This window comes from Betta splendens, chromosome 1, assembly GCF_900634795.4.
Source record: "Betta splendens chromosome 1, fBetSpl5.4, whole genome shotgun sequence".
Classification (NCBI taxonomy): domain Eukaryota; kingdom Metazoa; phylum Chordata; class Actinopteri; order Anabantiformes; family Osphronemidae; genus Betta; species Betta splendens.
This window is the reverse complement of record NC_040881.3, coordinates 3175088-3405087: the sequence shown is the minus strand read 5'-3', so window position 1 is coordinate 3405087 and position 230000 is coordinate 3175088. Positions and strand designations below refer to the sequence as shown.

Sequence of the window (230000 nt, the reverse complement as noted above, 5' to 3'; positions counted from 1 at the left end):
AACACGCCAACAGCTACACTATAACACAATAAGACACCAACACACCAACACAACAACACGCCAACACAACAATACGCCAACACCAACACACTAACACACTATCACAACAGACCAACACGCTAACACAACAACACGCCAACAGCTAAACTATAACACAACAAGACACCAACATAACAACACGCCAACACCAACACACCAACATACCAACACACCAACACACCAACACGCTAACACCAACACCAACATGCCAACACCAACAGCACGCTAACAACAATACACAAACACGTCAACACGCTAACACAACAACAGACCAACACCAACACACTAACACACCAACACGCCAACACAGCAACACGCCAACAGCTACACTATAACACAACAAGACACCAACACAACAACACGCCAACACCAACACAACAACACGCCAACATAACAACACACCAACACCAACATGTCAACACAACAACACGTCAACACAGCGCTGCCTGCGTGTAAGAGGGGAAGGTGGGCTACGCTCATACGGATGCGATGCTCTGTCCCGGTGTCTCTCCTCCCGGTGTCGTCTCCTGCCTTTACCCTCAGCAAACTGGTCCATAGATCCTCCCCTTTGACATTTACGGCGCAAGCTTTTGTAGTTCTTATGCACACAATCAAGCACGGTTAGCAGCAAGCTACGTGTCCGGTGTTTATGACACCCACTGGTTATTATTAATATCAGCACGTTATCGTTCACCATCCTCTAAATATCTGCAGCAGTAGACTAGACACTTATCGCTCAGAGGAATCAGATGAGATTCAATTTAACAAACGCTTGTTCTAACAAGAAAATTCATTAAGATACAGGGGTTTATAATGACTTTTACTATCAGTGAGATTGAATCGCAGTCACCTGGAAAATAAAGGAAATGATGATTATTAGATTCCCCATGGGTTTTGCTGGGTTTCTGTCAAATACAATACTCCTTCCTCACACGCTATTTCGGTTGCCTTGCCCACAGACTAGCCCGAGTAGCGGCTGCCCACCCTCAGAGCAGCCATCGTAGCCGTTTGTGAACTGGAGCGTGTGCTGCACCACATGTGAGGCTGAATAGCGGGGGGCTGAGTCTAATAAAACCTTGCATTTCTGTAAATTGTCATGCAGAGGGAGAGATGTGAGAGCTACTTCATGTGCAGATATGCAAATGCGGCGCTTTTGAGTGTCAACGTGTCAAAGGAAGTCCCAGTCAGTACAGAGAAATTAAATAGGAATGAAATTGTTGGAGATCTTTCAAGCCCGGGCGTCAGTTACCACGCAGCTGCTCAGGCTCTGCTTTTAGATGGAGACACAGGCGCTAAAAGGGGAAAAATCTAAGGGAGTCGCACAGAAAAATGACATTATCATATGTTAGAGGATGAGCACAGGCAGCGCGTTTTATGATCATCTGATGTGCTGCTAATGACGTATCATTATGGCAGCATGCAAATTGGATGTGCATTATCACACAACGTGACAGGAAACAGATTTAAAAGGTCACTTTATCCAACCTGCAAAAAAACCCGAAAACAAACCTCATTAACCCACACGAGTCGGTGCGACAGCTCAGCTGTTCACCCGTTTGTGCCGAGCAAGCAGTGCCAGCGTTGCAGCGCGTCCTCTGTGTGGCCAGACAACATGTGAGGCTGTGGAGGTCACGGTGATGGATGGGTGCTAAGCACGCTGGGAGGCAGGATGCCACAATTAGCTCCAGTCTGCAGCCCCACAGCCTTCTACCACCGCAACGCAGACACGGGTTCATTAAAGCATGATTAGTTTAATACCTTTAAATGTGTTGCACTCTGCTACCTTTTAAAACCATTGTTTTACACGTCCAGCTGATACTGAGAAAGCCTCTGTTCAGAATCCACCTGTCAATAGGTCCAGTGCTCATTCATTGACGGGGGCTCTGCTAACTCCTGCGGGAACGGTTTGTCTCTTCAGCTGTTAAATGCTGCACCGTGCTCTCCAGCTGGTCCCTGACGTCACCTTCCAGTGCCCGGAAACTGCACCGAGTGAGAGCCGATGGCACGTAGCTGGTTTTACTTCCACCTTTTACTTCTGCCGTGAAAAAAGCTGAAATTATCACTGGGTCCTTTTTGTGAATTGTGAGCACTTGGGATTCATTCACCATGGGAACGAAGGCAAAGATCACCGATGCCTCTGAAAGATTCTTGGATATTACAATCAGAGGACATCTGCTGCTACTAATGCACTCCCTGAGGACTTACAAGGGCTGAATATTAAGGAATGAGTGGCCATAGTGTGGATTATGAAAGCAGCCAGCATATATTTAATCACGTCTGAGCTAATATTTTAAAGTGTTAGAGTTTATTCATAATTGTGTGTCGTCCAAACACACACATTCATTAATAAAAACCAACATCACTATTAACATCAGTAATAAACGCTAACATTTGCCTTGAATCAGCCGCATTCAGCGTCGCATTTCAGACGACAGAGACGCGATGACAAAATATTTGCAGCTGTGCAACAGTGGCGGCGTAAATTCCTGCATACACACGTCTGCTCGCTGTTCAAACCACAACAGCCTGAAGCCGAGTATTTCATAACTGCTGCCAGTTCATCGCAGCCACAGCTCAATACGTCTTAATCAGCGTTAGCAGGTGTGTTTGTGCACCGAGGATTACTGCAATTAGCCAAGTAAATGTGGTTACTCTGCGGCCTCCGAGCTAAACGCGGCGCAGGTAGCGCTTTTGTCCTGTCACAACAAAGAGCGTGTGCAGCGTTTGCACAGTAGCGGTGGACGCGAGCACTGACTAATACGAACCAATGCCCGGACGCTAATCAATGGCAGCGCTGAACTCTAATTTGCTAACAATGCATCATCTAAGCAACGTTTCAGTGCGTGCGCACACATGCACAGTGTCACAGATATTGATTATGTTTTATGGCACTGCTCATCAAAATGCTCAGATGAAACACGTGCACGTGCTCGTACACGATGACACCGGATCCTGATCCGTGAGTCGCTTCAGTGACGGCACCACGCAATGTAATTAAGCAACAAACAGGGGCCTAGAATAGAAAGTGATGACTCTGCACTTTTCCTGCAAACACAAAGCCAACGTGTGCGGTTTGATGAATAAATCTAATAAACACACAGAGCACTGATAAACACGAACGGCGTTTTGCGTGAGCTGAATGTGCGGAACTGTTTTTGTGATTATCGCAGTAAAGAAAAGAGTATAATCTCAGAGGAGCGTTTGTGGTTTAGCTGCAGGCTATAAAGTGTATGCTCTGTGTTTATAGGGTAAGCGCACAACAACAGGGAGGTGGTTTTAAGGCTTCATCAAAAGACGCCACTGAATTTCATTTTGCTGTGATTTTTATTGTCTGCAGTTCTCATAATCATTCTGCAGCATCGTAATGCGTTTTCTTCATGTCCATTAGCAACAGCCTCTCCTCCGTGAGGGGACGTTTGGAAGCGGAAGTTGTGAATGAACCTGTGGCCTCGGGGGTGGGGGGTCCTGCCATGTTAGGCTCTAATCGGGGGGTCATCTCACATCGCTGCTGTGGGCACCTCCTGACAGGGCACCGTAGCGTCAGGGGAAAACATTTAATTATAAGGCATAGAGCAAAGTCTAGGGAAGCTTAATGGTGGTTTACAGAGTAGCCTGCATATAAGAAAGAACAATAAAATAAAATACAAATGTATGTAAATTTGAAATGTAGCTTTATACTGTGAGGTCTGCTAATGATATTACATTAACATGTTGATTTTAAGCTAAATGACTCTTGATAAAACAGCTGGTTTATTAGCTGCCATTATGTCCCGGTGTTGATGTTTGGTGCAGTCTTCGTATTCTAAAAACTATGTTGTATCATAGTTACAGCATTTAAATATAAAATAGATATAAAAATAGGATAATATTAATAAAAGGTTTAATATTCATAAGTGCTCCTTTGAGCATCCAGATCAGACTTGCTATGAAGTAGCTGATCAGTTAAGAATAAATCAGCATGACATTCAAGATAAACTCATTTGCATACTTACATCTTGGAGAATGCTTTTGCTTGATTAGAGAGCGTGCAAACTGTTTAACTGTTTTGATTGACAGGCTGCAGACAGGAAATGGGAGCGAAGGGCCTCGCCTTGAAGCGTCAGGTCCTCAGAATCCTCCGAGTGGAGCTCTGTGCACCTCGGTGCACTTAAGCGTGTGAAGGGAGACCTCTGCGCCGTGTGGATGAACTGGACATGTCTAATTGCTTGATTTGCATGAGCGACATAAAGTAGGAAGCCAAAGCTTTCTGGGGGAAGTAAATATTGACGGTGCGTCTGGTGAAAGATAAGAGAAAAGCCGTAAGCCGTCATTAAGGCGCGTTCACGCTGGGCTGTGATGGTTCAAACGCTTTATAATGCTCCTCATAGTACTTTTGACTATTTTTATGTTGTTTAATTTCCAGTTTTCATGTCCTCAGAGAACGGTGGGTATGGAGCTAATTTGGCTTCGTGAGCGCTGGTGTTTCTGAGTGCTGGCGTCTGAGCGTAGCCACAGGTGAAGCTCAAGGGCATAGTCAAACCTGCAAAGCTCCAGTAAGCTGGAAAAAAGTTGCATAAACCCCGTGAAAAGACTTTAGCAGAGGTTGGACTGTGAAAAGTGGCCGGTACAAATAATGTGAAACCAACGCAGACAGGAATGAAGTCTGATTTGAGCTGATGATTCATTCTCCTCGTCCGTCCGGCCCTCATCTCTTGAGCCAAACCAGTTTTCTGGACACTTTTCAGGCCTAGTTTCTCTCCTCTGTGCTATGAAGTTAGATCTGGTTTGTAAATACTACTACTACTGTACTACTTGCGTAAAGTGCCTTTGGGGTTCGTTTTTGGCTCCTGTCAATCTAAATTGGGTCGACTAAAATTATGAAATGAATCATCACACAGACACTTTTCTCCAAAGTCACTCATGCACAGGACACACCAGGGATTCACTGTCTTGCTCCAGGTAATTTAGACATTTGGCGTCTCAAAGCACTTTACAGTGTTCAAGACTTTACAAAACACAACAACATAACTATAAAAAATGAGACAAACTCCAAATATAAGAAACCTCCAGCAGAACCAGGCTCACGGCCATCTTGTATGCCTTCACTGTTTGGGGAGAGTGGGAGGTAGAGACTCAAATGAACAGCAACAAGAAGCAGGTAAAACGCCGAGCAGGTTGGCTGAGGAAGCCTCCAGCTGTGTGTGTGTGTGTGTGTGTGTGTGTGTGTGTGTGTGAGTGTGTGTATGTGTGTGTGTGTGTGTGTGTGTGTGTGTGTGTGTGTGTGTGTGTGTGTGTGTGTGTGTGTGTGTGTGTGTGTGTATGTGTGTGTGTGTGTGTGTGTGAGTGTGTGTATGTGTGTGTGTGTGTGTGTGTGTGTGTGTGAGTGTGTGTGTGTATGTGTGTGTGTGTGAGTGAGAGAGAGAGAGAAAGAGAGAGAGAGAGAGAGAGAGAGTATAACATCACGGTGGACGGATGAAGGACGGGAGGAAAGTAGAGGAGCTACTTGAAGCAGTGAGGACCGAGTAGAGTCTCAATCTGCAGCTTCCAGATTGGATGGTGCAGTCCGACATGCAACATCCTCTTCATAGAAGACTGAACACAGGTAGAGAGTTTGTGAAGGACGGGTCTGTTCAACCCACTGGAATTGGGATAAGGACGCAAGGGCAAAAACAACAGTGGAGCTGTCGCATAAAGAGGTTATGTTTTTTACTTTTATTACCAGAAGTATAAACGCAATGCATCAGCTTTTTTATGTCATCTCAGACCCCAAGTGTCGAAACACAGGCTCCCCCACTAAGACCACCAGCACTGAAATTAGCAGCACTTTTAAGCAGCGGAGGATCAGAGTATTTGAGCCCACTGGGAAGGATTTATTAAGGGCAGCGGACGGTGACACTGACTCGCTGTCCCCTGTAGACAGGAGCGTTTGGACGGATGCACGGCCGATCGCCTGAGGCCCTGCTACGGAACAGAAGGAACAGCTGCCCTTGACACATACGTGCACACACGTGCATGGACTGGAGCGAGTGCACGCACGCGCACACACACACACACGCGCACACGCGCGTGCGCGCTTGCACGCACGCACGCACGCACGCACGCACACACACACACACACACACACACACACACACACACACACACACACACACACACACACACATGCTGCCTGTGTTTGCCTCAGGCCACAGTTCTGCAGGTAGGACAGTAAAACCACACAGGCACAAGAGAAATGCAGCATATGTGTCGATTCACAGCATAACATGTAGGAAACGCTCAGATTCCACTGTTCTTGGTGCATTTGTCACTTTAATACTTTTAACAATTCCTTGTCTGATGTCTTGAATTGAATCAATTAATTTTTTTCACCCAGCTACAGTTGCAGATTCCTGAAGGCCTTGTTGAGCTGAGCCTCTAAACAGGTTCATCCAACACAAACTCCTTAAATCATCTGTTGTTACACAAACGCGCACATCTGCACACACTTAAAAGATATGAGCTTGTAAAGCAGCGTTACGGTGCCGGTGACTTACGGCAGCTGTTGGCTTTTATGGGCAACGCTTCCTGTTGGCGTCCGCTGCTTCCACTGAAACAACTAGTTGTTTTTAATCAGTGTCTGTGTCTTTTAAAATGCCCCCAAACTGACTGCTTTGGCAAACAAGTTGCCTGAAGCCATATCAGCGACACAGATATGAAGTAAATGTTGAAATAAGACGCACAATGAGGCAGGAGTTCATCATCCTGGATGATGGACTGTGCTATAAAACAGATAATCATCTGCATTACAGATGCTCCACGCCTCACGTTGAGTCAAACGGCTTAGACAGATTCAATTATATAGAAAGTGTTTACGCAAAGGCCTTAGAATGAGTGAAGCAGCTGGATTCAAAGGGTTAAACTACACACGCCTGCTGTCGAACAGGTGACTGCAACGTCTGTGCTAACGTCAGCGGCGGCGGCGCTCCGTCAGGTCTCAGGTTCTTTCACTGAGAAGGTTCCTTCACTGGGTTCCTCGGACGTTCTTCCTCCAAATGTGTAGACGAATATCTGTAAAAAACCTCCAAATGAGCCAAAGTTACTTTCACACACAGGAAAACACGACGTCTTGATTTATCTGATCATCTGATGTTCCACATTCATGTTTTCTGCAGATATCCGGACACGTTCTCCTTGTGGCTGAAGATCTGTGGTGAGGAATTGGAAAGGTGTTCTTCACAGTGCTGGAAAAACACACACACGCGTTCAGGAGTCGGTGAGAACAGAACAGCGGAATGGCCCTTTACGCCTGTGAGGGGAGGAGGAAGTCACCTGCTAACCACCAAACGAAGGATGAGCGAGGAGGAAGTGACACCGTCTCCAGCGAGCGCGTATTTAGGCTCTAACGCAGCTTCTAAAGCTCAGACAGAGGAACATGCAGGATTTACTGCTCGGCAGAGTTGTGGTTCCCACAGCGGCCATGATTGATTTTTGTTTTTAATCTTCACCTTTTCCGGCTCGGCTTTAACCCACAACCTTTTTGTGCTTTATTGGTTATTTCCATTTGCCCAAAGGCAAGTCCTTTACTTTATTGGCTTCTCATAGACATCTGCCACTATTTGGCCTTTAATTCACTAAGCTGTGTTCTTGTGCTAGAACTTTTTTAAATTGAGTTGATTTTCTTTTCAAACTTATATTCAGTTGTGTGGGAGCTGTGAGCTGCTTTATTCTTAAAGAAATGTATTGTAAAGTTTTTTTTCTAGAGGCCAACCTTTGGTCTGAAAACTAAAAAACGATCCTTTGTATTGTGTTTATTTGTCGTGAGCTGCATCTTTCGTGGCCGTGACCCATAATTCAAAGCTGTTTGAATGAATGGCTGCCGTTTGTGAGTGATTCTCTTATAGTTCTACATGCAAAGGTGCAAAGTGGCCAGAAAACCCATGTAATGAAGCGGGTTCCTCAGCCGCTGCTGCTTAATGTGGCTGTGATCAGCGTAAAGGGAAAGATCCACACAGAGAATAGGCTTCTTTCGCCTCGTGCCAAGAGTCAGATGAGGACATCAGATGTCCGTGTGGTAATTACGCACAGTAGCAGGTGTTGGCAGTCGCTTCATTTGGTTAAAGCCAAGTGAAGCAGCTTTTTTTTTTTTTTTAAATCTGTCCAACTAAAAGCAAAGAAATTCATTTTGTCTCCATCACTGAGCTGGTGTCTCGTCTGCTGCACGTAGCAAGTGCTCGCGCCGTAACGATGTCCTCATCGTTGCTCATGGGAAGAAAGAGGAAGTAAAAACAGTCAACAGTTAATTTAACTTAGGAAGTTGCGTGATGAGCCGCCTACACTTAGAGATAAGTGATTATTGAAGAGGCAGACGAGAGGGGTTCATTCAAACACAGGCACACGTCCCCTGGTGAATATGCATGAGACGCTTCCTAGAGGATGACAGACTGTTTTCATCCGCCTTTGATCTGGATGCACACACACACACACACACACACACACACACACACACACACACACACACACACACTGTCCCTTTGAACCCCGGCCAAGACAGTGGGTCAGCGGCGCCAGTGGCCACAAACTCCTGTTTACATGTTGGAGAAAGTGGAACAGACGAGAGGACAGCGGGGGAAGAACAGCTGAGGAGAATGTGATATCTGTCAAGTGTTTCTAGTACTGTCACAGAGGCTCTTTGTTGCGGGTTGACAGTAAACGCAGCTAAGTATATTTCGCACGTATGCGCAGCTTATGTGTGTGTTTGCGCGGCTCTGCGCCGCTGCGAGTGTTTGCGTCCTTTGCGCTCGTGCGTCTGTCTGTTGAATAGGCTTCTTGTCATTGACCTAAAAACAGCGTGAGAGCCTGCCAGTGTCGCTTAAATCCTCTTTTCTTCTCCATTCCCTCAGTCTCTGTCTTCCAGTGGCTCGCGCGCGGGCGTGCGCGCTCTCTCTCCCCCCTCTCCGCGCGCGCGCGCGCGCGACTCCTCGAGCGCGCGCGCGCCGATCGCTGTCTCTATTTAAACATCATAGAGACTCACAAATGGCGCTCCTGCCAACGGAGATGAGAGCGAACTGCTCACAAAGACTCTTTCTCCCGCTCTTTCCAACTCCCGCTCTCCTCCGTCAGTCCTTGCTTTACACGGAGGCTCCCGTGGGATATCATTAGTGTTATTACAGTATTGAGATAAATGAGCGCATGTTCACGTTACGCGTGCGCACCGTGGGGAGGAGGTGACCGAACCCCAAACCAAGCGGTCGCGGCTAATTACGGAGGAAACGACGTTCCAGACGCTCCGTGGGTCTGAGGTGATCGTGCTCCCGGTCACGTGGCCGCGCGGATCGCCGCGTGCCCGTGCTCCTCCTTCCCTCCTGGCCTTATGAAAGGTAGCGCGAGGTGCCGGCGTCGCATCCGCCTCGCGAAGCCAGGGTGATGTTGCATCACCAGATCTCTCCTTACGGGGCGAGGGTTAAGCATAATTACGGCTGCAGCTTTCATGTTTCCTCCCGCAGCGGCTGCTCCGCTGGCCTTTCGTTCTGTATCAAAGGCGACTTTCGTCCTCTGGGTCTGCAGACAAAGACGCACGCACGCACGCACGCACGCACGCACGTCATCGTCATTTTATTCAGTGATTTACATCCGAGTTGTAATTTGCACGTGTTATTTAAATTTTGCACATGCACATAAAGATCCGATTTGCATGTTGAGTCACTACTATCCAGCGTCGACTCAACCTGTAGCGAGGACGAGAACGGGCCCGTGTTTATTCATGCGCGCTGTTCTGTTCGTGGCGGCGCCAACCGCCGGACTGAGCGACTGGAGCTGAGCAGCAGTTCTGCTGAAACCAGTGAACGCGGAGACGAGCGCGCCGGCGCCGCGCGGTTCGCTGAGTCCAGGCTCGTTTGCAGTCGTCAGTGAGTGGAAATGAAGCTGTTTGCTGTGGTTTTTGATGTAACACACACACAGGGACCTCAGGCTTTGTCTGAGGGACAGATATTTCTGGAGGGTTGGATTCAGCCCAGAGGCCCCTGTTTGTGAGCCTCTACCCACACAGGCTCACACTGCACGAATTAGCCGTGTGTAGGATTTTGTTGACATGTTTTGTAATTAATAATGTGCTTTTGACCACATGATGCTTGGTTGATGCTGGACTGTCCCCTGCAAACGCACAGTCGTCATGAAGCAGGGTGATGTTTCCAGCAGCAGCTGTAGTTGTGGGTCAGAAGGAACCCTCCCCCTTCACCTCCACCTGTCTGTCTGTCTGTCTGTCTGCCTGCCTGCCTGCCTGCCTGCCTGCCTGCCTGCCTGCCTGCCTGCCTGTCTGCCTGTCTGTCTGTTTGTCTGTCTGCCTGCCTGCCTGCCTGCCTGCCTGCCTGCCTGCCTGCCTGCCTGTCTGCCTGTCTGTCTGTTTGTCTGTCTGCCTGCCTGCCTGCCTGCCTGCCTGCCTGCCTGCCTGCCTGCCTGCCTGCCTGCCTGTCTGTCTGTCTGTCTGTCTGTCTGTCTGTCTGTCTGTCTGTCTGTCTGTCTGTCTGCGGGTCACGACTGTCATCGACTGCAGGGCTGTGATGGAGCGTCTGTGTGAAGAGGAGAAACGGCACCGTGACCTAATGGGAACAGAAGTCTATCAAATTAAGACCTATGGAAATAATCAACAACAAAACGTGTGTCATCTGTGAAGATGAGCAGCAAACACAGGGTGTTTACCTGAATAAACAAAAGCGTGACGGTCCTAAAGAATAATGGAAAAAAAACTATGACCTGTTGTTTTTAAAATCATGTAGAGTCGCTAGAACAGGACGTGGGAACGTGTTACACTGTGAAGCAGATGGACCTTTTTTTGTGACCTGTTCACCACAGTGTTGTGTAGTTTTGACCTTCTGGGGTTGTCAAAGATCGCTGGGTGTTAACAATGATTTTAGTCAGTAGGAGTTTTATTTATACCATGAAGATGTATTTGCATAAAGTATTTCTTCCAATCTGCTACTGTATCAAATGATCAAATGACACCCATCACCTATTATTAATCGAACCAGTTTGATGACATCATGGTAAAACCCCTGCTGTCGCGTGAAGGTCAGTGAGGTCAAGTTTAATTAACGACACACAGACGATGTTCAAAGAGCGGTGGCAGCACCTCTGTAAACGCCAGCTCTAACAGGAGCGACGCTACACAAAGATCCTCGCTACCACACGTTTCCGAGCCCACTGAAAACATGGCCAAAGGTGGTGAAACATGCTGATGTGATGTGACATCATGCGTTCGCCGCGTCGCCACACAGGACTCTGAAAACGGGACATATTTTACGAATGTGAGGCGTCGAGCGTGAGCGCGGAGCCGCGGCGTCACTCCATCGGCATCAAAGCGTAAAAGCTTATTTACAGATTCAACATTTGGGAAAGGCGCCCGTCCGCCTCACAGGAAGGGATGCAGCGCGAAGCCGCAGTGGGCAGGAAGCAGGCGTGCTGAGTAATGGAGCTCTTACTTTGAAATATCTGTTATGGCTCATGCAGCCGTTAATGCACAGCTGAAGGTTATTTTCCAGGCCCTGGTAAAAGTCCCACCGTGAAATATAGAGAAATAAAAAGTGTTAGTGACAGAAGATGATGAAGCTGCTACAACAACTGTTAAATTACTCCACATGTGGAAATCATTTCATTTGGCGATTATTTTCCTACAGTCCTTCAGTTTCTTATAATGAAGCAAGAATGTGTTCAAGATCAGTGTAGCATCAAAGACATAAGACTCACTGTGACATTAATCCTTTTCTCCACCAGGTTAATAGCGTTCAAAGTCAAGTATAGACCTCTTTCAGGTGGATGCTGTTGGATCAGTTGCCACGGCGATTACGGTTTTCAGCAGATGATCAGAGAACTTGCATCATGGTCAAAGGACACCAATATGATGACGTACTGGTGAAAGTGGGAGCAGCGCTGATGGCACAGGTTTCAGTTTGACAGTAATTATCACATGAACTCATCATGGCTCCTGTTAGTGGTGGAATACGTTAAACAGCACATGGGCACTTTCTCCTCAGTGTTGATGTGGTCGAAGCAGGAAAAATAGGCCAGTGAAAGGATTGGACTTCATTTTACAAGGGCAAATTGTGTTTGGATTTAACTGGGTCAGAACAATCTTGTTCCCAATCTGCAGTGGCCAGTGTGTGTCAGAGGTGGAAGAAGTGGAAGAACCGTGGATGCTGTATGCGGACGGCGAATGAATATTTTGATAAACAAACAAAACGTATTAGCTGTTGATGAATTTCCCTGAATCTGGGAGCTCTCGGCCTTTTGCTTACTTTTCCAGATTAGCTCGACTCAGTGCAGATTGTTGTCTGTAAATGTGCTGTTTGGTTCCCTCTCGCGACTCGAGTCGTGCTGTTTGATGTCGGCGCAGGCAGCCGTTTTCGCGGAAATGCCTCTAAAACCCACTATGCGCCAGCAGTTCAGCGACAAACAGCGGATAGGTGGAATTACAGAGCAGTTGGAAACGGTGGAGCATTTAGCAGCTAAAGAGCCGCATATTTCCCCCAGGAGCCCCTCGCTGCAAAAGCAGGCCGAATATTGGATTTACGGTGGACGCGGGAACATGACTCCAAACGATGGCTGCAGTAATGGCGCTCCCTAACCGCTGCATGTGTAAATATGTGTCAGCTGTTTGCCAACAAGTTCATCATATCAGCTTAAGAGGCGTTGACCTGTTAGCGCTGTTTTCACACATTCTGTTTCCACGTGGTGAAACATTGCTTTTTTGAACGTGTGCTGGTGTGTAACAATGTGAGGACGTAGAGATAACCACTTTAACGAATCAGTACAAATATTTGTTTTCGGATGCTCCTCATTTAATTTGTAATGATGTTTATGTAATGTATAATATTGTAGACTTAAAATGTGTCTGTTTGATGTAAATGATGTACCATAGCTAAAAGTATAATTCATTCTCCAACCGTGTCCTTTTTGAAGCCAGTTCTGAATGAAACAACACACGTATAAAATGGCCGACACCTTCTTGTTCGTGCTTCTCCTTCTACAGCTACTGAAATGGAGCCATCGGTAAAAATCACAACGTCAATACGATGATGATTGCTTATATATTCATTAGACAGCTCAAACTAACGGCAGACCATCTATTCTAAGGAGAGGCCGTGTCTGACTCCCTCTCTGGTCGCTCCTCCCTCTAATTGTAACGACCCGGCTGGGCTTCATGGGGGGTCACCTGGGTGCAGTTCACTCCCGCGTCACTCATCATCCGCAGCCTAACAGCAGATTAGAGGGTTCACATATAGTCCATGCATCCACTCGAGTGGAACATGATGTGAGCTGGGGAACAAGTGGTTTATGCTTTATAGGGAAGCAAAGGGTAATTAACATGTTAGATGTGCAAATCAAGCACTCGACGCACTGTCGTATCTTGCAGGCGCCTCCTCTGCTTGTGTCCCTTCAGTCCCACACGAGCCGTGTGCCTGGACTAAAGAGGCCGTTACTCTGACCGCGTCTGCTGGCGGGGCATCAGGTTGCCCCATAGTGCACTTAGGCAAAGAGCCAACATCAAATAACTGGTCTGCAGCCTGGTAGAACTACTGTGGCTTCGCCTCCAGCAACAGAGACCTGATGCGCTCAGCAGCGGCTTTCAGCTTCATTCCCTCATAGCCGGAATTTCATACAATTTTGTGGAGAACTTCCCCGGTTTGGGTTTGATAGTGCGGCACTTATCAGGTTATCTCGTTCTCCAAACGGGAACGCGTCAAAATGACGCTTGAAGCGCGATGCAAGCCTCTTTGCTCCACCGGAACAGCTGGCCGGCGGTCGCCTCGGCTCAGAGGCGATGGATGGAGGCTGATTCAGGCACACTGCCTATAGAACGAGATAACACTGTGTGGACGAGAGAGCGAGTCAAAGAGAGTCAAAGAGAGACAGAGGCAGAGCGAGCGAGCGAGGGGGGGAGGGGGAGGAGAGGAGGGGGGAGTGGAGCCTGACGCAGTGTGAGAGGCAGAAACTGAGAGGAGAGAGACGGAAAGCGAGGGAGACAGAGGCGAGCAGGCAGCGCATCGCAGCGCATCGCATCAGGCAACGCTTTGCGTCCCCACCAAGAACCGTGACGCGGGTGGATCGCCGCGCTGGCCGCCGCTGCTGGTGCCGTGACCGCCGAGCGCCTTCCCGGTCACTGCTCCGCACCACAGTCCGCAGAGGAGACGGCGGCGGGTTGGGATCAAATCAGTGACAGACACTGATCGCCACGCACACACCAACGCAGCCCGCGCTGCCCGAGGCACGGAGCGGAGCGCCTCCGCCGAGGACCCGCGCCAGGCGTCTCCCGCGGCGGCATCTGGAGCAGGTAAAGCGGACCGCGCACAGAGCTCCGCTCCCCTCGCGGCGCCTCGCCTGTGGTGGCTGGGGACTCGCATTGCGCAGGCAACTTTGGGGTCCGCCAGCAGCATTCCTGCGGTTCATTTACTTAGCGCAGATGTGCTCCGTGTTCGAGCGCGTCCGCTGAGCCGTGGTGACGGAGCGGGTTGTTCCCACGCAGCCTCGCTGCTCTTATCTCCATTCATGTGCCTATTGATAATGCGGACGCAGGCACTTAGTGCACGTTCACGTTTCCATTAGCAGCCGGGGCGAGTGTGCGGTGCCAGATCGTGACCGAAGCCTAGCTGTGAGTCTGTGTGGTACTCGCCGATGTGTGGTCATTGTTCACTTTGATTGTGGTCACTTGCTCTCGTCCCGGGACGGGCTGCGGTGCTGTGGTGAAGCCGTCGTTCCCGCACCGCAGTCCAGCGGGCTGCGCGTTCAGCACCATGGACAGCGGCTCCGCAGGCAGCGGGGAGCTCAGCTCGTTTGTTCAGACTAATGGGGACTGGACCCAGACCAGTCAGCTTTGAACAGGACGTCTGTTTCCTCTGAGGTGTTGTTGAGATGCTGCCTTCAACTGTGTGGGTCCATTTTTTACACCAGAAAAGTTTATGTCAGAGCAGATTTGAACACATCAGGTCTGAGGAGAAGAGTGGAGGATGCCCCCCCCACACACACATAATTGGCCATTTTACTCTATACTCTTAAATACTCCAATGTGATTTAAAAAAGTGGAAACTCACCTTATAGATAACTCAGATGCTTTCGTACAGAAAAGAAGGAGGCAAAGGAAATTTTAATGAGCAGAGGAAACTCTGAGTCATGTGCTGTGGCTTTCACAGTCAACAATCTAATCTTATTAAACCCATATGGGAGAGTTTGAACTTGTTATAAGTTTATCATATTTCCAAAGCAGCACAGAACTCTGTTTGCATGCGTGTGAAAAAGTCCAGGCCTGTTAAAACGGTGTGTGTGTGCAGGTAAAACACGGAGTGCACGTGTCTGACACCAAGTTGCTCATCCGGCTGTATCTGCTGCTGTGCCCTGCGCCTCCTGCCCACTGCCCCGGTATCTGTTCTAACGGATGTTGTTGCCACTCCGTCCCACAGGGCATGGACTACTAACAGAGTTTTTCCACTGACTGACTCCAATTGTTGGCTGAGCGCCACAGAGGGAGAGGGAGGAAGAAAAGGAAGATGGGAAGAGTGATAGAAGGAGGAGGAACCAGGGTCCCACGCTTAGCGCTGAATAAAAGAGGATAGGATCAGTGACAGACTTAGGCCGCCATGTGTTTGGGTATGAGATGTGGTCGCCCGGCTCTTTTCAGTAACTGGGAAATCTTTTCTTGTCCTGGGAATTCATTGATAAGTATCTCAGAGGTCGCTCATCTTGCTTTCATCCTGCATCAGTGCTGCAGTGCCTGCTGCAGCGCCCTTCTCCGGGCTCATGACTTGTAAGAGCAAAACACTTGTGATCGGGCTGAAACCAAAGACTGTGAATCTGCTGCTACAAAAGAGCTCTGTTAGATTCTGAAGAGCTAAACGTGCCACGGGCCGAACCCAAACTCGGCCTCTCCACTGGCAGCTACCCGGTCAAACCAGTGGTCAAACCAGTGGTCAAAGCAGTGGCTCGTCATGCTCATGCTACAATGTAAAAGCAAGTAGAAATGAGTGGGAGCGGCTGGTTTCATGTCTGTGCTTGTTGTCATTGTGCCACGTTGCTGCTCTGAACCCTCATCCAACGCTGTAAAGGCTTTTTCTGCTCCCTCTGTATCGCTTACAGTGTGAGCTACCCATCCATGGTTCAATCTTACTACCCAGAGGCGTCACTGTGGGCCAAGTTCTCCAGGAATACTAAAGAAACACTACTGTGTAATGGGAGATCCCCGCTCACTCTCCCATCCATTTACTGCATTTTTCGCCCCTTTAGCTGCCCCTGCGAGTGAGCGACGCGGCGCTGGAGTCTGCTGAAGTCCCAGGCTAGATTTCAGAATCAACTCTCATCAGTTGTTATTCATCAAAGTCATCCATATTTCAGCAGATACCAGCTCCCTGCATTAAGCACGTTGGTGCACAAAGGCCTGGCAGGAACTCCCGTCATAATGTTGATCTTAGTTGAGAGGGAACGGCCCACGGTGCGCGGCGTTAACGCGTCCAGGCGCCGAGACGCTTTGCCTCCTGCTACAGTCGGTCTCAGGCTCGCTGGCGTAATACAACACAAACACAAACCTGCGCTAATTAGGCCGGGCACCAACACACAATAATCCAGCGTGACATTTATGTACACAAACACTTCCCTTATCTCATGGCATGAATTGTGTTTTATTATCCAGTAACACGCAGCAGCGCACCTTTATGAACAAAACGTCTGTACAAAAGGCTAAGAGGGACGCACAGAGGCAGGCAAACACACACACACGCACACGCACACGCACACACACACACACACACACACACACACACACACGCACACGCACACGCACACGCACGCACACGCACACACACACACACACACACACACACACACACACACACACACACACACACACACACACACACACACACCACAGGATGCTCACACGCTCAGGCGGGCACATGGATTAATAATGTACCATATTCCCTGTAGGAGGCTAGTTAGCATTTCAGGAAGATTGCACTAGCACTGGGGATCTGTAATTAGGAAGTTATTGTTACAAGTTGCAATGTGCACACACACACTGACACGCACCAACACGGGGGCAACACACTATGCTAATAGTGGAGGCAAGGAGGGGTGGGAGTATCCATCACTGCTCCCCAGTCCTTATGTCACAGTTTTAATCTTTTTAATGGTGTGTTTTACTCATTTTCTATTTCTATTAAACTATTATTTAATTGATAATGAAAAAATAATTACAAATGTTGTCAAGCATGTGCTGAGCACCAAGCAGGAGAACGCAGCTCAACAACATAACGCAGGCGAACAAGGCTGTAAGCGTATGTACAGTACAGCGAGTATCCAAATATTCGAACTGACAGCAGGAAAAAGTCAGAACGCACCTTCACCGACTCCAGAGCGCTCTGGAATAACATGTTACAGTTCTACAGCTCTTGCAGTGAATGTGATGCAGTTTGTTGCGAGAACGCTTGAAATGTCATTAAGACACTACTCACTGGCACGTTGCTGGAAAATGTTTCATTCATACTGAAGAGACAGAAAAAAATGAAATCAGAAGGTGAAAATGCGTACATTTTCAACTCCTTTACATTTATATGTATTGTTATTTTTCTCTATATTTGGACGAGCTAAGACGACGCGCTCGTATGTGCCACCGTTCCATATTTTACCTCATTCCTGTGCTGAAATTGTGCCTTTCTCTGCTCCAGGCTCATGAAACTTTGATTAGTGTCTTTCCGTCCGGGAATCCTAAAAACGAGAATCGCTTTGGTTCTCAAGCTGTGCTTCAAGAATTCCCGCGCGCCTGCGTCTCAGCCACGCTCGGGGCCGTGAGCTCGTACCTTGTGTTTAAGGCGTGAATGACGAACGAGCTGCCCAACGCAGGCTGACGCACGTCTCGCTGATGCCGGAACTGCAGCTAATCCCAACCCAAACTCTGCAACGCAGGTCTCAACCCTTCTCGTTTTCTGTCCGTTTCCTCTCCACAAAGTCGCCTTCTCTCTCCTGCCTCTCATCCGGCGCCGCCGCTGCCTCTGTCTCCACGCTGCCGCGATGCACACACCCTTTTCACGCAGCCTGAGTCAGCTAGTTTGTATGCCGGCTGCTGGATGCCGGCCTCTCTTTGGAAATCAGGGAGGGATCGTGGGGTGGATGCTGAGAGAAGGAGAAGACGAAGAAGGAGCTTGGGGGAAGAGGGACAGCGAGAGGTGATAGAGACAGACAGCGCGATTGTAAGAAGGATAGGGCTGCCACGGGGTGAAATGAAAAGGCGGAAGGGAGAAATAACAAAAGGGTGGGAAAGATGGAGAAGCGCTGGGTAGATGAGTTTTCCTCCCAGCCTGCTCGTCTCTATTGGCTTTCATTACCTCCGCCTCTGAAGCTGAGGTGCTTTTAGCCGCTGCGGCCTGGCAGAGACTTAAAGAACCCTCTGATGTCCTGTTCCGAGTTGCTCTTTGGGGCTAAGAGGGGAAATCGCTCAGACTGTCCCATTAACTCCTGGAAACTGGACTATTGAAACGGTATCACCCCCTCGACCAGCAGCGACACAGCTCCCTCCGTTTCCCAATAAAGATCTGTCACACGAAGCCCCAGATGCTGCAGATGCAGAGCAACAGGGACCCTGTCTTTTATTTGTCTCCCCTCGTATCGTTCAGGCATCTCTCGCCGCTCCCTCTCCTCCGCTGTGACGAATTCCTCCGGGCTGTGGGTGTCATTTCTATCCCCTTCCTGTTGCTTGAAATATCCCAAGGGCAGCTCTGACGGAGACGTTGATGGAGACGGAGGCCAAAGGTCGATTCTTTCTGTTAGTTATCTGATAGCTTTCGTTCTTGGATCCTGACGCCGTCGCGTACGTCGGTGCAGTAGAGACTCGTCATCCGCTCTGTGATCTGTCGTGGACATGAGACGGCAGCCATGACAGTCTAGAAAGACGAACACTCCGGCCTCGCGACAGAAGAAATCTAAATTTATCTTTTTGTACTACACTGTTTTAGCTCCAGAGACCTGTTGGCCAATTCAAAGACAGCGCTAGCCTGTTCTTTAGACCCTCCCCCCAACAATCATGACTTATTCATGGCTTAGGAGCCATCATTGGGCACTGCAGGCCAAATAAATAATTTCTCTGCATGTTGAAGCATCCTGGTCCTTTAGTAAAAGCTATGCTATGCATTTCGCCTGGAGGCTCAGGTTGTTCACAAACAAAGTGAAAGTGTAAGAAAGCGTTGAAACTGAAAAATTTACTACATCACATAGGGATCGGTTTAGGGTGAAGCTCAGCTGCTGCCACCGCCGACCGCATGTGTAAAGTCAGTGTGGGTAAAAAGTCGGATGGATGTTCTTCAGTGCATCTTCACGTTGAGAGGTGGTTCTGTGTCCTTGAACCAGACTCGGTTTTTAGTGATCTGTCGTCTTCATATATGCAAACATTAGCATATGACCTTGCTGACTGAAACACCCAGTATTTAATTTACATCTGCCTTTTTTCTCCGCTGAGCAGCAGCTTGTTGTGGGTGATATAATGTTAGCGTCTCTGTCCAGTCTAATTACATCTAAACCCAGTTAACTCTCTTGCTTAACTCACTTGCTTGTGCAAGTATTTAAGCTTCACAGCCCAACAGTGTTGTGTTAGGACAACACACCCTGAAGGAAGAGGAGGACGCAGCACCGGACCTGGACAGATTTCCAAAATGTCTGCACACACTCGAGTCTGTGACATCAGATCAGAAGCATAATCTGAGATTATCTCAATTATAACCGGCCCAGTTAGTTGCAGTAGAAAACCCCAAACAACTAGTAGAACAGATGTTGGTGCCGTGTTGTCAGAGAAGTGTGAGGTGACAGAAACGAGGAGGGAATGGTTCCGACTATGTAGCTACAACCTGACTAACAGCAGTCGATGAGGCAGCACAGTTCTCCAGCCTGTCTCCTATTCTATACAACAGGTTTGGAGCTTTCATTAATTTCAAATATATCTTGAGAAAATTGGTGAATGGTGCAATTCTCCTAAATTACACATACGGGTCCATGAGAACAGAAGTGCTTGTCCCAGGCTTTTCTGCACGAGGCTCACTGAGGTCATTGGTGCAGATGCTGACTTTTTTTTGCCTGGAAGAAAATCGTCTTCGGCCTTGTAGCAAAATAGTCTGTACTGCACATCTGCAAAGGCCAATGCGGTCTATTTTTTGGGAACAGAGTCGGCTGGAAGCTTTAAAATAGCAGCCGGCTCGCTGATCTGCGGTTAGCTTAATTAGGAAGCAACTGCTGATAGAATCTCCCAGTGACAGTTCTCATTTCAGTTGGATAAACAAGAAATGTGCTTTTGTTGGTTCCTATCTGAAATCAAGGCTCCATTATGTCAAGAATTGATTGTACCTTTGATGGTAAATCTGGCCTCATTATCACTGTAAACTGCTGACATGCCCCGTGAGAGCGGAACGCTTGACAACAACACAAATTACAGCAGGCTAAGGACTAATAAAAGTCAATTTATTGGACACGGGAATTATTAGGACACCATTAAGTTTGAAAACTGTGTAGTTTGGCAAGTGGACGACAAGGACTCACTGAGAAGGAGCTTTAAGTGTATTTGTGGGATGCGTGAACTAGAAATTCCTACTTTTTGAGGTTTCAGTCTGTCAGTTCGCGTCCTGTCAGGTTTATTTGCATGGCCTAATATCCCATTCAGCGTCTCAGCGGGTTTTACAGGCCCGCAACAGCTCTGAACCCTGAAACCTCCAACACTTCAGAACATAAAAAATGGATCAATTATGCTGTCGTGCGTCAGCGTGCCGGAAGCATTGCGCATCAGACGCGCGCATTCAGGGCCGTCTCCAACCTGCGCTCCTGGACCGAGCGAGCGTTTGGAGACGACTACGGGCGCGTGACTCTGACGGTGACATTTAGAATCGTCATGTCAAAACACTGGGGAAGGGTCAACTGTGCTCCATCTGCACCAGCGGTGATGCACCGGCTCCGCTGTCAGTCTAACGCTACGCTGACCTTCACCGAGGAGTGAGGAGCAGCACGTTATCCTGTCATGACACCACGTATGCGTCACAGCGGGTTCTCAGATTGGATCAGGACGACCTCATGTTACAAATACAGGTGACGGAACTTATCTTTATCCAGTCATCAGAGCTGGAATCCACGTCTCATAAAGCTTCGACTATTTTACCTGAAAACAACGGGTGGTCAACGATCCTGTGACACCAGCAGACGAAGGCCAGCTCCTGTGGGAACTGACAGGGTTTTATTCAAGTGTAGAGGTGACACTGACGATTCCCCGCTGCCGCCGCCGAGCCGTTCTCATTTATCGCTCAATTTAGCAGCCTGGTTATTCACAAGCCCTGTGGAATCAGCCAAGTGGCAATGGCAGCACAGCCACAGCCACACGAACCCTTTGTCAATCAATGCCTGGCAACACCAGGGAAAAGCACCAGCGCTCTGCAGCCAAGTGTGTGTGTGTGTGTGTGTGTGTGTGTGTGTGTGTGTGTGCGTGTGTGTGTGTGTGTGTGTGTGTAATTATCTGTTTAGTCTGCAGGAAATCCCAGTTTCAGTGTCTCAGAGGTCAAAGGTCATGCACATACTGTATGTTTTTGCTTACTTTGTGGATGTGCTTGCAGTTGCCAGTGTGTGTGTTGGAAAGTATCTTTGGAATGAGTTTGTGTGTGTGTGTGTGTGTTGAGACAAGCTACATATCTCTCCTCCTATAATCCTTTAATTTCCCAGAGCGCTGTGCATTTTATCCACTTTATTGAAGCCAAGTCACAGACATACTTGTGTGCGTCTTTCTGTGAGTGTGTGTTCAGTGCCATCAGTGTGAATGCGTTCGGCCTTTGACGTGGTGCCCAAATTCTGTGTGAAGGGGTTGTGAGAGGTTGTGTGTTTAGGTGTGGGAGGAACAGTGTGGACAGAGGTGAGACCAGAACCAGGCAAAAGAAAAGCAAATGAGGAAGAATCTGTGTTCAGCTGTCAGTTACTACATGAACATGATTGTGATTTAGCGACTTCAGACAAGGATCAGCTGTTGGATGACGTGGCCATGAGTCACTGACTGGGTTTCAAGCTCCCGGCTCCTGAAATAGAGTGAACTTGTCAAGGCTGCAGGTGAAGGTCTGGGCGCGCATGGAGGAAGCAGACGTGTTAATGATGCGTCGGACTCAAAGGAGCGGCGCCGTCCTGGAGTCTCAGCTGTTTGTCTGTCGACCTCACGCTGTTGACAACAGCCCTGGACGTTCAAACCACAGAAAGTCAATTTCAGACTCCATTTCTGACCTTTACAGTTGCCGCAAGCGCCGCTGTGTTTGGACAGAGCTGAGGAAGCTGCTTTGCCCTATTTGCAGTATGCAAAGCTGGCATATCTGGCTGCGATGGCAGCTTGTCTCAAGCGTACAGAATGGGGAAAAGTGGAGATTTTCAACTTTCAGCAAGAAACATAAAAGAATTGTAATGCTTTTCACAAAAGTGTCCACTTTGTCGGCGACACATCATGTTTGGAAGGTGAGAACACCGTGAAAGGAACTTTAAATGCATCACAATAGCTCAGTGTAAGATTCGCTCCCGTCCTTACTCCTCTGTTCCCCTCAGATCTCCGGCAGACATGCATTACCATGACAACCCAGAGGATCCTGGGTAAAGACAAACGAGCAGCGCCGTCAGTAAACCAGAGCAACAACAGGCATCGCTCTGATCTGTGATGCTGGGAAACTCAACCAGAGCCCAAGTTTACAAAAACTCTAAATGACTCTGATTGATATTTAGTGCAGCTTAATGACACCACAACAGCTGTGACTCCACCAGTGGTCAAATTAATTAATTAAGTCAAAATCATTTAGCTAATGTTTGGTCACGGTCTTAATTCCACACATTGGCCAGAAATGTTAGAAGTTGAGGTTTGGTTCTAAAATAAAGCAACTGCAATTAGTGAAGAATTCGATTCAATGCAGTTCTTTAAGGTCATAATTTTACCTTTTAGACGACTTTCATGTAAATGTCTTCATACAAGAGGCCGGATGATGCAGTTTAATCAGAAGTATGTGATGATTTATTTCAGTGAATCACTGTCTGTCATCACTACCTTTAGTACATAAGTGCGTCAGTAATTCAATCATTTAATCCTGTGATATAATCTGAATCATCACTATTATCTAAAGCCAAGCGAGTCACAATACACTGTATACACCTAAGATGATTAAACGTCTTATTCCATTTTCAGCAACCTCCGTGTGCTGTAACATTCTCAAGTGTAATTAAACGATCATGTTTGAAGTTTGTAGATGAATACAGATGTTTCTAAATACCTGCTAACATGTCACATAAGGTTATACAACTTAACATCTGACTGAAATTTGAGAAATAGAAAGCTGTTGTTTTAGGATAAAGGAAAGTTCAAACTCTAATAATGTTCCTGACATGAGGACGGGACGGTCTGTTCTGACCTTTCATTCGTCTTCGACGCTCGTTTTTGTTACTTCTTCCACAGTAAAGAAAGCAGGTTTGGTTTGCCTAAAAGGTTTTTCACCATCACACAAAACAACAATGCTGCGGAGATGGAGCAACTCCTAAAAGCCCTCAAACGCTTGCATTTAGGAAAGAAAAGGGAACTTTAGGGAGCCAAAATAATGCTGAGATTTTATCTTCACCACGAACACGAAAACGGAGAAATGCAATTTTAGCTGAGCTCCCAGATAACATCAGAGCAGCATTATCATGGAGTATGAAGCACTTATATGCAACACACACACACACACACACACACACACACGCACGCACGCACGCACGCACGCACGCACACACACACACACACACACACACACACACACACACACACACACACACACACCAGCGGGATGATGTCAGGACCAAAGTCACATCATCGAGGAGAGAAAACAGGCTCGAATCTCATCACAGCATCCTGAAATGAGATTACCACCCAGCCCAGCTTTTATATAGAAGTCAGTATATCATTCAAGCCTCTCTGCCTCCTTCCCCAACAAATCATATTAAATTCCAGATATGTCCCTTAGAATCAGACCTAGGTTGGTGGGAGGAGTGGTTGGGTGAGAGACAAAAGGGGAAAGAGAGAGAGAGAGAGAGAGGGGACTTAACAAAGTGGAGAGCGTTTGTGCGTCAGAACAAGCTCAGTCAAGGACACATTGAGACGTGTAAACTCAAAATATCACACGGGAATTTCTATCTGTTGTGAGTGTGTTTGTATGCATGTCACACAGTGCGTCTGGGCAAAGCTCGCTGCTCACGTGCTTCACGGCTTTCAGGAGTTCACAGGTACTGCTACTGCACTCTAAGCCTTGGGCCTGGCTGTATTAGCTTAGCAGCGGCTGAGCAGTACCAGGAAATCAATTCAAATCAGCACATAGAAACTCATTAGACATTATTATGTAATTATAACACGAGGAGAACAGAGACACAGAAACGGGAGAAGGCCACAGAAGCACAACCTGAAACCTGAGTGACAGGTTCCACGAAGCCGTCACCTGCTAACGAGGAGGAAAACCTGCTCCAATTAAGGAACAGCTGAGAGAAAAGAAGAAGGAAGCGAAGGGCGACGGAGCCGCAAACGAAGGAACACATGCACGCGCGCGGCAGCTCGTTGCAGGAGGACGGCGGGCGCGTTCCTCCATATTCCCTCAGTGTGTTTGATTGGATCCCCGTTCGTGTGATGGCATCAGGCTGCAGCTCTTCATTTGGCCGTTTACAGACTTGTGTAACGCAGCAGAGAGCGGAGCTGCGCTTCGCTTTCCGCGGCAAGAAAGCGAGCGGGGTCTGCTGTCCTTCCACTGTAGCTCATCACACAGCAGCGTGACTCACCCTCCTCCCCCCTCCCCCCCTCCCTCCGTCTACAGTTGCCAGCTCAGCTATTTGGCTCACGTCTGCCCTCTCTGACCATGCGTGGCCTCCACCCCTCCTCCTCTGTCTCCTCCTCGCCTCCTTATAGGACACACACACACACACACACACACACACACACACACACACACACACACACACACACACACACGCATGCATTTAAGGCCACTTTACATAGTTGAGATGCAAATGCGCCACACAAGAGTGTCCTGATCAGCAAAAGGTCCTGAAGCCAATCAGAGTAATGAGTTCCTGTGGGACGAGTGCGTGGTTTGATGTGTTCCTCTGGAGTGCGACAGCATTTTGCTCTGTGCGTGTGCATCCTGTGTGAACGGGTCCAGCAGCTGCTCCGTCCGTCTCTCGTTTGGCTCGTCCCCTTCCGTCCCGGAGCTGATCACAGGCTGCGAAACACTGCACTCTGTGAGTTGAGTGACGCGATCGCTGGTGTTCAAAGGACCATAAAATGGAATAGAAAGCGAGGTCTGCTGTGGATTCTGTTTTTTTTGTTTTTGATGATTCGGTGTAAATATTGTATCCATCCTGTTCCGGCCAACTTCTAGCTATTTATAGATACTTGCATGTGTGTGGAGCAGAGCATATGTGCACATTATTGCACCGTGCTTTAATTAGCGTCTGTACACATGAAGGAAGCTGAGCATTAAAGTGTTTATGAAGATGCGGGTATTGAGTTGACTGCAAGCGTAACTCTTCACGGCTTAGTCGAGTCCCTGAGTGAGCGGAGGAGCTGTCAATAATTCACTTTACAGCATGTTTGAAGTTACGTGTCAAACAAGCGCCTCGCACTAACTACAATGCGAGCAGCCGGCGCTGCAGCGTCGTACAGTAAAATAAGACGATTTACTTCCTTTCATCTTAAAGATGGAAATGAATAACGGCACAGTGATCTGCGGCTCTAAGACGATGAGGTCTCTCTCTCTCATGTTTAGTTCTACAGTATTTGCAACACACAGCAAATATGAGCTTGACTCTTATGTTACCAATGGAAGCGGTTTGTCTCATACAAAGCCCTAAAAACGTACAATGAACAATGGAGTTGAAAATAGATTTGGTCGTGGGTCTCATCTGGATGTAAAAGGCAAACAGAGACCAGAGGAGCAGCTTGTTCCACCTAGAGGTCTGTCTTTGCTTTAACACAGCTTCATAAAAGACCTTGAACAGTGTTTCATCAGATTTGTTTGTATCAGATCTCAGGACATCGGCTTTAATTAGTCACATCCTCTCATATGTGTGTTATTCACACATTGTGTTGATGCACAAACAAGCTTCATGCTCATGTTTTCCTGTTTTGAAGTACTGTATTTGCACTGTGAAGTACCCTAGGTACTTCACTACCTTGTGCTGTACTTCTGTAGCTGGGTAAATATTTCTTGACGCTCAGAAACAAATCCGTGACTGTGTTAATGTGCTCATCTCCTCCCTGTGAAAAGGCCGGACGCTTCCTGTAGTTTGACCTCCGTCCTCACGTTAAGCTCACACTTGATCAGTCTTTTAATGTCACCCCCCCCGCGACTGCTTTTTCTCGAGCAGACATCTCCTCGACGGGTCATCCCGGGCCATCTGCTGGTGTCAGCGACTGATTACCGCGCTGTCTGTCAACCGGTTGCCGGGGCAACGGCGTGACTTTGGCGCGCGCGTCCACTCCGCTGCTGCTGAAGTGTCCTTGAGCAAGACCGCGACTCCCGATCGTCTGTAAATGGAGCGAAGCCGCAAAGAGAAACTCCCTGTAGGGATAAACAGAGTATCACATTATTGTTAATTATTATCAGTAGCCCTGTTGTGTCGATGAGAAACACCTGATGTAATTATCATTGAAGAGTCTTTTTCTTATCAGCCTTATCGCAGCACTGACGGGATAGAAGAGAAGGAGAACTGGGAAGTGCACTTTGGTAATGCCGTTTCCCTGCTTATTAACAGTCCGGTCACTTAACCTGAATCGACCATCTTCATGAAGGGGCCTCGTTTACATATTGGACGATGGCCTCAACAAGACAAATGACCAAAATGTGCAGATCACATAAACGAGGAGGGAAACGCGTCCCGTCCTCGTCCATATGTGTCCGTAATTAATAAAGTAGCAACATAATGAAAGAGGGGACCCGGGTCGGGCTTGGAAAGAGTGGCATTGCCATAGGAACCGGCAGCGCCCACGCATTCACGGAGGCAGGCAGAGTCACAGCGAGACAGCAGGAACAAGAGCGAGCGGGCGGGCGAGCGAGAAAGAGAGGGAGAGCGATGCGAGACTGATGTCTTTGATGTGACTAGCAGCCTCAGGTCTCTAATCTATCCCTTCTAAATATTTCTTCTGCTTATGTGATGAGATTTAAAATTCCCCCATTTACATGATTTTTTTCTGGCTTTCCTGACAGACGCCCTTGGGCGGCGGGGGGGACATGAAGATGACAGTTTAGTCAGAGATACAGAGCACCCAGTGTGGTTTGAAACAGAACCGTACGGCAGCCAGTGCAGGTCGATGGGGGGTGAGGCGATGTGGGGGAGGGGGTGAGGCCTGCAGGCCGCTCTGAGCTGGATGAGCTCTTCAGGGAGACAGAGAGGCGCTCTAGCACTTTATATGCGTTGGACATACGGCGGCCCGTGTGTCACGTCTTATCAGCTAGCTTGCGCGCTAGCTCGCGCTGTCACGCGCTGCAGCCGCGCTGTCATTTTGTTTGGACGAGCGCCGCGCTCTCTCATCTCCTTCGCAGCGAGCCCATCAAATATTCCTTTTATCAAGTCCTAACTTCCATCCATTACTAACGAGGCGCCGGTGCAGAACTTTCCCTTCGTTCGCTCCCCACCACGCGGCCGACGCAGTCGTGTTTTAGCTGTAGCGCGGCCTTTTCATTCCGTCAGATGAGCGGCAACACGCAGCAGAAGAGACGCTTGTAGAGAAAGCTGGACGGCGATCTGTGTCGACCTCCAACAAACGTGTCCACTGAAGAGCAATGATTTGAAACATGACTTGGGCTGGTTAGCTTTTAGCTGCTTTTAGCTGCTTTTAGCTGCTTTTAGCTGCTTTTAGCTATGGTTAGCGCAGCCTCCAGCCCGCGTGAGCGGCCGAACGCTAAAGGCTCATTGGCTTCTGCTTCTTTCTGCATTAAAACTTCTCTAATTTTGGGCAACAACTGTGCAGACAGAGCTATTTATTTGGACCGGACTCGTGTCTGGGGTGGATGTGGGCAAAGTTAAACTAGATGGAGCTGCACCGCCCCATTAGCATCCTCTGAGCAATTAGCTGATCTAACGCTAGTCAAACTAACTGCATGTTTTATTTCTCTTTAGCCACAATGATCTCATTTATTGTATCTCAGGCTCTTTCTCATTACATGTTTAAAATTAAATGCTTGTATCAACTAACTCATATCCTGGACCTTTTCTTATTGTCTTCCATTTATCCAACTAAAGTTTATAGACTTATTCTATAGTTTATAGGCCTATTCTCGTTTCGCTTTCTTATAGTTGTTCTGTTCCTTCTTTTCCAACTTTCTCCATCTGCTTTCATCTTTATGACCTATTTATCTTATCTCTTCTCGCTCTTTCATCTCTTTATCTCATTTCTCGTTTCGGCTCATCGTCTCCCCCCTCTCATTGATCACGTTTTATTAAAAACACCTCCGAAACGCTCGGCGCCTGAGCGGAACAGCTGCCGTTCACTTAGTCGGTGAAAAACGAGTCCTTTGCGATGAAGAGCAGGAATTTCCTGTGATGGTCGGTGGCAGAGTGAGGAAGCGGAGCCGATAAGCAGGATAAGAGAGGTCGGGAGAATGATAAAGAGGGAGTCGGGTGTCGTTGTGACGTCCGGGCTGATGGGGCCATCTGTCAAAGGCACCTATTGCCGGGCCTCGCCTGCAGCCACCTCACTCATTGTCATCGGCGCGGCCTGATGGATGGACTGTGTGTGTGTGTGTGTGTGTGTGTGTGTGTGTGTGTGTGTGTGTGTGTGTGTGCGTGCGTGTGTCACCACTGAGTCAACTCCAGAGCGACTGCGTGATCGGTGTCGGGTGAGACAAGGGACAGAGCGCTTCCAGCAGGTTTTGTCATTAGGTAATTGCGCGCATGTTGTTGGCACAACACAACACACACTCGCTGCAGGGCAGCACCGGCTATCGTTCCCCAGCTCCTTTGTTCCTCATGCTGAGATCAAGTCCATCTCTCATTTTTACCTCCCCTCTCTTCTATTACACGTCCTTCACATCCCTGCCTTCCCTCTGGTTTATCTTCCTCCATCGCTCTCTGTCACTTCCTGTCTGACTGCCTTTCTCACTCATTTCACCCAACCGTGTTTGGTGAATTCAATTAGAAATGAACACATTTCGCCCAAAAACAAGCAGTGAGAGGATGATTTGGGTCATTAATTACTAAATATGGGTTGTATGTCATGACCACCTGAGACAGTTATTCAGTCAGTCAGCTTTGCTGCTGTTTATTTAAATCCCAGCAAACCCCATTACAATGACTCGTTCCACCTCATTAATGTTCCTCCCTTTCCTTTTACTCACCCCTGCAAAAATCAAAAATCTAACTTTTATCAAAATACAGTATTTTTGCTGCTTCTCTTTTCCCACAGCTTATGCTCTTTCTCTCCCCCCCCTCTCTCTCTCTCAGTGTGTAAACCTACTCCCCATACCACCAAAGGGGTAATTTGCTTTAGCTCAAATCCTAGATGAAAGACATTTCTCACCCAACAGAGTCAGGACAGCTACATATTCAAGTGCTAAGAGCAATATATTTCACACAATCCTGGAAAAGCAAAGACCAGCAGAGGGAAGGGTTCATAAAAACCCCCAGCTCTGAATCTGCTTCACAGCGTCTGCATCTCATCCTAGCGTCAAACAGAAAAGGGAGGATCGTTTCTGTGTTTCTTTACCATCAGAATGTATTAATTAACCAAGGAATGCTTCTGTAAGCATTTGTGCAGAATAAAACCAAGAGGAGAAGGAGGAAGACTCTCACATGTATTATTTATCAAGGCAAACACTTTATTTATGGCCAGATTTAAAGGGGAGTAAAATACCAGCCTGGCATTTTGATCCCGGAGCCGGGCAGAGATTGACTCTCCACGACTCTGGCGAGGAAGGTAGTGTAAGTCTTGTGTCTACATATTGGCTTTCATTTCACGCTGCACTTTAGTAATGTATGGGCAGTCACAGCATGGGCCAAATCATCCGGCAGCCCAGCGTGTGGCTGCTTTACTGCTCTGGCGAGAGAGTTATTATGGCCCGCGCTCTCCCCGCTCCAGTATTGGCACTCAGGAGTGATGTTGGCCCAAATTACTTTACATTTTTAATGTATTGCCACAGGCTGCAGGGCAACAGGCATCCACTCTCGGCATTGTGGACTGGTTGTTCCACATGCCGCCTCACAGCAGAGCTAAATGATTCCTGGTGCTGCCCCGGGCTTGTTTTAGGGACCGCGCTGTGGTTTCAGGTTGGAATTTGAAAGGAACATTAGCAGATGCGCGCGTTCTCTGGCTGAGTGAAGCCTAAGTGTTTCGCTCCACGCGAGCCGTCGCAGACGAGGCGAGCCGGTCCTGTAATCGCTCCAAAAGGGTTTCACGCCGTACAAACACAATGTGACGCAGTGACATTAGTCGTAATTGTGATGGTATCGTTGGACGGGGGCGTCACCCCCGCGTCGGGCTCATCCGAGGACCCACGTGGACACAATCAATTCCCCTGACTCTCTAACGCAAACCTAATTCATATTATTAACCTTAAAACCAAGGGGATTCATTAAAATTACATTCATTGCAATTTTTCAATTTTATTTTCCTCCCACCTTTTAAGCCTCACGCAGCTAAATGGAAGCACCTTCAAATACAGCCCAAGAAAACTGGCTGCATCGGCTGCCTCACGTTTCTCCTTTATTTGTGCAAAAGCTTTATGTAGTTTTTCAATTAGACTTTCAGGCGCCTGAACAACAATGTCCACATATATTTTGCAAAGGTCTCTAAGACACTAAATAGACACTAAAGAGGCCTGATGTGTCTGCAGTGCAGCCAAACACAACATGCACCGACTCAGTGTTAATTAAAAACACAGGCTAATATCTAGGAGCGAGTTTGAACAGAAATCTGATTCACTGCTAACGATGCGACTGCAGAGAATTGTGACCTAATGTAATGGCTCTCGTGCTGCCGTACGGGAGTTAAGTCTGAATGACAGAAATTGTTTAGATGGTTCTTTGCACAAATGGCATTAATAAAGGATTCGCCCCCGAAGACGCTTGCATCGTTATTCTCAGCCATTAAGCGCTGATGTTCGGTACATTCCAGGAATCACCGTGTGATGAAGTGCTGTAATTTGCTCCCGCCTGCGAACCCTCATGTACTTTTAGTTCAGTTAGCGGCTTCCTCCAGAGACGGCGGCGTGAGTGGGCATCGCTCAGCTGTGGGTTACACAGCGCGTGGATCCCACGGGTGAGGTTCTGTGGTCAAGAAAAGGCGGGAGCCCCATCGCTCCCACATCGCTCCTCGCTTCCTGCAGGAAAAACAGGCTTGATGGATTCTGTCAGTGAAATGTGTGACGTGCTCTCCTTCATCCTTTTTATGCTCTTTTATACCACAATGGGCCTGAATGAAAGACTTTCATCCTTGGAGACAAACGCCCAGTTATTTATGTTTTCTGCGAAAACACGATCATTCAATTTAACTTGTATCGTGTTTTTGGAAAGATTTACCCCAGAATAGTCTTCTCTGTGCTAGTGGCTTTAATAAGCGCCTTTTGTGCGGCCTTGGAGGAGCAACTGAGATTCAGTGAGCGTTACTAGGGGCTGACAGTCATCGACAGCATTCAGATATAAAGATTCTCTGCAAAACAAAATGCATTTATTTGAAATGTTCAGAATGGTTTTCTACTGGTGCAGGTTTTACACAGGCCCAGCTCTGGAGTCAGAATTAAGCTGTAGGATCAAAGAGATGATGTGGACTTGGTGTAACAGTCATTCCATCTGTATCAAAATGCAAATCTGAGCACATTAGAGCTGTAACCTTTACATGAGACCCATTAAGTGAATGTTAGCAAAATTGCAGCAATTCTTCTACAAAAACTGCCTCTTTCAGTCATTTTCCTTCCACCGCAGCTCAGCGAGGGAAAAACCTGTCCAGGGAAACGCAAGGAGTGTGTTTTATTCTGAGAAGCCTTTCACTGTGACAGATATCCACTTGATTTGATTCACTCGACTCTTTTAGCCTTCAGATTTTGGGGCCGCGGCCGGAAGGTTCCCCTGGACGCTCACAGCTCAGGCTGCCTGTGTTTGGACAGTCGTGTTCACTCCTGCGCAGCTTCCTGTGTGATGCACCAGTAATTAGTTTCATTCAATAACACGTTGTGACTGGAGTCTTTCTGGAGCTGATGCCAGCGCCTAAAAAATAAATAACTACTAATGAGGAAAGGATCCCAGCTGAAAGCAGACGTGAGTGAGCTAAATTGAATAACGGCGACGTGGGATCTGTGTTGTGCTCGGTGCCTCAGACTACGTCCAACGGGAGCGGCCGACTTAGTCCCCTGCAGCCTGAAATGAGAATAAAGCGGTCGTCTCGCCTCACAGTCGTGACTCCTTTCTGATATGAGTCTGAGCAAAAAAGGGCTTCCAGAGGATGAAAAAAACAAAAGATTCTCGCTGGAAAAGACACTGAGTTTTATTTAAATGGTATGAAACCGATTACCTGCTTGTCAGAAGCAGTGCGTTCGCTGTTCACACCTTTATTTTGTACCCACCAAAATAAAACATGCTCCACAGAAATGCTACAATATCACGTAACTGCTGTGTAAAAATGAACATCAATGAATAATATATTACCTTTTATCTGTTTTCTTTAAATTGTTGTAATACAGAATGGTTCATATATGCTACATTGATTTTTATTGTCTTAATTAAAAACAAATTAATTGGTAGATAAAAATAAACTGCGATAGCTAGTGAATTTTCTAGCTCGTTTTACTCAGCGGTATGTTGAACATTTGATTGTTTTAGCTCCTCAGACTGAGCAACCAGCTGCTTTTGGCAGTGTTATGTAACTGTGAACTTAATATATTGAATACAATGAGTTCCAGACGGAATGTGAGCAGAAGCCAGTATTAACCAGCCGTTTGCTCCGTGCTGTGGAAATGTGAAACGCTGTCGTCTGCCTTTTGGTCTTAGGAGCCGTCCTTTATTGAGAAGCGCCATTTTCATCATCCTCATCCTCATCTTCGTGTAAATTTTAAATTACACTAGCCTCAGCTACACCGCTGTAGTGCCTGTGTTCATTCCTGTGCCCTCAGGTCGCCATGGAAACCAGGCACGCCACATCAGCGGCTACGTGGGCTTTTGTCGACCTTTCGTTCATTCGTGCGCCTCAGCTGACGCGGGTCTGAGGCTTCTGCGGGTCACGTCTTCAGACACAAACGCTATAAACAAGTCCAGAGTGGGCCTGAAGGAGCGCAGGCCGGGGTTGGGCTGTTTACTGGCCCTGAGCAGCCGGCGCTGCCTCCAGTGGAGCACACGCCACTCGGTGAAGCCCCAGGGTTCAAACACCCTCCAACAGCAGAACCCAGACACTTCCTGTTTCAGACCGACACACACGCATTCACGTGCTTCTTCACAGGGAGACAGCACTTTGACTGGCAGTTACTTGAGGCCTTATTCTAATGTTTCACTACAACGCGATCACTGTAATTTCTACCTCGTATTGATTGGTCTTCACTGCTCAACAGGTGGTTCAGCCCACTGATCTCAGCTCCCTCAGCTTTAGTGGGCGCCTTCTTTCCACTTCAGACCAAACTATTGATTCAATAGTGTTCATGCTTTTACTGTAGATGTTTGGAACTGACTTTACCAAAGTGATTATCTCTCTTTATACCCTGACGTTAGGCCAGTTAGCGATCCTAATATCAAAATTATTGATACCAACACTAGGATTGATATCGATCGGAACCTCGACAAAAATATCGATTATTTGGATGAATTATTACTCTTTTGCACTGCTGTTTTTTCAGAGGCGACCTAACTTTTGTCTGCGTCTCTAAGTGCCTGTGTGTTAGTGATGTGCTGAAGCAGACACACACCTTTTAGGGACCGTTAGCGCTCAGAGTAACCTAGCTACTCTTAGCCTAGCTAAGTGATACTAGCCTAGCATTTTTTGACTGTCTGTGGTGATTTACCAACCCAGTGGTCGTCACAATATATTTATATTTACTGTTGAACTTTGTCTGGGTTTTGTTAAATTAATAATACAATTTAAAACACAAAACACATGAAAATGTGCTTATATTTATAATGCATTAATTTAGAAAAACATTTTATCTGTATCGATATCGGCCATACCGGCCCAGTATTTACCTGCAGCTTGCAGTATCACCCTGAGCTACACTGCTGTGACCGTCGGGATGCGACCGTCGGGATGCGACCGTCGGGATGCGACCGTCGGGATGCGACCGTCGGGATGCGACCGTCGGGATGCGACCGTCGGGATGCGACCGTCGGGATGCAACGCGGTGGAGAAGCCGTGTGTTTGACTGGAACCTGAACGCGTTTCTCCAGCTTTCACGTCTCCTGCTATGTGTAAAACCCAGCCTCAGACTCAGCAAACAGAACCGAACCGGCGCCATGTTCGACGGTGGGGATCGTGCTCTCATCTTGAAAAGCTTCATGTTCTGTGAACGAACAGCTGATGTGACTGCGGCTTAAAAAAACAGCAGGAATTTTGTTTTCATGTGTCTGAAGGACATTTTCCCAGAAGCCCCGTGCTGCTGTCAACAGCATTTTGACTCCAGTCTGGGGTGTTTTTTCCCCATTTCTTTTGCAAAGTTCAGAGCTCCTGGATCTTCTTTACAGTCAAATGTTACTCAGTGCGGCGCCACTGGACATTCCACACCTCCAGCTTTGATCTCAGAGTCATCTGGTGGCAGCTTCCTGGGTTCTGTTTATACCGGGGGAAAAGGCTGTGGTTTAATCCAGGCTCGGCGCCGGCCTCGACGCGCCTGTGGAGCCTCTCTGTCCTCAAACGTCTCGCTTCCTTCCAGCAGCAGCGAGTCCTTCAGGTCGGAGGGTTGTTGTGATTATGTCAGCGTGTGATTGAGGTCGAGGTCACGGACTGATTGTGGACTTTAATTGCAGAGCTGTGATGTGAAGAACAGGGGGACGCGTGCATGCTGATGAGACCCCCCCATAAAACACACTGCAGCGGCTCCACGTAGGACGCTCCCACTCCCTGTTATTGACCTGGGAGTTAAATACACCTGGACCTCCAGGACATCCTGGACCTCCTGATTCCTTCTACTCTGCCAGTTCAACACCTAAAGTCGCCTCCGGCACCTCTTCTTTCTGATCACATCACTGTATGTTACTGTCCATTACTGATATTAGGCTGCCGTCGCCCGACCACTATCTCGCCTCTCGCCCTTCCTCTCTCGCTCCGCTCTGCCTCCGTCTTCGCCCGCAGCCTCTCATCTCCAGTGACTCTCAGCTCCGCTTCAAGTGTGTGGCTCAACAGCGCAGCTTTATCTCCTCTGTGGCTGTTAAGGTGCATAATTAGAGGTTAAACATCCGCATTTCACAAAACCCGCAGCGCCGTTACTTCCTCCCTGCAATTTACGGCTTCTGTCCTTCCAGTGCTGCGACCTGCAAAACGCCGCCTCTCTCCTTCACACACTCGCACACACTCTCTGAGCTTCTGATCACGGGTTGTGATGTACACCTGCATGATCCCAGACGCCGGCGCCGGCTGGAGTGAAGTCTCAACGCCTTTTCTTCCTGAAGCTGATCGCCTTCCTTCCGAGCCGACCCCCTCTTCTAAAGAAGAAGAAGGGGGTGGGAAGAAAGAAGAAGAAGGTTGAGGGAGTGTAAGAAAGAACGGGAAGGGCAAGAAGGGAAGAAGAGAAAGAAGAAGAAGGAGGATACCTCTCCTCAAAAAAAAAGAGGGAGGGCGCCGAGAAGAAGAAGACTCTCTTCCCCTCTCCCCTTCCCTCTCCTCTAGACCCATCTTTTTCTCCTCTCTTTCCACTTCCTCCTCTCCTCTCTCCTTTCTCTTCCTCCCTCCTTCCTCTCCTCTCCTCTTCTCCCCCTCCCTCTTCCCTGTTGTGATTATTGTGCGCTCCCCTCATTCTCGTTCTCGTTCTCGTTCTCCGTCTCTTTTCTCCTTTCTCGCTCATTCCCGGCTTTTGACAAAGAGAACGTCACACGCACAAAAAAAGGGAAAAGTTATTCACAAGTGCCGATGGTCTGATTGAAGCGCGCCCTCATTCTTCCTACCTTGCTCTCTGTAGCGGTGAGGGAGGGTGAAAAGGAGACGCAGCAGCGGAGTGGGGAGGTGACAAAAGGAGCGCTGATTGTGAGAGTCGCAGGGAAGTGGGTTTGTCTGAGTGCAGCATACTGATGATGAGAGCCAGTGATTGGATTGAGGGGACGCTTTTGTCTCGTGTCACCAGGTAGACGTTCCCCGATTGAAAAATAAAGAGCGCGGAACCGTGGCGAGCACAACTTTATATCCTGTCTGTAATCGCTCACTGTCACTCTTTAAGCCGTGACGAGGAAATTAGGGAAATGATACGATCTGTGCTGTCATTTAGCTTGAAAGGACTTGAAACCCTGCAATTTAGTAATGGACCAGAACCGGAGCCACATAAGCGACGGAGGTTGTGGTTGTTGGTCGTCCTGGTCAAACGTGTTGACATTTGCATATTAGTGTATCTCTCACTCAGTTCTCTGCATAAACGGAGCAGAAGCAGCCACTGCTTTAATTTTTAATACTTTTATTGGATGTAATGGTTTAAACTGGATAAAAATACACTCTTGCAGCCGGGGGCGGTTTCTGATGGTGTGCGGTTCTCGTACAGGAGATTGTTCCTGTGGAAACATCAGTCTGTCGGTCGAGCACCGTGGCCGTGTGGACGTGGACGCTTGTGTCATGGATGGATTATTGAATAGGCCTGCGGGGCTCAGGCGTCCTTGGACCTGCAGACGCTGCGCGAAGCGTTTATTGTTTGAAAGTTGTGCAAGTCGGTTCAAAAGACACAAAATGACCGGGAGCAACGCGCATTCAGACGGATGCTGTACCATCACCAAGATTATGTAGGAGGGACGTTAAACAGTGTGGGAAAAATGGAAATCCAGAGAGGAGAGCGGCTCAGGAAAAAAAGAAGCGTGGGAAATTCTCGACTTCAACTTTTGACATCGGCGTCATTACGAGAGCGACGGAATAATCACAATCATTAGACGATCGGTGTCTTTCAACCGCCACAGTGCAAAAGTGTGCGTCTGTGGAGATGAGGCAAAAATAGTCCAGTAATCTGTTTACCAAATGCACAGGCACGTGTGGGCAGGCACACACACACACACACACACACACACACACACACACACGCACACACACACACACACACACACACACACACACACACACACACACACACACACACACATACACACACACACGCACGCACACACACACACGCTGCAGAGCGGACTAATTTATGCTCGAGTGCGGTTCAATTAAGGCAGATGTAAAGAGCTGCTCCCAGTCTCAGCATGTGCTGCCGTGTTAAACACGCTCGCATCCTCCCTCTCCGCGCAGACTTACGTAACGGAGCCGGAGCCACAGGACGAGGACGCCCTGGCAACAGCCAGCGCTGGATGCTGAGCCAGGAAGCTCAACTTCAGATCAGCTGTTTGCAGCGCAGCCTCACCACCGACTTCCTGCACCACGGAGCTGCGATCACTGATGACCCCTGAACAACCCGCAACCACGCAGACGGGTTTTAATGGACGCAGACGTGCTTTCGTCTCCTTCCACTGATGATGAGCTGAGCTCAGTGAAGCGCCACGTTGCTCCAGTTCGTCGTCGCCTGGTTTTCCTGCTTCCTGCAGAGTAAATGCAAGAAGCCCGTCTGTTCACAGGTGTCACTGAATGTGAATAGTGCCGTTATCCAGCTCCTGTGGTCGTGTTCGGTGAAGCTTTTCTGTGAGATGTGACCCCCCCCCCCATCCGTATCCGTGGACCTGAGCTCGACGTGTCCTCGTTCAGATCAGTCGCTCTCCTCCCGTCTCTCTTTTCACTGCTGCCTCCCACATCCTCTTATTGCTGGGAGCAAACAATTCTTTGTCTTGTTTGCGATGCACCGGACGAAAATAAATCTAAACAGATGAAGCAATTTCAGTCGCTGCAGAAACTTAATGTAAGCGAGTAAGAGATGAAGAGGAGCGATCAGACACAGTCAAACAGGAAACAGCAGCACGGCAGAAGAGCCTCACACACATAATGGGACATCCACTTGAATGGAGATCTTTGCCTTAATCTGAGATGTAAGATGCTTTTCCACAGTCAGACCTGAGTTTGAGCTGTTTCTGTGGAAAAACATACAATTCTCTCTGCCTCCGCTCTTTATCTGCCTCTGCATATTCATGTTTGTTTTACTTACACTATTTTGGATGCTGCTAAATAATCCATACTGGGACGCCAGTTACGGTGACCTCAATTTGAGAGTCTTTTTCCCACCGCAACTAGAAAGGATTTAAAGAAGCCTGAGTGATTTCAATTGCAAATAAGTCGTCCGTTATGCATATGCAGTTTTTAAAACATTTATGGCATTTCTTTTCTTACAGTCAAGTGGGAACGATGGGAGGCCACGTTCAATGTGCATTAACCCTTTAATTAAGGATGAAGGCTAAATAAAGAAAACAGCAGTTTAGCTAATTATATTTTAAAACAGTAACCTTTGATCTGTAACACATGAAATGATTTCTTTGATTTAGCATCAGCTTAAATAATATCATCCTGCGCTGTCATAATTAGAGCCATGCTTCCAATGTTCTGACTTTGGAAAGAGCAGTTTGCATCTATTATGAAGAATTTGTGGACATAACTGGACGCGTGAACTACCCATTGGTTGAAATGCCGCCCTCTGCCCAGAAAAAGGTCACAGGAGACGGATGGATTTCCTTTGTCTCTTGCTTTTAAAGTGGATTGCATTCAATTCGGTACAAGATCTCAGCACAGATTTGGGATAATGCTGCGTTTCTTCAGTTCCAGTTGAGGTCTGTGTGTGTGATTTTTGCGCTGATAATAGAATCTTAATTGGTTGATTAGGGAGGATTAAGGTCATTGATTGGGTAGAGCTCAGGGCTCACCTGCTGTTCCCTGCATCTAATTGGCTGGCTAAATAACATTTCAATGAAAGGCTGGGAGCTGCACGAGGCGAGTGTTCACACAGTCACACACACACACACACACACACACACACACACACACACACACACACACACACACACACACACACACACACACACACACAGACTGCTGAGAGGGAAGGACTGAGACAGATAAGCAGAGGAGCAGGGGATGAGGGGCGGAGGAAGAGAGAGGGAGAGAACATCCTTTTACACCGAGTGTCTCAGTTTCTCTGGACCACAGAAAATACAGCCTGTCAATCACAAAGCGGGGTTATTGAGTGTGCGCGCGTGTGCAGGAGAGGGAAAAAGGCCCTCAGAGCGTACGAGGGGCAGGTGTTAGAAAGGGCCAGTAATAACCCGTGTCAGCAGCGACACACACACCGGCACAAAGCGAGCGGCGCTGTGTGTGAAAGACGGCACTGCTAATTGATTGACACCGGTGGCCTCGCACTGCGTCACTGTTTGCATGTGCAGGTATGAACACACTCAGGCGTCGGCTGTGACATGTTTGACAGGAAACGAGCGCGGTCCCGTGCACGTGCTCCTCTGCAGGTGTTCGTATGTGAAGCCGCGTGCGTCAGCCATCAGTCATCGGCGTGTTTCCGCTGAACGGGGCTTCATGCGGTTTGTGAAACCACACAGGTCCAGCAGATCGTTAGAGGGTGGTTGAAGCGCCCGCTTGGCAGCTACAGCCTGTATCATTATTATGGGAGACCTTAATGATGGGGAATTATCATTACTGCAGAAAATGTTCCCCTGCACAGTTGGAACGAGACAAACAACAGGCACACACACACACACACACACACACACACACACACACACACACACACACACACACACACACACACACACACACACTCGCGCCAGGCTGTAAATCCCACTCCAGGTATTTCTAATGTACTGTGAACAAATGTACTTGCAGCAGTAATCTGACTGTCTGTCGGCATAAGTTCAGCGACTTCATGAGTGTGTTCTGTAAATCATCACCACTGAGCCTTTACTGAACACGGCAAAGGGCTTTAATTGCTTGCAAAGCATCATGGGATCATCTCATGGTGGCGGCTACTGATGGGTTGAGGAGCTCGTTGTTCGTGTAAAAATCCGCTATTTTGATGCAATTTATGACAAAATAGCAGGTTTTACAGCACATAAAACATAAACAGGAAAACATTTGCTTTGTGGAGAAACGGGCCGTTTGCTTAATGCAGCTGTTGGCTCAAGTGATCCGTTGATTTGCACAGCCGTGGTTTTGTTGGTCATTAATTGCGTTGACTATGTAACGATGAGCAGCTGTTAGATCAGTTAACACAGATCTGGAAAAGAGACGTTTCCATGGACCTAATTCTGTTTTCTTCTCTCCTGTTCTGATCTTTTTCAGACTTGTTAGATTCTGTGCAGTGGGAATCGGACGGCGTCAGATGTGAGTACATGTTCATACTCTGATGATGATGATGATGATGATGATGATGATGATGATGCACACACAACCACACAGCGCTGACCTTTGGTCGTACTGAGCAGGGACGGATCTGAGTCTGTTTTGATCCGTCCGAACCTGAAGCCCAGATCTGAACCCGAGCCTTGACCCACAGGTGAATGAAAATGGGAGCTGGTGGAATGACTGGTCACGTTCAGGATGTATCTAGAACCAGATTGGTCTCTCTCACTGCCTCTCGATCGCCCATACAGATTGGCATACACACAATCTGAATTTTACAAATTGAATATGCATATTTATAAGCTCAATATCTGAATTATTGAACGGCTTGAAATGAAGCCAATGAGGGTGCAGCTGTGTGTGTGTGTGTGTGTGTGTGTGTGTGTGTGTGTGTGTGTGTGTGTGTGTGTGTGTGTGTGTGTGTGTCCTGCACATGTGTGAACCGTATGTGTGAACACTCACACCAGTGAGTGCCAGCGTTCTCATAAAGTACATTTCCACAGACACACAGAACATTTTCAATAATTCAGCGGCCTCTTGTTTTTTTATCACTTGAATCAAAGTTTACAACAACGGTGCTTCTTTGCACGAGGGAATAAAACATTCGTGACTGATGTCTCCAGGTTGTTGCTCTGGATGATCACAGCGTTTCTGACAGCGGCACAGAGGGGTTAAACAGAGCAGCGCAGTGGTCACATTGGGATTAATTGCGGTTTGATGCCATTTGCCTGGTTGTGCATTTTAAGGGCCACTGGATGCCAATTACATTGTTTATTAGCGTGTTTAAGCAGCACATGCACCGAGGCTTGTGTTGTTGGATGTTGGAGTCGTTGCCTTTAGTACAACGCAGACAGCATGTTTTTGTCACAAAACGTAGATGCTGAGCTGGTTTTAGATCTCTGAACAGAATTCAGACTCACTCCTTTGTGTGTGGGCCGCTCAAAAATCCAAACTCGCAGGTTATTTAGCCCGCGGCTTAATTCAAAGCGCTCTTTGCACTCGATAATCTCCTCTAACTCTGTGTCTCCTTGGCGTTACGCATCATACCCCCCTCCCCCATGTACCTGCATTAGAGCAGGTTCATGCAAGGTGAATCACACAAGAACAAAATGGGATGTTGCGCTGGTTGCCATGACGTCTGCAGCGTTCAGCCACGAGGCTGAGGACCGATCGCTTGGAAGGCAGCAAACCTCTCACGCTGCTCCTCTGAGAGACAACACGGAGATCAGCCTTAAATAAACTCTGACAGTTCATTAGTTAAATCTGTTCATCTCATTATGAGTCTTTTATTGAAATAAACCAAATCCTCCGAGCCACTCTTTTCACGTTTAACCTTTCATCCACATTTATTGTTATTCTGCTCACTTTCTATTAAATTGGAGTCATTTAATGAACTATATAATCCTACAGTTAAACAGTTTGTTAGCCTGTTTCGACTCTATAAAGGACAGAGGAATTATTTGTCTGAGGAACGCGTTCATCATTTCCAGCACCTACACAGTGAGCTGCTGTTAGCTGGAGGTAAACGCTTGTTCTTTGTTTTTCACTCACTCTGAATAAAACATCTGCATGAACTGCACATCTGCCACATCTGCAGCTGATGGACGACTTTAACGGTGCAGGACGTTCGTGCTGTAGATGAGCTTTGGCTCCGACGGCGGAACATGTTTATTTATGCATTTGCTCGAAGACCCGTTCATTTGCATGTTGCACCACACCGACATTTGTGGCCCATAAAACCTACAGAACGAGCGCTGACGCTGCACAAAAGCTGCACCGCTGCAACTTTTTTTTCTTTTTATCGACGCTAACGATTTGGAAGTTAAGTCTGATTTCTGGCAGGGTTCACTCGCGCTTTTGGGAGTGATACTGCGAAACAAAGTGCATTTTGCAAACCTTAAAACCTCTTCAACGCACAAGGACGAGACTTCCAGCTGGTTTGAAGAGCTGCAGTCTGAGAAGCTGAGAAAAGGCCTCTCTGGCGACCAACAATTTGCTGCTTCAAGTAGGAAAAGCACAGGTGTTACTAATAAAGTTGACGCGGTCGTATTCGGGCGCCGGCGTCAGACTTGACAGCGTGACGACAGAGCCAGCGAGCAGATAACTGGAATTCAACCGTCATCAACTGCATTATTTACACTGGGTCACGTACAAGAGGCCTGTACTTCATGTATTGAAGTGTGATACGTGTGACCATTTGTGGACAAGGTGTGAAATTATTACTTCTGGCTCCGTGGCTGCTTTGAATCGGCTTCACCTCAGCCGGGACGAGCGGCGCGGTGAAGTTGGCCTGTGTTTCACTGTCTTATCTGTTCCCACTTCCTGTCTTAAAGGAGCATTATGTAATTCGTGACCATTATCAGCAATTACCAGCTGCCAGCGAGCACAGCCGCCGCCGCAGGTCTGTGTGAAATGAAATAGGTTGTTTGATTTTTTTGCCCAACAATGAAGTGTGATGTAACGCCGGGCGCCTTTTAACGTTCCGCGCCTTTACAGGTTTTCCGGGCGCCAGTGTGTCGTTTTGTGTCCCGTCACAAAACGAGGCAGAAACCTCGGAATTTCCGCGCGCCAGGTAATCGTTAAGTCATTTGTATTGACGGAAACCCCTGCAGATATTTTAGGGTAATTTTATGCGACAGCTAAATCTCCCTCCACCGCTACATGTGCGTACGTTTCAGAATCATAATGCAGCAGGAACAAATGAAAATCCATAGCGCTAATATCAGAGATCCTCTATTGATTCGCCTGTTGTTTTTTTGTTTCTTGGCCGCTTGTGCTTCCAGCGCGCCGCTCACTAAATGAATCCCTACTGTTTTATGCAAGGAAACAAACTCTGAAATATTAGTAAGATAATGGGAGCCGACAGATCTGGGAGAGACGTGAGCAGAGATCAGCAGAACAAGCCTGCGAACACTGGGGGGAATAAAGCCCTGACTGTCTCCTCCAGATAAGTGAGAGCCTTGTTCCCTGTTTATAAGTTCAGACCGAAGTGATCAAAGAGTAACAGGTGGAGTCTGAAATGGAAAGTGGCCTTTTAATAAGTCGCTGAATAACCGAGGGAGGCCTTGAATCGCTTCACCCGCCTCCCAGCTGGGACGTCCTTTGCACTTTTGCTTAATGGCGCGTAAAACGTTCACATCAAAAACACAAGATTTGTTTAATTACTAGGATCCATGTATGAGACAAAGGTTCAGGCAGGCTTCACTACAGCCTCTCGACACTCGACCCTAGTTCTCATCATTGCTGGTTCTGGTCCGGTTTAAATCTACGGTTTTGCTAAATGGTTGGATGTGAACTGGACCTTAGTAACCAGCGATAAATAAAAAGCAGCCACTGGTGAATGGATAGAAAACGCACGTCCAGAACCAGAACCAGAACCACAGCCCGACCACTGGGTCAGCGAGGAACATGCTGCGTGAACATCATCTGAGTCTTTGTTTGGAAGTTCTGCATCTTTGATGAGGTTCAGCTGAGTGTTGGTGTAGTTCACACCGTAGAGCCTCCAACCTTCATCTGAGTTGCTGTTGTTTGAAGGAGGGTCTGGTTTGTGGTCCGATCTTTGTTGTGGTTGTTCTACGCAGAGAGGCCCATGAACCTGTTTGTATTAAATGTGTGGCAGCTTCTCAGGTTTTAGAGCACGTCTGCTATTAAACATACAGCATTAGTGGAAACGTCCACGGCCAAGACTGTGACCTTCAACGGCTCCCAGTGTCCCAATTATGAAGAAGGTTTTCATGCACAGACCTTTTCTTTAATGGCCTCTGTGTCTGAAACTCACTGTGTGAAGCAGATCTTACAGTTTAATTGTTACTGTCAAATGGGAGGATTTCTTTGTTTTCTATCATGGACCTCTAGGCACCGACGCTCACTGCAGCAGCAGAGCCGCTGTAACAGCGTGCGCCGTTATGCAGCCGCAAATAAACTGCAGAGGGACGTGAAGCCGAGAGCAGGTGGCTTTAAAGTGGAGCGTGTCCATAAAACGAGCGTTGGGGGGGCGACATGGAGATGGGACGCGTTCCCACAGAGAAGGAGTCGCACTCGGAGCGGACAGAGTCCCGGCTCGTTCAGGACGACGCCGTGCGAGAGCTCCTCCAGCTGCTGTTAAGGTTCCTTAAACCAGCTGAAGGCTGCTGAGCATGAAGAATGTGCCAACAACAGCTGAGGAATAGCAGCTCACTACAGCCATTAACACACATCAGGAGCCCAGGTATCAGCTGCACGTCAGCTGTCAGACTCCTAATGATGCCAGATGTGCTTACAGATGTGCTCTGAACGGGTTTTTTAAACCAACCTCCAAAATGACTCAGTGTTTAAAGAGTAAAGTCAAACTCCCCTTCCCCCACCCCCCCCCACCCCCCACGGTAGCCCGTGATCCATGCAGCGTGAGCACCTGCGTGTGGAAAAGTTGCAGAGACTGAGAGAAAACTGTCCTGTGGGTTCTCGGCCTCCGTGGGGTTTTCAGCAGCGCAACCTCAGAACGGTCTGTTTCTGTACATCCCATCAAACGCCAGCGAGGATGTGTGTGTGTCTGTGTTGTGCTCTTAAGAGTTTAGCCACAAGTCCTGTCAAAACCTTCAGTAAACACACACGCAGAAGCTCATTTGCAGGAGACGCTCGACAATGAAAAGACAAGACAAACAAGGCGTGAAGCAGAAAAAGGCACGGTACAATACAACGCTTGTAAGTGTGTGTGTGTGTGTGTGTGTGTGTGTGTTGGTGTGTGTGTGTGTGTGTGTGTGTGTGTGTGTGTGTGTGTGTGTGTGTGTGTGTGTGTGTGAGAATCCTCTGTGTTCTGGCCTTATTTAGGCTCATTTACAGTAAACAGATGAGTTAGATATTCTGTTTGTGGCGTCGGGGGTGGAGGAGGGGGAGGGGGGGGGGGGGTAGTTGGAAACGTGGGAACGGAGGAGAAAAGAGGCAGCGCGGCTCCTTGCATACAATGATCTATTTATCAATTCCCCGTCCTCCTCCTCTCCTCTCCACCCATTCTCTCCACTCCTCCTCCTCCTTCTCCTCCTCTCCTGAATGGCCTAGTTGCTTATCCTCTTCAGAGCACTTTGAATTCGACTTAACTCCACTGTTTCTTTGGCTGCTGCTTCCTCCCTCTGCTCTTTTTTCCCCCCTTCCCTTCATTTAATTTCTGTTCGATTGCTCATCTTCCCCGCTACAAATAAGATACAGTAGAGACAATTGGCTGCCTCCAGCTCATTGCTGTTATTACTTCGCCCAAACGTGTGTGTCCAAATGTGTTTGTGCGCCGTTTGCTCCACAAAGCAGCGATGAGGACAATACGGAGGGCTGTAATAAGCACGGGGCTGTTGTTCTCACCCGTACACGGCTGCAGCTTTAATTAATGTCTATATATAGAACATTAACTAAATGCTTACAGGCTGATTTGGAGAAATACACATCAATTTCCTGCAGGCATGTCGCTTAATTAAAAATATTATTTTTGGAATTTGAGATTGCGACGGTTTGTAACGTGGCACCAGAGAGAGTGAAAATGAGAGGGAGGAGGTGAGGACGGAGCCGAGGCCGTCGCGCGTGAAGCTTTTGGAAGTTTATGCGTCTCACGACGCAACGCCGTCTCCAGAGCTCGGACTGGGAGGCCACGGTCACGTATAGGCTGGAATGAGTGAGGGGTCAGGGGTGGGGTTTCCCCGGTGCCGCGGGCCGTCCAGGGGTCGTGTTCTACCCGTGTTCTGCCGCTGTGGCCTCCAGGCTTCATCCGTGGGCTCAGCGGGGGGGCGGGCAAGCTTCTGCTGGCAGCCGGCCCAGTCCCCTCCACCAGCATCACTGAACAGATCTGAGCTCCAAACCGTGTCCCACTAATGTTTTTTTTATTCTTTTTATTAACAACTGGGCTTTTGGCAAAGAAGCAGAGGCTCCGTCCGCCCGTGGCTGCACAGACGGTACCTGTTAGGAAAGGAATCAATGCATCGGCCGCTTTCATGTTTTCAGGCTATTTGTAGACGAGGAACAATAAAAATGAAATGGAACGTAGTCTGGAGCGTAAATGAGAGGCGGAGGATGGGAGCGTGTGTTTGGGGCCTGATGTCATGTCAGCACCGGTGTGAGTCTGTGGGAGAGCGGCACACGAGAACCCAAATGACGGATCCCGCTCTGCTTTTTGTCGGAGCCGTGCATCCTTCCCACCGTGGGTTTTTGTTTTTGTATGAACAAACAGTAATCAGAGCGGGAAAACCCAGCGGGGGGCGGCGGGAGCGCGAGTGGGAGGAATCATTAGCGAGTGAACCGCTGCTCGCGCTCAGAGGCAGCGAGATGCAGAGCGGCTGAAGGGATGAGTCAAAGCTGATTGAGGGCCGTGGCGGCAGCGCAGCGTGCGACTGGCTCGTCTGGATGTTCTGGTGTCATCGGGATCATAGTTCGCCCCTCGCTAACACCCTTCAATCAGCAAAGCTGCTAAAAAGCATGTGTTGGAATGGATATTTAGCACGGCTGCGCCGCTGCGTCTGCGCCGCTGCGTCTGCGGCAGCGACGTCGCCGGCGTAAATATCAGATCCCACTGTGGTTCCTGTCATTTCTGATTATTGCCGAATGAAACGGTGCAACCTGCGACGCCCCATTCAGCAAATAAGCAAACGCACACATTGATTACGAGCAATAATTGGTGCTCTTTGTTTAATGCACGCATCCTGAGCGGGTCCAGTGGAGGGAGGATCCAGCAGAACCGGCGCCGGCGTCTGTTTGTGTGAAGCGCGAGTTCATCCTGTGTAACAGCATCCCCAGGTTCCGCGTCGGGCGCGTCGGCCCTCGTTGCCCGCGGCGACACTACAGCTCTGACGTCAGCCGGGTGCTGCCAGACACGGCGTCCTCGCACCAGTCACTGCACACGTCCGTCCGTCCGTTCGTCCGTCCGTCCGTCCGTCCGTCCGTCTGTCCATCTGCCTTCACTGCGCGACCAACACCTTTCTCAACCCACTTCCTGTTCAATCCAAGCTTCACCCAGTGCAGTCACACGCTCTGGAAGCTGGGAAGGGAAAGGTCATCGGGTTTTACCTTCAGGACAAGGACAGCTTGTTGGAGCGACGGTGAATCGGGTCACGGAATATCTGTCGTGAATCTGAGTCAGAGACTTCAGCAAGAGGTGGACAAATATTAAAAATAAGGGGGGAGTGGAGGGAGGGAGGGGGGGGGGGGGGGGGGGTTCTCTCCCTCCTGGTGTTCAGAAACGACCTGGGAGAGGCAGAAGGTGACACAGCAACAGATCACTGTTTATCTGTTTGGGGACGGTTCTGCTGCAGCCGTAACGTTCTTACGCTTCTGGGGAAGAGAGGGAGCGGGTGAGGGAGGGGGGAGGCGAAGGGGAGGGAGAGCTCGCTGTGTTTTCAGCTGATCCACTTCCTCCCTGATGCTGCCTCTCATTTGTCTTGGCTGGGAGCTGAGCACGAGGCTGGAATACTGATGACGCTTACTTTGCCTCCCCCGCCTCCCCCCCCTCCCCCAAACCTCCCCCTCCCTCTCCCCTTCTACCTCTCTCTCATCGTCACCCCCTCCATTTATCCTCTCCACACATACGCTGCATTCTGTCTGCTCAACTGATTTCCCGCGTCCCTGTTCTCCCCCCTGGTCTCCCTCCCTCCCCCCTGGTCTCCCCCCCTCCTCATGCAGCTGCACTCGGCCGACCCACATTTCCCCCGCACCCTTTTTCCTGCTTCCATCCATCTTTCTATCTGACCTCACTCTACCTCTGCTGCTCAGTCTATCGTTTACCAGCTACATTATACAGCCCCCCCCGCCTCACCCGCCTCCCCCCTCCCCCCGTCCCCACTGCGTCTTCCAGCGTGCTCCGTTCAGCGTCAGCCTCTCGTCACCTTCCTCTCATTCTGTCTGTCGCTCCGTGACCTGTGTGGATCAGGTTCTGCTCTATGTGGGTCACCGGGTTGATGAGACCTGGAATCAGAGGCGCGTACGGCATGTTTGGGTTTCTGTGACCGACAGGAAGCGGGAGCGGAGAGGAAATAGGCTTTAGATTCTGTGCAGGTGGCGTCTAAACAGATTTGTGACACTTTCTGAAATCCTACACTGGTGTCAGTGAAAACATTTCAGGCAAACTGCATAGCAACAGTCTGAAGAAGGATTCATGTCGCACCTATTTGTAACTTTGGTCTAAGAGTGAGTCATGAAAACGAAAAACGGTAGTTCAACAAGTCGAATCCTCGCGAAAAGAACCCGGCAGTGGTTCCATCAACAGGACGGAGGAGCCACCGTGTTTAAAGAGGAGAATCTGGGTCCAAGCAGCATTAACCATCAGACAGAGCTGCTCATGGAACAGCACTGCTCCCCGTGGTGACGCCAGAACAGGCGCCGTGGAACTGTGGATCGTGGAACCGCCAGGACCGTGGAACTGTGAGAACCATGGAACCGTGTGGACCGTGGACTAGGACCATGGAACCGCATGAATTGTGGAACCGAGTGGACCGTGGAACCGCATGGACCGTGGAACCGCATGGACCATTGAACCGCATGGACCGTGGAACCGCATGGACCATTGAACCGCATGGACCGTGGAACCGCATGGACCGTGGAACCGCATGGACCGTGGAACTGCGAGAACCATGGAACCGTGTGGACCGTGGAACCGCATGGACCATTGAACCGCATGGACCGTGGAACCGCATGGACCATTGAACCGCATGGACCGTGGAACCGCATGGACCGTGGAACCGCATGGACCATTGAACCGCATGGACCGTGGAACCGCATGGACCGTGGAACCGCATGGACCGTGGAACTGCGAGAACCATGGAACCGTGTGGACCGTGGACTAGGACCGTGGAACCGCGTGAATTGTGGAACCGCGTGGACCGTGGAACCGCATGGACCGTGGAACCGCATGGACCGTGGAACTGCGAGAACCATGGAACCGTGTGGACCGTGGACTAGGACCGTGGAACCGCGTGAATTGGGGAACCGCGTGAATTGTGGAACCGCGTGAATTGTGGAACCGCGTGGACCGCGGAACCGCATGGACCGTGGAACCGCATGGACCGTGGAACCGCCAGGACCGTGGAACCGCCAGGACCGTGGAACCGCGTGGACCGTGGAACCGCATGGACCGTGGAACCGCCAAGACCGTGGTCTGCATCGCTCCATCTGGACCACAACGCCTTCCTGACGCTTGTTAAGACATGAAGTATGAGTTGAACAGGTTTGAGGACAGATGCCAACGTTCCACTCCATGAATTTAAAACCCATGAGAACATGGAAGGTTCTGCAGGATTGGCTTTGAGCGATGAGATGATGAGAATGTTTAAAGACCACAGTTTTGACGCTGCTGTTACTTAATAAGTCACTCAGGATCAGTGGAGTCAGTGGAACCGCCTCACGTTCTGTATCTGTTGGACGCTTTAACGCTGCTTTAGCGCTGGCCGGAGCTGAAGGAACCCGTGGTTCCGGCTCTCGTCCTGAAGCGCATCGGCTCATCTCACATCCAGGACAATGAGAACGAGCGCGTTTCATCCTCGCTTCCACCACAGCTGCTCCCTCGGTGAGCGGCGTCTTCCTCCCCCTCCTCTTCCCTTCACTCGCTCAATAAAACAGTGGCGTGATTTATGAAAAGTGTCACCAGCGTCGGCCCAGAGGTTCCGAGGAGCACGGCGTCTCACCCCGCGTCCAGCGGCTCCATCTGTCTCCCGTTGAGCAGACGCTTCTTCTGGGACGTGAACGGATCCACGGGCTGTTTGAAGACTGACGTGCTGCCTTCACTGACAGGCTGCATTCGCCTCTAACGCGGCCTCAGCTTCGTGGAGGGTGGATTCGCCGCCGCCGCCGCCGCTCTGACGCGTCTTCCTGCTTCTCTCTGAGCGCTCGCCGCCTCATTTCTGTGCAAAGAGCAGCCTAAGGTTGTCTCTGTCTCTCGGAGCTCACTTTTACGAGCTCTGGATTTAATGAGCATCTGCGGCCGAGCCGCCGATGGCTCGCTGATGAGCGAGAAGCCGTTGGTTTTGATCGCTCGCTATCTGGAGCGCTTCAAAGCTGGTCCTGATGGATTCCCAGCGCGGTGAAGTGGCAACAAGGACACTTGCTTCAAATGTCAAATCAAAGTTGAAGCTATAAAAGTAGTTTAGCATCAGTTGGAGAGAGGAAGGAGAGTGTCATAAAGGTAAAAGGTCAGGGGTCGCGTGTCCGTCTGTGCCTTTTGGCGAGAGGTTCCCGGTTCTGTGAGGTTCTGTTCTACGTCAGTGTGTGGCTTTAATCCAGACGTCTCTGTTGAAACTGCCTGTTATTGTGGAATAAGTGTAACACACTCAGAAACACATAGAACCACTGTATGTGAGCGCTGCGGCCGCATGCGTTGTCCCCACCACCGCTCATAGATAATCTGTATTATACATTCTTGCTCTGTTTGTCGACCTCACGGTCGGGGAAGATGGTGGTGTGAGACTGTAAACTGTTGGGAACTGGAGCTAGAGAACTGAAGTTAGCGGTAGCATCATCTGGGTCCAGACTCACGCAGCAACTTTTCTCTAAGCTTGTTTTTCAGGGCTGAGCTGTTTGTTTCCTCTGCACTTTGCTTGTTTGCTTATAAAAGTAGACAAATAGACGGAATGGGAATAAAAAAATACCTGTTGCACTCTCATTGTTCAGTTCATTCATGCTGCTGTGTTGGGTCTTGTTTATTGCTCTGCGTTACCTTTTCTTTGCCCAATTCACCTTTTTAGCTTCAGTTTGAATCTATTTCAGTTTAGCTTCTTGTGAAACCTTTATTTCCTCGTTTCCTGCTTTTGTTCTCTCCTGTGACATCGTTCTTGTGTTGGAGTTTGTTTATTGGGCTGTTTGGAAGGAAGAAAGGAACAAATAATGTTCTTTGTGTTTGTGTGTTGTTTGTCATTTAACCCGAGTCTCAGTTCTGTGGTTACAGTGGCGCAATCAAAAGACTAAAACAGAGGAGAGGTCACATTTGTTTCTAGCTGATTTGAATCAGGGAAGATAAACATTTCACTGTCAACTGAAAAGTGCACCATTAATTTTAGCTTTAGCATAATGGGCTTCATTTTCTCGAGTCTTTTATTTTAGCTGGGTAAAACAACATTTCATCCTCCACGATGCAATAAAAACAAACTATTCCATCCATCTGTGGGCAGCGACGCTCAAAGTCTGAAGTTCAGCAGCGAGGTTTTTTATTCTGCATAACAACACGGTTAATCATTTCAACCAGCAGACTTTCTTACTCCGCCTCGGAGACAGGGACACCGTGCACATGCTGTTTTGGGTGACCTGCTCCTTTAGCTAACAACGATGAGCAGCACATGACGTAACTGGGGAGCGTCTTCACACAAACCAGGCCTCTGCAGCATCATTCATCACTTGTCCAGTCATTTCCTTCCTTCCTTCGTCCCCTCACTTCCTTTCCTTCCTCCTTTTCCTTACTCCTTTCATCCTCCGTCTCTGTTATTCATGTTATTTTAATTCATCGTTCGTCGTTGCAGTCTTATTCCAACCTAATCTATTATTCACAGCGGGATTTAAAAATGCAACAGCGCGAAGGTCGGCGATCTGACGTGCACAGACACACACGTGCACGACCAGTGTCGTCACTACAACACAAACACACATATCAGGCTTTTAGTTTGTGAGATGCTCATGTCTAAGATGAGTCATGGGAACAAAATAAGAAATAATGGAAATAGGAAAGTCTAAAGCAAAACCAACAGCAAACCACATGAGCCTTTACTTTATATTATAATTATCAGTATTTAGATCAGTTTAAATTTTATTTAATGAAAAGAAGGTCCACTTTGAGGGGCTCACATGCTTTTTTTAACAATGGAAAATGCACAAATGCTATCAGAACCAGATTTGTGTTTACTGTAAGAGCACGGATCAAGAGGAATATGAAGCTAAGACTCAAAGGCAGGAGGAGAGGCAATTTTCAAGCAAAGACAGGACAAAAATGAGAATTAAAAAGAGGGAATGATGGAGAGAGGATTGGGCAGATGCTGCACACTGAGCCAACAGATGGTGAAGTTGGAAAGAAAAGGGAGGAACAGGGGAGAGAAATAAACAAAGAGGCAAAAAATGAGCGTCATCGGCATAGAGTCAAAGATGGAGACGTTTAATAATGAGAGCGAGAAAGAGGGAGCGGAGGGTGAAATGAAAGTTGACGAGAACTGAAAGACGAGTGGGGGAAACACATGAATGCACGTAATCCGTCACAAAGCAGCAGATTAAATAGGATCATCAGAAGGAACAATTAAAGGAAGTGAGCGACAGACGCACAGACGCCGTCACCTCTCTGTCGCTGCCCTGAATGCTCAACGCCTCCCAGCAGCCAATTAAAGGTACGGCCCATTAGCCAATCAGCATTCAGCTTGGAGGCGGTGCCACTTGAGGCGCACACCTGTGGCCGCATACAGAAGGAGCCTCCACCTCCAGCAGCAGCAGCAGCAAGGCCGCGTTTGGAGGCTCAGCCATTAGCAGGAAGTAGAAGCGTTTTGTGACTGTGCAGATACAGCAGACGGAGGGAAATGTGAGCTCTGATTCATGGTGTTTTGTATCTGCAGCCGCTTCTGAATCCATTTTCATTTGTTTGGAGAAGAGATTAGCTCCACGCCTGGCAAAACATCGGTGGGCGACGCAGGGAAGCGGGTTTGACATGCTGCCAGACAGGGAAGGACTCAGCCGAGCATGCTGGGAGTAATGAGTAAGAACAATGGCGCTCTGCCTCGGAACCGAGGGAGTTCAATTATGATCTGCACTGCCTCAACTCTCCGTGTACGTGATGAAGTCCAACTGAAATGAGAACGCGTGTCTCACTGTACAAAACCTGTACACAAATGAAAGAAAGTCATAGTTCATATTTTCTGGCTCATTGTTTCACCTGAGGTCTGTGGACGCAGCAGTTTGAAGTTCATACAGTTAATCAGAAGCCGCACGCTGACGAACGCGAGCCAACACGAAGCGGCCGCTGCAGCTAAAGACGGTTTAAAGCTAACGATTCACCTCCAGGAGCGGAAACGCGTCGCTACGCTACAACTGCAGCACTTCATCAGTGGTGATGGACGAGATTCAAGCATCGACCCACCGCTCCAGAAGATCCGCTGAAATGTACTGTAGTTATTTCCATCCATCCTAGATGAACTGATGTGCCATTAGTCTGCATTAGTTTCTCACTGGAATGTTTACAGATGTTTGACCTCCAGCTGTGCAGCGCTGGCGTGGATGCAGTGGAGGAAGTAACGCCGGTTCCCACCTCCACTGTGAAAACGTTCTCATTTCCTGCTGGACTTTAACACAACGTCGCTTTGTGCTTGTGAAGCGGAGGGGGAAGTGTCACCAGCTCCGAGTTCTGCCCGAGCAGGAAACACTGGAGCAGCAGCTCGTTCCCACCTGCTCCTCTGCTGCCGCGGCCCATTGTTCCCTCCACACCTCCCTCACGGCTTTGGCAGCCGATCGCTCCCCGTCCTCACTCCGTAGGTGTTTGTCTCATTCTCCATTCGTCCCCTTCACTCCCTCTGGACAGCATTAGCTTCTTCCCTGTCCTAAAGCCATGAAAGCTCGCTTATTCCTATTTAAAAGGGGATTTGATGGCTTTTGTCATCTAGAGTTTGTCCTGTGGAAAACAGCTTTTCCTGGACTCTTAAGTGTCCACACAGGCGCTGGAGTAATCCGCGGCGCCGCTGGAGAGCGTCCCACGGAGCCGGGGCGGCTCTGCGCATTCATTACCCGCCCCCGATCACGTGCTCCACTCAGCGGCACCGGCTCCGGTCCACATGCATGTGCAGCCTGACGGGAGAGGCCGGCGTCTTATTTAAGCAGAGGTGGTGCCGACGCCCGCCTGCGGCTCCTTCACCAGCTGATAACGACGCGTCCTCACGCCCGCCGCCTGAGACGGCGCCGCGGTACGAGGTGGAGCCAGAAACGCTCCGCAAGCGAGCGCATAGTGTCACATTGTTCCCACGTTTGTGTAGAAACGAGGTGAAACGTGAGACAAGCTGCGTATCTTCATCCTCCGGTTCATAGTCCAAACAGGCCTCATCCACCAATTCCAATGCATTCATCTCATGAACCCAATCAGTCATTTGCTTGACACAATAATGATAATGAGGTGATTATCGTTATTCTAAGAGAATGCAGACATTCCTTCTGTGAGCATGAAAACGCCGTCACTTATGAACTGATGCGCTCTCACCAGGGTCCATGAGTGGAAGGTGCACGGCGGCGTGCGTGTGGCCTCGCGCTCAGGGGAGCCGCGTTCACAGCAGTCGGGCCTGGATGCTGCGGCCGCCTCACTCCGCCCCGAGCTCGCCCGCAGCCAACGCGCTCTCTCTCCTTTCATTTTCTCACAACAAATCAGATATCCCCCACCGCAGAGCTCCCGCTGATGGAGACCAGCTGAGTCTGACTCACTGGCCGTGCTCTCGGGCTCACCGGTCACTCTGTTTTTAGCCTTTACCGACACTGGGCTGTGAGGAAAACAAACAGCCAGCTCCTCTCGCTCCGTTCGCAGTCAAGGAGCGAACGCACCGCTGATGCATAAGGAATCACTAAAGTGTGCTCTCTGTGTGCGACAGTTCAGTAGTAGCGTCTATGTTTAGCTAATTTGCCAGCAGTAATGCATCAGAGCCTCGCTTTTTAGCTGTTCTTTGTTTTCCTGCAGGCTTCTCATCCATCTCTTCCCTTGTGTTTTCCCGTTTCTGCTTTGTTTTTTGTTTTTTTCCATTCTCGCTACCAGACCTCTTCTGTTTCACTTTCCATCTCATGCAGCTCCATCGGATGATTTTCATTTGTGTTGTTTTTATTTCATTTTAACGGCAAATGAGAATTATTTCAGAACCAAGATGGTGAAGTATTATTGTGTGTGTGTGTGTGTGTGTGTGTGTGTGTGTGTGTGTGTGTGTGTGTGTGTGTGTGTGTGTGTGTGTGTGTGTGTGTGTGTTCGACTCCATCGCCTGCAGTGATTAAAGAGTGTTTGTGATGTTGATGACAAAGCGATCTCTGCTGTGGAGAGCGGAGCTCCAGGGCCGGGACCGGACCTGCCGGTTCGGTCCAGTGGGCCCACGGTCCCGCGTGGACGCACACAAAGACGAGTGCGTATCGCTCAGCTGTCAGCATCATTTAGCAGCTCTTCATCTGTAGCCGTTTGCTTTGGTGCCGTTTCGCTCAGGCCTCCTCTCATTTCCAGCGTCTCTCATTCGGCCTGTGTCCGTCTTTACAACCTCGGGCCCAAACAGCTCTCTTCTTAATATGAGAAGCGCAGTTGCACTGTTTGTCTGTGTTGTTTAGCTGTGAATTTCCATACTTTGTCTCCTTGCTTTCTATCCACTTGATCCTCCGAGCACCAGCACATTTATTAGATTTCAACAGGACCCAAGATACGATTACATTAACAATCGGACTCCTCATCACTTAAAGGCAAACACATTTACATTTTAATTCCTCTCTGAATGGAAAGAACAAGGTCTCCAATGAGTAAAAACACTGTTTAGTTCAGCAGGTTGTGTCGCAAAACTGCTCTAAACGGTCACAAGTCTGTGCGTAAAACCGAGGTTCCAGAATCAAAGACTGATTCTGGAATCAGTGACAGTTCTGTGCCAAGAAAGCGTCTCAAGTCTGAGGAGCGTGTGCATAATCTAAAGGCCAATTTGCATGAAATTATCCTTTAAAATGTGATTAATCAGTTTTGGCTCACGTAATTATTATGAAGTTATAAATCTTGGCTTTTTGAAATGTTCTCCAGAGGAAGCAAACAGCACTTAGTGGGATAGACTTGAAGGGGAAGTCTGGGAACCAGCACCAGACTGCGACGGGTCAGAACGCGGGCTGCGCTGGACTCACCTTCAGCTCAGAACCCACAGACGCCGCGTGACGGACGGGACGCAGGCCGTGAACCTCTGTGAATGTCAGACGCTGGTGTCGTCCGTCACTCGTCCCTCCATCTCTCGCTCTGTTTTCTTATTTCATATGTCGTACACTGTATCTCTCCTCCCACTCTGACACAGTTAAATCTCTGAGGAGTCCTATTAATTGTGTTATATAAATCAGGTTTTTAATAATGTAGCACGCTTTTCTTTTCCACAGTAACCAGCAGAAGCAGCTGGTTTAAAAGCTAATTTGCATCTGGTGTAGGAGCCTGTTCGCCCCAGTTTCAGACTGTCAGTCTCACCCCTCACTCACCCCTCATCATTCTAACACGTATCTAAACACACCTGGACCGAAGGCTCAGCTGGACGCGGAGAAAAGGTAAAAGTTCCTCGTCTCTCCTCGTTCTCCATTCTGCTCCGCCTCCGCCTCTAAACACCGACCTCCTCCACCCGACGAGCCGACGTCAGCAGAATACGAAACAGACACAAACGCACAGAACAAGCTCCACGTCTGCGGCCTCATGTTTACACGGCTGGAAGCGAGCGCGCGGACGCCGAGAGGACATTCATCATGTGATTTACGCCTTATTTCCTTAGAGAAAAGCTCGTACGTCACACACAAACAGCGGCGTTTGTGTGTGACGCGGGGAAAGAAATCCCATTTTCTTTTTATCTTCATAACAAAGTGTGAAGTGTCACAGGGTTGAGGGTTATGGCCACACAAGGACAGCAGCGCTTTGGGCCCCATAGCAATAATATGTGATCCTATAACGTAGGAACAGGATCGTCTCAAATAAGCGCTAGCAGCAGCGCTAGCAGCAGCGCTGACAGCTGCGTGTCCGCATACCTCAAATCCTTCCAAATCACGCTTGAAGGTGCCAGTTCTACATATTCACCTTTCACCTGGACGCCGGCCAAACGCAGGCTGACGGGGGCCGCTGAGCTGTGGGGCGGCTGTTAGGGCAAGATGGAGGGCGGCGCCACGGTGTTAGCGCTTAAAGGCCGGTTCACCCACAGGAAACAAACAGCGATCGCATCTTTGATGGCACTTTGGCTGATTAATAATCTCACAGATCCACCTCAACAATAAAACACCTGTTCTATTAAACAGTTGGCATTGGTAGAGCTGGTTTTAATGTTCAATCAATAGATACGTAAGTGAAGAAATGAAATAGCATCATCAGGATTTTTAGCAAGTCCCTTAAAACTCCATCCAGCACCAACGAGCACAAGCATTTTCATTTCATTGTGTGGAACCCAAATCGGAGCTAAAAGTCAGGTTTATAGTGGCTGCTTTTGCCTGGATGATCATAACGCAGCATGTTTTATACCAAACCGTTTGAGGAAGAGTCCTGAAATCTGCCAGGGTCCATTTGGACCCGAAGGCAAAAAAAACAAGATTAACTGCAGTAGATTTTTCATTTCTTGTCCTGATAATACCTGGAGTTATCGCGCAGACCATCACACGGTCTAAATTACTGAAGGGAGCAAATAGACACAGATGGAGGGGAAATCACCAGTATCATTATCATCACTTTTGCCTCCTATGTTGTTGCCGTGACCTTCACAAGTCATCAGTTCGGTCATAATCATTGTTATTCCCACCTCTGCTGTGCGCGCGGCTGCTGCTCCTCCGTCTCCTCGCTGACGAGAAGCATCTCTGATGGTCCACAGTCACATGTGGCCCCCTGCCCTCGTCTGTCAGCATTTACACGCCAAACGATGTTTGACCAGGATTCAAGGCTTTTCCATTCCCATCCCTAATGCATGCGAACGACCTGTTTGTCTGTGTCTGCCCGCGAACGTGTGTTGTGTAAAGGGGGGGACGTGTTTGTGTAACCGTGTGCGTAATGAGGTGATTTTTATTCGTCCTCCCTGTCCTCTTGCCCTGTCAAGACCACAGATTCAATTTGTGTGTAGAGGCAGAAATAGCGAGATGGTGTGTGTGTGTGTGTGTGTGTGTGTGTGTGTGTGTGTGTGTGTGTGTGTGTGTGTGTGTGTGTGTGTGTGTGTGTGTGTGTGTGTGTGAGAGAGAGAGAGAGAGAGAGATAGCAAGACGAAGAGAGAATTCCTGCCAAAGGATTCTCATCTTTGAGCCCAGAATCAGATATGGATGCAGAGATGAATGCTATTTTGGCTGTGTGTTTACTCCTCTGTGTGTGTGTGTGTGTGTGTGTGTGTGTGTGTGTGTGTGTGTGTGTGTGTGTGTGTGTGTGTGTGTGTGTGTGTGTGTGTGTGTGTGTGTGTGGAGAGCTCAAATCTAACAGCTTGGCGTACGCTTTAGTGTCAGAGAGAGAGGGAGCAAAGGCAGAGAGGGGACGTTCAAGAGGATGAGGGGTGTCTGGGTGTGAACACAGCTGGTGGGAGGACAAGTGATTTTGGGAAATGTGGGATTTCAGATAAGAGAGGAGCAGATAAAGTTGACAGGAGACACGAGTGATGCTCACTTGTAGAGTCTAGTGGGCTGATGAATAAATGATAAATACACGAAATGCGATATTTGTTTAAAGCGGAAAGTCTCCACGTCCGTACAAAAACAGACATGATGTCGTCATCAGTTACAACCTTTGTAATACACAACAGGCAACACAACAGGTGAAGCTGTGTTTTAATAAGAGCTTGAAGCTCCTCCGGGAGCAGTAACCTGGAGCAGCTTCTTCCTGTGGCGGAGCTGCTTTAGTGATGAAACCGCTGCAGCTCGGCCACGCGGCTGCTCGATTCCACAGCAGCGCTTCCTGCTTGATCCCTGGATTCCGCTTGTGCCTCTGAAGCTGCTCTGCAGCGGATTTGCTTTGATGTTCAGGGACATTGTCCCTAATCTTATTCCTGCATCTAATTTAATCATAAAAACTGGTATTATATTTGAACAATGCGGATGGTTTAGTGTCTGCTTCTCGGCCGGTGCGGCGACAGGCAGCAGCTGCAAACAGCTGGAGGACCGACCGGTCCAGCTGTGACAGCGCTCGTCTGCATGGGTTCGTGACTCGGAGGATAGCGTGATTCCTGCGGCAGCAGTTGTGTGCAAACCAGAAGAAACCTGGTGCGAAGCAAACGAGGCTCAAAGTGAAAGTCGCCTCTTAAAGCATTGTAAGTTTGCCTGTTGTGAAACCTGCACGTTTTAAGAGTCCGTTTCTCATTGTGACAGATGGCGTCGAATCCAGGATAGAGACCCGGTACTTTCCGCTAATATAACCCCCACAGCCTGATTAACTGCGCTCACGCCGTCCAACATCTCTGAGCTCGTTGGAGGCTCCAATAAAGCTGTAAATTAGAGGAGCCGGAGCAGCGAGCGGAGCGGATCCATCTTGGTTTATCGATGGAGCGGCCGCTCGGCTCCGGACCGGAGTCATCCACGCGTCCACCGGCCCAACAGGTGCCACGCTGCCAATTGGAAAACATCAATATGTTTTGTCCAACCTCAATCTAAATACAGACAGGATCACAGCCACGCCAGGAAATGTGTGTTTTCAGTCCTTGTGGCGGATTTCCAGTCAAATGAAGACATTTTATTAAATGTTGCAGCGACTTGTTTTTCCGAGGCTCGCTGGCATTTCTCTGCATTAGAAGATAAAGATGTTGTCTTCTAACCTTTCCGTCCTTCCACCTTCTACAATAAATCTTCCTGTGCTGCACAAAGTCGTTAGTCGTCCTAGAAGTCTCTCAAAAATAAGTGTTAGTATAGCTTTAATGTATGAATAGTGACATAATTTGCTGTAAAAATCTCATTATTATGCCTTATGCTCCTCTCTTTTAAAAACAGTGATGTTTTGAAAGGAAGACCTTGCAGTGGATCAACGAACCAGCACAACAAAAACAAGCAGGCAAACAAACTGCAGCAGTGCCCTCAAATTAAAACTCAGGTGTAACACTATTATTCCAAGTTCTCCATGTAATTGCTTTTATGAAGGACGTTATGAGGCACTGACGCCCGAAGAGGGGAACGAGCAAAGGGAGGAATGTTTAATGAAGAACATGAGGTAATGGAAACGGTCAAACGTGTCACACTCTAACGTCAGCGCTGGAGTGGCCACAAACACTGACAAGCAGCTTCCGTGTGTCAATCACAACTCACTGGACCTGTAGAGAAGCAGAAGCGTCTGGTCTCCAGCCGTGTTGGTTGTGACACAGACACAGCTTTTCTCATAATGGCTCCCTGTTATTTAAGCAGGATGCAGCCTTGCATGAATACGTGAAAAGGTCAGACGCACGTATCGTCTCCTCGTTTGATCCCTGATTAAGTCGGTTATTCAATTAGCCGTAATCAGAGCATGAATCCTGGTTGTTTCTAGGTGCAGGACGCTGACGCCCGCTCTTCGCAGCTTCAGCCGCTGAAAAGACGGAGACGTTTGTCACGCGTCAACGGCCTCCGTCTCTCCGGTGCAGCAGCCGATCACGGATTCCCCTCGATCACCCAACGAGCGCGTGTCGCACAGCGGTTACACCGGTAACGTCCGGTATAATAAACAGAGAGCGCGAGCTCAGCTCAGCCACGGCTCCGGCACGTGACGGACACGGGCCCTGTCACCGCGCGTGCGTCGGTTTGTGTCGGCGGTGGCAGGCGATGAAAGACGCGACACCGAGACTGACGCTGTTTGATGCCGAGTCCGCTGACAGTTGAAAGACGATCACAATCAGTCGGGAAACATCTCCCACTTTTAACGCGGGCCCACGCATCCGCCGCGTGCGCGCAGCGACGCCTCGGCGACGCGACATACGATCGGCTCGCGGCGCCGCGCACCAGGAAAACAAACAGGAGACGCGAACGCAAAGAGGCGCGATGAAGTCCAGCTTCAGGTGCTGGAGCCAACGAGTGACGTCACGGAGTCCACGAGAAGCCGAGTGTTTCAGCTCCTCGCTCCCAAACACGCGCACGTTAGCGGTCATTAATTGATCGCGTAGAGTGTGATTCCGGCGCGCGTGCACGCTCTGCGCCAGCGGAGATTAGCAAAGATTAGCGGGCGGAAATCCGCATCTTTTCTTCAGGTGAGAGTGATCGACGCAGACACACGTGTCTGCAGGTAAAGTGCTCGGACCCTGAATCTGCAGCTTCTAAAGCTGCTGCGGTCCATTGTTTTGCCGAGGAGAGACGGTTTCGACTGTGGGCTGGTCCCAGATCAGAACATTGAGCTGTGAAGCTCTTTCCGTCGTGAGCAAGGTTCACATCATATTAACCCAAACGTCTGCTCTTAATCCAGAAGGGCTCAAGCATCTATCAATACGTTCCCATTGTCCAGTGCTGAGCAGAGGACTGTGCTCACATCGTTGAACTGGACCGTGATCAGATCGTTAAACTGGACCGTGATCAGATCATTGAACTGGACCGTGATCAGATCGTTAAACTGGACCGTGATCAGATCATTGAACTGGACCGTGATCAGATCGTTAAACTGGACCGTGATCAGATCGTTAAACTGGACCGTGATCAGATCCGAGGATCTGTCGCTGGTCTCGGTTCTGGTCCGCGGAGCTTTTCAGCTGCAGCATCACTCTTCTGTTTACTGGTGAGACTCAGAGACCTGTGTTCGGTTCCAGAAGCTGCTGTTTGCTTCAGCAGACCTCTAAACTATTCTACAGAGAATGACTCATAAGTTATAGAGATCAAAAACAGTAAATAATCGTGCGTCTGATCTGTTTGACCTCACTGGTTTTCTAACTCCTAAGAACAATCGTGGTGTCTGTGTCTCAGCTGTCAGCTCACATCATTTATTGTTGATCTGGACCGGTGCCATCAGGTTCCTGTTGTTGTTGTTATAGAATGATGTCTCTTGTTTCAGTTATTACTTCACATTTATCCTGTTTCATTGCAACTCTGCTTTCACAAGAATGTCTTAATTAATGAGAGATGCAAATCTAAAGTGATTTAGTGCTAATGACTTAGTTTATGGGCAATGCATCATGTCTGCAGGTAAATGTACTGTAGCTCCACGATGAAGGCAGCGCATTTCCAAATTATATATATCAAGTAAACATATTCAAAAAGCAGCTCATACTGTGGGTTTTACCTTTTGAGCAATTTTATGTGGATATAGTTAGAAATAGTTTGATCAAGACCATAACATGGAGAAATATGTGTTTAATCTGGTTCTGCACACGTTTTAATCTTCAGCCTGTTCCTCCTCAGTGTGATGTGAGGGGCGTAGCGCAGGTTCACGGCCCCCTGCTGAGACGCCAGCGTGGAGACGCAGCTCTGATGCAGCGGCTCCAGCGCCCGCTGAGGAGGCGGTTCTCCAGAGAACCGAAGGCGCCCGGGAGCTCATTCAGAGCCACCGCTGACGTTTAGCAGCGCGGAGGTCACAGGCCGCGGCTGGAAACCGGCTGCAGGGCCTTTCTCACATGCAGACGCAGGTTCGCTAGCGACGCTGGGCGATGCTCACGTGATGGTGGTGATGGTGGTGATGGTGGTGATGGTGACACCTGGCTCACGGTGAACAAAGGTGTGATGCGATGGAGGTCACGGCTGCGTGAGGAAGCGCTCTCTGCTCGTTCGCTAGTGGTGGGTTTGGAGTTCAGCGCTCCTCACGAACCTCCATTCTTGGCCCCAGTCCCAGTGTGACTCATGTAACATGGCGTCGCTGCCAATATGGCGTCCAACCTCACACACCTGCTTCCCCTTCCTGTATTTTTGCCGCGTGATTATTTTTACCTTGCGAACGCCGTTTGCCAGAAGCGCTGTAAATAAAGGCAGGACCAGCGCAAACAGATCGCGCGGCGACGCCATCTGTTGTTCACGTCTCCGGTCCCGTGTCTGTCAGCGCCGCTTTCACACGCTTACCTCATTTAGCTGAAGTAACTGTGACTTCCTCCCCTCGCTCACGTCGTGAGGCTCCTGCAAACAAACACCAACGCTGTTTCCCCAGGATCATGTTTTATGTATGGACACGCGGAGACGCTGTGCATTAAAGGCGTCCTGTGAAGCGCTCGCCGCCGCTTCAGCGACGCCGAGTCAGCGGGTCAACAGATTTACGAGGCTTTAGATACCAGCTTCACCGGGTGTCGTGGGATTTGGTTCCAATCACGTTCCCGCGAAACGACCTTGACGAGGGTTCGACCTCGGACGTCGGCCTCCGCGCGGCCGCGACCCGCTTCGTTCACGTGTCAGAGAGCAGCGCTCCCACACGTTCGCAACGCGGCGGGAGGCGGATTGGCTTTTCTGTCTCGTCTCCACACACTGAGAATAATGAGGTTGCTAGTTCCCATGATGCCTGACTGACCCCCCCCCTCCCATGGCCAATCAAGTGGCAGACACCCTCTCATTACAGCTTAAGCAGCATGGACACACCAACGTACACACAGAGCCAGACTCCACCTAATGCTGATTTAGCAGCACATACGTCTGTCTGGGATGATTAACCTTTCCATCAATCTCTGCTTTCTCCATTACCCAGACGGACACACACTGAGCACCGCGCTCCTCGTCTTATAACTGTATTCTCGTTGCTCTGTATTTTTGCCACATAATAAATTCCCCCATTCATTTGTTTCTTGTTACGAGCCGTGGCGTCAGGTAAAACACGCTGGTTTCCCTTTGCTTTCGCTCACGCTGCTTCCACTCTACAGCATCAGTCTGTGTTTAGAATGAGGGGCAGCGGGTTCAACGACATCCCACAAACCAACGGCTGCGTTACAGCAGCTAATCAATATCTGCTCTGTAAGTAAATCTTTAACTGTTTAAACTCAAAACCCAAATATTGGCTAATATATCTCTTAGTTTCCTGCTTAACACACGCTGTCCAGCATTTTACTGTTATTAGAGCCACGTTTCAGAGCTCACAGATGTAGATGGTGGTGCTATATTCTAATGTTTTCCCCCTTCATGCTTATGAATGCTGGAAACAGGAGACGCCTCTCACATCACTCACTTAATCAGTCAGACACCGCTCACCTCAGAAAAGGTGACGTCATCAGTGGGTAAAAGGGAATTGGGTTCAATGAACCAATTACTCCCACAAATGTATTTACGTGTGAGCACAGCTGCGTAAACAACTATGTTCATTCTCTTGTTCAACAACAATCAACACAGACACACGAGGAGAAACTCTGTTACAAGCGGTGACAGGTTTGAATGTCGTGTAAACATGTGATGCAGCAGCTGATGGGTCTCGATGGTGTTTAAGTGGTTGATACTGTATCACCAGGAAAACACCCCTGATGTCAGATTGAAGCCAGCTGTCACAATGGAGTGCAAACACACTAACTAGTGTGTGTGTGTGTGTGTGTGTGTGTGTGTGTGTGTGTGTGTGTGTGTGTGTGTGTGTGTGTGTGTGCATGCATTTTGATATAACGATGAGCAGCTTTATACAAAGAATAATAAGGGATTCAAACCAGCCATCAGAAATGATGAAGGATGCTGCTTTAGGAAATGTTTGATTGCTCTGTCACAAAAGCCCGGAGCAAGATTTCTTATGTAAATCTACAAAGAACTAAACTTTTATCAGCTGTATAAAGTGGAGCATCTTAAGAGGAGAACTCCAGACACAATAAGACACAGTCAATTTATTCTGCTTTAACAAGTCACTGCCGCTTTGAGTGAGTGGGAAATCCACCAGTGTCTCCTGACCGTGGACCCAGTGCTGCTGCTCCAGCACCAGACCTCGCAAAGTGTTTGTGAGATTTTTATGTAACATTTTAATGATTTACGTTCACCAGTGTGACCTTTTCTTTTTCTTAAGTATCTCATAAAAGTTTCCCATCGAGGGTTCAAGAAAAGCATAGTTTCACTTAGAGAGATGAGTCAGAGCTCCGTCAAGTGAAAAATAGACTCAGCTAATAGTGTTTGACAAGTATTGTCCAGCTGTGTGCAGTTTGCGGACATTATGTTACATGATTGCCTTACATTAAACCTTCCAAACAGCCAGTGAGCAAAATTGCCAAGTGCAATCTTGGAAAAAGCATTAAAAACTACAGATGAGCTTTTATGGCAGTGCAGCCAAGACAGCTGCTGTAATTCTCCTGTGTGGCCGGGTCCCAGCTCCAGGCCAGAACCGTGGGAGGTGCATTATGGCAGAAATGTGGGCCAAAATGTTAAGATGCAACATTAATACCGACCCACAAAACAAAGGCTGTAATCAAATTGTTGTGAAAACAAAGAAGACTTAATTCAGTGCTTCTTCATCTGCTTTTAAAAACAAGATCAATTTGAATAAATGGAGAAAACAGAGTCGCATTTTGTTATTACAAAGGTTCAGTCAAATGCAAACGTCTTGAATACAAATAAGTTAAATTGAAAATACCTGACATCGGTGCTATTCCTTATGAGTATATCATATCATATGATATATAATTATATATAAATAAGACAAATACAGCATATGAAGCTGAATGCTTAATGAATAAGATTCGTTTTTAAATTTTCCTGCTTCAGAAGTGACAGCGTTAGTGGATGATAGAACCGAGGCTAAGAACAGAGCCCTGAGGAACCCCCGTAGAGAAGCACAGAAGGGTGGATATGACCTGTGACGAGGTCCCGTGACGGTGTCAGATTCGTAGGTTCTGAGCCGGTGGAGATGCCGGCGTCTGTGTACTGAGACTCACACAACGGTTGCATCACGGCGTCGCTTACCTCAGTTTCCTTCAGAGGCTGTCGGCTCAGCAGCAACCTGGAAAGCAGGTGAAAGCAGCACCTCATTACATCACGCACGTACGCCCGACCTCCCGCATTCAGTCGCTGGTGCCTGAAACACACAACATAATGTGTCTATTAGCGCGTCTGTAGCTGCGCGCGCTGCCGTCGCCTCCATCACCTGTTACAGTTGACTGCACGTTTGGAGGCAGCAGGGAAATGAACAGCTGGAGGTGTCTGAGCGATGCTTCCTCGTTGGGCGGCGGAGGCAGGAACGCAGGGAGAGGGATGCGTTCCTCCAGGAGTGATGGAACGCAGCCGCAGCCATTTGTCTGCTGAAGTTCCAAAGCCAAAGTTTGCAGAAGTTTTCAGACAGGCCATAACACGGTCCAGCTAGCAGAGCACATAAGCCCTGCTTTCTATTACTGGGAAATTTCACTTCTTCTGCCCTCACTCACTCTTTCAGTGCAGCGGTGCCATATTTTACAGCCTTCTCTTAAACCCAGCTGATAAATACAGCACGGTGCGAGCGTTGGGGGCGGGACGTCCACTCACAAAACTCTGGGCACCACTTTCATCCCATTACACATCTGTTTTGGAGGATCATCTGTGGAACAGATGTGCTGTTGGAGGGATAATTGACATCAAATCAGTCTTCTGAGTACTCAATCCTCAGTGCTGCTGTGCTGGAAAGGTGGAAATGTGAGTAAATGGCTCCTTCATTGAGGCTGGCAGCTTGGATTCACCACATTTAGCATCTGATTAAACCAAACTGTAGCAAAGCGAAATCATTTGTTTGTGAACGTATTTATTCGCTGTGACGGAAAACCCACGAGAATTATAAGGTGCGATATGAAAAGAGAAAAACACAACGTAGCTAATAGTCATGAACACATTTCTGTTAGTTGGCAGCTACAGTCGGAGCGTGCGTCACCAGAGACTCGGCATCAAACGGAAGAAAACGTCTGATTTCAACTCGGCTCCTCATCAAATATCAAATATCAGATGACAGTGATGTGACTGACATTGGTCTCAGCTACTGAAGTTATAATAGGCCTCTCTGGACCTCAACCTTTTTATTGTTTACTTCTTCTGTATATATTTCTTTGCATTGGAAACCCATTAAGTGAAAATAGGGAAAATGGGTTTGACTGTGGACGCAAAGTAAAAAGTTGACAAAGTAAAAGGCATGTTTTTAATCCACGAATGGAGTCGACGCTGCAGCTCAACAGACGGACGGTCTCAGGGTCAGGGTTCCAAAGCCGTGCGTTCCTGGGGAGAGACCTCCCCAACGCGGCGCCAGCCGTGAGCGCTCGCCGCAGGACGAGCGGGCGCTGCAGCCGCGACGCGTCCCCCCTGAGCTCCGTCCTGGCAGGTGTGTGGAGCCGCGTCCTGCAAATGAGTGAGGAGCAGTGTGTGAACGCTGCAGTGCATTAGCTTTGCATGTGTACAATGTGGGAGCCTGACAAATCCTTTTATATCAGAGTGTGCATGTGTGGGAGTGTGTGTGTGTTTGTTTGTCTGGGATCACACATAGCTTTCAGACATGTTTATCTTCAACATTAGTGTGTGTCCGAGAGTGTGTACGCGTGTGTACTTCAGAGTGTGAAATCCCATTAAGCGTGTTAAAACCCTCTTTGGCCTCCTGCCTGTTCAGAGAGACAGAGGCAGACTACATACATGCACACACATCACACCTGTGTGTGTGTGTGTGTGTGTGTGTGTGTGTGTGTGTGTGTGTGTGTCTCTGTGTGACAGGTGATGGTGGTAATTTCGTGATGTACATTCCGAGCCCCAAACGCTGCGTCTCTCACGTCTGCACGGGTTTTTGCAGCGCTTTTGTGACGCGCTGGAGCTTTCACAGCTGCAGTAATCGCCCGTGGCCTCGGACCCGATCGCTGCGGCCCGTGATAAGCTGCCGTGTTTGCTTTGATCTGCTGAATGAACATGCCTTCACTGGACGCTTCACGAGGAGCACCTGAGTCCAAGGCAGCAGTAAATGTGTGGTACATCCAGCACCGGCTGTGACCTCAGTAATAAACAGTTACTCTGACTTTTTAATCTAAAATCTGTGAAATTAAGACCTTAAAAAAACAAGCTAATATGAAGCTATCAATGCATTATTCCACTTATTGTACCTGATACATTTATAATTAGTTATTGGTACGTAACGTGACGGTGAATGGTTCAAAAGTGGCTATTAAAATCATTTATTATTGTGTTATTTACCACAAACATTTCTTTCCTGAATGTGTGAATGGAAGGTCACGCAGCGCAGCTAAAGGTTGAAGGGTTCCATGTTGTAGTATTGTTATCTTTACTAGGAGTCGTACAGTAGTAGTGTTTTTGTTGAGACCTTTGAAGCTCGTTAGGGCGACGTGCTACATTTCAGCTGACACCAAGTTAACTCTGACCTTGCAGACAGTAGTTGACACAACAATCTCTCATCAGGGGGCGTTTAGCCTCATTGCTGTGGCTGCAGGACACTTACTAAATGGAGCCTGAGGTGAAAGTCTTCTGTCAGCTATAATGTGTGTACTATAGGCACTCATTCTGGCTCATGGCTCTGAACCTGAGGCCACATTTGAATGTAAGTCAGCTTCGCTGTCCTGATAATAAAACATCAGATTTAGATCTGAGCCTGTTTGTCAAGGATAATGACTTAAAATCAAGGACTGGTCCGTGCGTCTCCTTCCACCTCTACCTCCCATCGTCTCCCTCCCCTCCCCCTCCCTCCCCTCCCTCCTCTGTGAATACTAAACACGTTATGTAACTATACGTTTACGCCCGAGGATCAGCGACGGCACCTCGTGTGTTGGCCTCTCTCTGCAGGGAGTGACGAGCGATTTACATCAGCCGACAGAGAAAGAGCCACATCAGGCACTAACATTGAATCGTGATGAGAAATATGGAAGAGCTTGTAACAATAGATTTGTTGCGTTTCCCATTTCTGTCCCCGTTACCTTCCCCGGCAGCGAGCTCGCGCTCCGTCAACGCCGCGGCTGCGGCGCAGGCAGACGAATGCCGCTATAATGGAAATGTTCGTCACGCTCCGTGTTTCCATATCTTTTATAGAAACGTCTATCAAGCCGCGTCCGGACGTCAGCTCAGGCCCTCTCGCTCCGTCACAGCCGCCGCCACCCGTCCGGCTCCCCCTCCTCCTCCTCCTCCTCCTCCTCACAGGCAGCTGACGCCAAGTAAAGTAAAGACATTAGCTTCCTCCCCCCAGCAGGGAGATACCGAAGCCCTGGTTGCTTTAAAGTCATACGGAGGGTGAAGGTGAGCGGAAGGTGGGCGAGGGAGGGAGGGAGGTTGGGTGAGAGCGGGGGATGAAACGTGCTCGGGGGCCAGATGGATGCAGATTCCTCCTCTGGTTGTGAGCGGCCTTAGAGCGAGCTCCTGTTTGATCCCAATCTCCTTCGCTCTCGTGCCTCCTTCTTATCTTCTCTTCCTCCTTCCTTCCTTCCTTCCTTCCTTCCTTCCTTCCTTCCTTCCTTCCTTCCTTCCTTCCTTCCTTCCTTCCTTCCTTTCCTCCTCACTTCTTCTCGGCCTGTAATCTAATCTAACGCGGATGACTCACTTTCATCGATTGCACAGTTGTCCCGTGTCACTTGTGCCTTGTAACGTGTGCGTGTGCATATTCACCAGGGGGCGAACAGTTTTGTACTTCCCAGCGCAGACCGTGTAATGCGGTTTGATGCCAGGTCCCGAGACGCCGGGGAAAGATTAATTCTTCACAAGCGCGTCCACAGTTTGACACCTCTGAGTCCTGGGGAATCAATAAGATTCATAGTGAAAATGCAGACGAAGGGAAGTCATTCACTTTTGCGGTTAGATGTTGTTTTTGGGGCTTGAATCCATATTTCACCAAAACCGAAAATTCCAAAAACACCAAAACCTGGCAGCACTCACGGCACATAGAGAGTTGTAACTACAGAGATGAGAGCTGCGTAGAGTTGGACGAATAGACGGAGACAGATGCCCGGCAAAAAAACAGCTTCTTCAGAGCAATGACAACTCCCATGGATTCATCTCACAGCTCCTACAAAGGCTTTGAACTGCGGCAGAGAATTTTCAAGCCTTTAAGCAGATAAATTTACACGATGAACTCAAAGCATCATGAAGACCATCTCGCACGTCTCTGACATGACTCCAGGCAACAAAGGGACGAACTCTGTACTACTTACGTCCGGGTTACATAAATACCTGAATTACTGCGGCGCAGGCCTAAAATAGCCTTTAAACCGAGTCACGGCTGCACAGACGGCGTGGCAGAGCTGCCGGCGCGTCTCCGGCGCGTTGATGGAGACGTGAGCAGCGGGAGGAACAGGAACGTCGCTTATAAAATAAAGGAAAGGCAAGGAGCTGCTGGGAAGCTGCTGCAGCGTCAGTCTCCCACTCACAACGTTCCCACGACATTCTGAGGGAATTGCATTGAATTTGGCCTAATTAGAATCAAGAATATACTGAATGATTCACATTGATGGCCAGGGGTCAGGGGTCATAGGTCAGAGGGAACGCTTCTGTTCTGGAGTTGTGGAATGGAGGAACTGGGGAGTTTTACTACATCTGTCATGTGTAAGTAGCTCTGGCCCTTTGGTGCATGAACGCAACCCCATTCCTCTTTAAACCTCTGTATTTGTGGTTTTCTTGTATGAATCAGGCTCGTTATCGTAACGGCTTCCATCACGTCTTCCTCCTTTGCTGCTGGACAGTAATCATGGAACGTCCATCATTGCCTTCTCCCCAGAGGACCTCCACCTCCTGCACACGTAAACAGACACAACGCGTGTTCTCAGCAGCTGCCGACCCAAACAGGCATCATGGGTAATTTGTCTTCGTGGCCTCATCATTTCTGTGGACGGCGCCGTGCAGCTCCGCTCGGCGCCGCTGGAATAGTAATGGCAGCGCTGGCAGCGCGTGCGACGCCTCGCTGCCCACGAGCCGAGTGTGTCTCTGCCTTGTTGTGCCTGTGAATTGTGCGTGCAGGATCATTGTGTGCGTACGCTGCCTCACCTGTTGTGAGAGGAAAGAATCATAACTATTGTCTTAAAGCTGTAAATCTACAAATGGGTGGTTCCTTTCCATTTCTAGGGTTTGTGTTCTGATCCAACAGCAGCTGCAGGTAAAGCCGGGCTCGGGTCCATCTCAGCCCTCCTCCACGCGCCGCTTTGTACCTTATAAATCTTTGAGTGTGACATGAACGGAAAGCGAGCCAGTCATGATGCTGAGTGCTGGAAGGATCCACATGGCTGTTCTCAGCGGCGCTGAGCCCAGAGGAACGGACGCGGCGGCGGCGGCGGCGGGCGGAGACGAGCAAACGGGCCGTCGGAACCGGAGGGAGACGCAGCTGACGACCCGTGGGCTCCGAGTCTGCGGCCGCTCGGTCTGTGCTGTTGCTGACTGGGTGTGAAGCAGCGTGGACACGCGTGGAGGATGGAGAGCAATGAGCTCCCGCCTGCGTGGGTTCGAACCGGGTGCAGCTGCACCTGAAGCAGGCGAACAAACCAAGCACCTCAGTGTGTGAGGCTGAACGCAGTGACGGCCATGAATGATGCAGAGCGGGAAAGCGTTTCCGCCCGCCTCGTTCTACAGTAGCTGCTACAGATGTATTTACTGCAAAAGGAGGTCAAGAGCGAGTCGCTAACTGCTGCCGCGTCTCTCCCTGCTCTGTTTTCGGGCCCTTTAGCATCGCTTGCCTCCGAACAAAAGGAGGTCACGCAGAGGAGTCAGCGCTCCCTCGCTGCAGCCACATGTTTGTTTACGGAGACTAACCCTTGGTCAGCACAATGGACACTTCCTGTGTATGTGTGTGTGTGTGTGTGTGTGTGTGTGTGTGTGTGTGTGTGTGTGTGTGTGTGTGTGTGTGTGTGTGTGTGTGTGTGTGTGTGTGTACCTCTGTGTGTGTGTGTGTGTGTGTGTGTGTGTGTGTGTGTGTGTGTGTGTGTCCCTGTGCGTTCCTCTGTGTGTGTGTGTGTGTGTGTGTGTGTCCCTGTGCGTTCCTCTGTGTGTGTGTGTGTGTGTGTGTGTGTGTGTGTGTGTGTGTGTGTGTGTGTGTGTGTGTGTCCCTGTGCGTACCTGTGTGTGTGTGTGTGTGTGTGTGTGTGTGTGTGTGTGTCCCTGTGCGTACCTGTGTGTGTGTGTGTGTGTGTGTGTGTGTGTTTGTGTGTGTGTGTGTGTGTGTGTGTGTGTGTGTGTGTGTGTGTGTGTGTGTGTGTGTGTGTGTGTGTGTGTGCATGTGTGTGTGTGTGTGTACAGCCATGTGCGTGTGTGTCCCTGCGTGCGTGTTGCTGGCAGCGGTTCCGACCCCTTCTCCGGTGGCCTAACTGGCTAGTTTGTCTCTATGTGGGAGGAAGTCTCACCATCGCTCACACATTGTGCTGACTGGCTTGAAAAGCTCACGCTGTGCTTACAGAAACACAAACGCTGGCGTAGACCACGATACATTTCTACTTAAAGAGGCGAGGAAGCTGCAGCATCGTGTTGGCTTTTCAATGTTTACAGCTGTCGTTTAGAGCTTAATTTCCTACAAAGGCTGGAGTCATGTTAAATGCCACGTCTATAAGACGATCGACCAGAGGTGTGACATCATAACATTTGGTTTATATGAAGCTGATGAATATGTGGAGCAAAGCATCATATCAAATATCATAACTGTTATAATAAACTGGTGTGGGTCATTCAGGGGGTGGTGGCGGCTGCAGCTGGTCCAGAGATGAATGAAAGGAAGGAGCATCTGCAACGATCAGTGGAGCATCTGAACTTAACAGAGTTGTTCTTCAACGGATAAAAGGCTGAAATTCTGTAGCACATAATTGTGTGAATCTTCATAAAAAGGCCCAAGAAAGAGGTTTCCCTCTTCTTCACTGTAAACACAAAGACGGCAGCTGGTCGAGGACCTTTTCTAGGTCATTCTGTCATTTAGCTCCGCCGCCATCGGCCGGTGCTGAGGAGGACTGGACCCCCTGCCCCCCCCACCCCTTCGCCCTCACCGCTGTGATGTCACATCCTGTTTGTTGCTCTCACAGCTGGGGGAGAAACGCTCTCAAAGAGAAGAGTGAGCCACTATTCCAGCGAATTCCCCAGACAGACAGAGAGCCACTCTATGCGCCGCTCTCCTCACAGCCTCCTCTTTTTCTCACAGAATCACTGCCTCTTTCTCTCCTCACCCCTTCATCCCTCCCTCTCCACTCTGTCTCATCACCCCCCCTCCCCCCAACATCTTTCCTCTCATGCGCCCACTCTTCTTCCTCCTCCTCCGCTTCGCCACTCTGCAGCTCTTCGCAGGAACCTTTGGTCCCCACCTCCCTCTGTCACAGCCGCTCCATAAAGCATCAGCTGTTATTCCCAGCAAGTGTTTTATTTAGAGCAGATTAATTAATTAGGTACAGTATCAGAGCCACAGCCATTCTTAGCCCGGGCCCAAGAAGACCCGCGGCTGATGCTTTGGCACAGAACGTGTCTGTGCATATGGAGCCCTGTGATGTGCAGGTGCTGGTTGTGTGTCTGCACCAGTGTGTGAACTAATTGAGCACAGAAATTGTGTGATTTGTGCGTTGGGGGTTTGTGCACGACGCTTTGTTAAATAACAGATCTACAACTATCTCATCATGCGAGTAACAAGGTTGTGTTTGTTGGTATCTCACCAAGTAAAGCACTGTTTTCATTAGCGATGCTCTTCTAATGGCCTCCTCCCTTCTCTCGCTCTCTCTCTCTCTCTCTCGCTCGCTGTCTCCCTCTCTCTCCCTCTCTCGCTCGCTCGCTGTCTCTCGCTCGCTCGCTCTCTCTCTGCAGGAACAAGTTCTCACACTAAGCACAGAGCAGCGAGCGATGAGTGGAAGCAGGAAAGTAAAGAGGTGCTCGTCCAATCAGAGATGCAGATTTCCACAGAAGACATGAGCGCCAGCCAATCTGGCACCAGCACCACTTCCACTCAGCAGCTAATACAAAACAAATCAGATGAGCACCAGTAACGAAGCCACCGACACCATTTACCTAGACGACGTACTGCCAAAGAAGCGATACATCCCGTTGCTGCACTTGTTCCTGATGAAATAAAACCTGAAGCACTAACACGAGGTCGGCAGAATTTCAGTTTAAGGGAGGAACAGGGACGCGTCACCATGCTGTGACTACAGCAAAGGCCGAGCAGACACAAACCTGATGAAAGAGGCAGCAGCCACCCACCGCTCAACCAACCACCATCAAGCAAATAAGTCCGATCTTCCTTCCAAATGACGCCGTCCTGCATGAATAAATGTTAGATGGCAAGCGTCTCTGGACATCTTTCTCCAGTGGATATTGCAACGACATCCCAAATGGCCCAGAGGACAGGACAGGGACGGCAGAGACATAATGTGACTGGAGGTTCCTCGTCCGTGGTCCTGTCCACCGCCAGCTCCTTCATCCGTTGGCTCGCCCTGCTGTCGGTGATGCGGTTGCCCGTGGTAACAGCTGACTGCTGGCTCATCGAAGGGGAGAAGGGATTCGTGTGGCTGGCTATCTGCAGCATGAACCAGCCTCCGTACGAAGCCATCCCCGCCCACATTAACAGGTGAGAGCCGCACGACCGTCTACACTTTGCTTCCTCCTGTTCGCTGAACCGAATTCACTCGTCTCTCAACAGCACTATCGTGGATCTGAGGCTCAACGAGAACAAGATACGCTCGGTCCATTACTCCTCGCTCAGTCGCTTCGGCAACCTCACATATCTGAACCTGACCAAGAACGACATCAGCTACGTGGAAGACGGGGCGTTCTCCGCCCAGTTCAACCTGCAGGTGAGGGACGGGTCATTGAACGCATCCATACGGTCCCATTCATGCCATTAGCGGAGCATCCAGGATCAGACCCTTCCAATCAAAGGGAAGGTTTCTCAGCATTTGAACACTTTCATCCCTGCACACACAGATGGACACAGGCACAGACAGACAACAACCAGCTCATTATGGCGCCCACAAACATCCAGGCAAAAGTGTCGCACCAAACCGAGCGGCGCGCGGCCATAATGAGCTGGCATGCTCACACATCTAGCCCAGCCGCTGGAGCTGTGCCAGGAGGTAAAATGTGAACAAGAAAGATCTGAGCAAATTCAGCACAGCAAAAAGGCTTAGATCACCATGTGAAACATGAATTGCGCCGACGCGTCGTCTGTTTGTTCTGTATGTTTCCAGCTTGTAGTGACGGATGCCTGGCGCCAACTGGCTCTTCAGAGATTAGAATAATCCCACTTGTCTTTGTCTCCCCAGGTTCTCCAGATGGGCTTTAACAAGTTGAGGAACCTGACAGAGGGGATGCTGCGGGGCCTGGGCAAGCTGCAGTACCTCTACCTGCAAGCCAACCTCATCGAAACCGTGGCCCCCAACACTTTCTGGGAGTGTCCCAACATAGAGAACATAGACCTCTCCATGAACAGGTGTGTGCCAGGGCTCCGGGAGTCCAAGGCAACTCCTAGCGCTTAATCCGGTCAGAGAGAAAGATTAAAGGAGCGGCTGAGAGTTGTTTACTGTGACTGTGACTTTAAACAACATTCAGAAGCTTGTGTGAAGCTTGTGTTCATTCAAATATATGTTTTCTGTTGAAGTGATAAAGTCCAAAATCTTCATATGAAAATGGTTCCGTGGAGATCAGCTACTGAACAAACACGTTTTCATTCATCCCAGTGTTGAAACGGTTTTGTTGCATTGGAACTCGATGAATCAAACTGGCGACGCTCAACATGAGCTTGTTTTTTGTGTGATGATTAAAGCCGAAGCGCTTCTTTTACAGTTGTACTAAAGAGCAACGTTCCTTAAAACCGTCTCAAACATCGATTTTAAATGTCAGACTTGTCAAGATTACCTCAAAATCAAAGGTTAAAGGCTGCTTCTAAATTCATTTGCGGGGATTTTGGGCAAAGAGCTCGTCTCTCTGACGGGATCCTCAGCAGATCGTGATGCAAGCGTGCAAGAAAAGTCGAGTTGGAATCATTCGAAAAGTTTAATTGGGATTGAGAAGAAAAAACCTCCACATGAAACAGTGTGGAAACAAACTGCTTCGAGGCGTGTTGAGAAGTTCTGCGATCACAACCTCGTGGCTCCAGAATGAGGAATGTTGTTTTAGGCTGACGCGCCCCATGTCCTCTCTGTGTCTTCCCCAGGATCCAGGTGCTGGATGGAAACCTGTTCTCCGGACTCTCCAAGCTGACCACCTGCGAGCTTTACACCAACCCGTTCAACTGCTCCTGCGAGCTGCTGGGCTTCCTGCGCTGGCTCTCGGCCTTCCCCAACAGGACCAGCGAACGGATGGCGTGCGACTCCCCGGAGGGCTTCTCGGGCTTCAACCTGCTGAGCCAGAACCCCCGCACGCCCACCCAGCGCACCGCCCTGCACGTGCTCGGCATCGTGTGCACGGACGACGGCAGCAGCACGCCGCCCTTCTTCGGCCCCGGGACGTCCGACTGCACCACCGTGCCCCCGGACCCGGCCTCCCCCTGCGGCCTGGAGGACTGCGCCTCGGGGACCACCCCCGAGGAGGACGTCAGCTGGAGCACCATTTTCTTTGAGACCAAACCGATTATGACGCTGAAGCAGGTGCTGCATTCGAGCGCCGTGGTCACAGTGCAAATCCCGCACCCTTACAAGAAGATGTACATCCTGGTACTTTACAACAACAGCTTCTTCACAGATATCCAGACTCTGAAAAACCTAAGAGAAGACATCGAGCTGAAGAACCTAAAACCCAACACCGACTACACGTACTGTGTGGCTTCTATACGAAACTCCCTGCGCTTCAACCACACCTGCCTGACCATCTCCACCATCCGACGGGACATGCCCGAGAGGATAGCCAATCAGTCGTCCGCCACCCACTACATTATGACCATCCTAGGCTGCCTATTCGGCATGCTGCTGTTCCTCGGCCTCGTCGTCCACTGCTTGAGGAGGAAGAGGATCATGGAGGAGAAGGAGAGGAAAATGAGCAGGATCCAGAGGACTCTGATTGAGCTCAAGTACGGTGGCGAAGGGGATCTAGAGGGAGGCAGCGGGGGATCGGTTTCCCAGAAGCTGGCCGCTGGGGACAGCCTGTCCAGGATGCCCTACCTGCCCCAGGGCGGCGAGATAGATCCATACAAGCTGCAGGAGGTGATAGAGACGCCGGCACACAAGCCGGCGAAACTTAACTACATGGAGGTCAGAGGCTCCGGAATCGAAAGGGAGAGAGAGCGAGAGCGAGAGAGGGAGAGGGAGATGTCACCACAGGCAAATCCCCAGGGCTCCGTGGCGGAGATCTCCACCATCGCCAAGGAAGTTGACAAAGTTAACCAGATCATCAACAACTGCATAGACGCTCTCAAGTCGGAGTCCACCTCCTTCCAACAGGGGATCAAATCCCCGTCCTCTGCGGGCGGAGGGGCTGTTTCGACGGCGGAGCCCCAGTTGGTGCTCCTCTCCGAGCAAGGGGAGAGGGGAGAAAGAGGGGGAGAGTTCCTCTCCCCGGTGTACAAAGGTGGGAGAGGAGGGCGAGAGGAGAGGGGGAAAAGCTACCACCACTCCCTGCAGCGGCACCACAGCATGGAGGCGCCTCCCACCTCCAAGAGGCCCAGCACCTCCTCCTCGCCCGGCTCCGCCCGCAGCCCACACTCTTTCCGCTCGGAGGGAGGCTACCACTCCTCGGAGACCCGCTACATCGAGAGGACCTCACCCGGAGAGCGGGGGGACAGGGGAGGCGGGGGAGGAGAGGCCATCCGCACCGTCACCCCAGCGGCGGCTATTTTGCGAGCAGAAGCCCAGCGGATTCGCCAGTACAACGAGCACCGCCACTCGTACCCGGGCTCCCAGCAGCACCTCCAGGAGCTGCAGCACCACCCCCAGATCCTGCAAGAGCTCCACCACCACCCGGGGGTCCGCAAGCCCTCCGTGCTAGACCCCATCACCCTCAGCCGGCAGGCCAAGCAGCGGGAGCTGGCCTACTCCCAGCTGTCGCCGCACTACCCGCTGTCGCCCCAGTACCACAACCTGAGCTACTGCTCCAGCCCCGAGGAGGACGAGGAGGACGAGGGGCTCCTCTGCACCCCCACGCTGGGGCTGTGGGAGCGGTTCAAGCTGCACCGCAAGCGCCACCGGCAGGCGTCCATGGAGGACGAAGGCTACGTGGCAGCGGGGCACGCGCTGAGGCGGAAGGTCCAGTTCGCCAAGGACGAGGACCTTCACGACATACTGGACTACTGGAAGGGTGTGTCGGCGCAGCAGAAGGCCTGAGGCCCACGGGCAGCGCCGGGCACTGAGATGGAGGAATAACAGCAGAGATACATATACAGACCTGTAAATACACACAAGTCATTAGATTTACACACGTACATGGACACACACACATCGCACTCTACACAAACTGAGCCTTTGTCTGAGAAGAAGGACCAAACTAATATAGCGTACCGAACAACAGGAATCCTAACTTATAGAGACGGACCTTTTTTAACATCATGAAACGATAGCTCAGACTTATGTAGCTATTTCTACTAAGTTTTGAATGAAAAAAGAATCAATATTAAGAAAAGAAAGCATAAATGTTGCCAGGCAACCCATCCTGAAAGCCCAGCGGCGCCTTCTAATCTGCCCGGCGACTGTCGCTCATCAGTCCCGATCGTCCGGTCAGTAGGAGTGGGCTTCGCCCGCGACCCCCGCGCGGGGGGCGCTCTGTACAAAGGCTCGGCGCGATTCGGGAGATTCAAAGTCATCGAAATGACAATTTGGGATGGGTCGCCAGGCAACGGTACGATTCAACTGTGCTGAGAATGAGTAGGTAGCTCTCACCAGAGCGTGAGCTTAATGTGCCAAATCAACCAAGGGGATAGTAGAGCCCTACTGTGTACCAACTCCTCCTCGCCACTGTTTTTATATACAGAGTTTAAAAAACGTAGAATGGTACGTTGTTATTACTATGAATTATTATTATTATTATTATTATTATTATTATTACCATTACTGCTCTTCTTACTCCTATGATCCTCACCATTAGTGGTTTGATTTGAATATGGCATGGCTCTGTGGTGTGACTGTGTTTTGAACCTCTCCGCTGGGACGTGCACACCCACATTTGACGGACAGGACGTTCTCCAGGAGACGTTCTCCCTGCTCCTCGTCTGCGAGGACGCGGCCGAGGAGTTCGATTTGCACCAGAGGTGACTGTTCTGTTTGTACAACATGGGTTTTGAAACCGCCCAGACTTTTCAGAAGCCACAATCCCACGTTCGTTACCCACCTGCTCACTTTACAACGGTACATTTTTGATTTTGAAAATCGAACTAGAATCCTAATCTACAAATGAATGTCTTCGATTCCCACAGGGGAACATATCTGCACTGTTCAAAATCGAAAAACAACTCTTAGGAAAAAGACCGGAAACTCTCAGCTTCCTCCCCGATGCGCCGTAGCTCCACTGTGTTTTATCAGCAGTTCATTTACTCCCCCTCGGCTCCACCTCCCCACTTTTTACCCCCGTTTGGGTTTTTTTGGATTCCTCTGGTTCCACTGTGGTGCCGTTGTGCCAACTTGATAACTCAGAAAGAAGTATTTGAACTGATTTTAAATACGATTCCTCACCGACCTCTTCTTCTTCACATCGACACACGTTAGTTTGACAAAAGGAACGATTTGCACAAAATGATCCACCACCATTGGCTCACTGCTCCCTCCTTTTCCTCCAATCATGTCTAAGACCAAAGTACTGTGGTAGTAAATTGACCCCTGACCAGGCCGTGAGCATTCAGCCGCCGTCATCCTTAGAGTTACTAGCACACACACACACACACACACACACACACACACACACACACACACACACACACACACACACACACACACACACACAAACACACACACACACACACACACATCCAAGTGTTCTCACAGCCACACAGAGATGAATGTATTCTTTGAGAAATTAATACTGTTTAGCAGCTGATGTACAATCTGTACTCAAACAGTGTCTTCATCTGTCCGTCAAAAAACCTCCTTCAGGCGGCCGTGTGTTTTAGAATTGGAGATTTAGAAACGAGGACGAGTTCGAACCTGTTCGAAGTACTTTCTGGCAACTGAGGCCACATTCTCATGGACAACGTTCCTCCCACCGGTTTGTGTCACCAACGGAACCAGACGCCGAGCCACCGCAGGGTGTGAACAGGGCTTTAGGTTGAAAACCTTCCTTCTGGGTGTCATGGCAACGCGTTGGTCACATGTGCAGGATGTGTGAGCGCCCAAGGCCGAACCATGTGACGTGAGAGCGAAATACTTCTGTTTATTCTACACAAATCTGTGCTAACAACTCGTGGAGAAGACGGCAAACCAGGAAGGGAGTCAAGAACATTTGAATTCATTGGAATCTGAGTTTAACAAGCTTTTAGTATTCACGCTGAGAAACAATTTGCAATTATTGATGCTTCTACTGACTGAAAAGCAGCCTCCGGGCGTGTTGAATTGAAACAGAACCGACTCCAACCTTGACTGAAACTACACAACACGAACAGCGTGAGGATGAAGTTTAGCCGCGAACGGAAACACTGTATAAAATGTTTATTTCTCTGCTATAGTGAGTTCAGAATGCTCAAGTCATCACGCCCGGTTAAAGCCATAACCGTGGGCCGGTGAGGTCGCGTCCAACTCTGATCCCCACGGAAACGGATGAGCTGTGGCCGCCTGCGTTACAAGTCCCAGATTGTGGCTTTAACTAAACAACAGCCTTAAAATACTCAACTCAACATCTTTTTAACATTGCTTTGAAAATGGATAAACTCTTGTTTCTTAACTTATACTTTCATGACTGCAATTTTATAATTGCTTGATTCTTAAGCCTCACTTGAGCATTCTTTGAGTAAATACTATCAATGTAGCGATGTATTAAAGTACTGTTTTTGTTTTTGTTCCTCTCTGATCTGTTATGAACAATAATGGCCTGGCTTCGTCGCGTCACACACAGCAGCAGCTCGCTCCAAATCACAGGAACAGATCTGAGCCGCTGCTCTTTGAGACGCCGTCGAGGCAAACTGTGTTTTAATGTAAAGAGTTGAAATAAATGGAGGTGGGTCTGACAGCAGACAGAAACGACAGGGGAACGTGTGCGAGGAACCTTCAGCGGAAGCTGGTGATATACTGTATTCTTCTAGTGACTGACTCAGGAGCGAGAGAGCAAGAGGCCGAGTGAGAGAGAGAGAGAGGGGGGGGGGGGGGGTTGCTCTGCCGTGGGATCTCTCAGAGGCTTTCTTTATTTTCTTGTCAAAAACATTTAAATGAGCACAATAAACTAGCCTTTCTTTCACCGCCTCCGTTTCCTGGAGAATCAACACTCAGGTCTTTGACGTCCATCACCTGGTACAGCACCGGCGCTTTGGTTTACCTCATTCCAACAACACAAACACAACTTGCCGTCATGCCATTCTGTGGCATGTTTTTGACTTTCTAAGACGTTTTGATTGTGATGAAGCTGAAGGTAAAGAAGGAGGCGGCAGCTGGTGGTCACCATCCAGTCCTGGTATTAGTGGGTTTCATGCTTAGGCTTAAGCTCCTACTGGTGACGTCTATTAACACGTGTTGTCGAACAAAGCAGAGACTAAATGTAAAAATGTTTAGGTGTGACGTTAATGTAGCTACAAAGAGTGTGTGAAATCAAAGCAGTTGAGCAGCGGAAGACGTCCATTCATCTCTGCTGAACATCTAGGAAAACTGGAGCTGTCATGAATGACGAGCTCCAACAGCAGCTACACAGGACGTTGGGTGTGAATCTACGGGAGCTGCGTGGATCGAGTTCAGTATCTACTACTGACACTTATACTGTGAAGCCAGTTTGCATCTTTATAATATGACACAATAAAGACAACTCTAATAATCCACCCTGGTGGAGCCGTGAACATTCTTGGCTTAAAGCTACTTTTAATTCTGTGGAATAAATAGCTTCACACACATTTTTATGTCTCAGCACAAATAAATGTAAACAGGAGCCAGATTCGCCTGACGAGCATCATTACTGACAAATCCGAGACACCTTCAGTCAAAACAGTCACTGAGCAACGTGTTGTTGGTTCAGCGTTGTGGATGAAAACTCCCCATCGGGAGCGGCCTGTGGTGAAATGAAGTAGGACGCTTACGTTGCTGAATTTTAATACGACAGCAGCAAGTGAAGCGTCTAATGAAGAGTGTCTGGAGCAGGAGGATCTGCAGGAGTCGAAGCACATTCTGAGGCTCGGAGCTCAACCCCGGCAGGAAAGGGCTCTGCTTAAAAGGACAGATTGAGGGAAATCAGAAAGCGTCTGGAGGAACTTCTTAACCACCGGTGACGCAACCTGCTCCTCCAGAAACTTCCAAAGCAGCGGCCGACGTGGGTCAGCGGCTTCCAGCCTCTCACTCACTGCCGGCGGCTCCACACGCAGCAGTTACAGCATCCGCTTCTGTTCAGAGGCGTTTAATGAGGAGCAGGTAAACACCTCACACACACACAGATACACACACACACACACACACATGGACGGATACAGACACAAACACACACACACACACACACAGACACAGAGATACACATTGATACACACACGCTCACACACACACGCTCACACACACGCACGCTCACACACACACACACACACACACACACACACACACACACACACACACACAGATACACATTAATACACACACACACACACACACACACACACACACACACCTCCACTGCCGTCACCGTCTGACGCCTCGCTTACAATAGAAGGATGAAATTCTTACATGGATTTTACGGCGCACAGGAACGAAGCTTATCGAGCTGCTGCTGTTACACAAACGCCACAGTTATGTCACACCTCGAACAAACGCTCCCATTGTACACAAAGACGACTTTAAAATGAGATTTTCCTGGTTCACGCAGCACAGCGAGCGCGAAACACTAGGCCTCGGTAAAAGAATGAGGGTCTGGAGGTTAAGAGGGAATAAAATGTAAAGTCCCAGTTACGTTGTTGATCTGCTGAAATGAAAAGAAGCGTGTGTTTAAATGAATAGAGACACAGGAACGTTCTGACTGTCGGTCACGTTTCGGTTACGTGTAGTTTATTGACCTTCAGCTCCTTAAAACCAAGGATCTGCAGCTTTTCCTCAACACATTATTTATTAACTTTTAATTATTGCTCTATTTAACTATGAAACATGTTTTATTAACCATCACAGATACGGACCCAAACACATCAAACCTAATAAATTCCTAACACACAGTCACTCGCTCCTCAGAGTTGGGAGCAGATGACACAACCTTTCAGCGCGGCCGCTGGTGGAGCACATTTAGATGTGAGTTGAAGGAGGCTTCGGAGCCGGCTGCTGTCGAGAACATGTCCCAACGGCCCCTTTCATTATCTGGTGGTGTGATTTGAACTCAGGGCAGGTGACTGCGGTGCGTCGCCATGGTTACATCATCCTTCCTGACGTGACATCGTCCGTTTGAAATCATGACCACGGTTCTGGTTAGAACCTCCAGACGCACGCACGCTATTTACAGGAACGCACACAACTGGGCCGCATAGAGAGCACCGTTCACAGCTGAAAAGGGCATCAAGCAGCCGTGGGTATTACTGCTGGAGCACCTGCATTAAGTCCAGGTTTGAAGCAGTGGTTGAAAGCTGCCCTTTGTGGATGTGCTCTCATCAAAGGCGCTGCCTCCATCTCGGCCCCGTGGCTCAGGTCGAGAAGCACTCAGTGCAGCCGCCACGACGGCTCCTCGCTCAGTCACAGCTACGACTGCATCAGCACGGAGGCCCCGGGCGCCGCGAGGCCCCGCCTTCATTCTGCAGGGCGTCTGTAGAGAGGCCTATGGCGGCGACGGAGGAGGAGGAGGAGGAGGAGGAAGGCAATTTGGAAAAAGGGGCCGAGGAAGATGAGAGAAAACAGAGAGACAGGGTTCTCTGCTCGTCTTCACAGCTTGGGTTTTCACGGAGGCCTGGGGGTCGTCTTTGTGAAATAACCTTCTTTTAAAAATAGGAATTATACACGCCGACTCCCTCAGAGATCGCGGCCTAATGTGGGACCGCGCTCGATGGAACACGACGATAAGAGCAAGAATAGGAAACATTCTCACCACTGTATTAAAGCGTTTTAAAATGAAGCAGCGCCGCCTCTCGCTCCAACACACAGACACACACGCACACACGCACACACACACACACACACACACACACACACACACACACACACACACACACACATTAATAATGGAGAGTGTGAGTGAGAGAACACTGTGCAAAGGTCGCGGCTGGCTGTGAGGCCCACAACACGACCAGTGAGTTATTGGGTCAGCGCTGCTTCCTTTGACTGGAACCTGGTTCTGCTCATCAGACAGCAGCATTTGAATGAGCTTGAAAGCAAATCTATTTGGATTGAGTGGACGAGGACACGAAAAAGGGCTGAAAGACGAATACGTCGTGGTTTGTCCTCCATCAAACCATTTGCCTGCTTGAACGAAGCCGCGGAAAACAGGCGAACGCACGCTCCGGGAATGAAGGCTGGAGGTGCTCTAATTACCCAGAATGCCACGCGGCGCTGCAGCCGCCATATTGGAGCAGACCTGCCTCCACGTTCCACCGGCCCGTGAGCAGCAACATGGACAGTTGCTGCTGAGACTGTCATGATCAGTTACAGCTCCTTCCACATTTGAGTCTTTGGTTCGTCACCGGTCAGTTACGTTACATTAGACGTCGCTGCTCGTCATGGCTGATAGAGGACGAGCAGCTCCAAAGATCCAGAGCCTCAGTGTTTAAAAGTCGGCTCTGGCTCGTTTTCACACAACAGATTCAGGATTAAGAAGAACATGTGCCTTTCACTGATTTCATTCCATTTTGCTTCGTTAAGAGGAAACTCTCACACTCACACACACACACACACACACACTCTCACACTCACACACACACACACACACACACACACACACACACACGATGCTGATTCACTGGCAAAACTCAACCCCACTTCCGTCGTACACGTCTCCCACAGACTTTATTATTAGATTGATTACACAGCTCCTGGGGAACCTTGGTGTCAATTCATGCCAGCAAAGCATGAAAATCAACTTGCAGGAAGTTGAAATGTGGTTGAGTTTGGTAATTCATCACAGTGAGCAGCTCGTCGCCGTTGGCTTTTGTGGGAGCGCAGTGTTTTGAAAACTCTCCCCGCTGATGCTTTCAGGCACTCTGACAACTGACATTTAGGCGCCGGCCTCAGAGCAGCAAGTTTGCTAATAAAAAAAGGCATCATTCACACATCACGCACTGTTTGCTTCATGTCGCTTGTCTGTTGTGTTTGATTCTCTGACATCATCCTGTAACGCGTCAGTGTAATGCTTCCCAGCATCTGACTATTAAACCCTGGAAGTCAGGACAGAAAAGGTTTCGTCCCAGCGACGGGAAGCTGCTAATTTGTTTGTATGAAGTAAAGCTGATTCACAACAGACGCCTGGAAGGAATGATCACGAGCCGACTTTAAAATGTCAGTCAAACAGTGATTTGTAATGGATATTAATTATGAATATAAATGTTTTTATTCTTGATCTGACTTTCTCCATCTCCAGTTTATACAGAGGGTTGGTTATTATAACACATTGAGTCCTACTTTTACAGTCTTTCTTACATTTATAGTTCAGTCTAGTATTTTTTCCAGTCCAGTAACAAGTTGGCGACAAGATGACAACATCACTGAGAAAATGACAAGCCACTGTCTGATATTATAGGCTCCTGAAACAACGTGTGCTTTTTCCTGTTGAAGTGACTATTAATTAGAGTGTGACTGATCTGGGGTCAGCGTGCGTCACATTGGCTTTGAGCACAGAGCGCTGCTGAAACACGACCACCACAGATAGACTCAAACGCTCCTTCTCAGACGCTGTTCTGCCAAGCAACATTCCCAGAGGGAGCCGTGGTCCAGACAGGCTGTAAACAAGCCAGCAGTTCAACATTTACACTAATACCACATCACACAGGCCTGAGCACAACTGCAGCGGACACACATTCAGCTCAAATTAAAGCGCTTCCTCCTGCTTTGGTCGTGGCTTTGCTGTAGGTTTGTGATTCCTCCGTCTCCTCGGGAGCAGATGGTTCCCACTGCACTCAGCGCTGTATGTGCTGTACATAAGGATGCTCTCTGAACTCCCTCACTCTCACCTTCCTCAGCATCAGGCTGCTTCCACTCTGAGGGGAACCTGGGGAGAGGAGAGTCAGATCGGAACTAAAGCGTGACAGCTGCTCGCTCGCTCCTTTGGGACTTTGGAGAGGGAGACGGGAGAAAGACTCACTTCAGAGGAAATGATTTTAAGCTTCCTGTGCGAGAATAAACAGGCAGATGGAGAGTTTAGTTTAGAGCCTGAAAGAAGAGAGGGATGCAGATAAAAGGCGAGTGACAGGTCCTCTCTCTCCGCCTCTGTCCTTTGAGTCTCTCTGGCTTCCAGCTAAGGCCCCTCTGTAGTGGAAGGACTCCCCTCGGCAGGCCTCACCTATCAATATCCTTGTGTGGGGAAAAATACAGAAAGATGAAAATGAAATGTCACTGCTATACTTTAATAAATTAAATATGCATGAGAATTGCTTTTAAAGATTTAGTGCTGCCTTGAAATGATTCTAGCTTCACATTTTTCAGACATGCCTTTCAAAATTGATTGTTTACTGCTCGACCAGGATTGGTTTGTGCCTGCGAGTGTGAAATCTGGCGTGTGCTGCAGAGTTAAAGCGCTCAGCTTTGGAAATTCCAATCTCATCCTACCATTTCATTTATAGGTAATGAGATATCAGCAGGTGTACTAATTGTTTTCGACTGAATGATGATGGGCTGATAAAATAAAGATAAAGGGATGAATAAGAGAGTGGAAGGAGGGAGGATGAGGCCAGGAAGAACAGAAAGGACAGAAAACTGGAGCTGGAGGGAAAGTCCAAGAATGTTTGGTCTCTGTGGGCAAATTGCAAATGAGAAGCATCACAGCCACAAACAGGAAGCTGGAAAAGCTTTGGCTTCTGCCGTTTTATGCACAACTGACAGGTATGACGTTCCTATTAATATTGGTCACTTAATTACTAAGCAGCAGGTTCGATTCTGCCCCTTCACTTCCTTTGTGCAGTCCGCCTTCATTAATGGCTCTTCACCTGAACCAAGTGGCAGTTGTGCAGGCGAACACAGAAGCGAAGGACGTGTCCGGCCTCCACCGGTCGCACCTCCCTCCAAAAGCGGTGGCTCCGATAAACAAGGAGGCGACGGCGCTCTGGCTCCACACAAAGCCGTGACGCTGGCCTTTCATACGGCGACTGCTGGACCACTAAACGGCTCATCACAGGACGAGGCCCAGAGCTTTGCCAGAACAGGACACCCAGTGCAACCGTGCTCCGTGGACTCCACAGAAAGAGCCTCTAATTGGGGTTAATGCTTTCTGAAGTCCCACATCTGTCAGGGAGGAGCCCTGTGCCGCTGAATGCTGCTGATTGTCAAATACTGCGCATCATTTGGAGCGATCAGCATGTGTGCGCTGCATATAATGAAGTAAAAGGCGACCGCTGTGCTTTTCATCCGTTGGTGGCCTCATTTGCATAATCTTTGTGGACCGTTGGCCCGGGTGTGAAAATACCAGTCATAATTTCTGCTTTCAGCCCAGAAAGGCTCCTGGACGGGGCATTTAGAGGTTATACCTGTCACAGCCCCGAGCTGCAGAGGCGTGAAAACAATGACAGAACCCGGAATCGCCTCTGACTCTTTAAACGCTGCAGCTTCTCTCCGGCTGGATCGCTTTGCTGTGGTCAGAGCCGCTGTAAGACGAGTGGCTCCAAGTCAAGTCAGTGTTTCAAGAGTCACTCATTCATTGATATGCTTTATTGATTTCCATTTTCATTCCAACTTTAAAACCGGGAGACTGGTACAGTGATTTCTCAGGGTGGGGAACGTGAAGCCAGAGTGTGTCACACGCTGCTGGAGGTGAATATTATTGTGTAGGTGCCGGCTGCCTATAGAAGCCTGTAAAATAGGACTGTATGCGAGAGCTGGGGGACGTGTAGGAGTAACAATAAATGGGAGGCGAAACAAGGAGAGTACAGTATGTGGCATGTCCTGTACAGAGGAATATGTTTTCTCATGAGACATATGGCTGCACCAGCTGGAGTTCTTATATTGCTGCTGTAACGCGTGGCTTTATTCTCACTTCACTTCCTTTTGTTTCTCAGTTTCACTGGATTGCTCCCTCGCTTCCCTCTTCAACCCATGTTTATTTCTGTCGTTCCTCTTTAGAGCTGCCAAGATTTTTTTTTCTTCGCTTTCTCTCACATTTGTATTTGTGCAAATACACACAGGCGCGATCATTTGCTAAATGGAAAGAAATGGAATAATTCATAGCTTCTGAAACTGTAATCTGGTTTAGGAGAGTTAAGATTCACTTAGTTACAACCGTCAGGGATATTTTCTTTAGTACAGGTTTCTCTGTTTTACTTTAAAGTATCAAACAAAGCAGCAGAAGGCAAAAGGGCAACAAAAAACATCAGCTACAGTGAGAAGGCTACAAATCTAATATTGGGTTTCTTCACAGGTTTAAAGAGGAAAGTGAAATTTGAATGTAGTTTGAGGGAGAATCCATTGGCTCTATTTGTTGCTCTAATATTTGCCTCCTGCTACTAACAGAGACAGAGAACTGTAAGAAACACAATAAATGGCATATTTTCATGTATCCCAGGACAGGAGCTGCTAGTGAAGGCAAATAGGCTGCTTTCATTTGCTTCATATGAAGTCTGAGTAGAACCTTTAACGTTATGCACAGAAAAGAAATACAAAGACAAAAGAATAAAAGAGTCAAAATGTCAGCCTGGGTGAGGAGAAGCACACCTACACGTTCCTTCAGATGCAGAGTGCAGTAAACTCCACGAGAAGAAAAACAGTCCACATTCAAACAGCAACTTCCGTCTCATTTCCATGACATCGTTTCATGTTTTTAACACACAGATGTTGCTATTTTGGGCATTTGAATGCGGCGTGGATGTTCTCCCTCCCTCATCTCCCACTATTCTTCAAAAAGAAGAAAAAGGTAAAGAAAGCAAAAAAAGAAAAGGTGATATTTCATTGAAAGTGGTTTGAAAATTCAGAGCCTAGAGTCTGAGGTGGTGACGGATTAGTTCAGATGGTGGTTTGTCTGCTGAAGAGGTCAAGGGTCACCGCAGAGAGGAATGCTGGGATGCTCTTCTGATGATGCAAGTGAAGGGCCACCACCTCTCCCAGCGTTTTGGAGAACTCCGTTTCCATGAGCTGCATACTTCCACCGGACCCCTGCGCACACAAACATACATGCAGACGTTCAAAACCACAGCAAACAAGACGAAAACTTTCAAAGTGAAGCTGGAACACTTCAAGTTATTATTGTCGACTGGGGATTCTCAGATGTGTGACTGTGTTGTGTGTGCGAGCATTCACAGCAGGGTGAAGGTGTCTAAATCTGTGTGGATTAATTAAAAGGAATGAGGAGCAGCTCGGGGCAATGGAGTGAAGGAGAAAGCGATGAGGGAAAGGGGGATAAAGTAATTAAAGCAATGCAGGGAGGAAGGAAGGTGGTGAGAAGCAGAGTCCTGTGACATTAGTGGGACGGCCTGTTCTAACGCGAGCATAAAAAACAAGACAATAAGAAATACATCACAATATTGACAGAGAAGAGTTTACCACTAATTTCCCACATGGACAGAATAGCTTCCAAAATATCTTCAAATGTGTTTTTGAAAACCTGATTCCAGCTCAATTTTTCTTTGAATTGAATAAAGTTGAAATAGGAAAGTACAGCTGTTGGTGCATTACATTTGTCTGACATAATAAATAAAAACAGGCTAAATCCCACTTAATGAACCAATTAGTGTGCTTCCTCAAACACAACACGCTGAGGTGAAGTCTGCTGTGTGTGAACAGCCACACATCTCGAATGCGTGAGGAGAGAGGAGCGGACTAATGACATTTCTTAGCTGACTGCACAGTGCTAAAGTGAGGTTAAACGCCGCTGAAGTGATACAGACGGAATGACTTCGCTGTTTCACTGCCGTTCTCCAGGAGCGCAGACATTCAGAGCGCTCGGCTCTCGTTCTGATCATTTCCTCTGGTAGAATTTCAATTAACCGAGAGCTAAACTGACTTTTAGTGAGAAAACCACGCATACAGTCACTATTAAAGCATCTAATGACAGTAAATAGCTGCGACTTCGGTTCCTGTCTGTAAAAAGCAAGTCTGAGGTTGCTGCTATTTATTTTGTTGTGGCCCTTCATAAAATCATAAATGAGCTCAGTGGCATCTGTCCTTTGTGGAAGGTGTACAGTAAATAACTGCAAACAGGAAATGAAGGGATGATATGCAACAAAGGTCTGAAGCTGGATTTGTTGCAGTTATGTGGTAAGCATCTTAAATTACTAGGCCGCCGTGACACAGCCGTGACAGCTCTGAGGATTAAACATGCATCCCCATCTTTAATTGGGTCATTATCAAAAGTTATCACACAAAGCAAGAAATGATGAAGTAAAAACTTTCCATCACTGTGTTAGACACTGTCTGCTCCTCAAGTAATACAATGTTTGTTGTGCTTTTTACTGAACTTTTTGATTCTGACAATTGTTACATGTGATAAAAATGTAACAGATGGTGGAAAATGAGTAACTGACAGTGGAGTCCAATAACCCAAAGCTAATGTGTTTCCTCAGTTCAGTATCACCAGTGTGACTTCATTTCTTCACATACTGTGACATGTCAATAACAGAGGCCAGCTCCGACTGGGTAAGGACCAGTTTCTGCCCACAGTTAGAGGTGTTAGGAATCACTGAGGGCCATTAGGATTCACTAAACCGCCTCAGTGAATGAATCAAACACTTGCAATGACACGACTCAGGTCACCTCTTCAAGCATCACTCTTTATTTGCCGCCCTTGATTTAATTCTAAATAGGTCTTTACTATGCTAAGACACTGCGGGAAGCTTTTCTAATCCCACCATCTTTCTCGTGACTCCTTCTCATCGCTCTGTGGCGCTTTCTTTTCGCCTGTGTGGCTGTCTGAAATCTATGCCATATCCTCGGGCTGCTACTCTCATCACAGGCTCACAAACGCATGGGTCTGGAAGCTGCTGGGGCTCTGGGTACACGGAACACATACATCAAAGAAAAACACTAGGACCAGTTACCATGGAGATCTCAGTGTCTCAAACACCTTCTGCTGCCGACTGCCCTCAGAACAGACTGTGTGTACGTGTGGGTGTGCGAGAGACAGTGGACAACTTGATAAAAGGCCTTTGGGAGCTAAAGACTGAAAGGACTCCCGCAGTCGCTTGGAAATGAAAACCGAGATAACAGCTTCGTTGTCTGGAAACATTAGCGGCCCAAATTATTTCAAGTACATGCAGAAACACACACGGATACACAGGTGGCTTAGAAAAGGTTATATAGATTTAGTCATAATACAAAAGGTTACAGACACAGGACCTAAGTGCCCTGGGTCCAAGGAGAGTTAGAGCAAGATGATGTGATGAAAGGAACAACACACAAAAAAAGGTTGGCATAGCTGAACTCCTCAACACTGCAATACTTTAAGAAACTCAAAAGTCACAGTAGGATTTGTGGTAAATTAAAACTCTGTGTTTCACAGTGAAGGTAGATCACTAGGTTCCTGCTGGGGAATGTAAATCCATCCGATGCACGCTGTCTGCTCATGTGTATGATGAACCTCTAGCCCTGGAATCCTAACATATACTGGACCAACCTCTATTTACCAGCCTCGGATAAAAACCACCTTAACCTCAGGGTCCAAACAAGCAGCATGACTGAACAGTGCTCGTCAGTAAAATTAGCATCCGAGGACAGAGTGATAAGCTAACTGCTCCACTGCTGCAGAAAGGAGCAGCGTCATGTTTGGTGCATTCAGATTTCTGCAAGTTGTTTTAAATGTCAGAACACCAGTAGTGGGAGAAGTTGCTCAATAAAATACTAGTAAATGTAACACAGACGTGAGACCGATACATTAGAAACCTTCTATGAGCAAAGTTACAACTCATCAGCATCATCATCTACATGTAACGAAAAGCACTTATTACAGAAAATGGGCGATTTAGTCAAGACAGTTCATTACTGAAGTATCATTATTCATGCATGTGCATCACTAAAGCTGCAGCTGGTGAAGCTGTAGCAGATCTAAGCACTTTAAGTACCAACAGCTGGATTATCATATTAATAATATAATAATATAATTTATTAGTGGATTAGATGTTGGATCAAGAATCTCTACCTGCAAAGTAGCTAAGGCTGTTGAATAAATGTAATCGGCCTAAAAGGGCAGTATTTCATTATGAAATGCCCATTAGTATTGTATCTTTGGAAATATAGTCACTATTATTCTACCAAATAACCAGCAACATCCAACTGGACCTGCCCACACTCAGCATCCAAGCATCCTTCACTCAAATTAAGTGTACATGAAAGAAGACACAGTTAGGGAAACCTTCCGGGTTACGAGACTCAGATCCTGAGCGAATCCACAAATATGCTCAATTCAGCCTAATACAATCAGCATGCTTGTTATGGTAATGTTTTACAGAGGAACCAGCTCTGAATGCAGCAGTGCTCATAGTGGCTAATTTGCCTAATGAAATACTTGGCAGTTTCAGTATGTGATGTGCTTCCATTCACATTCTGCATGGTTTGACATATTGCACTAGATTACAGATGGAGTGGCTTAGTCATCTGTGTTTGTTTCCTCCATTAAGGCCAGTCTTTCTAATGCATCAGAGGTTTGTGAAGATTATTTTGTATGTGGGCTGTTCTGAGACGTGCCATCGCAGGACAAATAGACACATTTTAATCATTGTCTGAGGAGAAATGCATCCAGAGGCTTTTCTTTGGCGTGGATGTAAAGGAAGCTAATAAAAGGTCAGGGGAGGTTTTTCAAAATCAGGTTTATTCAAATGCTGACCTTATCAATGTTTATTTGCATATTCACGCTTCACTAAAAAGTGTCTTAAACAATGCCTGACCTTTACGAACACAACAACGGTCTGTTTGTATCAAAAACAAGCGGGTATTCCCTCATTCAACAGTTGGGGTGACGGCCAATAAAATAATAGGCGGACGCTGAAGCTACAAGGAAAATGGTCCTCCCACAGGGTGACAACCTCATCCTGCATGAAAACCAGACGTTTGTTGAACCAAAAGCTCAGGAAACTTGCACCAAAGACCCGAGACAGACAGACTTCAACAAAGGAGCAGAGCTATCCCATTTATCCCCTCTTCTCATTTATCTATCCAATTAAAGGAAATCAATACTTCCCAGCTTTAGATGCAGGGCGGGGCCTTATTGTAACCTCATCCAACCAAGGAGCTGCACGCTGCCTGAATGACAATCATGCTCCTCTCCCAGTGAGACAGGGTCAGAGTAAAGGTGAACACCCACGGCCCCAGACAGTTAGACAGAAACACACCAAAGACGGGAAAGTAGAAGCCAATGATCGATGCCTTTGTTTCGCTGCCACTACAAAGATCAGACACAACAGTGAGTTTACACGTTAAAAGGAGGTTTCCTACCTACATTTAACGCTTCATTTATACAAATGTGACCCTGATCACAGGTACCTGCCCCAGTAGACTGAGTGTGTGTCTAGTCTTTGTCTGCAATACTGCAAATAAACATTTTTTTTTGATTAAGGCATAAGCCATTTCTGGACTGATGCGTTAACTGGGGATCATTATGACTGGCATTTTTTAATAAGTAAGTCATTATGTTGCATAAACATATTTTTTGTATATATTTGTATATATTTGTGCATATACTTGTATTCTTTGCTTATAGAAAAGACAGTCCGATCTAGAGATCTGTGGCTGAAAGCTTCTATCTGCTTGGACAGAGATCCTGCAACGTCCAATGAGTCACTTACTTGAGGCTTCTTCCCATTACCAAACATAATTTGTGTAATACTGTGATCATTAGGGAGCTACAGTACTTTCTGTATAACTCCAGTCTTTATCTTCCAAGGAAATTCTCAGAATTGATTGTGTGTTTTGTTGTCATTCAACCAAAGGCTAATGCTAATCAAGCTCTAACCACAACAGTGCAGAGGCTTCAGGGAACTGCACTGAATGCATCAATGTTCGCCATGGATCTTAAGTCTCATTAAGCAGGAGACTCTCTGGGACATTTGTTTTGTATGGATGTGCCCTGTTGAACCCTTGACTCCCAGTGTAGGTTCTATATCATTGTTCTAGCCAATACAGGAAATGGGTTTGGTGCGCTGCTCGGATGTGGCCTGGTACAGTCAGTGTGTTTGGGGCCATTTCATTGCACTGATTGGGATGTGTTCAAACGTGCATGTGTGTAAAACTGTGTCTGCTTGTTTTTCCTTTTGAGATGAGTATGTCCTGGAAACCTATTTCCATTGATTAGAATATTAAAACACTGGCTTTTCAAGTCTGTGAAAAACTAAATAAATAAAAGAAACCTTGATTTTAACTGTGAGGGAAATGATTTAGAAGACAAAATACTAACACCTGTTATGGAAAATGTGTAAAAAAAAAGTGATCTAGATGCAGCTGCTAAAATTGCGTTTCAAATGGGACCTTTCTGCCGTGTTAGACAAATTGAAGCCCACACCCATACTGTGTACTGGCTATTGGCCTTTTAACGGAGAGGTCGCAGTGTGTTAGGATCTACACTTCATCATACGTCCTTTTTTCCACTTGACTCGTGTAAAATGTACTTGTTAAGTATAAAGTCTGTCATCTCCTCTGTAGCAATGAACAATTCCACTGCTGAACTGGCACCGCAATAGAAGAACTTGAGCCACTGATTGACAAGCCCCAGGTTCATAGTGTAAAAAAGCACTTTAGCGTAATGTACTTTCAGATTAAGTTCTGCTATTTTACAGTGAGCACCACTTTTATGAAAATGTTTTAATCTGGTTTTATTAAACCTGCTCTTACCTTTCACAATCTGCTGCCAGACGTTACTTTCTGTTAGACATTTGCAGGGTATTGTGTATGTGTGCAGCAAAGTTGCTGGTACAACCTTAAATGACCTTCATGCCCTGCATAAAGTCGGGTCCTTGAAGAAAACCCAATCCATCTTAGGCTTGTGGGGTGAATTTAGGTTGTTACCAGCAGAGCGGGGATACATTCTGCCACGATGCAGAATGCATCTGAGCTCACAGGTTTAAAAGGTCATTTACTCCTGCTGCTATCAGTCTGGTTAATAACAGTTGAACCTATTGGTTGTGTTGAGATTTATTTGTCCTCCCGTTTGTCTGCTGTTATTTATTACTGCTGGGTGTGAACCAATGTGACCCAACCTGACCTTGTGAGAGATTATAAAGTCACTTTGAAATAAACAAAGCAAAACATAGCAGAGCCAAAATTTTAAAAACAATGGCTTCAAATGTTCACTAGAGTCAAACCTAGTATTCACACTGCACACATAAACCAGAAGAACAGCACAAATTTAAATTTCAACTTATTTGCAGCCAGTGCACTAACTAACCCCCCCCAACCATTTGTCCCTCGCTTCCTACTTGGACAAGCTCTGTGCGTTCTCATTTACATTTGATGAGCAATCTCAATTATGTGCAACTGTGACTGGCAAAGCTGTTTGAAAGTCATTTGAGTAGCTGAAAGATCATGATTAATCACCATTCCTCTGCAAATTACATTAAACTCCTCACAAGCCTTTGTGAAATGCTTAAGGACAGCTTCACTGTCCGTACGGACATGACATGCTGCTTTGCACTGATCTTTATGCGACTCCTGTTAAAATAAAGACCCAGACAGTGTGTGCACGTGCGGATTTGACAGATGGCTCTATATTGAGGTGGTGACATGTAGTTCACAGATCAGCCGACCCCTGTCACTGCTCTCCAATGCTAATGAGTAGACTTTTCTACCCTGTCTTGCCGTCTCTGTCTTGTTCTCTCCTCCCTCGACTGCATAGATCTATATCTATGGAAGCAGGAGAGGTCTGCTCTCATCTCAGCACTGTGCAAAGACACGTATAGAAAGTCAAATTCAACTTTCATTCAGTTCTCATTAGCACCTTTGCCAACGTCTGCTACGACCACTCTAAGAATCACACACCTTCGACACTGGCCAAACAGCAGCATCATTGACAACATGAATTATTCTACTTGATGAAAAAATCAGCAGTTAAAAAAATGCAAAGTTAATTGAATAATCAGACATGTGCAGATAAACAGCACATAATTTAAATGCAGATTATGGCATTTTATGCAGTTGGGACGAGGATGTGAGATGGAGACAGAGAACATTGAGAAGCTCTACCAAGAATTAAAGCAGCTGTTCTATCCATATTTATATTCTCATCAGCTGTTTACCGTTTTTAAGTGTCTGAGCAATAAATGGCTACAGACTACATCTGACTAAGAAGGACACATTATACTGTCTGTGTGGGAACAAGCACCCTAACTCAACAACTGTGATCAGGCTAATTCTCACTAGCATAAATACATAAAACATAGAATAAGTTGTAGTCGTCAGAATGAGACATTGTGAATGTCATAAGTGTTCAGCTTGAATTTTGTTGTCTTTGCTTTAAGTTTCTTTCCTTCTTTATTTCAGGAAAAATGTATTTCACCTAATAAAAACAGCTGCTATAAAGACAGATTTTCTCTTCTTTCCCGGTTCTAAACAGTTAAATAATTTAATTACCAAGGCAATAATGCTCTGCTCATGCCATCAAACTTCGAAATGTGACTGACATAATTATGTAATGTAATTATGCTAGAGTTTTGTGTGGTGTAAGTCTGAGCAGTGACAGAATAAATGCCTTTTTTGGTTCTGCTCATTACAATTCTAAACAGGAAAAAATACATTTATATTCAGTGTGAATTTTAGCCTGAATGCAACTCAAACATATGCAGCAGGCATTTGTGATAGAACTCACAACACATGGAAGCGGTAAACAAGATATATTAGTTGGAATTTTGAGGCAACTGAGCAACAGGTGGAATTCGGTGGAAAAGCTGCTGATCCATGTTTTAAATAACTAAACTACCCACTGCTCTTGGGCAAACATAGGACAGAGAACACCACCCTGCAAATATACATTATGGCACTAGTACTAGTCGTACGCCTGTAGCTACGCTATGGGCATACAACTATTTATCGTCTTATGTGAGAGACAGGGTCTGAGCCATCCTCCATACGTCGTAAGTGCCATAACGCAGTTAGCAGTCCTGCCGCACCCCGGGCTCATTTAGGGCCTGGTCATGTCAACAACGAAGTGCACGAACTGCTGACCCCATCTACCAAGAAAATGTTAAATCAGGGGAGGCTGTTTGTTGGCCACAATATCCTTCACGTCCACATCCTGGTATAAAAAGGATCAGGCTGTGTTGCTTTAATGTGCACAACAGCCTAAGAACATTCAGAATTAAAGCATCAGTTGATGAAATCTGAGCTTAAGTTATTCAAACCAATAGTGCTCCAATAATATTTTCTTCATACGCTGAGGAATAACGAGCTACGAAGAACTGAAGAACTACGTCTGAACTGAAGCGCCCTTCTCTCGCACAGGAAAACGCATGACCTCAAGTAGACTTTTGAGGTGGTGATGTATCACGTTACCATGGAGACAGAAGACATATGTTCCAAACATCGACCAGAGGAACAAGTGACGCTGACAGGTGCATGCACACACGCGTGCACACACATGTGCACATACACATCCTGAGGGCAAGCAGGATAGGGAACTGTCAGGAGGGATCAGAGTCAACACGCGCTCCTTTCTCTGGGATTTTAGACTCCAAGACTTCTCTCTGAAGGTTTAAGAGCATGAGGCGACACTGAAAAGGCACTTAATTTATTCACTCTTGTATTCCCATCAGTGCGTGTGTTTAGTGTTTATTAGTGCTCCGCTCATGTTTGTCTTTATGGCTATCAGCGATACATCAGTTAGTGTTTTGTTTCTGCCTGTGAACAAAGTGGAGTCAGTCCCAGGAAGCCACATTTATTCCCCAAAACATTTCAAACACCCACTCATCCAGCTTTTTTAGTGTTATATTCACTTTGTTGTTGCTGGGTCTCGATCATACACATAAACAAGAGGCCACTGCATGTGTACACAGAAACTTCAAATCACTGAAACTCAAGAGGAAACAAAAACGATCTTACTTTCCTCACAATGTACATCTTACTGTACACATTGACGAAGAATAGCTCAAACATTTCTTGGGACATATTGTGTTCATCTCTAGTTTGCATCATGACCTTGTCTAATCTAACTGGGCTAAAAATGGAGATACTCTATTACATCGCTGTAGCAAAAGAAGAATCCTCATTGCGCATTTTAGTTATTTTTTGGCTTTATTCATGAATAATGTGGTAATAAGTTCATGGAAACTCCAACTTAATGGACAGAAAAACAAAAGCTAAGTCTATTCCAGAGTGAGAAGGACTGACACCAGCTAACTCAGCTGGTTCCCACTGCCGCATAAGCTCATGGCCGCTCCAGCTGCTCGGCTCTCACTGGCCTGTAGTTACCAGCAGCCACGACAGTTGAGCCGCGCTTCAAAGTCATTTTAAAATTAAGCTATAACAGACGAAGGACTTAAGCCGCTCGAGTGGCGCCGGCTTACAATCGCTCTTACACACGCGCGCTCACAGACAAACACACATTTCTGTGGAGTTAATCATCCCCAAGTGGCTGCTAAAACAAAGACAGGTCATTAAGACTCGACAGTGTTCATAAACTCTACTTTATTAACTGTCCGCTCCGTCTCCTACACACAGACACACATTTGCTTTTGGTTTTTTATTCTTTTAAGATGACTCTACGTCACCGTTTAAAAATGCCTTTAGTTGAAAAAGCATTCTGCTCTTTACATAAATTCATAAATTACCTACGCTCCACCGTTCCCCCATACATTCCTCTCCTCCCGTTCATCTCCCTCTGGTGAGACGGTTGACAGTTAATTGGGACGATGTTTTAATGAGCTGGCACCGAGATTCTATCTTCCACTTTGATTATGAAGGGGAGACAGGAAAGTTAATGTTAAGGAAGTAAAGGAAGCGAGAGAGCAAGTGAACGAGAAAAAAAAAAGGAAAGGGAGTCAATAGTGAACATCTCAAACTTTCAGCAACTGCAGCAAGAGCAGTGCTCTGTGCGTATGTGTTTATTTGTTAATGAGCTAATCAATAGCAGAGAGTGTAAGCCCAGCAGAGGGTCTGTGTCGGGAGATTACTTACTAGACACACAACGTGTACAACTTGTTTGTCTACAGTGAGGTAGAACAAAGGAAGCCTCTAGTGAAGAGAGGAGAGAGAGAGAGGGGAGAGGAAGAAGAAGAGAGAGAGAGAGAGAGCGAAAGAGAGGAGAGAGAGGAGAGAGGAGCGAGCTCGAGAGAAGAGAGAGGAGCGAAGAGAGAGTGGAGAGAGAAGAGATGCTCTCTCTAGAGCGAGAGACTCTCATCTCTCTCTCTCTCTCTCTCTCTCTCTCTCTCTCTCTCTCTCTCTCTCTCTCTCTCTTTCTTCAGTCTTCTTTATCTGACTCAACTAAAGTAGTTCAGATAAAGTTTCTCATGAACAAATCGGAACTACAGAAAAATCCTCAGGTCAACTTTGACAAATTAATTTTTTACGGTGCGTGTAAGTGCTGCTACAGTATTATAGTGTATGTAGCACAGTCATTATCTTGTGTGTTATGACGTCAGAGGAAAGTTTTGATCGTGTTTACCTCCATGTTAAAAGGGTGAATGCTAATGCAGGATGGAAGCAGTACCTCCCCCTCCTTAAAAGTTCTGGAGGAAAAATGTTCAAATAGCTCACTTGCTTGCACAGCTAAGGTGTTTATCTCGCTGATTAGCAGAACCTCATAAATACCTAATCACTGATGCTAATCAGCCCTCTCACCTAGGGGTGAGCTAAAAATATGAAATACACACATTAGGATGAGACAAGAACATTTTCTGCACACTTTCCCTCTCTAAACACTTCTGCCATCAAAGTCACTGTCAATGAATTATGTATTAATTTTATATAATGTCAAACAGCATTTTTAACATTCACTAGTGGTGACTATGACAACGGTGACTGTCTGAATGTTGAGTTTCTATGCAGTAAAACTACAATGTGGAACATAAAGAAGCCAATTTTACTTACAGTAGCTATGTTATTTCACATTAGAAGGGAAGTCAGCTTTGATAGAAATGAACTAACTTGCTGGAACCCATCCACCGAAAAAGACAAACCCATAATACTCACTCAAACATACTTTAAAAAAGTTAAATAAATAAACCACAAATGTAGCTTTTGATTCATCAGAATATTTTAAATAATGCAACCAACGCAAATGCACCACGGTGGTGGTTCTCTTAACCCACCAGTTTGCTGCTGCTAGAATTGGCTTAGCCCACTCTCATGAAGCACACTGCTCCACAGTATCAGGTTTAGAGGGTGCCTCCTCCAGACTGCACAGCTCATCACAGATGTTCTCTCGGATTCTGCATATGTACAGTCATTTCTCTGCTTGCATTCTACAGTTTTATGAACAATTGCTTTGCATATTTTGGTTTGAACCAGCAAACAAGTTGCACTATGCTGTATTTTAATCTATGGCGAGTACTGAAAATCAGCCAGCAACTCATGCTCAGAGTACAATCCAGCAAATAGCTCTTGAAACACAGTATTTCACTCCGGACCAGTAGCGGTCTGATTGACTGACTGACAGCTGACTGTCACCAGCTGCAGAGCTTCGCCACTAGCACGCCTAAAGGCAAGTGTGCTCAGCAAAATGGGGAAAGACTGCATGATTTTAGAGTCTGTGTCAGGAAAATTTAAATAACATCTGGCAGAGTATAGCAGAAAGTATGTGATCAAAAAAGCATTTACAGTACATTGTAATATTATTAGAACCTTAATATTAGAAACACAAACAAATACATAAATAAAAATACATAAATGTTGGGATGATAGCTAGATAGCTAGCAAACAACCCTCCATCAATCAGCGTATTTTAGCTTGCGGTTTGCAGAGGTTATGACATCTGAAGCACTGTTTTCTTTTATTCCATTGTTTCCCGAAAAAACGACAATTATGATTTGACAGAGCTGGTGCTCATGAATGAAAAGTGAAAAATTGTTTAAATTATAACATCTGACGCAGTTAACAACACAGACTGAATAAACAAAACATTTCTTGCAGTTAAAATAACCATCATCCTCACTCTGCTCACCACTGTTGAGACTTCAAGATTTGTCAAATGCACGAAAGAAACAAAAAGCAAAAATTTCAACAAGCAATTTAAATTGAAAGGTTTCAATTATCAAATTATAGTTTTGAAATGAACGTGACTGTAAATTGGAGAATAATTTGAACAAGAGTGGGAAATAATGAGTATGTGAGGAAGGCGAGAGGAAACGTGACGGTTACAGGTTAAACAGCTTACACCATAGGAGGGGGATTTGGGTGCCTCTGCTAGAGGGGGATATTAGCAGGATTATCTGGCAACCCTGTTGGTGAGGGGAATAACATTAAAATCCCATTTGTAGACTTCTGTGCTTCCTGTCCAAAATCCCCCATTTCCTCTCTCTGTTTCCTTTATCTTTTAATATCTATCTAATTAGTCTACTTCATGTCCGAATAACCTAGATTCACTTGGATAAAAGTCTAGCGTGCATATATATAGTATATGAACCTTGTGTATTTGTGTGTGTGTGTGTGTGTGTGTGTGGTCATTTCTGTGCATGTGCATTATTATTAGGTGTCATATACTATTAGTAATACAGGCCTCTCTGCTCCAACGGGCACATGTCATACACACTCAGACGGTGCAGAACACCCTGAATACTAATACTGGAAGTGTTGCTGTCTGTTTGTTGTGTGTGTGTGTGTGTGTGTGTGTGTGTGTGTGTGTGTGTGTGTGTGTGTGTGTGTGTGTGTGTGTGTGTGTGTGTGTCTTTGTACATCTGTATGCCTGGGCATCCAGCACAGAGGGAGGTGGGGGTGAGTGTGTTGAAATGTGGTACTGCGTTCGTTTGAAATGAGCGTGTGCGCATTTAAGTGTGTGCACTATGAAGGCATTAGTGGAGCGTGTGCATTCTGAGGTTAATAAATATTGACAGTGAATTATCTCTTCTGGCAGGGTCGCAGGATAGAGTAGACTGGACACACCAGTAAAGTAAGAAAAAAATCCAGATAGACTCCCTTTCTTAATTTTCATGCTATTCTCTTCTGCACTTTGCTTGCAAGTGAATCCTTGAGCAAGGCAGTGAAGAATTAAGGTGCAATCATCAAGCACTTGACCACAACAATGACCCTGCCAAGATAATAATGCTGCTTTCTCGTTCCAGCATGGATTTCATGGTTTGTGTTCTAGCTTAAGGCCCTTAACATAACACCAAAGCAACATGATGATTAGCTTCTGCTACACACTCAGATTAGAGGGCAACAGAGGGGGGAGCGAGAGGGAGAGAGTGAGAGTGGGGGAGGGGATCAACAAGAAGACAGACAAATAATGAGTGCAGGAGGACAGAATGCAGAGAGAAAAAAGGATGGACAAGTTAAAAAACTGTGAGTAAAGATGTGTCTCTGTAAAGACATTCAAGAAAAGAATTTGCGCTAGAGCATCTAGTGTTTTGATATTCCTCCCGCTCATGGAGTGTGTGTGGAGAGGTGATCGATTAATGCAGCCCAGCCCTGTGACAGTGCCCAGTCATCAGTCTCCACCGCGCACACAATCCCCCTCTACCACACCTTCACACATTAAATACACAGAGTCTGAGTCAGTGTAGTGATTCTCTCAGAACGGCAAAGTCAGGCGCAAAGATACAAGACGGCATAGGGCTGTATAAATGTGGATATGGCCCATCACGTAAACGTAAAGGGAAAAAAGCATTTCAAGGTCAAAGTTGCATTTTGTAAAGCGTCTGTTTCAGAGCAGTGACACAGATTTGAGCGCTCACAGATGATAGAGGCTGTGCGAATGTTCATACGGATGTTCTAATAGATGAGTCCCAGTAGCTCACAGAGGTGTAGAAGTGCAGGTGGTTACATAACTACCACTATGCTGTAAGTAATACTGCGATATTATACTAGCATGTTTTTCTGTATACAAAAGGTTAAACTGAAATGTTACCACACAGAAAATTAGGATTTATAATGACATATAATCAAATGTATTATAATAATCAGCAACTGAAATATTTAAAATCTAATGTTTCAGTGAGACTGAATCAATCCTGACTGTGTTTTTAAAGGATTTCAGGTATGCTTTAACTGTAAAAGCCTCCTCCTTACCATTCTGGAACCATGACTATGCGTTTTAAACTGGGGCGCTGCATGCGTGAAGGGGAACCTCTGTTCTGCACAGACTTCGATCTTTCTTCACGAAGTTGCCCAAGGACTAAGTGTTAAAATGGGAGTGAGTTGATGAGTGTCTGGAGTATAAAGTGAGTGGGCGTGTTGATGACCACATGTAACTGGGCCACAGAAGGACACGTTTACTGCTTTCCACATTTTCATCAATAATGCGACCGTGTTGTGAGCATGTCTCTCAGACGATGCACTGTCTGTCTGTTCCATCTTTTTTCACGCTTTCACAGAATATTTGCAGTGGTGACAGTAGCTGGTTGTGTCCACCTTGCCCTGCCCTACATGTAGTATTCATACCTTTTTAAAAAGCAAGGAGTCGTCCATGTGCTCCGCATACACTGAGGTGAGCCGATATTGGTTCTCAGTGGTGATGTCGATCTGGTAGCCGGTCAGGACGTAGCAGACAGTTCGGAACTCCTGGATTTTCTTCTGAAACACCTCTTTCAGCCTCTGGTTCCTCAGCTCGGAGCTCTCCATCTGCTTACGCAAGTCTGCCACACAAAGTTGGAAGAAGGAATCAGTCAAAAGTTTGAGAATTGACTCCAGCCACAGATGGTGATTAAATTAATAGAACCACACTCTATAAGAGCGAGCTCCAGCTACATGTGCATGCTCTTCTCCCCTAGCAGAAGCGAAACGCACTAAAGTCTCGCAGCATAGATGGACAGCTCCACAGACAATATGGAAGGCTGCAGCCCTCCATCTGCTCACTTAGGGTCTACAAAATACTGGAATACACACAGTGTGACAAAAACCGTCAGCTGCATCTCCTAGAAACTGGGAGAGAGAATCATGGATGGGGCTCGGCTTTAATTTGCAGAATATCAATTTGCAATAATTACTTTAATTTAAAGGCTTGATTTGAGAAGGCAGACAAATTAGTTTGTCTGAGGAAAAACAAGTCATTATGGAGGAAATTATTTACAATGGTATCACTGCTGCAAAAAGCAAAAGTTAAATGCAGCAATGGTGAAAAGACAAGGGAAAACAAACTGGCCAAAAGCTTGCAGATGCAGGAAGAAGACGTGTGACAGCCAAGGTCAACTTAAGTCTAAGCAGTGACACGTAGGTCTCCACTGAGAGCGAAGCAGCGGTTCACGGCAATGTCAGATTTCAAAAGGTACATCAAGACAGAATACTGTTTAAATAATAGTGAGCATAAGTGTAAATGTGAAGGCTTGTCTCACCAAATCATAAACCACGCTCTTGAATCTGGTTCCTCCTTCTGACAGAATGTCAGCTCTGGCTTTGTCAAATTTGTCAAAGTATAATTTTAGAAGTGCTTCTTCTTTTTTTTTTTTTTGAAAGAAGAAATATAGCAAATAAGAACAGGCCAGAGTACAAGAAAGCTCATTTTAACAAAAAGGTAAAAGAGGTATTTGCCAGAGAGTGTTTAAGGTCTCATTCAACACTCCTAAAAGCATAGTTAAGGTTCATTATTTCTTTAAGGTCGGAGGCGTTTTAGTTGCTTAAATGTGCACTTATTTTTACAAGTAGTAGACTTTAATAAGTGTAGCCTCCTACAGCGAACATTAACCAGTCAAAGCCTCTCCAATGTCCTGTGCTATCACAATCGACCATCATGTATACTTACAAGAGTAATTAATAATGACAGGTGCATTTTCATAGCCCCAGACTCTGACCTTGCTGTGGATGATAACTTCCCACCCTTCCGTTTTGTGTTCATACATTTTTTAGCCTGTTGCATTTGTAGCCATCATTATTAAGCGACAGTAAACGTTAAGAGTCTGTGAACGCGTCTGTCTGTGGGCCCGTCTTTGTCTCCTGGGTGACTTGGCTCCCTTTGAGTGTCAGTCACTGCTGATAAATACCGTTTCAAGACTTCAGGACTATGACAAGACTGTCACTATATGACAGCTATCAAACTGCCCTGAAAATGCCTGGATATTCTCAAGCGACAGCACAAAGTAGACAGTGCTTTAAATTTACTATAGCATGGAGACAAACGGGCGTCTGTACCGGGTGAAGCCTTATTATGTGTGGATGAAACCACACGTATGCTAACATATGTGCATGTTTGCTATATCACAGCATACATGTTAGAACACTTTACCAACTGTCAAGCATTCAGAAGTTAGCGACTTCTGACTCTTGCCCCTAATTGGTCTCTACGGGTCTGATTGTACCGTCTCAAAGTGTCTGCGATGTCAAGTGAAATTCACTGCTGAGCAAGCTTCTTATTTATATATTTTGCCTAGTCATTTTTCAGCCTAAACTACTTCTTCTGTGTCTATTCGAGTGAACAGAACAGTTAAATGAAAATCTTCCCACTACCCAGGATACGAAACATAAGTAAAACGCAGTTGTAAAATTGTTTCTCAACTTCTTCCTTCAACTTTCTCATTCTCTGTTTCTTAAAAAGATTAAGGGTAAATAAAGTAACATAAATAAGATACAAAACATGTATGAAAACAGACACCTAAATAAGGCAAGAATCTCAGCATAGAGATGTGTGGAAGTCGGAGGATCAATCTTTAACCAGCACAGTTTATTTTCATAGACAAAAAAAGCTCAAATCAATGGTTGAATAATAAAGATTGCACGATGAAAATTACTTCAAAATCAATCACTTTGACTAGGAAATGTATTTGACATGTCATTTAAAACGTTTCCAGTGCTGACTTACTGTAATACTGAACAAAAGTAGGACGTAAATTTTTGCCCGTCATCTCCTAAACCACAGTTCAGAAGAAATAACATTTTTTTTAGAGGTGTAATTTGACTGAATAAGGTCGGGACCTTGTATTATAGTTCTACTTCTATAAAGAACTCATTAAACCTTCACATCAGTGCGGTTCAAGCATTATTGACAGTGCTGGTACAGTATTTCATTATTTTAAAACTTTTAAATGCATACTGCAAATTAAAAGGTATTTCCCCCTTTATAATAAGGAAAATGAATGATAAGCGTTTCAAGAAGATGAGAAAAAAAAAGAAGAGCAAGGGGAAAAGAAACACACAGACATGGAGACAAAGTGAGCTGTGGCCTTCAGAAGACAAATTAGCCAAGAGACTCCTGGCGCTGAACTGTCCTGAAGTCCAATTAAATATTTAACCCTGTCATAACGACACTTCCCATTCTGTCGATCCAAAGCTCCTTGAATACCAATGAGTCAATATTTATTTATTTTAGTTACTACTAGAAATACAGACAGTTGTGGGAATAGGCTCTTTCTTTAAGTTAATCTTGTGAATTTAGTCAGAAATGTTATATAATTCAAGCTTGAGACATCCAGAGTGGAAGCTATGAAAACCATCATGAGCTGCACAGGAGCATAAACGTTCCAAAATCTGATTTAAGGTCAGAACATATTTTTTTAATTTTCAACCTTTTCCACTTATGTAAATGCACATTTTCCACATCATTTATTTGGTTAGCATGTATTAATCATCACCATTTATTCTGGCCTGGGCTTCCAGCATTGTCTATAGGTTTTTTAACCCCATTAAAACCTAATGGTAAAGGCAATGTGACGAGTGGAAAAAAGACAAAGCAACTAACCAAGCCTGTTTTATTTATCACAATTACAGTAAGTAAATGAGCTAATTTGTACTGGTCTGTGTATGTGAGTGTGCTGTGGACCTTACCCAGCACCTCCCTCGATGGTGGCAAAGTGAGGCCAAGGCTGGAGCTGTGCATGTTGGAGTCATTGTGAGAATGGGACAGAGCGCCTCCTTCTTGCAATGAACGCACCAGCTCCCTGAGACGCGTCACTTCCTCCGCAAGAGCCTCGACTTCCTGCTGGCGCTGCTGCTTGGCGACAGCGGTGGGGTTCATCCTGAAGTGGAGAATTCTGGTTTTGACCGGATCATAGTCTCCCTGAGTCGAAAAGATGAGAAATTTTTATTTAAAACTAATAAAGACCTCCAGTTTCATACAGTCAGAACGTGTAATTCGAGTGTAACAGATGCAAAGACCATCTCTCCATCATTCCCATGGACTTTTCCCACTATCGTTCAGGATCATATGTGCCAGTCTACTTGTACCGATTTGGAATGATTTTTGGCTCCTTTGTATTATATGATGTACGCAACAGCAGCTAATAAACCACTAATGCTGCTTCAGACACAATGCTACTTTCTTAACATTGTGCCAGCGCAGTAAATAATAATAAGTTTTACAATCAATTTCTGCAGAAAAGCAGCAAATTAAAAACAGTGCAATTACCTTTTCTCGCAACTTTAAATACATCTTTATGTCTTTAAACAGAGGAAACAACAACAAGCAAGCAAAAAGTAATTTTTCAAAATGGTTTGTAAACTGCAATTCTGGTGAAAATAAAATTGCCACAGTGAAAACACAGGTAATCGAAGCTTCATAAAATGTGGACACCTTTCCAAAAACTCTATTAAATCCAATTTACAGTAGAAAAGTAAATTGCAGAAATACAGATGGAGGCTGAGCAATGGTCAACTTAAATGAGGACAGTCTATCTGAACTTAATGCCATTATAAAGGAGACGCCTGCAAGAGCAACATATGTACACAACATACACACAACTATCGGAGCTCTGCTGGCAAAATCAGATCACATGCCCCCCGGCACGGATTGGCAAATGCACTACAGGTAGTGAGAGAGAGAGAGAGAGAGAGACAGAAAGAAGATATGACGACGGTAAATGAGATGGAAAAGAACACAGTGATAAGGAATAGTGGCACTGATGCCTATGGAAAAGGGAACATGGATACAGAAATAACTATTATTTAAAAAGAACAGAGGTTTCCAGAGCTCTCCAAAAAAAAGGAACATAAAATGTGGTTATTCATATCAAACCGTTTTTAACCGGACTTCAAGCTCGTCACACCTCAATGAAGTCACGGTTTATTTACGTCCTGCTTATGGAGTCGGATGCTCTACATTTGTATGTGAGGGGTTTATTCAAGGGTACGTCTGCATGTGTGCTGTGATAAATAGCGAGAACAAGATGGAAGGGAGAGCCTGATGCTGTGAGACAGATAAGTGTATTAGAGCTGCAATCCCAGCACAAATAGGCCCTGAACACACACACACACACGCACACGCACAAATAACTTGTTTAAACACAGTTTTTAATAATGTGGGTCAAGGTAAAAGAAATTTAAATAATTTGGCCATGAAATTCATTGTGTTTTCACCGTTTGGAAACAGAGGGAGGTCTTAATGGATTTTTTTTAATAGTACAAAATAAAACAATTTAAACCAAACATATTTAAAGTCAGCCAGGAAAAACATAATATTTTTTAAATTAGTTAAAACCTTCAGAAATCAAAAATAACAACAGCAAAAAAAAGACCTTTGTCTTGTCTTCAGTTTACCTTCGGGCTGACATGTTTAGAAACTTAAAGTACAAAAGACAGATAATCACTCACACTCTTGTTTACAAGCGCATGGGCAGTTTAGAGTCAGCAGTTACCTTGACTGCAGAAAAGCCCCCGTCAGCGAGCCTGGCCTCTATCTGCAAGATGGCATCCACCAACCTGGAAGTGTGTGCCACGAACAAGGGCCGCGGAAATATTTTTAAACCTGCAATTTAAATAATCCCATACGACGGCAACGGATATAATTACCTTTCACAACATATTTTTGTTAGCATTTAGAAAGACAACATGAGAACAGAGGAATATGTGGTTCTGAATTCAAATTGTGTTCAAGAAAATCCAAAATTGACCGACTTTCCCAGTTGATGTCAGCGAACGGCTCCGTGTTTCAGATTTCACTTGGCCTATTTTGCGCATGTGTGTTTACATGCACATATACAGCGTGCTCTTCTGCGCAGCGTTTACGGTGCAGCAAGGTGGAGTGCCATTCCGAGTGCCCGAGGCTACATCTCTTATTCATAGAACAACAATAACAACACATCTAATGCCATGGAGCAGTCTGTTTAAAAAAGGGAAAAGGGAAGAAGGAGGGCGAAGCAGAGAAAGAGAGCAACAGAGCAAGATGTGAGGCAGCACGAGAGGCAGGAGCGATCGAAGTCCAAGGAATGTCTGTTCTTAACACAGCTGATTAAATCGCTCTGAAGCATCCACTCAATACAGCACTGACCACAGGGGACAGATGAGTCACTGATGGAACAGGTGACACACTAATGGTGAGTGAGTGTCTGAGTGCGAGGGCAGAGTAGTATTAAAAAAAGACTGTATAAACTAATAAAGGCAGGTTGAATGAAGGGACAGAGGAGATACTGAAAGGTAAACCTCGCCCACTGAGTCACATAATAGAAACAAACTGGTGCTTGGTCTCCGCTTTTGTTTTTTAAGCCTCTCTTTTGAAAGCTCCAAATGTACACTGAGGGAATCCCGTGCATTTATATTGGTTCATCCCAGTAAAGCAAAGGCTAATTAGATGTGTGGAAGTTTAATGATGAATTAAAAAAACAAATATATGAAACATATTTTTCCAAGCTATACAAAGTCCAAGACTGTCTATGACCTTAGCGGTAATTAGAGACTGGGTGTTTCTGTAATCTAACAAAAACACAGTCTGATTTTACATTAGTTTCAAATTATCCCAAGTTCCCATGAGAACAAATGTGTTTAGAGCCTATAGTAAGAACATCTTTAGAGACAGGACAGTCATGTCTACAGCGTGTGGGGGTTTCACAGCCCCCCAGAGAACAAATACTTTGGAAACAGATCAGACTGTCTATGCCAAGTAGCCATCTTCCACCCAAAATCAAAGATGGCAAGGAGAATTAGCAGCCAAGTACTAATTTTGGGAGCTTCCTTTTACAACTTCCTCTTCCTTGCAAGCCAAGTGGGATACAGGGCCAGCTGATGGAGGTGAACAGTCTCCAGAAGCAACTATATAGAGGAAGCTATACCACAGGAACTTGAGTCTTCTGGAGATTATGGTTTAGCAGCACAAGGGTGAGGAAGTGCTTAGAAAGCATCAATATCCAACCTGTATGAGCTTAGAGCTGCAGTACTGAGTACTGGAACAGCCACTGATCACAGAATGCTCCCATCTTCCTTCCTGTTATGATTATGTGCAAAAGACGCTACAGCTGTCCTCCTTCAAGACTCTTCAGGTCAAGGAATGACTGATTACAGCTTTAAAAAGGTTGGAAACACATTATTTCATTTCCTTGAGAAAAATTCTCCTCGACAATCCTTGAAATAGAAGCAAAACCACTTGTACGTTCGTATCAATCAAATGCGTTTCACCGTCCCAGTCATTACTGACATTTCTCTTTTAAATGGCATCCCACCCTGAGCAGACTGAAGGGAGATGAGGCACTCCTCGGACGTCTTGAATCATTTTATTGCTTTACTGAATATTGCTATAATCGCTTCTGCTCAAAAGTCAGGAGGCCGTTACCAATATTCTTCAGAAAAAATAACGTTTCCTCCTGCCAATAAACAAGTAAGTACATAAGACCTCAGTCAGACGAGAACAACACAATCACAACAAACCCCACAACCATTAAGTTGTTTAAGCTTAGACGACTATAGTGCTGGAACAGGCCTGAAGACTGAGGGTATTTACCTGGGTTCCTTTAAACCACAACAAACCAGGCTGAGGGTTCTTCATCCACGTCATTAGTCCCACGCAGCAAAATTGCTGACAATCACCTGATCTTTTCTTCTGCCCATGTGAAAACCTTGAGAAATTCCCTACTAGCTTTATTCACAACGAACTTTGTTAGACAGCTTCGAGTGACTGCTTTGTAGGGCTCATTAAAGCGCTTGTATAGCATGCCCCACTCACAGCAGCGTTTTCATTTTCTGCCATGTCTCCTACCTAAGATGAGAGCTAAACATAATGTTGCTGTGCTTAAGTATTATACATTTTCCCCTGTATAAGCGCAACAGAGGGAAGTTGATGCAATCTTTTGCAACTGCAACAATTATCCCCGTCTAGACAGTGTCATGACAGTCAGAGCACAAAGACAAAGTAGAGCACTTTTGGCTTATTAGTGTAGGTGCAAAGACAGAGCCTGGTTTGAATTGAGATTGACAGAGAGATCATTCTTACTTATCAGTCAAATTCAAAATACCTTAATAATGAGCTCGTACTCCTCCATGTGCTAATGAACATGATGCCTCTCCAGAAAGAACACAGGGTCCAAGCCCAGTAAATATAGGACAGACAGAGGAAAGGAGCTCTGGACTGATTCTGCCTGCTAACAGCATCACTGTTCTTAATAAGTCGACTTATATTGGAGGCAAATTCGATGCTGTGGGTTCCTGCAGTGACCTTGACAAATAAATTTGGCACAAATATCTTTAAAGCCACCATTTGAAATCCAATTAAACATTCATTCAATACACTGTCTTAAGCATTGAAGAAAAAAAACATTCATCAAGATGATATTCCATCTGCCACCCAATAATAACTGGCTCTACTATTACCTCTCTAAAGAAACAATAAAGTGCATAGTACATAAGTTTGCCACATTATTAATAATAATTGTCAGAGACTCAAATAGTTCTGAAAACAAAACAAAAAAAACATTAAAGTGTTGCACTTGTGCTCTTTCCACATAATCCTAAAGCTGACATTTCAGCTGGATCCTTTTTTTAGTAGAAACCACCGTGCATTCACGACTGCAAAGGAAAACAGCAGAAGCCTTAAACCAGATTACTTTGACTAGCGAGTTAAGTCAGAACTGCTGTTTTTTCTAATGTGGACAGTTCTTCTAAACTTAACACACAAAAAGTGCATCAAAAAAGAAAGTGAATCGCTTGAAGACCCAGGTCCTGTGCTGCAAAAACTCACTTTAGACTTGATGTTAGATCTACCTGGCTTCAGCTGATCCAATATACCAGTATCACAAAACTGCTTATTAACTGGTTCAGCTTCATCAGCCAAACCATGAACATGTTACCATTAAAGAGATGGAGCTGGTTATAACGAGCAGCATCAAAAGTGATATACAACAGAAATAGAAATTACAATAACAGCCTACTAACCTACTATGTTTTCTAGCGCAGTGGTTCTCAACTAGTCAGGCTTTGGGACCCACCATCACATCATGATGACAAGCCGCGTACCAAATTAATGACACTTAAATGAATGCATTTAATCATAAATGGTGTGACATAACAATCACACCATTTCAACATTTCCGTTCAGTTGAGAATCACTGCTCTAGAGCTCATGTTCTGAAAATGTTGCTGTATGGGATTCACCATCACAGTCAAAAAGGCCAAATTTTAGCAAATTATCTGAAATAAGTGATGTTAATATAACTAAGCTGATTTGTTTATATATGTTTGAGCAAAAAATGTCACCATATGTAGCTGAAATGCAGACGTATGTAAATGATCATTTTCCCAGGAGCGCTGTCTGACAGAATACTAGTGGAGATGATTGAGTACAAGTCTATGAAATGCAGTCTCATTATACTGGTAATCTGAGCAGCTGACAGTCACACTAGTAAGTATGATCAAAATATAAAGGCAGGGCGGAAATGATGGGTTACGCTACAGGAATTTGACGTGCAAGTTGATATAATGAAAAATGCCATTGTCAATTTATTGAAGCATATGATTCTGTAAGTCATTCATGCCTCCTCATTGAGCCATTCATTTCTCCTTTCAAATGCTCCTCCATTCAGTCACTCATCTCTTTACAGGTTTGATGTAGAGGTCTCTCTGTGTGCATTAGACCATGGACGAGTCATAAAAATTAACTCCTAAGAACTGACCTGATCCATTGACCATGCAACCTTGAAACCTGTGAACACACACACACACACACACACACACACACACACACACACACACACACACACACACACACACACACACACACACACACACACACACACACACACACACACACACACACACACACACACACACACACACACACACACACACACACACACACACACACACACACACACACACACACACACACACACACACGTCAATTGCCTTAAAAGTGGTGGTCATGCTTGAGAACACATGGATTTCATTCTCCCCAAGGCTAAATGGAACCAACACGCTTGCCCACACATGTTTCATTAAAGTGCCCTTGTAGGCTTAGATTGGCCGAGAATGAGTCAGGAGTTAGAGGGCCCGACTCAAACACACACAAGAAATTTAAAAAGGAGAAGGGATCTGGTGTAACTGAGGGTGTCTGTTAAATAACTCTGCAAGATCAAAGTAGCCGGATTAGATGCACACAGTTATGCAAACATGATTGCGTAAGTGAGAATGTAAAAAAAGAGCCTTCAACCAGAACCTGTATCATTTGGGTTTAAATGCGTTTTGGTGGCATTGTTCTGTCGACTGTTCTGACCATTCTAATCCCTTCAGCCATTAAAAGAAGACTTTGAATCAGCCACAGGCTCTGAAGCTTTCTGACTAGATGCTGCTGGAATCACACCTGGGTCCAATTTTGCTTGAAAAACTGTCAGATATGTGAAGCGTTTGTGTGAATCAATCTGCAGTGTCACGCTGTAGGGCCCAGTCTTCCTTCGGGGTTGTTAAATTGGTACCTTTGTGCCAGATGAGTAAATCCATCAAAAGAAGCAGCTGGTGGGAGGTTTTGGTGCCTACCTGTAGGTTGTGTCTCTCCAGTCTCATCTCCAGAATATTGTTCTGCTCCTCCAGACGCTGCCGCTCGGCCTCTAGATCTTCAATTTTCTGTCTGAAAAATGCACACACTAAGCAATTTTTCCTCTCCCCCCATGAACAATGACTGTAGCTAGTTTGGTCCTAGAGGCACAGCTCTGCTCAGATGACTGAAGCGTGCATTAAACTACGCTACTTATATACAATAATCTCATTAACTCATTTTAAATCTGTTTTGCAGCTGTTTGAATGTGTGGTGTGCGAGCCCACTACCTTAGTATGCTGACCTCCTCTTTAGTCACTGACGACACGCTATCAGAAGCCGAAGCCTGCTGCTTCTTTAAAGTCTCCAGCTCCAGCTCCACCTGAGAGAGAGAGAGGGGATAAAATGGATCTGGTGCACTAACAGACGACCACCTTTTGTGCCTGCCAGAAACCTTTTGCCTGCAGATAAATCCTGATGAATCAATCCGCATGTTGCTATCTTTCTGAGACAGACCTTCAGACAAACAGATATACATGTATCCTCTCTACACCATTACTGCACTGTGTCCTTTTCCATTTCACAACACTCCAATTTTTACAGCCCCCCAGCAATTGTTTTTAACCCGTTTGTGTTTTAGTTTCGCTCTGATCTCAGTCTCGTCTCTGCAATTATCCCTCATTTCCATTTGCACACCCACTTTCCTCTTTTTCTGACAGCATCTGTCTGTCTCTCAGCTCATCCTGACTCCCGGTCTTCCCAAGACGGATAAGTAATTACTGCTATACCAGACAGGTGGATTTCACGCGTCAATACTCATTGCCATGGCTATGTTGATGTCTCCTCAGCAACAAGGAGCCATGAAACGAAGGGAGATCACAGAACGAGTGAAGATACAAAGACAGAGTCACAGAGTGTGTAAGAGTGTTAACGTCACACCTGCCAGAGCTCTACTTTATTCTAGTTTTATGCTGTTTTTCAAAGAATTCTAGTTTCATTTCAACTTTTCTGCAGCTTCCACAACTCAACTAAGAAAACCTAAATGAGCAGTTAATCTGAAATCATTCAAATATTAAGCAGTCATTCACTGGCCACACTACATTGTCAGTGCATTAAATGTAGGAGATGTTTTCAATATTAGCATTGCACGACTCAAGCTGCTTCTCCTCAGCCAGTAATCAACACAAGAAAGCTAGATGTGCCAATAAGATGATGAGATTTGTCGTATACAGCGAGACAGAACATTCTTTACTATCAGAAAACCTGCAGAAACACCAACAGCTGAGACGAGGTGCCTCACACAGCTTTAGTGCTAATGACTAAAGACTAATCGTTAGGAGGCAATAAAGCTACGAGTAGTAAACACTGTCTGTGAGCATATACTTACTGTTTGGAGTTGCAGTTTCAGAGTTCCTGTCTCTTCCTGTGCTTTGGTCAGCTGGCCCTGAATTAGCAAAAGAGGAGATTTGATTCTCTCACATACACACACACATACACACACAAGCACAGGCCTTAAACCTGAAACTGTTCATTACAGCATTACTCTGCCCGACTGTGTACAGTCAATTCAATTTTAGGATTTTATGCATTTTCACGACAAACACCTGCCTTCTAAGTTTGATCTATGTTTCAATAGGTACTCTGTAAATAATGTTAGACATTACTTACACAAGATTGAATAGTGTGAGTGAGTGAGTGAGTGAGTGAGTGAGTGAGTGAGTGAGTGAGTGAGTGCACACACCTCCATCTCCACATTGTGATTCTGCGTCTTCTGCAGTATGTCCTCTGCCTCTCTGAGCCGTTTGCTAAGTTGAGGAGAGTACTCACCAGGTGCCAGCTCACTGTCATAGGACTCAAGTATGGCACGCATCCCATCACGCTCCTGTCCGACAGACACACAGAAACACTGAATCCGTACAAAACAGAATCCTGCTGTATTTTTGACAAATTGTCAGGTCACGAAGAGAGAAAGTCACGACTCTACAGAATTTGGTGCAATCAGATATGCGACGTTCGTTTGCATGGATAAACAGATTATCAACGCTCTTTGATGTTCCGCTGCATTGTACGCGTGACTTCTGTGGGATTGTTGAGTGTGTTTAATGACAGCCAAATGCTTTTGTAAATGAGTAAAAAACTGTGATGCAGCTGTACTTGTTCCATGCAAGCTGTGACAAGGGAAGCTTAGGGTTATATCCTTGCTCATCTGCATTTCTCCCAAGTAATAATCAAATCAAAGACAACCGTCTCTGCAGAGAAAGGATAAAGTATACATCAAAAAATTAAATCAGAGTCATGTCAGAAATGCCTCTGTAAATGAAGCACAGAGTATTACTCTGTCTTATCCCAGATGTGATAAGATAATTCAACCTTCAAATGAATGTTTTCTCCTCTATGCTACGGGAATGAAACACTGTACACTGCTCAGTAAATCAACACAGAGCAGTCGCTGCTGCTGGAGAGGAGGATAAAAATTCCTCAAGTCAACATCTCCGCAAGTGCCACTCAGTCTGACACACTGTCTCCATATATCTCACAAGTCCCCGTCAGTCTGTGTTCCCTTGCCTGACGTCTGTATGTGTTTATTTTAACACACAAAAACCACAGATCCATCTATCTAAAGAGATAAAAACAAACAAATAGGGGCAAATATGTACAATAATGCTACTCTTAATGGCCAACTGCATCTGAACAACCTCATATGACCAACTCATTAAGTAAATTCATAGAAAACAACTCTGCACTACTGTATATCCAACTGACCAAGAGGTGTGCACTGTTATGAACAACTCCATGCAAACCATGTCTTTAAGAGTTCAACGTTCATTACACATTAAAATGTGTGACAACTGATTGCTCCATTTCATTACGGTTTTAATTAGTGCATCTATAATAGTTGCCAGGGAACATGATGGAAGAGAATCTGTTTAAAATCTCACAAACTGCCTGTTTATTAATGCAAATTCGCTGTCAGTCAAGGCCGTTAAATTGAGCCTTCTCCTCCCTCCCTTCACTGCCTTGATGTGCTTTGCATTATAAAGCAACGGTTGGCATTTTAGAGCTATCAGGCATTTAATAACAACTCGCGGACAACCAGGCTGCTTAGGACCCTCCTAGAATATGAAGGGTCATTGTAAGTTAAGAAGCCTATTATTAATGTGGCTAATTTGAGTATGCATATGACATTTGTGTTCAAATCAAGTACTGTAATAAATAACAGCATCACAGTTTAGATAACGCCATGTGTTTTATGGTGATTGCCAAGTAGCAATGTCTTTATTAGAAAGGCTTGAAAGCATCTTGTAATACTTGGATGCGAAATCCTATGAATAATCTGCTGCGTTGGCCTTGTCAGATTAGCTCAGGTTAGTACAGGAAAACAAGCCATGATCGCGCTAATCAGATTTAGCTTGTTATTAGTCAGATCAAAACTAATAAAATATTCACTGAGACGATATATTTAAAACACTAGATGATAAATCATCCTTAATTCCACCTTATTTGCTTTGGCAGTGAAACAGAGTCATTTGTCATGCGACATTACACAACTGGCTAACGCACGCTGCGAGAAGAAAACAAATAGGAACAAAAACAAAACTAAATACCAAAGCGTAAAAATACATTTAGAGGTCAGTGTGTGCGCCTGCCACCAACCCTAAGCAGCAGGCCCTTTGGCTATTTACAGTCTATTAATGTGCGGTGAAATACCCTCACTCATCTAAATCAAAAATCTGCCAAGTCTCCCGTGATAAAAACTCTCATTTTAAACGGACAGGAGCAGGAGGAAACTGTGATAAAACTATCATTACGTTTTCATCGTCCCTTTTCTAAAAAAATTGTTTTTATGTTACCTATTTTATCTAATGCATAAAGATGTGACTTTGCTTTTAATGGGGCAGTGAGTATGTCCTGAAAAAGTACACAACCAAACTAAATAAGCGAGAAGGGCACCAGTAACAAAGAGACGCAGCCCTGTGATACAGAGAGCGTCGCTCAGGAGGCAGAGGTGTGTGTAGTAATAAAAGCAGCTCCACCCACTTTCTTAAACAGCTATAAAGCTGCACACAACCAATTGATCTGTGGGCCGGGTGTGATTACAGTCATTCCTACAAACACGTCTGTATACGCTAGAGCTTAAGCTATTGATTGATTGATTAGTTCATTGGTAAAAAATTAACTGTCGATGACAGTTTAAATATTTTTCTCAACCAACATGTCAATAGGTTCACAGTGTCGTTACTGAAATGTGAGTATTTTCTGCTTCAGTGTTATTTAAGATTGGGACTTGATTTATTTGACCTCAACGATAAAAATCTATCAATACAGTTAAATCCTTGCTTACACTACAATACACACATCCGCCGATCTTGCGAGCTGGTATGACAGGGACATTCTAAAACTGCCACACAATCTACAAAAATGGCAATCATGTAGAAAATTTATTATTCAACCATTAAAATTGTGTAAATTTTAGAGAAAATATTGTTTGTGTTTCTAAAAAAATAGGAGCCTTAACTTCTGGGATTGCCCTCGTGGAACAAGGTGTAAGGTGCCAGAGGTTTTTCTTTACTAACGTAAATAAAGCTGATGAAAAATCATCCATGAATTCATTAAAAACTTAGCAGATAGCATTAAAAACAATAGCAGCCTGGATTTGTCTTGGGCTCATACAAAATGAATGTAAGAATTCTGATATTGGGGCAGCTACAGATATGGTTTGGTATATTCAGCTCAAGTTAATGCAACAACCAGACAGTTGGATGAAGGATTCTCAGCAATCAACCTATAAATAAATTAAAAGGTGATATTTTCAACAACAACTGCAATCGATGATTTTAAATTCACTGTGACTAGACGATAAACAACAATTATTCACACCCTCCGAACGCTTGGCAAAATCCAGACTAAAAATGTGGTCCAGAGAGGTGGTCAGTGCCAGAACGCTTGTGCCAAGTCATATTTCCAGCTTGCCTTTAGCCCTGCTTAGTGGAAGTGGGTGGATGTGTGTGTGTGTGATTTGTGTACTAAGAGACTTGGAATGTTGACCCAGGGAATTACACATACTGAGAAATCAATATCACTGGGAGGTCTAGTCAGGGACTGCAGAGAAAGGGGGAAGCAAGACAAACAGATAGAGCAGTCATATCATATTCAGTATCCAATCAGTAGAAACAGGAGTAGAGACGTTCTGTGTAAAATAGAAGTCTGGCATTGGATGCTGTGGAGCCATTTGAGTGGAGGCACCTTAGTTAATAACAGGACTCTCTTCTGCAGACGACGGACGAGCGCCTCCTGCGCCTCCCTTTTCTTCTGCTCCTCCAGAGTCTTGCTGCACTGCTGGGATAACTCTGCAGAGAGCTCAGCCTGGGCTCGCTCCACACTCCTCACACTGACCGAGCAGGATAAATGAATAGGTGGAGACCAAGAGAGTGTGTGTAGGTTAATAACAGGGGACAGAGGGGGCAGGGGGAGAGACAAGCAGGCTGATTAGTTCGGGATGTTTAGAGAATGTGAGAAAAAGCAATTTAAAGTCAATTTAGAAAAATACTTCGTAACAGAGAACTTACTTGACACTAACTCATTTCCATAAAACTGCCCAGAAATAGCAAACCATGCCAGGTATGATCAATTGAACAATAATCATAGCAAAGGACAATAATTAGCTCCCATCGCCATCCCCTCCCACACCCACCACACTCCCATTCTGTATTTCATAATGAGCCCAATACACTGAGCAGCAGAGAGACGCTTGTTAGCTAATGAAAGCTTTCTTAGCAGGACTCAGCTGCAGTATTAATATACCAGAGGAAGCACGCAGCCCATCCCTACAGACATCACCTCTGCCTAAACAGGACAAGTTTAATTAGCGAGTTCCCTCTTTCACACAACATACACACACATACACACACACCAGTGGTGACTGTCAGGAGTGCTATCAGAATCAGGACCAGTTTAATTAACTTTGTGACAATTAAGGGCTTCTCCGAGATATGCTCTAATAGATACATAAGGGAAAGAAATTCATGCAGACAGACAGAAGGAGGAAAAAAAAGGTATGAAGGCGGGGGTTGCGTGAGTGTGGTGAAGTGTGTTTTACCGGCTGCTGAGTGTGTAGTTCTGCTCTTTCAGAGCGATTTCTCTCTGCTGGATGTGAATCACCTCCCTGGACAGATCCTCTGGTTTCCTACAAACAGATACAGCTCAGAACAGTTAGCATACGCGCGTGTGTACACACACGTACTTGCAGGCATTCACAATGAAAAATCAATGTGACTGAGCGAGCAGAAAGGACAGAGAACAGATGGAAACGACGTTTCCATATTCTTTTGTTAGCTGACCAGTGGGATGCTGGGAAATAAAATGGCCTGAGCAGCAGAGGGAGAGATAAGAGGAGGAGAGTGGGCCAAATACTGGTCACACTTCTACAAAACAAACTCACTCTGTGGGAGAGATTGACAGATCACACACACACACACACACACACACACACACACACACACACACACACACACACACACACACACACACACACACACACACACACACACACACACACACACACACACACACACACACACACACACACACACACACACACACACACACACACACACACACACAATCCTGTGTATAGATCTTTTCTTCTTTTTTTATAACATTATCTCTTTGCAAAATAGGTAACTGTTAATGAAGTATCAACCAAAAGAGGTTTGTGCAACGATATTATTTACTTATATATACACTTATAAAATCTCAAAAATAAAAACGAAGCATTTGCTGTTATTCCACTTCAGGCAATTTAATGAGCTACATGACAAATTAGGCACATGAAAGGGTTAAAGATGAAGGCTGGAAAAGCAGAGTACCATGAGAAAGTTGGGAGGCGTAGATTTATCACCGCTTCAACTTGGAGCCTTAGGTATGGAAATAATCTCATGACTAAAATATGAGTTCATGAATCATTTGATGGAATAACTATGGTACCCAAAGTAGGTAATTCCACATTGCCCAGAGCACAGAGGGATTAGCCTTCCCCTGAGATAGCATGAGAGGCTATTTTTCTGCTGTGTTTTGGGGAGGGGGGTGTTTTGCAGGCCATGAGCCAGCCACCCCTGTTAGTGATGCAATAAGAGGTCAGTTGCATCTTACTGGGGTGAAATGTTGTGAACTACGAGGTGTGACTTTGTCAAGAGCAAGCGCAGTATCAGAGTAGAGCACATGTACAGTCAGTGTACTTGACACCACACACTTCACTAAGTCGAGGGCACTGGTTTCACACTAGAATTTAGTTTAGTCTTGTTGAAACATCATAAGGAGCACACTCACTGACCGAAAGACAAACTCACTCTTAACAGTGTTGTCTGATAAAACAGCATATTTGGTTTTACCTCTGAAACTAAATCTAAAACCAAAGCAATGGTAAAAAATAGAAACATGTATCAATTCATAATGGCACGTAACAGCAAAGAGGCAGTCAATTTTCTCATTTCAAAGGCTGTAACCAGTTACTGTTTAGCTAGTTGGCTTAAATTACTACAACTAATCGTTAATCAGATTTCTTGACTGATAGTTTTCTCAATGCTTTCATACCTAAGTAAAAGAAAGATACTTTAACAAGATATTTTGTTGTATAAAACCACAATTGTTTCAGGAAAAAACGTGATAGACATTATTGAGCGTATGAACAGCATGAGGTATGATGTATGATGTAATGTATGAGCAGATCAACACATCAAACTGTATTTCAGCTAGCATTAACCAATTAGCTGTCTTTGAGTCAAACCATTTACTCAAACAGGGAAAGTTAGGCAACGTTGAGTCTCAACTGCGATTTTTAGTTGTTCAAAACACTGATTAACTAAACTCATTCTAAGAAAACCTCCTTTTCTAAAGATTGCTTTACATAACAGGCCAATTTAGGGGAAATATTTTTATTCCATTGCTGTGAACTATATTTAGGGTTTATACCACATGTATGCACACAGAAGCAAGAACAATGTCATCAGACTGTGGCAAAGAAGGGACGGAAATAAACACCAGCAACCAACCAATTTGGCAAAATCCAGCCGCAGCTATTCAGAGGCTCGTCTGGGCAGCTGGGCACGACTCAACTGTTCAAGAGACGAATGCTCCTCACTAATGACAACCAAAAGAATGTCTAAAAGTTACAAGATTCAAAATAAGGCCTATCAGAGAAATGACTTGGAGCCTAGTAAAAAGTACCAAATCAATAATATATGAAGTGTGACAAAGGCTCCAGTCCTGCTGAGACATTATATCATATTCAATGAAAGAAAAATAAGCAACTAGCTGTTATTCAGACACCGTTGCATTACTGATGTCAATGCAATTTTAATTCACAGCAGTGTCTGTAATTTCTAACGGCAAATGATAAAGGGTTTAAATTCAGCTTTAGTTCAGCACATCAATAATCAATAGAAATAGAAAACATTTCTATTTTTAATACATGAAAAGAACAGAACAATGATGAAGTAATAGCAGCTTAAAACCATATGAAGCAAACACAGAGCCCCGTTAATGCACAAATCCGTGTCTCTGCTAATTTTCACACTGAGCACACTACGGGGCAACAGCCTGCTGAATGAAATGCTCCAGCTTTCAGTTTCACTCTATCTTGCCTGAAAACAACATCTTCACCCACCTGACAATGAAACTGGGACGTAAGTAAACGATAAACAGCTTGAATGAGTTTCCAAATGTTGATTTGCAACCTGCATTAACCTTTACCTTTGATCAGTATGACACACACATACACACGCCTGCCCTTTTGCAGACTCTTTTATATATATATATATTTTTTTTTTTAAATCAACAGCCAATGACATGGAGGTCTGAACACATGAATTTTAAGAAGGCTTGAAATTTCAACTCAATCTACTCAGGATAACAGTCTAGTCAGACTTAAATTCTCAGAGCAATGATGGACCGACTGACTAAATCATTATATATATTAAACTGAGGTTAGAATTACATGCTTATAATCCTCCCTGGTCTTTTAATGACTGTAAGTTTAACAAATGCTGTCAGCTCCCATAACACATTACATAAGATGAAGCCCTACATGAGGTAAGATTTCATTTCATTTTTGTGTTTCTACCTTTTTCGTTTTGCCCTGTAGGGAGGTGTCACATCTACACACGCGCACGCACACACAAACACACACACACTTCATTTCATATTCCGTTTTCACCAACCAGAGTTAATCAGAAAGAAAATAGAGTGTGTCCGTGCGTGTGCGAGAGCACGCATGCATGTTATGGACAAGGCTACAGTGTTTATAATCTGTCAGATCTGCTCGACTGCTCGCAGGGAAACATGCAATCATTCCCTCATTACCAGTTTTGACTGGATGCATTGAGAGACACGCATCACAAGCACACACAGAAACAGGTATAAAACAAACAGATCTATAAAAGCAGTTGAAAACAAGCCACAGTGATAATGCACATTTATTCTGAATAACCACAGCTCCACCTAGTGGCCGCTTTGTGCACTGTGCCCTCCATTGTTCTGTCTTAATTACACATTCAAGTAAGTGTCTGACCTTATGTTGAGTCCAGTCGATTGCCCCAGGTTTTCCCAGGCTTGGAGCTTCTCATTCAGTCGCTAATGATTAAAGAATCAATAGGTTACATGTTTGTTCACATGCGTAATGATATTGTTATTATGAAATCAGTGCTGAAAACATAAAAGATACACAAACTTTAAAGATTTCCAATACTTTATTTAAATAGTTGTCTGGTAGGACAAGGAATTATTTGAATTATAAAAAACAGTTCAGATGAAAAGGGAGAAGCTAAATTAAATACCCTCATACTACAGTAACAATTTCATCAGTTAATACAAAAACATTAACAGTTTTTACCCTTATGGTGGTAATAACCAACATCGTACCTCTTTCTCCAGTTCCATATTAACCAGTTCTTCTTTGGTTTTCTCTGTCCTCTCCAGCTTCTTTCTCAGCCCCTCCACCTCTTCCTTCAACAAGCTGCAATTCTCCCTGCTCTCCCTGGACACATGGGAGTAAACAAATCGAAGGCGAGACAAACAAAAACTTACTTCAAAGTTTAGAATGTGATGTCTGGTATAGTAAGGTCCTACAACTGATCCCTGGCAACATTCACATTCTGACATGTTTTTTTAAACCAGGTTTCAAGAGGACAGTGATTATATCTACGCACACAAATTATCAGGTTAACACAGGCAATTTGATACCACATAAAGAAGTTTTGCACTGATGGCATTACCCAAAACCCCCCTGATTATATGCAGTGGTACTATGAACAGATCAAATGAGCAAGCAAGAAAGCAGAAAAATGAGTGTTACAAGTTACAACCTCTTAGTAATGAAGGAGCAAGACAACAGATGAGGTCAGGAATTAAAACACCAGCAGCACGAAATCCCTTGCTGTGTTCTTGCACTTCTATTCTAACTGTAGATTAGCATTTCTTACAAGCTGCTTCTCTGAGCCCACTCTACATGTTCATCTCTTCAAACTGCTTGTACAGTTAGCAAAGTAAAACCACCTAGTAGTTTGTTGTAATGTACAACATTCAGCATTGGCAGTCTGCTAGCAGTTACACAGTTGCTGCAAGCGCTGGCCGACTCCCAACACCTATTGATTATGGCCAATATAAAATATTTCCCATGTCAACGTCAACCTCACAACATAAACATTACTATTAGAATTGTTAGTCTATACAAGCTGCTCAAACAATTTGGTTGATTCTAAAAATGAAAATTCAAATTTAAATTAATTCAGCAATGATGACAATAAATCTCAAGGTAAATATTTATATAAATATATGTGACCTGAGTAAGGAGTTGGCATCTCTGAGGCGCTTCAGCTCCTTTTCCAGATCAGGAACCTTGGCAGCCTCTGATTTTACAGTCTTCACAATAGCAAAGTCTTGCTCCTGGAGGGCAAGTCGCCTCTCCAACTCCTGCCAAAAAGGAAAGAGAAATGAATATCAAACATGTGTGTATTAAATGAACTGCATAAGCCTTCAGTACTCCTGCATTTATTGGTCTATTTCACTAGTCCAGCATCAAATGGAATCAAATTTTCTCTATAAAGATGTTGAGATAAACTACATTCAGATGTAAAAAATGTTAAAAAGAAACATAAATTGAACATACTATGGTTAATGTAAATGCAAACAAACCAGAAAGCAGTATAGTTAGTTATATTTTAGAGTAATTTAGAAGGAACAACCTGTAACTCTCCCTGGGCTACATAACAGCATGTCTCTCAGTCAGTCTATGTCAGGCGCTTCGTTGTTCTTTGGCCATTCCTACCTCACAGACAGACTGTCTGCTTAGAGACTATAAAACGTTGGTTTGCACCACAACCTTACCCTCTCTTGTATATTAAAGTAATGTCCTTAATCAGAAACATATAACAAGACTGACTTTTAATGACCCTGTTTCTATCATTTTCACGATGGGTTTTACAACTTAATAAAAAGGTGCAGTTAGTTTTCTCTAGTCTTATTGTACCGACAGAAAAAATAAATGTAAAGCAAAAATAATTGTTACTACCTAGCATTTCTATTGCCAGGGGATATTTTAATTAAAAAAACAATATGATTTGGTTTTACTACTAAATATTAATAGTGACTATCTGTCACAGCTATAATACCTTAATCTTAATGATGTGCTCTGAGCAGGAGGACTGGGCAGCTTGAAGACTTTGACAGAGCTCGGATACCTCCTGGTACTTCCTGATTGACCAGTCAGACAGAAATTAATGGTCAGGATTTATTATACGTATTATATATAATATATATATAATAAGTATATTATAAGTATAAGGCAAGTCAGATTGTCTGTATGCATCTATACCTGCGTTGCAAATCTAACTGTTCCTGCACTTCCTGGTTTTCCAGTTTTTGAGCAGAAATCGATGAGTCTTGGATTTGAATCTTCTGCTTCAGCTCTCTGATCTCATCGTTTAAAGAATTGACAGACTGCAAAGAGATTACGGACATGAGCCAAAATAAGGTAAATTACTAAAAATAAATAAATAAATAAATAAATAAAATTACTGAAAAGTGAAATACATGTGTCCATGAGTACCTGATTAGCAGTGTTGAGTCTAGTATCTCGCTCATCCAGTTTCTTGTTCAGGCTCCCCAAACTCTTTCGGAGAGCGTTATTTGCCTCAATCTGCTCTGAAAGGTTCTTTGACAGCTCAGTCTCTCTCTCCTCCAACTTTCTAATACGTCCCAGAAGTTCCTGGTTTCGGTCTACCTCATGCTGTAACATTTTTTCAAAAAATATAATAGTCCATTTAGTCTATAACAAGTAATACAATCAATCATGTTTAATACAAACTTATATTTCTTGCATTAACTTATAAAAATTTGTGATTTGTACCTCCAGGTTTCGCGCATGATCTGAAGCAGCTTTTTCAAGTTCAAATCGAGCCCGTTTGTGACTAAGCTCCATCTGCTTCCTCTCCTGGTCCATCTGAGCATAGCGACTCTTATACTGAACCCTCTCTGCAGCTTCCAGCAACTGGAAAGTCAAAGAAGCCGGTCAGTGCAGTAGCTGCATGTTAATTCTGCCTGCAGTCATCTGACTCATTAAGCTGTGTCTCCTTATACCTCCATGCGGCGTGTGTACTGACTCTGCAGGACTCCGCTCGCTGCTGAGTTATCCGACAGTCGCTGGGGACGCTCTGGGCAGCTGATGAAGGAGTTGAAGGACTTCAAGGTGGTTAACACAGTGGTGTCATCCTCTAAATCCATTTTGACAGTGTTGCAGGGAACAACTGGCGAGTTTGCAGTAAAAGTAAGATCCAGTAGAGTTGCAAGTACTAAAAGGTGAAGAATCAAATTTAAATAGATGAATAGATGCAGATAAATGCAGCTCAGTGAGTAAGATGGATCTTCACAACTTACACCCAACTTAGACGCACTAAACTAAAAGAACAAAACGTCAGTGATATTGTACTAGAAGTAAACAAAGATGTGCAATGCTAACGGTTAGCTTTCTCACGTGAAGATAACCAAGCCAGACTAGTACGTCAAAAACGGTAATAGTAGTCCCTTAATTACCCTGCTGTTTTTGTTTTGCTCCTTTTACCTCGATTTAAATGTGCGTTTCGCTGCTTTGGCACCACAGGCTAACAACACGAAGTTTCATGTAACTAACGCTAAACCGATAGTTGCTACAGCTGAGTAGTAAAAGAAGAAAGGTGCTAACATGCAAATGATGCTAGCACAAACTTCGTTTTTAGGCTATCGTGAGTTCCCCTCACCTCAGAGCTAACTTGTTTGTGACGGAAAGCAGGTTTCACGCTGATAACTTATCTCTGCTCGGTTTGCTAGCCTGCTCGCCAGATCAGAAATCCCTCCAGTTTACGAGTGGGTGCTTGTAACATCGCGAGACCTCTGACTGAGTATCGCGATAGTGTCGAAATATCATTAAGTCTGAGCAAATGTAATTGAGTGTAGTTACGCTATTTTCCTACAGGGGGCAGCACCACCATACTTAATAGTCGTGAGTCAAACTTTTCTTCTTTTCATGATAAATAAATAAATAAATAAATAAATAAATAAATAAATAAATAAATAAATAAATAAATAAATAATGTGTACAAGTGTAAAAAAATACTTTTACAATGATTAGCAGGCTGATAGGACAGAAACAATTTTTTAGCAATTATTATTATCAGGTGTTAAATAGTTTAAATAGGATTAAATTTACCTGAAACAAACCACCAGTGACTCCTCTAGAAAGTCACAGAAAAGTAGAGTAGACCTGGCATCCAACAAGGGTTTTTTACCCCTGTCACTTGTCACTATTAATTGACTTGATGCTTAGAAGATTTTGAAAGTAGTCACGCCACCCCATCACTTCTCAGCGCATCTCAGTCATTGTGACAAGCTGGGAAAGGATAGACACGGGGAGACTTCAGTAGTCTCTTATGTTGGACATCAACTTACATTTTTATCAAGTTATTTGCAGCAACAGTATAATAAGCTAGAAGAGTCAGAACCATTTTCTATCATCTGACACTATTTACATGTGGGAAAAGAAAAAATAAAACCAAGATGAAGCCACAGAGGGCAGTTTTGAAAGGCTAGGTGGGAAACCAGAGGAAGAGGGTGAAGGGGTGTGGATTTGTCTGAAAAGGTCAGACAGAAGACACCATCTCCTCAGTGACATAAGAGCTCCCTCTCTCTCGCTGTCACTTTCTGTCTCATCCTTTAACCTCCAAAAGTATTCTGCCTGTTTCAGTCCCCTACCCTCCCACGTCTCCTTTTCTTGGATACCTCTCTCCCTTGTTTACTGCCTAATAACGCATGTCCCTCGCTGCCACATCCACTTGCCCCGTCCTCCACAGTTCAGTCTGAATGGAGCTGTGTCTGTAACATGACATGAATGCAGGAAAATCATATACGTAGATGCTCTCACACACACACACACACACACACTCACAGACACACACACACACACACACACACACACACACACACACACACACACACACACACACACACACACACACACACGCACACACACACACACGCACACACACACACACACACACACACACACACACACACACACACACACACACACACACACACACACACACACACCATAAAAAGTAAATCAACAGAAGTGCCTGCAGATGTGTCCTTCATTGCCATCTGTTGTGTAAAAAGCCTTCACAAACAACTATCATTAATTTGCTTTTCCACTCACAGGATGTAAACATTGCCACAAATGTCAAGATAAATAATCCAGTTATGTCAAACAGAAAGATTCCAGTCATCATCAGTGCCAGCCTTTATATGTTTACTAATATTCATATAGTTCAAATATGTTCATAAATCATCCAACAATCATCTGAGTTGTGTGAAGTATTAAAATATACAGCAGACATTATTACAAGACTTCAATTTGTTACACTTTTTTTCATCTGCTTCAGTGCATTTGAATGGTCTCTTTATCTCCAGATTTCACAATACTCAAACTGCAGTATTCAATGTCTATTAGTCCCGCTTTTAATTTTTAAATCAAGACAACTCATGGTGCAGAAAATACTTCTCTCGGGATCTGCTGCATGAGTGCCTGAAATAGAAAGGAAGTCAGTCAAATCACGCATAGCTCACAGTAGACTGAGAGGTCAGCATAAGGTCACCCAGACACAGTGGGTAATTTAACTGTAAAGCCACAAGCAACGACAGAGGTGGAAAATAGACAGTTAGGACAATAAAGGCAGGGAAGCCTGAGGGGAAAATGATGCAACACAAAAAAAGGCAATTGGAGAAACAAAGAGAGAGAGACACAAAACAATGTTAGAGATCAAATGAGGCAAAGGTTAAACAGAAGAATCAATAACACACTGTTTTGTCGTTCTTCTAATGAAGGAGGACAGACTCGATACCTGATTCAGGCTTCTGTGTTTGTGTGCCTTTGGGATGTCAGCCATTTTAGTGACACAGACCCACACACATGCGCATGGAATATGCAAGAGCAAAGGCACTCGGTGGTTCCAAAAGAAACAATTAAAAAGATAAGAAGTCACTTAAAATGATCAATAAACCGTGAAAACTGTGGATCAAGAGAATGGGACGGAGACCGATTTTCTCTGTTCTTACCTTTTTTGCCTTGTTCCTTTCCAGATGAGCACAACTGTGACCACAGGTGCTTAAAAGACGAGAGACACTAAAAACTGTACTGAAGAGAGGAACATAACTGAACTGCTTCGTCCCTGCCTTCAAAAAACAATTATCATGCCCGTCCAGACTAGGAAGTCTAGTACCGCTTTTATTCTATTAGACAATGCAAAACCTGCACATCAGACCAAGGAAATGATCATGTCTCCCTCTAAAGCCTAGAGCTGCCACATTTAGTGATGGATTCGATTCAGATAAGGGACTGAGCGAGGCATCAAGTCAGTGTAAGAAGAGGTGTGTTTGAAATCTATGTAGGCTGAAATAAAAGCCCTCATTTCAACTTCATTATACATCATATAGAATAATGATAATGAGATAGTCTGCCTGAGGTCAGCACAGATTACTTCAGTGGTCTCGCTGTAATCAGCATCAGTCTGCAGGTGGCTGGAGACATTTCTGAACATTAAGTAACTGATGACTTGGTCTTAGGGCGGAGCAGCAGGAGAGTGGCGAGTTACTGCCGATGCTTTCCAGGAACTAATAGCAGTTTTCAGGTTTTAACAGTGGGGGCTCTGTCGGAGGAGTTTCGATGCATCTGACGGCTTCTAAAGGCTGTCGCGTGTGCCAGCATCACAGCCAGCGACAGATAGCATCAGCAGAGCCATTTCATTTTGGTTTGGTTTTATCAGCCTCATCTTTAACAGTGCCCTCAAACTAAGGGAGCCGGAAATTAACCTGATAATACACCTTTCCATACAATGTGTGAATAATATAGCTGGGATGCGCTGGCTAAAGACTGGGCCCTACAGGGACACGGACACAACAGAATCGGTTTGTGGATCTAATGAGACGAAGGGGTTGAAATGGGAGGTTGTGGTGATGAACAAATGAGAGACCTCCGGACGTCACCTATCACGTCTTCTTACCTATCACTGACCCGTGCTCGATTTCATGCGTGCTCTTCAACCCCGCGTTTCAGCCGTTGTCATTTTCTGCTGCTCCATTGTTGCCTCGTTAAGTGATGTCATGATCTCTGACCACGTGCACCGACACAGAAAATGTAACGTTAAAGATTATAAAATGCTGTTGCACCATTAAATCACTAAACAGATGTAGGAAGACTAATATTAACAAAGTCTTTGAAAGCTACACAAAATAAAAAAATAAAAACATTGCTGGGACGATTCTTCATAATCAGTGAAGCGTCAAGAAATAATTTCCTCGGTGGCCTGTGATCTGTTTCACATAGGGAGTGATTATTTCATCCGTGACCTTTGCAGATCTGATAGCCTTTACTAGAGCTGGAGCATGTCGGATGGAGGCTGACATCTCTCTCACAGCAGGGGGGCGCGGTGCGCTAACATGGCTTCTAACACAAATGATGCTTTGTATAGCGCGGCTTACGTCCTCCCATAGGGGACAGAGCTCCACTCGTTGTGTATGTGTCACCAGTTGCAGCCGCTATGGTTCACAGAACATCTGGAATTGGATAAACACTAAAACAATAGAGGTTGTTTGAACAATTTTCTAAAATGTTCTCAGTGAATGAAGGCTTTTGTTGGTACAAAGCACACAGCAACGAAAATAGAGACTAGATGATTTAACAGAAAAGAGGAATTAATATTAGTTACTTCTGAAGTGGCAAGAACATTAGAGGAAAGGTTAAAAAACAATAAGTTTGTCTTCTCTAATTTGTCATTAAACGCAGACTAGACTGAAGTCTGGTGGATTCTTAAGGTTGAATAACAAGGGCACAAGTGAAGAGCTGATACTGAAAAACACACGATTCCCTGTGTGCTTTAAAAGGGACTCTAATACTTGAAATTAATTTTTTGCCTCATGCAATATGTCTTGTGTTTGTAGTAGCTCAGACAGGGCCCATTCTATCAGAACTGGCCTCAGGGGGATTGTTCAAATTAAAGACTTGGAGTAAAGGATGAACTGATTAGATGTTTGATTTGATTTTTCAAAAAGATGCTTGTGCCGTTCTCAGCAACACAATATCCCAGAAACACCTGGAGGGAATTTCATCACATCTGGCACGAATCTCCACTTGGACCTGGGTGAGTTGCATGTCAACGAAAAGCAGATGACAAACGGCGCTGTGCGGCGATAGTAACAGCTGGTACTGTACATCGCAGACACAGCCCTGCAGGCTCACACACACACACACACACACACACACACACACACACACACACACACACACACACACACACACACACACACACACACACACACACACACACACACACGCAGACACACACACAAACAAATGGCACAAGATGATCTGAAGCCTCAGCAAATGAAATACACTACACATACTCTCAACACACCAGTGACAGTTTCCTGCTTCCATCATTAACTTCCCAGTATAAGGTCAGAGGGAATGTGATGACGAATGGTCAGGCTGGAAATCACCTTTTTAAAAAAGTGGGCCATACTTCACAGCACCACATAAACACAAGTTCAAATTACACATTATTTTGAAAACCACACGTAGGTCGGTTCAATAAATGTCTAGTGGTTTTGTGTGTGTGCAAGAAAGCGAGTGTGATGAAAAAATCCAAACAGCCTGAACAGAAAATCTGGAGACTTCTGCACAACTCGGTCGCATAGCAACACTTGACCTCAGAGTCTCAGCTCGCTAATTATTAGCATGCTAACATGCTACGAAGGTATTAGCCCAAACATCTTTCCATCCATAAGGAGTCATTGATCGTGATGAGAGTGATGAACTGCAGCCCAAGGTCCCAGCAGAGGATTGTTTGAGAATCAGCGCATTGAGGAGATTAGTTAAAATTACTCCTACAAGCTGCAAGAAGCTAAAAGAGCCTGAAGAGCTGCAGCTGTGGATTTTAGTTTACTCTCAGCAGCAGTGAACAGTGAGCAGCATGCACTAATCACATTATTGTCAGCTGTGGATAGAAGATTGTTGATGCATCTGAAACTACAATCAATCATTCATCTATTTCCTGTTACAGTCAACTTTGACAAATCTTGAGCATTGCATTAAATACAGGTGAAACCAAATATTAGTGCACACGACCGTTCTTTCACCGTTGCAGAACTGACTGATTTGTCTGTTCATTCATGATGTTTTGGGCATTTTTATTACCTTCTCGCTTCACCTCAATCACCAGAGCAACTTCCAAGCTTTAATTATTAAATGTGAGGACACACAGTGAAAGCAGCAGTGATATTTTCTTCCCTTTAATTCTCTGAAGAGCTCAACATTGTCACAATACGATATTACAACAATTAGACAGAAAAAGTTTTTAACAGTATTTAACAGATATGCAGGTCACACTTTAATTAATCTTAGTGATAATCAAAGATGAAAACAGATTCATTTAAGGCTCTTTTATCTATTTCAGTCCATCATCTGAGGAGTTTGCTGCTTGAAATGTTCCAACCTGCCTCTGAGTACGAAGTGACACGGAAACGAGGAAAAATGAACGGGAGACGCATAAAAAGCCTTGTCTGATAAATTGACCTATCTCACATTAAAGACCAAAAACACTGAGAGACGTGTGTGTGTGTGTGTGTGTGTGTGTGTGTGTGTGTGTGTGTGTGTGTGTGTGTGTGTGTGTGTGTGTGTGTGTGTGTGCGTGTGTGTGCATGTGTGTGTGTGTGTGTGACAGTTTCATAAATTCACTTTCTAAAAATGGATCCTTTCTTTGCAGATGTTTCCCATAAAATCTTGTGACATCTGCCTTTTTTGTCATTAGGATTTTTTCTTTCCACCTCAGTTGTTCTCTCCAAAACACACACGGTTTTACACAAAAACCCACATCCCGTGTCAGTTCTCATTAGCCAAAAGGTTCAGTTCATCAGTTTCTCGCAGATTATTCGCTGCAGCCGGCGTTTGAAATGTGTCCTCGCCGTCCTGTCAGCGGTGGCTGTCTGTACTTCAAAGAACCATGATTCAAAGGCATCTGCTCGGACAACAGAGAAAGGTGGAAAAGGTGAAAGACGGTGAAAAATGAGGCAATAACTTTTAATCTAATATGTTTTATGCAGCCGGTGCGTTTGAAGCCTGTCCACACGGGTCAGTCTCAGTTAATTACAACTTATTAGCATTAAAAGCACAGACAAGGAATCGCATTCGCAGATGTGGGATTTGATCTTAATTAGTACAAAACTCAGGCTTCGCTTGAGCATTTTAATTTCATGCCACGTTACACTTTATACTGTATATTATGATTTTACATTGAAAGCATTGTGAGCTCATGATACAGGAGACATTCCTCCAAACACAAAAGGCTGCTTCATCTTCATGCACTGCATCATATACAGTAAATGAAACAGGTACCTAATATGTGAAGCAGCTGAATGATAAACTCACGTCTGCTGTGTTGTATTCACTGCTGAAACCACTGATTAGAGGTATTTCATTGTTTACTGGTCTACTTCTACTGTTATACGCATATATACCTTCACTGGCTATGATCTGACTGTTTTCTTAGTCTGGTTAAGGTAGAGCATCTGTTTTAGGAAGCAGAGTGAGTTCAAGCATACAGATCTAATTACACCCACTTTCCTTCCATCACATTCACCTGTTGTCAAAAACCAACAAAGCCACTGTGGAAAAATGTCCTGACTTCCTGTCCAATTATTCCATGAGCTGCTGTGGCTTGTTGAGTTGTGTCATCAGTACATAGTTTAATTGCAGATTTGTCTTCATCTTTGTCAGCCTGATATCATTACATGCAAAAATAACAGCAGCTCCTTGTCTCAGTTGGGATCAGTTGTTCTCCTCTGGCGTTAAGCTGTTGTACTGTATGTGCTTTGTGCATTTTAACTATGCTCATGGCTCATTTCCATGTGTTCAGTCAGCGCCTGCACAGCAAAGGCACCGGAGAACAAATACACTCTGTCTTCCAATAATCGCAGTGACAAAGAATCCTCACTTTGTTTTGCAGGAGTTTCCATAAAATTCCCTAAAGACAGAAAATAAATCCATCACCAAAACACTGGTGGTTTGGATTGTAGTACACTACTGCATTTATTATTATAATAGGCCTTTCTCCAGAGGTGGCGAAGGTCACCAGCTGATACTAGTAACACGGTGTACTGTAGGAAATGAAGCGTGAGCTGGCACAGTCAGTCAGAGGAGGTCCAGGGCTGAGCCAAGGCTGCAGCGGCGCCGAAATCAGACCAATCCCATCGCTGGAGACGTTCCCCACTTTCAAAGGATCCAGATTGGCCATTACAACGTGTCACCTGTTCTATCAGCCCGTCCGCCTCCTCATCCTGCTGTGTGTCAGTTGAGCTGATGCATTCGGTGCCCTGAGAAAGAGGACGGGTCGCTCAGTCCGGTCCATGGCATCATGAGGCTCTAGACAACGCTGCGTCCTCACAGTTAGTGCTGTGCTAATAGAAACATAACCAGATCTACAAAACCGTTTGTTTGGGAAAACTTTACTGGCATTAAATTATTTCAGGACAGTGTGGACGTCACCTCATCCTAAACCTTGTGCTTCTGTTGTTTTCTCATCGGCAGCGACACAAATTAATCAATAAGTTGTTTGGGACCTGTCATAGAAAGCAGTGTTTTCTGCATCACTCACTGTGTCTTAGTTAGAGCCATTTAAGCTGTCTGTACCCTCTGTTTCCCCCCAGTTTCCATTAAGATCTGTGATAAATACACTGACATGTACGAGTTGAGTCACTCTATGTTCTACTATGTAGAACTAGAAAGCATTGAGTATCTTCTATAGATGAGTGTCAGACAGACAGTGTTTACACCAGCTGGAACCTCCTGCACTACATAACATCACGTCCTCACCAGTGCCTGCAACGATCTGGTTTCCTGGCTGCGGCGCTGGGGAGATGCTGCGTCCTGACGATGACAGCGTTCATGGAGTCGCCCACTGCACGGAGCCTGCGGCGAGCAGCAGTTTTATCCAGCAGGCGGTAAGTGGCCGCTGACGCTCCGGCTGCTGCGACTGGATGCGACCTGCACACAGTCACGATGGGAGAACGGGGGGAATGCACTGCTCTGTGAAATCACACTTCCTGCTCATCCGCACACAGACAGTGGTTCCATTTAACTGGTCAGGATAGGGGAGCGTGTGGCCCGACCAGTGTTCCCAGTTAAGCTGCGGGGAGACCAACCCTGCCCCATGTTTCACACCACTTTCCCTGATGCTCAAGTCTTTATTTCCAAATTAAAAGGCAGCGGATGTGAAGGCCACGGGCGCTGTGCCAGACAAAAAATCATTTAGTGGATTGGTTTGAACGGGAGCCAGCTCAGTCCGTACCATTTAAAGAAGGTGTCAGCTAATTCACAAACGTCTGACTGCAGGGAGGGACTTCTCCCTGCGTTTATGAAATACTTCTCAGTCCAAGCACAGGGATGTGAAAAATGTGTTTTTAAATTTAATACTGCCTCATTATTCTGATGTATTTGTCAAGCAACGCCAGTGGTTAGACCAGAGAGTGTTACACTGCTCTCCCGCTACACATTAAATCTGAACCTCAGACTCCCACAGGCGTCATTTTAGCTAAGACTGACAGCGACTAGAAGAACGTGAACGTGAGTAAATAGGTTGAAATGAGCTTCCTTTGCAGGCGGGACAGGCCTCGGCCTGGTCGCAGGGCTGGAGGTCCGGATCCAATCCCGCTCAACCCCCCCCCCCCAACCTGTGGGAGCACGTCAGTGTTTCTCCATCCGCCCCCGGATGTGTGAACGTCCACCTTCACTCAACCTCCACTCCCATAACTCGACTCAGCTGTTTCCCACCCACTGTATCTCGCGTTCCCCTTTTCCAGGTTCGAGTCAGTTCTTCCGCTCCATTTTGAACCAGTGTCCGTGTTAATTGGCTCTTTTCTGTGTTTTCTTGCTGCCTCAGTCTCGTTTGTCTTACTGTTGTTGCGTTTCTTCAGTTCGTTTCTGTGTGAACCCTTTCATCAAAGTTCCAACTTTCATTAATTCTTTCTTACTGTCACTGTTCTCAAAGAACTGTGACAGAAAAGCACAAGCAGCTCAAGCGTAAAGTTTAACACCACCCACCCAACGAGCAGACTAAAGCAGGACTGCAGCTGCAAACCCAGCGTGAGCCCACTGACCAACGGTGCAGTTTATTGTCTGAGCGCTCAGCTTTTTATTACTGTGACTATGTCATTTATCCTCCAAAAAGCGACATAGTCTTTCTTCAAAGTCTGGTCTCATACATCTCCGTGTTTAGATGCAGGGGTGGGGTATTACTTTTCATTGGAACTAGGTTTGTGATTCATTGCATGTGTCTCCTTCAATATCCTCTGCAATTCATATGGAAAGCCCAGAAAGCAGGCGCTCGCTGCCGCACATAATAACATCATCTCTTTCTTATAACATGCATCACGAGTCACCAACTACTTTTTTTTGAGGATCATAAAAATCAGAGAAACAAAACAAGACAAATTGACAACTACATCTTGTTTATTTAGGTGCTTTGTTTATTATTAAAAGGCCTTTCAATGTGATGAAATGGTCCAACGTCTCTCAGTGGGAGTTTACGGCTTCAAATATGCACATAGGAAAGCGCTTATAATAACATATTAATCAGGCTATTGTGATGAAATATTTATTTCACAATACAAGCAAACTGAACAACACACGGAGGAGAAGACAAGGATGATGTCAAACATGATACTGGAACAGAGTGTGGAGGATCCAGGCTGTGTCAGCGCAGGTGGAGGTGTGTTGCTTTAAATATATAATGAATATGCTTCATCATAAAACGCGCTGGACGCCAGCTACACAAACATCTGCAGGCGTGTGCACACATGGAACTAGGAGGGGAGCAAACATTAGCACAGCCCCAGATGATGATGCAGACGCCACAGCTCGGCGCAGCGGGGCGCCTCCACCGAGCTCAGGCATTAACGTCCCCAGAACGGTCCAGCATCCGGCAGCGCGGGCCCTCAGCCGCTCAGCCACGTCTCTGTCGGGCAAAAAAAACATTCACGTCCTGTTCCCGCTGCGTTTTACGCCCCGGAGTTGCTCAGTGTCGCCACAGAGACGGGAATTCGCTTCGCACATTGTGGGCTGAAAGCAGCCATTGGGGGAAATGCATGAAAAGCTCCCAGAGAGAGAGACAGATGCTGCTCTGGATCCGAGAGTCTGGTCTGAGACCTTACTTTAATCCACCAGGAAACGCCTTTGATGTTTATCGGGATGTTATTGGACATTAATGCCCTGCATCCTGCTGCCGTGCATTATGGCGATGATGAGGAGCATCCGAGCAGCGAAGAGCGATGGAGGCGAGTGTCCGGCCTGTGGTCCACACACGCAGGAGCTGCAGCTCAGGTTGCTTTGCACCCGTTAATCTGAACCGTGTTGAATCAGAGGGGGAGAGCGTTGCTGGTTCTGTCACAGTGAAAACAGCAGAATAAACCAGGCAGCTTGTTAGGACTCATTGATTTGGTCCCCTCATTTTCAGAGGAGGAGGAGCTCAGGGTAAAATATGTTCATTTAAACTGTGATTACAGTCTTCGGATCAAACTGCTGGAGCTTCTTCAGTTGAAACCAGTGAATTCGCTCCTGCTCTTATTTTGTTGCTTGTTTTAGCTGAAGTACAGGAAACTGCTTCTTCTGTGGCTCATTAGTCTCTATTACTGTATTAGTGGGATGGAGTACGACTCCATCACGGAGCCAGTCTCAGCGGGTCGCTGTCTTTTGGCGCCGAGCCAGAATATCTTCTCTTTCCTTGATTTGGATATTGAGCATTGGAAATCGGTGGCGGCGCCGGCACACGGCGACGTGTTGACGGAAGCTCTGCCCTGCGATTCAGGCTGCAGTGCATCCATCAGCAAAGGCAAACCAGAACACTAGGACGTGTCACTCCCAGAATCACATGGATCCTTGATGCCGGACCCTCGTCCGGACCGGTTCTCTTCATTCAAACCTGTTTGGATGTTTATCACAAAACAGGTTCCCTCTGGTCCAGTGCGGAGACGGCTCCCGCGTGCTGTGGATGAGAGCTCCTCGCTTCAGACGTAAAGGTCGGCCACTGGTTCTGTCGGGTGTGAAGAGACCTGAGCTCTAAATGAAGAGAGAAACCGGGCGAGGAAGCACTTAGTGCACCTGTGAGAGCAAGATTACGCAAGCGTGAAGCTTTCCTACAAGTTAAGTACATGATAATCGCAGCACAGACTCATTCTGAAAAAGCCTTTTAGTCACAACAATTAGACACAACTTCATCCCGGCCTTTGAGGGCAATTTTGAAGGATTTAGATGTTTACATTGTTCAAAATCCAGTTTTTATCTGTTCTCACAGTTTTTGTGAGCGTACAATAAAATATGGGGAAATAAATGAGACCTGTCATAGAGAGAAAGTGTTGTGACAGCAGTGTCGGTCACGTCTGTCCCTGAGGCTCAAACCCACGGAGACGTGGCAATCGCACACTTTGAACACAACCCGGAGCGCGGACGTTTGACTACAGTCCTCTCCTCCCCTGCTTCTGTTTGTCTCCTGGGTTCAGCAGAGCGATGCTGCACTAAATCAATGGGGTCGGCACTAATCGAGAAGAATGAACAGCACTGGAATCGGCGGCTCCTCCATTTTCATCAATGAAAATGAATCTGCACCAAGCGATGGAGCTGAACAAAAGGGACCACGAGCAACTTGGTGCAGACTTCACAGGTCAAATCAGCAGTGTGAGCAGGTGGTTGGAAACAGCTCCACTGAGCAAACACACGAGTGAAGGGCGAAAGTCAGGACCAGGGCCACAACCCTGACGCTAACGTGATGCTAACAGCAGAATGATGCTAACAGAAGACCAGCTGGCCACCCTCCTAATTAGCACGACCACTAAAGCTGATTCACTACAACGCATTGGCGGCGCTTGCACCACATGTTGCAACGCGCCGCCTCCAGTGACCTCCTGATCTCTGGCTGCGACCGCCGGCTCTGCTGCAGCTCAGGAGCTGAGCTCAGGAGCGTTTCTGTTCGACTGCATGCCAGCTGTTCATCCGCACAGCGTTTCAGATGATGGTGCTCATTTCCAGGCGCGGTGGGACGCTACCAGCGAGCGTTCCCTCACTTCAGCTGGCAGACGAACCGGCCAATTAATGGAACAGTTTAACAACAGTGATGACATCTGGGGTTGTGGAGGAGTCCATCGCGGGAGCGGATGGAAAGTGACAGGTGTTGATCAACAGAACCACGGAGTTTACTGGGGTTTTATTTTGACCAATCTCATTTTTAATGATAAAATCATTACCATCGTATGCAAATCGCCAAAGTGTCTTTTCACAGGCTGCATCAGAGCGGAACAATGTCAGAGCTGACATCCAGCCAACGCTGACGGAACGATTCCCCCGTTTTACGGTGTGTAATTACAGCCGTAATGGTTATGTGTGATTATAGCTGCTTTCTCTACAAAAACAAAGAAATGCCAACATGGTCAAACACATTTTACTCTCTCAGGTCAAACACATCTCACGTGCCGGCGATTCACAACTGGCTGAGATTCAAAAAATGTGATTATTACAGAAAAAACAGGTTTATACTTTTCAGACTATTTTAGTGAGTGTGGTGTGAATTCAGTTTGGGAGATCAATGACCTCTTGTTTTTGTGGCCAAACCTACATTTATGATGAAATAGCTGAGATGTTTTCCCTTTGAAGAATCTATTAGACAGAGTTTATAAATGTTTTCATTTCTCCGCCCGCTGAGAACTTCTCTAATGCCTTTGACGTCCAGCTGGGTTTATGTTCGTCTGAAGGTCTCATCAGACACCTCGGGAGCGTTTCACTTGGGCTTTTTGCAGAGGAATGAGTCGATATCACAGCAGCGCTTGTCTCGTTGGTCGGCGCACGCGGCTGATATGTCACAGCACCGATACGAGCCATGAGACGTGTGATGGAGAGCCCACGCGTGCACGTCCGACTGCTGCTGAATCAGCTGCACGGCCGCAGTCCAGGTCAGTGGGAGAAGCAGCCTGCATGTAAATGCACTGTAACAGGGCTTCTGCGTGTCTGCTCACAGGTTCCTCTCCTCTGGCCTCAGCCTGTAACGCTGCTCCGCTGTGATGCTGGCAGCGGTAATGGCTGCTCCAGCCGGCTTTGACCTGTGCTCAGACTCAGCCTCATTGTATGCAGCTACAAAAGGTGTGTGTGTGTGTGTGTGTGTGTGTGTGTGTGTGTGTGTGTGTGTGTGTGTGTGTGTGTGTGTGTGTGTGTGTGTGTGTGTGTGTGTGTGTGTGTGTGTGTGTAAATTACAGGCGTCGTGTGTACGTTTCCCTGCTTTCAGCATCTTCTAGCTGGTCACACTGAGTCACCTGTAAATGACAGAGCCGCCGCTAATGCAGTCGCAGCGCTGTGGTTTTCACATGACACGGTGACAAACACCGTTTTCCCGCACGGACCTCGACGCGACCAGAGTCTCGTCCGGATCAGCGCTGGTGTCAGATTGACATTCAGATTGCAGACGGTGGGTGAGGGGGGTTCGTGCGTCAGTGCTTGCGGTGCAAAAGTGAGAGGGAGCACAGAGACGCGGCGTTTTCACCCCATTCCTCATGGCTCATTAATATTCATGACGCTCGCAGCCGCCTGCAGCAGTGGAGCCTCGGCCTGCAGCTACAGAGACCTTTAATGGACCCTGTTAAAGGCGCCGGGTTCACTCCTTCTTCTTCTTTGGTCATTTGCACTTTAAATATTATTTTTTGTTTGCTATGTTTCAAAAATGCAAACAGCACAATCCTGCAACCAGAGGCTGCTGCTGATGTGTCATTTCCAGCGCGGCTGCTTTTGTTCTCTTTTTTTTAAAGTAAATCAGCGTGACATTTGTGGTCAAACTGCAGGGAGAGCGTTCAACTACCCAGGAAGTCTGTGTAAACGAAGCAGTCACAATGAAGCCGGAGCTCACTGAGGTTAGGTTGACATTGTGTTAACTGCAGCACACGCTGTAGTTACCTCATAACAGCCTGTCTCTGTTCTGTAATCAACGCAGTCAATAAAACACTGGAGCGTTTGTCTTCGTGATGAACAGGTTGTTTTCCGTGGGCTCTGCAGCGTGAAATGGGCCTCGTCTTATTGGGAATATGAAGACGAAGATGAGGCAACTCGGGCTGCCCTTAGCCTGCGTCTCTAACACAAAGAAAGGAGATAGACGGGAGATGAACAAGAAAGTTGAGGTGAGAAGACTAGAAAAAGCCCAGAGCGGTGAGAGGGTGTGGACAAAAGATCCGAGGTGACCAAAACGGCTGAATGCCTGAAGAAACCAAGGCAATCATGAGCTGAAGTGCCTCTTCACGAGTCCTTGGGATATCTGAAATGAGCATGTGTGTGTGTGTGTGTGTGTGTGTGTGTGTGTGTGTGTGTGTGCGTGCGTGCGTGCAGTTCTTAATGTGTCACATGCCGTTAAATAAAACATTACTCCAGATTTAAAGGGGAACTTTGGAATTTTAATCAATCAAATATTTACTTTTTTCATCAAGCAGCTACACATGAAAAGGCAAAAGCCACATATAAAAACAAGCAGCAATATTTTGGACCCAGGAAATTTCATCATTTTTCTCCTCAGCTCCTAAAAATCTGAACTCTACTGCAACACCAAGTCCAATAAAGACATTCCTGCATCTGTTGGCTGTTTTAATACCTCTTCTCATATTTTGAATAGTAATCAACAACTACAAAAGCAGGATTCCATTGTTTGAAATCAACGTTCCTGAGGTCTCAAGGATACAAACGTTCAGACTGAATCTTAAGAAGCAAAATAGCTCACAAAAAACCCACAGACCCAAATCTTTTGCAAAGTAGTTTCACTTTGTGAAATTTGTTAAATTACTTGTTCTATAATTTCTAATCAAATTCACGTCTTTGTGGAGTGAGAAGTGTGATGAGCGCGTGGTTGAGTTGCTCCTGGCTTCAGGAAGAGAAGCCACTTACAGCTACATTCACATGCCATTAAGATTTAATCAAGCCAGAGGGAACAAAAGCAGATTGGACGAAGGATCCAAGACCGGCGTAAAAACCTGTAATCTGCAGGCCTTCGACCACTTCCTCGGTCTCTCTTATCTACAGTAAAGACACTTTGTAAGTTCCTTAAGGTTAATCTAAAAATAGACAGTGGTAACAGTGTCTGGAGACGTCAGGAAGCATCGGCAGCTTCAGGAAGCAGAGCAGCTGCAGACGGAGGTAGACGCAAGTGAAGACTGAGCCAGAGACACCACAGCACTGCACCACAGCCTGGGAAGCGGGTGGTTTCTCCATGTTCATGCTCATTTGGCCTTGAGAGGGTTTTAACCGGTTTTACAAGTTAAAACTAAAACGTGATTCAAAGACTAAGGTGAGAGAACGGACGTCAGGCTGATGTTTGCAGCTCTTGGAGCTTCTGCAGTGAGATCACAGAGTTGATTGGTCGGCGTGTTGAAGATGCAGCAGGTGAACGCGGCTGCTGACGCCGACTCTCACATGCAGCTGTTCACATTCTGCGTGACTGTTACTAACAGCCCATTTGAAATGTGGCTTTGCACAAATTACAATGTAAAAAATCAATTCTCAAAGGTTAATAGGACGCAGGCGGCCTGGGTTTAATCCTGCTGTTTTGATCTACGTCTGTTCCTGTCAGATTCCTAATGAAAAAAGACATAATAGAAAGTATTTTAGAAAAATGATGCTGAATTTAAGGTTAAATGAAATGTCAGTTTTCTCAATAAGATTATTAAAACTTAAAATTGAACCTTGATCAGAATGAAAGAGAGAGAGACAGCAGTGAATGTAACTCAAACTAAATAAATTTCTATGGAGCTCTGTCTGTTAAAAATTACATCTCTATACAATAAAACATTGTCTGGAAGAAGCAGCAGAATTAAATTTTCTCTTGTCACAAATGCTAAAAAATTATTTATTCCATTGCACTCAGGAAGTAAAACAACTTTTGGTGACACTTTTAAAAAGAATTGATTTGGCATGCACAGCACTGAATGAGTTTGTTCTTTGTTTGTTATTTATCATCTACATCTTTTCTGAACCTCTCCTCCATGCAACCTCTCCTCCATGCATCCACAGCTGTACTGTGTACCTGCCTTCGCTCCAGCTGTGAAGGGCTGTGTCTTTCAGACCATGTTGCAAACACACTTGCAAACAATATGGAAGTGATGTGTTTTTGTTTGTTTGTCTTTTGACTGAACGGACCTTTGTGGTCGTCCTTCATCTGCGTCTTCGGAGCAGCGTCTTTGTTTTGATGAATTCTGTTCTGGGCTGCGTTTTGAATCTCCCATATTCTGCTTCATTTACAGCTCATCTCGTTTCCTGTAGCGGAGTCGCTCGTCTGCCGTCATTAAATCGCCATAATGGGTTGTACCTTTTCACATCCATAAGCAAAGCCACGAGAAATAAAAAGAACAAATAAACACAGGCCTCGTCCCTGCTGCGCTAAGCGGCTTCTTTCTCACTGTGACACGCAGCTGAAGCGCTGAGAGAAGTGGTGGAACTGAAAATGCTTCTACATCACTATCGCTGCCCAGAGCTAATAACAATCCAGCTCTTATCTCTCCCTGGATCCTCCGTGCTTCAGCGTGAGAGAGAGAAACCAGACGGATGGAGGACAGGTCAGTCCATCCTCAAGTCAAACAATGGCTTTAGCGAAGGATTACCCCGGTCTGTGTGTGTGTGTGTGTGTGTGTGTGTCTGAGTGTCTATGTGTGTGTGTGTGCACGCGTGTGCGTGTCTGCGTGTCTCTTTGTGCGTGTGTGTCTACGCGTCTGTGAGTGTGTGTCTGTGTGTGTCTGTGTGTGCGCGCGTGTGTGTGTGCACGCGTGTGTGTGCCTGTGTGTGTGTGTGTGTGTGTCTGCGTGTCTCTGCGTGCGTGTGTGTGTCTGCATGTCTCTTTGTGCGTGTGTGTCTACGTGTGTGTGTGTGTGTGTGTGTGTGTGTGTGTGTGTGTGTGTGTGTGTGTGCATGTGTGTGTGTGTGTATGTGTTTGCACGTGTGTGTGTGTGTGTGTGTGTGTGTGTGTGTGTGTGCGCACGTGTGCGCGCGTGTGTGTGCGTGTCTGCGTGTGTGTGTGTGCAGCTAATCAGCAGCTTTCACAGACTGGTCGTGTCGGTTCTCTCGTCTTCGCTGTCTCCCACCACAGAGGAGGTCTGGGACGTCTCCCTAAGCAGCTTCCCGTCGTAACAGAGGGCGTCTCCCTGCGTCGTAGAAGCGTCTCTCTTATCGGCCGACGGGCCATAAATTCTGTCGCCTGAATGCGTCCTCCGCGGCAGCACGTCTATTTCCACAGACCCCGTACTTAAAGGTAATGACGCAGAGTTCTCATTCAGCGAGTGTCTCCTCGCGGGCAGGAAGCCCGTGTTGCGCACGCTCCGCTGCGGCGTGCGGAGCCGGCGTGGGAGCAGGGAGCCGCACACGCTGGGACTGGACCGGCACCAGTCGGAGATGCTGCAGTCGGACCCGTGTCTGTCCCTGAGCCTCTGACCCAGGCTCAGCAGCCGGGGCACGGCGGGCCTGGACGCGGGCGCCGCGGCGCCGGCCTTGGGGTCCGCGATGACCACGGAGGGCGACGCCACCGCCACCGAGCTGGAGAACGAGGAGGTGCCGAAGAGCGCGGCCACCTTCTGGTAGTAGCGGGTCCGGATCACCTTGGCCGAGCGGTACAGGTCCCCGATGAAGCAGTAGCAGATGGGGTTGAGGCTGGAGTTGGTCAGGCCCAGCCACTGGGCGAAGGGCCGCGCCTGCAGCAGCCAGGACGGCGGGCGCTGCTCGCGGTCGATCCACAGGTCGGCCAAGTAGAGCGGCAGCCAGGACGCGGCGAACAGCAGCACCAGGCACACCACCATCTTGGCGATCTTCTGCCGCGTCTTGAGGCGCGAGGCGTGCAGCGCCTGGCTGCGGGGGTCCAGGTCGGCGAAGGCCGACCTCCTGCCGCCCCAGAGCCGGCGGCCGGTGAGGAAGCCGATGGTGAGGTTAAAGGTCACCGGCAGGCAGTAGAGCATGGCGAACAGCAGCACGTTGTACCTGCGGGAGAGAGAGAGGCCGTCACTGCCCAAATACGGCCGTCGCTTCCTCCCGCGCGTGTGGAAACACTTCAAAGAAATCTCCATTTGGAGATGAGAACGGGCAGCAAGAACACAACGCTCGTCTCAGCGCGGCTCCATTTGCTCCCGTTTTCATCAAGAAGATAAACGCGGCACATCATGAGCACGTAGCTGATGGAGCGCCACTATTTGAAGGACACAACGCAGCATCTGATCCACAGGAAGTGGAGCTATAACTGGCACAGACTGGAACCAGAACCAACAAAATCTCACACTATATCCAGATCTCTGATTGGACTGGTTCTGGTTGGTCTGCTGCCGTTCCCAGCATGCATCTCTTCCCCCCGTCGAGCACCTACCCCTGCTTGAGCCGGTGCTGAGGCCACTCCTCCTGACACACCAGGATGGCGAAGGCGCCGAAGCTGATCTCCCGCCGCCGGTTCACCACCGCGATGGGCGCGCACATGGCCGACGACACGGCCCACACCACGGCCACGGTGGCCAGGATGCGGCGGCGCGTGAACATGGCGCGGGCGCGCAGCGGCGAGCGCACGCTGTAGTAGCGGTTCACGCTGATGACGGTGAGCGTCAGCACGCTCGCCGACACCGACACGGCCTGCGTGAAGGGCACGGCGCGGCACAGCAGGTCGCCGTACACCCAGGCCGTGTAGATCTGGCTGCCCAGCGTGATGGGCATGCACACGCACACCACCGCCAGGTCGCACACCGCCAGGTTCACCAGCAGGCTGCGCGTGGCGCTGGCGCCCGCCAGGCGCCGGCCGCGCCGGTTGGTGAGCACGCGCAGGGACGTGAGGTTCCCGGCGAATCCCAGGAGGAAGGACAGGCAGTACATGACGGTCAGAGCCACGGTGCTGGGCTCGTGGAGGGTCCAGAGCAGCATGCGCTCCAGGGCCGCCAGGTCGCCGGAGGAGAGGGTGGAGGAGAGGAGGGGGGAGGGCGGCAGCGAGGCCGGCGGGTGGGGGAGGAGGGCCGCGGGGGAGGCGGGGGAGGAGGCCAGCGTCAGGGAGCTGTGGTTGAACCCGTCCCGGGAGCTGCCGCTGGGCAACGGGGGGGGATGAGGGGGGGAACCGGGCCGATCCATGGAGACGGCGGCGGTCTGGACTCAGCGGACCCGTTTCACCTGCAGACGAGAAGACGGGGAGACCCGGGCCGACGCGGGGTCTGCGTTCCGGCGCCCGCGGGTGTGGATCCGCATGGTGCGGCGCTGCTCAGCCTCGGTCCCGGAGCCGCTCCTACGGAACCGCCGCGACCTCACGGTCCCATCGCGTCATCAGAGAGGACACCGGGCTGGACAAAAACCCAGAACCGGTCCCAGTCACGTCCAAGAAGCAAAGACGGCACCGTTAATGACACTTTAACATAATGCATTCTGTAAAATGCATGTTGATATTTTAATTTGTGAACGTGATTCAGCTCAGGCACAATCAAGTTCAATAAATTAGGTAAATGTCAGAGTATCTATTAGAGCTGAGCGCGCACACACACACACACACCATTCACTCCCTGTTGTTTACTGACCGTGCGCGTGTCCCCTGACGCCGACGGATCCGCAAAGTTGCTCCCGGGCTCCTGACGGCGGGCGTCCGCGCGTCGCGATGCGTCTCCGGGCGTCGGAGCTGCGGCGGCGCCGTCGTCGCCGCTCGCGGCAGAGCTCGCGGCGTTCGCGTCGCTTTCCGCCGGTGCGCGAGCAGCTGTCGGCGTAGCGGCTGCGGGACTGGATGTGAGCGAGGGGCGAAGTCGCGGAGGCAGCGGCTGCGGCTCGGCTGGTGCGCGCGCACGGGCGCACGCGCGCGCGCACCAGCCGAGCGGAACTTTGGGCTGACATTGTAGTGTTCGTGATAAATTCTGAAAAACTCAACAGTTGCCTCGTTACTTGCAGCCAATGAGCCCTGAGGATGGAATGAACGCATTTTCGCTGTTATCGGCTTTACGACTCGCTTAAAGAACAACAACTCAGACACATTAGGATTCATGGGCTTTTATTTATTTTGCCTATTGTCCTCCTCGCATCCCTCTAGCATTTACACAGTTAGCTCTGAATCCCATCTATGAGACGAGCTCTAACATCTGAGCGTTTCTGCTTCCGTACCTGGATCATGTTACCGCTGCACACTGTGAACGCAGCTCCTACTATGAGACCTGCAGTGAAACACTCGAAAGACTCTAAGGAACTTGCATGAATAAAAAGAGCCGGTTTGACGCCTGACCTCACCACGCAGAGCGACTGCAGCATCAGATCCAGACCTTGGATGAAAAACCGTCTTCCGTTTCATTACCATGCGGGGTTAAATTAAATGTCACGGCTCGCTGATCCTCCTGTTTTAGCTCAGTATCAGTGATTAGCAATTATCTGTTAAATGGAGCCATAATTTGCCCAGGCAAAGGCAACGAGGAGCCCGGGGCAGCGGGTCGCATTCGCCTGCTGGTTGTGTTGATGCTGGTGCAAACGGGCAAAGCCAATAGAGAAGGCCTTGATTCTCCAGAGCAGCAGCAGCAGCAGCTTAACACGCGGTGACTGATGGACGCACTCCTCCTCCGCGCGTGCATCCCTCCGCAAACCCGTCCGCGTGCAAAGCACCTTCAGACATAAACGGGTCCCGCGTCGCGTGGACCTGCTGAGCTTCAGTTTGTCCGACATCACGCTCTGAATAAAGCGACAGCGCGTTCGTGGCTCGTGGCTAAACACGAAGCTGCCACGTTTTTAACGCGAGTCGGGCCAAACAACACATTTCCTGGTGCAACGTTGACATTAAATGCGTCACATTCGGGTTCCGACCTCGTCTGCTGCAAGTTGAAAGCTGCGCTGTGTATTTTAATAGCACACAGAAAACTTCCACGCGTTGTTTGATTTCCAACTTGTTCGAATTTGGAGAAGATTTGCTCTAAGAATAGGCAGCTATTAAAAAGCACATTAAAAAGGCAGCGTTCTGAGAGAACGACTGCCGATGTGAGAGTAAGTGTTGAACTAACGAGTCAGCTTTGATTTAGTTGCATTGTGAAGCGTACGCCATTTATTTCCGTTCCACCACACAGGCCCGCGGAACATTCGGTAAATAAAGCTTTTGTGTGGAGCACGAGCCGCAGGAAACGCCAGCCACCATCACCAGGGGCCGTGCTCCACGTACAAATTCTGCGATCACACGTTTAATGATGTACAACATTAGAGCAACAAAGCGGAGATAACGAGCGCGCGCCGCTTCCACGCGTCCGTGAAGTCAGGTTGAAGTGCTGACCAACGACCTGCATGGTTTCAAGGAAGGCTGTTATTCAGACAAAGCGTCTTCCTGTGACTAATGACTGATGTAAAGTGAACGGAGCGCAGCACGTCAGAGCTGCGGAGCCAATGGTGTTGGTCCTTGACAATGAAAAGTGCGGCGCTTTTCTTCCACCTCCGTGAAAGTCGGCGCGTGGATCGTGACAGATGTGGTTATGACGACTCAAACCGGATAAGCTGCTTTTTTTAAAAACGCTGAAGAAAAAGCGTTCTGCTGCAGTTTCGTCTCATTTGTTGCTTCTCCGCAGACTTTGCACCTACAATTATCCTCATTGTGCAGCTTCGGTCTTCAGACTTCATTCTGGGGTGAATTGTGCTACTGAGTCATTTCCCAATATGCAAAACATTTCATCACATTCTACATAACGGCCAAATAATTCATGAACGGTAGACGCTTTTTCTGAGCGTGAAGCTCGACAGAGCACGCGCGTGTTTTCCTAATTAGCTCCAGATTTGTGCTTCACAGTCCGCTCATCCTTCACACACCGGGCTCCAGTCTCGCACTTCTTCTGCCTCTGACAACCGCGTCAGGGCTTTTCGCTGCCGCAGCAGCTCCCTCCTCCACGCGGCATCCGCCTTACGTGGCATTTAGTCCACGCGTGTGCTTTATTAGCGGGGATTTGCTCCGTCAGCAGCATCCACGCCGAATTAAGTGACGTAAGCGTCTGTCACAAAGTGCCTCCGACTGAACTATAAATGCAGCTGAAACTTCGAAAATGTCACCAGTCGAGCAGAATCACGTCACTGTCACTGAAATGAAATTAGATACGATTCAGAGGAACGTGCACATTCATAGAGGAGGTCCACGGACTGAGTCACCACCAGCAAACAGTGGTAATGAAATCAGGCACCATCTGTCTTCTATGTTAGATTTCTACAGCAGCTTGATGCTAAAGAACCGAACAAACGTGTTGAAATCCCCATGAGTCTGAAAGCGTCGTCTCCCTGTGGGACTGAGTCACATTCTCCGCTCAGCTCAAACAAGCGGACTTGAGCTCCGTCGTCAACAACTTTCTCCCCAACAGCTGAAAAATGTGATGCGGCTGTAAACAAGCGGCAGAAACGCAAATGAGGGTGATTTGCCACGGACTGCTGGTGGAAGGCGGATAATGTGGTTTTGTGAGTCGTAGATTTCCCCTCATGACACGATGCCTTCAATGAGCCGAGGAGAAATGGACCACGTCCTCTGAGGAGAATGTGGTTTCAGACCTGAGGGACGCGTGGACGCTGGTTTGATTGGAGCTGCATCAGTTCAGCAGGTGGAAGGGAGCAGCGCTAAGCTGTTAGCAATGCTAACACAAAGCAGCCAGCAAGGGCAGATGGCCGCCCGGGTCTGAGTCCGGTTCTGAGTCCGGTTCTGCTGGAGGTTCCTTGAGAAGAGTTCCCTCAATTACAGGTGGACTGAATAGAAACAGATGCAGACCATCGTCCTGGAGACAGGAAGTGATGATTATAAATCAGCCTCTCTGCAGTGAAGCACCCTCATGGCACATGAATCACACAGACACACACACACACGTGCACAAACAGAATGATCTAACGTCTGCTATTAATTCTGCAATTAATCTCTCCCCGTGCTCAACGAACCATGTTTGCCATCAGGACGCGTGAGGAGAAGCATTCATTTCTTCAGGCAGCGCCAGCGTCACCCCCACCCGTTCCCTCTGTTCGTACAGTTTGTCTGCCTCATAATGGCCCCTTCTCTCGACTCATCCCTCACTTCTGCGCCATCGTTTCCTCATTGATGCTAAATTATAATTATAGTACAAACAGATCATCACAGCCGCCCAACAACCAAAAAGTCTTCTTCCGCTCTGCTTTTCTTGCTGTTGCCCCGTTTAATTGAAGTCATTTCGTACAATGCTGTCATGACCTTTAGCACAGGTTGCCACGGCAACAATAAGTGTCTGACTAAACGCTGAGAGATGCTAAATTGGCTGCGACGCAAGTCAGCGCCACAGTTTGGGCTGGTTCCGTTTAAAGACTCCACTTTTACTGCTGACTCAGCGCCTCACGCAAGGACCTGGGACCCGTTTTGTGTGTTTTTTCTGAACTGTCAGGTGCTGATTTAACATTGATCTTAAATCTACTGAATGTTACTTTATCTGATTGTCTACGGGAGGTTGAGCCTTTGTTGTTGTTTCTCCTGCACTGCCTGCTCCTCACTCTCTGTGATTACCCACATATCCAGTCTGTCCATTGTCTGCTTTCCTGCCCCTGCAGCCTCTGTCTACGTCCCTCCACCTCCCTCCACCTCTCTCCACCTCCCTCCACTTCTCTCCACCTCCCTCCACCTCCCTCCACTTCTCTCCACCTCCTTCCACCTCCCTCCACCTCCCTCCGCCTCCCCCCGCCTCCCTCCACCTCCCTCCGCCTCCCTCCACTTCTCTCCACCTCCCTCCACCTCCCTCCACCTCCCTCCACTTCTCTCCACCTCCCTCCACCTCCCCCGCCTCCCTCCACCTCCCTCCACTTCTCTCCACCTCCCTCCACTTCTCTCCACCTCCCTCCACCTCCCTCCACTTCTCTCCACCTCCCTCCACCTCCCCCGCCTCCCTCCACCCTCCCTCCACTTCTCTCCACCCTCCCTCCACTTCTCTCCACCTCCCTCCACCTCCTCCACTTCTCTCCACCTCCCTCCACTTCTCTCCGATTCTCTCCACCTCCCTCCACTTCTCTCCGATTCTCTCCACCTCCCTCCACCTCCCTCCACTTCTCTCTGATTCTCTCCACCTCCCTCCACCTCCTTCCACCTCCCTCCACTTCTCTCCACCTCCCCCCACCTCCCTCCACTTCTCTCCTCTCCTCTCCACCTCCTTCACCTCCCTCCGATTCTCCTCCACCTCCCTTCCACCCTCCCTCCAACTTCTCTACCACCTCCCTCCACCTACACTCCCTTCTCCACCTTCTCTCCCCGCCTCCCTCCACCTCCCTCCGATTCTCTCCACCTCCCTCCACCTCCCTCCACCTCCTTCCACCTCCCTCCGATTCTCTCCACCTCCCTCCACCTCCCTCCACTTCTTTCCACCTCCTTCCACCTCCCTCCACTTCTCTCCACCTCCCTCCACTTCTCTCCACCTCCCTCCACCTCCCTCCACTTCTCTCCACCTCCCTCCACCTCCCTCCACCTCCCTCCACTTCTTTCCACCTCCTTCCACCTCCCTCCACTTCTCTCCACCTCCCTCCACTTCTCTCCACCTCCCTCCACCTCCCTCCACTTCTCTCCACCTCCTTCCACTTCCCTCCGATTCTCTCCACCTCCCTCCACCTCCTTCCACCTCCCTCCACTTCTCTCCACCTCCCTCCACTTCTCTCCACCTCCCTCCACCTCCCTCCACCTCCCTCCACCTTCTCTCCACCTCCCTCCACCTCCCTCCACTTCTCTCCGCCTCCCTCCACCTCCTTCCACCTCCCCACTTCTCTCCACCTCCCTCCACTTCTCTCCACCTCTCTCCACCTCCCTCCACCTCCCCCGCCTCCCTCCACCTCCCTCCGCCCTCACAGACCTCCCTTACATGGCCTCCGCTCCGCACCGTCCTGGTCTCTTTGCTGCAGAGACACCTTGTAAGCAGCCACGTGTTCCTCTGCCCGTCTCGGTTCAAGGCTTCGGGTCAGAGTCGTCTTTAAAAGCTGACCTGTCCCCTCAGGCTCAGGTGGTTCTGTTCTGCACCGTGGAGCGGGTTCTCTTTAAGCACCCTTTTGACAGCATCATCTTTCCCTGAGAAGCGCCCCCAGCGACACGGCGCCGGCCCACCGCGCTTCAGTGCCACTGATGGTACTGTATGAATGCGGCGCCCGCAGCTTGGAGCTCGGCCCAACACGTAAATCTGCTTCTGATCAGAGCGGGGAATCGTTTCCAGCCTCTGACTGATGGAACACAGTGAGCATCTGCCTCTAAAGCACAGAACATTATAAAGCGCTGCCTCTCATTGTTATTATTAACCTGATGTTTTGGGTCCATGTCATATTGTTGACCTGTGTCTGGACGGAGCTCAGGCTGCTCCAAACCTTCAGGCCTCCACTTCCCTCCGTTACTGAAGCTCACATTCAGCCCATGATTTCATGCCCGACTGCTGCAGCGCCGGCGGTCCTCATTCGACCTTTACCCTTTTCCCTCCAGCAAAAGCACTCGCTACACCCCCCCCCCCCCTTTTTAGCAGCCTCTTCCATTATGCATCATTCCTACAGGTTGTGGAACTGGTGCTGAAAGTTGACCAGCGAAGTTGAGCGGTCTCGTTGGGATGAGTGATAAAAACCACGTCCTGGAGCCACAGACACATTTGAATTATTATATAATCATTAAATAATGATTCCAGCTGCCACACACTGCAGTACGAGGTGTTTTCTGCCCGGCGAGAGCCCAGTGTGGTCTTTCATGTTCCTCTCAATCCGGATTTACACGCGGATGGAGTGAATCAGATTGGAACATTTGTGTCAAGCTCAGCAAGTTTCCTTTTGCTGCAACAAAAGAGAAATTAATGAAAGACGTGAGGAGTCTTTGCGGTTGTAACGTCCATTTACTGCAGATGCTTTTACCATCGGGCTCAACGTAAAGTGGACTTCTGGGAACCTACTGTATAATTTTACCAGTGCCTGAAGCAGCCGACGCCACCAGGACGCCACCGTAGCTGTGTTCAGCCTCACTGAGCTGCTCCACAACAACAAAAGTTCCTCATAAAGGAAGAAACCTCCGAAACCGCAGCTCAGACGGAGACTCAAAGCTGAGATGACAGTAAGAAGCAGCAAATGAGCTGGAATTCACTGATGCTTTGATCCAGTGCTCGATTTGTCCTCTGACCCTATTGATTTTATCACATTTTAAGCATTCACTAATGTTTTTCTCATGATGCTCCAAACTGGAGGCTGATGATGACATTTGTGTATCTTCCTTCTACTGTTCAGCATCTTCACAGGGTCACTGACTGGTACAAACAACACTCTCACCGACGTCAGAGGCCTCTTCAGTGCGAGCCACAGGTTCAAGGCTTTTCTGTCACTGTCTGTTCGAGGGAGTGGCTGCACAACACAGGATGTAGGTCAATCCCACATGAGCGATTTCTCACACTATAGCACAAAATGTGGTTTTATGTGGGGAAGGATGCAGGAGCTACAGGAGGAGCCGAGCGCATCAGCGGCATCAGCGGCATCAGCGGCATCCTCCCTCCTCCCAACCGTCCTGAGCAGCTTTAACAGTGACAGGCTGGGCTCATGGCGACAGGTGGCAGGAGCCCGGGGACGTGCGTCCACGGCTCTGTCACATTTCGTGAGGAATAAGACTGGATTTGTCTGCGTGCGAGTGTTTGTTTGCAGCCTGCGTGAAGGAGCTTAAAGAACAAAGCAAGCATCTGATTCGGTTAGTGGAGACAAACGTGATGGAGTGCAGGGCGAAAAAGGCCACAGCGCCACCTAGTGGTTAGCGCTGAACGTGCTTCACACCTGCAGAGCTGTAAAAGAGCAAACAGCACCAAGGTCAAAACAAGGAAACATAGGAAAAGGCTGAGACTCGTTTATTGTGCATAACTCGCGTGGTTACATCATCCAACCATGAGACAGGGGAGTAAAGAGCCTGTTGTCATGGAGACGGGTGGGATGCATCAAGACCTTGCTTTCTGGCAGTGAGCTGATGACGCTGCCCTCCGTGGATCAACATGTCCGAACGTTTGCAGCTCTGAAGTCGGTCACAGGCGCTTGTAGACGCCGAGCGCGGCCTTGCAGGTGGAGCAGGGGTGCTGGGCGTCCCTCAACCGCTCCACGCAGAACGGGACGAGGCAGCAGCCGAAGGCAAAGCTGCAGAGGACAGCGGCCGAGCGGCGTCACTCAAACAGGGGGGAGGACGGATGCAGAGCCGTCCCGTCCTTACCCGCAGAAGAAGAGGCCGCCACAGAACAGGTAGGTCAGCAGACCGGGCGTGGAGTCCACCTCAGTGAGGACCGTCTGGTGACAGGCAGGACACACGAGCTGGACCGGGTTAAAGCAGATCAGCTGATAGAGGTCACAGACACGAAAGCCGCGATGGAGGAAAGACTCACCAACAGGCACAGGCGGGTTCGCCATCGACCCTGAAGAAGAAACAGGAACAGTTATGACCCAAAACACGGCCTCTGACTCAACAAACGGCCTGAAACTATGACCTGCACTCAAAAGAAACATACGTGAGGACACAGTTCATTTACTCCAACGTGAACTAATCTGTGAATCTGAGTTTGACATTTAATCAGGCTAGAATTATTAGAGAGGGGACAGAATGAAAATGCATTTAACACTGGTTTGGAGAAGTTGGTTGAAGGCAAAGCCCTGGATTAATTAATTAGCCGTGCAAATTGATTTTATGTTATAGTTATTATTCATTGTATTTGAATTTAAGTAATGTTGGTGGAGTACTTACAGGTTCTGGAGAAGATGTGTGAAGGTTGATCAGCGTGGACTAAACCCGATGGACTGAGTCACAGGGTGGACGTCTGCTTCACTGACCCAACCCCATCCCAGGAAAAACGACGACCAGCTGCCGTCGACTCTCAAACCACGTGTAAAAGAAATGATTTTATTCCTCTGTTGGTGTCCGTTCTTACGACTCTTATACTTGGTTTGACAGTTTTCCACGCAAGTTCAAGTTCGAGTAGCAGGAGAAAAATTGTTTAAGCCGCACGTTACACAAAGTCTCTGTGGCCCAGAGATCTTCAGTGCATGAAACTAAGTGTCGATGAATAACAAGCATTCAGGCTGAAATCAACAGCACCTGCTCCGGTCGGCACCAAATTAGATTCAGCAGTTTAGCTCCGAATGACTGGAGCTGAGCGGCCTTGGTGAGGCTCAACCACCATTAAACAGCCAGACAAAGATTACATGAAAGATTTTTAATCTGTAAAAATCAGTTCAAACAATTGCAGCATTTCATCCTTAATACCTGAATAGTTAGAGTTTAGAAACTCACCAATTCCTGTAAAAAAATCAATCACTTCAAGAAAAAAAGGCTCTTTCTAATCAATTCAAGTGCTCGTCTCATCTTTAGTATTAAATAAGTCCCAGCTTTATCAGTAGCCCTCAGTCCGCGTGCCTCCGCTGCTTCAACGCTAACACTGGAGGCAACCGGCCAGAAAAGGGAGAGTGCTACAGAATTATTGGAGCTTTGACTCCTCCAGTCACGAGGCAGAGCTGTCGATTGCACAGATGCTTTAGTCGCCCGATTAGCAAAGACTGACGACGGCGTTTTGTGTCGTACTTCCCCTGAGAGCAGCCGCGGGCGACTACAGTTCGCCCTCCGTCGCTGCAGGACGCGGCTGCAGGTTCCAGCAGAGAGCTCTTCATCATCATCATCATCATCATCATCATCATCATCATCAGCCCTCAGCAGAGCGGCCGCAGCCGGACAGCCGTTCTCAGACCCTCAGTCCCGTCGTCTTCTGTCGTGACTCAGCAGCAGCCCACCGCCCCCCACAGACTTTCAGTCCCTTTGTGTCCTGATAAGACAGACGAGGTCATTAGCCCTCAGGTTTTACATGACCTTTCTTTCTTTCTTTCTCCACTTCTTTCACCACCTCTCAGCTTTAATCACAGCTCGTTTTCCTCATCCTTCCCTCTTTAAATCCCGTCCGTCCTCCTCATTGTGTTCTGATCCGGACTCCCTGTAGACGGACACTCAGGAGGCCATGTGGCTTCTCTTCTGTTCCGCCTCCTGTCTCTCCGCGTCCCCCTGCTCCCCGGCCTCCGCCCTGTCCTTCAGCGCTCTGAGCAGCAGCTTGAGCAGCATGTTCTCGTGCAGCAGGTTCTCGGACGTGTCCGCCAGCTCCTGCAGGCGCTTCACCGCCTCCCCGAGCTGACGGCTTTTCTCCCGGTGCTGCTGCTCCAAGCTCTGCCGCTCCCGCTGCAGCTCGGCGTTCTGGGCCTCTAGGCTGCGAGTGCCGAACGTCAGCCGCCGGTTGTCGCGCCACAGCTGCGCCAGCTGCTGCGAGAGGCGCGAGCGAGCGTGATGCAGCGCTCGCACCTCCCGCTGGAGCGCCACGAACTCCGCACGCAGGACGGGGCTCGGGCCCGGGCCGTCCGCACACGCCGCCTCTGGCTTCTCTGTGTGCCGTGAATGCTGCAGGATGAAGTGCAGGAGGTTGGGCAGCGTGACGGGCAGGTCACCAGGAAACTTCACACTGAGGTCTTTCCTTAAGGACAAAAAGAAGGAACATAATCAGGTGTCAGCGCTGTCCACACCAGCATTCATTGCTCAGGAGGCTGAGCTGCTCAAACTCGTTTCTGATGCTAATTGTCCAGATGTGCGTCTCTGCATAGTGCACACACTCACCTGTATCTGGGAAAGAGCAGAATGGTGGGGACGTGATCCACCATGAACTCCCAGGGAAGGTCGTTGCGAGCAACGTTCACTCTGCACAGACGAAAAGGCGAGAGGCAGTAGTGAGTCAGAGATAATGCAGAACCTGATCCAGGATCTGCTGGGACGTGCGACGATGCTCAGACGGTACCTGGCCACAGCGACGGTGCTGTTTCCCTGCAGCAGCCTGGCCAGCTGGATGAAGATGTGGTTGAGGGCGGAGCAGAAGCCACACCACTGCGTGTAGTAGATGAGCACCACGTCCTGGAAGAGGACGCACGTTTAGCCTTCGTCCACGCAGATCGTTGGATACAACAAACATCGCATGCAACAGTCACTACAGCCACATCGGCTGCAGAGAAGTGAGGCTTTGTCCTGCTCTCTAGACACAAAGCCTGAAAACACGTGTCTGAAAATGACAGCGAATGCTGTGTTTTTATTGATGCTGCACACAGTTTTCCTGTTAGATGAGGCTTCACCCTGCAAAAGGCCGCCGTGAACCCGTCCGCTCTCACCTTCTCAAGGTCCATGACAAAGGGCAGGAAGGAGGAAGTGGTCAGCTCCGTGATGAGGCGGCGCCGCGGCGGCGGCGGCTGCTGGTGCGAGTCTGAGCGCTCGGCCTCCGTCGTGTTCTCCTCTCCCACCAGGTGCCGCTGCAAAACGCTGTACGGAGCGCTGAAGTTCCTGATGAAGGCCTCTTGAACCCACACAGAGACAGACAACCACACAATGGGTTCTCTAGCTTTTCTGTCCTTCCTCCAAACATGAGCAAACATGATTAGAACGATTATTGTTATTTTCCCACATTAATAATGTGTGAAAAGTGAAAGGCTGTTTGTTGCTCGTTGGAAAATAAACCAGCCTCTTTACTCAAAGTCTGGTAAAAACACAGCAAACAACAGCCTCAGTCCTAAACACAGCAATTATGTGCGGCTGATCCTTTGTCTGAGGGTGGTTTTCTTTTGAAAAGCGAACTTCCTGTCTGCTCTTACCCAGAGACTCCGTCAGCGTGGCTCCGGCTGCTGGGATCTGCTGTAGAACGTAGTGAACTTCATCCTTCAGGTTCACGATCGTTGCAAAGACGCGGCCGGCGTCGCTGCGCACGCCCGCAGCTCTGATGGTCCCCGACGCTCCCAGTCTCACAGCCAGCGGCCAGTTCAGCGCCACGTCAAGCACGTAAAACCTGAGGGTCTTGTTCGTCCGACACTGGAGCCCCGTGATGCCGCCGCCCTGCAGCGGGGCCGCGCGTGGAGGGGCCCCGGGCGTGGGGCGATCACGCTGCATGCGCGGCTCCTCTTTGGCTTCAGACTGGTTGAGCTGAGGCTCTACTTCCCTACAGCAGGCACTGTATTGACTGAAGGGGCTGTAGCTGTTCAGCAGGTTGCTACAGCCAGCGGACACGGGGACAGGCAGATTATGGAGGCAGCAGTGTTGGACATAAGTCTGCAGGACCTCTCCCTGAGCCGCGGACGGGAACAGGCAGCCGGTGGAGCTCCACGAGCTCAGACACACCTCGCACACACTCGTCCTGGAGTGTGCGAGGACGACCGAATGGCAGCACAGTGAGACGGACGAGGCGTTACTGCCGCAGGAGTGATAGCGCACGGCCACGTCGGTGACCTGAGGGGCAGCAGAGAGCGGCCTTCAGCCTCGTCCAAGCGGGAAACAGCAGACCCTCCATTCAAAGCAGCAGCTCACCTGCTGCAGGAGCGCGCTGGGCTCGGACGCCAGCGGGTCGTACGGCAGGAACAGCAGCAGCGCAGGGCCTCTGTTCAGCTCCCGCTCCAGCAGACGCGACTTGGTCCCCGGCGGCTGCAGCCACTGGACGACGCTCTCGTGGTGCTCGAACACCCACCTACAGATGCCGTCCGACGTGAAGTTCCGCTCCTGCCGGGGAAAGATCTGAAGGGCAAAACCACTTTCACTGAATCTATGGTGTTTGAGTGGTGAGCTGTGTGTGAGGAGAGCGGGATGATCTCGTACCAGAGACGAGTTGAACGTTCGGTGGAGGTAAACGGTTTCATCGTCTTTCACTGATATGGCCTCAGCCACCTGTTTGCTGGTGACGACCCCAAAACGCACGACACCGTGGGAATCTGCACCAGAAGACAAGGCTCAGGATGGAAGACTCCCATCTCATTCTATGTAAAACTCTGTCCTCATGTATTTGTCCATCACACGCCGCTTTCAGCTTAGATCATAGACTGACTTCATTACGTCCTTGTAGGATGAGGTCTTACCCCACTTGAGCGCTTGCAGGGCTGAGGACAGATAGGTGATGTACCCTGGAGGCTGAGGAGAGGAGTTGAACTGGAAGAAACCCACCACTCGAGACTGCAAATTCAGAAGACGCCGCCATCGGGATAAAAACATTTCATTTATTTTGAATGAAGCTTGAGGTCCAGATTCATCCATGAGAGAATGCGTATGGTGGTGCAGCGCTCACTCAAATAACCTGAAACCCAACTGTACCTCATGGTCGGAGAGGAATTCCTCAAGTGTGGCTTTCGACGGGAGGTAAATGAGTGGAGTGATGACTCTGAGGATAAAACTCTCCACATACGGCGCCACCAGTGGACCTTTGTAGTCTATGGGCCCAAACCTGAGGACGGCGAGCAGGCAGACGACTCATGAAGGACGAATTGTGCACTGAAACAGGCTTTTTTTTAAAAGGAAGTGACAGAATTATTTTGCATAAATAACAGAAGTACACATTTTTATGCGTCTCATCAGTAAACTAAATGTCTACCTCGTTCCGGCCGCGGCCCTACCTTCTGTAGAACAGGTGGATGGTGGGGTACTGGTACAGGCGGTTCAGCTTCCTGCATTTCCCCTGACTCCACCAGCAGTTGACCGCGACAAACTGCACCTGTGAGGAGAAACGCAGCAGACACAGGATGTGCTGCATTACAGTACCAGCCCCATCACAACCTCACTTACAGGAAACCATCACATCCAAAGAGTGAGACCGTGTTTTCATACTTACACAAACTACTTCACTGTTTAATTTAATTCTAACATTGTATTATAAATTGAAGCTACAGTATAATTATTTAACTCTACATGTAAATGGCTCGGTGAGTCTGCATCTGGTGAGCGCGTGTTCCTCCGTTGGCTCGGTCACTCATTGTGCAGGTGTTTGCTGCGTTTCTACCTGTTTGGACAGCTTCTTGGCAACCTGCTCCACTTCCTGCCGCGCAGCCATGGAGTGAGCGCACCACGGGGCGTAGAAGAAAATGAGGGACACCTCTGCCATAGTCCTGAGACGCTCCACCTGCACAGACGTGAAGATTAGCATGTAAAAAGCACAAGTGCTGCTCTGGATGATGGACTCACCAACAGCGGTAGCTGAAAGGCAGAGTTGGATTTTTAAAGAGGATAATGGAAAAGCTGTCACGCTGATTATAAAACCTCCATTCAGTGGGAGTGCACTGACACCTATTTAGTTTATCCTTTGAATCTCACCTGATCTAGTTGACCCAGGTACAGGTCCACCACCGGGGCCTCAGCAGAGAAGAACCGCACCGGAGGCCGAGCTGGAGCCACCACATTTTTAGCACGGCTGCACAGAGAAAGAGCTTCGTTCAAATGCTAGTGTTCTGGACCGTTTTAACAAATGAACTGCATCAAGACAGCGTCAGTATTGGAAGACGACCAATGCAAGAATCCAGTAATACTCCAGCAGCTGACAGGTACAGTGTGACAGGTGAGACTGAAGGTTTATAGACACAATATGGGTTATTATTACGAACTGATAACACCCTGACAGGAACTGAATGTTTATTTGGCATATTTCAACTGTAACTGAATCACAACAGCAATAAGGAACTTTGAGCCAGTCTGGAGTTGTTCTACTGAATGAACCAGAGGGAGCCAGTGAACAGGAGGTGGTGGATGAGTCTGAGGACATTTGCTTGTGATTTGCTTAAGTTTCGCGCTGGCAGTGATCGCTGCAGCTTGAATTAGCAGGAACCGGTCTGTGCCAAAGACAATTGTGTGTCAGGTCTAAGACTGCGTAGTAAAAACCTTACTTTGCACAAGGAACATTTTGTTGATGCTTTCTTCAGGGTGCAGATTACTTGGCAGCAATTTGCTTGTTCGGTTTGAATTTGAATAAGAACATGAAAGGTTCTGTCTTAAATTTATCTGTGATCGTCTCAGGAAACAACCAACAACCATAAAAGACTTTAATCATGAAAACAGTGGTCTGTTTATTTTCTGCTTTCAGCTTCAGCTACTAATGAGCTTTTGAATAGAAAATGAAGATCTAACACTCTCCAGCTACAGTGCACTGTTGACACAGTGGTTAATCCTCCTCAGGTACACGTCAGTGTTTGTCCACGTTCCTGCTTAAACTCATCAGACTGTAGACAGAAAGCGTGAACTGGTTTTTCAGCGCAACATTTAGCTCCAACTGGGAGTTAAGTTATGACCCAGTGAACCACGTGTTTTCATAGTCGCATAAAACAAGCTTGCTAATGCTAAATGTTGGAGCTGTGTAAAGCTCGTGATGACCTGTTCCATCACATTTAACAGCTCTATTGATTCATCCTGATCACGGCAGGTCTTCAATTCTCCCAACTGCTGCTGCGAGTCCACAGGTGAAATGCAGTTTGGACGGGTTGTTTCTAAGCTGTCAACTCTTTATCCTCTGACATATATGAATCCAAATCAAAGACTTAGTTAATTAACGTGACTTGGAGTTCCCGCAGATGAGCTGATGCCTTTTATTTGGTGACATTATTAGTATTTCGCCTTTGCTGGCGCGTTTTCAACTCCTCACTTAACGTCGTGTTCGATCAGCGTAATCGAAATCAATTGCGACGCCGGGAGGATTTGATCGCTTACCTGCAGGTGAACTTGACGGCCAGTATGACGAGCACGCTGAGCACGATAGCCCCGCAGAGCACAGCGGGTCTCCGGGCCATCAGACACAGCACCTGCCGGAGAGAGTGCCGCACCCGGCGCAGCATTACAGCCTGCGTGCGGCTGCCTGGCCCATTTATAGGCTCCGGCTGCGGCTGCTCAACGCGTCCATTTGCCTAAGGGGTGGGAAGAGGACTGGTTGAGCAGCAGCAAAAGCCAACCTGGATTGGACATCGGCGCCTCTGCTGTGAAAAGCATCCACACGCTGCCAAACCAACCTTTCCTTCCCACGTAGACTTATTACTTCCGCAACCACGACGTCGGGGACAGTCTGTAAATGTTCCCAGCGTGTTGAAAACGTAATAACACGGACATGATCGATTCACAAAATCGCTGCAATTTTCAATCAACGAATATTAAGAACGTAAACTTGCTTAAACAATCGCCGCTATTTAGTCTGTCCACAAACATGTTTGCGTCCAATTTCACGGTTTTAATTTTATGTATTTCTTTAGACAGTCCCTACGTTGTTATGGCGACGGTCGTTGCTACAGTAGCAACACACTGCCACTAGAGGGCGCTCATTGTACAACATTCAAAAAACTTTATTAATTGCTGTAAATTGCTCAAGCAATAATAATATATAGTAAAATGATTTCCCAGATCAAACAGAACATGCAAGGAAATTAAGTATAATTTTAATAATGACTTCTTTTACAGTGTACGTATTTTTTTAATATTTCAATAAATTCAGTGAATGTTAGTAATATTAAAAGCTTTATTTTTTCTGTCTTTTAAAGAACATGAACAAAAATCACAGTGTAAAACCTTTAAGTGCAAATAAACCATGTAAAAAGGTTTTATTAGCTGTATGCGAGCATTACATGAAATCATGTCCTGCAAACAGGATGTTTGAATAGGAAAAAATGTGCAACACAATCTTTGCCAACAGCAAAGACAAATAAAATTAACTTTTTTTTAAGATTTGTTAAAAAAAAGAAAAAAAAATGAAAATATTTTTAACCAAGTCTCTGAAAAAAATTAAGAACAAGGGTTTTAATTCCAAATCTGAAATGGCACATTTTGTGAAAGACACAAATCTAGAATAACCTTTCAACAAGACAGTCTCCGCTTACGCTTGAACAAATAGTAAAGCCTCAAGGTCCTGTAGGTCGCAGACCTCAACAACACATTACCAAACTCTGTAACACACCATTCACAATCAACCAGTTTCACTGAAAACCCAAAAGAAACAATCAAAACAGAAGCAGAACAACAACTTGTATACAGTTATGTTAGTGATTTACTTAAACCGATCCTTCTAAAGCATCAGCTGCCCATGATACTGTTGCCAATTACATGCAATGAGACATTTGATCACATACAAAAATAAACCTATTCCTACTAGTTGACACTTTTAGTAGCAAAGTTGGTAAATGCATAAACCTTTCACTGGACTACAAGCATGTCAATGCTACAAAGTTGTCAGGAAGCCTGTAATGAGGCCAATATTTATTCCCACCAGTGTCTCAATGCAAGTCTTGATTTGCATAATTGTCCTCTGGACGACTGAGGCAATATGGTTCCTGAATGCATTGTGCACGCAGAGAAAGATGCTGACGTAAGCTCTGAGAGTCACCATTTCTCATCTTGTTGATTCTTCTAGAAGACTAAACTCTTTCATTTAAAACAGGAGATGTCCTTTCCAACAGCAAACAACACCAGTCTCGTGTGAGCATGTGCTGGAAAAAAACATCCTCTTTTTAGCCAGGTTTTGAGTTTGTGGCTGTAATGTTTGCTTGCTCAGGCATTGAGGGAGCACTGACTACATGCAGCTTGTTACAGTGCCTGTGTTTCTGGGTGCATTATCTGCTGCACCACCAGGTCTATATTAATTATGGGACTAAAATAGATAGCCCAATAAAAAAGGCAGTTGCAGACAAACTGTGGGACAAAAGGCCACAGGAGGGCGAAGGCAAACCCCTGAGATAACATCTTCCACAAGTGGTTCCACATCTTGCCTGGCAGAGTTCTAGAGGAAATGGAAGATTTAAATTGGTGGTGTTAGTGTGTAAGGACAGTCAGTATAGTCAGTCAGCAGTATAAGGTACACAATATTCAAAAATAAAGTCGCAGCAAGCTGCAGGCTAGGTGTGACTTTTACCCCGCCCCTAAGATGTGTGTACCTGATCCCTGCTCGCGTCCAGAGGCTCCACAGAGCACAGCATTCCAGCACAGACAGCAGCATGGCATTGACAATAATGAAACGAGAAGTCCAGTAGTGGACGGCCAGCCAGTCCCAAGCAAATTCTGCAATGAGTTGGTATGGAAGCACCGAGTACTTCACAAGAAACTCGACCCACTGCTGCCAGCTGGGCTCCAACTAAAACAGAGATCAATGAGATCATTTTTATAAAACTTTGGCCACAAGTCTTATAAAGTCTACGTTTTTTGCATTAAGCTGCTTTACATTACACACGTACCAGTGTACCTTCAGTTTAACTTTAACTTGTTGTATTTGATTTAATAACGTCACATTTGCTATTATGTCACCTGAGTTCTTAGGAAGGTGCTCTCCACCTGCTCCTCGATATGGGACATTGCTGGGCAACAGGTGTGCAGGAAAGGCAGGAAGGTTTCAGAGTAGTCAAATAAATACAAGTAGAAGAGCGTGAGGCGAGGGGAGCGCTTCAGTGCATACAGCAGGAACAGAGACTTCCCAGCATTAGCCGCCTGACAGACAAATTCAAAAAACGAGAGGGGGCAGAGGTTAAATCACTGTGTTTGACATAAAGGCTGTATTTTTCTAAAATGATGAACACATTTCTAAATACCAGACTAAGCACATCTAGTACATGTAATTGTAAAGTATGGAAGCTAAACAGAATCGATAACACAAACCCATTAGGGAGGCACAGAAGGGCAGACATTAAGCAAAGCAAACCACACTGTTGAGTCCTCACTTTATATTCCCAGAGGTTCTGCGGAGGCTTCACCCCCAGAGTTTTAACTCTGTCCAGTTCAGCCAAAACAGCACGTCTGTGAGCTGGATTCTCTATGCTGTAGGGAGGCTTTAACAACTCCTCATCGCCCAGCATCAACAGGAGCCTGGTGCAAAGACATTGATACAATAATGCATGAAAACAATCAAGAATAATCAGGTCTCTGTATTAGAAGCAGCCATTTTGTTAAGGGTAATAACTAAAGCTCAGCTTAATTTATTATTTCTGAAAGGTCAAATGTTTCAATAAAAAGGTGACAAATGATGCTAAAACATTCTATGTATAGAGCTACCTTCCATTTACATTCTCCTGCTGGAAGGACTCTCTGTACAGCTCAGCCCAGGGCCCCAGATGTTCCAACCAGGACACAACTTCTTCCAACGTCCAGTGGGAAACAGGTTTGCTGGTCAACAAATCTTGCTGCTCAACCCCACCACTGCTCCAGTGATACACCAGTATGATCACCTGAAAAGACAGGCAGAGCGCTTATCTGCTTATGCTAGGGCAACAAACACACTTAAGAGTGGTGAAAAGCAGTGTCTTAACTGAGCATGATGGAATCAATTTCTCACAGAACTTCATCAACCACAACGTATATAATAAAACTTTTCTATGTTTCCGTGTCTTCCAGAATTCATCCATCGCCACCAGATGTCACTGTGTGTGTTTAACTTAAACCTTACAGTAGGACAGAACAAATATCTTTGCTTTCACTGATCATTAACATGTCAACTGAAGAGGCTTCTCTTGTGCAGGACAGGCCCCTCTTTGGTTGGTGCTGGCTGTTTGAAACATGCACATGCAGAATGTAACTCAAACACACCTGGTGCCACCAATTAAGCCTGGGATTAATGATCAAGCTCTTTATTAGTTGCACAGACGTGTGGTCTCCTGAGGGGTTTAATTAAAATAAACTTGACCAGGTGCATGTTTTATTTGTGTTTAAACTTCAGATTTACCAATTTCAAGACAAACCAAAATACCTTAATACAAGGGAAAATATAGAAAAGAGCAGCAAAACAAGCAATGACTGTATTCAAATGTAAATATTGATTATAGTCACTCTCTCAGTGGACTTCAAACTGTACACATTTCAGTTTGCATGGGATGTTGTGAGCAAAACAAAGAAATGCATCACAATAATGATATCCATCCTTGAACAGGGGTCAACATTGCTGTAATCTGTTTACATGCTCCCACAAACAACGTGGCAAGACACACAGTGACGTTGATCCCTAGGTGCCACATGGACCGCACATGAGCCACAGTAAACAGCTGGCCCCTCTCTCCCTAGTGTGGTTTAAATAGAATATACTGCTGTTTGCAAAGTCTCTTTCTGTAAAAGAGCAAGCAGCCGTATGTAAACAAACCATTTGATATGCGTTCTTCAAAATAAGTGCAATATTAACAGACTGTTAAAGGTTACAATGGTTTAAGGACGCAGATGTTAACTCGCTTTTTTAACTCATCGTTAGTGGGACATGTGTATTACTAACGCTGATAGTAAGTATCAGTACGAGTCTGCAGACACGAAATGTCATTTTACTGCACCAGATACTTGTGTCAGAGGCTAAAGGTCTGAGTGAGTCATTTGTCTCCTTACAGTGACACAGGTCAGTGCTGTTAGGACTCCAGAGAAGAAGAAACCAGCTCCCTTATGCTGGTTTGTCCTGGTTCTACCCAAATTGTCTCCATACCTAAAAGAGTTTGTGAAAACAAGTCACTGAGATCAGACTCCATGAAGTTAGACGACATCAACACAATCATCAAATCAAATTAACAAATAAATTCTTGCGAAGTGTATCTTACTGTGCTACCTCTGGAAGGACAACAAACTGCGGGAGATTTTGGGATCAGCCTGAATCTCTCCTCTCCTTCGCTTGATGACTTCACTGAAGAGTTTGTCAGTCGCATCCCTATTGAAAAGATTAATCTAAAATCAGTAACAACAGATAAATAGCACCACTGCAATCACTGAGGTCAATCCCATTGCGATATTAACATGCAAGATGAATACTAGAGGTTCTTGGCCTTCAAATTCCCCAGATCTTAATCCAGCATCTGTAGAACTAGACAGAAAAACAAGGTCCACCTCTCAGGACATTTTACTCCTGTTTAGCAGCAGGTCTAGTGGTTTGGATGCACAAACATACAAGAGCTGTTCTAGCATCATGAGGAAGATCCTTTCAATATTAAACAGTTGATTTTAATATTGTGGCTGTTGTGGGTTTCAGGTTATGACCTTGACTTTATCAAACATTATCTTATCTAAAAAGAGAGGAGGTTTTGTGGTTATTTCAAACATTGACACCTACAACTAGTTTAGTGACAGCAGGAGAAGGTTTCACATTATTTTAAAAACAAAGAGGCAAGTTTTTTCCATTTACTCAGTACATTCCCTTCCTGGAGCAAACATTTGTTTTGAAACAGTGTGAAAGTGAAACAAGGCAAAAACTCAACTACATTGAGTAATAACTATGAAGCAATACTAAACATGCTTAAATAAAAAGTCTGGTACAGCTAATAAAAGAAATGAATGAATAGTACTGTCCTGTTTATTTCAACAACATTACGTTGAGCCATTAAAATATCTGTTTTACTAACCAACGTAGCACAAAAGTGAGATCTGCTGGGTGACACATACCCATAAGCCTTTATTATTCCAAAATCAAGTTTCAAGCTTCTGAGTTCAAAACCAGTTAAGTATCAGCTCCTCTTTGGATTGCGAGTTCTCTTGTCATATTCTGTTGTTTGGCATCCAGACTTTTAGACCAATACACGAGAAGCAAAATGAAAAAAATAAAATAAAAATAAAAAAATGAAGGCACCATAACTGGAAATTGATATTAATTTAGGCAAAGCAATCAGTTATTACCCATTTTAATTATACAGCTTTTTTAAATCATCTACACCTAATTTTATCAAGAGAAATACAAATCGTTTGACTGTTAACTGTTATTAAATGAATGAATGATAGATACATTTACGGAGACTGCTTGTCAATATAAGCCAGTATTATTTTTTATCTTGATATATGCCTGACTCATTACCACTGTCAACACCTGTGACAGCAAAGATGAGGTAAAATAGCCAATAGGCTGCATGACAATGTCAAAATCTGTATAATGATCGAAACTGAGTGCTACTGCTCTCTCACTCTCACACACACACACACACAGTTCTACACTGTATGTCAGACAGACATGTGAACACTGTGGTCAGAAAATCAAACAATCTTACTGATACGTGCGGCTGTGAAACGCATACCTCAGCAGTATGTTGATTTTAGGAAAGCCTTCCCACTTCTCTCGGCACTCTGGACATTCATTCTTGTGTGAGGATTCCCACCACAGAGCCAGACAGTGGCGACAGAAGTTATGGCCGCAGGTCAAAGTGGTGGGGTTCACCAATATGTCATAGCAACAGTGGCAGGAAAACTCGTGTTCAGAGATGCTGTCTGTGGTGGAGGGCTTTGACTGGGGAGACTCAGACAAGTCAGGGGGGTCGTCAAGCAAAACTCCCAGATCACAATCATCTGATGACTCCCACGCCATCTGGTCCAGCATAGCAAAGCCTGAGACACAATCAAAGAACAAAACGATGTTCAATTAAAATAAGAGTTCATATTTGTCTGAAAAGCCTTTTATTTCAGGCCGATTCAAGTCTCCATTAAATCTGCAGCATGCTCATAAGTGCAGATGAAGAACAAAGTATCCATTTGATATTCATCTAATTAAGGCCACACATGCAAAGTTAGGTTCAGTTAGGTGCTGATGAGCAAAGTCCACTGCATGGAGACGTCTGTGGTGTTTAATGTATGGCACAATCACTACAACCTTAAGTAACCGAGAAAAAAAGGTCAGAAAGCAGCTTTTATTTAAGCCTGAACCGTCACAACATCAATGCTTTTTGTTTGAGTTAGACAAAATAAATAAATCAATAAATGAAGGGTTTTGCCTGCAAGTTTGAGTTTAACTAAAATTGTATGATGTTAAAAAGCCAGATATTTTTGTTTCATGAAGAACAGAATGACTCATCTACATGAAGTGCGAGTGAGGCTGGAGAGACGTCAGAGACACTAATGGCGTCCTCCTTTCACATTCCCACAGGTAAACACTTACAGTAAACTTACACAGGATGCGAGCGCATTAACTAAAACAGCACATGGAGGCCGAGTCGGCTTCAAATGTTTGGCCCACGTTATGAAGCAGCCGCCAACCGGCTGAGCTGGACGGCACCGAACCGCACATGCCAGCAGCTGCTCTACTGCGCCCGAACCCTCCGTGGTACCGACGCGTTTCGCAGCGTAACGTCACCTGTACCGTTCGCTCGCCCCGTCTTCTTCTGGCTGCTAGCTGTTAACTGCTTAGCTAGCTAGCCGCTAGCCAATGGCTACGGTGGTAACGGCGTTTGCCGATTTCCTGTAACGTAAAAACGTCTTTAAAGGCACCGCAGACGCCAACGTGATTAACGTTTCTCACCTCAGCTAGCTAACGTTAGCTAGTTGTCGCTAGCGAGAAACTGCTGCTGAACGCGTCACAATCACCTCAGATTTACCTCTGCTCATGAACACCCGTCGACAGGTGAACAGCTGGACGGTGACATTGCTCCCCGGACGACCCGCACGCGCTAAACCGCCGCCACGAACTCTCTCACTGGAGTTGCTTCATGTTTCTGCGTGCGGAGCCGACGCGGCGGTTGTAAAAGTAAAGCCCCGCGCACGCGCGCGCGCGCCCGCAGCGTGTCACGCGTGCACCCCTGGTGTGTGTTTGGTCGGAGTGGGAGAGACACGAGTCCGACGGAGTGAGATGTGGTAATAGTTCAGGCACAGCTGATTTCTGCCATGTGGCTTTTCAAAGCGACAGCGGCTCAAAGTTCAGCTCGGACGCTGTCACACACTGAAGTGTGCGTCTTTATTCCTGATAATATTAGGACACTTTGAAGTGAACAAGCGTTCAAGCTTTCGTTTAGCATCTAAGAGAAAGTAAAAGTGTATTCTGTCACCTCTCACGCGCTACTTCTTGTTGACAGGTTTCTCTAAATGACGTCATCTGACCAGATGACGTCATCATTTCCCTCTTCGTCAAGCTGTGTAAAAAGACACATACGATAAACCTCACTCTGATGAAGCAGGGGCATTTTTCATTGTTCTTACACATGTTCTCTCCACCAGAACCACATGGATCATATTGCCCCTGTTACTTACTCATGTCCTAAATAACCCAAGACCTAGACTGATATCGATTTCCAGGTCTGCCTGATGCTGACCTTTGACCTTTGCCTACTCCTTCTGTCTCGATGGTTCACTAACGTAGCTCCATGTCATTCATTTATTAGCAATCTGCATCTGCGTCTTTTAGAATGAGGGTGAACCATCTTGAACTTTCCTTGTGTTTCCTTAAGTCCTGACTTAAGCCCCACCTAGACTTACAACAATAAAATGATTCTTACACAATGATTCATCAGAACACAATATAATTATGTCATTTTAACATAATTTACTGCAGCGGTGTTTCAAATTTGTGTAACAGTACGTTACATTAAGCTGGTAATGCATGTGTTCCTTAATGTAGCAATAAATAATAATGCAATTAAACACATAACACACAATATCAACAGAACAGGATCCCACACACGCACTCAATGAACCCAGCTGCAGATGCAACCCCAGCTGCAGATGCAAGGCTCCGAGGTGCAGAAGAGCCCGCTTTGGACAAAGCCTAATCCCCTCAGTCATTATTTCAACTAAATCAATGACCCAGAACTATGAACTTATCTGTTTTTGCTGTCTATTGTCTTTATTGTTATGATTGTTACTGTTATTGTGCTGTTTCGTCTGTCTGTGTCAAACAAGTGCAGTGTTTGTGGACAAGAATTTCTCCTTGGGGACAATAAAGTAAAGTAAAGTAAAGTAAAGTAAAGTAAAGTAAAGTAAAGTAAAGTAAAGTAAAGTAAAGTAAAGTAAAGTAAAGTAAAGTAAAGTAAAATAAAGTAAAGTAAAACTAGGTCTAATAAACCACATTACTCAAAACACCTGCATGGATATGGAGTTATGCTGACTGACTTTTTATTCAATATGTAATTTAGTTTAATTGCTCATCACAAAAAAAAAATTGTATAAAGTCTTAAATAAGTCAAAAGGGGACGTATTATAGTTCTTGTCCTGTATTGCCCGCTAGGTGGCGATATACGCATATTTGCTGGTGAACCGCCACTACGACCGTAACAGAACAGAAAAAACACGAAGAAGAAGTGGTGGCGCAACACAGTTTAGCTAACGTTAAGAGCGACGGGCGCAGTTCGCGACAGCCGCTCCCAGCCTGAATAACGCTACGACTCCACTTAGTGCTCGTCCTGCCTTTCTTATGACATCCTCTCAAAGCGGCCGACGCAGCGCAGCATGTTCGAGGTAACGTAGCTGCCGCTCAGACCGTTGGCGGCTGCCCGTCGCTCTGGATGTAGCTTGACAGTTGCAGACACAGACAGTTTAATAACCCGGTATGCGGCTAATTAAGAAGTGTGTCATTTATGTGGATTGGTTAGTGTGACAGTAGTTTAAATATTAACCTCCTTTCATTCTATATTTACTAACATGTAACTAATACTGTAATAATGGCATGAGAGCTAGCTAATTAGCTGGTTATGAACTAGTTACCTAACGTTGCATAAAGTAACATCATTAAGTTCAATCGCGCACTGCTCGAAGTATGTGGAGTATCATGTGGAGAAGTGTGACATATAAATGACATACACATATAAGTGTGTGATATATAGGCAACTGTAAATAATTATATATTACAAATATTATTTGATGATAGTAGCTAATGTAAAAAACATCTTGTTTTTTAGGAGCGACTGTTTTTAGGCAACTTTAGAAGCGATGCAGTGCTCAAAGCTACTGTAATAACGTTGTATTGGTGAAAGTGGTTATAGTGCAGCTTGCAAAAATGTGTTATTGCTATAACAAAAATATTATTGAGTTCATGTTATCGTGCAGCGGGATTCTGTGTCTTCCACGTTAGATCACCGGAACTATTTAGTGACTTATGCCTTGCAGGTAGTTATTACTGAACTTTGAATCTTTATTTTATTTTTTTACAGGATCATGAACTTCAAGATTCGTTGTCATTGAGTCTCAATGAAAACTGTGATAAGCTGAATTCATCACATTATGATCCAAAAAGAACACCAGTAAGTCCTGATTATACCTGTGACACCCCAGACATTCAAGTAATCATCAAAGAAGAAGAAGAAGTGTGGACTGTGAGTGACAATCGTGAGTATAGATTCTGAAATATCAGCATCACTTAAGTAGATGATTTTTAAAGTTAGTATTTAATACTTTTTTACATTTATGTTTGCTTCCCTAATGGTAAACACAGAAGAGAGCTTCAGATTAGGGGAACAGAAAGAGGTTACATCTCCTACGCAAACTTGTCATCCCCACCTCAATGCATGTGGGACAGAGAGCATCATTTTATACGGAGACAAGAGAAACCAGAGTGTACATTTGGTGGAGGAATGCTCTGAGGAGTCAGCTGGTCCTGGGCTCCATGGGCAGAACTCCTCTGACAGTGAGGGCCAGCCAGGACACGTCCGCCTTTACTCTGATGACAAACAAAAGATTTCCTCTATATGTGAGAAGGCAAAAGGAAATGTGCACGAGTGTAGTGACACAGGGAAGAAAGCTACATCTTCCTTGAAGACAGAAGCGGAACTACACGAGACCAAACATTTGGCACCTTGCCAGTCAGTATGTAGAGACATGCTTTTCATAAATTAATGTTTTCAAATAATAATGAAAACAATCCTTTGTATTACTATGAACGTTTGGTAATGACTATATGATCATATTCTAAAGATTTGCTTTTTCAAACTATATTGTCTCCTTAGGATTGTGCTAAACAAAAGCCCCTGATCTCACAAGGATTGAAGATGACATCACCAAACCTAGAGGACCAAACGCTACATTTAACTGTCAGGCTGCAAGCAGGAGAGGAGGATGAGGAGGAACAAGATGAAGAAATCGGTGGATTAATAAACTCTGATGGGGAAGTTGTTGAGTGGGATGTTAGTAAGTATTTTTAACTGCAAGCTCATTACACACACTATACATTTTTACTCCATTGTTCACTTTTGTTCCAATTTCCCCAAAGCAGTTTTCAGTTGTTACTATGGAATCTGAGATAACTTTGTTGAATTGTTTTTACAGGAGACAGTCCTGACCAAGGTTCTGAGTGTGCAGAGGTTCTCCAGCCTAGCAAGGTAATGTACTGAGGTTTAGTACTGTACTTTATGTAGTAATTTGTTTTGGGATGTAGGAAATTCTACATCTTGATCAAATTGTCAGCACAGTGTAATTTAGATTACTTGTTATTTTAGATTCTATAGTTACCAAAACGTTAAAATTTATGTAGCAAATTGACCGGTTGAAAGCAATTGCAGTCAAAAGGAATAGTTTGGATAATGAATACAATCAAAAAAGGTTGTTATTCAGGAAAGAATTTCGGAGTATACTTGTACTTGTTTTAATGATTATGATCAGAGGGTGCTGTCATGTTTGAATCTTAGCTTCAAGGCCAAATCCAGAGAGACAGCAGTAGTCCAACTCTCATCATGGAAGTGTCTGTGGGGGAAGATGAAGAAAGGGAAGAAGGGGAGGAAAAAGAGAGAGTAGTAAAGATGACGACTGTTCCACGCTTATACCGTGGTAAAGGGAGATTAAAACAAATAAAGGGTTTAATTCCAGCTTTGACTTATTTTTAAAGCTTTTCTTTTTGTACATGGTAACAGGAAAGAGACACAGAAGAAAGAACAAGGCCCCAGAAGTAGCAGTGGTGTCACTGGATGTGTCAGACGTGCAGAAAGTAGTTCCTACAAATCCCTGTGAGTGAAGTCCCTTGTAAAAGGAGCCCTGTGTTGCTTAGTTGAAGGCACAATTGATTTTAAGGCAATACAGATTAAAAGTAGATGTAAGTGTGTAGATGGTTATTGTTTTTGGTTTTATTGTTTAATTATAAACGGTTCCTTCTTTGTCACAAAGTAAAGATAAGGTGCAGAAGACGGATTTCTAAAACTACGCTGTTGTCTGATCAAGCTTTGGAGGAAGAACATGGATGCAAGTGCACCTTATAGTTTTTATGGCATTAAAATGCATCTGAATAATACAGAACATATGTTACTGATTTTTTAAAAGAAGTTGTACTTTTTATTTCATAGTATCAAGGCGTTCAAGAAGAAGGAGAAATGTAGCAACTGAAGTGAAATCAGAGGAGCCAAATGCAAAAGTCGTTTGCCGTGTGGCTGGTAGGTCAAAAAAAAAAAAAGGCCCAAACGTGCAAGTGCATACAGTATAGTCTATTCTATATCTTTTGACCACGGGAAGGAAGAAAGTTTTTTGATAATGCACATGAACAAATGAATGACCTGGTAAAAGACACTGCTTTAACAGTACAATAGACGTAAAACAGATCATAAGCACAGTTCAGTAAAAGGTTTAAGGTGCCACTTGTTTTTGCTGTGAATAATTGCATACTGTATATTTAATCTGACGAGCACAGCACCTTAATAAGACATCTTCTAGTTCTTAACCATACTTAATTCTGCAGGTCTTTGATACTTACTATGTATTATATGATGGTTTATATAAGTTTTATTCTTTAATAGGAAAGCGAGCTTACAGAAGAAGGAAAGATATTAAATCCACTTCTGAAGGAGAGAGCACAGATGTTACAGCAGGTGAGCAGAAGAACTGAACTAATGTTGATGCTGCATTTAATTCGTAATAATTAAAAGTAAATGTGATATTATTGTAAATATCATTTTGATCTGCTATGTAGCACGTTGTCCAGAAATGTATTATAATTGTTAGGTTTTATATGTGGAAGCTTTTAGTTTGAAACTTTCTGCAGTTTGAGGATGGTAGAAAATGAAATGAAATGGTGGAAAAATGTAATAGACATACTTAAAAACAGCTCATGTCCTGTTTGCTTACAGGTGACATTAGAGATGGCCACAAATCATTGTTCTGTATTTTCTTTGGTTTTCTTTCCCAAAGGGAAGAAGCGCCCTGGCAGAAAAATGGTACAGGTGTCAGTAGAAATACCTCCTGAGCTACTAAAGACACCCAAAGAAAAGATAGAGTATCACTGCTCAGTTTGTGGCAAGGAATTTCCTCACGCCTACAAGCTAGAGAGGCACGAGCTGATTCACACAGGAGAGAAACCTTATTGCTGCTCCATTTGTGGTCGGGGATTTAACCAGAAGGGAAATCTAAAAACACACTACAAAGTCCACCTAGGTGAGGGCTGTGGAAGAAGAACTGGTCTATTACTACTCCTTTTTTCTTTAAGTATATCTGATTAATTAATAATATATTAGGAAAAACTACAAATGCATAAGTTCATATAAAACACTATAAATGCTGAAATGCTAGACAACAAAAACTAAAATTTACTTTGTCCCTCCTGTGTTGCTGTGAAGGTCGCAAAGGTGCTGTGGACTTTGATGATGAGATTGATCCTATAGCATCGGAACTCTCTGAATACTTGAAGTCACTGCCTGGGGAGTCCAGGATTAGGTCATCTCTCCATTGCATGGAGTTTGGGAAAGACTGTGACAGTCAGTCTGCTCTTCAAGCACATCATATTACTGCACATACAGAGACAGCTTCTGAACCCCCCACAGTGGAGCACAGTCCATCAAGGCTTCTCTTCTGCCGCCGCTGTGGTCTTCAGTTCAGTGAAACGAAAAAACTGGAAGAACACATGAAATCTCATATCAAGGAGAAGCCCTACTCGTGTCCCGACTGTGGCAAAAAGTTTATCAATGAAAGCTACATACAAATTCACCAGCGCATCCATACCGGTGAGAAACCGTTCCTATGCTCCCAGTGTGGAAGAGGCTTCCACACGGCATCATCTCTCAAGCTGCATGAGATGCAACACTCTGGGGAGAGGCCATACGCTTGTTCCATTTGTGGAAAGACGTTTCGGATAAACTCCTACCTAACTGCACATTACCAGACCCACAGTAGAGACAGACCGTTCACTTGCAGCGTCTGTGGGAAAGGCTACTCCAGAGCTGAGGAACTCAAGGTGCACCACAGACTTCACACCGGAGAAAGACCCTATGAGTGTGGAGTTTGTGGCAAGAACTTCATTTATCGCCAGGGTCTCCGGCAGCATCAGCGCACACATGCTGGAAGACGTATTGGGCCGACCAGACAACTGGGTAGACCGAAGCAGCAGGCTCGGTTGGACATCTAGCACTTTGACTAACTAACTGTACTTGGAATTATTGCAGTTAAACATTCTGGTATTCTTCTTTCCATTTCTTCCGTCTACAGCAAAGACTATTAATGTGTCTGAAAATAAGCACTACAGTGTGGGTTGTCAAGAATAATCCAGAGGCTTAATGTGTTTGTCTTCTTGTGTTCATGTTTTGTAATCCTGTTTTTATGTCTGCTCTTGTAGCCCATCTGTACTATTTGAGTGCCTTTGTATTCTGCATGCCAAAAACAAATACATGTAAAAAGATTATGCACAGTATTGTTATTTTTCAATATCCATCTGGATGGAATACAGACATTTTTCAGAAAACTGTGTTTTTTTTACGGTTTTGAAATTATTTGACTCTACAAAGTTTAACCCTCTGATGAGTGGGATTTAAGTAGCATCCAGTTCAAATAAAGGAAACATACAGTACTGGAGATACTTTATTATATTTAATTCTAATTGTTTACTCGTGAAGTCATCTTGTCGTCTGAAAGAGACATCCTCGTTTTAGAGTAAGCACCTTCACCGAGTTGCTTAAATTTGCATTTCACATTTTTTGGTTTAAGTATCAATTTAAATGTCATACTTTCAACGTTTAGAGGAAGCTTGAGTGTGAATTATTTCTATTCATTATATATTTTGTCTATTTTAGATGAGGTTTTGATAATTTTACTTGTGTATGAAGTTACTGGGGCTTTTATTGTGACGCATACAACAAACCGGAAGTTCCGACACTACTCTCGAGTGGCTAGCGGCTACTGCTAGAAAGGTTATCAGATCCAGGCGTTATTTACCTTAGCTTATAATTTAGTTAACATCAGCTAGAGGCGTTGGTTGAGCTAATTGAGCATGGCAATAGGACAAAAGTAAAATTATTGTCCCAGTCGCTAAAGAAAACTTCTATTGTGCGAATACTTTTTACCTGAGGGAAAAATCTATGCAGAGGTTGGTCAAAATGTCTATTGTCTGTTGTTAGCCAAGCTAGCTAGTTAAGTTAGCAATTGCTACCGGAGGGGAGGTGATATGTGCAGCGTTGTTGTTACTTTGATGTTGTATTTCATGGTGAATCAGTCGGAGCTGTCATTAGCTGTTATTGATAAGCGGGTGTAGCTTGGAGGGCTAATGATTAGCCGGTTGCTAAGATCAGCAGAGCTAATAAACGCCATGTCCGTGGCTACAGTAGCTGGCAGTTTTCTCTAAGGCAGCGGTGGTCGCTGGCCAAAGCGGCGGTCACATCACGACCAAGGCGTCTCATTCCCAGGTCACATAGCGGATCTGCGCCGTGAGTGTGTCTGCTTTGGGGCTAATGCCGTTTATAAGTGTGAATACCAACAGGTTAGTCACGCTGCTGCCAAACTCAAATCTCAAATTATGTGACACAAATGAGGCTACACAAATGTAGACAGTGCTCAGGTAGCGGAGCTGCACACAGTAGAATCAGATAGTTTGCCCAGAGACTTAATAGACAAGTACAGTGGACTCGAACATGGCACCAGGTGTGTCCTTGAGCAGGACATTTAACGCAAGCTCCTTGGCAATGTGGCAGCTGTGAGGGGTGGGTAAGATGCTGAGGACAAATGTTTTCAACATAGGACATATAAGGGGGTTAATTATTTCCCCCCAGTTTCCAACAATGCTTCTTATGTCTAGTTTACTGTTAGTGTCTGTTTTGCAGGGAATCTCCTGCAGGTTCAAAAGCCCAGTCAGGTTGAACCCCTGTCACCATCAGACATTCACCCTGCAGACATGTCCTTGAGCAGGACAGATATTCCAGGATGGATGCACTGTTGTGTAGTGCTGACAACAGGACCTTGCTTAAATCTAAAAAATCCAGGCTCCAGAATGATGCTTCTTCTTCCTTCTTCCACTACTACTACAAAAACAATGTTATGGCGAATACAATGAAGTGAAACATAATCAGCTGTGATGTCATATGTATTGAATATGGTGATCTTTATTGATCTAATGTTTATATAATTATTTACTTCCTCCCCCTTACACATATAGTTTACCAGTTACTAATAGTCTTTGAATGTAGTCCTCTATGCCTCAACCTGTAGAGGGTCCAGCTCTACGTCCAAAAACCCAGTCCCACTAATTAATGCGTCCAGCCTATTGGTTCCTGCCACCTTCATCTTGCCATCCCAAGAGAATACAACATAATTGATTAATCAATTATAACACACATAACTGCATGAAATAAAAACACAAGACCTGTTTGAATTAAAGAATTGCTACAGTTAAGTTTTATAGTTTACTGTATAGTACTTGTCCAAAGAGACACGCACTGTTTGGCTGTAAAATACTTGAATGGCTGTTTACCAAATCAAAATTTAGTTTTTGTTTTTATCTCAAAGGTTAATTTTTTTTGAGAGATGGGCTCTGAAAACCCGAACAACTTTGGACCAGCTGTGATCCTGACTGAGGATGATCAGCAAGAGATAGGAGGTCTGATCAACTCTGATGGAGAAGAAGTGGATTTCTCAGATCTCAGTGAGTAAATAATTAACCCTGTGGAAAGTGATAATAAAACCTGGTGTGATAGCCATGTCATGGACTCCACATGCAGAGTCCATGACATGGCTGCAGCACAAGTCTGGTTTTTAAGACTTGCTGCAGTCTGTTCTGTTTAAATAATGTGTCATTTTTTTTGCCTTTGTGTTTACACAGGAGAGAATGCTCTCCCTGGTATTGGAGGTGCAGGAGCTCCCTCAAAGACATTTGAACAGCCTGACAATGAAAAACCACCAACTCTTCACAGCTGCTTTCTTTGTGGCAAAGACTTTCCGTACGCCTCTAAGCTTCAGCGCCATCTCCGCACGCACTCAGGAGAGAGACCTTTCCCCTGCTCCATGTGTGAGAAGAGATTTCCGGAAAAAGGGTTGCTCATGGTTCATGAACGGGTCCATACTGGGGAGAAGCCATTCCCGTGCACTTTTTGTGAGAAAAGGTTTGCTAGCCGAGGGGAGCTGAGGCTACACAGGCGGACACACACTGGTGAGAGGCCATATCACTGCTCTATCTGTCTGAAGAGCTTTTCTCGTCACTGGCACTTAAAAACGCATTTAGAGGCGATGCACTCTGAGGTTGTTGCAGGCTTTATAAGAAAGAAGTTTCCATGTTCAGACTGTGAGAAAAGCTGTAACTCTGCAGCTGAGCTGAGAGATCACCAGAGGACTCACACTGGAGAACGGCCCTACCAGTGCTCTTTCTGTGACAAAAAATTTGCCCTGTCTGGGACACTTGTGAGGCATGAGCGTCTCCATACTGGTATAACCCCCTACCACTGTGCTGACTGTGGGAAAACATTTGCACAGCAGTGGACTTTGACGACACACATGCGGACTCACACAGGAGAAAAACCGTACAGCTGCACACAGTGTGATAAGTCTTTTGTAGCTCCTGGAGAACTTCGGAGACACAGCAGGATTCACACAGGAGAAAAGCCGTACACATGCACAGACTGTGGCAGGCACTTCTCACTAGCAGGAACTCTCAGAAACCACAAACGTTCATGTACGCAAAACAAGAATGGATCAGTAGTGGGGGTCATCTCAGGCTTAATTCAAGCTGCAGTTGGCGAACTGTCCCAGCAATCTCTGCCCAACAACATCAACTGTGAGGTAGTACCGGACATGGTAATTTCAAGTTGTATTCACACATTTCCTTTGCAGTACATTGAGTTTTTCCTCTGTATTTGCCAATGTAGTTCATAAGATCCTTATTTTCTTTGTTTTTTCTTAATGAACTGTTTTAAAGGTTACTGGTGATCAGAGTTTGCCCAGTTTACTTGAACCCCATTCCTCAGAGAGTTTTAACTGTTACAAAGCAACGCAGTATGAAAAAATACTGAAGACAAGCAAAACAGAAGAACATGTAGGGGATGCTGCTTCCAGTCCACAAATGAATGTAGTTGTGAAGGAAGAGGAAGAAGAGGGACCTTTGTGTGGTATGTAGACATATCTATTCAAAGAAATACGGAAGTCTGTATAGAGCATTTTGATTAACTATTAATAGTTTCCCTAACAGAAGATGCTCCTGCCCAGATGTCTGATAGTGAGGGCTTTGCCACACCACAGGAAACTGTAGATCAGCATCAGGAAAGCAACACGGACATAAGGATTACAGTAAAGGAAGAAGAGGAAGTTGTCAACAGTAAGCAAAATACTGTAAAATCTCTACTAAACACCTGATTTTATTAACATTCTTCAGTTTTTAAAAGTGACTTAACTGTTGATCTTCATGATCTGCATCATCATTGTTCGTGATCATTTGTTTATTTTTATCTGTTCTCCTTTTAACCATGTTTGATTTCACAGCAGTTAATATTTCATTAAAAGATTTTTCCAGTTTGTTTTCAAAATTTCTAAGACACATGTTTCAATTTCTCCTTTTTTTATTTTTTCACAGCGTCTGGAGAGAATTCTGATCCTGACAATGAAAGAGAGGGTTGTCTAGCATCACCAATGCAGGAACAGCTTTACAAAAACAGTTTGGCAAAAAGCTCTTACTGCTGTGGGCTCTGTGGAAGAGACTGTCACAAGATGTCGGCCCTGCAAATTCATATGCGAATTCACTCTGGGGAGAAACCCTATCAGTGCACACTGTGTGGCAAGCAGTTCACGCAAAAAGGTCAACTCAAAGGTCACCAGAAAGTTCACACAGGAGAGAAACCATTTTCATGTCCTGACTGTGGAAAAAGCTTCGCCCACTCAGGGGCCATGAACAGACACAAGCTCACGCACACAGGAGAGAGGCCGTACCACTGCTCAGTGTGCGACAGAAGCTTCAACCAGTCTGGCCGCTTGAGAGAACATGAGAAAATCCACTTTGGAGAGAAGTTTGATTGTCCTGAGTGTGAAAAGAGTTTTACCCGAACTTCAAGTCTCAAGAACCATCTGCGGCTTCACACAGGAGAGAGGCCGTATGCCTGCGATATTTGCGGCAGAGGCTTCAGCCGCTCACAAAGTTTAAGGCTCCACAAGCGTAAGCACGAGCAGATTCACACTGAGGAGGAGTCAGCTTTCAGTGTGAGGAACGATGAATTCTCACAAAGTGACGATAACTCTCCAATTAATATGTGTATAACAGACAAAAACACCTGATGATGTATTTATATAAACCATACACATACAGTATGTTGTAGTATAACAACACAAGGTCCTAGGCAGTGAAGGAAGAACTAGAGGAGGCTTATACTTCCTTTGTTAATAGACCGTCACTAAACCTTTATGTGGTTGTTTAACTAAAAAGTAATAAAGTATTTATCTCCCTGAAGTGACAGAAGAGTTGTTTAACATACACAGACCGGGTGGTGTTCAGCATCCAGCAAAGCAGTATTCAGACAAACCACCAAACAAGTATTTACTGCGAACACAACTTTTGTAAAATTGTGAAAACTGTTTAGATGATGCATTTTAGAGGTCATATTTGCATTCATCCATTGTTATTGGTATATTACAGTATTTATAGTGGTAAATACCTATCTCCAGTCTGTGATTTCACATTTTCCATGTAGCATTTGTCATTCAAACTAATGATGTATGTAGGAAAAGAGGCTGGAAAATAATTATGTCTTTGTACCTGCTAGTGCCGTCACCAATGAGCAATCGACAGTAGGTGGGAGAAAACTCATTCTATGCGAAATGTAGCCAGTAATAAAGATATAGGAAAATGATACTCATCAGGTTTTGTTCCTGCTTTGGACAACAAGGCCATGTGACCATTGTGAAACAGATCTGCTGTGATCCAACAGACAGTAATATGAAGCCAGGCAGATAGTAACACAGTTATAGGTATATATTGCCTGACGCTGCCTCTGTCTAATTGTATGGGACATGTTGTACTGTCAGAATAAAAATAAAAGCACTTTCTGACTGTAGATTTGTGTGTGTGACTTCAGCAGTTCCATTTGCACTGTATATAACATCAGACAGGGAAGCAAACTCAGATCCATAAAGTTCTGTAACTTTTTCTAAATGTACATCCAGGTCATACTAGTAAAAACCAGAGATCAATAGGTTGTAAACAACAGTGCAAAATAAGTCCATTTACCTCATGCTTTTTAGAACATGTTACAACGATATTTCTGCTTTTCACAATGTGAATTGTGTTTTTAATTTACTATCAAATGTAAAACAAAGTGACTTTAATTATTCTATTCTATACTATTATTCAAATTTATATAATGGGCGTATGGGTATTTTCATTTTGATCATATCTGAGAGACTAGGGTTTTTTGCAGTAAAATAATTAACAAGAACATCTTCAGGAAGCGCATATAACGCACATATCTTAAGCCAAACTGGACATAGATTAAAAAAAAAAAGTAAGATAACAAACAAACAAAAATAACAAACGTCAGACTGCTATCAGTAATAAACATGACAATAAAAAGGGTGTTTTATATGGCTAGAGAAAAAGGAATTTAACATGCATCTAGTAGGAGTAGTTGTATAAATTTTGCCTCGACATTCAATAACATATAGTAGTAGACTTTCTTTACATTATATGCAGTAGGTGTCCTTTTACATGTGCATGCTGAAAGCACATCGAGCCGTAGAATTCTATTATCTGGCATGATAACTTTATTAATATGGTAATCATTAATCCTGCACTTGTCTTTTTGGCTCAAACACATATGGTACATACATCAAAACATTATAGGCAGCTGGGCTGTTCGCAAGTGTTCTAAAGTTCACAGCAGTTCCTGAAGGCATCATGAGAAAGCGCTCAACGACTTAAAAACAAAATCAAAAAACAACCTTATAACAATTCGCAAACACAGATTTCTACAGCCTTAAATGACAACATTAGAATAGGACATTTTTTTAGGTTGTCATTAGCCTATACAGAGATTAGCCGATGTCAAGTCATGTTGAAGAATTACGAGGTGACGTGAATGTGGCATGAAGATAAACAAGCCGCACACCATGTACACTGCCGAGATTATCAGCCTTACAAATAATTATCAAATAATCTATCCAAATCTGTTTGTTGGTTGTTTTCCTACTTTGTGAGCGGGTTATATTTAAACGACATCCAGGTAAGTGATATTGACGTAATGACCCTTGTTAGCCCTAGTCAGCTTATGTTGGCTAACATTACAGTGATGCTAATATAAGCTAATGCTGCAATAATGTGTACTAGCAAGTTAGTGGCTCTGCACCTTTCTGGCTACTAGTTATTGCTATTCTTAACTATACTGTCTGGTTTATTGGGCCTAAGTTTAAATGGTAAAATGTCGTCTTTGTTAACTCATTTGAGTACCTAGTCAATCAAGGTTGTCTATTTCGTAAACGCTGAAGTTGGCTGTAGCATAATGCTATTTGCAAAAACGTTAAAAACCTGTTGGCTAATCGATCTTAAGGTTTCTTGGCGTGAGAGTGTTGTTTTGTAGAAATACAGCAACTCAAGATTACGGTAAAACACGTAACGCCGGTACTTTTATTAGAGCAACGAACTGGGCTAAACTTGAAAAGCATTGCACCAATGTCCTCCTATTCAACATATTTACTGTAGGTTAATGATGGTGTAATTGTGTTCATCACTGATTCTTCTGTGTTATACAAACCAAAATCATCCCACAGAAATCCCCTTATTCTTCTCCTGTAATGTAATTATTGTGTCATGCAGATCTTGTGTTTTGGCTGCAGTGTGAGAAGCAAACCAGTTAAAGTGAAACTCATGTCTTCACTTCTCAGAGCAGCTTCACTTAGCAGGAAATGATATTAGTCACTGTAGTGAACTTTGTCCCTCCATCTTCTGTCTTTCCCTTCAGTCACTCATTTGATAAACATCTTCTCTCAGGATGGTGTCGTACGAGAGGCTAAACCCTGAAGATATCCAGTTTTCTACTGCAGTTTTGTCTTCAGAGCCGCGTCGCATCCAGCAAGATGTTTCTGTGAGTTCATATTTTCATTTTTTATTATAATAGTCTGTGTCCGTGATTTCTTTTCTTGCTGTATTTTCAGGAGCTAGAAGAAGCGTCCTTACTTCCCCGGAGGCCGGCGTGCTCTGTCACCACAGGCCTCTTGATAATTGGCTGCCTGCTGCTAGTTCTTTGTGGAGCCTGGCTGCTTGGCACCATGTTTTGGCTGCATGGTCCATCTGACCTACAGCCACACAAACCGCCACAGCCAGCCACATCAAATGCAACCCAAAGACAAGTCAACAACACCGCAGCCGCTTTCCGCCATGAGGCCTGCAGTTTGATCCCAGAGGCGTGGAGGTTTGACTGCTACCCTGAAAGAGACGTGGTTGTGACCAAAGAATTGTGTGAAGCACGGAACTGTTGCTTTAACCCCACTCCCTCTCCTGGCACTCGCCCGCCACAAAAGAATGGCATCCCTTGGTGTTTCTATCCTAAAGATTTCCCATCATATTCTCTTGTGTCGGTTAAAGACACAGCACTGGGACAGAGAGCTAAACTTGTGAGGCAGGTGAAGACCTATTACCCAGCTGATATCCTCACTCTACAGCTGGACGTACTACATGAGACAGATACACGTCTACGTGTCAGGGTGAGTATTTTTAAACTTGCACCAAATAGTAGAATCTGATGTCTAACGAGTTTAAACATGTTGAAATCTTTTTCTGATTTTTGTTACGCTCTGCTCTCATCAGCAATGCTTCTAATTGCAGCATGCAAGACCTACTAAGCAGCGTTAAACTACCTGTTCAGCACCATTGTCATGACAATTTAGCACCTATAAAAAGCTGGCTCTGCCACACCACTGTTAATGTGTGTGTGCTAAGGTTTAAACAGTTGTAAATGTGCTGTCATAAACTTTACTGTGGTTTGACTTATTTGAGTTGCATTCTCTGATGTGCAACCTAAGTACCCAGTTGTTTTTTTTCTTTTTATGTTTTTAAATCTAGATTACCGACCCTTCAAATGCAAGGTTCGAGGTGCCTATCCCTGTACCCACCACCACCAAGAAGGCACAGAGTCCTCAGTACACTGTAGAGCTTTCCAAAGACCCCTTTGGTCTCATTGTGAAGAGGCGCTCCACAGGAGCAGTAGTGTAAGTTTTACTTTAGGACTCTAAAATGGCCACACATTAGGAATGAGTTGGCATTACAAACATTGCTTTCTTCATTTTAGACTGAACACCACAGTGGCTCCTCTCTTCTACGCTGATCAGTTCCTCCAGTTGTCTACCTCCCTCCCCAGTCAGTTTATCTACGGCCTGGGCGAACACCGCTCCACGTTTCTCCATGATGTTCACTGGAACACCCTCACCATGTGGGCGAGAGACGTACCCCCAACGGTATGGAAACCACAGCTTTGAGAACTGTGGTTCTCAAAGTGAGCTGCTGTACACAATGGACCTTTTCCAATCTGTTGGATGTAGCAAGAAAATATGGATAGATGATAGATAGATGAATTTAATATTAGTAATGATAGTTACATGACACTTAAAGGAAGCCCCGCCTCACTGGAGCAGCTTTCTAGGACGCAGCCAGTGTTAAATAGAATAGTCTTTCTTTTAAAACTTTTAGTTTAGCCATGTGACATGCTTGAACCCAGGATGTTGCAGTTGTGTAGAATGTGTCTTGGGTCTTGCTTGTGAAAAAAAAATTGCCACTTCAGTCATGTTGGCGTGTTCCTCTGTACAATGCAGGAAAAGACCAACCTGTACGGGGTACATCCATTTTACTTGGCCATGGAGAATGAAGGGACGGCACATGGCTGCTTCCTACTCAACAGCAACGCAATGGGTAATTCTGTGCTCATCCTCTCCCTCTTACTTCCACTTCAGTTTCTACTACATGCAGTAAGGCTCTTGGCTGCATGTTTCTGTTGAGCAGATGTGGTCCTCCAGCCAGCCCCAGCCCTCACCTGGCGGACTATCGGAGGGATCCTGGACTTTTACGTCTTTCTTGGTCCTGATCCCGCTGCAGTCGTTGAACAGTATGTTGACGTCATAGGTCAGTAGAAGTTTATAATCTGCATATCAACTCTTGCTCGGTGATGATGTGCAGTGCTTCTGTTTAACCGGCATTGCGTCATTTCACTGACTATACACTAGCAGTTGCTGAATGTTAATTTGTGTAGTTCGACATCATGTTGGTTTCCAACCCTTAATGTAGAGAACCATCTAACCTCATCTGGAGTAAAATTAGCTACAGTAGTATTTCTGTCCACTGTTGCAAACACTGAGATGAACAGGTGGTGGTGCTGTTTCTGCCAACAGGTTGCACAGTGGGGAAAGGAGGAGGGATAGAAGGGTAGCAGGATATTTAGTTTGTTTATGTAATTATTACAGTCTTTTAAATTCTCTGCTCTGATGCTGCAGTGCCTCACTAGCGCATCATGGTTCACATTGTGGGCTTAGCACATCACACTGTATTGCTGTTTTTTCTCCACTTCGGTCCCCTCATTCACTTTAACTCTTTGCTGTTGCAGGACACCCAGCTATGCCCATCTATTGGGCTTTAGGATATCATCTCTGTCGCTGGGGTTATACCACGAGTGAGTCTACTTGGGAGGTTGTCAAAAGCATGAGAAATAATGAGATCCCTCAGGTAAAGTGGAGTTCATATATCAGCATTTAGTAATTATTTTAGTAGTTTGTTTGCAATTATATATCTTGGGGTCTTGTTCACGAGTGAGGGAAGGAGCGTGAGTTTGACAGACGGATCGGTGCGGCGGCTGCAGTAATGCGGTCGGTGTATCGGTCCGTCGTGGTGAAGAGGGAGCTGAGCCGAAAGGCAAAGCTCTCAATTTACCGGTCAATCTACGTTCCTACCCTCACCTATGGTGATGAGCTTTGTTTCATGACCGAAAGGGCAAGGTCACTGATACAAGCGGCTGAAATGAGCTTCCTCCGCAGCGTGGCTGGGCGCTCCCTTAGAGATAAGGTGAGGAGCTCTGTCACCCGGGAGGAGCTCGGAGTAAAGACGCTGCTCCTCCACATCGAGAGGAGCCAGCTGAGGTGGCTCGGGCATCTAGTTCGGATGCCTCCTGGACGCCTCCCTGGGGAGGTGTTCCGGGCATGTCCCACCGGTAGGAGGCCCCGAGGAAGACCTAGGACTCGCTGGAGAGACTATGTCTCTCGGCTGGCCTGGGAACGTCTTGGGGTCCCACCGGAAGAGCTGGAGGAAGTGTCTGGGGAGAGGGAAGTCTGGAACTCTCTGCTTAGACTGCTGCCCCCGCGACCCGGCCCCGGATAAGCGGATGAAAATGGATGGATGGATGGATGGATGGATGGATGGATGGATGGATGGATGGATGGATGGATGGATGGATGGATGGATGGATGGATGGATGGATGGATGGATGGATGGATGGATGGATGGGTTTGCAATTATTATTTTTGTGTCTGCAGGACGTCCAGTGGAATGACATAGACTACATGGACCAATTCATGGACTTCACTTTTGACTCCACAAACTTTGCCACTCTGCCTGACCTGGTTAAAGACCTGCACTCTCATAACCAGCGCTACGTCATGATCCTGGTACTAATTAGTGAACTTAACTTGGCTTCCTTTCTGCTTTTTCACATATTTGTGTTTGTTTGACTGCTACATTTTAACCTGCAGGATCCAGGAATCAGCAGCGCTCAGCCAAAGGGCTCGTACTGGCCATATGACGAAGGGCTGAAGAGAGGCGTATTTATTAAAGACGCTGGAGGAAAAACTCTCATTGGGAAGGTGAGATATAAATCAGTGTTACTCCAACTGGAAACATTGTTATTAACAGTCGTACAGATTTCTAGGCCCAGTTCTCCTCTGCTGCTTTCTTCAGGTGTGGCCTGGTCTGACAGCATATCCTGATTTCACTGATAATGCGACTCATGAGTGGTGGTACGAAAACCTCCGGAGGTTCCATGAGAAGGTGCCGTTCGATGGGTTATGGATTGTAAGTATGGACAGGTCCGGCGTTACCGTAAAGGAAACCACTGATACTAAATTAAATGATGTCCATCTGATTCATTTTTCAGGACATGAACGAGCCGTCCAATTTCATGGACGGATCCACTAATGGCTGTCCGTCAAACAGTCTTGAAAACCCTCCTTACACACCAGGTGAGGGTAAAAAATGTCACACAACTATATTTACCATAAATGCAAGTATACAAAGACCATTTCTGAATGTGGAGTTGCGATGTGTTGTGTTGAAGGCATCCTCGGGGGTTTGCTAAGGGCTAAGACCGTGTGTGCCACGGCACAACAAAAGCTGTCCATACACTACAATATGCACAGCCTCTATGGACTTTTGAAGCTAAGGCCTCTGCAAGGTAAACACTGTTAAGACACACAACACTATTGAAAAGAATTAATGAATCATTTCTAACCCTTTCTCTTCATATCTTCTTTGATACTGTTCCAGTGCTCTGAGCCGGATCATGAGCAAGAGGCCTTTTGTAATCTCTCGCTCCACCTTTCCCAGTCAGGGGGTGTATTCTGGCCACTGGCTGGGAGATAACAGGAGCCACTGGAAAGATCTTTACACATCTATAGCAGGTGGGATCAGAAGATGGACACTGTTGTAATACTTAAATGTTTACTGTCCTCAAATGTTGGATATTTAAACAGGGGCGTGGATAAATAACATGATTGCTGTTAAATGCTGTTTCTCAAAGATAATGTGTCAGTTCAGTGTTTCTGTCGAATAGTCTCAGTTGCTCAGCCTCCAACTGCTCAAACAAAGAACCGTTTTCCATTTCTGTTTTCCTTCCTCAGGTATGTTGACCTTTAACCTTCTGGGAATACCACTGGTGGGAGCAGATATCTGTGGCTTCAGTGAGGAGCCAGAGGAGGAAATGTGTGTCCGCTGGACGCAGCTTGGAGCTTTTTATCCCTTCACACGCAACCACAACTCTATTGGCATGAAGGTAGCATCACTATGTGAACATCACCTCAACACACGATGGGCAGGATTGCTCAGATAGTTGTTGTGAAGTAACATTTGAACCTTAATCACAGCCTCAGGATCCCACGGCGTTCAGCCCTCTGGCTCGCACAGCCATGAAGGAGGCTCTACTGCTGCGTTATTCTCTCTTCCCCGTCCTGTACACCCTCTTTCATCATGCACATGCTCACGGACGCACCGTCGCACGTCCACTAATGTTTGAGTAAGTACCGCATAACACAACCATTGTCTTTTGTGCTTCCTCACTGAACTGATAACGTTTCCTGTAACTCAACAGGTTTCCAAATGATGTCAAAACCTATGGCAACGACAAACAGTTTCTGTGGGGGAAGAGTTTATTGGTGACACCAGTGTTGGAGTCTGGAGTTGATAATGTAGATGGTTACTTCCCAGAGGGTGTGTGGTATGACTTCTACACGGTAAGGCTTCCACGCACGGCTCTACAGCTGAATGGTGCATACGTGTGTCGCATGCCCATGAAAACCCCTCTTCCTCCCAGGGGGACTCTCTGAGCAGTAAAGGTGAAGAGCTTCGACTCAGCGCTCCTCTGGACAAGATCAACCTTCATTTGCGTGAAGGATCTGTGCTTCCAACACAGGTAGAAATTAAAGACCGTGTAATGTATCATTTTAAGGCAATGTTTTGTTTTTGGATGATTTACAAAGAAAGGAATGTGTCGACCTTTTATTTAGCCTAGTGTGCAATAATTCTGTGTAGAAGCCCAACCTGACCCTGTGGGTGAGCACTGGGCAGCCTCTCCATCTGGTCGCGGCTCTGTCTGACGATGGTTCAGCCAGCGGAGATCTGTTCTGGGACGACGGGGAGACCATTGACACCTATGAAACCAAGCAGTATGCCTACGTCACCTTCACCGTTGCTCAGGTGCTCGAGCGCAAGTACATTTACCTCCAAATATAAGAACGCCTGATAAAGAGAGAGCGTTGGTCTGTGCGGTTACAATGTGATGTGATGTCCTTCACTTTGTTCTTTAGAAAACACTGACGTCCCAGGTGCTCCACAACAACCCGGAGGCCAGAGTCCTCACAGTGGAGTCAACCACCTTCTACGGTGTGAAGCAGAAACCAAACAGAGTGCTGGTCAACTCCAAAGATGCACAGTTCACCTACAGAGAAAACCAGGTGAGATTCGGGGCTGGGCCTGTTACTGATTTGGCCACTGAAACAATGTGGTAAAGGGGCATTTAGTGCCTGATCACACTCTCTACAACAGCGACTCATGCCCAGATCGCCCTGTGTTTGTCTTCTGACCTTGGTTTTCCTTCCTCTCTCTGCAGGTGTTAACAGTTGCAGACCTTGCGCTCAGCCTCGGTCAAAACTTCACTATCACCTGGATATGATCAGTCCCTCTTCTGTCATATTTGTCATTGTTACTACTGGGTCAGATGCTGGGACTTTGCAGCCTGTAGGAGTTATAACAGGGTATTGTGGTACACTGAATATGTGCGTTTCCAAGCAGTCAGGCTCTTCTGAACGTGCATGTCAGAGCCTCTCTATACAGTATTAAAGGTCAATCTGTTCATCCTGTGGCTGCAAACATCCTCAAGTTAAATCGCAGAGTCAGCACCTTTATTTTGTAGCTTTTGTTTTTTGTTTAGTTTCTAAAAAGACTCTGAGACGAGACACAGTGAACAGACTCGGGGTTGATGGATGAGTGTTTGTGTTATCTGTGGTGAGACATCAGCTTTTATGGCTTTAGGACAAAGGCTACTGAGACAAGCCATAACAAATCACCGACGTGCAGTAGTTTACACAATCCATGGAATATCCACATAGACATTTAATATTCATTACAAGCATCTGAGACTACTAGCTTTGACCTCTACACTTGTTTCTGTATGGTTTAAAAATCTCTCATCAGCAGAAGCATGAGGTGCAATAAATGAAGTGATTACCCTCCTGAGAAGCTGTGATGTGATATGATGAAGGTATGTTAATGCAGGGAACAGCTTGATTTTGCACTAATGATCGTTGAATAGGTACGGGTGCCTTATGAGTCCTGTTAGAATCTGATCGTTTATGGGTTTGTTTAGTGCTGAAGACTGCAGAACAAGGCTTTATTGACTGATAACACAGCAGCCATAAATGTTCCGTAGATACACGGTGATATGTTTTTTTTTCATTGTCTGTACATGTGACCTACAGCTTAACATGAAGCCTTATTTGTGTGTGTTGCTGTGTTTATATTACAGTGATCTCATTAGTTTGGAAGCTTTGGGGTTTTTGTTAGTTTTCTGCTGAGCTTCCCGTTATTACTATTGATGTTTTGAAATTATTTTAGGTCAAACTACGTAAATAAAAGTGATTCCTTAACTAATGTTGTTTCTGTGAACATATTTCAGTTTTAATTGTTGAAAAGATAGTGAGACATTAAGATTTAACCTGAGTTAAGCAAGTTTGGACTCTAAACTCAAGACACTGCATTGTACTGGAATATGGTTGACTCATACCATAAATAACATAAACATGGACCTAGCAACTGCATAATATCTAAGTCATTTTACTGGTGCAGACAGACATAAAAGTGATAAGTTGATCCAAATCCTGAGAATAGATTCACTTTGCTTAGAGAATGTTTATCATTTCCTCCCCTATTGTTTCTGTGTTAACCTCCTTATTTACTACTTTCCTGTTTGTCGGTGTCTTTCTACATCTGCGGACTCGTCTATTATCAACTGCGGTTCCAGAGTCTCCTCCTCTCTTGTCATGTGGATAGATGAGCATCACAGTGCCTGTCATTAGGCCATGTGGGTCATGTGAGGACAGAGCTAAATTAGTTTGTCTGTAAAAATGTCAGTAATGTATAGTATGAGCCTCTCTCCATAGAAACTGACCAGAAAACAAGTCAACTGTGCAAGAGGCCAAAAACTTCGAGTGGGTCCCATGAGTCACGGCTGCCAACAAGAACTTTATTGTCCCTAACGCTCACACACAAACGCATCAGCTCTGGAAAGTGAAAGCGACGACTTGTCCCACATGAGCTCATTAGGCCCCAACTACTGATAGACTTGTGATAGACCTGTTTTTCGGCTCTGTGCAAACATTCGCAGGCTAACTGTTTCCAGATGGCAGTTTGTGGAGGGCACATCTGAACGTCAGCGGAGGGGGAAGGAGCGAGCACAAAGGGAGAGGGAGCGGGAGCAGCGGGGTTCTGCCAAAAGCATTCAGCTCCTCTGACAAGGGCATTTCCTGTCTGGATTGAGGAGGATTAAGTATTTGTGCGTGGGGGGTGTTTGTATGGTCTGCGTGTGGAGAGAGGGCCAAAGCGCAGACTACACGAGCATTTCATGCTCATTCTTAGAAGCAGTGATTTATTGCCGTGTCATGGTTTGCACATTGTTGAAAAGCCTATTGTTGCCAGACGCTGATTAAATCTGCCTGTGTTTGATTGCATATTCATTTCAAAACGATTCTAAATAAATGCATTTTGCAGGAAGACGGAATTTGTTCATATGGTTTAAAAATAGAGTCCCAGCTGACAGACGATCATTGTGCATCAGAAGCTCAGTGCTTTAAAAAGCTAAAGCAGCGTCTCGCTTGGATTGATGCGTTCCTCTTCCTTGTCCAGAGGTTTGTTCAACGTGAGCGTCAGTGGGACTGAAAAAACACGCAGCTGCACAAACTGCAGCCCCGCATGCACGGATGATCCTGTTTAACAAGTGGAACGTCTCTGTGATCTGCTCGGCAGCGTCAGCAGGTAAAAGTGAAAGGATCCTAAAGGTCTGACGGTTTCTTTAAAGCTACATGAGCTGAAGGTGTTCTGTAACACTCAAATGATATAAATGCTGCACAGTTGAAGTGAAGTACAAACAAACTTTACTGCTCACTACTGAATCCTGTTACAAGTGACTGAAACGTCACCTGCTTCTAAATGTTTGCATTCCATCACGGGCCAGTGATGCTGTGGGATCATCACAGGAAAAAGATGCAGGAAACTGAAATTGAAAGCGTGATTCGTGCTCAAAAAGTCCCCGTTTACCAAATCCAGCAAAGACAGTGTAAATGAGGTGTCTGCAGTGATTGAGCTGTCAGTGAAATGCTTTTCATGAGCTTTGAGATCTTTCAAGCCAAAAGCTGAGTCATGACACTGACCCAGTAAGACCTGAAACCAGCAGGCAGATCAGCGAACACTCCCTGCAGACAGGACAGGACAGGACAGGACGACTGCACCACCACACCTGGTTAACTGGTTTATCCTCCACTGCAGAAATAGCAACACATAACGCTTAAATAGACATTACACATTGTTCCTGTTCACACACACATAGATGATGATCCTGGATTTGCTGCCACGTCTGTGTTGTTGGCTTCTTTTTATTTCATATGAGCCTGAGTTGAGGTGAAGGCACATGTCAGCACTAATACATTTGTAACTGATGAAAGAAAAACATGGTATTTCTCCATCGGGTTTGTATATGTACAAGCATAATTAATTTGATATAGATGAACTAGAAATATAAAACTCTATAAAATAAAACATTCCCTTTATAATAATAGTTTCTATTCGGCGTCTGGTTTTTAAATGAGGCCTCTGTTTCAACACAAAATCCATGTGATGTGGTTTGATTTAAACTATTATTAAATTATGTGACGTAGGAAGAGTTGAAAAAAGAGAAGCGCTTTGGCTCCGCCCACTTCGTGTCCGTGGACCCACCTTTCACAGGTGTAGTTTTCATTTCGCCGTGTCACGCGGCGGAGAGGTGATTCCCAGGCGCTCACTCCTCCTTTGCGTTATTCCCCGCATCCGGTGCGTCCAAGTTTCTGTGGAAAGTTTCTAAAGTTCGTCGCTGGAGGGAGGAGGAGGAGGAGGAGGAGGAAGGTGGGAGGGGGTGAGAACACAGCGGCGCCGCCGCGCTCTCATTCGGCTCCAGCGGAACCGTCGGTGCGTGTGCGCTCCGGGATGGCGGCCGTGAAGGCTCTGCAGCAGTGGTGCCGGGTCCAGTGCGAGGGGTACCGGGACGTGTGCATCACCAACATGACCACGTCCTTCAGGGACGGCCTCGCGTTCTGCGCCCTCATCCACAAGCACAGACCCGAGCTCATGTGAGTAGCTGGAGACCCGCCTGGCTGCGGTTGGTGACTGGTTGGGTTGTGTTTGTCGAGTTTAGAGCGAACACGGGTCGCGAGGAGCGGTACCGGCGACGCGAGCGGCTTTAACGTTGTCTTTAATGATGGGGAACAGGCCTCACGGATCCACAGTAAAAGCAGGAGCAGAGACGTGGAGCTCAGCTGTGGCCTCCGGCCGCTGAGGCCGGTGTGGAAACACGCAGGGATAACTCCTGCGTGGACCTGTAACGTCATGTGCGGGGAAGTAAAATGAAACGTGGCATCTGGACGCGGAAAGTAGGAAGCTGCTTTGATTTGAGCCCTGCTCGTTGCTCCTGACGGCCGTGGAGCGTCTCAGGACGTGTGCGTGAGGTCCGTAAACGCTGGACTGCTTGTCAAACGGCCAGTGCCGCGCAGGGACGTCTGGCTTCGCTCGCGTTGCCTCTCACGCGGCTGCTCCACGTTCCCACTCCAGCTTTTACGCGCAGCCGGAGCGGCGTGGAGGCGCGTGTCTGTTTCCACGGGTCCACGCAGTGCGGGCGAAAAGCCCAGCTCCAGTTTGCTCACAGTGGACACTTTGATGTGGCGTCATCAGGGACGCCGTCACCGTCAGGGGTGCGTTTAATAAAGAGGATGTGGATGATTGAACATCACACGCTCTGTCGGACCTCGCTCCGAACGCCTCACACAGGAAGTTGGATCACACGTCGTCTGACTCACGTGTCTTTCCTCCTGTTGCAGCAACTTTGATTCACTGAAGAAGGAAGATGTGTACGACAACAACAAACTGGTAGGACGCGTTTACATTCTTTATTCTGACCTCACTCTGGAACCGGAACCTTGTTTGACTCCTTTTTAGGGAAGCAGCTGTAGTCATTATCATCATTCTCAGCCAGACACAAAAACCCGGAGAGGAAACAATAACGTAAAACATCATTTAGATGATGATGCAATGGAGTGGAACGCGTCTGGACGATGCCTTTTTGTGTGATTTGTCCGTTTTGCGTGGCCTTGAAGTGTTTCTGTGACCCGTCCTGCAGCTGCATCACACGTCGATGCGTCGCATGCGTTCAGAAGCTGAGGTGAGATTTAGCACCGCTGCTTCAGACCAAACAGAGTAAAAGTAATATCCCGCAGCTACTGGTGCGTCGACATGTCGGCTGTGGATGAAGCATCAGGAAGTTGGGCAACAGCGGCTGAAGTCACTGCCAGACGGACGGTTTCCACCTGGACCCATGGAGTTTAGCTTCTCACCAATGCTTTGCTCTCATTTATTTATTAAGTCCAGTCAGTTATCAGCCGTGAATCCTTTCACTTTTCAGGTGAAACCGTACGGCACAGAAGGTAAACGATGCCCTCACTGAAGGCTCACACCCGCCTGGGCCTGTGTTCCCTTCCATGGAATCACTGAACGTGAATTAGAAAGTTTTGATTTCCCTCTTATCAAACCAGGCATCAGTGAATCGCTTCATCTCTGAAACAATAGCCTCTTGCATCCACAGCGTGAGGTTAAAACATGTTCGTCTTGACTTGACTGGACGTGTTGTGACTGTGAGCTTCTCACTCATGCGGACGGATTGTGTGTGTTTCTGTGTGTGTTTGTGTTTCTGTGTGTGTGTGTTTGTGTTTCTGTGTGTTTGTGTGTGTGTGTGTTTGTGTTTCTGTGTGTGTGTGTTTGTGTTTCTGTGTGTGTGTGTTTGTGTTTCTGTGTGTGTGTGTGTGTGTGTGTTTGTGTTTCTGTGTGTTTGTGTGTGTGTGTGTTTGTGTGTGTTTGTGTTCTGTGTGTGTGTGTGTGTGTTTGTGTTTATGTGTTGTGTTTGTGTTGTGTGTGTTTGTTGTGTTTTGTGTGTGTTTGTGTTTATGTGTGTGTGTGTGTGTGTGTGTTTGTGTGTGGTGTGTGTGTGGTGTGTTTGTGTTATGTGTGTGTGTGGTGTGTTGTGTTTGTGTGTGTGTGTGTGTGTGTGTTTGTGTTTGTGTGTGTGTTTGTGTGTGTGTGTGTTTGTGTTTCTGTGTGTGTGTGTTTGTGTTTCTGTGTGTGTGTATGTTTGTGTTTCTGTGTGTGTGTGTGTGTGTGTGTTTCTGTGTGTGTGTTTCTGTGTGTGTGTGTGTGTGTGTGTGTTTGTGTTTCTGTGTGTGTGTGTGTTTGTGTTTCTGTGTGTGTGTGTGTGTGTGTGTTTCTGTGTGTGTGTGTGTGTGTGTGTGTGTGTGTGTGTGTGTTTGTGTGTGTGTGTTGTTTTGGTTTTGTGTTTCTGTGTGTGTGTGTGTGTTTGTGTTTGTGTGTGTGTGTGTGTGTGTGTGTGTGTGTGTGTGTGTGTGTGTGTGTGTGTGTGTGTGTGCGCGCCCTTCGCAGGCGTTCCAGGTCGCAGAGCGGGAGCTGGGGATCCCGGCGCTGCTGGACGCGGAGGACATGGTGGCGCTCAAAGTCCCCGACCGCCTCAGCATCCTGACCTACGTCTCCCAGTACTACAACTACTTCCACGGACGCTCCCCCAGTGAGTACCCGCGCCTCGCTGCGCCTCGCTGCGCCTTCTGCGTCCGCCCCCCACCCTCAGCTTCATCCGGCTGCATGTGTTTCCACGCAGTCGGGGGCATGGGCGGCATTAAGCGTCCGGCCGAGGGCCCCGCGGACGCGTCGCCCGGGAAGAAGAACCAGCCTGTGGTGGCCACGCTGGTGCCCCCCCCCAAGCCCGCCAGGCAGAACAGCCCCCCGCCCCCGTCCAGCGGCCCGCGGCCCGCGCCCAGACGACCCCTGAACGCCACGCAGGTGAGTGTCCCGTCTGCGGCCGTGCTGAGGGGAACCCACACTGCTGCTACACACAGAACCGGCCACTGGGCTCCGGCCTCGTGCGTCACCGCTGCTCGTCTCCTCCTCCAGGACGCGGTGCTGGAGAGGCCCCAGCAGTCAGGAACCCTGAGCAACCTGTGCGTGGCCTGCGACCAGCACGTGCACTTGGTGCAGCGACATCTAGTGGACGGGAAGCTGTATCACAGGAACTGTGCCAAGTACGGAAATCAACTTAACTTTCAAAGCATCTTAAGAGTTATTTCTAATTAACTGTAAAAGCTAATTAGCAGATTCAGACTCTGGCTCCTGTTAAAACCAGATGAATGGGTTTTGTTTTTTCTTCCTGTCAGACTGCAGGCGTCCACGAACTCGACCTCACCTCTCAGACCTCTACCCACAAACACCCCAAATGTTTCCAAATGGACTCCTCCAGCGGACCCGGCTAGAACCGCCACACCCAGTTCAAGCTGGGCTCCCTCCAGACTGGCCTCAGAGAAGCAGGGCACCGCTTCAACCTTCTGCAGCTCCTTCTCCACCTCGCCCCCCTCCCGGCCCCCCGCGGGCTCCCCCTCCACCACTAAGGAAGGTCGGAGCGCTTTTATGCCCAAACCACAGACGACCGGCGGAACCACCTTCACAACAACCACCCACGCCTCCACCCGACCCGCTTCAGCCACGGCGGAGAGGACGCAGCAGGCCAAGCTCAAGTTCCTGCAGCCGGAGAACACCACGAACAATGAGGAGAAGAAGACTTCGAGCATCAGTGTGGATGTGAAAGGGCCGAAAGGGACCAGTAGGGTGCAGGAGGCCAAAGCGGACCTGGGCCCGGCTCCGGCGCCGGCGGTGGGTGGCGGCAGAAAACCGAGTCCGAGCGGCGGAGAGAAGGCGAAAGCAGCCGCTGTGGGTGCGAAACAGGCCGACAATGAGGCTAATAAAGCAAAAGCAAAAGCATCCGCGGCGGCTTTCATCTCCAAGAAACTGACCGAGGAGAACAACAACAACAACAGGCCTGCGTGGACAAACGTGGCGCTGAAGAAAACCGACAAGTAAGAACCTCCGTCGGGCTCGTTGCGCTTCACATCCGGAGCCGGAAGCTGTAACGCCGCCGCCGTTTCTCTGCAGAGCCGAGGCGCCGGTGGAGACGCCCAGGAGGGACGCGGGCTTCGGCACCGGCAGAGTGAAGCTGAAGGTGGACCCGTCCATCCTCGCGGACCTGCAGCCCGTGGACAGGCCGGCCGGGCCCGCGGCTGCAGACAGGGGCGGCTTCAGGCCCGGCAGCGCCGCACCGGCCCACACGTGTAAATGCAGGCTTAGTTTCCCTCAGTGAACGATGCTGACACGGTGTCGATTCATTAGGACCGAGCTCATCTTTCAGCCAGAATAGAATCAGAGTGATGAACTCGCTTGTGTGACGCATTTTGTTTGTTGTCGGCAGCTTCGGGAAGCGAGACGCCTGCAGACTGGAGGTCCAAACTCAAACCTGTCGCTAAAGACGCAAAGTAAGACCTTTGTCATCGTCTGCATCAGTGGCTCCATCACGGTTCTGTGCCCCCCCCCCCCCATCCATCTCTCCCACCACTCCTGCCACAGGAAGCCTCTTCCTGCTGCTCCTCCAAATGCCCAGCCTCCGTCTGTGGCTCCTGTTCCAGCCTCCTCTGAGCCCTCTCTCCTCTGAGTGCAGTCGGGCTGGAGCATATGCTCGGAGCTGCTTTCCCCACGGGACCTCACCTACAGCCAGGCAGTAGATGGTGACGCCCTCTGTCTTCTGTTTTTGTCCTTAGACCGGTTGGGCCTTCACAGCCCCTCAAACCCTGGGCTGGCACCACTGGACCGGCCCAGACTCCCGCCCCCTCTTCTGTTCTTCCTGTGTCTAAGGGTAAGAAAACGGCGCTGACCTGGTTGAAGGCTTAATACCAAATCAGTATTAAAAACTGCTGCTACCTCATCCAGTTACTTCACAGTGCAAAGACTGTAATTTCATTGTGTTGGTTCATCTCTCTCCACTTCAGGACTGCAGAATGGCCAGAAAGACAGAACCGCCAACGGCACCAGGTCCAACGCTTCCAAGGTACTGAAGCTTCTCTGTCAGTGTCGTTTGGAGGAGCGGGTTGACCGGGAGTCAGGTGTCGTCTGTTAGCAGCTGAAAGTACAGGGAAAGAGAGAGTGTTTGAAGTCACTGATAGCAAACAGGTTTAAAGCTGACTGACGTCTTTGTTTTTGAACAAACACTTATTATTATGTGTTCATATATTCACAGTGGTTCTTTATTTGGTGCATTTTGCTGCTGTGCTGAATCTCTGCCTTTTTGACGTCTGCAGACAAAGCCAGACTACATTCCCAAAGACGTCATGATGAAGGAGCTTCAGGAGATTGAGGATAACTTGAACGAGCTGGAGAAGAGAGGAGTCGAGCTGGAGATGAAGCTGCGCAAGAGTGAAGAAGGTGGAATGAATGGGCTCCACTGCAACGGCTCCTCCCTGTGGGGAATGAAGGGATTAAACGTGTGTGTGTGTGTGTGTGTGTGTGTGTGTGTGTGTGTGTGTGTGTGTGTGTGTGTGTGTGTGTGTGTGTGTGTGTGTGTGTGTGTGTGTGTGTGTGTGTGTGTGTGTGTGTGTGTGTGTGTGTGTGTGTGTGGCTCAGAGGGTGAAGACGACTCCCTCATGGATGAGCTCATGGTCGAGTGGTTCGGCCTGATCAGGAACAAGCAGGTGGCCGTGCGCCGGGAGTCTGAACTCAACTACATGTGAGTCTGCACGCATTCGCACCAACACGCTGAGGGAGAGGCCGTGCCACTGTTTAGACATTAGGGCAAACAGACTTGTGGCCAGAAGGCTGACAGTTTGAATTCCCTGTGTGCTCCCTCCTCCGCCGCCCAGCGGGACGTCCTGGAACACGGCTGCAGTGGCCAGAGGAGAGAGAGACTCCACCAATGTCCCTTAGAACATGTTCAGTAACACACGAATGCTGTGCATCCGTGGACGGAACGCTGAGGCTTTGGGTTCATGTAGGAAATGCTTTAAATCACAGCAAACAGGATAAACGTTAACATGGCACGTTTGGTCACATTAAATATGATGTGATTCCTGACCTTGAATGTGAAATACACTAAATAATAAGAATGAATAATAAGAACCTGCTTTGACAGAGGAAGAACCCAGGAGCTGGAGGAGGAGCAGCCCAGCGTGGAGCAGGAACTCAGGAGACTGATGGACAAACCAGGTCAGCGCGTGGGAGGAACGCGACGGAAGCAGGTGGAGCTCGAACTGACGTGTGTGTGTGTGTGTGTGTGTGTGTGTGTGTGTGTGTGTGTGTGTGTGTGTGTGTGTGTGTGTGTGTGTGTGTGTGTGTGTGTGTGTGTGCGCGCGTTTTCAGAATGTGTGAAAACCCAGTTGGATCGGATGAGAGAAGATCAGCTGATGAAGAAGCTGATGGACATAGTCAACGACAGGAACGCGATCGTGGAGGGTCTGGATGAGGACAGACTCCGGTCAGTCAATATTAAAAGTGTCCCCCAGTAACGAACGAGGTCAGCCTGGACTGGGACTGGCTTTATTCTGATGCCTGAGACCAGATTGATGATGTCATTGATGATGTTTTGACGCATCCGTCGACTTTTCATCTGCTCAGGGAGGAAGAGGAGGACGAACAGCTGAACAAGATGATGATGGATTTCAGTGAGTGTCTCCACCACCTCCACAGGCCGCGTGACCCCCCTTCGCTCTGTTCATTAACTGGTGCCAGTGCAACTCAGCTGCCTTATAAATTATCCAATCGACGCCTTTCATCATGGACGCCTCTAATTGAAGTAGATAGAATTCCGCTTGTGATTTATGGACGCGTGTGGATGTGGGGCGATGTTTTCGCCTCATTCGAAGTAATGACTGCTAATGGAAAAAGCATCAAACAAAGCCCCCCCCCCCCCCCCCCCCCCCCCCCCCCCCCCCCCCCCCATTTGCTATTAAACAAATGGATAATGCCGCCGCTTAATTTGACCCTCCGATAGAACAGAGTTAAAGCCGGCTTCATTTGCAATTCATGACCGGGAAAACAGGCCTGAAATGGAGGAGATTTATTGAACGGCGGCGAAAGGTCGCAGTGTAGCAGCGAGCGAAGGCGACCACGGGCCAAAGACCAAGCATCACTGCAATGTATTCATAAAGTTAGTGCCTGAGTTTGTTCAGGCGCGGCAGCGGTTCACACGCAGCATCTCACTCAGACAACTGTCCTCTGAGGCCCAGAGCTCGAATGCTTCCAACAAGGAAGATGCCACTTCCTGTTTATAAGGTTAAAACACGTCTGCGTGAGAGTTATTTAGCTTTTCATGTTGATTTAAAATGTGTGTTTGCATCAGGCAGCCGCTGACGACATACGTTAAAACGTACACACGTCAGACGGTACAAGATGCCCACAATTTTGACTTTCACCTTTTTGGTGTCGTTATTGGTTGAATGCTGGAGTTTTACGCGATTTGACCTCATCACTGTTTTTGATCTGATCTAGTTCTGTCTTCTGTCTCTCTGTTGCACAGACATAAAGAAGGAAAAGACAAAGAAGAAGTCTCCAATGGCCAAACTGTTCAACTGGGGAAACAAGAAGGAGGGATGACGCTCCTCTGCCTCCGATGCTCTGCTGCTTTCGCTTGTGTGTGTGTGCGTATGTGCACGCGTGTGTGCATCAGTTAAGTTCTGTTAAACACACACACACACACACACACACACACACACACACACAGATGATGCTGAGGGGTTAATGACTCACCAGCCTCGGTGTGATTGGGTCACTCCTCCAGTTGTTAGTGTTAATCCCCTCCTAGTCCTAATCTGGCCACTTAATGCACACACATACACACACACACACACGGCTTCTATCTTCCACACATGCTGTTGTAACACTGATGCTAATTGGAGTTGGACGGGAACAAGGCCGCTTACAGAGGTGCCTTGCTCTCTGGTCGTGCTTTTGTTCACACTACATGTCACTTTTGACACCGAGTCGCTTGTTGTTGTTGCTGAACATGCGCTGGTTTCGCTGCTTCTCTCTTTTAACCACAAGTGTTCATTCAGAGCATCGTATTGGTTATTTAACAGCCAATAAACATGGACTTGTGGCCGCTGCTGAGCTAAAGCTGATGCAGTTCAACTCTACAGTGTTTCCCAAAATGTTGTACTTGAATGTGGAGCAGGTTTAGGAACTTTTGTTTGTAAATGTGATTTGCAGGTTTAAGTAACTCAAATAAAAGTAAAAGATGGATGTTTATTAGTCCTGAAAAGGAAGAACTGGTCCATATTGGATCTGTATGTGATTTTAGTCTTCAAACAGTGTTTGTTGCAATTTTACTCCTCTTTGCACTAAAGTTTTTTGTTTTTTTGTGTCCCGGCTAAACGGATCAGTTTGTGTTGAACCTATCGTTTTTATCATTTAAGATTGTGTATGAGTTAATGCTCCCTGTGATGTTTTTTATGTGTTGTGTAAGCTGAAACTGTGGACTGGATTTGAAATCAATGACTTTAATAAAGTTGCTAAGATATTATTAAACTTGATTCACGGTGCAATATGTCGGCATATGTGACTTACTGCTCTGCGCTCAACCACATTGACTCCAAATGGCTGTTGGCTTTAAACAGGTGGCGCTGCAGTTCCCCGCGTGGCCACTAGGGGGCACCATGGGCCTGTGCATGTCAGCAGCAGCTCTGAACGTTCAACCTCCAGGTCTTTGCGTGTCAGCGTAGAACACATTGATGGTTTGAAACGTGCGTTGCTCAGTTTTGGTGCAGGAGTTTGTCCTTTGTTAACAGACGTGTATTAAAACAGTAACAAGCCAGATGCCAGAATGACAAATAGAAAGAAACAGTCTGAGTCTAACTTCCAGAATATTTAGCAGTTTGACTGAACTTTTCAGGCACAGACCACATTGAAATCATCAGCATTGTTATTACCATATTCTGTAAAATAGAAGTTCTGTAATGAACCACATTTTGGATGAATGCTTTTTATTTGTCACAGTGCCTACGAGTTTGCGTCCCCATTTTTTATTTCCACAATTAATTTCAGCATCTCAGCAGCTTTGAATCACTGCTGTCTTTCGTTGTCCTCTTCTGTTTGAACCTACGGCCAGGAGAATATATACTCCTATTTATATCTGAGGCACAGAAAAGTCTTTGTGAAGTGTAAAATGGCAGCTCACACAGTCTTTAGTCCTGAGTGACACGGTGAAACTCACACAGGCAACAATGGAGCAGCACAAATAACAGGATGAATGATGAAAAGGGAAACGGGCTTTTAGCCGCTGCTTGTTGTTGTCTATGTTTTAGTGTGTGTAATCGCTCCCCTGTTCCTGTCGTTGCGCGTGAAGGCGTCTGTTGACGCTACGATGAAATGTTCCTTCACCTCCACGCTGTCTGAATCAATCACGTCTGCGTTCAGCTTCAGAACGTGTTTATCTTGGGCCGGAACGCGGTGATGCGTCCGTGAAGCGGGACGTCGGGGCCTTCGCCGCCCGTAAATGTGCCGTGGAGCTGCTTCATTTCAACGCAGCGGGGCCTCGCGTCTCATTCATGCACACTTTGAGTGAGTTTCACTGAGGCACAGTTGAATTCTTACTATGAACTCAACATTAACAGAGGATCTGATGCTGCTGGACCACAAACGTGTGGAAGTGAAGCATCCAGAGGAGGACGGCCTTCAGTTTAATGGAATACTGCAAGTTGTACAAGTGGCGACTGCAGCTCAAACACACTTCACTCAGTTTTTAGCTGTAAAATAAAAATACAGCCTTTAGAAAACTACAACTAGCATTTTTAAGCACCACATAAACATTTGAAATGATTTGAGAAAAGCAGGTGCGACCACCGGCGTTGGCTCTCGCTCTGAGGAGACACCCGTCCAACGCTGGACTCGGACTCGGTACCAGCACCTAAATATTTCACCATGACAACATGAGCTCCGTAAAGAAAGGCGCTTTTCCCTTTTGCTCTGGGCTACAGCGCTGCTCGGCCCGTGGGCCCGTGGATGAGGAGCAGCAGCAGCTGCGAGCTGGACGTCACCTGTGAGTCAGCGTCCGTAGGTGAAGAGGAAAAAACCTCAGGTTGTGATCACATCAGAGACTCACACATCAGTTTCATATGAACCAGTCAGAGTTTAAGACGCTCTTCGCTCATTTAGTTCAGCAAACTGCATTACAGACGTTTGAGCGTGTGGTTGTGTAAAACCCTTTTTCACGCGCGGAAGCAGGATATGTTCTGCTTTTTGCAAAACAGTAGGAGCAACGTGTAAACCTGTTGACGGATTTAAGAGCGAAGACAGATTGTGAGGGAGGAGGAGGGCGAGCGATGCGTGTGGAATCCATAGCAAAGTGATTTTTGCTGTGGGTATGATGCATCGCTGCACGCATGCAAACACAGTGGAACCAAAGTCTTTGGGTGGAAGTGATGGCTTGGATGGGTTTGTGTGTGTGTGTGTGTGTCTGCTCCTCCATCGCACTGTTTGGACAGTGAGTATAAGTGTGTCTTTGTGACAAGAGCACTGGAAAAGCGATCACAGCCCTGAGACCCCCTCAAGAACCTCTGGATGTCGCCCATGAAAAGCCTCTGCATGTGGTCTCTGCATGCACCAGCACACATACACACACACACACGCACACACACACACACACACACACACACACACACACACACACACACACACACACACACACACACACACACACACACACACACACACCTTGGTAATGGTGACAGACGGGAAAATCATTTCAGGATTTTAGTTGAGGACTCCCTCTTTGTGTTTCTCTAAGTGTCTGTGACAAGGCAAGGGTGATGATATGCTTGTGTGTGTGTGTGTGTGTGTGTGTGTGTGTGTGTGTGTGTGTGTGTGTGTGTGTGTGTGTGTGTGTGTGTGTGTGTGTGTTTGTGTGTGCAGGCAGATTAGCCCCCCTCCATGGATGGATGCATACTCTATATGCTTTAGCCAATGAGTAATGTGAAAGACAGAGTTGTGCGCAATGAATCACAAACTCCATCTATCAGGGTAAATATTTCCACTCATTCTCTCGTCAACACTTTTAAAAGGTCACATGCTGTAAACCTCTGGTCATTATGAAATACAGAAATCGTACAAACATCAATAAGGTTATTAAAACAAAAGAGCACATGTTAAATAAACTAAGCACCATTTTTGTAAAACAGTTTCAGAAATGATGCTGCAGCTAAAAGGACATTTATTAACTGAAGTTTTACACTTTGTTATTGTTCATCATTGATAAATAGTGATATTTTATACTCATAAAAGAATATAAACAAGTAAACAAATTAAAACAGCTCTAACCTGGAAACGTGCCCCAACAAAGAGGAGCCTGGTTTAAACTGACAACAAACGGCACAGAGCAGAACCTGAACGCTTCTGGACCCGTTGAGCAGAGAAGTGAGATCCTTCCTTACAGTTCAGTGGAACATGATGAACAGGCCGTTAATGAGAGGCCGGATTCCTCGTGGCCTCATGGCCGAGCTTCACGTCTGCTTCACAGACCGCATGGAAAACCCGGTGTCAGGCACCAAGGTCCAGAATAGAGCTTCACTGAATAGTCTCATAAAATATTCATTTTGAGCCTCAGCGCAAATATGTGGTTGTTTACATTAAGCAGATTTAAACTTGTGGGTCTGTTGTTTGTAGCTTAGTGTATATAAAACCGCTGCTTGCTGTCAGTGACATAGAAACCTCATTCATAAATCTATTTCTAACAGCGAGTCTCATCAGTGTTTATATATAGTGATCCAGGTAAACAAGATAACTTAAGTACATGGTACAGTTTGCCTTGTGAGAGCCCGTCTGTGCAGAGACACAGAGGCTGAATGAGAGGCTGAACTGAGATTCAAGTAAGAATGGAGAACCAGAACCAGAACCAGGGGTGAACCAGAAACACTGAAATGCAAAATAATTTGGATGGTAAAAAGTAAATATTGTGAGAGTTTGATTTATGCCAAAGACCTTCTGGAGACCTTCTAAAACCCCAGTGACCTACGCTCTGTAAGGTCCCTGAACGTCTCCCCAGCACAGGCTGAAATGCTGTTTGTGTGTTGGCCATTCTGATGTAAAGTCTTGTTATTGTTGTCATGATCTGCTTCATGAGCATGTACAGTGTGTGTGTGTGTGTGTGTGTGTGTGTGTGTGTGTGTGTGTGTGTGTGTGTGTGTGTGTGTGTGTGTGTGTGTGTGTGAGTGTGAGCTTAAAGGAGAAAATAAAAGCAGCACTCAAGTGGCTATCAGTATCATAAAGGAGGGAAAGTGCAGAGGGGGAGGAGGGGGGAGGAGGGGGAGAGGAGATGATTTGCAGCATTAATCCAAATTGAATTACGTCGACAACATCTGGGTTTCTGTCTTTATTTTGCGTGTTCCTCTTCTCGTGCTGTTGTTGTTCCTGGTGATGTGAGACTCTGTTTGACTCTGTGTTGAGAGGCAGCAGCCGCCGGACGCTTGCTGCCGACAACTGTGCCTTAAAAACACAAAGCCACAAACGCACAGGCGGCGATCAGGAGGTATTTATTGGACTCGTCTTTCCACGACTGCTTCTCTCTGTTAATAGCGTAAATTAGCATATAAATGAGAGATAGCATGCGATAGAATCCGCTCCGTTTCAATCTGTCCGCTGGGACTCGTGATTATCTCCTTCACCTCCTTATTACTCTTTCCTCCGTCTCTCCGCCATCCCCTTCGTTCCTGCTGCCGTTTGAAGACTCTCTTTGCTCTCGTTAAGCGACACAATTAAAGCGAGTTACAGTATTTGCTCTGTTTGTGATTATTTGTTTACCTGGATGTGTGTGTGTGTTTGGGCTGCCTCTGCATGCGGTTAGTTTAAGCGCACTTAATTGCTCCTGACTAATTAGCAGATGAGTCGAAGCATTTGGGAGATGCGCGCACACACACACACACACACACACACACACACACACACACACACACACACACACACACACACACACACACACACATTAATGCCCACATTTCTAGCACCTTTGGCTCCGCGTTCTAAGCGTTGGGCTCCTGTTCCTCCCTCTCTTGGCTTCGTGTCCCCAGCCAGTTGAGGCGCAGCAGGAGGTGTTAATGATGTGAGGGCTCTGTGGGCTCTGCTGGGAGCGTGGTGTTGTGTGTTAGCTGCTGTCTGTCACCAGACGAGGAAAAAAAACATCTTCACAGTTGTGTGCGTCTTCGTTCCTGTAAAACCGCTGCCTCTGTGCAGCCGCGTCTGCTTTTCCACTTTTCAGTTGCTCTGCATATTAAAACCCATGAATCTCCCCCTCTCTGCCAAACAACACGTTACTGTGTGTGTGTGTGTGTGTGTGTGTGTGTGTGTGTGTGTGTGTGTGTGTTCATCCCTTTGGTTACGAGGCCTTTGCGTCGACTGGTTGTACGTTTTATGTCTGGATGTGTTATGTTTTGTGGTTGTGTGTGACGACTTAGTTACTGAGACTTAAACATGAGACACTTGAGGTCGACTATTCAGAGAAAACTGAGAAATCTTAGCTTCCAGTTTAGTTTTCCATCTATTAGAAGTTTCCTTCTAATGGATCAAATTCAATGAATTTGTTGTAAAAAAAAAACATCCGTAATCATTTTTTCCTCTACACATTTGATGAGTGACAACTTCTCTGACTGAATAACAAAACACACAAACAGTGAAGCAGGTTTTGCTAAGTTTGTGGTTTTTGTGGTTCATAGAACAGTGATGACGCATGAACACAAAGGCTTCACTGCTTGTGTGTTTGCATCACTGTACAGACACTGGCCTCACGTTAACAGCTTTAGCCGTCGATTAGCTGCCGGCTAACGAGGCCTAAGGAACAAAAGTGAATGTCTGCCAGTGTGTTTTATTGCCTTTAAATCCGATTTCCACTCTTCACACGTGAAACCTTTTACATCCAACGCTCCACCGTCTCTCGTTACCGTTTCTCCACAGCGTAACTGAATCAGCGGGTGGTGACGCGTCTGCTGGAGACAGGAGTCGGCCACGAAGCGCGTCCTTCATCAGCGCCGTCCGTCTCCACCGATGCTCAGCGCCGCCGCGTTACGCTGAGTCGCCGTTTTGCCTGGGTAAACACTGGCTGGTGCCCAGTAAACATTTGAATAGTCCTAATTATTGCCTCGAAGACGTTTTTCCAGTGACCTAAAAGCGACGCCGGGCCAAATCAAACAGGCGTTTGCGCCGAGGCTTCAGGACAGAGGAGCAGGAACGTGATTTATCCGTCGCAGGAACACTGGCACCTCTGTTCCTGCAGACGTGGAGCTGCTCCCGTCCCTTTATTTAGAGGCCCGTTCGGGTGGTTTGTGTTTCTGCAGCCTGGAGGATGTGCAGCGGCTGAATTTCAGTGAATCACCGCGTGCTCGTCTTGTCTGTTGGCGAAGAAAATGTCAAGACGCACACACAGCCAACTCCTACGATCTGACACCCTCTCACATTCACATTAGACTCTAATCTAATTCCTGACTATCCTCTTACAAATCTAATCAGGACACACCACTCATATTCAATATCACCAAACCTCCAGCCTTTTAGTTTGGCCTCTCAAACCACCGTGTAAAAGCTTCATCATGGACCATACTGATGAAATTACCCCCTATTATCCCCCTCTCTCTCTCCCCCGTCTTCTCTCCATCTCTCACTCCCTCCATTCGGTCTTACTTGAAGGAGTGTGCAGATTTAATTTACAGCAGGACTCATGAGCCACTTAGTGCAATCTCTTTCCGCGTGCAGGGATTGATTGATTAGGCCTTATCTTGTTATCTGGGTCTGTGGTCGTTTGATAGGCCTGTTTGAGAGGCTAGTGAGAGAACAGTCTTTCTATCTGTATTCCTTCCCTTTATGTAATTTCATGCTTGTGTCTTCTGTGTGTGTGTGTGTGTGTGTGTGTGTGTGTGTGTGTGTGATGGCCTGCAGCTCCTCTGTCTACTTCCCCCCAGTGTGGGAATCAGACGCTGATAAGGACGGATCGTCTTGCCAGATCAGAATTAGGAAATTGCACGCCGTGCCCGTCACAGCCCCCCCCCCACACCCCCGTCCGCAGACCGATATTGTTTCTCAGAATTAGCTGGAATTGCTCGACTGTAATAGCCGATAAATAAGAGTAAATACTCCGGTGATGCTGCGCCGCACACTCACCGGGCGCCTGCTGTTGATTCTTGTGTCATTCATCGATGGGTTGTGTAGATGATGAGCATTCAGGAGCTGCTTTGTTTGATGCTGAGAGGCTGCACCACATTAAAAAGGCAGCAGCTCACTGTCCAACGTGAAGGAGTCCAGGATCAAAGCTCTTCTTCACAGGACGCTGTGCTCTTTCACAAACCCCATAAATGCTTTTAACTTTGTGGGAAGAAACTTTCGAGGGTGTCGACCGCTTTGACATCTCACCTCATCCTCATCTCAGGCCTCAAACGTCTCTCTGTGGCTCCAGCTCACCTCACCCCCCCTCGTCTCCACCTGCTCCTCCGTCCTGACCACCTGCACCTGCACCTCCCCTTCACCCATCCCCGAGCTCGACCCACCTCCGGCCTCCACCCCCCCCCCCAACACACACACACACACACACACACACACACACACAGCCGCACACACGCGCACGCTCACGTACGATCACACAGGAACACGCGCCCGCTTGGAGCGGCAGCTTCTCTCTAATGACGTCCTCCGAGTATAATTAGTCTGGCCAATTAACAGCAGTAACGATGCTTGCATTCATTATGTCAAATTACACTGTGCTGACAAAGTGTCAACTCAGCTCCGCTCACCTGCTGAGGTGAGTGTGAACGTGTGCGCTTTTGCTCGTTGATTAAATCCTACTCCATGGTCCCAGAAATGGGGCCGGCCTGCGTTTCTGAGTGCTCTCACACACATGCGCTGCGCATGCATTCAATTAGCACGCTGCTAGAGCCGGTGCTAGAGCCGGTGCCTGGTGTCGCGGCGATGCTCTCGTGGCCAGGAATACGGCCTGCGAAACCAGCTGGATCAGGACACTGCATTATTAAATCATGGATATTGATTTTTTCCCTGCGTGCATGTGTTCAGACTTATTAGGTGCTATATATTACGATGAGTCAGACGGGAGGTGGGAGCTGTAATCTGTGTGGCCAGAGATGTCACTTTTTTGCACACGCACATTTGCATAACACTGATGAATGTCAGAGAGGGGCGGGGCCAGCAGGCGCCGGAGGTGGATTCATCTTAATTAGCATCTCGCTCCCCTAGAGGTAAAATATGTGCCGGGAATACACACAAATACACACACACGCGCCTCAGCCAGCAAAAGTCTTCACTACAGGCGGTCTTCTATAAAATAACATCTGGATTATCACTATGCATTCAATTGGTTTTAGTTCAGTTTGTTTGAATAAATCACACAATTATCTCTTTGTACTTTACACTGCAAGGTTAAAAACAGAGTTGTGTGAAATGAGATAAATGAGTTTCAGATGATCATTTTCAGCTGGACTGTAGGTTTCGCTCTTTTTCATCGTATTTCTGTTTTGTTTTGTGTTAGAGGTTTGAACTGTCAGGGAAACTTTCCTAATGAGATCAACCCGATTCCCTTTTCACCAGCGTTTTAGCTAGTTATTGTTTTCACCATATCTACCCATAACGACCCGCAGTGCTGGGAGCAAAGCGTTGGGTCTCATTTTCAGCTCTACAATGTGGATTCAACCGTACAAAGTGTGATCAAAGAAAACGGGTCCAGGCAGATGGTCGCTCTGATCCCGGTTCTGCTGGAGCTGCCAACCATCAGTGTCCTGTAAAGTCTTCAACCTGCATTGTGACGTTATGAGGTAAATTTATTGAAAATGCTAAATAAAATAAGAAACAGTTGCATGTGCAAAGATCAGTAATAACATTCGTTTAGTTTACTTGAGTAAAGAACAGAATACTTTTAGGTTTCTGTGTGTTCATCACTGACCTGATTCAAGTGTAAGACCTTGAGGTCTTCTGATAGGCAATTAGCTCCCAAAATGACACAGACAAGCACACACACACACACACACACACACACACACACACACACACACACACACACACACACACACACACACACACACACACACACACACACACACACAGGCTTGCTCTCTTGATAGGCAATTAACTTCCTTCAGACACCTCATCAGCGAGCGAACAAAAATCCCCTTTTAATCGGACACGCAAACACGCACACACACGTCCTCGCAGCTTTGCATATGCAGCGTTCATTGCAGCATTGATATGCAGCGCGAGCAGGAGAATCTGTTCCCTTTGCTAGCGCCTTAGCATCGCAAATTTACAAATGCAGAGACACACACACACACACACACACACACACAGTCATCTGAGGGATCAGGGGGCAGATGATTTGTCACAAGTCCTGCTGAGTTAAGTAATCACACTCGGGTGTTTAATTACTAACGAGAACCTGATGATGCTCTTTAATTAACACAACACTAATTGAAGGAGGCTGGCGAATCACAGCTCCCGGACTCTCTGTTATCAGAATAATTAGAAAAGCAAGGGATTGTGGGTGATGAACCTCCAGCTGGAGGTGGGTCAGAGGCAGGTTGTGCCTGAAAATGTGCTTCGTAGATGATTATGTTGGTTGGTCTGAAGATAAGAGAAGCTGAGTAATGTTAATGTTATGTTAACAATATGTTAAAAACTGAAATGCAGAAATCTGTCAAGTGAAATATGAAGTGATGGAGAACTGAATTCAGAAACTGTGTTTTTTTGTGTAATTCATCTCTAATGAGAGCGACGTAGCGCTAAAATAGCCCAACTAAACAAAGTGAGAGCCAGTGACTGAATGTGGAGGAGTCGAAACGTGCAGAAACACCTCAATCTGCTTCTCTTGGGAGTCACAGAACAGAGTTTGACACATCCAGGAATCATCTCGTGTTTAAAATCACAGTGCGAGCAAAGGACGTCTTAGAACACGGTCCAACGTCACCACTGGAAACACTTTGTTTGTAGTTACGTGCTGAGGGTCACATGACAACCTCAGACCTTCTTCAGGCCTTTGCTCGTCACAAATCAATTTCAGAAGCAGTAGAGCCGTAATTTAAAATTGAGCAGGAGCGGTTTGTGAGTCTGTTGTTAACAGCTGAGCAAACTTTGTGGTGATTCTACTGCATTGATTGGAGTCTCTACTGATTTAAAGGGCCACAAGTTTGTTAAGTTTACGGTAAAACGGGGGGGAGGCACAAAACACGGCAGCGCAGAGGACGGGGGATTAGTGTTTTGTTAATGAGGATTACCAAACAAACCGGTGGAAACAAGCGAGCGAGCGGCGCCGTCATCAAACCGATTTAGTTCCTGGCTCCCGTTTAGAAGGATTACCACACAATGTTATTGTAATCACAATTGTTCGAGCAATGAGAGCATCACCAGTGTTTTATTTTGCGCTGCATGGTTAATGCAGCAGCCAGTGTTTGCTCCGCTAATCACAGGATCGTGTTTACACGCACAGGAGGCAGCGCTGTGTTAAATGTACCGTGTTAACATTGTTGGCATGTTACGGCGAAAACGCGGCGCTCGTGAACTCACAATATTAGTACAAAGTAATAGACACGCTGCTTGTGTGCGAGCGGCAGGAAGATTAACCTCCACAGTTTATTTCCCCTCAAAGCTGCGCTGCTGTCTGTTTGTGGGTCCTCACGGGAACGGGACAAAGGTTTAAACAGAGGGGGGATTTCAAAAGATAATTAAGGAGGACGGAACCGGCAACAGACGCGTTGAAGGAGCGAAGGATTGGGAGCAGCGAGGATCACAGAGCAGCGGAGCCACCTTTGTTGTGTCTCAAACAAGTGGATCAAGTCAACTGCTTCTCAAACGCCATGAATATGTATTATAACAGGTTATTCATCCGCCGCCTTTGTTCCTCCGCAAATTATGTCTCAGCACAAGAACAGCGAGGGAAGACAAAAGGAAATGGGCGCAAATAAAAACGTAACAAAGGGAAAAGAACAGAGCTGCTCTTTTTCTGTCCACGTCAGAGGAATCTTCAGAGATGACTCGCTTTCATCCGGGCGAATAATGCCACTACTGAAGAAATGGCTTTAATTAACACCCATTTGAATAATCTGATTACGCCACAGTCGCCGTGTGTTGGTGAGAAAGCGGGACTCTACAGCATGAATATGTCTTTTGTGGCCATGCGCGAATGCACCGATGCTAGTGTGAGAATACTTACGTTAAACCTCTTTGGGTGAATCAGGCTAATTAGAGGTTTTGAGCTGGATGACTTTACAGCTCAGGGATTTCCTGTAAAGACTTGGATAATGGACACGGCAGACACTTTGCATTTTGTAGATATTTACTTTAGACATCACTGGTTTACAGATTTAACTAAACCTGAAACTATTTTGTATCACAACAAATATAACAATTTGTCATTCATTGTCCCCAGAGGATGGATCCTAAAAAATCGTGGGCCTCGTTTTCCTTCCACCATCACAACTTAAACAATATAAGTGTGAAGTATTTGTAATTTCCTGTTAACGTGCTCTGACACGGCTTAATGTGTGTCTTCTTCGAGTTCTGACTCTCCAGTGGATGTTCCTGCTCAGACATTTGCACAGTGGAAGCTGATCAGGACACACTCGCTTGTTGTGACTGTGTCTGTGGCCAATGACCCGCTCCATTCAGCTTTGTTTGGACTTTTTCAGTCCTCGTTCCTTCGTCGTTCACGTTCAGCTCGTTTTGTCACCAGTGACATCAATCATCTAACTTCATTATTCACAGTGAAGCTGGTTTTAATTAAATGAAACATGAGTACAAGCTGATTAGAGGTGTAGAATTTGGCTCATCCTGCTTTTTTGCAATGATATAATGGGACTCTGAGCTGTGAAACGAATGAATCACAGTAAGACAGTTTTTACTCACACAAAAGGACAGAGAATGAATGCAAATGTTAAGGCTGTTCCCAGGTGACACACACCTATTCACACACATTACACTGATCCAAACACAGTAATATAGGTAGCACTCACCTGGAGGGAACGGAGGAACAAGGGGCTAATTAGTGATGATGAGAAGTTAATTTAGTCAGACACCTCAGGTAATAGTCCTCCCTCTCGTGTCTTCATCTCCCTCTGCCGCCGTCGCTCCCCACTCTGCATATCGCCAACAATTTTCATTCTCAGACGAGGTGTCAGATTTTCTGGCTGGTGCTTTTTTATCCTCTTAGTGTGTTTTCATCGGCCCGTCTTTAAAACACACAAACACATGCGCATGTAAACACACGTCCACCTGAGAGCGGCGATGCTGCGAAGTAGGTGAGATTGTCAAGATGCCTAAGTGGGAAATTACATTATCTTATGCTTTGACATTGATGAATTGTGTAGTGTGTGTGTGTGTGTGTGTGTGTAGCAGAGCAGCCGAGATGGTTCCTGAGCTAAATGTTTGCTAGCAGGTGAGCCTGTTGTTGACAGATGGTGTTTGTGAGAGGAGCTCGCTCCCCGCAGAGTCTCACCCCAGGAAAGTGCCCATGCTAAGACACACACACACACACACACACACACACACACACACACACACACACACACACACACACACACACACACACACACACACACACACACACACACACACCGTCATGAGGCCTCCGGTGGATTATAACCTGCTCATTTGTGTGTTTCTCACAGTGTAACCAGGTGAGATGACTGGTAACTGAGTAGATCCACCAGCAGCATCCCAGTTACACGGCAGAACATACCGCTGCTGTGTTATCATCACTATTTAACTTGTACATGACTTTCCTTTACAGCTTCCTCTTAAACACGAGGCGCGCGACCTTGCGCATGTTCTGACGTTAACGCAAGATGCAATCATTCTCCTGAGTGACGGGAGCGGCCCAGCGTTCTGTGTCATGTAGTCACACTCCCACCATGATGCTGGGGTTAAAGGTCGGCACAGGTGAGTGAGCGCTCCTGACCTGCAGCCAGTGTGCATCACACCGAGTGAGGCCTCTGCTCAATTATACAGCCGTTAACGCCAGAGTTCAGCGTATAAAAGCACAGCGGACTCAGGTATATCTATAATATAGATATGAAATAATAACCAGGACAGACGTGTGGCACCATTTTCCTCCCTGACCTCGAGCGGCCATGCAGCGACAGCAGCCATTTTGTGCCTGTGACATCATATCAGCAGTCTGGTGGCAGCACCTCCCATCAGCGCGACTGCTGGAGCGTGGCATCTGTGGAGGAGCCACTGTTAGAGCTAATGGCAGAATAAACAGCCTTTAAGTTGGGCCTGTTGTGTGTAATGAGACTTTAAGTGCGATGACAGGACGAGCGCTTCCCTCTGCTCCGTGCAGGTGACGGAGCGACGTCAGATGTGACGTGAGCAGGAGGCAGAAACGCAGACGCGTCTCTGAAAGGTGCGATTACAAAGCACGAGGAAGTGGATGGAGAGAAGCCGACAGACAGTGGGATCTGACAGAGAAGAGACTCCAGCGAAGGGAGGGAGACGAGGAGCTCCTGTAATTAGCCAGTTAATTACATCTGGATGGTGATCTGCTCGAGGGGATGGATGTTGTTTGAGCTGCGTGCGTGTGTGTGTGTGTGTGTGTGTGTGTGTGTGTGTGTGTGTGTGTGTGTGTGTGTGTGTGCGTCTATCCTTGGCGTCTGTGTACACTCCAGAAAGCGTTTACTGAAATGGGAGCTAATTCTCGCTGTCTGAGAACATTACGGTATTAATTTAATTTGGGTTAGCTGTCGCTAGCTCATTAACACATCTAATTAATTCATTGACATCAGAATTAAGTTGTTTCACTGGAACTGACACCTCTCTCTCGTATGAGAGCGAGTGGGAGGAGAGCGAGCAACAGACTGAACGACACACAGAGAGGCTGAGGAGACCACAAATTCAAGTGTGTTTACAGAAACATACTTCTAATGATTTTTTTATTGTTTAATTAATTTATTGTTGATACGTTCTGTAGAAAAAGAGGATGAGGAAAGAGAAAATGGAGCTCAATTTCATTCCCTGTGTTTTATCCCACTAATTTGAATTCCATCTTTAATTGATGAATGAAAAACAGGCGACGAGAAGAAGTCTGTTGGTGTAAATGTGATCCCAGTTTGGGTGTGACTGTAACCAGTGTGGCCAGTTCACCGTGGGTGCAGCCTGGTGCGGGCGTGTAGTTGGAGGTGGGACACCTTTGGACGCGGCGCGCGCTGAGAGTGGGGATTATTTGGATGTAACACACAGTGGGTTTCTTGTTAGAGGGGGGCGTCCTCCCAGTCTGTCTCTGTGGTAAATTTGATTAAGGCTGGCGGGAGGAGGGGGTCCCGCCGTGAACAGGTGCCCCTCACAGCTGAGTCCAGTTCTAAGCTCGGTCTCGTCTCGCTGACGTCGTGCTTCCGGCTCCTTCCTGCTCCGTCTGCTTCATCTGTCTCCGTTTGTCTCCGTTTGAGGCCTCGGCGTTCAGGACCCCCTCTACCTTCACATGCTTTTGTCTTGTCTCCTGTGTGACTTTCGCTGACCTTGTCCAAACTCCCCCCCACTTCCTCCCCCCTCTCCCACCTGTTTGGGTCCGTCCGGCCAAACTAACACCACTGGATCAAATCCCAGACGCATTTTTACGCAGGTTAAGCTATTTTTTTACTGTCTGAGGATATGATGTCTGATGGTTGCAACCAACCAGGACAAAGTGCTTTGACGCAGTAGTTCTTGGTCTTTAAACTCATCGTCGCTTTAGGAGCTGAACTCAGATCTGGAGCTTCAGCTCATCCCTCCCGCTTCGTCTCACCCCTTTTCTCACCCAATGGCTCCGATCGACTGTCGTGGCCCCGTCTCGTACTAAAGCTGAAATAAATAAGTCATAGTCTGTCTCCTTAGCACTGTATTAGACAGCTGTTCCCAGGGGGGAGGGAGGCCGCCATCGACGGAGACAGAAACCTCACCTCCTTAGCGCTGAAGAGTTACATCACCAGCTGCAGCAATTAACCCCTTGTTCCTCAGGGGAACCATTTGAAGGTAGAATAGCCTTTAAAATTGCATATGGCTGCAATTAGAGCAGAGAAAGTGATTAAATGATTTGGCTTAGACTTTCCTGTATAGATTTTTTAGGAAATGGTCCTTTTTATAGCTCCATAAATTGGAATTAAAAGAGTACTTTAGCGCCTCTTCTCTTTCTCTCCACTCTATTATTTGCTCTTGTCCTTCTCAGAATCTCTCTTTCGTTCTTCCCTGTTTTCTTTTCTTTCATTTTCTTCTCTTCTTTCATTTAATTTCCACTGTTCTCTCTCTCCTCTCCCTTTTTTGTCTTTCCTGACTCTCTCCACTTAAACTTTGCTTCCTTCTACTTGACTGTTCTTGTTACGTCTCCTCATCCTTATTTCTCCAGATTTTTTTCCTTCTTTCTATTAATCCTTTATTTTCCTTTCCTTTCCTTTCCTTTCCTTTCCTTTCCTTTCCTTTCCTTTCCTTTCCTTCCTTTCCTTTCCTTTCCTTTCCTTTCCTTTCCTTTCCTTTCCTCTTTCCTTTCCTTTCCTTTCCTTTCCTTTCCTTTCCTTTCCTTTCCTTTCCTTTCCTTTCCTTTCCTTTCCTTTCCTTTCCTTTCCTTTCCTTTCCTTTCCTTTCCTTTCCTTTCCCGTCCTCTCCTGTCTTTTTCCTGTAGAAGGAGATGGTTTAAGCATGTGTGTCACCTGTGCAGATTAATGTTCTAATAATATTCACAGATGTCATTTTAAAATTCTCCATTTGTTTATGTTTGCTCTCCGTCTCCTCGGAGCTCTGTCCCTATTTTCCTCCTCGCTTTCCTTTCTCTTGTCAGTGAATCACGGCTAATCGCGGGTTCATCATAGACTTCAAAGCAGCCACTTATGACTGCCTGTCTCGTTCGAGTGTCATGCACACGCTCGCCTCTACAGCAGCAGTTCTGAATCATCCTTAATCTGGGTAATTACACACGAGAGCAACTAAACGACTCAAGAGTTGACTGAAAAAAGAGTGAGAAATTAAACAAGCAGGGGAAAACAGCCGAATTCTTCCTGACATGTTTATTCATTTGCTTATTATCTTGCTGCTGTAGTTGTTTGTTTACTCATTAAGGATAATCCAATTAAAGCACTTAAGAGCAGCTTAAGAGGACGCGTGCACACAAACACATCTCAGCGCGGGTCCGGTCTTGGAGAGAGGACAGGTTGTGGTGGGGTCTGCGAAGCCCTCCCTGCCTCAAACAGGGCTGAGGCGCGTGGTGCCAGGGGCTCGGGGCACGGAGACCAAAACACGCCTCCATGGCGGCTCCGCGCTGGCTCCGGCGCTGGTCAGTCGCCGGCCTGCCTCTCCCTGCAGCGCGGTCCTGTCGCGTGTTGGCTGACTGCTCCCCCACTGCACATATGCCGCTTACTCTGTGTTTCTCTCTAATTAGCTACTCGAGGCTTTGTTAACGGCCTGCCTCTCCTAGTGTCCTTGCATCCTAGCGTCCTTGCATCCTAGCGTCCTTGCATCCTAGCATCCTAGCGTCCTAGCGTCCTAGCATCCTCGCATCCTAGCGTCCTAGCATCCTCACATCCTTGCATCCTAGCCTCCTTGCATCCTAGCATCCTAGCGTCCTTGCATCCTAGCGTCCTAGCATCCTCGCATCCTAGCGTCCTAGCATCCTCGCATCCTAGCGTCCTCGCGTCCTTGCATCCTTGCATCCTAGCGTCCTTGCATCCTAGCGTCCTTGCATCCTAGCATCCTAGCGTCCTAGCGTCCTTGCATCCTAGCATCCTAGCATCCTCGCATTCTAGCATCCTAGCGTCCTAGCGTCCTCGCGTCCTAGCATCTTTGCGTCCTTGCATCCTCGCATCGTAGCGTCCTTGCATCCTAGCGTCCTAGCATCCTCGCATCCTAGCATCCTCGTGTCCTAGCATCCTTGCGTGCTAGCATCCTCGCGTCCTAGCATCCTTGCGTCTCGCAGGCTGCGCTAATAAAGAAGGCGCTTAAGGCGCTTTTTGCTCCAAACAGGCAATAATAATCTGGAGGGCAGGGAGTGCAGGTTGCCGTGGTAACCTGGGCGTGGAGAAATTCCCCTTACTTCATTTCTGTTGTTTTTCGATGAGTCATTTATTTAATCTACAAGAATCCCTTGTTGGCAAGCTGTGAAAGCAGCACTGCTCTTCCTCTAGTCAGATTTCATTACTCTCTCTAACCAAATCAACTGTTATGTCTTTTCTTTAATTATTTCCCTGAGAGAGGGAGGCAGAGAGAGAGAGAGAGAGAGAGGGAGAGAGACAGAGGGATGATGAGAGTGACTCTGTGTTAGAGTTTGATCATTAATTATTAGTCTCTGGTTCCTCTGAGGAGAAAAGCTGATGACAGCTAATTAGGGATGAAGTGATGTATATGCCCCCCCCCCCCCCCCCCCCCCCCCCCCCCCCCCTCCTCCTTCCTCACCCTCCCTCCCTCCTGGCCAACCTGCCACATCATATGCTGCTTCTATACACAGTAAATAGCTTTGTTTTCTGTATCCACCGCTGATCTTTCGTCAGAGTTGCGCTCACTAAATATGGATGGAGGTACCTTTGATTGCTTAGGCTAGAACCTGGTGACTGAGGTGAAATATTGGAGGATTTGGCAGAATGAACCCATGAATTCTGCTATTTCATGTTTGTGTCCATGAAAAGATCAAAATCAAACACGTGTTTGCTGTTTCTCTTCAGGCCTCAGCATAGTCTGCTTTTGAATAAACAGAAACAGATATATTTTATATCCTTTATTTATTTCAATACGAATGCGTACAGCAATTATTTGATTGTAATAAATAAATCCAGAAACTTGTGTGTTTTGGATTAAAGTGTGGTGTGGAAACTTGCTGCTTGTCTGATATGTCTGATATTCATTCGCAGAAGACAATTAAGGAGTAGCTGTGACGTGTCCTTCTGTTTACATCTCTCTCTGTACTCGTCTCTTCCTCCCAGTGGTGGGTGCTGTGATGCAAGTCCCCAGCAGTCAGGCCTTGTCTGGGTCGGATCTGTACAGCCGGGCCTCCTCTGGGTCGGTTCTGTGGAACCGGGCCTCCTCTGGGTCGGTCCTGTACAGCTGAGCCCTTTCTACACCTGTTTTAAGCCTTAGATGTAACATTAACATACATGTGTCCTGTAGATGGTTAGTACAAATCAAGGATGAACAAAGGTCAAATCACTGCTTGATTTCCACTTCAGCGCCTCTATTTGGTCTGTGGTGAAGTCATCAGCCAGAAAATGGAGTAAGGTGTTATTTTTAAGGTCTGTGTCACAGCTGGACAGTGTCTACAACAAACCGATGAAGTGAAGCTCGGTTGTAACGAGCTGAAAACGCAATTAAATGAAGCAGGTCGCTGTTACGTTAACCCCCCCCTCCCACCGTATCCCACCCCACCAAAACCTTTTCTTTCCTGAATTTGTGGAGACTCCAGCAATAGCAACACCAGTGGAGGAAATCATTTGTGCCTGCAGGCGAGTCATTACAGGAGCTGAGTGTGAGATTGCAGCGACAAAACTCTGTCTTTGGCCTCACGAGCAGCTGGAGAGCAGCTCCTCCACTCATTAGCCCTTCTCCCCTCTCCTTCACTCACCTTTTAACCCTTAGCCTGTTCTTCATGCACTCTCTTTTACTGAACTATGCTGTGTTCCTACTGTAGGTGGCCTAAGGTTCATGTTAATTCATGCTTTATTTCAAATAATATAATAGGAAAAGCAATAGATCTTAAATTATAAAATAATACCTTAAATTCTTGCAGTTGCTATTTTAATAAAACTAATCAAAAGAGAACAATTAAAACAAAAACTCCCAAAACCTCAGATAAACTCCAACTCATCTAAGTTTTTCTTATAAACTACAATAATTGATTTAAGCACAGCCAACAGATCACAAACAAACAAAAGAAAAAATAAAGATCTTGAGAACCGACCTGACTACTAAATAACTGAAATAGTAAATATGGATCTATGTTTAATATGTTGACAAACTGCAGTGATGAAGTCCATTATTTATTACTCTACTTTTTGACTTTGAGCGCTTGGCTTTAGCAGAACGAACTGGGGCCGTCCTGGTCTGTCTGGACGCTGTCTTTGCCCTCGCTGGCCAGAAGGTGTCAGCTCTGTGTTGTGTAGTCGTCGGAGGCGACGCTCGCGCTCCTCGTGCACGCTCGCACACACTCGTGCACAGAGCCGTGCGCTGCGGCCCCTGATGCCCAGCTGCTGCTGTCAACACTCTGCTACGGCCTGTAATTCTGCCTCGCACACAGCAGCAGCTGAGACCTGGGAGAACAACCCCCCCCCCCCCACACACACACACACGCACGCACTTACACACATACACACCCTCCCCTCTAACCCTCAAACACAGACACACACATAACTAAATGGATGGAAAGCGGTGGAAAAGGGGAGACATTGTTGAAAATAAAAGTGTAAAGAGAGGAAGTCAGGACTCTGAGGATAAGTTGTGGGTGACAGACGTGCAGAGAGCCAGACAGACGAGGGGGGGCACTGTGTTTAAGTGGCCTAATCAAGGGACCTCCCCTTCAAAGGGAGCGCGGGTGTGTGTGTGTGTGTGTGGGGGGGGGGGGGGGGGGGTATGGGCTGGTGGGAGGGTTACACATGGACAGACTGAGTCCAAGTTCCCCTGCAATTATCAACTTACCCATTCGGCCCCCACCGTCCCCCGAGACCCGGGCTTCTGTACCCATCAACAACTCATTCAGACCTTAACAAAGCAGCACCACGCCTACCCCCACACACACACACACACACACACACACACACACACACACACACACACACACACACACACACACATACAGACACAAACACGCACACTCACACACACACTCACACACACACGCACACACACACGCACGCACGCACACACGCACGCACACACACTGCGCGGCACAATTAACACTGATGCATAGGTTTGTTTCCACATTAAATGTACTTACACAGACGCATCCTTATGTTGGATTTTGTCCACTCTCCACAAAATAAGTTTATGCAAGTGATAAAAACAAAGGAAATGCTGCTTTGATGTTTGCCATTACAGAACGTGTTTTAATTACATTTTTAACCAAGCCTTCAACGGTTTAATGTCTGTGTGTCCATCCTACAATCATTTCATAATAATCCAAAACTAAGACATTTTGAAGTGTTCTTGTCCCCGGGCGAGTCTTCAGATTTTCATTTTTTCTCATTTTGGCTGTAAAGGTCATGTCAGAGCTCTGTTAGAGGAACAAGCGGTTTTAATAGACTCTCACCATCCGTAACTGAGGCTTTTATGTGGTGCCTACGACGTCTCCTGCCCCAGTTTACAGCGACGGTCTGATAGTATGAAGGGAAAGTGGCTGCGTGTGTGTGTGTGTGTGTGTGTGTGTGTGTGTGTGTGTGTGTGTGTGTGTGTGTGTGTGTGTGTGTGTGTGTGTGTGTGTGTGTGTGTGAGAGGTACGTGGCTGGCGTGTGCCGCTCCACATGCTGAACATGCCCTGAGGGCGTCGGCTCACCTCCAGCGCTCTTAATGTGGAGCGCTTGCTGTGCGAGAAGAACAATATATGCATTTATGTGTGTGCGTGTGTATTTGTTCTCTAAGCCTTCAGTAATAAGGTCGGCCATGGTGCATCAGAGATAAGGCATTAGGCTGTTGACCTCTGACCTTTACCTCTGTTTAATACGGAAAACCATTCACTAACACCCAGGAGAGGCCATGTCTAAGAGGCGCAAACTGCTTAATGAAATCTCCAGTGTGTGTGTGTGTGTGTGTGTGTGTGTGTGTGTGTAGAAGGCAGCTGTATTTAAAGTGTTGCCTGGCGTCTGAATCAGCTGTAATAACTGAGATGATTGAATCAAGTTTTCCTAATAGAAAAAATGTCAGCTGTCACTTATTGTCGCCGCTCGGCAGCAGCTGTGCCACTTGACACCATGTGACATTTGTTGATTTTCATTTCTTCATATCTGTGAATCAATTACACGACCAATCCCAGGCATGAAAACTGACACATTTGTTGTTTGGTTTGTTTCCCAAACGATTCTCTGTGTTTACAGCGTTCGGCTTTGCACAGACGATGACAAAGCCGATGTTCGACACAGAAACAGACAAGAAGGAGGTTGTTTGTGGTGGAGATGGGAGTGTGATGTGGAGATGGGGGCCATTAAGGTAAAGAACCCAGGCCTGCAGCATCACTGGTCCCACTCACCTTAAAAACACTGATCGCAAACCTTTTGCTCATTTCACACATGATGCTACAGCTGTTGCTGCTCAGCTGGATAGAAATTAAATGGGCATCTTGCGCGTCTCCATGGCGACGGGTCTTGTCCTGCCTTCGAGTAAAGCTGTAAACAGATTCTCCCCGTTCCTCCGCTGTTCCCTGATGTTTACGCTGTCAGCGCGTAGAACCTGAAGACGTGTTCTGTCCTCACAGTCGGGTAAACACGTCAGACACCACGGTCCAACACACAGAAAGCAAAACATAAAGCTTTGTGTGGGCATCACTGCGAGGTGTTGGTGTTTCCCTCTTATCAGCGATGATTTACCTTCTGCGGCGTCTGGTGTTTGAGCCGTGTGTGTGTCAGGTAGTTTACTGGGTTCGTCCGGGACACTGAAGACATCTCCAGCCTCTCCTCCACTCCATTAGGCTGTAAGTGGAGATGGAAGTGTATCAGATGTGTGTGTGTGTGTGTGTGTGTGTGTGTGTGTGTGTGTGTGTGTGTGTGTGTGTGTGTGTGTGTGTGTGTGTGTGTGTGTGTGCGTTTCTAGTGCGTGGGGTGTCACTTCAGCTGTATTGGGGTCAGGTTGGGAAATATAGAAGCTTCCAGGCACTCAGCACGTAATTGAAAATCTATTTCGCTCAAAGTGAGGAGAGGAGACGAAAGAGTGGAGAACAAGTGAAAGAGGGAAGAAAGACGGAGCCGGAGACGAAAAGATAATGGTGGGGGGGGGGGGGGGGGTCACCAGGAGGAAGGAGGACGGCGTGTTGGATCGCGGGTTGTGAGATCGTGGCGGAGGGAAGGACGGAGCTGCAGAGGCTTCACCGTCGCCCTAAGTGGATAAAAAGTGACGGCTGAGAACGATTCATTTTCCGTCCTGGTGAATTCCTCCTCTCTGTGACGTCCAGTCGCTGCCGATCTGTCACCGCGTGTTTCTGTGGCCTGAGTAAAATGCACCGCTTCACGGGCGAATGCGTGGCACACGTCAGCGTGTAAAACACACAGAAACCCCCAAAGTCATTAATGCGCTTTTATTATTATTGTTGCAAATCAGTGGAGGAAACACGGCCTTTAACAGGAGCTCACGGCGTCCGTTTGCGACAGGACGGAGAGAAAGGACTGATGTACAGTCACACGGTGAGTGGTCAAGACGGACTTTGTAACTGGACACTTTTCATTAAAGGAACAATTCAATGGAGGTTGATCAAAAACACGTTGAGTAGGATTTAAACGTTTTAGCACATTTTGGTTAATGCACAACTTGCTTTTCAGGGGTGAACTAGCCCTTTAATTTAAACGTATCCTGCTCCATGAGAACGCTCAGATTATTACACACTTTATTTACAGTACACAGATGATAGTACTCACTTACAGTATAATAATACTAGTATTCCTTTAGGAAAAAGGTGCATTTTAAATCTTTCTAAAGTGAAAGAACTCCCTCTGAAGTCGACAGGGCAGTAAAAGTGGAATCAGCAGTAAATGGAAACGGAACCACAGCACAATGTGTGTAAATGTACTTCATTTCCACCTCTGCTGTCAGACACACAATGACCGGTTCCATCCACTGAACTGTTAGAGCACTGACCAGATGGTGTCAACACACAAACGTGCACTTATGGTGCATATTGCTCTTCACTGTATTGACTTTGCACTCAACTTTACAGCGTCCACTAAAAACCTGTTGTCACCTCTGAGGCTTTGAAATTTGAATAACTGTGTGTGTCTATAACCATTAAAGCTGCTGGTAACTCTCAATGTCCTCACTAAAACATTGTGTACTTACATAAATAGCTGATTGTGCTTCTGAATTCCTTCAGAATAAGAGCACCAGAACATTTACTATAAATTGAGGAATGAATGTATAAATGAAGAATTTATACTTTTATTTTATATTTATGTCTCTGCTGCACATTTATTTTGTGAAGCTGCAACAACATGACTGTGACACCGTAGTCCAACACTACACCTCATTAAACCTGCAAATATGGAATTTGTGAAAATGCAAGAACAAGTTTCTGACGGAACAAAACCGGGATTTCAGGAACAAAGAGCAGATTCTGTTTACTGCTGCAATAAATACACAATCCTCTGTGGATAATTTCAAACTTAGGTCATCAACTTTTTTTCCATAACTTGCCCAACAAATCCAACATATGTTTGTTTATAAAATGGTGACTCCATTTTCCTGATCGTCACACTTTGTTATTAGAGTTTGAACCAGTTTTAGGAAAATCCCAAAGATTACAGCACAGACTCAGTCTTTTGCACTACGGTAGCTTCCACAGAGCCTCATATTTACGTGGATCCGTGTGTAGACAAGCAAGCTGCCAAGTCCTGCGTTAGAATGAGGGGGGGTCGGACACAAGCCCCCATGAGCAACACGTGTGGCACTCGTATTGTATGAAAATCAAAATCAAGATGTGAACACTTAGTCCACGTTGGTCCAGAAAATGAAAACCAGAGGCACAGAAGTGTGTGTGTGTGTGTGTGTGTGTGTGTGTGTGTGTGTGTGTGTGTGTGTGTGTGTGTGTGTGTGTGTGTGTGTGTGTGTGTGTGTGCCTCAGGCCTCTTCATCTCATCAGTAGAAATCTATTCTGCTCAGACTCATCCAATAAGGTGGGTAATGATACTCCACTCTAATATTGGGAGCGTCCAAATTGAACACATTTAAACTTTAATGCAAGTCAAGTCCTGGAGAGAATGTAATCTGCCCACTTACTTGGTCTGTGTGTGTGAGCCCCGGTGCGTCTGTTTCTGTCTAACGTAAAGAGCTTTGAGTTTTTTTTTTATCTCCGTTGCTCCACTAATGAATTTAAATATGTTGAATTAGTTTTAAGAAGAAGGTGAGAGGTGAGACGAAAACGTGTGTTAAGTGCTGCCGAGAGGTTGTTGAAGTAGTTATAGCAACAGTGTGTGTGTGTGTTTAGAGGCTCCTGCTGTGAGGAGCTCCATGATGAGAAAAACACCTCGGCCCCTCGTCGTCCTCTGCTCCAAGGTTCACGCTCTCCTGCTTCCTTACTGTAAATGTAAAAACGCATTCCTTTTATTTGTTTATGACCAAACCTGATCTTGGATTTGTAGAAACAACAGATAGTAATAGTATAAATACATAAGTAGTAGTAGGAACTAATACATTTGCATTGTTTAAATAGATAATATATTTTAATAACAATTAATTAATGACTTTTTCCCTGAAAAAGTTATATTTAAATACTTCATTGATCCGAATGGAAATGAATGTAAATTTGGACCTGCTTGGCATTTTTATGTAGAACAGATATTTCTAAAGTACAGTAGCTGTAGTGTAAAATGCTATGTAAATGTAATAGTAAATGAAATAATCGTTGCACTGAACTTGAAAATTATTGTATTGTTGATTTTAGGATTTTAAGAGGCACTAAACACATACAGGTCTATACAGTAGGTCGCACTTCTAGTTCATCTATAGATATTTAAGAACTCAATAATTTATTATTTTTTGTTTTAGTATGTTTTTTTTTATCTGTAGCCATCTATTTTAGATGTTTGGAAAATAAAAACATAAAATGCATTATTATTATTATTATTATTGATAATAATAATAATTACGTTAATTAATTAATTACGTTTTTCTATTTAAATTTCTGACGTAGCACTGTTTAATTTTTAAGTGCTTGATTTTTATTGGTAAACAGCATCAGCTTTTATTTAAACTATTCTGGTCTGAAATTACACTTGAATGTTGTTATGAAGCTCAGAACTCCTCATGTGATGTTGCTGTGGGTGATTATTTAAACATGTTGAGGACTCCACCGGTTTGTCTGCGTGATTGGTTCACATGTTTGTCTGCACAACGGAGTGTGTGCGCATGTTTGCGGTGCTTTGCCACTAATCCATGAAGAATCCTCTTCCTCCTCCCTTTCCTCTTCCTCCCTAGGATGTCGGGGTCACATCAAAGGAAAAGCATTGACCTCTGACCTCATGACCCCAGTTTAGCAGCTTTGTGAGTGAGCAGGGCGAGAATCCATTAGTTACAGCAACATCCAAAATAAAAAGATCCAAATTTAGGTTATTTAATTTTTTAAATATCCACAGTGTGGACTTCAAATGATTTTTATTTGAGAACAAGTAATAAAGTAAACAGTTTATATAAATCTCTTTTGTCATTCTGATTATTTCAGGTACATGATTATTTTCCAGCAGAAAACCTGATGAGATTAGATCCAGATCCTTGTTTTCACAACTAATGAACAACGACAGGCCAAACTGAAGGGCGCTTAAAACGCTGAGTGCTGTGCGTGTGCATGCGAGCGAGTGCATTTGTGCTTGTAAATGGGGCTAACCTGCATTTAAAGCAGCCCTCGGCACTGCTCCCTGATTTTGTCTTCTCTACAATGAGTAACTTATCTAAACCATCCGCTCTTCAACGCTCAACTTCAGCTGCCTATTTATCCATTTTGGGTTGCACGCAGCCGGTCGTTAGTATTCCTGTACACACCTCAACAAAGCCATTATCAGCAAAACACACATTCACATGCAGATGGACTGCTCTTAGCCTCTTAGCTCCGCAGCTAATGGTGCTAGCCACTTAATTAAGGTCACTTATGGACAAACTCTGTTAGCATGGGCACTAATAAGTGCTGCCCAGACAATGGGACTGTGTGTCCGTGTGAGTGAGTGTGCGTGTTGTAATGATATTGCTGTGAAGCCTGACCTGCAGTCTCCATTACCTCCAGCTTATTGAGTGGTTTGTTTTGCAGAGTGGCTCTTAGAGGTGGGTATCACTTAAATTTCACTAGATGGACAACTGGACACTTACAAAAATGCATCACAATACATTTTGGGTTGAAGTGTGTGTGTGTGTGTGTGTGTGTGTGTGTGTGTGTGTGTGTGTGTGTGTGTGTGTGTGTGTGTGTGTGTGTGTGTGTGTGTGCGTGTGTGTGTGTGTGGCCAAGTTAAGAGGCACCAAGAGACACAAAACACATAGAGTGTCTGCTGGTTTCTCACCAGAACCCATGTGGAAACGAATATCCGGCACATCGTTAATTTATAGCCCTCTGCTTTCCTACTCTGCTCCCTCAGTCACTTTGCTCCTGTCCTCCCTTCCGGGGCCTCTCCTCAAGTTGCCTCATCTAAAAACAATTAGTTCCCCCAAGCAGGCTGACCAACCAGTCAGGTTAGAGAACATGTGCCCAGATACATGTGTGTGGTGCCGTGAAGCTGGGGAGTGAAACACTGGCCTCTAACATCACCACACAGGATGCTTCCGAAGACTTGGTGACCTTTGACCTCCAGCGCTGAGGATGAGAGATGAGGGGAAGCAGAGGAGGGAGAGAGGGGGGAAGCAGTAGGACAGCTTAGTGAGGGAACCTCAGCTAACAGCACCCAACAGCCGTTAAAGAACGTTGAGAACAAAACAAATATTTAGTTTTATGAATTCATATTCTTAGTTGGCATCCATTGACACTGATTCTGTTTTTAGTTGTGATGAAAAGGATGTGAGTGAGCTGCTGGAGGAGGAAAACATCTGGTTTTGGACCCTCAGAATTGCCCGTGTATTCTTTGCAAATGATGTGATGCTGTTCACTCCATCAAACCGTGACCTTCAGCATCTCTGGGTCTGAGGCCTGGCTCCTCTGGTGGAAAGATGGAGCAGGCAGCAAACCAAGCTGAAACACAAACAAGACTTGAGAATTGGACCAAAGCGCAGTGTTGGTGTCGGCTTGCGTTTCCAGACGCGGCAGACGACTGTGTTAAGTGACAATGCTTTTGCAAAGCACTCCGGAGCCTGTGGGGCTTTAATTATCAGGGTCTGTCATGCAGGGCCACCTCAGGCATCCTGAAGGTCACGTACACTCAACAGTGGGTCCCACACAGATTTCCCCAGAGACCCTGAAAACGCTTCCAATATTACGTACTGTAGGTGGTAAGAACACATTTTTTTGAAAGTTGTTCCAGGAAGTTTGTTCTGAGGCATTAGTTCAGACGCCAAATGTGTCTGCGAAGCGGGAGCATGTGATGGAAGCTATCTTTGCAAATTTGAAATCATTTGCAGAGTTTAAAAATTGCTCTTTGCTCTCAAATATGAATTATTTGTCACTAAAAGCGGATCCTCCTTCACCTTGATGCTGCAGGTAGCATCTCGTGTTCATTTACTGACAGACTGACTTATTGCTCCCCAGGTGGAAACGATTGACTGGGTCCTCACAGGGAAACTAAACAGCAGCTGGTTCCTTCTTCTTCTGCGTCTTTCGCTGTGTCTTTTATCCTCCCAGCTTCCACGGAGGCCTCCCTCTTTGCGTTTGGCTCATTTTCAAGCGTACGTGGTCCCACAATCAGGAACCACCGAGGTCAAAGGTCAGATAAATAGTTGTCAGAGAGGCCTCATCCCAGGAGAGAAAGTGGGAAAGTGAGAAAAAGAAACTGGTTATTAGACGAGAAACTGGAAGCGGCTTGTGAAAGGAGCTTGTTTAAAATGCCTCCTCCTCCTCCTTCAGCAGGAGCAGCCTGCACGTTTGTGTTCAGACACACAATGTATATGCAAAATGCGTCGGCCGCTAAGCCTCTACCTGAGCGCTGCCTAATTAGAGCATTTCTTTGTATTAAATAAAAAATCTAGCATGAATATTGGAATTGCTTTGATAAATTAGATATAATATCATTTAAACGGGAAATTAAACTTTACAGAGTATCTGAAGAGGCATTTCATGTCACATTACCATTAAGCTGTGATTCATTTCAACGTCCTGCGCAGCTCTACATTTTGCATTAACAAGGTTCTGCTGCAGATGTAATCTGTGTCCTTACTCCACACACACACTCACACACACACACACACACACACACACACACACACACACACACACACACACACACACACACACACACACACACACACAACAATCCCGCCTCACGAAAGCCACGAGACACGAATACGTCAACGCAAAATGAGCAGAGGGAGAGACGGGCGGTTGGAGGAGATCCTGAGAGGAGGATTGAAGGGGGAGATGGGTGGAAGGATAAAAGCTGGATTA

General features: G+C 46.4%; 9 protein-coding genes across 22 annotated transcripts; 5 read left to right on the top strand and 4 right to left on the bottom strand.

Annotated features, from left to right (window-relative positions):
- Positions 1-13954: 13954 nt before the first annotated feature.
- On the top strand, positions 13955-81710 carry elfn1b (extracellular leucine-rich repeat and fibronectin type III domain containing 1b). The gene is given in 8 exon segments (XM_041071997.2): positions 13955-14320; positions 40403-40444; positions 73643-74402; positions 74475-74628; positions 75097-75263; positions 75987-77659; positions 77662-77731; positions 77733-81710. Coding segments are annotated over 6 exon segments (2709 nt in total). The 5' UTR covers positions 13955-14320; positions 40403-40444; positions 73643-74112; the 3' UTR covers positions 78088-81710.
- A 5971-nt stretch (positions 81711-87681) lies between these two features.
- Positions 87682-127294, bottom strand: mad1l1 (mitotic arrest deficient 1 like 1). Of its 3 annotated transcripts, none has more exons than XM_029148288.3 (18): positions 126985-127294; positions 126329-126540; positions 126099-126239; positions 125799-125978; positions 125565-125689; positions 125362-125443; positions 124533-124663; positions 123614-123728; positions 123264-123325; positions 119796-119882; positions 118943-119087; positions 115440-115580; positions 115086-115142; positions 113989-114080; positions 113701-113791; positions 106798-107029; positions 103486-103679; positions 87682-89133 (listed from the first exon to the last, which is right to left on the bottom strand). In XM_029148288.3, exons 2-18 carry the CDS (start codon positions 126470-126472, stop codon positions 88984-88986), a joined length of 2169 nt encoding a protein of 722 aa, XP_029004121.1. In that variant the 5' UTR covers positions 126473-126540; positions 126985-127294; the 3' UTR covers positions 87682-88983. The 3 variants fall into 3 exon arrangements, with proteins under 3 accessions (XP_029004121.1, XP_040927937.1, XP_029004131.1); XM_041072003.1 differs by lacking the exon at positions 126985-127294 and adding an exon at positions 126782-126978; XM_029148298.1 differs by lacking the exon at positions 126985-127294 and adding an exon at positions 126810-126978.
- Positions 127295-141729: 14435 nt separating this feature from the next.
- On the bottom strand, positions 141730-147114 carry LOC114863002 (QRFP-like peptide receptor). 3 transcript variants are annotated; one of them, XR_008695412.1, is made up of 4 exons: positions 146867-147114; positions 145687-146635; positions 143484-145307; positions 141730-142921 (listed from the first exon to the last, which is right to left on the bottom strand). XR_008695412.1 is itself a non-coding variant. In XM_029163806.3 (3 exons), the coding sequence occupies exons 2-3, from the start codon at positions 146427-146429 to the stop codon at positions 144377-144379; spliced, it is 1674 nt and encodes a 557-aa protein (XP_029019639.1). In that variant the 5' UTR covers positions 146430-146635; positions 146867-147114; the 3' UTR covers positions 141730-144376. The 3 variants fall into 3 exon arrangements, 2 of the variants coding, with proteins under 2 accessions (XP_029019639.1, XP_055366991.1); XM_029163806.3 differs by having other exon boundaries at positions 141730-145307; XM_055511016.1 differs by lacking the exon at positions 146867-147114 and having other exon boundaries at positions 141730-145307; positions 145687-146844.
- Positions 147115-155461: 8347 nt separating this feature from the next.
- Positions 155462-162117, bottom strand: txndc11 (thioredoxin domain containing 11). Of its 2 annotated transcripts, XM_029158366.3 has the most exons (13): positions 161788-162117; positions 160405-160501; positions 160094-160213; positions 159711-159808; positions 159412-159541; positions 159180-159273; positions 158923-159035; positions 158638-158841; positions 157932-158559; positions 157455-157636; positions 157091-157203; positions 156913-156993; positions 155462-156772 (listed from the first exon to the last, which is right to left on the bottom strand). In XM_029158366.3, exons 1-13 carry the CDS (start codon positions 161910-161912, stop codon positions 156259-156261), a joined length of 2499 nt encoding a protein of 832 aa, XP_029014199.1. In that variant the 5' UTR covers positions 161913-162117; the 3' UTR covers positions 155462-156258. The 2 variants fall into 2 exon arrangements, with proteins under 2 accessions (XP_029014199.1, XP_055366517.1); XM_055510542.1 differs by lacking the exon at positions 161788-162117 and having other exon boundaries at positions 160094-160287.
- Positions 162118-162565: 448 nt separating this feature from the next.
- On the bottom strand, positions 162566-169563 carry LOC114859818 (bifunctional apoptosis regulator). Of its 3 annotated transcripts, none has more exons than XM_029157830.3 (9): positions 169289-169563; positions 168075-168381; positions 166625-166723; positions 166411-166504; positions 165100-165272; positions 164769-164913; positions 164359-164538; positions 163992-164188; positions 162566-163837 (listed from the first exon to the last, which is right to left on the bottom strand). In XM_029157830.3, the coding sequence occupies exons 2-9, from the start codon at positions 168371-168373 to the stop codon at positions 163645-163647; spliced, it is 1380 nt and encodes a 459-aa protein (XP_029013663.1). In that variant the 5' UTR covers positions 168374-168381; positions 169289-169563; the 3' UTR covers positions 162566-163644. The 3 variants fall into 3 exon arrangements, with proteins under 3 accessions (XP_029013663.1, XP_029013653.1, XP_029013673.1); XM_029157820.3 differs by having other exon boundaries at positions 169365-169560; XM_029157840.3 differs by lacking the exon at positions 169289-169563 and adding an exon at positions 168940-169175.
- A 1473-nt stretch (positions 169564-171036) lies between these two features.
- LOC114856406 (zinc finger protein 479-like) lies at positions 171037-176512 on the top strand. Of its 2 annotated transcripts, XM_029152348.3 has the most exons (12): positions 171038-171216; positions 171909-172083; positions 172190-172560; positions 172701-172881; positions 173020-173072; positions 173379-173517; positions 173601-173693; positions 173851-173925; positions 174027-174113; positions 174474-174545; positions 174865-175107; positions 175290-176512. In XM_029152348.3, exons 1-12 carry the CDS (start codon positions 171208-171210, stop codon positions 176072-176074), a joined length of 2283 nt encoding a protein of 760 aa, XP_029008181.1. In that variant the 5' UTR covers positions 171038-171207; the 3' UTR covers positions 176075-176512. The 2 variants fall into 2 exon arrangements, with proteins under 2 accessions (XP_055363713.1, XP_029008181.1); XM_055507738.1 differs by lacking the exon at positions 174865-175107 and having other exon boundaries at positions 171037-171216.
- Positions 176513-176804: 292 nt separating this feature from the next.
- On the top strand, positions 176805-181964 carry LOC114856412 (zinc finger protein 879-like). 5 transcript variants are annotated; one of them, XM_029152371.2, is made up of 6 exons: positions 176805-177028; positions 178441-178576; positions 178754-179706; positions 179843-180032; positions 180101-180238; positions 180494-181964. In XM_029152371.2, exons 2-6 carry the CDS (start codon positions 178459-178461, stop codon positions 181186-181188), a joined length of 2094 nt encoding a protein of 697 aa, XP_029008204.1. In that variant the 5' UTR covers positions 176805-177028; positions 178441-178458; the 3' UTR covers positions 181189-181964. The 5 variants fall into 5 exon arrangements, with proteins under 5 accessions (XP_029008204.1, XP_029008201.1, XP_029008196.1 ...); XM_029152368.2 differs by having other exon boundaries at positions 176805-177418; positions 178754-179721; XM_029152363.3 differs by having other exon boundaries at positions 176806-177028; positions 178754-179721.
- A 1019-nt stretch (positions 181965-182983) lies between these two features.
- On the top strand, positions 182984-191299 carry gaa2 (alpha glucosidase 2). Its single transcript, XM_041071994.2, is given in 22 exon segments — positions 182984-183128; positions 183893-183986; positions 184057-184605; positions 184964-185109; positions 185190-185355; positions 185710-185806; positions 185897-186016; positions 186495-186613; positions 187417-187548; positions 187633-187743; positions 187838-187951; positions 188034-188118; positions 188214-188306; positions 188309-188330; positions 188423-188556; positions 188776-188927; positions 189019-189167; positions 189243-189384; positions 189465-189563; positions 189683-189847; positions 189958-190104; positions 190260-191299. Coding segments are annotated over 21 exon segments (2898 nt in total). The 5' UTR covers positions 182984-183128; position 183893; the 3' UTR covers positions 190323-191299.
- A 2438-nt stretch (positions 191300-193737) lies between these two features.
- Positions 193738-202348, top strand: micall2b (mical-like 2b). Of its 2 annotated transcripts, XM_029157268.3 has the most exons (16): positions 193738-194025; positions 194770-194818; positions 196379-196520; positions 196611-196792; positions 196904-197031; positions 197164-197859; positions 197936-198111; positions 198249-198312; positions 198595-198689; positions 198823-198881; positions 199132-199255; positions 199454-199556; positions 199959-200032; positions 200186-200300; positions 200441-200487; positions 201342-202348. In XM_029157268.3, the coding sequence occupies exons 1-16, from the start codon at positions 193883-193885 to the stop codon at positions 201416-201418; spliced, it is 2274 nt and encodes a 757-aa protein (XP_029013101.1). In that variant the 5' UTR covers positions 193738-193882; the 3' UTR covers positions 201419-202348. The 2 variants fall into 2 exon arrangements, with proteins under 2 accessions (XP_029013101.1, XP_029013110.1); XM_029157277.3 differs by lacking the exon at positions 194770-194818 and having other exon boundaries at positions 193892-194025.
- The last annotated feature ends 27652 nt before the right edge of the window (positions 202349-230000 follow it).

Coding starts and splice junctions, on each gene's coding strand:
- mad1l1 (XM_029148288.3), bottom strand. CDS start 126,472: ATGGATTTAGAGGATGACACCACTGTGTTAACCACCTTGAAGTCCTTC. Junction 115,581..118,942: donor GAGTCCTGTTATTAACTAAG/GTGCCTCCACTC, acceptor TCTGTCGGACAG/GAGCGTGATGGGATGCGTGC. Junction 113,792..113,988: donor GAGGAGGTCAGCATACTAAG/GTAGTGGGCTCG, acceptor TGCATTTTTCAG/ACAGAAAATTGAAGATCTAG.
- LOC114863002 (XM_029163806.3), bottom strand. CDS start 146,429: ATGGATCGGCCCGGTTCCCCCCCTCATCCCCCCCCGTTGCCCAGCGGC. Junction 145,308..145,686: donor CAGCACCGGCTCAAGCAGGG/GTAGGTGCTCGA, acceptor TCTCTCCCGCAG/GTACAACGTGCTGCTGTTCG.
- txndc11 (XM_029158366.3), bottom strand. CDS start 161,912: ATGCTGCGCCGGGTGCGGCACTCTCTCCGGCAGGTGCTGTGTCTGATG. Junction 160,214..160,404: donor ACCTGGGTCAACTAGATCAG/GTGAGATTCAAA, acceptor ACGTCTGTGCAG/GTGGAGCGTCTCAGGACTAT. Junction 159,809..160,093: donor CCAAGAAGCTGTCCAAACAG/GTAGAAACGCAG, acceptor TTCTCCTCACAG/GTGCAGTTTGTCGCGGTCAA.
- LOC114859818 (XM_029157820.3), bottom strand. Junction 165,273..166,410: donor CAGCACTGACCTGTGTCACT/GTAAGGAGACAA, acceptor CTGTCTTTTCAG/GTGATCATACTGGTGTATCA. Junction 163,838..163,991: donor TGGACGCGAGCAGGGATCAG/GTACACACATCT, acceptor CATTTCCTCTAG/AACTCTGCCAGGCAAGATGT.
- LOC114856406 (XM_029152348.3), top strand. Junction 173,073..173,378: donor AGGTTCTCCAGCCTAGCAAG/GTAATGTACTGA, acceptor TTTGAATCTTAG/CTTCAAGGCCAAATCCAGAG. Junction 175,108..175,289: donor ACACTACAAAGTCCACCTAG/GTGAGGGCTGTG, acceptor GTTGCTGTGAAG/GTCGCAAAGGTGCTGTGGAC.
- LOC114856412 (XM_029152368.2), top strand. CDS start 178,459: ATGGGCTCTGAAAACCCGAACAACTTTGGACCAGCTGTGATCCTGACT. Junction 179,722..179,842: donor GTGAGGTAGTACCGGACATG/GTAATTTCAAGT, acceptor ACTGTTTTAAAG/GTTACTGGTGATCAGAGTTT. Junction 180,239..180,493: donor AGAAGAGGAAGTTGTCAACA/GTAAGCAAAATA, acceptor ATTTTTTCACAG/CGTCTGGAGAGAATTCTGAT.
- micall2b (XM_029157268.3), top strand. CDS start 193,883: ATGGCGGCCGTGAAGGCTCTGCAGCAGTGGTGCCGGGTCCAGTGCGAG. Junction 198,882..199,131: donor CCAGGTCCAACGCTTCCAAG/GTACTGAAGCTT, acceptor TGACGTCTGCAG/ACAAAGCCAGACTACATTCC. Junction 200,488..201,341: donor CAAGATGATGATGGATTTCA/GTGAGTGTCTCC, acceptor TCTGTTGCACAG/ACATAAAGAAGGAAAAGACA.